This window comes from Dreissena polymorpha, chromosome 8, assembly GCF_020536995.1.
Source record: "Dreissena polymorpha isolate Duluth1 chromosome 8, UMN_Dpol_1.0, whole genome shotgun sequence".
Lineage (NCBI taxonomy): Eukaryota > Metazoa > Mollusca > Bivalvia > Myida > Dreissenidae > Dreissena > Dreissena polymorpha.
In genome coordinates this window covers 65,200,259-65,488,616 of record NC_068362.1, presented here as the reverse complement: position 1 = coordinate 65,488,616, position 288,358 = coordinate 65,200,259, and the positions used below count along the sequence as shown (strand labels likewise).

At 33.0% G+C, this 288,358-nt stretch overlaps 4 protein-coding genes and 1 non-coding gene across 42 annotated transcripts in view; 3 read left to right on the top strand and 2 right to left on the bottom strand.

Annotated features, from left to right (window-relative positions):
- Positions 1-5,839, bottom strand: part of LOC127842799 (uncharacterized) — a 290,851-nt gene extending 285,012 nt beyond the window's left edge. For all 9 annotated transcript variants that reach the window (XM_052372516.1, XM_052372515.1, XM_052372513.1 and 6 more), the window contains exon 1: positions 5,695-5,839. In XM_052372516.1, coding sequence (XP_052228476.1) covers positions 5,695-5,698 — 4 coding nt within the window. In that variant the 5' untranslated portion in view covers positions 5,699-5,839. The remainder of the gene's footprint in view (positions 1-5,694) is intronic.
- LOC127842801 (ubiquitin carboxyl-terminal hydrolase 15-like) overlaps positions 1-64,182 on the top strand; it is a 240,426-nt gene extending 176,244 nt beyond the window's left edge. Inside the window, exons 1-9 of one of the 6 annotated variants that reach the window (XM_052372524.1) lie at positions 12,588-13,079; positions 13,582-14,479; positions 15,402-15,419; positions 53,890-53,993; positions 59,197-59,327; positions 59,959-60,068; positions 60,909-61,053; positions 62,060-62,276; positions 62,760-64,181. In XM_052372524.1, coding sequence (XP_052228484.1) covers positions 13,607-14,479; positions 15,402-15,419; positions 53,890-53,993; positions 59,197-59,327; positions 59,959-60,068; positions 60,909-61,053; positions 62,060-62,276; positions 62,760-62,808 — 1,647 coding nt within the window. In that variant the 5' untranslated portion in view covers positions 12,588-13,079; positions 13,582-13,606 and the 3' untranslated portion in view covers positions 62,809-64,181. Of the gene's footprint in view, positions 1-12,587; positions 13,317-13,581; positions 14,480-15,401; positions 15,420-53,889; positions 53,994-59,196; positions 59,328-59,958; positions 60,069-60,908; positions 61,054-62,059; positions 62,277-62,759 lie in introns of those variants that run through there. The other 5 variants (XM_052372526.1, XM_052372521.1, XM_052372522.1 and 2 more) reach the window with 5 other exon arrangements.
- Positions 26,773-40,142, top strand: LOC127842805 (uncharacterized). 2 transcript variants are annotated; one of them, XM_052372553.1, is made up of 4 exons: positions 26,773-29,672; positions 36,398-36,529; positions 38,542-38,690; positions 39,167-40,142. In XM_052372553.1, exons 1-4 carry the CDS (start codon positions 29,641-29,643, stop codon positions 39,169-39,171), a joined length of 318 nt encoding a protein of 105 aa, XP_052228513.1. In that variant the 5' UTR covers positions 26,773-29,640; the 3' UTR covers positions 39,172-40,142. The 2 variants fall into 2 exon arrangements, with proteins under 2 accessions (XP_052228513.1, XP_052228514.1); XM_052372554.1 differs by lacking the exon at positions 26,773-29,672 and adding an exon at positions 29,691-29,835 and having other exon boundaries at positions 39,167-40,141.
- On the bottom strand, positions 55,017-55,098 carry Trnas-aga (transfer RNA serine (anticodon AGA)). The gene has a single exon. It is a non-coding gene; the product is annotated as a tRNA-Ser (tRNA).
- An 11,712-nt stretch (positions 64,183-75,894) lies between the features above and the next one.
- LOC127842803 (tripartite motif-containing protein 45-like) lies at positions 75,895-279,423 on the top strand. Of its 24 annotated transcripts, XM_052372527.1 has the most exons (17): positions 75,895-76,039; positions 76,541-77,423; positions 89,087-89,104; positions 98,866-98,883; positions 123,407-123,421; positions 132,836-132,853; positions 142,830-142,847; positions 144,988-145,008; positions 145,798-145,815; positions 165,836-165,853; positions 173,286-173,303; positions 196,054-196,071; positions 213,918-213,935; positions 242,782-242,799; positions 250,549-250,563; positions 277,544-277,561; positions 279,352-279,423. In XM_052372527.1, exons 2-17 carry the CDS (start codon positions 76,551-76,553, stop codon positions 279,406-279,408), a joined length of 1,179 nt encoding a protein of 392 aa, XP_052228487.1. In that variant the 5' UTR covers positions 75,895-76,039; positions 76,541-76,550; the 3' UTR covers positions 279,409-279,423. The 24 variants fall into 24 exon arrangements, with proteins under 24 accessions (XP_052228487.1, XP_052228489.1, XP_052228490.1 ...); XM_052372529.1 differs by lacking the exon at positions 173,286-173,303; XM_052372530.1 differs by lacking the exon at positions 213,918-213,935.
- Positions 279,424-288,358: the final 8,935 nt, after the last annotated feature.

Sequence of the window (288,358 nt, the reverse complement as noted above, 5' to 3'; positions counted from 1 at the left end):
TTAATCCTCTGGTAAGACTTAATCAGTCATTATAATCTTTTTATCCATTGTTATGATTATTTACATGTACATGTATGCTTTTCCAAATAAAATATCCAAGAATCACTGACATTCAGAAAGTAATGAAAGAAAGTCAATACATGTAGCATGAAGGCTACATGTTAAATTAAGGTTAAATAACCTCATGTACACCTTAATTACCAATACAAAATCGAAAGCCAAACACGTGTGGACGAATTTAATCAGGCAGCTAATTGTCTTAAAAGGTTATGGGTGACTTAAACATTTGTTAATGTGTGTGATCATGTCTTCCTAATTTAGGTACAAACACTAAGTATAATTATGTGTCGTGTTCTGAGAAAACTGGGCTTACTGCTTGTGCGTAAAGTGTTGTCCCAGATTAGCCTGTGCAGTTCGCACAGGCTAATCGGGGACAACACTTTCCGCTTTTATGGTATTTTTAGTTTGAAGGAAGTCCCTTCTTACCGAAAATCAGGTTTAAGGGGAAAGTGTCGTCCCTGATTAGCCTGTGCGGACTGCACAGGCTAATCTGGGACGACACTTTACGCACATGAATTAAGCCCAGTTTTCTCAGAACACGACACATATATGAGCCTCGTTCTGGGAAAACAGGGCTTTATGTCAGACTGTGTAAAGTGTCAGCCTAGATTAGCCTGTGCAGTCTGGTAGTTTGTTATTGCTAACATGTCCATGTATACAGTCATTGATTTCTAATTTTAATATTTGTTTAATAAAATGAATTCATATTTACTATCTTACAATCACGGTTCACCCTTGTGGCTTAATTCATGTACATCTGAGCTCCAAGTGGTTGCATATTAGGGATTAACAATGGTTAATAAAACAAATCCCTATAAATTAAATACCGGTAAACTTAAACTATTTATACAAATTATTAAAAAATTTACAACAAAAAAATGTTTCCATTTTTATTATTTATAATTAGCTGTCCACATATCAAACTAACTTACCCAGAAATAAACTATTCAGTACTGTAATTTAGTTTCATAAAAACATTAAACATGCATTATTCTTAATGTTCAAAAAATATAATTAAAAATAGCTGACGTAAGCAAACAATAATTTGTGTGTTTAGTTTAGAAATTCAATTATTGCTATATACAATGTCATGACCAGTCAAATTGGTACACAAAGCTAATGCATTGTTTACAATAATTGAATTCCAACCTATATCATTATGTGTCTATTGAGCAAAACAATTCTGAATGGGTATTGTAGGAATTGATAAAGGGATACGAACATTTCTATGGTACATCTGACATTTAAAATCCAACATAAATAACATGAATAAGGTTGTTTGTTTTATGATTAGATGGTACATGACAACGGCTTTTATATCCCAACACAAATTAGATAACAAAAGGTGTTTGTTTATCAGGGCTTTCACTGAAAAATATAAGGCTTTTGAAATCATGATCACACATTTTTTTTTCATCTGTCACCATTTAAAAAAGAATTGGAAGCTCTTTTTCATCCACTTAATAAACAGTTTAACATCTATATATGTGAAATCTGGGATGTCAATAGAATTTGTCAGATGTCAGATGACCCAATGTTTGAAATGTAAATGTTTAGGGGTCAAAATAGTTAATACTTTAGTTATTTTGTTTCTGAATATTTGTAAACACTTTGCAAATGTTCTTTTGCATTATAAAACTGGAGAGATAAATATTATGCAAACAACACACATTGTGTGATAAAAATACATTTTTGAGTTTGCTTCTTTGTAATAATTTTGTGTCAAATTGATGTAAGGGCGATTATTTGAGGAGTCTTTCATAATGCTTGTATCAAGTTGAAGAAGCAGGATTCAGCTTCAATTGAAATCCCTGATACTATTGACAGAGTTTAAGTCCTACTTCTTAACTTACAGTGTTTTCAAATACTCCATTCCCAAAATGGTCAAAAAAGCACTGAAATTGCTAGAGGCAGCAAAAGCCATGGTCTTATGATCAGGCATCATTGCAAAAGGCACATTTTAACACTGCTGATAGTGATGAAGGAAATTGTCACACTGTCCTAAAGAACCTTGTCAGAATCATGTACATGTAGTCATATATGTCCTTTCTGAGTTGTTTACCAATTACCATGCAAAACTACCTTTAGACATTACCCTGCAGTATTCTGTACCTACATAAACATGCTGTTAACACTGTAATTGTCTAATTATATTATGAGCTACAGATCAATAAGTGTCTGCAGATGTACATAAATGTACATGTACATACACATGTAGTGCACTTAATCAATCATATGTACATGTATACGTATAATGTTACTTAATATTAGTACTCATGTATAACGGCAAGTATCAATATTTATAAACAATATGTATGAATTAATATTTTCATTTAACGCACACATATAAGCCAGTAACTTGGCATATGCTATCAAATACATGTGATTAAATTTTGAACAACTTCAAACAAACCCAGTTGAGGTGTTTACTGTTAAGGTTGCATTTCTTTTTATAGCTGATTAATAAAAAACATAGCTGCATCTAGGCTACAACCTTAAAACAATCCCATAAATCTATGGAGCTTTACCCTAAAATGACATTATGCCCTAAGAATTTCATTACCCTATAAGTCACAGCATTTGAATGTTATCTTCTTCAACATACATTTTTTTCCCTTATAAAATTACTGTAGGCTAGCCCCACCACCCCCAGCCCTCTTACCCAGATAGATAAATACAGAATTCTGAAAGGAACTCTGATACATGTAAAATCAATGAGATGACTGAATAAATAAACCAATGCAGGAGCTTCAAGCCAGAGCTCAAACTAACCCCAGGAATTAATTAACACTGACTGATTGCAGGTACAGATAAGCCTCAAAGGATTCCTCCCAGAGAGATCCCAGTTTGCAAACATTGTATACACATGTATAATGGTATAGTGTCTTGTGGATAGGATTATCAAGAAAATCAAGCCATTAATTATGTGTAATGCACACTCCATGCTAATGGTAAATAAACTTATACATAATTAAACAGAAGTTGGTTACTGTTACAACTGACTGCCTTATGTTTACAGAAGAAGTCACAGACATCAGCAGTGCTGAGGTGCATGTTCATGTAATGATGACCAAGTTCTATGTAATAAAAGGCATTGATTAGGAGATATGTTTACATTGTATCCAATGCTTTTTTTCACCATTTTGGGAATTAGGCCGGGCCCCTTAGAATTGGGAAAATTTGCGGCATTTTTACTTAAATTGGGGAAATTAGTGTTGCTGTTTTGCTAAAAAATGCTTCAAAATTGAGAATACAAGTGTTCTCAGTATTATATTTACTAAGTTTGATCTTATATGGATTGGAGATGAACAAAATATTTAGATCTTAATGATTATTTTTGATGGGAATTTTAGCTTTCATTTGGAGAAAATATATACTTTTTTCCATTGGAAATGGGCCAGGGCCTATTACCGGACCCAATTTTGAATGAAAAAAACACACTGGTATCAGTGCAAACAAGACTATTGTCAAGCAATATGGTCCCCTACCGGTTAAACTCCACCGTTGTCAGATTTTTTTTATTTGTTGCCATAGCAACCAGAATTTTTGATGTAGGAACCAAATGAAATGAGGTGCATAATCTCCATATTGCCATCTATCCATGTTTCAAGTTTCATAAAAAAATATTAAGAACTTTTAAAGTAATTGCAGGATCCAGAAAAGTGTGACATACAGACAGACAGACAGACAGACTGACTGACTGACTGACTGACTGACTGACTGACTGACTGACTGACTGACTGACTGACTGACTGACTGACTGACTGACTGACTGACTGACTGACTGACTGACTGACACACAGAACGCAAACCATAAGTCCCCTCCGGTTTCACCGGTAGGGGACAATAATTCACAACTGCTTTGAACAATGAGTTGATACAAAATGTGACTCAATTGTTCTAATTATTTAGCTTTAGCTCACCGATTTCAAATGAAGCAGAATTCTCGTTTTTGATGCAAGCATTTTATCATTTTATCACTTTTAACTTAATTAAGTTAACTGCCTTTCATCATTTTGATGCATAGGTTATTTGAAAGCTAAATCAATAATTGATTATGTATTACATAAATAGTGTTAAATTGAATAGTATTTGACTAAAGTGAATAGTAAATAATAAATGTGGCCTGTAAAGTGTTCACAGGCCTTTTTTATTTGACCCAGTGACCTTAAATTTGACCCCAAATAACCCAGTCTCAAACCTGGCCAAGAATATAACTTGGACCACCAAGAAATCATTATGATTGAAGATTAGATATTGCCCATTGAGTGTTCACAAGGCAAATGCTGATGACACACATAACAAAAGCATACCATGCATATATAGGCCTAAGCATGTTCAAACAAAATCATTGAAGATAGGCTCTATATGTTTTTTAATGCATATAAGAAGTAATCAACAAAGTTATAGGTACGGTACATGGAAATCATAAAAATGTGCATGCATATGTTTCTTGTGTATCATTAACTTTCCGATATGTAATTACTAAAGACAGTTTTCAGAGTCATTCAGGCATAAAGTAATTGAATGTATAATTTGTAGTCTTACATAAACGTGTACCATGCTGTACAATGCAGTACAGTGTTACTGTACCAGTAAAAAATACAACCTAAGCAGGTTATTAATTTTTGATTTTATTATATTTATACCTAACCAATTCCCCTCAGGGGACAAGACATCACAACCTTTTCACACATCTGACAGACTGTGAGACAGTTACATGTGTGTATGTTTCAATACACAATTCAATATCACACTGTCAGTTCAACTGGTGAGGTTGTGACAGGTAATGTAGAGACCAATTGGGATTGTTAATTATTGAATTTAATGAAAAAATCAATCTTTACTCTTTTTTTGCAAAGATCAGTACAGCATAAATTGGTATTTTTAGTATTGCACTTTGGTCTCTTTTTTATTTTAGTTAAGAAAGCAATGTAATAAGGAAAGATTTACATGTATTATCAACTCAGTCTGTTCAATATTAATCAAACTGCTAAACTTATCAGGAAACATGTTTCAACATCAGGATTAAAATCATACAAAACATAATTTCTTACAATAAATTGTGTGTTAATAGTTTCTAATTTTATCCCCAGTGTATTTGATTTAAATGAGTCATAACAAGCACATCCTGTATATCTGTCCAAATTTACACCGCAAGCTGTTACCTTGTGCTTTGTGAAATGCAATTGCATGGGTTTCTTAAACCTCTATGCATATTCATAATACAGTAAAAAGACCATAAGATTGATTAAAGCTAGTGATACGTCAAAACGATGAACATTTTTTTCTCATTTCAGTGACGTGAGCTATCTGGTTTAAGTTGGTCTTAGAGTCTTTATCTCATAAATCCTGAAATTCCAGCCTCTGAAACTGAGGTCGCCATTTTGAATACATTTCCCGAACATTCTTTAGGATAAACCGCGTTCAATTACTTAAAAGTACAGCCCCTGATTGCAATAAACGAATCAATTAAAATCCAATTAAATACGAAGCGTGCGTTTTAAATTGTGTCTCGAAAAGATGCGTTTGTTTACATTGAAAATCAGTGACCCAAATTCATGCCGACTTAACCGGCGAATTGTACGATCAAGCAACAAGTGTGAATTTACGCTTAATTCTGTGCAACCTTACCCATTTGTAATCCAAAGAATAGTTAAACTTCCAGGATAAGTCAAACCATTTCACACTAGCATTCCGGAAAGTGATGATAATCCAAATAGCACACTGGCACACTGATTAGCGAAACGTAACATCATCGAAATGTGTACCGAACGAATTGGACTATCTCATTTTTCGGACAGGGGGGATAGGTGTATGCGGTTATTTTTAGATCTATTGATTTATTGATATTGTTTGCAAGAATGTATCGATTCAAGAATCTAATACAGGAAAAAAATCAAGCTATATTGTTTTTTCGAATTATGCTATAATCTAATATTGGGATACAAACAGAAGATATTGCTAGAGAGGTTAAAATAATGGACTCGCTCACGCATCTTCTGTCTCGAACCGCAAAGCATGTATATCACGAAAGCATTTCTCGAGCAGTTATTAGCTTTTTCATGACCGACTTGCCTTTTTATTGTTTTTTTTTCATGATGTTAATTATCAATTCAATACTTCAAAGTCAGAGATGAATTATCTGCATGTGGGTGAATATTTGATTAGGTTCCATTTACTGTCCATATTCAACAATTATCTAAATGGTAGACATTAACAGAGATAAGTTTCATAATTACAATGTTAAATAATATGTTAACAATATTAGATAAGAGTTATTAGCAGATCACACACTTAAAGCAGTTTTATGCTTTGTCGAAGCAACTAACCCCCATGTATTTTAGTAACGGTGTGTTGTCCGAATTCTTAAAGGGTAATTTTCTTGATTGTTTTATAAAAGAATGTCAATCGAAAATAAAAACCCAACCATATGGAGCTAAATATATTTAAACTTAACTTAATAACAGTTACATTTAGTAGCTTTATATGCAGAATATTTATAAATGGTCAGTTATGGCTCTGTCCGTAATTTTTCAAGTCGACACCGTTACGAACAAAATTTCATCTACCGCACGGGAAAAATACGGGGATAAAACTTTTTCCGAAAAGTAAACATTCTTTCAACCTTTTACATCATAATTAAGCAATGAAAAGATCGCGAAAAATGTGAAAATCATGAAAAAGGAAGTAAAATATTGAACGTACTTTTATTCAGTGTCAACACCGTTCTTCCATTTTCTTTGCTATTTCCACTTCCTGTTCTTTTATAATTTTCAAATATTATGTATTCAAAAATGGAGAATTAATACAATTGGAATCAGTTCTGTCAGAATTCCCGAATGTCATCACCGTTACGTTCCACACCGTTACGCTGACAAAAAAAACGGTGTTGACAACATCGTAACGGTGTGGAGAAATTTATACAAACAATATGATGCGAATAAAGTTCGTATTCATATCGCCGATTGTCTTTCAAACAACATCACAAATTTTACATGGAACTTATCTGACATACTTTCTAGTAAAAAACACGATGCGAATGAACAAGAATATGAAAGTATACGATAATCTGTCCACACCGTTACAAATGTGACAACACCGTTACGCCGCATAAAAAAGAAGACATTTATATACATTAAGATTCAACAAAAACTGCAAACGTGTTTTAACATCATAAAGTGTTCAAAAAGGTGTCCAATGAAAGAAGAATTAAGTATATAAACATGTACCCAAACATTTTATAGAAATTCTTAAAGTTTATGTTCTGATAAAGTCACTGGCGATTTGGAAGTGATGTAATAGCCGCTCATGATCACTTTATACAATGAAACAACGTCAAAAAAATCATTTAAATTAAGTTGAAATAAAATAATATTATCAAACAAGTATTTATGTCCGTAACGGTGTTCTCTTCACAGCTTTTGAAGTGCGTCAAATAAGCCTTTGTAATCGCGATCTGGGTCACATTAGGTCGTGCCCAGCTTAGGTTGACGTCCGTCTGACATGTACCTAACTGATAAACGGTCTGTCGACACTGCTATACTAATTGTGTTTTTGAATATTTTTTTTATTAAGAATGGAACCTAATCAAATATTTACCCATGTATTAGATAACTGTGGATCTACTGTATTGTGTATGCATTTTTAAATATCTATATACTAACTTATAATGGATAGATCTTTGAGTAATATAATATTTGCTAATGAGTCGTATATGCCTTTAATATATACGATGTAAAGTTAATTTTACAACCTAGATTCATTCATTTGGAATATGTTTTACAATAAACATATTGATTATGATTTTACATATAAAATCAAAATCTATTTTTGACCGGGTAAATGGAAATATGAATATATATTCACGTAATGATTATGAACGACCAGTTTAAATAAAACAAAAGATGGTTAAGAAACAGCAATGTCCTGAAACAATCAACAAAGTCATAGATCGGATACCGCAACAAGTGCGTAGCTTGAGGTTACATTGAGCCCGCAGGGAAAAATATTGCGGTGTAAAAATGACTTGAGGTTACTAGTATACATAAAGCGAATGATGATCAGATAACATATCAAAGCAAGATCTCACTACGTTTCGCCAAACAAAACACCATCCACATAAACAGATTTGATCTTTTTAAAGCGCGTATTTATTGCGCGAAATTGACTGTGTGTACTCCTTGTTAATATGAATGCAGCCTCTGCAAAATGTACACGTTGAATGACATTATATAATTCACTGTATTCTTTTTATGGGTACAAACACAATATACGTTACTATGCGCCTAAAAGAAAAAAATGAAAGCTCTTGTTCGTTTTCTATTCAAAATTTAACATGGGCCACGGTTGATATTTAATTATGCTGCGTTTGGTTATGATCATTCTTACTCTAACTCTAAAAAATCAACGAACGATATAAGAGTGGTATGACTTTTGTTATTTCGAAAACAAAACAAAACATGGCGTTTGTTACTAAATCGGTATCTTCGTGTAAGAAATAGCATATCATCATTATTTGCCTTTTAATGAATTTGTATTGATCTTTTTAGAGATGAGTAATATTTTCAGTTTAAAAAACGAATGAATTTGTTCACTTTTACTGCCTATATATATTTTGTAAGGGCGGCAACTACAACGATTTTAAAGAACGAAACTACACAGTTAGAACCCGATTTTCCGCACAGTTCTAATGTTTTGACTGATTATCTCTCACCGACTCGCAAAAATAGCATCGTAACTTTACGGTGATATATTAAACACAGTTGTTAATAGCGGTATTTTTTGTCATATTATTTAACCAATATAACATTTCAATGTATACGCACTTGTAAAAATCATCAATGCATGCAGAGGTACATGTAGATTTAACCATTCGATTAAAAGTGATAGTTTGTGTCCGGCAATGGAAGCAAGTAGTTTTATTGGTAAAGAAGCAGTCGTTTTGATGCTGCGTAGTATGTGTGTTGTCTAGAGTGATAAATTCTAATTAAATTATTGTGTTACTCGTATGTATTCGCCATAGCCAATGGAACTTGACTTTAAGAAGAATGACGTTCCTTTTATCCAGTGAAAGTGAGCTCCTTAGACGTAAAGAAATTGTTTGTTTCCGCGAACCTCTGACCGACCGTATATTTTGTGTGCTTACCTTAAACATTTTTTTTTTTTGGGGGGGGGGGTGATGGTGGAATTTTGGTTATTTTTACTTTACGTTTACTATGCGTGACTAAAGAAATACTGTTGTATAGAGATTTTGAAAATTGTATTATCCAATTTATTTGGAAATCGTAAAAAATACAACATCTAAAAGTTTAGCCGAGCTTTCTTCCATATAATGTGACGATGTTTGTTTTCGGCATTATGTAAGTCTCTGTGAAGTAGTTGAACATCTTATTTCATATATTGTATGCTTTTATCAATCTAAGGCAGTATACGTGTCAATTCCTTGGTTTTGTAAATTGCTAAGTATAACTTTTCATTATTCATTTACATCTTTGTACTATTGTGATTATGAATTCATAAAAACATTACGCAAAAGGTTAATGCCGCTTTTTTTAACAATGCACTGAATTCTCGAAAACAAAGAATTTACCCGGTATATCGTCAGTTTTACATCAGAGTTTAATTTAAAGCTCGTAATATTACGAAGAATAGGGTCTACGGTCCTCTTCCTTGGAACTTAAACAAAGGTCAGTTAATCTTACGGTCTGTAATTTATTTTCCAAGAACGTGCTTAGCAAACATTTCAGTATTGTTTATTCATATTGTTTGTTCACAATGAACATATTGGTTAGACTTTTAACATGTATTTTACAATCCTATTTTGATAAAAGAAACTTGAATCCCATGGGCGTAAATAAGTGTTATTGTTTAAGGCAATTCGACAGTCTTTGGAAAGCATTTATAGAAAAATGTCATCGCTGACTTGTTTCATGACCCCTCCACGGCAGCTTGATTGCTGCTATGTATACAGCACAGAATCTCAAATACTCAAGAAATACCGACGCAAACCCTGTCAGACATCTCACTTGATTAAAGGCCCTATACAGGTGACAAATCCAATTTTTAGGCATATAAACTGGTCTGATTTTTAAAGATTTCAGTTACTCTTGCATAAAAAATGCTAATAACACAGCTTAGGTGCAACGTTGTCAAGAATTATGGAAGATATGCCCGTTATATAATTGGAAGAAATGTTTGCAACTTTGCAACTAACGTGATGTGTAACCTCAAAGCGGTGACGTATGCTAAAAATAGCCGAAAGAAAATTCAATTTTAATTTTATTTTAAACAACTTTTTACAAGCAGAAAGTAACTTATTAGTTCACTACAAACGTTATAACCATTTAGAAGAGACCTACTTTGTGAGTTATACCGGAAAACGTTGAAAATCAACGATATATTTTTGGTGACGTGAGTCACTTTCACTTTCTCGAGTAAACAGCGATGTAAATAAACTGATTGTTTGTAAACACAATTGACTTGGAGGACACTGTATTTTGAGCTCAAAACAAGTTGTATTGCTCATTTTTATGGTAATGTCCAATAGCATATATATATATTGTTTTTTGATAACCTTTATAAATAAAATATGAAAAAAATATTTAAAAATCGGTAAATAATTACGAATCGTCACCTTTATAGGGCCTTTAAAGGGACTTTTTCACAGATTTTAGCATGTATTGAATTTGACATTAAATGCTTTATATTGGTAAATGTAAACATTGGATCTAGAAAGCACCATTAAAAACAAACAAGAATATAATTAAACAAGAACAAAGGTAACCCTCAACTGGGACCGAACCGCTGCATGGCCCCTGGAGTAAAAGTTTATCGTATAGACCACTTGGCAATCCGTGCTCATGCAATGTGTGGTGTATTGTATATTTTATATAATCAATCCTTGTAGTATCAAAAAATATAACGACAACAACAGAACTCTCTAAATTATTCAATCGTTTCGCCTCGCAACGCTTTATAATGTTCAGGTTTTTAAATCGTCAAAAGATGCTTAAGTAAATGTTCAAGTGATATTATGGGCATTTTTCACTGTTAAATTGACCTGAAAAGAATTAACAGGTCAAAAGAGTTAGTTAAAATATGGTTACTGACCAATTATCTGCAACTCATCTTGCTACCAGTTGTTTATAAAAATATGTTTTATATTCGATATTCTTACGTGACCCACCGAGTTCTCTAAGCCGAAATTATCCGTAAAACAAATTTGTTTCGTTGTGTCTTATGAACGAATCTGCACTTAAACTAAATTTAGATCGTACATGCATGAGTTGTCAAACGAAAGTACGGTTGATATTCAAATGCATTATTATTCTCTTTCCGTGTTATTGTTTAGTGTGTTTATGCTGCATTAACAAATATAAGTGTATATGAAGTGAAACCACCAAAAGTAAACAACGGTTGCGATAGACATCTATAGACTATTAGATGCCCATAATATCACTTTCAGTATAACTGTTTTCTCACAACTACAACGAAAATTTGCGAATCTGAAACTTTTTTTTAAATTATTGTTTAAACAGCATCAATATATATATGTACGAACAACCACAATCGTTTTCGTGTTTATTTTTTCAAATATTTTTACTCAACGATAATTGTTGGGAACATAAACTATAAACTGATATTTGATAAGAGATTGGCTATGTATTTATAGATATTGATTTTACAGGTATGTCCGATTTACGACAACAGTGAAGGCATATATATATGTAACAAATATTACAAGTAGACATCATACATTATTGCAAAACATAATTATGTTTAAATAGTTCGCCATATTTCATGTTTTGTTCAATAAGTATTACATTTTACGACACCAAGATAATATTAAACAATTACGTTAAAGGGACCGTCAATCACGAATGACGAAAAAAAAGAAATGTTGTAAAATACCGTTTAAAAAAAATTATTTTCAGTATATTCGGTAATAAAACTTGTCAATCTCCACGCAGAGTTGTCGTTCCTTGCTCTCACATACATCTCTGCATAAGGCTCAGCACGCCATTTTGTCTACCAAATAGCTAAAACCGAACAAACGCATACAATGTATATTTGGGTGGATATTTAAGATCGCATGCATTTAATTAAGAAATATGACTTTTAAATGTACGATAAATCGTGCAAAAACTTGTGAGTTTTAATGCAACTATTTGGAACTATTTTATTGCCCATTTACACAGATGTAATCATTCCACGCACTTCACAAATGTAAACAATTGTACATATTTTTTATTGAGTGACGTTAGGCATTGCTTCGACGTATTTATGTATGTCGGTTTCTTAACATAAAAAACATATCAATTTTATAATAATTAATTAAGACTGATATAAGATATCATGGTATGAGATGGTTTTCTTTAATGCAGTAAATGCAATGTAACCGTCGTGCAAGAGATTGTTTAGTATACTGTAACCTCACTGATGAACGCTTGGAATGATCATGACATGAATGAGACGCTTTCATAACAATAGTCCGTTCTGAGCCCAACACATAGGTGAATGTAATGTGACCGTCGTGCAAGAGATTGAAAACTTGTGCGTTGTGAAATCGAAAGTACATCGCGAAAATAGGACATAACGATATACACACTATAAATAACGCAAGTAGATTGATGATTTTATGTAATATATATACAATTGAATACGCATGCACAATTTGCATTTGGGTTTACCACGTGACGATGATGATCAGTCTACTGGCGTTATTTATAGTTAACTTGTAGTTATATACCTAGTACCTGTACCCAGTAAAATTTATTACCGAATAAACTGATAATATGATGACTTAAAAACTTTTTTCAAGTAATGTCATATACCAGTCGTGATATTTTAATCAATATAAACTAATAATTGTAAAAAAAACGGTATTTTAGAACTTTTCATTTTTTGGTCATTCGTGGTTGACGGAAGTAAATTCACACGTATCGAACCGATCTCTTTTACGACCGTTTCATTCCATTATATGCGAGAGCATGGGACGACAACTCTCGTGGAGATTGGTATTGAACATGTTTTAATAGTCTGGAATGTACCTATATCATTTAGACTGTTGATAAACCATTGATAGATATGTTACATAGTTGCTGTTCTACATGTTTCAAACGGTCTGGACTATACCGTGAAAGGTATTTTATTGCCAATTTGTGGAAAATTTGAAATCGAAAGTTCATTTTATTTTGAATTGTTATAACATAGAAGTTAAAATACAAATAGTTGAGGCGGATATTGATCTTTTCGTAAGTAGTATACTTATTTAATGCACAGGTATTGGGCGCGTGGCCAAGTCACTTTAACACTATCAATATGCCATAAAACAACTTATTCCATCTATATTACGATATGATGTTCGTATATTTTTAAAGCTTTTTCGTTTTTATCAGACTATATGTGTTATGAGAACATTTGTTTAATACTGGTACACAAATTGTATATTTCTTGTTATCTAAGACTAGTGGCACGTATATATTTCAAGTCAACGCACTCAACTTGCTATATTTACAGTTAATTAAAGATAGGTACTCGTAGCATGGCGACCCATGCGGATGTGTGCGGATTTTGTTTCATAAAGCCCGTATTTGGATTTTGTGAGAACTGTAGTCTACGACTTTGTGACACTTGCTTTACTGTCCATACGAAAGCATCCGGTCATATTACCTTCTCGTTGGATAAAACACTTTCAGATACCGTAGCAACAGTTGTCCGAAAATCGGACATCCACGAGCAAAAATGCTCATCACATACCACCGAAAACGTTTCCTTTTATTGTGAAATCCATGATACACCTATTTGTGGGCGCTGTATGCGGTTGAACCACTCATCTTGCCTCAAAAGTGTGATAGACCTTCATGATATATCATTTAATGAACAACAGACAAACGAACGTCTTTCACATTTTGACGAATTAAAGGAAGAGATCCAAGTGATAGAAGAAAGTGTCACGGAAAACATCAAAACAGTAGACGATTTAAAAGAAACGTACATGAATGCAATAAAGTCTTATCGCAAGAGACTCGACGATAGGCTGAACATGTTGCAGTCAAAAATAGAAAGTGCTGGAAAAAGTAAATGCGACGCAAACGTCGAAAGACTGCAAAATATTGCAGACAAATGTAAGGACACATACGCCCGTATTGACCAGAAACGAAAACTGATTGAAGAATTATTAAGAAACAATCATGAGCGCAACCTATTTATAATTTCAAAGGGACTAGATAAAGAAATAACGGAAATAAAAGAAGTTGTAAGACAAGCAAAGCTAGACAACCACGTCGTTCAATTCGGTTTTGTGGAGAATTCATCACTGGACAGAACACTGCTAAATGACATTCACGAGTTTGGAACGCTTCAAGAGACTTGTGATGGAAGTGAAATGGAACCTGAAACAACACTTGAAGTAGAGGTTAGGTTAACAATATTAATTGTTCCAATTTACTTACATTGATTTTCTTCGCAGACAATATAAATTGTTCCAATTCAGATTCTATGGAATCGACATTTAGAAAATGTAAATAAGATTTAAAGATATCGACGAATTGAAAATGTAATGGCGTTGTGACTTTCTTCTCTAAATTTAGTTGTCACATCTGGCATGATAGAGACTTAGGCGTGAGTACTTATACACATGTTTAATTATATATATTTTTGTTATTTTGTTATGCTTTGGATGCATATATGATTTTCTTTGCACTTACAGTGTATTCGGTAAATATCTTGTAGCAAAGTGGTGCGAATATCAACGTGTTATGTTGGAATGCCTGGATTTATCTTGGATAGTAAAGTTCTCACCTATTAAAATAAGTTCAAGTTCGCTGATTAAAAAAGCTGTATTCACAACTCAATTCAACAGTCGTTACTACATTGTTTACAGAAGAAAATAAATACCAAAGCCCTTGCAATTAATAATAATAAATTGTTAAAGAGAGTTAATAAAGAATGTGATGACATCATCGGGCATTCAATGTCAAAAATGATACCCGCGGTTTAAACTGTTAGCTACGTGCTTGGATTGCTGAGATGAATGTCTGTCGCACTATTATGTGTATCTTTTAAAACCAGGGTTATTTGCGGCCGATTTGAATTATTGTGGTTCCCGATCTACTGTATCTGTACCTACATAGAAGTAAGGCTGATTGCCTAACCCTTGTTTTAAGGTTGATATAGTAATATGAAGATTCGCGTTTATGTAACAGAAGATCGTAAATATTAATGAAATACCGAATGGGACGACTATTGGCATGTAAATGCTAAATGATGCGGGCTTGACAATTGCAAAACGTTATTTTGTTGAATGTCATATACGTTTATCATTTCTTTACTTTCAGAACAATGTGCAAGAATCGGTAAGTATCGATTCTCCATCTTTATCTTGATTATAAGTTTTTGAAGCATATCTTAAAAAGCTCTTGTAGTTAAAGCTGTATAAACATAATTTTGCGTTTCGAACGATAATTGTTTTAAAATGCGTGCGTTTATTAACCAGGTTTTCCGAAGGAAAAAACTGGTTATTAGATTGGCGATGTCGGCGGGCGGGCTGGCGGGGCGGAACAAGCTTGTCCGGGCCATAACTTTGTCGTTCATAGTCAGATTTTCAAATCATTGGGCACAATTGTTCACCATCATTAGACGGTGTGTCGCGCGAAAGAAATACGTCGATATCTCCAAGGTCAATTTCACAATTTGAGTTTGAAGGTCAAAAATGGCCATAAATGAGCTTGTCCGGGCCATAACTTTGTCGTTCATTGTCAGATTTTAAAATTAGTTGGCACATTAGTTTACCATCATTAGACGGTGTGTCGCGCGAAAGAATTACGTCGATATCTCTAAGGTCAAGGTCACAATTTGAGTTTGAAGGTCAAAAATGGCCATAAATGAGCTTTTCCGGGCCATTACTTTGTGTTTCATTGTGACATTTTAAAATCATTTGGCACATTTGTTCACCATCATTAGACGGTGTCTCGCGCGAAAGAATCACGTCGATATTTCCAAGGTCAAGGTCACAATTTGAGTATGAAGGTCAAAAATGGCCATAAATGAGCTTGTCTGGGCCATTACTATGTCATTCATTGTGACATTTTAAAATCATTTGGCGCATTTATTCACCATTATTGGACGATGTGTTGCGCAAAAAAAATTACGTCAATATCTCCAAGGTCAAGGTCACCACAACTAAAAAATAGATTGATTTTGAAACAACTATTTAACTATGAACAATCAGTAACAATGCACATTTTGATTTTGAGTTGTCTCTCTTTATCAGACTTTTTATGACCCCGGTAGGGTGGCATATAGCAGTTAAACTGTCCGTCAGTATGTGTTTATGTGTGTATGTCAGTCTGTCCGTCCGTCTGAAAAAAAAAACTTTAACGTTGGCCCTAACTTTTGCATTATTGAAGATAGAAACTTGATATTTGGCATGCATTAGCTTGGGGATTTAGGTTCATTTATCAGCAAAATCTTGCAAACTTGTAAGCAAGCACCAAATTTTCCATGAATGTACCTTAATATGTAATTTTCCAAAAAACCCGTTAGCCACCAAAAAGAATAACATGGCGGCCATTTTTTTCCAAAATGGCGGCTGCATAATTGTGTATACAATTTTTATTGAAAATCAAGGTATTTGCACTCGGAGACTAATGAAAACAAACATTGTTCAGGTTGCTTTGTTGTTAAGAATGTTTAAAAGATACAATTTATTATTCTTTGACATTTAGATATAAAATATTGTACATTTATATCAAAATTATCGCAATTTGCACAATAATTGTGAACCACATATGTACGTATATATCACAATAGAGTTATAATATAAAGACAATACACACACATGTATGGCACACATAAACAGCTGTTTTAAAACATGTTGAATAAATAAGTATATATAGAATTTAAAAAGAAAACTATTTTACACCTAGGGGTGCGCTTATTATGGATTTATTGGTATCAATTGCTGAACAGTACCTTCCAAAAAATTAAAATAACACAATATAAACCACAATCATCACCTTTGTCATAAAGACTAGTTTGAACTTCAAGATAATTAATAATAGTTTATTGTAAATCTAGAGGTGCAACATCATTACTTGAAGACTTATATTTATTGACTCCAAGTTATGTGTGATCAATCTTGTTTACTGACTTTTAATTGAGTTTGAAATACTAGCAGGGTTATTCAGAACTGTTTTCCTTATTATGCATATGCACTTTCTTTATTCACATATATTGTTAAGGATCGTTGGGTGTTTTACTATGGTATGATTAAACGTGTGATCTTATTAAGACATTTACTGGCATTTTTTGTAATTGGTACTGTTTACATACGCCCTACAATCAATGCAGAGTATGAAAACTCATAGTCCGAAGATTGCTTTATATTGAATATGTAACTTGACTGATGAAATGGCAAACTATATTGCAACTATCTTAGTATGAGATAAATAAATGATGTAAACATTCGTCAATAGACTTTATCAAGATAAACACGGATAAAACCCAAAACACGTGTTGTTGACGTCCTAGCATTTAACCTGTATATGCATATCAGGTGATTTTACAACATGCGATCATTCATGTGACGAGGTGACCTAAACATAAGATAATTCAAATAGTATCTGTGTTTTAGATATTTAATTTATAGAAAGCGGGATGATAAAATCAAGGTGTCCTTTTCTATAACATGTGATATTCAGATAAAGGTTGTAAGCTATTAGCCAAGTCAGCATTTAATGCTGTGCATGGATATTCAATCGTTCATTGATTTGCAGTATACAAATGACACGCTGACCCCAAAATATAAAACCTAGTGAAAAACTTCATAATAACGTTACGACTCAATTTTCATGAACTCGCAGTAAGGATTGTTACGTTACTTTTCAGACAAGGTCTAGTTTCGTGCTATTTGCGAAAACAAAAAACCATATTTATCAAAACTAAACATATTTTAATCAATAGATGTAAACAAGAGTTTATTTAAATTTATTGACCTTGGATGAAGTGTCCTCAAATGTGTCAATCGCATCTTGTGAGTGATAGGTGACACGCGTGATTTAATCATCACTGGATAATTCTAGGTAGGAATTAGCTGCTGATAATATCAGCTTGATATACAGAAAACATACCTATGATAGTAGAATCGTGTATTTCAATACATTTAAATCAACATGTGTTTTAAAGTTAAGTTGTGTCTTAAGGTTCATGGGGGGGGGGGGGGGGATAAAATTAATTAAAAATTCGCCTTGGTTTTTCTTCATTCAATGTGGTACAATATGGTCAAACTATATTTCATTTTAAAGCTAAAGACGGATAGAATAACATAAACACATTTTTGACATTCAATATTTGTGTGCTTTATTCATATTTTGGTTTAAAACCAATACATTTTTACACTAATTTACAAAATCTCAATCTAAAGTTAGGAAGGATATGCACTACCTTAAGTTGAATAAATACAAAGCTATATACATATACAAGGTCAAGTTAGCAACATTTCACAGAAAATTATTGTCATAAAACAACAAATGAGTTTTTATTCAACTGCCTATTTTGGATAAATTTCCTAAACAAAGTTCTAAAAATAACTAAAACGTAACTACTTTTTAAAAATCCAGGTATGGTGGATAGTAAGAGTCACAATTCTTTTTCAAAGGCTTAACAATTTTGTTATTTACCTCTCAACCAAATTGCAAATTTAAACCATCTAAAATTGAAATAGATTGCAGACGACATATAAAATTGTAAAGAATTATAAAGAAATTGGCAAACCGATTGATTTTATATTTCGATTACTTCTACCCATTTTGAAAGCGTGGCCATCGCTGTGCTCCGTAGAAAAACGTGCAAAACAAATCGGTCGAAACCACGTGCAGTAGTGAGAAAACCGGGTATGTGTATACACATCCCTGAGAAAACACAAACATATTTTGACAGTTGGTTCGCAACTAGTAAAACAACTATTAACATTAATCAGCAAGAGATCGCACTCAATAACAGAAATGACCACGTAGAGATATCATCACTTACCCTATTTCAAATATTTTCCAGCTGAAAATTGTCCCCCACACGTCTTTTTTAGTTTATTTGTATTGTTTTTTCTGGAGCCGAAGTGCATCTCACAGAATATCCATCTAACTTCCGTTGTTTTCACTTTCGTTATTAAAAACTTTGTTTAAAACAATTATTTCTCCTTTTAGATTGTTAAAGCGATGTGTTATTATATATTATCAATAGAATAGTATACCGTGATGAATTTAACGGAGTTACGTATCGATCTTTCTGTCAGTCTGTAAGCGTACTATTTTATGCGCAATAATATAAGTATGGTGATTCGACAACAATTGTAAACATTGGTGAAATGCTTCTTACATAGTTATTCTTTTGAGTGTTTATGAGGTCTGATCGTGCAGTTTGCAAACATCAACGAAAAGATTACAATCCAATGCATTTGTCATCGTCAACCGTTTGGAATGTCAATTAGGCGATGAGTTAGTTTTTAGCATGTTTCTTTCTATGTTATGATTTTACAAATGGCTGCCCCCATGGTGATGAAATGACATGTGTTCGAGTTTTGATATTTCTAGATATTTAAACTTTTTTTACTATTTAAGCGTAACTTGCCCTCGTCAATGTCGATATTATTCACTAGTTATATAATTTTCCGCCGAAATACGTGAAATAAACATGATTCAGTGTTTAGTGTTAAAATCGCTTTGTATTTTGATTGATTTTGTGGATGGTATGATACGTTGATGTACAAAATTGGTAGCAGTTTGAAGGAAAAACATCCTTTAAAGCTTATATGTATACATTTTCAATGTGGCACTCTTCCTTTAGTCAAATTTGAGTTCAATGCTTGGGGTCCCATATTTTTCAAAATGAAGCCTCTACATGAACCTTAATAGACTGAAAGCAGGTATGATTCTTGAACTTCCGAAAAAATACTCTACATCAATATAATATGTTTGTGATTTTGTAATATCTTCAATACCGTTTACGTTGTTGTTCACAAACAAATGGAAATAATAACTACAAATGAAAAAGTATACGTACTGAGGTACCAGTAAACCTATTGTAAATACTTGTAATTTAAAGAAATTGAAGAGGTGTGATCACAAAGAAGTCACAGGGGGCCAAAGTACGTTGACACTGGAAAAGTGGCATGCATAACTTAGTGACAAATCTTTTAAAACAGACATAATAATACACACACTTAGTATTGCTAGTGGGACTTTTCAACACAAAATATGTATTAAAAACCGTTTTTTATTTCTTATACTTCTCATATTAAGGATACATATGTAACAGTATTCATTGGGTTGAATTCCTAGATGTGTATTATTTTGTTTTCGATCCCCGTGAGCATTGTTATCAATCTTTCACATATTCTTAATGACTAACTTTCACAATATTATTATACGGGACACTTGCAATGATCAAACTCTCAGCTATATGGCACCCAGGGTCGGTAAACGAATGTACTCATAAAATCTCCAATCATTCAAGAAGAACAAGGCAGAGTTAACAGGTATTTCAGAAAGAACTCCGCGGAAATCACCATACAAATCATATGCCAAAATACCGCAAGTTGTTCCACAATTAATGAAACTAAGGCAATCGAAGGAGCATAACTGCATGTAACAATATATCATATTTGTCAGTTGCAAACATGCACTCATCTTCTTCTGAATGCATAAGACAGCAAAACAGGAAACCGTTTCATTTATCACAACCGCATACTTTGCAAGCTCATTGCTCATTTTGAATTCGTATCAACACCGACATTCGCAAAGTTTTATTAGAATTTCTAAACAAATGAATTCGCGTTGGATATGCTATTGCTTTTATATAACGGGTTCAGCGTTGCAAATTGCATTTCAGTACAATCTGGCATCTGCACTTTATCAAAAGTGTAAAAAGCGGTACATTAAAATCTTCTTCAATCATGATTATCGTACAAAGAAATTCTCTGCATCGCTCTATATTTTTTGCAAAACAAACATCCATTGATAAAACTGTTCACACATGCACGCATTCAATTAATAATGTGACCTGCACGCATGCAATTAATAATGTGAACTTCATTTAACTTCACTTCAAAGACGAACGTGTCCTGAGACTGAAATGATGACTGTGTAATGGGAAAATGCCAATAATCATACCATCAGTGTGTTTATTTACAAGTATGACCATCCTAGATACATCTTGTCTGTGTTCTGTATCAGTGTTGATTCCTAAATTTGAATGTCAAAAACGAAGTCAAAAAATAAAATATATGATCGTCCATAATCCGATTTTAAATCCAATCAGTTCATGCTTTTGTTTAAAATCCTAACATGGTGAGCTAGTTGTTTGGATTCAACTCTAGTTTTAGTTTGTTGTTAATGGAACTTTCATTGATATTATTTATATATTTCATTTGCATTTACAATCGCTAGAAATAATAAAATATACAAAAACAAATGCATTCAAGTTGATATCAGCCAGTAAGGTTTTTGATATCAAAATAAGATACGAAATTGTATTGTTCTTCATGTAACTAAGCTTTAATTTTAGAAAATGTTTAGAGGAATCAAAGTTCATAGTTCTAAAGTTTGAAGTAATTTTTGTCACACAAACTGAGGCTGGCTGTTGCAATATATATATATATATATATATATATATATATATATATATATATATATATATATATATATATATATATATATATTCTGTCAATATCATCGTTCGAAAAAGCTGTACTGCACTATGCATATACCTAAATAATATCGTTTAATAATAGTATAAAGACTACCTCTATGTCGCTGTGATTCTTGAATGTTAAAGTATGCATGTTACGTGTTACAGCTGTTTCAATATTGTTATAATAGATTTTCATTTAATTTCAATTAAAACTTGACACCCTCGTCTTCATTCCAGTTCATTACAGATGATTCTAATCCTGGGTCCAGTTCTTGTTTTCAAAGTTTCGAACGTCGTCCTGTCAAAGGTATATCGGTGCTTAGGTTCAAGGATCGCTGAAATGGGTGGGGTTATAGGATGGACAGAAATGATGCCATTGCCTTCGATGTTGAGGAAAATATCGTTCTTACACATGTTTATATCTATGGTAACTGCAATGAGAATGTAAAGATTGAGGTGTCCTTAAGTTTGGTTAAAGGAAATCAACCTGAGCCGCTGTCAATGTCGAAAGTGCAGCTGCTATGCGAAGTGACTCATTCCACTGGATGGTATGAAGTAGAGGTTAAAAACGGTGGGGGTTCATATGGAATAAAAATCAACGCAGGGGGTTGTATACCACATTGTTGTAAAGATCAAGGGTAAGAATTCGTACTATGGAAGACATGGTTATACAAACGTGATTTCAGATGGGACGACAATTATTTTCAGTAACAGTTATTAATCGACAAATAAAACAAACGTGGGCACGAGGCAAATCGCTGGATTAATTCCATTCCTGATGAGTGACTCATGAGGGACAATAAACTTATTACTTGCAAGATTATCCGTACTATCAGCTCTTTTAATGAATATATGTTAATTTTGGAAGTGAAAAAAACAAACAAAAAACACACATGTGTTATATGTCAGTATATAGTTATATGTGTATTCTGTGGGATAACAGCCAGTATTGACAAACTAAAAAAACTGTTCGGTTGGATTACCTAATTCTGCAAGTAAAGCAGTGAAAGACAAAATTCAAAGTAAAAAATATACAATATATATTTGGCAATTCAATAAAGCAAACAACATTTCATGTTCATTACTTGGTGCATTTGTAATAAGATTATGCAGTCCCCTTCAGACTGTGGCTGTTGAGTAATTTCATTAAGTATTTGAGAGTATTTCATTTCAAATATCCAGATTTCATTTGAAATTGTGTACATGTATCAGTACAATTTAATATATTTGTTGGTATAGTAAAACACAACGTCAAGCCATTTGATTATGATAATTTGTTAAGAGTTTATTGGTGCTTTTATATATTTGTATAGCAAGATTTGCAATTTCATAAATTGACAGAATACTGCCGTACTTCTTTATGGAGTTGATACTGAATTACTAGTGTACTAAACATGTAATATTTGTATGCTCATTATATTGTAATGTTATTATACGTGTAGCGTTTAGTTAAGATATACTAAAGAAATCCATATGGGCATGATATTGGAAACTAAAGACAATTTAATATACCACAACAAACATCGTTGGGTGTATATTGTTATTTGTAATGAAACCACTGCTTTATTTACATGCCTAACCAGATTTCATATGCATCTAATCAATACTAGTGACAACATGGACACAAAAACCATAAATACACACTTATGTTAATACATACACTTTGTTTTGATTATGCACAAAATGGTTTGTTTATACAGTTTTTGAGAAACAATCTTCCCGTAAACACCACTGAATGAAGCAGACTTCCTGCTTGTCACTGCGGTTGTACTATTTAACGTTCTGCATAACAACACCGTATGTGTCTTTCGATAGTTTTCAAGTACGTTTTACAGCTTCGCTCCTTAAAATCTTTGGACTCATGCTTGTCAAGTCTGAAAAACAACATAATAATAATACATTATAACTTAAGTTCTTTCATGGCCTTTGTGTTTATGACATTGAATGAAGACATTTAAAAAAGACAATACATAATAGACAGATAATATTATATTTTAGCATAAAATATCTTTGTTAAAAAAACAATAGATGAAACTTAAATAGCGTGTTTATTTAATATGTTCATATTAAAATAAATTAGATCGAATAATACACAATAAATTATGAATCCAATTATGTTATATTTGGTTAAATTGATATAGTATCTGTGCAGACTAAAGCACGTGTTCTTGAATCGCATATTAATATGTTCATACCAATTGCTGGATGTAATTTTAGTACACACTTGCCTAGGACATTTATCACTTGCATGGACACACAAAGTCTTGGTGAACAGGATCTTCATCATCGTGCTTATCTACAATGACAAATAGGCATATATTTAAGGATACTAAACATGGAATTTAAAACACAAAACATTCATGCATAAATTGTTTTCCAAAATTGTAAAAGACTAATGAAATTTGTAACATGGATATAGCTAGTGTGCTTTTTGCATAAACACCTGTTACGTAAAGTGGAGTAAACGTTCTTACCAGTTATGAAAATGCGAGTTGATTATCGAATGTTGATGCATATATTGTGATTGCCTAATGGAAGGATTAGGGTTGATTAAGGGTTTATTCCTTGAATACTGATAAAGATTCATTATCGTATACATTTTGTATTTCGTATGTAAATTAACTTAGTGTCAGCTTATAAAACCACTTTGATACTTTTGAGAAAAAAGTAATATTGGTACATAAACAAACGTAAGTGTATTACTGACTAACTAACTAACAAGCAAATTTACTGCCCTTCATAAGAACTTATGCCTGTTATCCTTTTAATGAATTTTTTGAGATTTTCATTTTAAAGCATGATTACTTTTTCGGGGAATGTTCTTTTACAATGAAAATTCGGTTAGCCGAAATAAATGTATCGTTTCAATACACTTCTACAGGGTTTTTTTTTAGAAAAAGGGGAAGACGCTGGACGCTGGGTAAAAGGGGAAAATCGAGCGCGAAAGAGATATATTTGGGGAAAAAATAAAAACTGTTCATTTCAATGTCTAAAACTGGCCTACAGACTTCAGGGTTTTTTTTAGTAAAAGAGGCATGTCTCTGACCTTTTTCGGCGTGCTGTATTAAGCCAGCTTTTCACCTGACCTGACCTTTGTAAGTGTCCAATAATATTCAAATAAAATTTCCCGCGGCTAGGTACGAATGAATACACTTCATTTATTCCATTGGCTGATTTGAGTATAACACCAAAACATTGGAAACATATCCGCGTCTTTGTAACACTGTGATACTGCATGAAACAATTTTATCTCTAATGATAAGGCTCAATAGATAGAACAGTTTCACAATCAATTCTCGACATAAATACAGTTTGTGCGTGCACCTTTTATTTTCAGAGAATTACCAGCGCAAAAGCGTTTATACTAAAGGCTATGTTCTCATATTTAGTACTTACTTCCATATTCATGTCAACATGTTAACATGTAAAAGTATAAAGAGCAGTGGAAGCGAGGCCTCACTTTAATGCATTGCATTTCAACCCGCGAGGTTTCGGGTCAATTCGCGGCAAGTGTGTGAAAGTCAGAGTTTAATACAGTTCATCACCGGAGTTCGCAGCCAGTAAAATAATCGTTATATAATAAAGACTCTATCCGTGAACTAGGTGACCTGGAATTTTCTTTAGAATAGAAATATGTTAAATGAAGATATTCAGCAATATAATTAAGATATGTCAATAATAGATTATTAATGTGTTTTCAACAATACAATGATAAATATTATTTTAGATTAATTAAACAATAATTATTCCACCATATTGACTATTGTATTAAGCATGAGCGCGATGAATCTCGATACTGTTAATAATCGAATCAAATAGCAATGCCCGACAAACCACTAAAACAGGTTTGTTCGAAGAACGCGCCTATAAATACGGATACTTCGCGTGATGCCGGTTGACTCATATGTTTTAGTTTAACTCTCTGTATCCCAATACTGTCTCTTCTGCTTGCTGTCTCTTCAGCAAACCCAAAGGACCCCATTGGAAATAAGTGCTTGCACTTTCATGGGTTATCCTTGACCGCAAGGTCAAAATAAATACTACAACTACAACTTCCATTCTTCTTTTGGTTTTCTGTTTTGTATCTAAAGGTTTATGACCAGCAATATGTAATAATGTAAAATAAGCCGCGAAAACTCCGCGTAACATCCCTTACTGCGTGTGATGCAGCTAAGAACTGCACAGAAAAAGACATTCGCTATCATTGATCTCATTCATTGAACTATCAACGCCGTTTATCTTTCTTAAAGATATTTCTTGTTGTTCTTAAACACATGAACAAGTATGATATTAAAGTCAAAGTCCTAAATAAAGTTGCAGGGGTAGATCTAATAATGGGAAATATTTTCAACTGGAGCCGGGGAACGATGTCAATATTGTGATTTCAATTTCATGATGAATGGGTTGACGATCTAGATCTGCTACAGTATTGGAAGGGAAAGGTGCGGCAGCTGCCGATTGTAAACTTTCACTTTCACAATAATCCGACAGTATTAATCGATGTTGATTACATGTACCTCCGAATCCTGCTGGGTTTCAACGGTTTTTAATGATTCATTCTTAAAAAATGCGTCAACGCAATTAATATTTTCCGAGTCCGAACGTTTTATTTTGTTCGTGTATGAACGCCAATTGTGAGACTTTTTTCTGTTATAACGTTTCTATCTTGGCTTTCACATAACCCGGATTAAAATTCGACTGGTTTCCGGTAATTAATTGACGAAACACCCTTCTCGCGCAAGACCGGAATCCAGTAAAATAGTCACATGATTAATACGATTAGTTGCCCGGTTTCCATGACGTAATTTAAGAGCTATATATAGAATCACTGGGATTCCCAGATTTGAGTGTTCGTCGGGAGGGAGAGAGAGAGAGCCAGATCGTTGTACATGGTACAAATTGGATAAGTGTCGACTTCCCAAAAGAAAACAAACATTTCTTTGAGGGTAAAATATTATATTTTGGTGAAAAATTATATTTTTGGAGGGAAAATGGTAGTTTTAGGGGAAAAATTCTGGTAGGGGAAGACGCCGAATATCGGCGTCACATTCTTAGTAAAAAAAAAACCCTGCTTCTAACTTTAACAAATATACATTTAACTACACCATAAAATATTCTAATTGCAAATCGTCTTTAACATTCTGAAATCTGTCCGTAAACAATGATTGGGAAAGCAAACTACTTTTATTTCATGTGTACCGTAAATATGCGTGACGCCCCGAAAGACGCTAGGAAAATTCGTTCTTTTGCAGACTGTTACAAGGTCCCCACTGTCATACAAGTGCCCATGGCGTCTTCAAATGCGGGTTTGCCACTTATAATTAAATGATTATTTTTTGAGTTCTGTTATACAAGTTGTGGATAAGACGGAGAACTTATTTCCTTACAGAGTTTAAGAGTTTCAGTGTTTTCAATATTGTCCCAGCTTGTAATTTGTTGTTCCTTTGCGCAAATAAATAAATATACCGATTTTAGTAATAAATTGTCTTCGAGAAAAACCTGTATTAGTTTTTATCGTAGAGTTGTATATAATATATGGAGTTATTACAATATTTGTAATTTGAGAAGAGGATTGCGGCTGTAAATTGATTTATAAAACAGGGGTATCACTGTGCATATATTTCAATTTTTATTTTTGTCGAAATTTAAGTAAGACACATTACAAAAATCGAACACATTGCAAACTGCGGGTCTGTGTCCATTTGCCTGAACAAATCATTTGAACAGGCCGTATGTGGTATTTTAATATGTTATATCGTACAAACAACCGGAAAACCAAAGGCATGCCGTTGTCCCTATGTTTAGGCACGTATACCTGCTATTCTATCTGTCACACCATGTAATAGCCTTTATTAATATAAACGGAATAAACTGTCTGACAACAATAAATGACCTCCAAAATATAAATAAAATGACTTAATTAAAAACTCGTGCAATTTAAAAAACAGGGTGTTTATTCATCAAAAATGCTAGAAATTCATGTAAGTTTATGATTGATTGTGTAATAACAGACGTTAATACTGGATAAAATTATCATGTGATTCAAATATTCCACTTTCATTTCAGGAAAAAATAGTAAAAATACCATCTTGTAAGCCAGACTTTATAAGTGTGTCACGTTACCTTATGTTTCATTCAGAATCAGAGATACATGTAACAACGTTAATCATCAAATGGTCTTCGAATATTCACTCAGCTTTTATAGCATATAATATGTAAAGAATTGTGTTGTATGAATTGTCCTTTATTTTACAGTTACGTTAACTAGTATGAAATACAGACTTGCGGATGGTAACAAGAAGTTCTTGTATTATAATGTTATTGATTATTCTAAATATCACGTTATTTAATCATGTTTTAACTAAACACATATGCACGTGATTCATGTAATCATCGATATTTTCGCGATATTCCAATCATGCATGCGAATAAGTTTTGAAAACGATTTGGGTTTTGTTGCATTTTGCGCCGTTTTCAGGCACAACAAAAGTAAAATACACTTTTCGTTGACAGGATTATATTAGCGGCTCTTAGTGCACCATTTACATACTGTGTTGTGAATAAATATTTTGATTTTAAATCATACTTAATTTACACTTATATAAAAGTGTACACAAATTTACTTTGGAAATCCTTACTTATCTCTATCATGTTAAGGGGTGCAATATTGTACAATAATAATAGTTTTGCAACAATAAGACATTGTGTCACGCCATCAGTCAGTTCCACAAAAGCAAGTTAATCTGGAAAAAATGGCACCCCTCAGTTCCAAATAATACATTTTAAGATTGGTAGTACAAATACATTTCTGTGTTAAATGACTCTTGTTTAACAGTTCAAATTGCTAATCACATATTCGCCTACATTGGTTGAACAGACGGTGCCCGTTTTTTAATAATATGAAAAAGATGCAAAAAGTAAGAAGTTGGTGGAAAATACCTCAAACAGTGAAAGGCAATTGAATTGGTCAGATTGGTAAAGGCATGTTAAAGCAAATAGGGTTTCAGGGATTTCTAGCGAACACATACTTGTTGAGAAACAGAAAGCATGTTACAGTTTATGAAAACAACAGATAAAGACAAAAATTAGCTATCAAAATTGATAAACATAAATGTCAATGGATGCACATAGCTCTCGCTGATAGTTTTGCATCATATTAAAAGTGAACAGTCGATTTTATAACGAAAAATGCATTTTTATAAATATGTATATTCTAAAACGAGTGGAATCATCAAGAGCTATGGCAAAAATGTTACGATACTAAAAAACGATGTTTTTGTTTTCCGTAAACCGCCCGGGTAATTCCGCCACCTATTTTGGTTGTGACGTCACAGGCACTCAACGCGCATGAATCGGAAACTCGTCCATTGTTATTACGAATCGAAGCGTGAACACTTCGCGCTTAATGTCAAATTTGACGCTCAATAGATGTATCACGTAAGCATAAACAATTCTTTTACACAAGTTTTATTGAAATCGTGTGATTTTTTTCTGTATTTTTTGCATGACAATCGTTATTCGATATGGTTCAGTGTGTTGCTTTCGGGTGCAAAGAACGTGAGGAAAAGGGAAAGAAGGTTTTTTCCGTTTTCCGAAGGATGATGTTACTTGTAAGAAATGGATAAAGGCAGTCAATTCCAGGAGAGTAATCGATGGGAGACTGGTTGATTTCAAACCGAGTAAGGCATCTAGATTGTGCTTGAAACATTTTGACGACAGTTTTTTTTCATCCTCCAAGTGTTATGGCTAGTGTTGGAATGGAGTTAAAGCTCAAGCTCAAAGCAGGTGCAATTCCAACGATATTTCCGGAAACAGAGGCATACAAAGCTTCAAAGAAAGCTCCACTAAATCCCAACGACCTTGGACCAGGGAAGCACAACCGAGCGAAGTATGGCGCCTATTCTAAAAGGAACCAGAAACCGGTAATTATGTTTCTAATGACTAATCTATGCTTGTTTATTTGGTTTCCGGACGTTTCACCCCCAAGACGTTTCCTCCCCTAGACGTTTCTCCCCCAAGATGTTTCCTCCCCAGACGTTTCTCCCCCACTTAGGTTTAAGTGCAGACGTTTCCCCCCCAATAAATGTATGATTGTTTGGTTGAAGTTTATTCTTGATTTATTATCAAAATAATTATTTTGTTTATGAAGTTTTCAATTAACTTTATTTATGAAGCAGCTTGTTTGATTATTTGTTTGGTTTAACTGTGAATGGAATGCATGTAAATAATTAGTGTTGAGGAACTGTAGTTGTTTGTTGTTTTTAATCCAATTAATCCAATTAAATAGGGTCAATTGGTGAATTGATTAAATGGTTAAATCACATTTATATTAATTTCAAAACTGTTTTCCTTGTAACAGTTAAATATGATAAATAAATAAACTATATAATTGTCAACAATTTTATTTTTTTTCATGCATTTATATGTATGTATATAATAAAATGATTGGATGTCACAGATGCATCTATGACTACCATAGTTTGGATTCAAAACCAATTATAGCACTGTGGATTCTTTTTTCCTACTAAAGGCTTTTATAGATAAACATTTAGTACTAAAAAGAAACTATACTGTTGCTATATCGACCTTATGAAATGTTATGATTCAATATATTGAAACGGACTATGGTACAAGCTTATTAAGAGCGAAATAAAAAATTAAAAAAATTTAAAAAAAAATTATTCGGTCTATGTATGATGAAGTGAAATTATGTGTAAGACATATGGGGATGTTGTCGGATTTCTTTAATTGCGAAGAGTTCACAGAAGATTTTTGAAACGAATACTGGGTGTCAAAATGAGTACCGCTAATTCAGCTGTGTACGGGGAACTAGGGCGATACCCATTATATATAAATCGCTATGTACGAATAATAAAATATTTCATAAAATTGTATACTGTTAAACAAACTAATTGTATATTATATATAACACCTTTTAATGTACTAGTTTGGTCACTTTCGCATTACTATGCATGTGCTTATTGCTTATTATATTGTCAGTTTTGTATATGTAACGATGAACTGTAAATGTTCAAGTTATATGAATAAACTATCTGTTCTGTTCTGTTCCATATATAAAACTATCAATTAAGTCAAATCAAATCTATTCATTAATAATATTTAATACAGTGATAAACTATTTAAAAACGTTTTTTTGCATAATAATGTGCTAATCTCATCTTATCCCCCTGTCACCTAATCTCATCAATGCTGATTAAAGGGCCTGTATATTGCACCCATAATCTAGCTGTTATCTGTTGTACTACACTTGCTAATCTAATCAATGCTTGTTTATTGCACCCTAAGTGCCTAATATCTTGTATAATGGTAGGTGTGGTTGTTATTTAATATTAGCCAAATGATGAAAATGCTGTCACATTTTTTTGGCTTCAAATTAAATTAGTTTTTAAATTGGAAGGTAAATGGTATTAATAAAGATCTATGACACACTGATAGTTATTTATCAAAATTATTTTTGAGAACTACAATTCAATACTGGCTGTAATAAATTATAATTTTAATGTCATATAACAACTTTATTTACTCAAAATAAAAATATGTTATATTTATTATTCATTCTTAAAAATCATAACTTATGGCTTATCTTCATTATAACACTGCATTATGTGAATTGAGAATAAGACATCAATTTGGAAATAAATTGTGTTTTATCAAAAGTGCATAATATGCAGTTTTATATGTTGTATTTATCTAGTTTTACAAATTATAATTAAAACATATCGCCTACTGAATGTAATAAGTCATGTAACTGACATTTTTATACATTTTATACATTTTTACTTTTTTCCATTTTTGTGTTTATTAAGGTGACATACATCAACTGATTAAGTCAACCTTTTTGGTAAAAATAATGTTTTTATCCAATTTTCGAAATTGACATAACAAACGCATGTCATTTTCTGAATGTAAAAAGTAGCGTAAGTGACATTTTGTTAAATTTTTACGAGAAGCACAAAGATGTTTTATTAAAATAATAAACATTTTTCCGTATTCAAATTTTCTGATTATAATAGCATTTTTTAAGTTGATTTTACTTCAAAACTGGATTTTTTATTAATTAAAAAAACATCCTCATAAAATGAAACTGTGTCCATGCCGTGCAAAAATACACTTTAAATGAAAAAAATTCAATCACTGTTAATGAACAAGTAATGGAAAATATCTTATTAAACTTAAATTATAGATTTGTTTGTAGCAACATCAATTCATTAATTCAATAATAGTAATTCTTTACTTTGTAACATACCATTCCACTTAAAATGATCATCAAAAAAAGGTGTTTGTTTACTCAATTGATTTATACAATAGTTATAATTGTTTAATTTGTAGCATACCATTCCACTTACAATGACCATCAATGACCATCAAAGAACATCAATTGTGTGCTTTTACTCAATTGATTAATACAATAGTTATACTTATTTTAATTTGTAACATACTTTTCCATTTAAAATGACCATCAAAGAACATCAAAGCTTTGATTTTACTTAATTTTTCAATGAGCTTAATTAATGCAAGAACAATTTAAGGCACTTATAAAATCAAGTATAATTAGATCTATTTAATTGTTAAATTTGTTAGATTTGTTAATTAATATTTCAATTAGTCAGGACTCAACTAACATCATTTTTTTACACATAAAATGCACTCAATTAAAATACTAATACTTTATTTTCACTTTATTACAAATAACTGTTGCTAATATACATTTACATATTATGCAGACGTTTCACCCCCATTTTGGGGAGGAAACGTCTTGGGGGAGAAACGTCTGCCACCCGTTTATTTTGATATTCACAGTGCTTAATAATTTTAGTCAGCATATTATTACAAATGATTTTAAGACATTTGTATTAAAAAATGCGTTGACATCTGGTTAGAAAATAATGCACAATAGTCTCCGATGCAAGTTTATTTCAAATACTGGTCAGGCTAATACAAAGGAGAGGAAGCTGTACTGTAGAAATATTGTTTGACCTATAGACTATAATATTCTCACACATTGTTTTGTCAAACATTTGAATCCGCAAACAACTTATAAGTATTTCTTCACAGTATTAACCATGCATTATATTTAAATAAATTATATTTTATCAATAACATAAAGATGGTCTTATAAGCGCAGTGGTTGATATGTGTCCTTCTCAGCTAGGTGACCTGAGCTCAAGGCCATTTCCTGTATATTGTTGAGTTATGTCAGAGCTGTTGATGGTCAACATACAGGATGGATTAGGTTTTTCTGGATAAGGCCACGACTTTTATATTTCTTGGTTTACAAAACCGCCGACCCTAATTTTCGGAAAATGGGAAAAAAATAAAATCGGAAAATCGTCTTTTTTTTAAATATTTTATTCTCGACCGCACTGCAAAACGAGCGAAACGAGAAAAAAACGATCCGGTTTGAGTACGGTTGCGAATAAAATCAAGTAAGTACAATCAACGATTGGTTCACATATATTCAATTGCAGAGATCGGGATATTTTTCAATGTGACACATTATGTACCAGTCCTTTTATGGGCACTTCTCAAAATTTATTTCGGGTAAAAATTACAGACAATAAGAAAATCAGCGTCAGTCAAATGTCGACCCCATCAAAATGTATTTCCGTGTCTGTGACGCAACTATATTGTTTAACATGTTAATTATATTAAACAAACCCGATAGTATTTGATAATTAGTATAAATAATCCAATAAAACACTGCCATTATTTACGATATATGTGTTTAGGAATTTTGTAAACACGTCCGCCATAGTTTATAGGAACTGTACAGAAAGTTTGGAAATCGGAACAAATCGGTATATCTCGGAAAATCATTGATAAATGTATTTGTCGTTTCAACGCTTTGGGTCGAGTAATTTCGGCAAATCGGAACTAAACTTTTGTAAAACACTAGCTCAATTAACCGTTAAACTCCGCCTCCGTTCTCTGCAAAAGATTCGAAGGCGGAGCTATGCACGTGCTTTTATTAAATTGGAGGATTGCAATTGAGAACCAAACACACAATTGATTCGGCATGTTGATTGCAAGACAAAGGAAGCCAATTTTTTCGGCGCGAAATTTGTCGCTTTATTGCTTCCGACAGAAAGCGGCTTTCCTTTGATGACGTCAAACTGTCAATTCACACAGACTGCACATTTTCGGAAGACTTTAACTGACTCCTTGTTTACAATTCCAGTAAAAAAAAACACTTGCTAACATTAAACTTTGGATTAAATTATCAAAATAAAACAAAAGCGAAGTTGACAAATTTGATTAAATTAATTCGCGTCAGTTCAAATAAGACGTTTTGCGTTGTAAATCAACGAGTTTTCATGACAACAACAACTTTGACAAACATTACCGCGACGACGCATGGGTCGATCTACCTCGATTTTTTTTTCATGTACGATCTCATAAGTCGAGTAAGAGCAAACACATACCGGGTAATTTGTGTATGAGTAGTTTATCTTATATAAGATTTATGCAACGGGCATCGCATTGCGTAATGGTGCGCATCCAATTATGGAAATGAAGCGCAGTTTTTCGTTTTAATGGGAGAAGAACGCATGTCATGTAATGCAGTGTTTAAAATTGCCTGATGTTACATAAGGTGCTGTTAGGACTCATTTTATTGGAAGATATAGATGTGTTTCATTGCATAATTTGATTTTTTGTCTCTGTGTTTAAGGTTATAAAAGATATGTTGTCTTTGTTCTGATGTTATTAGTATTAACTTTTTTTTCCAATGATGTTTTTTTTTTTTTTTTTTTTCGACCGCCCGATGGACCATTTTCAAAATAATTTTTGTAAACCAATAAAAAAAAAAGTCGTGGCCTAATGAGCCTTCCACTCAGAACACATCCGCAAAAAATGGAAATCTTTCTGTACCTAGTAGCTGGAAAATGCTGCTTATATGATAATTCCAATTTCATCCACACTTTAAAAGTCTAGTCAGTTTATAAGGAATGCTGGGGCACACATGGGTTCGATCATGTACAGCCTTATGCCCAGTATGGATATGCCTAATTATTTTACCTTTTAATATATATTTTTCAAAATGTTCTTATATTTTGTATGCATGTATGAATTAATGGCTTAGTGACAAACAATTAATTAAAACACTTCTCTTATTAATAATGAAAAATAGGTTAATCAGTGGAACAGCTTTAAAACTGACAAAAACATTCCATTTGATAAATAAATAAGACTAGCTAACTCACCAAAAATATTCAAAGTATAAAAATAATATTGGGCTTATTTCAATTACATTTCCATGAGATAAGAAAGTATGAGAGAATCAAAGTGCTGGTAAAACAATAATTATGTAAACTTTCTTATACTGATATATTGAACAAAATAAAAAAAAGTACTGTCTATTACACAGATGATTAAAAGACATTGTAAAAGTAAATTAGAATAGTATTAATAAAAATATTAATAGTATTTACTAACACCATTCAGCATGCTGTATTGAATTATTCAGATAAAAATGTAAATTGAGAAGGGTTTTGTGCATGGACTGTAATAATTTGTACAATTTATTATTTCTTAAACAATGAACAGCTTGGCATTTCTCTGAAATAATATTCTCTAGATTCAATTACATATAACAAAGCACATGATTGCTTCTTAGTTTCTTAAGTTTCAAGAATGTCCATGGTTACCAGTCAAATTGACACCAGTTCCAGTTACCAGTGTTGTGTATTAATCCATACAGAACTGCCATCAGTGTCTTGGAGTTTATGGCTATTTAGTTGTTGAATAGCGCCTTATCTTTGGATATATCGCAAGATTATGGTAGAACACAGTATGGTTTCAAGATAAAAGATTATTCCTAGCCCAATTAAATCAACAAACAATCATAAAATGTATTACTATCAGACCAGTGCCCTAGCTTAGCTAACCAAGGGGTGCAGTTCCAAGTCCCACCCAAGGTCTCACTATGCCCTACATCATGCTCTTGTGTGGATTTTATCATATGATTATAAATGAAGTTGTATTTATCAAGAAATTAATATAAATGTTCAAACTGAAACTAGTTTTATTTATAATAGAAATTGTGTTTTCAATTAACAATCATGTTATTAGAAATATTTACTTAGTAATTATAATGAAACACATGCTTTTATATTAAAATTAAGCAAATGAGATAATATGGCTTTGTGCACTGAAGAGCTCTTTTAAGAATAAGCACCCTTCAATTTCAAAATCCGAAAAGGAAACTGATCAGACTATCCCCACTACCACTAAAAGGCTAATGATTGCAATATATCTGTCGCGTTCTGAGAAAACTAGGCATAATGCCTGTGCGTAAAGTTTCGTCCCATATTAGCCTGTGCAGTCCGCACAGGCTAATTAGGGACAACACTTTCCGTCTTAAGAAGATTTTCAGTAAGAAGGGACTCCCTTTAAACAAAAAATACCATACCAGCGGAAAGTGTCGTTTCTGATTAGTCTGTGCGGACTGGCTAATCTGGGACAACACTTTACGCACCTGCATTATGCCCAGTTTCTCAGAGTGTGACACATACTATTTCAAAGTTCAATAGCATAGTTTGGCTTATATTAAGTGATATAAACATTTGTGTCATTCTGTCATTATTCTGTGTGAATTTATAAAAAGTAACATGACAATTATTTGTAGGACCCATATTCATCATGTGTGGAAGAGCCAGATGTCTGTGAAGAAATGTCTAGTGAACAGTCGCCTGTTCGGATCAGTGATCCTGAATCACATTTTGATAATGTGTATTCGCAGTCATCACAGACATCTGAGGTTCGTAATAATGTCACTTAATAATTAGTTTGTTTAACAATCTCCAAACAATGTCAATTATTAATAAGTGTGTTTAATTATTTCCAAACAGCCTGATTTTTATGTGATAGGAGTTACATATTTACATTGGCTTGAAAAAAAATCCTCAATTCTTGTGATATAGTTTTTATTCTTTATTTTCTGTTTCTATACATGGGGAAACTTTCTATTTTTTATGCTCCCAAAGGGTTGCATATAGTTTTTGAACTGTCCATCAGTTCATCCGTCTGTCAGTCTGTTAGTCTGTTCGAAAACTTTAAAATTGGTCATAACTTTAGCAATATTGAAGTAGTGTTTTTCCCAGGAGGGCAAAGGGGCATGGCGCATTACTTTCAAAAAGGGCATATTAGCGCGCAGTTTAGGCAAAAAAAGGGCAAAAAACGTTCCCTGAATACATGAATTACGGGGAAACATGAAATCGCATCAGAAGCAGTTGTGGAAAAAATAAAAAATAAACAAGCACATTTAATGGTAATAGAAGTATTTAACTTACTATGATTTATTTTAATATATTTACCTTGCAATGTACATGTAAGTTCCATGCTGTTTCAATAAACTGTACAGCACGACAAACATAAATATGCATATGAATCTGATTATACACAGATTCACTATCATATAAATGAAACCATGTTTGTCTTATCCCATTTTTAAACAATAATCTCGACAAATGTTTAAAATAACATTGCGAGTAAATTGATCGCTAACAATATGCAAACACTCGTTTCCGTGACATACATCCACCGAGTAGATTACAAATAAATAAATAATGTTGTTGCTATCTAAAAAAATTTTATGCATCTTTGATTATCACAGACATTTCATTAATTCCTTCTTAATGTATAATCTCCATTGTTAATTCGATCGTTTACGACGTTATTTGCCATTTTTGCCGAGTCACAATTTAATTCTGTGTAGTCTGCCATGTTGATAAAATGTCAAATGATGTAAGCGACAGGTGCGCATAGCAACATTAAATCGTATACCGGTACGCGATTCGCATTTTGTTAAATTAGTATACGTCTCAGTAATTATTTCAATAATTAGATCTAATTATCTTAAAGACGAAAACGATAAAGAATAAATTTGTTTGTGAATTTAAATGTAATTATGCGTTAAAATATATGTTTCGATAAAACTGAAAAATGCATGCAAAGCGCAATTGCCACGAAAATAACATCCAGTTTTTCATCAAAAGTCTCCGAAGTAATGATTATATCGTGGAGGAGTGCACATTGCCGAGCGAAAAGTGCGCTTGGTATAACATAGCCTCCAGCATTATCGATTGATAATGACACAGGGTTATTCACGCATGACTAATTCACAGCTTTGGAGCAGTCAGTAAGACCTACCTATAAATCGAGCACTGTTATAGATAAAATGTGCTCAATTAAATATACCCCGGTAGTCGATTAGACGTTGACGTCTCTCGAGTAAATCAAGCACAGTCGGAGCGTCACAGACAATCAAGGACGCTGATTTTGCGGACCAAGTTAGATCGTAAGGCAATAAAGATGTTATCGATAAGGGCGCGTGGCAAAATTTGCCTTTGAAAAAAAGGGCGCGTGGCGAAATTTGTCTTTGAAAAGGGCAGCGTGGCGATCCGGGAGGGCGGCGTGGCTTTTCGCCACGCTAAAATGGCCTGGGAAAAACACTAATTGAAGATAGCAACTTGATAATTGGCATGCATGTGTATCTTACGGAGCTGCACATTTTGAGTGGTGAAAGGTCAAGGTCAAGGCTATCCTTCAAGGTCAAATGTCAAATATATGCTTCAACGTGGCGCAGCAGGGGGCATTGTGTTTTTCTGAAAAATGCTAAATGTTCATCATTTCAGACGGTGGTATTTTGGCCAACAGAACATATGGGGTTCACTGTCAAACCACATGGAAAGGACAAAAGTGTTAGGGCCTCTGTTGTGTGTCTCAGTTCATATTGTAATTCATTTAAATAATGTTACTTTTAAATTGCAGACTACATCTTGCTGCTTTGCATTCCGTGGCAAATGCAAACCGCAAGCAGGCTGAGACCAGACAAGGGGAAAAAAGATACAGACTCTCCTATCCTAAGTACAAGGCTGGACACCATGTGGTTAAAGCAGTTAAAGATAATTGCACTTATGGTAATGTATTCATAATGAATTTTATTGTATAAATAATAACCACAGATAGCAATATTGAATTATCTTGTTGAAGAATTTTGTTTTTGCACATAAAAAAATACATTACCGCTTACAGAAATCACCTGAACTTGTCCAATATGTTGAAACAAAATTTAGAAATTATGATTTTAAAATCTGGTGATTATTCTGAATGTAAAACAACATTAAATGTATTTGCATTTTGAACTTGTTGAGGTTTTAGAATAAGCTTGATACAAGTCTCTTTTTCTGAACAGATAGTGAAATTATCTAAGATATCAAAATAAATACATGAGTTTACATGCAATCTTTTATCAAAATGTTTGGTTTCTTAAAGCAATAGATTTCTATAATACATGGTTGAAGACAACAATACAAAAAACATTCATTGTTTATTATTCTCTAAAAAGAAGGAACAATTTATCAATAATTATAATTTATTTTAATATAACTTTCAGACTAAGTTGATGAACTAATGGCAGAGCTGCTTAGGATGAAAGAGGAGTACAAGAGCGATGCCAATGCAAGGGCTGCCTCTGGCAACATTCTGTTTTCACCGCCACCCCTGTCTTCATCTGCAAACAGAATCCTGAAGTCAGAGGCTGTGCAGAACCATCGTTCGCGATTTAATTAGCGAACAGGGATGGAAATTAGTGGTTGCCCGTTTTGTTGTATAGTTATCTATTACTTTTAAAGAAAGTATTGGTTACACATGACACTACATGTACATAGTACTGGGCGCGTTAAGGCTTACGATGGGAAACCAAAACACTATAGATGGTTGTCCATGTGGGAAACCAACTGTAAAACGTTAGTTTCCATCCCTGGCGAAGCAAAATCCAATGTATGAGTCGGACGGAAATCTCTGGCGAATGGCTGCCACAGCACTTGACGGAAGAGGTCGTCGGTCCTTCTTGCTCAGACGGTGCCAAATCCAACGAGCCAGAGTCTGTATACTCTGAAGTTATAAATGTATAAGGATACCATTATGATAAATATTAGTATGTTTAGTAAAACAAAGGTACTTTTCAACCTGACAATTACACAAGCCATGCTGAAGCAGATTCTTACTTAAGTTTACAGTTTAACAAACTTATTCAGCTTGAATATAATATTATATAATATATATTTTACTGAAAATATGTCAGAAATCAGATTTTGTAAGCAACTTCACATCATGTTGTAGCAGGTTGTTTTTGTAGTGTACTTTTGAAAAAATTAAACAGCTTGTATTTATATTTTTATTTCAAATGTTGAAAAATAATAATGAACTAGCATTTGTAAGTAACCAAAAATCATTGTGTAGCAAATTGATACTTCATTTGACAATTAGATAACCCAGTCATCTTGTATACACGCGTATTTTAATGTTGATTAAAATTGTTGTCTTTTTTATGTTAATTTTATTATTTGTATCAAAACATATTTACAGTATGAAATACAAATGGCAAGTTCACACAAAACATTGTGTTATTTAATGTATACAGTGTATTTTCTTTACAAACAATCTGTCCTGGTTTCATAAACATTTTTAATAATTAATGACAACTTACTCATGTATTGGTTCTTCATCACCGATGGGACCATTTGCATCAAGGAACTCATAAAACGAAACTTCAATGACATCTGGATGGAGACAGTTAGCTTTGAAGCCAGTATGCTCAGTTATGCACTTTACCCCTGCCTCGTCCATCCTTTCCATCAGCTCTGGGTATTCTGTGCAGCATTTGCACTCAATCTGCACACGATATGGTGTGCAACATGAACATGCACACCTGAAAATAAAAGAAATACGTCGAATTGCAATACAAACATTCCTTCCTAATCAGAACAATACCAATCCGTATTCCCAACACGATGGTCGTCTTGGGCATCGGCAAAATTTTCCTCGCTGTCCGAGTCAGAATCAGAAAAATCTGATTGACTGTCACTGAATTCTGGCTCATACATATACGGTTGAACGGAAAACTCATCGTAATCGCTATCATCTTCCATTTTTCAACAATTTTTTAACTAAAGTTGCAAGATATAATACATCCGAAGCCATTTATAATGCCGGCTCGTAATTGAGTCGTTATTAAGTGCCTGTGACGTCACTTCCGGTTTGAATGAAAATGGCGAGAACATCGGAATGTGTGAAAAATCGCGACTTTGTTCTATTCGTTCTCGCTAATAACACCGTATTTGAAATGAAGTGAGGTGCGAAATAGTTTAGATATGCACTAAATTCGATAAATAAAGGTGTTTTACGGGTTTATAAAACCGTGGCAGGTGAACTTTAAGCTAGCTGTTTAATATTACGAAGTCATCATTGTGCCACTGTGGCCGACAAAGACATGATTCTTCGGGCTAAATAACATATTGGTGGACAAACCACGTAACCAACACAGTGTTACCAACCGAATACTTTTTAACGCTAGAGACCATTCTTGCATCATGTAATAATGATAATTGCAATGTTCGTGGCTGGCTGTGTCATTTCCATCTCCATCGATCATGTTTTACAAGGCAGTCTGCTGAATGTTATTAAAGCATTTTAAGATTGAATAATTGTTGTGCGCGTTATTTTCACTTGCTTGTTTTACCACTGGCGGAGGTTTCCTAGCCGAAGCATTTCCTTTCGGGAACATTATTTCTTAGGTCATCAGCGAGAACGTTTTTTATCTACAGCTTTTCCGTCAGTCATGTTTGATAAGCAACACATGTTAACATTATTTTTGGATTCTAATCGTCACAAATGTCAATTACAATGCCACTTCGTAAATACTGTAAAATCATTTATTTTCGCCAGCACGAAATTTCGTCATTTAAGAAAAAATGACGTTTTCGTCAGCACTTAAATTCGCCAATTCCTGACTTTGAAAAAAATGCTTCAGTCAATATCCGATTTGTTTGTCCGAAATATATCGCGGTTGCGAACAATCGTAGTGGGGAAAGAGGGAGGACACTTGAGAGTCACTTGCAGGAGGTGGGGCCTGTTTGTCACATGTCAATATACTAGTCTTTTGTTATCAGGTGATCAGTAATTTGCCCCCATTAGTGTATCATTATTATGATTAGCGGATTAGCCAGTTGCCGATTGGTCCTATTGATTTATTATCCTGGCCACACTAATAACAATCTTACCTTTATCGGCGCAAATTAGAGAGGGTGCGAAGATTATTGGTTAAAATTAGTGTGAGCAAACTGTTTGGTCAGTTTTCAATAAAGTTTCAAGAGTTTTGCATCGTAAATATTTGATCACTTTAAGTACAATAATTTTCGGAAGTGTAAAATTAACAGTGCATTATGGGACAGCGGTTTCATAGGGCAAAGTTAAGATTTAATTGTTACAACCAATGGACGAGTGAGTTTCAATTAGATTGAATGCAATATGATACAAAGCAATGTTTTATTGCGTCATACTCAGTCATTCGAAACACGTGCTTTCCGGGGATTTCCTGGAAATCGCGTAAAAATAAAAGTGAATTTTTGAAAACAATTTTCCTACGTGGATGAAACTAATCGTCATGATTTCTTATTTCTCTTTACCTGTTACGTTTTCAATTGCTACAAGTAACAATTATTTGAAACATGTATCGTAAAACTTGTAAAAGATATCAATGATTAAAAAGATCGATAGCTAATAAACGAAGCACAAGCTATTTTTACACCTGTATTGTAGTTAAACGCAAACAACCAAACACAAATCAAAATGTTCTGTATTTATTTGTAATCAATGCGGAGAATGTATACGGTAAGTATATACATCACCATCTTTTAATTGTGTTTATTGTCTTTGATCCGGATCTAATTCGGCGCGCGGAGGGTGTAACAACACTGAAAAACACAATACACACAATGGGTAATAAAGTTTTTAACAAGTAGCGCTTATCATAACAATTCTACCTAAACGAAGTTAACGCAGTCGATACAGCTGTACTGCTTTCGCGTTTTAGAGCAATTTCACGTGTCAGTACACTGTGTAATCTACACCCTTTTGTGTCAAAACCGGAATTATCTTGATTACGTAACAGACGGAGTATGTATGCGTGGATAACGTTGGATTTTAGTGCCTCATGCTTTGGTAATTCAGTCTTAATTTGCTCATATATGGGACATAATCGTTCGTTAGGATCTTGAATTCGTCAATCGGTCGACTGACGAAATATACGAAAATTAATGCCTGACGATATATAATGGTTTCACAATATCTTCAATACGAGCATTCCAGTAATACAGTTAATAAGAAAACTGCGTTTGACTACAAACGTTCCCTTAGCGAACAGAGAAATCACTCTTATGCACATTCATATCGTTCGTACAAACACATTTTTTTCTTACATATTCGTTCTTATTACAGAGACGAAATCTTAGGTCAGAGAGGTTCATTTACTGAAATTTTACTCGTGTTTATTTTGTCTGACGATTTAGTACTTTGAATGACATGTGAACGTCGGAAGTGTGTGAAATTTGTTTTCGACGTATCCTTTCAGGGCTCTGCAAAAAGTCAATAACAGACTTTGTGAAAAGTATTTTGATTTTCGCAAATCCGATTCTGTTTCGGGTACCCGTTAGAGCCCTAAATTCTACTGATATTTATAATCGTAATGCAATTATACCTTCACATACAATATTTCTTTTAATTATTAAAATGTAAATACTATGAATTGTTTTCTATTACCGGTATTCCTACTGTTGCACATACAGTAATGTACAGAATTGTTTGTTGCCCTTTTCCGGGGATTTAATGTAATGGATTTAATGTAAAATTAACGGAATACAAGAACTTTTCAGCTTCAATATTTATGTTTCTACGACAAATCAATTTGACAACGTAAGACATGCAAAATAAACATCAAGGAAGTATACACTTCAGTTTGTTAACACGTAAATATAAGCGTAAAAAAGTAAAACATTTAATGTGTGTGCAACAAAAGTCTAATTGTTAGTATGCATATAAAAATATGTGTTAGTGGGATTAAATTAAAATTTTGGAACTATTTTTACCATGAAACCATTTGCCAATGCACTTACTGTTAAATTCACATTTTTAACAGGAGGCCGCTTTTGACATTAATTGTTTGTAAGGGCAAATCTTGGCGGATCAACATTTGTTTATCAGACTTTTTTGAGCTAATGTTTTGTTTTGCTATTTGCCATGTTTACAGTCGTGCAATCATATCAGGACCATAAATAAACATTGCCATTTTTTATTGAAAACCGAATTTATCATGCGAGACATTTTAACGGACTTTGTACAATTATGTTGTTTTTCTCATACCTGTATAAGATGGGTTCTGATATACATTTCTTGCGATAATTACATGCAATGGGAAGATTTACTTAAAACGAATTTGATCATAAGGTGCATACCGACTATCGACGGATAATGCACAATTATATTTTCCGACGTACCTTGTTGACGATGGTTTTATATACATTTTGTATACCAATAGTTATTGCATACGTTTGAAGATTACATTTTCCTCACTTTTGAGATAAGCAGTCAATATAAATTTAAATACTTATAACCGAACAACATATCGACTACAAATACATAGCATTTATATAGCACTCAATTATTTAATTATTCTATTGCGCTTCACAATTAAGAATTAATCATTTAGACGCACACAAGTGAACAATATATACATTAATGTTCAATAACTTTTAAACAATCAGAACTTACTTTTCTAGTTTGTCAAAAGTCGGACGTTATATTAATTGTTTGTAAAATTGTTCAAACAAATGTGTTTTCAGCCTTGGTCTAAATGTTACGTAACGAACATTTTGGGAATTATTTAATTAGTATAATAATCGAAATTTGTATCAACGCAATAAACCAAATTTCATAAATCTTAAATGGTCATGCCTAGTTCAACATTTCATTAGCCTCAGGATATCAAACATCAATAACGTTGTTAAAGGGGCCTTTTCACAGATTTTGGCATGTTTTGAAGTTTGTCATTTAATGCTTTATATTGATAAATGTAAACATTGGATCTAAAAAGCATCAGTAAAAAATCAAGAATAAAATTAAAAAAAAAATAAAAAAGTAGCCCGCAGCAGAGCTCGAACCAGTGACATCCGGAGTCCTGGAGTAAAAACAAATTAGACCGCAAGTATGTATAAAAGACGTATTTTATACTTTATAAAAGCAATCTTCGTAGTTTCACAAAATTAAACGACAACAACAGAACTCTCCAAATTATTCAATCGTTTCGCCTTGCAACGCTATATAATTTTCAGGTTTTTAAATCGTCAAAAGATTTATATAATGGTTATATTAGACCATGGTAAATGTTCAGTATTACTGTTTCCTCACAAATATCATAACTAAAACGAAAATTTGCGAATCTGAAACAACTTGATTTCAATTTTGTCCATTTTCCAAAACATGAAAAGATCCCTTTAAATACATAGAAATAAAACGCACAAAAACTGAAATGGACTTAGTCTTTGTTTATGTTATTGCGTTATGCACAAACGTTGCGACATAAAACTGGCTACATATTGACAATTCTTAAGGTACTCGGTAGATTGTTTCAACATTTTGGACCTACATCGGCAAGAGATCTATCAACCAATTTTTCGTCGTCTAGAGATGTAGAATATTGTCTCTTTGTGATCTTAATTTGTAGTGTCCTCGAGCAGGTACACAGATTTCCCTAAGGTATACTGGAGCTGTTCCATTGATTACCAGAAAGACAACAACTAAGACTTTAAACATCACCCTTGATTTTACTGGAAGCCAGTGCAGCTGTTTTAGAAGATCAGTGATTGGTTCTTCAAAAATAATGTTCAGAACTACTCTAGCTGCTTGCTTTTGTACTCGCTGTATCTTCTTGATTTGATACGTTGGAACGTCCGTAACACGACCATTTGTATACATATATACAACAACTGAAGTTATGAACATATGTACGGTATGTATGTTATAACAACATTTTTATAACACACACATAAATAAATCACTATTTTATTTAGCCCACATACACGCTCTGTACATAGCTAGTTCAATGCTGCAATGCAAAGGTTCGGGATAACGTGATTTTATGCCAGTATTATATGGGCATAAAGTATGCATATTAAAGTGACATGCTTACAGTTTGTCAAAAGTATAATTTGAAAAAAGTCATTGATTACAAAAAAGGTATACCTGTATTTTGTTTTAAAACAAGCCAACTCACACTCCTGACTTAGACAACTAGAACAATAATTTGTTTATCGATAATAATCACTCAAACATGGTAAAATAAAAGAGCGTAAGAAACAATTGTAATCGATAATTTAAAACAAAAGTATATTAAGAACATAGCGTTTAACATTTAAAGCATGAATGTTCCAGTGCAACGAACATCTGTGAACATTTCCCTTTAATTATGTTAATGATATTAATATGTGAATTAATTGTAGCTGATGCTAATAAGATGGTCCATTGTAAAATAACGATTCGCTGTGTCAATGAACCGCTTTCATAAACAAACGGGAGAATAATTAACGCAATTATTTATTTGTTTTGAAGTTAATGAGTTGCAAATCGATGATCCGAAATTTGAGTTGTGTATTTTGCAGGGTAATGATATTGATAAGGCGAAATGATAAGGCTAAAGAAAAATGGTAATGTGTTTTTTTTAGAATAGTCGGCTGTATTATTTTTACTTGTGCATTTTTTATCAAACTCGATAGTAAGTTTACTTTCAGTTCCATTGTAGTTCTATGTAGGTGATTGCATGCTTACATTTCCAAAATATATAATGTATAGTTTCACATTTTGTTTGACAAAAAGTGCTGTTAGCTGAAGTGACATATCCAATAACAACATTTTAAGAATTTTTTATTGAAATATCCAAATTATATATACATGACGTTAACTTTATACCCCGATTAAAGACTTTTGCTTTAACGAACCCGTGTTTGGATTCTGCGAAAACTGCACTGAGCGTCTTGGAAAAAATGCTTCGAATTGCACAAAAATGCGCCCGACCACATCATATTTCAACTAGATACATCAAAGAAACTGACATGTGGTCCACTTATAATAGAAAAGGACATTCATCAACAAAAATGTTCGCTCCATGTTACAGAAAACCTGGCCCTTTATTGCGAGTAAAACGATGCAACTGTTTGCGGACGATGTATTCGTTCCAATCACATGATATGTAAAGATTCAATCGTTGATCTTCATGACATCAAGTTCGATGAACAACGGACCAATAAACGAATTTCGACTCTTAAGGATTTAGAACAGGAGGAAATATGCAGGATAAAAAAGCATATCGAAGACAATTTGAAATCGAACAACGAATGTAAAGACACATATATGAATGCCATTGAAAAGTACTACAAGGAACTACTTACAAGACTTGATCAGTTAGTTTCCCAGTCGAAACATGCAGGGAAAATTCGGTATGCACAGAATGAAGAAATATTTAAAAAAAAGTTCAAATCAAATGCAAAGAAACAAAACTGCACATTCAAGAACAAACAAATACTATTCAAGAATTGTCTGGAAAAAAACAGCAGAAACATTTGTTAATTATATCAAAAAGATAAGAGAAATAATTACATAATTTCAATTCTGTTATAAGACTGTCTTCCTTGGAAAACACAATTGTCAAACTCATCTTTGAAAGAAATTCAAAACTTCAGACTTTACTACAGAATACCAATCAAGAGATAGGCACTCTCCAAGAGGCTTGCGAGGGATTTGATGAGAATGTGATCAGATCGGGATTATATAAGTAATTTTAAAGATTTATTTGGTTTATGCACCAACCACGTAAGTTGACAGTTTAAAATGCTCATATGCGTCCGTAATGTAATAGAGTACTTGATATGCATATATTTTATTAAAACCCCATCAAATCCCAATGAAGTCGCTTGCAAGAGCAATACCGTTTTTAAACAAGACTATTGCCAAGCAATATATGTCTCCTACCGGCTCCACCATTGTCAGAATTGTGTGTGTGTTGCCATAGCAACCAGAATTTTTGACGTAGGAACACATTGAAATGACGTGCATAATGTCGATATTGCCATCTATCCATGTTTCAAGTTTCACGAGAAATATGAAGAACTTTTAAAGTTATCGCAGGATCCAGAAAACCACCATTTTCAGCAGTATTTCTAGTCTATTTGTTGCCATAGCAACCATAATTTTTGACGTAGGAACAAAATAAAATGACGTGCATAATGTCCATATTGCAATCTTTCCATATTTCAAGTTTCATGAAAAAATATTAAGAACTTTTAAAGTTATCGCAGGATCCAGAAAAGTGTGACAGACTCACAGATAGACAGACAGACAGACACATAGAGCGAAAACCATAAGTCCCCTACGGTGAAACCGGTATGGGACAAAAATCCTCTGAAAGTTAACACAAATGCTTCATTCAGTCCATCGATTCTTTCAAATCCTGCAAGGATTAATGCAAAAAATATTTTCTTCATCCGGAATTGACTATACCATGATGATAACGCATCAGTATGAAGCATATACTATACGTTGTTTCAAGCACAGCCCGCTTTACAAAATGGAACGAAAGATCTTTATCAAAACTTAAGTAATTGAGATGAAAATAGTTTTATATTACTACTTAGTGAGATATATATGAAGATTGTGTTTATTGAAACTAGTTTGTACATTTTAACGTGCATGGTATTATCCTTTACATGATTTGTCTGTATATCGCGGTCACTGACTCTATTTAAATTGTGCTGAAAACACTAGACAGTAATAAGCAAGATATCTGATTCTAGAAATATCGATGTATTGCCTTATTTTCGAATATTTACGTTAGATTATGCACAGAGAATACGCGTTAACCAAGTTAGTATCTATTTAGTCTTTTTAGCAAAAAAAGAAAAGTTTCGCCTAAATCCAAACAACAAACAATGCTTTATTGAATTATTCGGTACACAACTAACTGATAAAGGTTGTCGTGTACTTTATGCCAGCAATGGAGCCGACCTTCTGATTGTTAAAACTGCTGTAGATAATTCAACTGATGATATTGTAGTCGTTGTTGGAGAGGACACAGACCTGCTTGTGTGGCTTTGTCATCATGCTAATTTGAACAGAAAAAGAATGTACCTAAAGTCGTACACATGTTAAAAGGAAGAAGATGTGGGATATTACTAAAACACAAAAAGTGCTGGGGTCTGATATGTTTTACATTTTACCATTTATACATGCATTTACTAGTTGTGACACCACATCAAGGATAAATGGTATTGGAAAGGGTGTTGTTCTGAAAAAAGCTTTCAATGATTCAAACTTCACAAGCCAAGCAAAAAAAAATTATGAACACTTCTTCACATTTCATACTTGAGGAAGCAGGATAAAACACACTCAAATGTGTTTAAATTGGAAATTAGATTGAGGTTTTAGACGCTCTTCAATATAGAAAATTTTTACAATAATTACACTGTGGTACAAGTTCAAACTCTTTCTCCAACTAAGGCGGCAGCAAGGTTTCATAGCTTTAGACCATATTTACAAGTCCAAACCTGGCTTAGTTGTGAACTAAATCCATTAGAGTGGGGCTGGAGGAAAGAGAATGACTTGTTGACACCTATAAAGTGTAATATGTTAGCAGCGCCTGAGCGGTTATTAAAAGTCATACAATGTAACTGTAAAAACTGTTGTGGTACCAAAAGATGTAGCTGTCGGAAACATGGTTTCAAATGCACGGGTTGTTGTGGAGAATGCAAAGGAACAACTTGTAGTAACGTAAAGTCAATTATTGAAGAGCTGGATATCTAGAATTTAAAAAATCAGATATTCTTCAATTTAAATGCACTTTGTAAAGTGTTTAACATAAACCATCAAATGTTTTGTAAATTGACATAAAAAAAGCATGATTGCTCAGCTTATAGTGTTTATTGTAAGGTATCATCCTTTTTTCAAATCAAAGCAAGGATGAGGTGAGATTGTATATTTCAAACACACTTTCGGTAGAAAATGTTTTAATATATACCATGCACTGTGATGTAACTTGAATATTGCCATTAACAAAGAATTATTGTTAAGTTGTTAATGCTGGTTGTTATGTTTTAATCATTCAATAAGCATATTGAAAATGCAGAAATATCTTGATTATAAAAAAATTCATCGAATTAACGCAAATGTCGATTTTTTAGCAAAGTCTAAGAATGAACTATGATGGCTAAGTATAATTGCTATTGTTGAAACGATAATGAGTCATGCTTTATCATATGTTATTTCATAAAATGACTTAAAAAATGACAAAACATGTATTTAAGAAAACATGACTATTGCCAAGCAATAAAGGTCCCTACCGGCTCCACAATTGTCAGAAATTCCACCATTGTCAGAATATTTTTGTTGTTGCCAAAGCAACCAGAATTTTTCACGTAGGAAAACAATGAAATGACGTGCATAATGTCCATATTGCCATCTATCCATGTTGGAAGTTTCATTAAAGAAATATGAAGAACTTTTATAGTTATCACAGGATCCAGAATACCACTATTTTCAGCAGTATTTCTAGTTTATGTGTTGCCATAGCAATCAGAATGTTTGACGTGGGAACACAATGAAATGACATGCATAATGTCCATATTGCCATCTATCCATGTTCCAAGTTTCGTGATAAAATATGTACAACTTTTAAAGTTATCACAGGATCCAGAAAACCACCATTTTCAGCAGTATTTCTAGTCTATTTGTTGCCATAGCAACCATAATGTTTGACGTAGGAACAAAATGAAATGACGTGAATAATGTCCATATTGCCATTTATCGATGTTTCAAGTTTGATGAAAAAAAATATGAAGAACTTTTAAAGTTATCGCAGGATGCAGAAAACCACCATTTCCAGCAGTATTTCTAGTCTATTTGTTGCCATAGCAACCAGAATTTTTTACGTAGGAACAAAATGAAATTACGTGCATAATGTCCATATTGCCATCTATCCATGTTTCAAGTTTCATGAAAAAATATTTAGAACTTTAAAAATTATCACAGGATCCAGAAAAGTGTGACAGACTCACAGACTGACGGACTGACGGACTGACTGACTGACTGACGGACACACAGAGCGCAAACCATAAGTCCCCTCCGGTGAAACCGGTAGGGGACTAAAAATATCACTTGTCAAGATAGATAATATAAAAAACGTTACATGTATATCATATTTCACCATAAAATGATAAATTTACATTGAAATGAATGGAAACATTATGATAATTTTTTTCGTAGAAGATAAATTCCAAAAATTTGTGATCAAAATTGAGAAAACGGCATGTTTACCCCAAAAAACACATTTCCCATCACAATACAGCTTAGGACTTTTTTTCTAATTTTTTCCTTTCATTTAAGAATAGAAAACTGTAGGAACCAATTGGGAAGGAATTTGTTTGAGTTTAAGTGTTTATTTTGGCTAATATACCTAGCCTATGCTTCTGGGAACGTGGATTGATAGTGGTCTTAGGGGAAGCGCGTGTATCAACCGCTACGCTAACCGGGGAGCCATTGCAAACAAAATGCATATTTATAAAGATTAAAATATAAGGCCGAAATCGAATCAAGGGCAAGTTTGAAAAATTGCTCTGTATTTTTAATTGTATAACGTCCTTCTGCGCCTGATGCCGCATTATGTCAGGACTTGAATTGTGTCCCATCACTACTACCTATTAAATTTTACTAGACTCTCTTGAGAACGAATATTAAATAAAGCTTCAATATTGAGCTATTTAGGATTGATTGAAATAATTTTCAAATTTGGTTTGGTCTTGTGCGTTTTAGGGAATTCGTAATATTTATTTTATTGTGTTATGTACTTTGTCAAATTGTGTCCCAGCACTTCTACCTATTAAATTTTACTAGACTCGCGAAAATTAGAACGAATTGTTATTATAGCTTTAATATTCAGCTTTTTTTAGTATGGTTGAAAGATCTTCAATTTTGGTTTGGTCTTGTGCGTTTTAGGGAAACAATATTTGCGGTGAAGAGCGGATAATGCCTTGTTAAAGAGTTCTTTATCAGACTCTCCCCACCCATGGGTGTTTATTGCGCGCTTGAGGCTGAATTATGTGTAAGCCCGGAGTGTATCATCACACTCCTACCCTATTAACTTACTAGACTATCGAAAATTGGGACAACTTTTGAAATAAAGCTACAATGTTCACCTATTTAGTTTTATTATAATATTTTCAATTTTTGAGTGTTCGTGAGTTCTTGCGGGAGGTCGAAGTACTCGGAGAAAACCGCACCTGTCCACCTAGGTGGAAAGCGCTTGTACTTACCGAGCAGCCTTAGACCCCCCCCCATTCCTTATAGTATACCCTGTTTTATTGACAATCCGCTGTGGTCACAGTTCGGCGACCCTTTTCAGCTGTTATTACAGATTCAGAGGAAAAGTGCTTGTTTTTCGAAGTTTAGGAGGTCCGTCCACGCCTGAGGCTGCATCATTTGTGGACCCCGAGTGTGTCCCAACAATCTTTGCTGGTTAACTTACTAGACTAACAGATATTGGGACGAATTCTGAATTATAGCTGCTTTTTCAAGTTATTTCGTTGTAACTGACAGATTTTCAATGTTAGTGTGGTCTTGTGGTGTATGTGTGGGAGGGGGAGGGGAGGGGGTGGAGGTCCGGAGTATCGGAGGAAGCCCTACCTTTTTAGTTTGGTGACCACCAACCAAATTCATATTCCTGGAACGAAGATATAGCCAGAGTCGCCTAGACGAGAGGCAACCACTACTCTAACCGGACAGCCGATGCAGTGAAAAAAAGTGCAGTAATATCATTTACAAGTCGGTTTTTTAATATAACACATTTTATGGAAGATTCATTCATTTAATTGCGTCCCGAATGGTTCTGCCCAGAAAACGGACATTCCGCGTTTAGAAAATGTTTCAATAACACAAAGGCTTTTGATGACACGAACTAAAAAGCATATTTGTTTGAACAAAAATTTTAAGCAAAATATAACATAGGAATTTGCAGCATCAATTCAATATTCGTCCCACCTTTCAGGAGTCTTATAAGTTAAATAAGGTAGAATTGCTTAGACACCGCATTTCCTCGCACAAAGCATCCTCGATCGCGGGGGTGAGATAGCGTTTCGGTTAGTGCAGTGGTTGGCTCACGCGCTAACATAGGCGACCCGACCCACGTTCCCGACGCATGAGATTTTGGTTGTTGTAAATATACTGCGCGGCGCCACATTCTGATTTGTATTGAATTATTAAACCCATACACACGCAAACGTTGACATGCCGATAAGTATGTATGAAACTTTCATCTAGAGTATTTACTGTTGTAGTTACCCCCGCGCTCGCAATCACGCTGAAATATGTATCTATGATCCAATTTATTTCTCATATTGTTCACATATCCCTAAGCATAATTGATGAAAGACGCCGTGTGTGTATTACAAAGTTTATAAGGTCACTTTGCGTCGGATGCTGCCATTATGTGATGACCTTGAGATTATCCAGCACTTGACTTGCAGTAGACTACTATCACTTGAACGTTTGGAATAATTTTGATTTTAATTAGGAATTTTCAGCTATTTTGGTTTGTTTTGAAAAACAAATGATAATTTGTTTTGTGCTTGGGGGCTGGGTCGGAGTAGCCGGCAGGGTTTTTTTTTGGCCCGATTTTATAGCCGAAATTCGGCTATGTTCCCAATCCCAAAAAGTATACTTTTTTTCCCAAAATGTGGCAAAAAATTCCCAATTTAAAAAAAAAAAAAAAAAAATTGTTTTTTTTTTTTTTTTTTTTTGAAAGAAGTCTAATGCGTATTTTATCTCAATTTCAATTCAATTACATCTAACAAAGTATTATATGATTTTGTTCTTTTAATTTGAATGATTATAAAGAGTTATATCAAATTTAGTATTTCCCTAATCAGTGGACTTTTCATGTGGAAAAAAGGCTAATGAATTTATTTTCCCAATTTCATGAAAATCCCGATTAAATTCCCAATTCCAAAGCCATGGGCTATCTTCCCAAAAAGTGGAAAAAAAACCCTGGCCGGTAGACCATCCGTCTTCTCGGTAACAACTATCAAAACACACATGCTCCGGGAGGGCTCGGGCCGCAGAACCTGTGGCACTATCAACAATACATCCGCTTTTTACCCATATGCAATCCAATAAAATTACTTCCAAGAATATTTTGACCAATCGAATTTTTGTTACAAAACAACTTTCGGTTTACCATTTTAGAAGAAAATGGCGGAGGGTGAACAGTCGGTGATACCAAACATAGAAGAACAGAAGGATTTTGTTGCGACTCAATTAGATAGGCAACTTATCAAAGGGGAAATATGGTCAGTATCATTCCCTTCTTATAATCATACTATGGAATTTATGCTGGTAATTTTAAATCCAAAACAATATTTAGAAAAGACCAACTTTTAACGCATCAAAGTTTGTTAACTTTTGAAACAAGTCAAAGTCACTAATTGCACATGTGCTTTTCACAGGCCATTCAACGGTCCCTCGCCCGGGGCGCTTGAACTTCCAAATCAGAGTCTGCGGGGCGTTTGAATTTTTCTGATTAGTGTATTTTTTCCAGTAACTAGTCGTTCTGAGCTGATTTCAATTCTCTGTAAATTACATCTATCTCTTTACCCATCTTAAGGTAGCGCACCCGTAATGGGCACCTTTCCAAATATAATCTAATGTATTATTTTCTTAATCAGCATCATTTAACTGAACTGAACTGCAAATTTTTAGGTAGGCTTTTCATGCATATTACAAAAATATACTGATTTGTTTCAAAACCACCCTCACGCTCGTCTTTTGTTCAGTTTATTTGCACCCCTGGGGTATATAAAAGTTCTATATCTAGATTTCCAAATATGGGCATGCAGTTGGTGTGTACAGATGCAGTAAAGGTGTTTAAAGTTTAAACAAGTGTTAATACGTATTCTTTTACAGACATTTAATTTTTTATAACTTGTTATCTATGGAAGAGCGACATAAAATGTAAGTGGTTTCAGCCAAGTAGAAATTGGGTTGGTTAAAAAAAGTTTCATAAAATTAAAAATAGTATCATTTAAGTAGTATTTTGAACTTAGTTTTTATAGATACCAAGAAAAAGACAGATTTACCGTTTACTTTTTGAAATAAAAATAAAAATGCAACATGCAAGATTTGTATTTTCAGCAGATAATCACCCAATTTAGCCACAACGTTGTTTTAATTAAAAAAAAAGAAGAATGTGCATAAAAATTGCAACATATTTAACAATAAACATAGCGTATATGCTATATTAAATCAAATAACGTTAGAAAAGAAATAAAACGCGTCGCAAAAGAACAAAAATAAAACGCGTCGCAAAAAGTATGCGTTGTCGGCAGGATTCGAACCTGCGCTGGAAGATCCCAAAAGATTTCTAGTTTATCGCCTTTACCACTCGGCCACGACAACTTCACATTAGTATCTGATTAAATTAGATATCCATAAGTAAACAGGTAAAATGGCTCTTCAATATTCGAAGAAATTGCGGGAAATCATTACGGATGCGCTACCTTAAGCCCTCCCAAAGGCCAAGCGTCGTTGTATTGGACAATTTATATTGAAAAATGGGAGCATACGCTTTGCATGAGCGACAGCACTCGTATGAATGCATTGCCTACAGTAAAATTAGGCAGACGAATGATGTAATTGCAATAAGTGTGTGGTTTTGTGGTAGTTTGTTGTCTTTAATTACCTACTATACCAATCAGTCCCTAGGTTTACACTTCAAGGATGAAATCATGTCATTCACCAAGGGCAAGGAGATTTAGGTCAAGCCAAGTCAATCTCAAAAGTTGGTAGTCCAACTAGGCAACTAGTTTGCTTCCCGGGGACTTAGTGATAATGGGTAATAATGAAAGTGAATATCTGTTAACAGTTACACTGCGTTAGCATGGAAAAAAATCGTCTGGATTATTTTATTTATTTTTCTTACACGTACTGCTCTGATAGGTACTGCTCTGATATGGAATACATGCAATAAACACTGACTCGCGAGTTTTGGACACCTTTATTGACATAATCATTACACAACAGATTAGCTGTCGAAGGTCTTTTAACCGCTGAGCGATTACAATCGGTTAAACGGACGGATAAAGCAATGAAGTTGTGATCGTCGCCATCTTTGAACCGGATTGCCGAATTTCGAATTTCAGATTTCCAGTTTGCGAAGTCATATTTTGCCCATTCCCAATTGGCCTAATATTTATTATTTCGGTTATTGATCATGTATCCGTATTTGCGGAATGCATATTTTCGAAAAAGTGTATTATATATATATATATATATATATATATATATATATATATATATATATATATATATATATATATATATATATATATATATATATATATATATTTGCGATCGTAATAGGTAACTACGCGTTGTGTAGGTTCGTATCTTTATATGACTTTCAAAAAGTAAAGTACAATAAAAAGTATAAAAATATGACGTCAAATGAAACGTGAACGTTCGCTCGACGCGCCAAAATCCTAACATTCATCCATGCACAAAATAATATATCATGACAATTAATGCAACATCATTTTCAAGGAAACATATCAATCAATGTTTATGCACTCAAATAGTTACAATATTCGCTTGTTATGTCCATCATGTTTATTATCACTGTTACTCAGTGTCCATCACATTAAGTTCCATTGAATATAGTTTAACTATGGGTCGTGTCAACAGTCGATTTGCGGTTTTCACGTGCGCTGAACGCGAGAGTCCATAATTGCCCAGGATCAGCATTTGAACGACAACCATGTTCCATCGCAACCTCGGCGAGAAATCGTCATGTACAATGACAACATCACCTACTCGTATAGTCTGCTCGGTAGTCCCTCCCGTCTTATGGTGCTCGCGTAGTGACGTTTCCAGCGCGCTCAACACCCGTCTGTGTTAATCAAAACGCCGTGCTGCGTTTTCTCTGGTATGATTGCGCCAAATGATATCGTCTGCATCGGGACGTCGTATGTAGGCAGTGACGTCATCTGCTTGCCGTACAACAGATGAGCTGGTGTAAACGTCTTTGGATCTTCACGTGATGTTGAAACGGATGTCAGCGGTCTGTCATTGATAATTGCCTCTACTTCAGTGACGACGGTCTGCAGTGTATGTAAGTCTACTGAAGCATTACCAAGTACTTTCTTTATGGTCTTCTTCATGATGCCTTTTAGCCGTTCCCACCATACGTAAACAGCATAAAACCACACAAAGGTGCGCGTTGCGGACTGAACTTCCATTCTGTGCCCTGTACTGCAAGACACGCCTGAGTGTTGTGTGTCAATCGGCGAATGTGACTCGCCGCAGCTCGGAAGGTGGTCGCATAGTCTGACATTATGATATTCGGTACGGATCGTCGGCTGACAAACCGACTAAATGTCAGCATGAAGGTTTCTTCTGATAAGTCGGGAACAACTTCAATGTGCACGGCTCGGGTACTGGCGCAGGTAAATAGGCAAATGTACACCTTTTGTACACCTGTTTTCTCTCTGACTTGAAGGGCGCCCGTAAAGGTGACGCGAGTAACAGTGAACTTTGCCTCGTCAGAAACTCTGTCTTTCGGAAGTGGAAGGGGAGGTAGCGCTCTATATGGTCTGCTGTTGATCATCAATCACGTAGTACATTTCCTTAAAATACCCATGACTCGCTGGCGAATTGAAGGTATCCAGTATTTCTGCCGTATGTGAGTTACTGTCTGCAAAACGCCGTCATGTAACTGGCTGCAATTAGCCTCTCTAATGATCAATGTCGTAAAATGACTACGTGTAGGCAGGAGATACGGGAATCTTGTATCTGCAGGTATTCGTGCGTTGTGAATCCTCCTGCCTTGTGCAACTTTAATTTTAGATGAAAACTTTATGCAGCTGTATCTCTGAGCTCCGCAGAAATGTTTTCTGCGTCGGTAGTGTTTGTAATCTTCTCGTCAACAGACTTCAACAATGCAAGAACGTCATTGATTATTTCAAAGCACAGCTCAAATTCATCGTTTGAGTTATTTTCCTTTGCCGTTTCTTGTTGCACGAATAAATCTTCAAGTGTAGCCCAATGTCCGTCTCTTGCTGCTAATAACTTCTGTAGGTTCATGTTTGTGGTCATGGCACCAAAAATGTGCGATCGTATGAGATAACTATGCGTTGTGTAGGTTTGGACCTTTATCTGACTTTCAAAACGTAACGTACAATAACAAGTATAAAATATGACGTCAAATGAAACGTGAACGTGCGACGACGCGCCAAAATCCTAACATATATATATATATATATATATATACTATGTACTTGTAATAAATGTAATTTTATTTGAAAATTAGGAAGTCCAACAAAGTTAAATTGATCGTTCTCTCGTTAAACACGGAGTTTCCTCCGCGTTGCCCAACGCCGAGTGCCGCCACGTCGGCTTATCAATTTGCCGAACGTTAACCTCGGAGAACCCAATAATGCAAATTCCGCGTATCGCGGGACGTTCTTAATCTCCCTCCATAAGCGTGCCCGCGGAGTAGCGAGGGGAATTGGGGAAAACGCGTGGATTCTACTGTACCTAGCCTTGAGCAATGAATGGAGCTAAGAATGTTATTTCTAAGCTTAATCATTACTTAATCAGTAAAATTGAAGAACGCTCAGAATGTAATGCAAACTAATTAAAGCTAATATGCAAGTTCATCCGTTTTTGTTTGACAAGCACATTGAACAGTTTGGAAACAAAATAAGGAAAAGTCATAAATAAATGGTGAAAGTGATTGTTTAATGCATTGTACTGACAATTTTACTATTCTTATTCACATGAATTAGCGATGTTTCTTCCCCTATTGGACAAAGTACCTGTACCATTCCAATTGGGAGAAACTAGCGCGAAAAACCCCGAAATTGGAAAAATCGCGTCGTGAAATCGTCTTATTGGGAATTATAGGTTTTTTAATTGCTTGATATCAAAAGCAAAAATCTACTCACATTTGATATACATTCATTTGGCTTGAAATGTTAAGTGTAAGTGCTCATTTTATTTGTTTACTTGCAGATAATGCACTTTTGGAAAAAAATGACGGAATTTGCCTTCCTTTTGGGAAATTTTCAGACAGAAATTGGGATTTTTTTTAATAATTGGGAAAGAAACTTTTACGGGTACTTTATATAGAAGGAAAAAAATCGCTGTGAAATAGCCAATACCTAAAATTTCATATTTTGCCAAATATCAAAACTGATTATAATATAGTTAATAATGTTCATGTTCAGTCAATTTTGATAAAACATATGTAACATAATAAAATATCAAACATATTATAGTGCCTCTATTTTCAAAATGCACAAAATGATATTGGGCTATTGGACCTGGCTCAATGCTCCCAGGGTGAACATGCTGTCGGGGCAACTGTGCTGGTATAAAAGATTTCAACTAAGCTTAGAAAAAAGATTGCAGATGCATATCATATTATATTTGTGTTTTTTAATATTTTTTTCAAACTAAAGAATGTGTTCAAAGCATTTAGCAGCCATTTCTATTCAGGTACATGTTAGATGTCAAATGGTACAAACAATGGAAGAGCTATGTTGGCTTTGAAACAAGGGATCACTTCAACGTTGGGGAAGACAGTGCAAATCCAGGACACATAGACAACTCTCCTTTGTTTGAAGATGGTAAAAAATATTAACAATACATCATTTACACGTACACAGTTAACCTTTTCCCTGATTATAAGAAGAAAAGTGAAAATGGCCATGCGTAAACAGCATAAAACCAGAACAGCCTGCGATTAAATCGTAGTCTGTTCAGGTTTTATGCTTTTTGCCGCTCAGCAGTATATAAGGGATGGAAATGAAGCCTTTAAAGTGGTAAAGGGTTATAACAAAAATATAACCTTAAGCATTATATAACATAGATATGTTAGGTACATTTTAAAACATATTTTTCACTATGACTGAAGTATCGGGATGAAAAAAACTTAATTGCTTTATATCTGTCTTTACAAATACTATTTGCCACTTAACATGCAGTTCTTATTTAGGAAACAATATTAAAGGCCTGACTATTTTGTAGGAACTTGAAATAAAGAACGATTTACTAAGTACCACTTATAAAAATAATTACATGTATAGGTGTTGTAAAAAATACAAGTCTTGTGTGTTGTAATGTTTAAAGGAATCACTATTTCATTTCATAATAGTGAACAACAAAACAGACTTATCAGCTTTATTTGAATACATTAGATTAAAAACCAATTAACAGAAGGTTACATTGCTGGTATTTATTACAGTACTTGTTTAACAGATGCGAATACAAAGTTAAAGGAGCACCTGATAGATACTCTTGACTACATCCTCATACCAGCTGAAGGATGGGACAGACTTCTCACATGGTATTCCATGGCAGAGGGACAGGTGACTCACCTTTGACATATGAAAATAGGACAAAGAACTCCACCCCTTAATATGTGGATGGACTTTGCTTTCAAACACACTGTATTAAATAACTTTCTGTACGGCAACTTTGGATTTGTGTGGAAATGTGTTATGATGAATGTGAGAATGCAGTCTAAAATGTAAATTTCTGCTCATGACTGCTGATCCACCGGGCCCAGGCAAATCATAGGCCACATTTGATGCAAATTGCTAACAACATGTCAGGTCAGACTGATTAAATTAAAATTGTGTCCACCTTGTGACATGAGAGTGTTACTGTAAGCCTTCTGCTTTAATAACACTAACGCTTAACCAATGTTCAACTAACATGGTTTCTGGGATTTCTAGAATAATTCCCTTGATCCCATTCTTTTCACATTTCAAATTTGCCTCCACAATTGTATTTGCAATAGAAGCAGCCATTCCATAGACATTAAATTAGTTGTTAGTGGAGATGTAATATTAATACTATTCTAAATTCTTAATTGGTTTTTATATAAGCTGAGTAATTGCTTTTGCTATGCAAGTCAAATAGGAAGTGGTCATTTTTGGAGTCTCGACAAGGGAACATTGGGCTAAATGCATGTGCGTAAAGTTTCATCACGGATTAGCCTGTGCAGTCCGCAGATGCTAATCTTGGATAACAATTTCCGCCTAAACTGTATTTTTGCTACGGAAAGACTTCCTTTAAACTAAACATTTAAAGCTGAAAGTGTCGTCCCTGATAAGCCTATGCAGACTAGGCTGGCTAACCTAGACTACAATTTAGGCACATGCGTTAAGTCCAGTTTTATCATAATGCAGCTGACTGTGATTCAGGAACCTCTGCCTCGCAAGGTGATAGAGGAGGGTGTGTACAGCAAGGCCCGGAAGGTGGAGGTGTATCCATGGCACCTGAAAGTGGCTGAGAACTCAACACCCGACAACACTGTGCTCATGCAGTTCAGCCGCGTTGATACTATAGGTAGGTCTCTTACTTGGTCATCATTGGAGTTTCACTTTCATATACAGGTTTCATGAGTGTTTAAGTCCTGGCAAAGTTTCTTTTTTATGTACAAATGTATTGTTTGGAAAGAGAATGTTCCTAACAAAAAGTAGACGGATGCTTTGATTATGCTGATAAAACTTCCTGTTCAATATTATTAAATAAACAACTTCAATAAACCCAGCAAAAAGTTTTAATGTTATAAAATGACATAGTATATTTTAGTTAACATGTTATACATGCAGGCATAGAAGTAATAATGAGACAGAAATTAAATTTCATAAACTGTTACCAAAGTCAGAAACAGAAGAGAACACACAACAAAACAAATCTGACACCAAATACAAATATAACATTGGTTAGTAGTAATGCCAGTTTCATTCACATTATTACGTGGCAAATAGTAATTGAATATTATAACTCTAACCTTAGAGAGCTGACAAGTAAATAACCATATAAATATGTTGCAAATTCATTGTTTCTGAATTTATAATACAATTTGTTTGCATAATTTGCAGAGAAACTAGAATTGGTGGTAGGCAGAAATATCATGTGACTGCAATACTGTTGAATATGGCAAACAAATCAGCACACTAATAACAGTATATGATAACATGTCCCAGAAGTCAAATAAACACTAAAATCTTGCTTAAATTAAGTACCATGTATTATAGTCATTTGGGACCAAATACCAACCTGAACATCAGAAAAAGAAAAAAAACACACAAATATGCATTTAAGACTGACTCTGGAAATATTGGGTTAATGCATGTGTGTAAAGTGTTGTCCCAGTTTAAGCTGTGCAGTCTGCCAAAAATGGATTTACGCTGATAAAAGACTTCTTTTAAACAAGAAATATCATACAAGCTGAAAGTGTGTCTGATTGCACAGGCGTATCTGGGCCAACACTTCGCGTACACATTAGAGCCCGTTTTCTCATCATTCTTATCTTTCATTATTATACCTTTTTTCCTCATCATTACAGAGCAATTGGAAGTGGCGATGAGGCGTGAGTTCAACATCAACAAGGGCAAGGAGGTCCGTCTGTGGAACAGGTACATGACCAACATGTATGAGCCACTGGACAAGAAGGAGACTACTCTACAGGACGCGTACCTCTACTCAGGCCAGATTGTCGTCATAGAGCAGAAAAACGACGACGGTACCTGGCCGAGGGCAAAACCTGTGCCAGTGAACAAAAAGTATGTGTATTTAAGGATTATGATGTTGGTAAAGTGTTCAAAGTAAAGTGTTAAGTTTAGCAGGGTCATGAGTGACATGTCACCCCGGACCGAATTTCAATCATTTTTCCCTAAATGTCAAGTTTACATTAGACATGTTCTTCCTCTATTTGAGTATTATTGATAAATATTTGCAAAAAATGGCAAGGCCCTTTCCCAAAATCAAGATAATAGCCCTCGATGATAATTTATTTTGATTTCAGTATTTGTTGTATTAACATTTTATTATTTCCCTATATTTGCACCAATCCCAGTTTGAGTGTTGTGTTAAAAAATGCAATTTTAATATGCCTTCACTTTTAGGTATTACATATCCCAATAAAAAGAGTTTGATTCACCCTTTAGAGTCACAGCCGTTAAAAAAATGCATACCGTATTTTTAATGAGTATGGAATCCTTCTTAAATAACCAAAAATTAACAAGTAGTGTTGTTTTTCTTTCCAGCACATTTACCAGCTCAAGTTCAAATAGTTCTTCTAAACCTTCATCATAAGGAGCTTAGTAAAACAACAGATAAGTCCAGTTTTGAAAGATTACATTATGTACATTGTTTTATCAGAAAGTAACCATAAATTTGTGTATATATATATATAATATGTCTTTATTTTTTGTTGTCTGATTTTGAGGTATTTGGTTTGGTCCCTTAAAAACTATGTTTACCGGTTCTTAATTTAACTAGAATTGTTCAATGGAACATCAACATCTCTTTGACAAAACCAGATAGAAACATTTTCAACAATTTAAAGTTTATGCACACAATCATGATACAGGAGAAAATACGCTACCAGTTATATGTCCTAGGTATTTTTTGGTAAAAATGTTATACCATCTAATTTTAAATTAAAGGATTTATATTGGAATCTGCCTGTGCATCTATCTGTCTGCAGTTATTGTTCCCTGTGAAAGGAATTGTGAATTTTATTGTCCTTAGTTTAAAATTACAGACGTTTTGTCCTTTTTTAAATTTGGTTCTACTTGGAATTTCTGTAAAACTATTTAGGTTATTATGAGCAAAATTATACTTCTAAACTATTTATGTTATTATAAGCAAAATTATTCTTCTCTGAAGCTACTACTACCATACAATTTAATAAGGAATGTATCATTAGCTCGACTTTTTGAAGCTATACTACTCGCCCCGGCGTCGGCGTCGGCGTTGGTGAAAGTTTGTTATTTACTCAAATAACTTTAACAATGTCAAAGATAATTAACTCAAACTTGGAATACTTCTTTATGGCAACAAGACAATTGTGTATGTCAAATTGCATAAATCTGTCAGCATTATTTGTAGAGTTATGCCTCTTTTTTTCCTTTTTTTATGCCCCCGGTACCAGTTTAACTGTCCGTCAGTCTGTGCGTTCGTCCGCAAACTTTAACATTGGTCATAACTTTTGCAATATTGAAGATAGCAACTTGATATTTAGCATGCATGTGTATCTCATGGAGATGCACATTTTTAGTGGTGAAAGGTTAAGGTCAAAGTAATCCTTCAAGGTCATAGGTCAAATTTTGCAATATTGAAGATAGCAACTCTATATTTGGCATGCATGCGTATCTCATGGAGCTGCACATTTGGAGTGGTGAAAAGTCAAGGTCATCCTTCAAGGTCAAAGGTCAAAGGTCAAATTTTGCAATATTGAAGATAGCCACTCAATATTTGGCATGCATGCGTATTTTATGGAGCTTCACATTTTGCGTGGTGAAAGGTCAAGGTCAATGTCATCCTTCAAGGTCAAAGGTCAAATATATTGCTTCAAAGCGGTGCAGTAGGGGACATTGTGTTTCACGAACACAACTGTTACAACACTGACATGACATACCACAATGGACTCCACCCAAACCATCCCCTAGGTCCCACCCCAGAATTCCCACCCCCCCAAAAAAAAAATTGTTTTGTTTTTGCTTTTTTTTCTTCTGATTTTTGAAATATCATATAATAAATTACCACACATCTATATTATTCCCCCTCTCCACCCCCATCCCCCACACACAAGGATTTTTTTTAAATATGGTAAAAAAATAAATATTTATTTTTATTATTTTATTTTTGAAAGACCGTCCAACCATCAGACCCAAGCTATTGCTATCAAACTTGAAATATAATCTTATTAGTTTGTTATATGTCTTTACAAATGTTCAATAGATACCTGAACTCAGAATCGTCTATAATGTAACACTTTTTTAAAACATAAGCGATCAATATGTTTCAATTAAGGTCCTCTTCCAGTTAGAAAATGACTATATTACATTGACCTAATTGAATACGAACAATTTCCTATTATACTGTCAAGCACTCGAAAAGTCGAGCTCGCTGTCTTCTGACAGCTCTTGTTTTATACGTGCTCTCTACATTAAGTTTCTTAAAATTATGACCCTAGGATCAACTTGGTCACACTCATGTTACCATTTTTTTAAAGAGAATTTTAAAACAATAATTTAAAAAAGCTTTCCCTTTGGAACAGCTAGGATAAAGGTTTAAAATTTGAAATGTAACATTGTTTTGTGGTTCTCTTCAAATTTCATCACTGGGCATTTCACAGGGTCCCTTTTCTCATGTCTATAACTTTCTGTCTATTACAACATGCGTCGTTGCAATAAGGTTCTTCTTAATGCACTGTAAACATATGTGTTAAGTAAGTGTTTTAGGATACCGTTTTTAACATTAATTGCATAATGTCTTTGTATTCTATGTATTTTTTTACTTAGATACTATATATAATCATAACTATAAACCATGAGATAAATTAAATATCAAATGTATTATATGAGGCAGTATCCTATATCTTACTTTAATTTTACCCATAAATTGTATATGTAAGAAATTCCAATTCTTGCAAAATCCACTTTGTTTGTTCACAATTATGTACGATCAAGATAGATTTGCATTTGGATTCAATCTCATTAGCCTAAAATTCACAAATCATTTATCTATTAAGGTTTCATAAATAATTGAAATATTTGTGTACACATGTATATATCTATAAGAAGCTTATAATCATTAAATGAGTTCATCCAAGCTCAGACACAAGTTTAAAATTGTTTCATAGTAGACATGTCTTCACGGGAGTTGTAAAGTTTGTCTCTTGGCAGTGTTGCGTGTGCATGGTGTCTGAATGACTCAATGGTGGTGTAGGTGTGATAATAAATGACACCTGCTAGGGTGAGAGGGTGTTAATGTAACCGCTATGGTCCAGAGGTATGCAGATCATGTCAGCTTGTTGAAGATGAGTAATTTATATATAAAATATTTAATGGGAACAAATGAAGTGTTTTACTTAATATCAGTTGCTTTTATTGAACCATACAACAAGGTAATAAGGCGAAATTGGATTTGTACAGGCAGCTGATGTGATCAGTTTGTCACTTATTTGGTCTTATTGATTAATTCAAAGGCCCATGTTAAGGACAACATAGGACACTACATGCTTAAAGGGCACGAGGCGCTAATTGGTCTTGGAGGGACATTGTGGTAGACCAAAAAACTGGCGTGGTGCAGTGACGTGCTGATTAGCATTGGACTAGATAATACACTACACTACAAATAACTTAAGTTCATAAAACAACAAATATGTTCATTAAATTATTGAGGTGTAATATATTAATGATATGTAATGATGTAGACTCAGTAAACCTTTGATGGCTTACATCTTTATAAAACTATAGAAAGACAATCTGTGCATGAAAATATTTACACGAAGATGTTAAAATGTTGTGTGCAGTTGTGCGTGATTGTGTTGCTAAAAAACCAACATGGAAACATGCAGTGATAATCACTTATTTTGCTTGGTTTGTGTTCAACAAAATGCTTCAAGCTTTCTTTTCCAGTACATGACATTTCATGGTTAAAAGTAAAAAAGTTAAAAACCTTTTCATACATAATTTTTGCTTCATTTGTTGTCTCTTTTGTGTTTTTTTTTAACCCATATATTTCTAATCTGACTAGTATTTGACAGTTGTGTGGTGAAACTTGGCATTGTGCACATTTTATTGTCAGATTTAAAACTAAAAAAGGGACCTTTTCACATTTTGCTAAATTGACAAAATTTTAAAGATTTGTTTCAGATATTGTGCACATTTTATTGTCAGATTTAAAACTAAAAAGGGACCTTTTCACATTTTGGTAAATTGACAAAATTTTAAAGATTTGTTTCAGTTGCGAGTTTTTTTTAGCTGAAGTTATGATATTTGTGAGAAAACAGTAATACTGAACATTTACCATGCTCTAAATCCATCGATTATATGCATCTTATGATGATTAAAAAAACCTGCAAATTAAATAGCGTTAAATAATTTGGAGAGTTCTGTAAATGTCGATATATTTTGTGACACTACGAGGATTGCTTATATAAAGTATAACATACATCATTCTGTGTATGAGCACGAATGGCCGAGTGGTCTAACCGTTAGATTAATTCCCCGGGGATCAGTGGTTCTTGTCCAGTTAAGGTTGTTGTTTTTTCGTTCTTTAATTGTATACTTGTATTTCACTAAAGCCTTTTAAATCAAACGTTAAGATTTATCAGCTAACTGGACACTAGTTGCAATAATTCAACTCTCAGCTTCATAACCCAAAGGGTACCAGAGCCGCCATAGCAAAAATCATCAAAGGCGCTGGGAGTACGTTTATATGGACTAACTTGACACAAGAATGTGCAAAGTGTGGACAATTATGCAAAAGCTTCTCTCGAAATGCAAGCATATTATCAGAAAATCCTGACCAACACCAAATAATGCAATTTAACCCTAGACTTATCTATGGTTCTGTCATCCCGGCATCGGTGCGAAAGACATCTTTGTCCAGCAGCAACAGAAACACATCCAACGCCACCATTGATGATTCCCACGATAACATAAATCTCCAAGGTGCACAATTATTTCGGTGTAACGTAACCATAAACAACTACTATGCACACTCTCCATCGAAGAAACGCAAGAGAATATGCATTGTAGAAAGTGACAGCAACTTACTGTTGGTGACTTACAAATCCAGCTGGTAAATCCAACAAATTGTGCTTTCAACACGCGACGATTGTAACCTGTGTTTTCCCGGTTCAAATGTTTACACGTTAATTTACATAAACTGTATTCATACGCGTCTTCAATAAACTATGGCGTACCGTTTCAGTAATTGTTTTGTCAGTTTTGTTAAAGCAAAAACATACAAGTGTTTACTGTTTTCGTTAGTTGTTGTATATAATAAAAGGAATATTACGCTAGTCAATTCTTCCAAGAGTTTGTATTCAGTCGAATGGCTTGTGTGATGACGTATCACACGAGAGGCGGAGCTCGTGACCTGTGCTATTTCGCATCACACTCGAGGCTCCGCCTCTCGTGTGATACGTCATACTACAAGCCACTTGACTGAATACAAACTCTCGGAACAATTGACTAGCGTAATATTCCGTATATATTTTAGCATAACATAATTATGTTTGTTAAACAAGACGATAGATGAAACTTTAATATTGTGGTCTATTTTATGCTTAAATTGATATTAAAATACAGTAGTGTTGAATAATACACAATTAATTCTGTATTCTATTATGTAATATTTGGTTAAATTGATATATTATCAGTGCAGACTACAATATATTTTCTTGAATCGCATAATGATATGTTCATTGCTGGATGTAATTTTAGTACACACTTGCCTTGGACATGTATCACTTGCATGGACACACAAAGTATTGGTGAACAGGATCATTATCATCGTGCTTATCTACAATGACAATGAGGCATATATTTAAGGATACCCAAAATGGAATTTAAAACACAAAACATTTCATGCATAAATTGTTATCCTGCAATTGTTAAACACTAATGAAATGTGTAACATGAAAATACCTAGTGTGCGTTTTACATAAACCCCAGTTACGTAAAGTAGGCTTACTGTGCTCACCAGTTATAAACACAGTGTTAGCTTATAAAAACGACTTAGATAATTTTGATAAAAAAAGTAATAATGATACATACATGTATACAAACGTTAGTGTATTACTGACTTACTAAATAACAAACTAATTAACTATCCTCTATAAGAACTCTGCTATCCTTTTTATGAATGTTTTAAGATCTTCATTTTAAAGTCTGATTATTTTACGGGGCATTTTCTTTTTCAATGAAAAGTACATAAAGAGAGCGAATAAAAAGATAAATAGATCGATGTATCGATTCAATACACTTCTAACTTAAACAATGATACTTTTTACTACAAAATACAATATTTTAATCGCAATTGCGTCGTTTACATTGTGAAATCCGTCCGTATACAATGATTGGGAAAGCGAACTACTTTTATTTAATGTTTATCGTAATTATGCGGAACGGTCCGAAAGACACTAGGAAATCCGTTTTTTTGCAGACTGTTACAAGGCTCTCAGGATCATTTGAGTGTTCATGCGCGTCTGTAAATGCGGGTCTACCTCTTATGGTAATTACATGTTTGTATTTTGGGTTCTGTTATACAAGTTGTGAATAAAACCGATAACTTATTTTCTTACAGAGTTTCAAGAGTTTATGTGTTTGCAATATTCTCCGAACACGTAATTTGTTGTTCCCTTGCGCAAATTAATAAATTATACGATTTGAATAATAAATTGTCATCGAGAGAAAGTTGTATTTTTTTATCATAGAGTTGTAGATAATATATGAAGTAATTACACTATTGTGCAGATCTTTCTCCAAGGCCTTTGAGAAGAGGCTTGTGGCAGCACTTGGATTTCCAAAACAGGGGTATCATTGTGCCTATTTTTATGCCCCAAGATCGAATGATCGGGGGTATATTGTTTTGGCCTGTCTGTCTGTCATTGTTTGTGTCTGTCTGTCTGTCACAAACATTAACCTTGGTTAAACTTTTGCAATAACGTTTGTAATATTAAAGATAGCAACGTGATATATGTCATGCATGTGTATCTCATGGAGCTGCACATTTTGAGTGGTGAAAGGTCAAGGTCATCATTCAAGGTCAAAGGTAAAAGAAAATTCAAAGCGACGCATTAGGGGGCATTGTGTTTCTGACAAACACATCTCTTGTTTTTTAATTAAAATGAACTGAATAAAATGCCGGACAACAATAAATGATGTCTTCAAGACACATAAAATGACGTAATTTAAAACGCATGTAATTAAGAACAAAGGGTATTTGTTCATCAAACAAGCTGTAAATTCAGCTAAGTTTATGATCGATTGTGTTATAACAGGATTACTGGATAACATTAACAGTTGATTCAAATATTCCACTTTCATGTCAGGAAAAAACCCATCTGGTAAGCCAGACTGCAGAAGTGTGTCACGTTACCTTATATGTCATTCAGAATCAGAGAAACATGTAACAACGTTTAATATCAAATTGTCTTTGAATATTAACTCAGCTTTTATGACATATAATATGTTAAGGATTGTGTTGTATGAATTAACCTTTATTTCACAGTTACGGTTACTAGTATGAAATGGAAAGACTAGCGAATGGTAACAAGAAGTTCTTGTATTATCCAGATAATGTTCTGGGAGGTTGATTATTCTATATGTCAATTTATTTAATCATGTTTTTACTAAAAACACATGCACGTGCTTCATGTAATAATTGAAATTTCCGCGATATTCCAATCATCGATCTTCGATCATGATTTACAAGGCAATCTGTTGCAGAATAAGCGGAACACAAGAACTGTTTCGACAAATTACTTTGACAAAGTATGACCTGCAAAATAAACATCAAGGAAGTATACACATAAGTTTGTTAACACGTAAATATCAGCGTAAACAGGTCAAACATTTACTGTGTGTGATACTAAAATTCATTGTTAGTATGCATATACAAATACGTGTAAGTAGGCTTTTAATTGAAACCTTGGCACTATTGTTATCATGAAATCAATTGCCAGTACTCTTACTGATTTGTTTTTAACAGGAAGCCGCTTTTGACATTTGGTAATTGTTTGTTAATTCCAATCTTGGCGAATCAAATTTCGATTATCAGACTTTGTTGAGCTTATGTTTTGTTTTGATATTTTGCCATTTTTACAGTCGTGTAATCATATCATGAACAGAAATAAACATGGTCATTTTTCATGGGAAACCGAAGTTATCATACGGGATATATCAACGGACTTTGTACAATTATGGTTCTTCTCATACGTGCATACGATTTGTTTTGACATGTATTGTTTGCGATAATTACATGTAACAGGAAGATTGACTAAAAAAAGGAATTTGATCATAAGTGCATACTGAGTATCGACGGATAATGCGCAATTATATTTTCTGTCGTACCTGTGTTGGATGGGTTTCGACGATGGTTTAAAATACATTTTGTATACCAAAACCTATTTCATATGATTGAAGATTACATTTTCCTCACTTTTGAGATAAGCAGTCAATATAAATTCCAATACATATAACCGAACAATATATGGACTTATACAGAAACAACTACATAGCATTTATATAGCGCACATATTATTTACATATTCTATTGCGCTTCACCATTAAAAATAAATCATTTAGACGAACAGTTGTAAACAATATATACATTTATGTTCAATAACTTTAAAGCAATCAGAACTTACTAATCTAGTTTATAAAAAGTCGGACATTATATTAATTGTTTGTAAAATTGTTCAAGCAAATGTCTTTTCAGCCTTTATCCAAATGTAAGGCAACGAACATGTTGAGCATTATTTGGTAAATAACAAAAAATCGAAATTTGTATCAACGCAATAAACCAAATTTCATAAATCTTCAATAGGCAGTCACGCCTAGTAACATTTTATTAGCCTCGGGTTATCAAACGTGAATTAGTTTCGGACAATTCGGATTTTAATCATACTTGATGAATCCTTGTTCAATTACGTATCATACAGATCGTCAAAACGTCATACGGTCAATTCCGTATGTATTCGTTATGTGTCGTTGCATACGTCATATTTACGTTGCAGTAATTAAGACACGTGACTTTACACACGGCCAATCTGAATTGAACACGTAACAATCAAAGGTTTCGTTCTTTATATTTGTATTAGTAATGTCAGAATCACATCCACAGCCGGATAGAAGAGGTCGTAATTTCTTGCTTTCGCGGGCGGGGCCCGTCGAGGGTCTTCGCTTTTATCTGGAATTTTACAAACATTTGTTTTGAGTTAAATAAATAGAATTAAACGCACAAAAGCTGAAATGGAATTTGTCTTTGTTTATGTTATTGCGTTATGCACAAACTATGCGACATAAAACTGGCTACAGATTGACAATTCTTAATGTACTCGGGTAGATTTGTCCAACATTTTGGACCCACGTCGGCAAGAAATCTATAAACCTTTTTTGTTCGTCGTTAAGAGATGTAGAATGTTGTCTCTTTGTGATCTTAATTTGTAGTTTCCTCGAGCAGGTAAAAAGATTTCAATAAGGTAAACTGGAGCTGTTCTATTGATTACCAGAAATACAACCACTAAGACTTTCAACAACACCCTAGCTTCTACTGGAAGCCAGTGCAGCTGTTTTAGAAGATCAGTGATTGGTTCTTCAAAAGAATCGTTCAGAACTACTCTAACAGTCTGATTTTCTACTTGCTGTAGCTTCTTGATTTGATATGATGGAACTTCTCTAAAAAGACCATTTGTATACATATTACCAACAACTGAAGTTCTGAAAATATTTACTGTATGTATGTTATAACAAAATACTATATACACTCACAGAAAAAATCTCTATTTTATAAAGCCCTCACAAACACTCTATACATAGCTACATGTATTTCAATCCTGAAATGCAATTGATCGGGATAAAGTGATTTCGTGCCAGTATTATATGGATATAAAGTCTGCATATTAAAGGGACATACCAAAAGTTGTTTACACATATCATTTGAAAAAAGTCATTGATTACAAAAACCGGTATACTAGTATTTTGTATTCAAAAACGCCGACTTACACTCCTGGGGACCGTTTCAATAAGCTCTCGTATGTTACGACTCGTAAACAAGTTTCGGTTATCGCAACTTCCCTTTTAGCGTTTCAATAAACTTTCGTAACTTGCGATATCGAAGAATGCTGACACAGGTTTAAGGAAGAGGCCAAATAATCCCGAGGCTGCATTATCCTGCTTTACTGTGAGCAAGTATTGGTTCATCCAAGGAAACAGGTGTTTGAGTAAGCTTGAGACTTTCAGTGAAATCTATCTTAAACAAATTGGTTAAACTAATTAATAATAATTATTGGATAAAATAAACATTTTCACAAGTTCAATTATTTATTTTAACTGTATACAAGAATTTTTCCAATCTTGATGGTCAGTGAACTAAGTCAAAAGCAACATAACTATGAAACACTAGTATCTTGAATAAAGCAATATTCTACAGAAATGATGCTGATGATAATTGTACACGATGATGAATGATACCAGAGACGTCTCTGATGATACACTATTTCTAAATTCAACTTTCTCTAACAATTGCACGACCAGTTCACTTGCTTCGTTCACAGTTGAAAATAATATTATTCCACTGTAGAACCGTACCACATAAAATAAATGTTCACTGTTTTTTCGAGGCTTCCTTGCGATATAAATATGTTCTCTGACATGTGCAAATTTTTTGCCATATTGAAAGCAGTTCAAAATATGGCGACCAAACCCCCAGAGGCAGATTTAAGCAATAAACCGTCTGTTGATCCAGAGTGCAATTTTTGGCACGTTTTTGTTCCTCCATTATCAAAGTTGCAGACGACATTACGCAACAAAAACACCACCGGATGTTGACATTTTAAATATAAACCGATAGAAAACAGAATCTTCAATTAAGAAATCGTAGATTACGAAAGAGTTTTACGAGGCCATTTACGAGGGGCTTATTGAAGCGGTTTACGAGAATCGTAAATCCAATCACAACTACTCGAGTTACGGTATTGTAACATTTACGATGCTATATCTTATTGAAACGATTCCCTGTCTTAGACAACTAGTACAATTATTTTTTTAACGATTATCATCACTCAAACATGGTAAAATAATCAAGCGTTAGAAACAATTTTCATCGATAATTTGGAACAAAAGTATATTAAAAACATAGCGTGTGACATTTAAAGCACGAATGTTCCAGTCAAACGAAAATTTGTGCACGTTTCCCTTTAATTATGTTCATGAATTTTGATTATATTTTCAATGCATAATACAAAAGATGTCAGCAACTTTAACGGAGCTTATACTACCTGGTATCATAGTAGAAAACGATACTTCACATTGTAGCTGACTTAATAATCATTAAATTAATTGCAGCTGATGCTTATAAGATTCATTTTTTAAAAATAGCCATTCGTTGTGTCACTGCAACCGCATTAATAAACGAACGGACGAATCATTAACGCCATTATTAAATTGTTTTGAAGTTAAAGAGTTGCTAATCGATTGATTCGCGATTTGAGGTGTGTATTTGGCAGGGTTACGCTATTGATAAGGACAGAAAAATGGTAATGGTAATGAGTTTTTGTATTAGTCGGCTGTATTATTTTTACCTGTGTATTTTTATCAAACTCGATAGTAAGTTTACTTTCAGTTCCATTGTAGTCCATGTCAGATAGAATCGGCACATGAACCAGGTCCATTGCTGAGGGTAAATTTTGTAACGTTTACAGATGTCTCAGAACTCTTCACCAGAGCGGTGCCACGGAGGTTGATCTCTGTCGAAAATTGATGACATAAAGGCGACAGAAGATTGTTTTTTTATTCTGTCAAATACAAACACTCTTGCCTAGTTTTTGTGTAATTATTTATACTAAAAAGAACGTGTATTGTAAGAAATTTAACTTGTTTAGACAAATAAGGATCATATAGATTTAAAGAAGAAGATGATGATTATGTTGTTGATGATGATGTTGTTGTTGATGATGATGGGTAAGAAGACAACGACGACGGCAACGACCAAGATTACGGAGAAGGAAATGATGGTAAAGCTTTAAAAAGCTTTCGAATGATGAATTTACTAATAACTATGCGAATTTGTAAACAATTCCTCAAGTACCCCGTATTTAATCTATACCATTTGAACTATGTCGCCCTAGTGGCCTTTGTAAACAACATTTTTTTGTTCAATATTTTTTATAATCATTCTATATAAGAGTGATGGTCGAGGGCATCCCATTCCACACCATACATAGTTCTCAAGCAATTTATGCATACAATAAAACATTTTAATTATTTTTATCAATAGCTTTTGCTTTAAAATACACACAGTATTTGTGTGACTCGATGGCATCTCACTCCACACCGTACATATTTTGTAAGCAATTTTTGTAAAGTACACTAAACACATTGTAAACATTTGATCATCAATAGCTTTTACATTTCAATACAAGCAATTTGTTTTAAAAACCGATTGACACTATAATACTTCTTTAGTCTCCTATCACAGCTTTTGCCAAAGACCCAACAATAGTTCCCTATCTTTACTATCATGCAAATCAATAAAATAATTAATTTCATTAAGTACACGGGAATGCAATGATATGTATTATTTAGCTGCTTTCAAAGTGGGTCTAATTTATTTCATTTGACAAATGAAAATAAACATTTACACCAAAACAAATATTAAATTCAAGGATATATTTGTATTTGCATGGAAAAATATATAGGAAGGCATATTTGGAAAGTTTCAAAAATGATTACAACAATTCTCTTATTAATTGATTGACAAGCTTAAATTCCCAAAATATATTTTTTTAGTATTACTAAAGATGTTTATAGAGCTAAAGTAGCATATCCACTGACAACATTTCGAAAATTGAATATGCACATATTCAAATTAAATATATATGATATAAACATTCATTGTATACGCCGATTATGTGTTAAAATACATTTCTTGTTTACGATAATACTATCGTTTGTTATGTACGTATACATTGGTTGCCTCAAACATAGATGATGATATTATTCAAGCTCAGAAAAAAACATAATCATAAATATACAACTTTAGGGGACGCTAATGGTTTTCGCGGGAAAACCCGATAAAATCAAAATGCGTACTATCGATAAGTCAATTGTAGTCTAATGAAATTATAATTGTAAAGAACGATTTTTCTGGGTGTGAGTTCGAGTCCCACTAAAGACATACATGTTGATGGACATCTGTTTTAAGCGTTTTGTAATTCATATTTCGGCAATGTTTTTTTCTTACTAAATAACGATATGCGCAAAATGAACGAATATGCATTGTTTTAATACGTGTCCATATTGAAGTAAAATACCGTCGATATGCTCGTTTAATCGTATAGCGGTACTTAATGATCATTATATGCATTTAATTAACACTTTAACAAATAGCATTTGAGAAATGATGGACTGGAGAAACCCGCACCCGTTACGTTGCCTTGATGGGAATACCATATATCTTCTGTATTGACAATACAAGTCTTTCAAATGAGCTAGTCGGACCCGGCGTTAACACACGTAAAGAGGTAAATAACATGATTAATGTATTTAGAACATAAACAGAATACGGCCAAATGATCTTTATACTTTCATATGACAGTAATTAGATGGTTTACATCGTAAATTATCACGTGAAACGTATTGGATGTCTAATCGAAGTGACCTATATTTTTGGCTTGTGCAAATAATAGTATCTGTATAGATTAAATGATGTGCGCTGAATTTGTAAATTTAAAGATAACTTAACAGTATTTTCGAAATCGAAACTTACTTCATTAAATGATCAAATTGGCGTGATAAAGATTCAGGTATGTATTCAATTTCTGCTTTTTTTTATTTTGCAATATTTAATTTCAATCCAAAATTTAAATATATCAACTATTAAACATTATATTTCATTATAAACATATCAACTGTTTGTATGAACTCTTTTGTTTAATATGCCGAGTTGATTCTATTTGTGCTTAGAAAAATACCTTAAATCCAGCCTAAGCATAATACATTTGTTACAACTGCAAGTGCTATGCTCACATTGTGAAGTAGTAACGTCGTTAATGTTATAAAGCTTCACATAACTAAATAAAGGATTTTTCTCAAAATCTTTCAAAATATGTCAATAGTTAATACATCTGTGTTGAAAACTGCAATATTGGTCTTATCTGTATAAACATAGCAGCAAATCGAGCACAATAATATGGTTGTTGTAGCTATCGTTTGGTTGTACAGCATCGTTTCAACCGATGCAAAGTAGACGTAAGTATCTGCTTATGTTCCCCAACATCTTAAAAACAACTGTTATGACTTTACAGGCATTTTACCATGGCTTCGAACTTTGAAAACTGTGGATTTTGCTTTAACGAACCCGTGTTTGGTTTCTGCGAAAACTGCACTGTGCGTCTGGGTAAAAAATGCTTCGAATTACACAAAAATGCGCCTGGCCACATTACATTTCAACTTGATACATCGAAGAAACTGGCAAGTGGTCCACTAATAAGAGAAAAGGACATCCATCAACAAAAATGTTCGCTCCATGTTACAGAAAACCTTGCCCTTTATTGCGAGAAACACGATGCTACTGTGTGCGGACGATGTATTCGTACGAATCACATGATATGTAAAGATTCAATCGTTGATCTTCATGAAATCACATTCGACAAACAACGCACCAGTGAACGCATTACGACTCTTAAGAATTTAGAACAGGAAATATGCACGATAGAAAAGCATATCGAAGAAAATTTGAAATCGAACAACGAATGCAAAGAAACATATTTGAATGCCATTGAAAAGTACTACAAGGAATTACTAACAAGACTTGATAAGTTAGTATCCCAGTCGAAAAATGCAGGAAACGTTCGCTATGCACAGAATGAAGAAAATCTAAAAAAGGTTCAAGTCAAATGCAAAGATACAAAACGGCATATCCAAGAACAAACAAATACTATTCAAGAATTGTCAGAAAAAAATCAGCAAAAGCATCTGTATATAATATCGAAAAGACTAGAGAAAGAATTACAGAATTTAAATTCTGTTATAAGGCAGTCTTCCTTGGAAAACACAATTGTCAAATTCAGCTTTGAAAGAAATTCAAAACTTCAAACTTTACTGCAGAATACCATTCAAGAGATAGGAACACTCCAAGAGGCTTGCGAGGGAAGTGATGAGGTGTGTGATCAGCCCGGGATTATACAGGTAATTTTAAATATTTGAATTGTGTATGCACCAACCACGTAAGTGGGCAGTTTGCAATGCTCATATGCGTCCGTAATGTAACGGAATACGGGATATGCATATCTTTAATTAATTACAACCTGTAGATCTAAAACCCTAATGAAATCGCTGTCAAGAGTAATACGATTGAAAACAACCCCTTCGAAGTAAACAAATTGCTTCATTCAGTCCATCGATCCCTTCAAATCCTATAAGGCTTAATGAAAAAGATGTTCTTCATTCTTGTCTGGCTACACCATAATTCTTACGTATCGATATGTTCTAAGTTCTAAGGATGATCAGGTATCCTGAACAAATATAGAGTTGATGAAGATAAGTTCAAAATGAAAACATTCCAGTTTTAAAAGATCTGCACATTTAACCAATCAAGCTCAATATTATCTTTTATAATCATAGACTATATCATAGATCATATTTAAAGAAAACCAGTAGATGATCAATATGAGAATGCACTTTTCAATGTCTTACTTTATAAGTCAATACACACAAATTATAATGACGTCATGAAGACCTCTAAAGCGTCACACCACTTTGTTGCCTGTATTATACTTACAATTATGGTCTTTCATAAATATCATAAACGATGGATCAACTGTTAAGCAAGCACATTCCTACAGAGTTGTTAAATTATTTAGAGGATTACTACACGTGTTAATGAAACAAGACTGCGTTTTAAGTTAGTAGTTTCTGGCTTACATGGACCTTGATCGAATTATTGTTTCGAGGTACGCCATTGTTTTCTCTTGCATGAACGATATTGAAATTTAATAAATGTGAATATGCTTTTTGTGTATTGTCGAATTATCACTGTTTGTCACAAAGATATGCAAAATACGAATTAATGCTATGCGTGAACAAAGGGGTCAAATGCAAGCATTTCCTTGTGTGAAACTTAAATGGTGTGTATCTGATTGTATTATAAACTTCATTAATGTCTATAAAAGGAATATACGATCATCTTTATGTTTTAAACAAATTGCAGATTATGATTTGTTTACCATGATTTTTAAGATTTTTTTTATTCAAACCGTATAATTATCTACAAAGACGACAAAATATGTAAAATAAACAAACATTGTAAAAACAAGTATAGATTCAAGGCTCTGAAAGATTGATATAATTAGCCTCATTTTTATTTTGGATACGGAAGAATTCAACGTAAAATAAATGTTCATCAAAACTAGCTGTCACAGAACATTATATGACACCATAAGTCTAAATAAAGTTCCTCTGTTATGAATGTTAACTCATTTTCAATGTCATGGGACCAGGTAATTTGAGTATTGAAAGGAAATATCAAAGCTTCTTAAGTAAGCAGTATTCGATGTTAAGCGAATGGTTAATTTGACAAACCTCGTAGTTTTACCGTTTGAATTAGTCTAAGTCCATAAAGTAAGTCAATTTAAAGATACAAATGAAGGCAGGTGAGGAGGATACGTTGATAGTTGATAGGCATCCTCTATGTAGGCATCAACACGTTCTATGAAGCATTATATATGTAGGACGAAATGCGAACATTTGACTTATTTAGAACTAAGACCTTCTGAACTAGTCTAAAGGTGGGACAATATCATGGTCAAACCGGAGAAAGTTAACGAGGGTGTGTTGAACGTGTTCAAATACAGCTTGCATATAAATATCAAAGCTTTGTGGGAGTCATAATTGTGTCAGACGGAACGTGTCGTTTCGGTTAATCTCGTATGGACGGGCCAATTGCTATAAGTTTCCAGACATAAACAGATGCCGGGGAATTGAAATATGTTGTTTTCTGTAATTTTGGGCTACAAAAAAACATACAACCAGGGAAAGAATGCATTAAATAGCAGAAATTAGGAACAATGATTTAAAACTAAAACATCTTACTAACATAATCCAGTGTTGTTCTTATGCGCTTCCTGTAAGAGCAAAAATGCGAAACACGATCGCGAACTACATTGCATACCATAAGTAGAATATTATAATGTTGTCTGCTACCTATTTTGCATGAAAATATTGAAAAAAATAGCTGAAATGAGTAAAACTATATGGTGGCATGTAAATTTTGGCTTTGACAAAAAGACATGACAACAAATCCTGTACATTCAGAAAGATGACACAATATTGTAAAGGTATAAAACCAAGACACTTGGCAAAGACTTCAACGTTCCTTTCTAACTTAATACTATATAATCATTCTGTTGGCAAATAACTTAGTTATCGTTTAAAACTACTCATTTGCAGCGCAGAAATAATGTACCGAAACCTGAGCACATTTTGACGTTATCGTTCTCATAATCACACAAATAGTAATTACTCCATACAAGAAACTTATTTCCACATTTTCAATATTTTTCGTCCACTCATTATTGTTCTGATAACTGGCTAATTAATAACACGGGATTGTGGTTTGACAACTATGCATCATAACGCAGAAATTGCGATCAAATAACATCGCCCTTATGAAATGAACTGCTGTTTCTTTTTTTAGCATTATATCATTATTTATTACACTGGTTTGGTTATATAAAAACCGTTCGAATGTCTTAAATGAAATATGCATTTATCTAGTAACCAAAACGAACAAGTTGATGAAAGCGAAATAAAACTATCAATATTGCAGTGAAATTCAAACTACCAAATTTGCACCAAGTAAGAAACGAAAACTAAACAGCGGTCAATGCCATCACCACCGCCGCCGCCACCACCACAACCACCAAAACTGTATCAAATGCTGGAAACATTACCCCCGTCACCACCGAACCTAAACAACCGCCAGAACCATAACCATTACCGCTATCATCAATATAGCTGCGACCACAATCAGCACTAATATCTCGTCACAACCACCACCACCACCACCACCACCAGCAGCAAAACCGAATATACTGCTCTATAGACAACACCGCTACAAATACCTATATCGCCACTGAAACCACCACCACCACCACCACCACCACCACCACCACCACCACCACCACCACCACCACCACCACCACCACCACCACCACCACCACCACCACCACCACCACCACCACACCCACCACCACCACACCACACCAGGACCATTATTTCCTGGTTTATTTTTCTTAAATGCATTTTCATGGACTGGGTATGGATATTTATGTATTGACGGCATCAACACAATTGTTATTAGTCTAATATAAACGAACTAACATTCCATTTGTTTGCCTCAAATATTTTAATGGATAGTAACAACGAAATTGTTTACCAAATGTAACAGTGTTTGCATTGCGATAACCATTTATAATAAATCGATAAAAGAGAACTATGTTTTGATTTGCTGCGTAAATTTCATACAAGCCTGATCGCAGTATGCTCATTCTCTATTTTATTATAATGATATAATGGTGTGATATTTAAATAAATATGAATAACTAAAAATAAGTACATATAAATAACATAAAGTACATTATACACTCATTGAATGAAGTATAATTCAAATAAAAGACACGAGTTGCGCATCCACGAGGCGTTTCCAACTATGTTGTAATATTGACAAATAACATATATGAAACATTAATAATAGTTTTCAATATTCTCAATTTCTAATGTGTGTAATTTCTTTTAGATTGAATGTCCTCTTAAAGAATCAAATCATCTACAAAAACAACATTGTGTGCACAATGAACATTACTCGACGAAACTTGTTCTTACATCAAAAGGAGACTAAAAAGTTAGGTAATCGTGTAATATATAATATCGTTTTTGCAAAGTTTTCATAAAAATTGATACAAAATATCATTTATAAGTTTAAAACCAAAAATGAGAAGTCGGTAAATTAATTAACCTTACATATTACCAGATTTATAATCATACTTTAGTATATGTAAATTGTTCTTTTAAAGCTATATTTTTGTAATCATTTATACCTTAATAGGAAAGAAGCACCATTCGACTTCGTTCACAAGGGAACTTGTGTAATAGATAATACGGTAATATAAACTCCGTGCGTATCGCAATATATTAACTTCGATCTATGACGAGTAGGAGAACAAAAAACACATTTATCGCATTAATTTATACGATAATACGTTTAAAGTATTTTGTGGCTTTACTTCGATCAGATTGGTAGCCGTGGCGTAGTAGATATGGTGCTCGCCTAGCGATCGGGAGATCACGGTTTCGATCCAAACTGTAAGAGCATTCTTTAGATTTCACCCTAGAACTGGTTCCACCCAGGGCCAAGACTCATATGTTTATAACCATTGAATAGTCAAATTGCGTCGCTGCTTCAGAGAAGCCTGCAATTAATGGGAAGAAGAACATAAATATGTGTTCAAGACAATTATTTCCTGGTTTATTGTTAATAAATGGATTTTTAGAGATTGGATATGTATATGTATGTATTGACGGCCTGAACACAGTTGCTATAAGTCTAATATATTCGAGCTTAAGTTCCATTCGATAAAACTATAAGAACGATTAGTAATCGTATTTGATCAAAACTACGAAATACATCTACGGTGAAAACTATCTGCACTAGCTGGAATAAAACGTTGTAATGCAAAGCCAACATTTTGAAATACTTTTTCAAGATATGAGCGATATAAATGTGAAAGATTATTCATTTGATATATAAATGCACTGAATGTGAAAACGGGGTCACATATTAGGACTTTATTTTGTTAAATGTAGCTGTGACATATCAATTTGGGGTTTGCATTATATTTGTATATTACTATTCTTGTATTATCGATTAATTTTGATTGTCTTAAATTTATACGCTTAAAGATAGGTAAAGACATCACAATATGCATGGTCATGAGTAATGGTATATATAAGAATCTTCAGGTATATGTATATCACTATAAAGCACTATATATACTGGTCTTTGAATACTTTTACGCCAGGTTTCATATTATTAATCGGTCGCAAAAAGAGTTTGCTTGTATCGGAGGAAAATTAAATAGCATAAATATTCTACACAGTAAGGTTTGTTTGATAGTTTAACGCTATTTGCCTCGTGCAGATGTTTATTGTCTACCTTTATGGGAATACATAAATCGGTATGTAAGCACATACATACTTTCTCAAAACTGCGTTCGTATTGCAATATCTTGATAAGTATTAATACTGTTGATCATTTATATATTTTAAAGCTACATGGAATGTAATGTAAGTAGATCACTCTTATAAATACTAATGAACAAGTAAATAAACATATATAATGATTTTTAACTGCTCCATTAAAGAAATGTGTTTCTCAATCATGGAACGTATTGTTAACATCGTGAATGTTTGTAATTCCAGTTTCATTGAATGTGGATATAATTATAAGAATATGAAGCAATGGTGTGTGTGTGCTTGGGGTGGGGTGGGGGAAATCATGTTTATTAAAAGGTCTGTGTAACTGTCGATTTAATATTAACAAATATGTATTTGATCTGAACTATTAAATCATAGAGTTTGAAAAGTTTTCTAAGGTATGAACGATACGAATTCCAAAGGTAATTGGTCTGAAAATGTATTAAACGTGGATAAATATTTTAAACTTTTCGTAATTAATAAAGGGAGTTGTTTTTTATTTATTAAAATATGTTTATAACAATATAGAGGTAAATAAAATATTATATTTGAACATTTGGAACTCTACACCTTTTTAAATTATGTTTATTATGTTAGCTTATATTAAAACTTTAAATAACAAGAAATATCTTTAAAAAATATTAACGGCGTTGATTGTGGTTGGTGTTTATTAAAGGTAAAGAAATGAATGAGATCAAGGATAGCGAATGTCTTTTTCTGTGCGGTTCTTAGCTGCATCACACGCAGTACGGGATGTTACGAGGAGTTTTAGCGGCTTATTTTACATTATTACATATTGCTGGTCATAAACCTATAGATACAAAACAGAAAACCAAAAGAACAAGAAACCGTCTGAGACAAGTGATGCTCCCCAAAGTTTTTTTTGTCACAATATTGCACTATATATTCAGATAAAAGGAAACGTCTTGAGGGCACAGTAGTTGGGGGGACAATATTTTTTTATAGAAAATTTCAAAGAACCATAACTCTGAATAATCATCCGACCAGAACCCGCTGATAATATGCACATCTCCTCTTGGTAGTGAAGCTTCCCATTAAGCGTCATTGAATTCCGGTCATTAGTTGCTGAGAAATAGCCCGGACAAAAATTGCACTATATGTACAGTTAATGGAAAATTTCAAAGGTCCATAACTCTGCGAAAAATCATCCGACCAGAAACCGCTGGTATTATGCACATCTCCTCTTGGTAGTAAAGCTTTCCATAAAGTTTCATTGAATTCCGGTCATTAGTTGCTGAGAAATAGCCCGGACAAAAATTGTGCACGGACGAACGGACGGACACACGGACGGAAACACGGACGGACACACGGACGGACGGACATACGAAGCGGCGACTATATGCCATATGCATAATAATTGAAGTGAAATTAAAACATATGAGTCAACCGGCCACTCGCGAAATATCCGTACATATTTTAAATATTTATACGCGCGTTCTTCGAACAAATCTGTTTTAGTTGTTTGTCGGGCATTTCTATTTGATTCGAGTATTAACAGTATCAAGAATCATCGCGCTCAAACTAAATACATTAGTCAATATGTTGGAATAATTCTTGTTAAATTGATTAAAAATAATATTTATTATGGTATTGATGAAAACACATAAAGAATCTATTATTGACATACCATATTTATATCACTGGAATTGTTCATTTAACATCTTTCTGGTCTAAAGAAAAATCCAGTTCACCTAGTTCACGCTATAGCGTGTTTATTATATAACGCAGCGATGACCTGTATATAAACTCTGAATTTCACACAAACTAACCACGAACTGACGAAGGTGTAGAATCTACGCACAAATTGTATTGATGTGAAGAGTTGAGTGTAAAACTGTTCTATCTATCATGCCTTTTCATAAGAGATAAAATTGCTTCATGCTGCACACGCAGTAAAACTGTGGTAAAAAGACGCGGCCATGTTTTCAATGTTCTGGTGGTATTCTCAAATCAGCCAATGGACTAAATCTTCCCATCGTTTTCTTTGTCTGCTTCTCTTCATCAACCTCTGTACGGTGCCTTGTAGCACTGTCTTGGAAATTCCTCATGATCGTGAGACTTGCCCATACCTCTTAAGTTTCCGTATTTTGACGGTGGTCAGCAGATTGTCGATAGGTCCGACGGTTTTCTTGACTCTGTTTCCGACTTCCACGTTGGTGATGTGGTCTTTGTAGGATATGCCCAGGAGTAATCTAATGTCCATGGATGGTGGGTGATCTTCTCTAAGTCCATTGTAAGTGTCCATGACTCGCAGGGGTACACACATATGGACACAGCTTGGGCGCGGAACAGGCTGACTTTTGAGCTGATTTCTATGTGTCTGATCTTCCAGATGGTAATACGTGTTTTGAGCGCTGCTGTGGATGTGTGACGCTGGCGAGTATTTCAGACATTGATCCTGTATCCATGACAGCTGCTCCAAGGTATTTGAAGCTGTTTACGGTTTCCTGTTTTTCGTCACAGACCCCGATGCCATTGCTGGTGCCGTCGATATTGCTAGTTATCAGATTGGTTTTCTCTGCACAGATCGTCATCTCGAATGCTGTGGATTTTTTTTCCAGTCGCTCCACTAGGTTGTTGAACTATTTTCGCTTCCGGCTAGGCCATCTATGGTATCGACACAATGATTGTATTCCAAACGAGCAAGATTGGATAAAACAGCAACGAAAAAAATCAACACTATATGTAATTGACAATATACAAGAGCCCTTAACATGAAATAACATTTATGATAATTAGCATACACGTGTTGCCGTGTAACAGTAGCACCTTTAACTTTAATATGGTATGTACAACATGGACACGAGCAACGAGTCTACACATTGATTAGACATATTCATGCATTAGTTGCAAAATAGCATTTGTTTTTATCTTTAAGCGCTGCAAATAATATGTCAATTGTTCGCCTTTTATTTCACTCTGCAAACAAATCAATAAATAGCATAGTTGCATTATTTGATAACTGTGCAGCATCTTTAAGTAAGCTCTCAAACGCTGAACTGATGCTGGGGATTATGCTCGTGTGTATTAAAATAATTAATCTTCGAAAAAAGTTGAATGCAAAAAAAGGAAACACATGTTTACAATACATAAAAAGAAACTTCTTATTGAGTAACGGGTAAATATTGTTAAGCTTTACTTCAAACATATTTGTTCAGAATAAATATTCCATGATTTTAAAAAAGAGCATTAAATGTAATTTCATAAATTTGATATTAACAACTTGTTTTGTGGTGTTTACTTAAAATGAAATTGATATCAGTTAAATAATAACGAGCTAATCTTTCATTTAAACAAAACACGAATTGCGTAGCCACGACTGTAAATACATGTGTTTCTATGATAGCCAGTGAAATGAGTATTTGATAATTCAACACAAACTATTGATAAGCTCCACCTATTTATTTTTAGACGATAACTACAAATGAATAGTCATTACTTGTTTTGTTTCTGTAATTTACTTTTTTGTATTTCTTTAATGTCGAATATCTTTCTTCACACCAACAACAGAGTGTGCAATATCAACAAAACTCGACAAAACTGGCTGCGACATAAAACAAACTTGTATAACCAGATTAAAACCTACAGCTGTATTTTGACTATGCGTTCGGTTTGATTATACACATTTAATTCGATGACTGGCATCTAATTATCGCAAAAGCATAAATATTTATATATATAGTCGCTAAAGAGTAATTTGAAAAAGAACATACATGATAAGACTTAAACATAACATCATAAAACGCAGCCATACCATAAACTCATGGTTCAAACGTTTAACAAATATCGGTATTAAATATTTAAAATTAAATAAACTGTGCGTTTCCAAGTCTTTATTTAAGCACCTTTTCTAAAACGAAACGAAAGACCTTCATTAAAACTTTAAGTAATATTATGCGCATTGTTCACCGTTGAATTAAGCTAAAAAGAATTAACAGGTCAAAGGAGTTAGTTAACATGTGGTAACCGTTCAATTATCTGCAACTCATCTTGCTACTAGTTGTTTATAAAAAAATATATTATATTCAATATTTTACATGACTGTAAAGTCCTATAAGCCGAGCGAAACTGTCTTTTTATTAGGATCGGAGTTAGTGTTAGTGTATGACAAGCTGTTCGACGCATAATCCCAAGAAACTATGTTTCTCATGTGAACTGTTCTCGCTTGAAGATTGCACATGGCTTCCAGATCCCAAGTTTTCAAATAAGAACCTAGGTTTTCATGAGAACCTAGAGAACCATGAGAAACCAGGTTTCTCATGAGAACCTAGGTTCTCATTTGAAAACCAAGGCTCTGGTAAGAACCTAGGTTCTCAGAATGAGAACCTAGGTTCTCATAAAAAAACTAGTTTCTTGGGATTATGCATCGAACTGCTTGCCATATCCGTGGTTTTCATTTGGGAACCATAATTTTCATGAGAACCTAGGTTTTTATGAGAACCAAGGTTTACAGAATTACGCGTCTTTAATACTAAATCTCTGGTTTTCCTTTGGGAACCATAGATTCTCATGAGAATCTAGGTTTCCAGAATTACGCGTCAGACGGCGTAAACTTGCTCGTTTGGAATACAAGACACATTTTATTCAGGGCGCAGGATCAATGGGGTTTACATATGATTACACACGGGCTGGACAGATTGAAAACACGCCGTTAAGAACTTTATTTTTGCAAATATCTCAAGTTATTGAAATATGTTTGCAAAGTCTTTAATGCATAAGTTGTTCTTGCAGTGTGGGCCGATATCTTACGATTGAATAAAACGTTATTATACATTATTAATAGAGATTAAACTTCTATTTATACCATAATGATAGCTTACTATATCACAAACATACTTAAAATAGAAAACTGTACCGTACAGTCGTTTGAGGCAGCGTGTATCAAGCAATGGGAGACAACTGTAAGTGAATCATGGTAAGCGGTTCAACGCAAGAAACTAGTTTTCTCATGAGAACCTAGGTTTTCATGAGAACCTCGATTCTCATAAGAAACTAGGTTTATGAAATCCCAATAAACCAGGTTTTTTTATGGGAAACTAGGTTTTCATGAGAAACTAGGTTCTCATGAGAACCTAGATTTTCATAAGAACCTAGGTTCTCATGAGAAACTAGGTTGATGAAATCCCAAGAAACCAGGTTTTTCATGAGGACCATGTTCTCATGAGAACCTAGGTTCCCATTTGAAAACTTTAGTTTACGCTAGAGAACCTACGTTCTCATGAGAAACTAGGTTTGTCATGAGAACCTTAGTTCTCATAGACACATATAACTTAGGTTCTCATGAGAAACTAGGTTTTCATGAGAACCTAGGTTCTCATTCTGAGAACTTAAGTTCTCGTTTGATATCCAAGGTTTTCTCAAGAACCTAGGTTCTCGACAGCTTTTCGCGTCGTTCTCTCTGATAACCTAGGTTTTCACGATAACCCAAGATTTAATTTGGGAACCAAAGTTTTCATGAGAACCTAGGCTCTCCTGAGAAACCGCTTTCCATATTAATGTATCGTATGAATAGATATGAACGAATCTGCATTAATACTAAATTTAGATTCACATCATGCATGCATGGTCAGTTGTCAAACGAAAGAGCGGTTGATATTCAAATGCATTATTTTACTCTTTCCGGGATTTTGTTTTTATATGTTGATGCTGCATTAAGAAATATAAGTGTATATGACGTGAAAACACTAAAAAATAAACAAAGGTTGCGATAGACACCTATAAACATACCATATACGGATAGATGCGCATAATATCACTTTAAGTAATTGAGAGGAAAACAATTGCCTAGTCCTACTGAGTGACTGATATATAAAGGTCTTCATTGAAAGTAGTTTGTATAACGTTTTACCAGTGAAGAAATTACATTTAATTGAATCTGTATTTACAAGCAGAGCCTGCATTTAGGTTTTTGTGTGTCAAACAATTTTAATTCATATTCTATATCACACAATTTATTGAGAAAGCTTTTTATTGTTAATGTCTTTGTAACTTATATGTTATAACGGAATACTGTCTTTGTAGACATAAATATAATTCATTTTTTGCATCAACTTAAGAAAATGAACAAATTTCCAAAGGATGTAATTCTAAAACAAATTTTTTTCTGTTAAAAACGGTCACTCTTTCTGCTTGTAATGTGATAAAAACATTAAACCGTACTTTTTGGCTTATCTATTTTTTTCGATATGCTATAATTTAAACGCTTAAAAAAGTTGTTAACGAAACATATGCGTGACAATGATTAATGTTATAAATACGAAACCTTTGTGCTCGTAAATATTTAGGTCCTTTTATACCTTAACGCCAGGTTCTCATTGTATTAATCTGTTTCCAATAAATCAATAATTTGCTTGTATTTGAGGAAAATTTAATGGTACAAATATATTATACAGTAACTTGAGAAAGGCATTCTGTTTTGTTTAACTCGATCAGCCGCTCAGATAATTCAGATAATAATTGTCTTCCTTTTTGGAGAAAAAAATTCGGTATGTCTGTTAGCACATAAAATGTGTCTAAAATGCTTTCGTATTGCAATATCTCGATAAGTAATAATACTGTTTATCATTTCTGTATTTCAGACAGACATACCAAGTGCTGTAAGTAGATCACTCTTCTACATATTTATGAATTTATACATGTATAAGTAAATAAGCATACTGTAATGTGTTTAACTTCTCCATTAAAGAAATGTGTTTTCTCAATTATTGAACGTATTGTTAACCTTATCAATGCTGTTAATTCTAGTTTCATTAAAAAAGATATTATTATAAGCACACCCAGTAATTTACATGTAGAATAGGTGTTACACATTTAAAGAGTTTTTTTTTAAATAAAAATATGTTAATGTGAATATAAGGATAATAACAAAGTTAAATGTAATTATCATGAAATATACACTTTTTAGATTGCTTTATTAAATAAGCTTATATTAAAAGTATATATTTTAAAAGCCCGTCAACGTAAGTGTAATTAACAAACATCATAAGGCCAGTTTTATAGATTCACCCGCATTGCAGCTTGTGAAGAAGTTCATTGTTTCCTGTCTGCGAGAAAATAACTTTAAGAATTTGCTGAAGTCGCGCATAGTCTACTCGTGTCATGTAATAAATCAAAGCGCTGAATGCAAAACAGTTGTCCGCTCTTTTAATGTATTTTATATCAAAGTCAACAGAAATGAAGTACGACTTTTTAACGTGGGAAAATCCAACGGGAGATTACATCATTTGTGTCCTCACATGGCTAATAATGAGTTTATTGTTTCACCATCGAAATCAATGGTATTTTAATATCTTTTTGATTAACGCGCATTTTTCTGTTGTCATTTTTACTTCACACACGTTTAAAGCCGCGTTATGCGAATATGGGTCGTACGGCGTTTCGGTCAGCGTAGCTCAATCCCAGTCTGCGCAATCCGCTATAAATCACGCAAGATGTCTTAGTTTCACCAGGTAGCACCTAACTAGACTTCGACATGTGCAGGCTTGGCTTTAGCTACGCTGGCCGCATATGGCAGAAGACCCATTTTCTCATGACGGAAGTCTTTCAAATCTCCTTCTTTCTTATAATTTGTAACATTTACGCACAATACTTTACGATAGAAAATTGAAGTTAAAACGTATTTTGTAAAGTAAACTGGTAAATGTCGGTAGACTATTCAGTCTTTGATGAAGGATTTCCATACCGACTGACTGAGTACGGCAAATATTTGTAGTTAGATAATTAAACGATTCCCGTCGTATTATGTCCCTTCATCACTTTTGAATAAGGTTTGCCGAAGGTGCGTGATTTCTTAATTATGTTAAAAAAATCATGGCTTTAATCAAACAAGTTTCCAAAAACAAATATATGTTATCACTTGTAATCGTAAACAGTATTTATTGCATTAAATAAATACTGAAATTCAGACAATATTAATGGTTATATTAAACATATATAGGTTTTGCTTTGCTTTTGTTAGATAATACAGTAAAACAAAAACAAGACTGCCATATCCACCAGTATAAAAATGTATGTTCCCCTGGCAACGTGCTAAATAAGTATTCGAGCTGCCAGCAAAAGCCACACAACGTCTCTTTATGTCGAAATATAGATACATATTTATCTATGTAAGGTTATTAATTGTTTTTAACATCCTAATTGTTGTTATGAAAAATTCAATATAAAACTTATTTAAGCATTAAAAAACGTTAACATTCCAAATCAAATTCAATTGATTGTTCAGTTCAAAGAAAAATCTACAAATGAGATATCTACTTTAATCTCTAATTCAATACCTCAAATAAATATCCGAACTCATGTAATCAAGCGGACGACATTTTCTATTGCTATTCAGTTACGTTTACTTTATAGAAATAGCCTCTGTTTGTAAATATCTTTGTAATGCCTTAATTTGTTGATTCCCGTGAAATTGAGCAAAACAAATATAACGACATTACTTAAATTGACTGTGCCCTGCATTGCATTATTTGAATATGCTCTGAAGGCTCAACATCATTATCCTAACGTTTATTGTGTATACTAAAGACATTAACGAAAATACAATGTTCAACTATTCAGTTGGTACAAAACGTTGTCACCAAATAAGTATTTAATACAATTTATCTTTCCAGGAAAGTACATGTCAAATAAACCATCTGCTTATGGATTTTCTAATGAACTATTTATCTAATAGGAAATAATAAATGACAGGTTGAAAGGTCAGCGAAAGAGCAATTAACATACTAATTTTAATACCGTAAACACAAATGATAGTTGAAAACAAATACAGTTCTCTTACAAGCCCGTAGCCAGGGTTTTGAAAAGGGGGGTAGCGAATTTTCCCATCAACGATTTTTATTGAGCAACTTAGTGGCTAGGGAGGCAGGTGCGGGAGGTTTGGAGGTCCTCCCCCTAGACAATTTTGAAAAGGAAACGTAAATTCCTGCATTCTGGTGACTTTTTATCGGTATTTAAAGACTGAAGTTATGGAGAGTCTTTATATGAAATTTCACTTTCATTGACCATACTCAGTGACTGGTCGACATGAATTGACCATACTCAGTGACTGATCGACATGAATATGATACAACATACATGTATTCCTTACAAACGTTTTTCAATAACCACTTTTTTCGATCAGTCATGATAATACAAACGGAATATTACGCTAGTCAATTGTTCCAAGAGTTTGTATCACTCGAGTGGCTTGTGTGATGACGTATCACACGAGAGGCGGAGCCTCGAGTGTGATACGAAATAGCACAAGCCACGAGACTGATTCAAACTCTTGGAACAATTGACTCCCGTAATATTCCTTTTATTATATACAACAACTAACGAAAACAGTAAACACTTGTATATTTTACTTTAACAAAACTGACAAAACAATAACTCAAACGGTACGCCATAGTTTAGTTAAGACGCGTATGAATAAAGTTTATGTAAATTAACGTGTAAACCAGGGACCTATAAAAAACAAAGGGTTTCGCTACTCAATGAACCGAAGAACAAGCTAACGCATTGTTACGCAAAACAGAAACGAGACTTGCGACCCAACGCAACTTCGCGCGACGATGCAAAATTTCACAGCCGCCATTTTGACAGAGAGACCGTGACAAAGCGATCTAGTCAGAATAAGATTACAAATTAACCAAGTGTTGCCAACAAAGAAGTATTCATTGCAAAGGTTTGTTGAATTTGAGTCATCTTATTGTGTTATTTGTTTTCGACTATGCTTTGTATTTACTAATAAAAACAACGGTGGGTAGTTTCACCAAATCATGCGTATTATTGTTTACACTTCCATAATCCGATAACCATATGTTGTGGCTTTTTCAAAAGGCTTGGTCAAATAAAACTCTATACTATTCATGTTGGTATTCTTACAAACGTTACATTTCAATGCATTGTGTGGTAAAACTTAATTTACATTATTTGCAAATTTATTATTTTATAATAGCTCAAAGATTATAGAAGTTTAGTCATTTGTTATTTTGTAATCACTATCAGTGTTATCAACATATGTAGCAGCTTTTTTCGAAAGGCTCAGTCAATACTATCTCTATATTAATCTTGTAGGTATCTTTACAAACGTTACATTTCAATGCATTGTATGTTGCAATTTGTATTTGTATTATTTGCAAATTCATAATTTTGAATGAGCACAAAGACAATACAATTTTAGTGATTTTTTTGATTTTTTACCACTATAAGTTTGATCAACATATGTCGTGGCTCTTTTCGAAATGCTCAGTCAATACTAGCCCTATAGTTATCATGTTTGTATTTTACAAACGTTACATTTCAATGCATTGTGTGGTGCAAATTTAATTTGCATTATTTGCAAATTTATTATGTTATAATAGCTCAAAGATTATAGAATTTTAGTCATTTTTTTATTTTGTAATCACTATCAGTGTTATCAACATATGTCGCAGCTTTATTCGAATGGCTCAGTCAATGCTATCTCTATATTAATCTTGTAGGTATCTTTACAAACGTATCATTTCAATGCATTGTGTGTTGCAATTTTTATTTGTATTATTTGCAAATTAATGATTTTGAATGACCACAAAGACAATACAATTTTAGTGATTTTTTATTTTTTACCACTATCAGTTTGATCAACATATGTCGTGGCTCTTTTCGAAAGGCTCAGTCAATACTAGCCCTATATTTATCATGTTTGTATCTTTACAAATGTTACATTTCAATGCATTGTGTGGTGCAAATTTAATTTGCATTATTTGCAAAATCATAATTTTGTATTAGCTCAAAGATTATACAAATTTAGTCATTTTTTTTATATTTTGTAATCACTATCAATTTAATCAAATATGTCGCAGCATTTAAAGAAAGGCTCAGTCAATACTAGCCCTATAATAATCATGATGGTATCTTTACAAACGTTGCATTTCAATCTATTGTGTGGTGCAAATTTCATATGCATTATTTGCAAAATCATAATTTTGTATAAGCTCAAAAACAATACAATTGTAGTCTTTTTTTATTATTTTATAACCACTATTAATTTGATCAATATATGTCGCAGTATTTTTGGAAAGGCTCAGTCAATACTAGCCCTTTATTAATCATGTTGGTTTAAATTCATATTGTTTTATATTTTCAGTGCGCTGAAAAGAAGCAAAAGAGGGTCTCTTGCTCTTTAGACGGCAAGTTTGACCCCGCAAAGGAAATTGTCATGACGCCAGCGAAACTTGGGCATATAAACCCAGGTCATTTGCACATTAAGAACTTTTAATGGTTGAAAAACATTGTGAACTTAAAATAGTGCTGACATACATGGGTGTTTACAGCTATGCCAAGGATACTGATACTGTCTGATTCAACACGGAAATTGGATTCCTTTCTTTTCCTGAGACGTACCTTGACCATCCCAGCACTAAGATGATGTTAATATATCCATGTCTACTATATAAAGCAGTGGCGACAACAAACTTCACAAACCTTCAGACTTGCCGAAGACAAAAGAAAACTCAGTATGAATTAGCTTTAAATATTCAATTGATTAAATTAAACTGTTGCATTTTTTCATTAATGAACACATTCCAGCAGTGATTTTCTCTGCTTAACTCAAAAATGACTGTTAGATCTTTGATCATGTTAATCAAAAATGTGTTCCCACAACTTATTATAAATATAAAATTTTCAAACTTGTTTAAACAAGATAATTTGGTATTTAATTTTAGTAAGCTTTTTGTATTGATGTAGGCTTCGAATATATCTTCTGCATCACCATGTCAGGAGGAATCTTAATCTTTTGTTGTTGAAATAATAAATAGAAAATTGTTAGTATTATCATCAAATTTATGTTGTTCTTTTTCACATTGCAAATGGTTACTTGTGCAAAATCTTTTACAAACATGTGATTTTTTACATGCTATGGAGTTTTTAAAATATTAACTGAATGCTCATTACACTTAGTAACATGAATGTATTGTTACACATACTCTTAAAATTAAATAATACCAAGATTACCTATCATGCATGAACTAATGTGTTTGTTTCAGTGATTTACTGATTTTTACTGAGAAATACATCATAAACGACTTTTATGAATTTTCTTGCCTTCAAATTCTGCTGATTTTTGTTCAATACTTGAAGACGAAATCACGAAAAGACTTTCAGTACTACTATGGATATCATGTTCAAAAGGAGTCCAACATAATAATATAATGGCATGCGAACCTTTATTGTCTAGGATGATAAAGAACAATAATACATTTTAAATTGTAAGAAATTGACAGGCGTTGATAATGTTGATATTTTTCACACAGCAGAGTACATTTTTAATTAAATAAAAGACCGGTCTTTGCTACATGCACATATGTGCGATATACAATGGCAATTGAAACCCTGTGAAACAAATGGTATTGTTACTCGTCAACGCATCCGGTAGTTGGGTTCCTTGTAGCATACTGCGTGTTAATATTACTAATTATTTATTTACAAGACAAACAAGGCAAAATTGAACGAATATGTATTTGTTTATTAAACAACGAAAGTCGAATATTGCGAAACAACTATCGCCATAAATGAGCGAAATCGCTCGAAATCGAATGAATCTGCTTTCCTTCAAGTACATGAAGGTCAGTCTGGCTGCACTGGTTCTGAGCGACTCTGTTGGTGAATATTAAAATGGCATGCGAAACTTTGCTGCGTCGGCGGTTAAAAGAACAGTTATACATTTTGAGCTGTTTGAACTTAACATGTTTTGATTATTTTGCTATTTCAAACAATACATGGTAACATTTTAATTCTATTAAAAGACCGGTCCTTTGTACTTGCACATACGTGCGATAAACAACAGCAATTTCACCCTGGCGAAACAACCGGCAATTAATATTCATCAAAGGGTCCGATAATTGGGTCCCCGTTCGACATACTGCGTAATAATTAGACTAATTAATGATTGATTTTGAGATCAACAACGCAACAATTGAACGAACAGGTCCTTGTTTATTTAACATAATATAATTTGAATCCGAAAAAACGTAACCCGCTCCATAAGCGAAAACCCTCGAAATCGATATCGTGTAGCCGCATTATCGCTACACAGGGACCAATCAATCGAGATTATCAAATCTCGCGCACCGGTTTATTTCGCATGCTGTATCGGGATATCGCGAGGTTGCGCATCCCTTTGTTTGTATAGGTCCCTGACCTAAACATGGGTATAAAGCACTTTCGGCGTAGCTGTTTTACCCAGCTTTGGACCTTAAATGACTTTTACATAACGCCAGCAGACAGGCATTAAAGGGGCCTTTTCACAGATTTTGGCATTTTTTAACTTATTCATTAAATGCTTTATATCGATAAATGTAAACATTGGATCGTAAAAGCTCCTGTAAAAAATCAAGAATAAAATTTTAAAAAGGAAAAGAATATTGCCCGGACCAGGTTTCGAACCAGTGACCCCTGGAGTCCTGCCAGAGTCCTGAAGTAAAAACGCTTTAGCCTACTGAGCTATTCCGCCGAGTACATATACATGAAGTATTTTATACCTTATATAAGCAATCTTTGTAGTTTCACAAAATTTAACGACAAAAACAGAACTCTCCAAATTATTCAATCGTTTCGCGTTGCAACGCTTTATAATTTTTAGGTTTTAAAATCGTCAAAAGATGCATATAATGGCTATATAAGACCATGGTAAATGTTCAGTATTACTGATTCCTCACTAAAACGAAACTTTGCGAATCTGAAACAACTTTTTTCAATTTTGTCAATTTACCAAAGCGTGAAAAGATCCCTTTAATATATTCGAATATTTCATAGGATGATTCGAGATAAAACGTCTGAACTTTGGCAACAATACTGTGTCTGTGCTCAGCGCAAAGGATATAGCACTGTTCAGTGTAATGAATTCCGGACTATTCCCTTTATGTGCAAACGACACAAATGGTGGCCCAGTTACAATTACGCGTTAAAATCCATATCGCAGATTTTCAGGGTCAGTACTCGTTCACTAAATCGTCCGGGAATTATATAAATTACTATCGATAAACACAGTTTTGCTTTCAAGATGAGAAAACAAACAATACTGAAATAGTATAGTGTCACGATAAGATGAAAATCGTTTTATTATCCAACCACAAATGTTTGCCGTACTCTTATTTGCTATTTTGAATTCAATTTTGTATCGAAAAGTGTTGTGCTAAGATGTGTCATTTACAATTCGCTATGAGATGTTTAATGAACCTCGTCATGCGAAAAGAGGTCTTATTCCATATGCGCCCATCATATATATATAGCCCACTCAGCCTGTGCACCTCTTAGTCTGGTCAGGAGATACATTATGAGTCCATAACACATTGAGTTATTTTATAGCGAACAGCATCATCTCCGACCTGACTGGGCAAATGCACAGGTTTTGCGTGAGATACGCTGGCCGAAACGCATAAGACTCATTTTCGGATGACGCGGCTATGAAAGTGTGATTTAAATGTGTCGAAAGAAAACTGCGTGTAAATCAAATATTAACATACGATATATTTGGATGGTGAAAAAATACACTCATAAAAAGGCATGTGAGAACACGTATGGTGTGCACTGTCGTAGTAAAGTTTTTATCTACTTACACTAATGTGTGGTTTGAAAATGATAACACACATTTCATGCGGTGAAAATGCGACTAACAAGTGATAAAACACAATAGTTAAACTTTTTGCGTTCTTCAGCAACAATCAGAAACTTTCTTGAGATGCCGACTGTTCTGCTCAACTAAACCGAATATTTTGACAGTCGGTGCGCGATCAAGCGTGGGGAGTGAACAGTGTATCATTGAGCAGCCAATTAACAACTATTTTAGTTATTTTGAACTAAATAAACTTAGTAAATTATAAATCAAAAATAATTTTGATAAAACTACCGTCTTGAAACAAATCGATTGCACAAACTTGATAATGTCATGCTATCGTTTCGATGAACTATTTTTCATCGAGAACATCTTATGATCACGTGACCAAAACAGGACGCTAAACCACCCGCGAAAATGTACTCAGTGACGAAAAAACACGCTAAACGCAAATACCATGCGACTTTGACTTTTATTATGTACCAATTTACACTTCCGCGAGACGTATTAAATTTGCAAAAACTTATATGAAGCCTTTGTAAACTTCTATTTATAACTAACCAAAGAAATCTTTACATATCAGAAGCCGTCGCCTTATGATTGGAATAGTATCAAGAATTGACCTCTAACTGAAGTAAGCAAAGGAAACGTACATGTAGCACCTTGTTGACCCTTACTTTCTATATGCGAATGCAGGTTGAATATAAAGTGTGCTGTTAACTATCGTAACTCTCTACGTGAGCGTACCCGTCGCTTGGTTTGAGTCAAACAAAGAATGAACCATAACATAATTATAATAATAAATGTATTGGTATAAATCAGCATTGTATTAAATTCTCAAGCAAACCACATACAATCTTGTGTGAATCAAATATTTGATGAACAAATGAACTCATAATACGCCATGTGATGACACATTATGGTGTTCACTCCTATAGGATAATTTTATCTACTTTTACTGATGTATTTTTTTTACTATTATTACACACATTTCATGCGGTGAATATGCGACTAAAAAGTGAAAAAAAGAGTTTAACTTTTGTTTTCAATTTAATTAGTTAGAAACGTAAATTTTAAACTTGATTTCAATGTCAGCATTTACGCCGACTACCTTTTTAAAAGATAATTCTTGTAATATTTAATTGTTTATATATTCGGTTTTAGTGATAATGAAGCATTTTTGTTGTTGTCTATAGTATCCCTGTAGTTATTGTTGAACTAATGTTCAACGTTTTATAAAAAGAGAGCTGTGATTATAAACACGCGTAACCTTTTACTATTGCTTTGTTATCACTCGCGCAATGGGACTCTCCCTTGTTTATCATCAGTAGTTTTATTTTCCCACATCTATTTAAAGCCTCAGATTATGAATGACATGTGCTGAGCAACAAAAATACGCCATTAAGACGTAGCAGATAGTGGACTATTTTAATCATTCTTAAACAATCTCTTCCGTGACACGTATAATACAATTATTGTTTAATTGTTTTTTTCTATAAACGCTCCGTTCAAAAATCTTCCATTTTACACGATATTAACAGAATGTTTCTATTTGTGAATGAATATAGTTATATAACTCAAACCTCTTGCATAACTTAAACAACTCTTTCTCGCGCGGATGCGGCAGATGCGGCGGTTATCCAGCTGAGCGTAATTAACAGCCGACCGACTTGCAACGCGTAGCACTAACGTAAGTTGTTCGCAAGCGAACAACTAAAACTGTATTGCTTGTATTGAAATATGATAATTTATATTAATATGGTTCACTATTTTGTATTTCAGAGAAGTGAAATTGCAGTGGTGAGTAAAGTACGATTATTAGTAACCAAATACCAGTCAAACTAAACTGTTTTTGAACTGCACAATTTAAGAGGTTGTCTGTAAAGCATTGTACACATTCTCATAATTGTAAAAGCGGTATATTTTATTTACATTTAAGGATTTATTAATATAATGTTATTAATTAGTTGAATTCATATTGGCTTTGTTATTGAGCTGAATACAGCCATATTGGCCTGAGGCCGCAAGACAATTTTTTAATTAACTTTATAATATTATTTTAATTTCTTTTAAGAGATATCTTGTCAATTTAAGACGAAAATTGAATATTGTTGCAAGAGGAAACAAATGTTCCATGCATTTAATTTCAGAAGAATAATTTCATTACTATGGTAATATGAAGGCGATATTACTGATAAAGCATATAAACAATAGCATTTAAACTTATTATATGACGAAATGTGCTTTATAGACATAACAAGATGCAGGAACACAATTTGACAGGTCGCGAAATTATGCAAAATTTACCTGAATTATATTCCAGCCACTACCGTTGTTGTTACTACAATTCAGAAAGACAATAAGGAATGAAAACTTACTTATTTCCATTAGAAATAACATTGCAATGTCTAAATCCTCCATGATTTCGAAATAGTTTTGCTTTCGTCGGTCGTTGATGTATATTTATGTACGCTCAAATATTGAATCTTACTGTTGTGGTTACATTGCACTATTGTCATTGTCGAAAAAGGGAGCTGAAAATATGTGGGGCTGTGTATTTTAACTATATGTAAAGGTTTAAACTTTTGCATCGAGACTAAGAATTCAACTTCAAAATGGGGTCCACAATTGTCGACATTTTAGTTTCTTATAAAAGGCCGAGTTTTTCCTGGTTGCTGATTGGCTGAATCTCGTATTGGCCGACCTTTTTCCGTATTGGTCGTGTTTTTTTCCATATTGGCCGCCTTTTTCTCGTATTAGGCGAGTTTTGAGCTTTATTGGCGAGGCTCAATTTGTACTGGGCGAACAAATTTAACAGATTCTCGTCTAATATTATGAAGTTAATCAATAAATATCAGAACAACCAATAATCTTGGAATAAATACCTTGATAAACTTAAGTCTGGTTTCATCTGTCCATCTAAAACTGACAAAGACGCATTTAATCGAAACTACAACAATACACATACAGTGAAAATTTTGTTAAACCAGTACGAGGGAAACTTAGATATGGGCGATACGACTGCCAAAGGTAATTCGTCTGATAGACATGCGATAAATGCATACAATGTGGTTAAATACACTGTTTTTTTTGTGTTTGTAATTTAGAATAGGTGTTTCAAATTTGTAATGTTTTATAAAAATTTATGTGAATATCAATATACAAATAATATAGTTGAACGTCTTGAAAATTACACTTTTTTAGATTTTTTAAAAATTAGTTTATATAAATTATTATATTAAAACTAAATATTATTAAACCTGTCAAAGTAAGTATCATTGACAAACATCATTAGACCATTTTTATAGATTCACACGCGTTACAGCTCGCGAAGAAATTTCTTGTTTCCTTTCTGCGATAAAATATATTGAGAAATTTGCCAAAACCGCTCATAGCCTTCTCGTTTCATGTTACAAAGCAGTGAAAGCAATACAGTTGTTTGCTCTTGCAATATATTTCATGTACAGTCAACGGAAATAAAGTACGACTCTTTAACGTAGGCAACCCCAACCGCAATGAAAGGTGCAAACACAAATGTAATTTACTTTTTACTGTCTTCAGTCATACTTTCGATTAAATTCTTAAAATTACCTCAACAATATAAAAGTCCGTAAAATGCAACCTTTGAAAATCTACCTTTGACTTTTAAGTTTTTCATTGACCTTTGTCCTTGACCATCATAAATACGATTTAATTGACTAACACAGTTAAAGAATGAACAATAAAAAGGCAGAGTTTTGCATTTGAAATCTTATTTTGATATTTATATTAAAATTCATGTCAGGTAAGATCACATATAGCAAAGTCTTCAATGTTAACATGATATCTCTAAATGTGTACTTTAACTTTGACAATTAAGCCTAGAAAATCGTGATTTCAAATAGCTTGATATATGCAAAAACTCTGTTATTTACGTTTGGCTTTGTATATTTATTTCAAAGCCCGCACGATTTCCTCAAGAGTTTGATATTTTCATCACCTTTGAATGTTGATGTCAAAGCATGCTCGAAATTAATCTTATTCGCGAATCTTACTTAAAATTTGATATCACAGCTAACATGATATATGTACCACCTCGATATTCGCGTTTCAAATTTGAATGTCGATGTCAGCGCTGGATCGAAATAAAACTTATTCGATTGTTACGTTTTTGTTTAAATATTGAAAACAGTCTTAGAGCAATATTCGCGATTTGCATTTGAATGAGGATGTTATTGAAGGCTCTAAATTCAAATTCAACATAGCTCGGTATTTGCGGTTCAAGTTTGAACGTTATTATAAGACCTTGCATAACAATTTTACCAGCTCGATATGCGCGATTCTCTTTGAAAGTAAATGGCAATGCTGGGTCGACATTCAACCTCGCTCGATACTCGCGTTTCGTGTTTGAATTTCGATTTAGCAAGACGATCGCACTAGCTCTATATTCGTAATACGCTTTTTGATGTCGATATGTGTTTTGGCCCAAAATTCAACCTAGAATGATTTTCTCGGATCATGTTTATTGTTTTTTTTCCCAAAGCAAGCATGATGTTCATAAGCTTAATATATGAATGTTGATCTTAGATTGTCGTTCATATTGCAAACTTTACGCACCTCACGGAGGGATACGTGGGATAAATAATTTATTTGAACAATTTTGTCTTTGGAAAAAATCTCAGTTCTATGTGTATGTTCAGCAATTTAATTTCTTTATCTACACTTAACAAATGCAGAAATATTCCTTAAATTTTTTAAATGTGCCTAATGTGATTTGCGTGTTATTTTCCTATTACACAAATTAGCAGAAGAAGTCTAGGTCAAACGATGGATAAGATTGGAAGATGAAGGCATCATCAAATATCTTATTTTACGATTGGGATAGGGACTCATGTGGAAACAATTACACGACGCTAACATATAACGATGGTGTTAACATTTAATACGATTGCCGTTTGTATTGCGTTAGTGTTTGGATATAGAGTACGTACAAGTTAAAAATAAATGTCAAAGTTTGTGAAATTGACAGACACCATGATACCATTTTTATATATTCACACGCGTTACAGCTTGCGAAGAAGTTATTTGTTTGCTTTCTGCGAGAACATATAAAGTGATGTGGTGTGTCTGTAAAGTCACGTTTGTGTGAGCTAGGTGGTTAAAACTGGACCCATTTACAAATAAGTGCATGTTTGACGATGCTGCTTTTGCGAAGCAGCTCGTCTAAGCTATCATACCATACACAAATTATTCACAATGGCGACCTATGTAAAAGACCGAGCCAGTCCGATTGAGTCAGCTGAAGTTTCTCAATCGGCGTACTTCGCTCATTATCATTGATAAAGGTTAAGGTGGCTTGGTTACCGTCCTCTTTCAAATTTATCGAGAGATTCGGGACAGGAACCAGACATGAAACTGCCATGTGGCACTTCAAACGCTGGGACGCTGGGAAAACTCCCAATGTAGTTATTTTTAGATTTGATCGAGAATGTAACCCGCCTCTCAGTTTCGCTAAATGGGTCGAATTCCCCACCAGTACTACTTCCCCGTACCCACATTTTTGTTTCGTACCCAACATTTTTCGTACCCATTTTCTTTTTCGTACCCTAATTTGTTTTCGTACCCAACATTTTTGTTCGCACCCAATTTTTTTCGTACCCAATTTTTGTTCATTCCCAAATTTGGCATAATTTGTTCGTGCCCAAAATTTTCGTACCCACATACACAATTGTGGTGATGTAGATAAACTTAAATTGATGCTTTTATATCCATCCTCTTCAAAAGCATCGTCACACCAGTACTGTCAGGACATTGATTAATATCAATATTACTGAGTTATCGAAGGATATTTGACAATTTCTGTGATACATTTGTACAATTTGTAAAAAAAATTGTGTGAATTTAGCATCGTGAATTCCGAGCACCGATTATCAATTGTGCTAGTACAAGCTAATCCCATCCAATTATCGGGAATATATCGGTTTCAGTACGGTACAATGATACTGGATTTAATCATCTGAAATCACTACCGTTAAACTGATTTCATTCGATCTACCATGGCAACGAGCATGTATGCAATTGATGATAGTCCCGACGAAGGTCGCCTGGAAATGGAAAAAAGGCGAAAGCGAAATACAGGCAATTATCCGGCAAGTGTTGTGGACATGAACTCATTGAGTAAATCACTGTCGTTAATATATGATGGACTGAAATCTATAAACGCAGATACTAGTCATACTCAAAAACTACTTGCCTCTAAAATTGAGAACATCATACATATCAACAAGAAATTAAATGAAATCAACACCGTTGTAAATACACAAAATGTACATCTGAAAAAACATTAGCGTATAGGTCGATAGATAGTGAGGCCAAAAAATAGAAACAAAATGTGTTTTTTTGTGTTGGTGAAAGGAAAAATATAAACTGCTTAAGCATAGTCTGTATAATATTGAGTGAATGTTTGAGTTTTGATGGCGACAATATGAATATGGTTAGAGCACATCGATTCGGAAAATTCAAACAAAATAATTCAAGGCCAATCTATTTTCGGTACTTTACGGACGTTGAACTCGTAATGAGTAGTTTCTACAAATTAAAGGGTACAAGGTACTCTATAGATAGAGACTTCCCGCTAGAAATTCGTCTTGCACGTAAGCTTCTATGGCAAGATTTCCATGGTCTTAAATCAAAACATCCTAACTCTAAAGTACAAAAAGTGTACCCTGCTAAGCTGGGACTTGACGATGCAGGTGATCCGAGATGAATTTCCAGACTGGTTCTCTATTTTGGGCAAAAACAGGTTTATCAATATACGTAGTATTGACCCTCTTGTCTCTCGGCAAAATGATCAGATACAGGTATTCAATTTCTCAATGCCTAACTCACGACAAAGCTCAGTGTAGCAAAATACTCGTACCTTTCGGTTTTCAGCAGTTCACAGTTTGTTATCACTTTTATCCTCGGTTAATGAGCGTCCAAGTACCCAATCCCTGGCGATGACGTCTTCATCTAAAGCAGCTACTAATACCTATCAGTCACCAAGGTCACACCATGTCAATGAACATATGCCTTCTACTGCGCACAAACTAAGGTCACTAACACGTAGCGATGGCGCCCGCCAGCGAGTGCATTCATCAGTTATTACAAGCCCAGAGCACAGAGCATCAAACCAAATAAAATACAAGTACTACTTTAAACTCCTCGCATATCCAGGCTAAACGCTCGCAACGTACAAAAAGTACGAACAGCTCTTTAGTGGCGACAATTATCAACATTGCCATGCTAGTTCAGTGAAGACGCAGTCAGCTTCAAAAACAGAGTCTGGTGACGTACCACGTCCAAAGATACCCGCTTCCTCTGTGGACCCGGCGAGTGTCTCTCTGACAGAGGTCCAAACACCAAATGTTAGCTTGCTTGCTCAGAGTTTATACCCAGTTGCATAGGGGACGCAGGAGAAGGTCAACTTACGTGTTTCGCCCCTAAACGTTCAGGGTTTGATTACTAAACGTTTAAATAAACTAAAAAGTAGTGAATAACAAGCAGTATTCAATAAAAATGATAATGTTCTGCTGACAGAGACATGATCGGAGGATTTCATTGACTACAAGAATGACGGTTTTGACTATTGCGCGCTTCATCAAGTAAAGAATACTATAAATAGCAAAGGAAGCTCACTGGGAATTATGATTTATTTTAGAAATAATTTAGTCACTGATGGTATAATTTCATTCTAGACTGAGATGATCTTTTGTGGATATGGATTAACAAAAATCAAGTAGGGGTATCAGATGATTTGTTCATTGGTTTATGTTATATTCTCCCAGAATTCAGTGCGAGAAGCAATCTATATGAAAAAAAAACAAATTCGATAGAATATTGGATTCTATTGATAAAATTAAAAGTGCCTCATTTAGTTACTAAGTAATCCTATGTGGTAATTTTAATAGTCGTACACCTGCTATGCCAGATTTTGTCACTAACGATGTTGATTTAGATTATTTACATTTACCCGATGATAACGACATTGATATAGCTTTACCCAGATTTTTACAAGACAAGTGTGTCAATAACAATTGAAATGTGTTAATTGATATGTGCATACAGTCGGACTTACGAATCTTAAACGGCAGTATAGGAAACGATAACGTTAACAACACGCAAGCCATAAAACAATACTTGGTTTGACACTAACTTGACTAGTCGTATTAAAAAAAAAATATTGACTTTTAATGTGAAGCCAATTTGACTATTGAATAAGGTTTGCCGAAGGTGCATGAATTCTTAATTATGTTAAACAAAATCATGGCTGTAATCAAACAAGTTTCCAAAAACAAATATATCTTATCACTTGTAATCGTAAACAGTATTTATTCCATTAAATAAATACTGAAATTCAGACGATATTAATGGTTATATTAAACATTTATAGGTTTTGCTTTGCTTTTGTTAGATAATACAGAAAAAACAAACACAAGACTGCCATATCCAACAGTATAAAAATGTATGTTTCCCTGGCAACGTGCTAAATAAGTATTCGAGCTGCCAGCAAAAGCCACACAACGTCTCTTTATGTCGAAATATAGATAAATATTTATTTATTTAAGGTTATTAATTGTTTTTACAATCCTAATTGTTGTTATGAAAAATTCAATATAAAACTTATTTAAGCATTAAAAAACGTTAACATTCCAAATCAAATTCAATTGATTATTCAGTTCAAAGAAAAATCTACAAATTAGATATCTACTTTAAACTCTAATTCAATACCTCAAATAAATATCCGAACTCATGTAATCAAGCGGACGACATTTTGCTATTGCTATTCAGTTACGTTTACTTTATAGAAATAGCCTCTGTTTGTAAATATCTTTGTAATGCCTTAATTTGTTGATTTGCATGAAATTGAGCAAAACAAATATAACGACATTACTTATCATCATCACAACTCTTATAATCATCACAACCAGTCCGTTAATATTACAAACAAGTCAGGCATCGCTGTGAAACAATACTTCGTTTTCAACTATCCCGACTAATCATATTTTTTTGTCAACCATTAATTGTATATTTGAATCCGAGTTAAGATTTGGATAAGGATTGCTCAACTTGATCATATTTAATAAAGAAACTTTTAAGCTTGAACTTATCTTTTCAAATTCGATTATGTTTGCAAAAAAGATTTGTTCGCTTTAGTTTAATAACAAAAGTTTACGAATTCAAATATATCGTAGCAGTTGTTATCGTATACAGTATTTATTCAATTTGATAAATACTAATATTCTGATGATTATATTTGTTATGACAGCTATTAAACGTATATAGGTTTTGCGTTGCTTTTGTTGAATGATCAAATTTTGTTTAACAAATACAAAATAAAAACAACATGAGATGCTTATCTACGAGGCGTTTACAACTATGTTGTAATATAGACAAGTAACATATATTACACATAAATAATAATTTGAAAACATTCTCAATTTTGTGTAATTTCTTTTAGGTCGAATGTCTTCAAAAACGAATCAAATTATTTACAAAATCAACACAGTGAGCACAATGTACATTAATTGACAAAACTAGTTGTTACATCAAAAGCAGACTTAAACGTAATGTAATTATATACATTTTATACATGATATCGTTTTTTTCTCTAAAAAATCTCGGTTGATGTTGGCATAACGAACGCGACCTATCTCGATATTTTCACCAGTTCCAATGTCGCTGTTCGCCTAAATTATACAATAATTGTACAAAAGCTATGATAGTGTTGCGGTTGTTAACGTTACAAATAAATATTTATATTACGACGAAAGTATTTGTTTTATTGTTGACGAGCATAAAGTCAAAATAAAATAACAATTTGATAAACTGAATACAAATGATAGTCTGACCATTACATTTATTAAGGGCAAACTCTCTAATTATGTTAAGTCTTGCTTGAACGTTGAAGATATTTTAATAACTTGATTTAAACCACTTGTTTTGGCTAAACAATAACGTAAATTGAGTCTCGAGACATTATACAAAGAGCGATATTAAATTATAGACCGTTACATCAGACAACAGTTTTTTGTCTATAGTTTATACTCGCGGTACAATTCTATGGATTTAAACAATTTACCCGATACAATTTATTCACAGAGTTCCCAGACATAAGTTATCGCAATATATATATATAGGTTTTAAGTTGGATATGAATTCACATCACTTCGCCTGTAGTCTGAATGATCGTTGGGGAAACACAAGAGACTTGGCATTCCGCTCTCTGCATTCTTTTCTTCTGTCGGACAGTCTCAATGCTTCGTAAAGTCTCTACCCAGTCCATTCTGTGATGTTATCTTCTCATTGTTTCGTTGTCTGACCTTCTTCCTCCCTTACTGTACTGTACTTTGCAGCACAGTTTTGGTAAGTCCTGATGATCGTGGGCTTTGCCCATATAACTTTAGTTTCCGTTTTTAAACAGTGGTCAGCATATCGTCGTACGGTCTCATGGTTTTCTTGACGCTGTTTCCGACTTCCTTGTTGGTGACGTGGTCTTTTGTAGGAGATGCCCAGGAGTCTTAATGGTATACTTATCTCCAAGTCCAGTTTAGGTCGGATGACTCACAGGCGTACACAATTATTGATACGATTAGGGCGCGCAGCAGTCTGACTTTTGAGCTGAGGGCTATGTTTCTGTCAATGCCATTAACTATTAAAACACCAATACAATGGAACGACATATATGATTTTTTACATACATGTAGCGCGTTAGACTTTAAAACGGTATGTCGTTTTTTATTACAATGACTCGATCCAAGAGTCTACGCATTTATTGGACAAATTCATGCATTAGTTGCAATCAATACATTTTTTTTACGCGAAGCTTTGCAAAAAATGTTTTAATTGTTGGCCTTTTATTTCCACTCTGCAAACGAATCAATATAAATAGCACAATTATATTGTTTCAAAAATGTGCTGTTGGTTTAACTTGAACAGACATAAAGCTCGAAAACGCCGTAATGATGCTGGTGTTTATGCATATGTGTACATGTATTTATATAATTGAACACCGAACAAAGATGAATGCAAAAACAGGAAACACATGATTAGAATAAATAAAATAAAAAACTGCCAATTGAGTGACGGGTAAATATTGTTAAGTTGTACTTCACACAGATTTGTTCAGAATCAATATTCTACGATTAAAAAAGAATGCATTAAATGCACTTTCAGCAATTGGATGTTGACACTTGTTTTGTGGTGTTTATTTAACATAAAATTAATTTCAGTTTCTTTTTGCGAGCTAACCTTCAGTTTTAAAACTATTTATATGTTGAATAAACACATCTTTAAATAGTTTGCCCTAATAGGATATTTACAGATAAGAACGAGATACATGATAGCACACCATTTATAAAAGTATTCATTGTGTTGCGATCTTCAATAACACTGAAACCAGATTGGTTACCACGAACATTTTTTTAATGCAGTGTTAATTTAAAAAAGAACTTACAGCAATTTGCTGAATCTCGATAATAAAAAGTAAAATTAATCTATAATTGTCATACTTCTAATAACAGCAAAAATGCACTAAATATACAGTATTATACTTCTCATAGTTAAGTTTAAAGACAGGTTTTCTCATGTTTTATTGTTTGCACAAAACGATGGTTTGCATGTTTTGAAAAATATAAGGTAACACAAAGACAGTGCACGGTAGGCCAATATAAATATTCGCGCAAGAATTCATGTCTCCTTTTTGTGAGAACATATAAATAGGTATTTTCTATTAGTACATAAGGTTTATAACAAAAATGCCTATTGTATCGAAATCTGTTGATCTATATTAATATAATTTACCATTGTGTACTTCAGCGTAGGGAAAACATGTATGGAAAGGTGGATAAAGTACGATTACTTTTAACCAAACACTTATCAAACTAAACTGTTTTTAAACTGAATAATTTAAGACTGTGTCTTTAAAGCATTGTACACATTCTTAAGATTGTAAAGGCGGTTATTTTATTTACATTTAAGGACGGTATAAATATAAGAACAACCAACAATCTATAGATAAATATCATGTTGAACGTTAGTCTGGTTTCATTTGTCCATGATTTAAAACTAACATAGACGCAATTGATCGAAATTATACAAATACACAAACATCGAAAATTCAGCTGAACCAGCACGAGGGAAACATTTTTAAACACAGCAAGCATTCTGAAACAGATATGAGCAAAATGAATTGCAAGATAATTCGTTTGATATGTATGCGGTGAATGAGCTAAGCGGCGCATTTTTCTTATTTTAACTCGAGCAGCCGCTCGTTCAGATAATAATTGTCTCCCTTTTGGGATAAATTGTACCTAAAAAAGGAGGAAAATCACCTGTAGTCTATAACATGTGTTTCTTTTTTCAGGATTCACACAAGTTCCACTTATTATTGCAAAGATGAAGCTTAGTTGAAAAGAAATCTCTTAAAACGATATTGTCGATGCATATCTTGACTTTGAAATAATGCTAGAAAAATCACGTTTTTAAATAATTAAATTTGAAACAAAATTTTAATTTGTTGTTGTTTGTGTCACTTGTACGTCGCAACTTAACCACATGAAACGTGTGTTATTGAAATCACGTATTGTAAAATACAAACCATTGTTCGAAAAAATTATACTTTGGGAGATAACATCTTGTGTGTCCTTACATGGCTAATTATAAGTTAATTTTTTCGACATCATTATATTTGGTATTTTAATATTTAATTATAACGCAGTTTTATGTTGACACATTCCAATTACACTTTTACAGCCGCGTTCTGCGGAAATAGGTCTTATTGCGTTTCGGATATCGTAGTTCAATCACAGTCAGCGCAATTGCGAAGTCTGGTCATTAGCTACGCTGTCCACTATAGATCACGCAAGGTTTCTTAGTTGAATTAGGTATCACCTTACTAGACGGCGAGATGTGCAAGCTTGGCTTTAGGTACGCTGGTCGCATAAGGAATAATACCCATTTTCTCATGACTCGGATATTTAAACATCTCTTTGCTACTTATAATTTTGAACATCTACGCACAATACTTTACGATATAAAATGGAAGTTAAAATTGTGTTATTCATAGCAAGCTTGCAAATTTCGATAGCCTATTCAGTCTTTGAAGAAGGATTTTCGTACCGACAAACCAAGAACGGCACATTTTTGTAGTTAGATAATTCCGTCGTATCATGACTCTACACTATTGTGATAGTTTTCGTGTTCGCATCTTGAAAGAAATACTGTGTTATCAACGTTTCTCGATACTCCATTATGTCTTCCCCGGACGATTTAGTGACCGAGTACCGAGTAAAAGTGCGAAGTTTGCCATCCTTGCGAAAATCTGGTTTTATATAAATATATGTATTATTAAAACATATTTCGAACACAAACAATATAGAAAATGATCACAATAAACCTTGTGTGTTGTTGTATGTTGATTTGCCGCGAATATGTATTAATTATTTCCGATGATCACAATTTTGCTCAATTAACAGTGTACTACTTATTATAATGAAACAATAATGAAATGGGATGTATATGCATATACAAATAAAACTTTTTTCCTTAAATAAATGTTTTTGCTTTACACAATGTAATAATGGTTCTATCGATCACTGATTAAAATGGTACTGGGTTTTTCAGTTTACGCTCGTTGTTCTGATGAGGAATCGGCTGAAATTAAGGTTGCTAATTAAAATACTCACCTTCTGTGTTGGGCGCATGTTCATGTATGTGAGTTTTTCAGAGTTCATCTACAAGAATGCACTTTTTGCTGATTTGCCGATGTAACCTTAAGGAGACTGTGTTGAGTGATTATAACAAAGCACATAGTGGACTATTTTCATTATGCAAAACAGTAATGCAAAGTATACTCTTTCTCGGTGCGGATGTGGGTTGAGAGTAGAACTTTTGTATCTCAAAGACAGTACTTAACGGATACAATAAGTTGCCTTCAATCCATGATTTTTTATGATCCGATGAACAGCAGCTCTTTTGCAGACCGATTTCCAGAACCGCGCTATTAACCTTAGTCGTTCGCAAGCCTACAACTATGATATCGTTTTTGATTTTTTTCAACACTATTAATGCGTTACATCATTGCTGTACTTTTAGATCAAAAGTGAGAACTTGGTATGTTAAATAACTTGACTTATTAAAATATATAAAACATACCTTCATTTATGTAAACTACTAAATTCAAGGGATATTTTCAGGTTTTGGAAAATTGACAAACTTTTTTTTCAGATTTGCATATTGTTATTGCAGTTATGATATGTACAATGAATCAGTTATACTAAAAACTAACCATGCTCTTAAATAACCGTGATATGCATCTTTTGACGATTACAAAACCTTAAAATTATATAGCGTTGCAAAAGCCAAACGATTGAATAATTCGAAGGGCTCTGTTGTTACCGTTTTATTTTTACATGATAATTGCTGATGTATAGTATGGAATACGTTTTTAAATATATTAGAACGTATGGCTGAGTGTTAGCTTCTAAGACTTTTACTCCAAGGATCTGACTTTGCCTTACTTTAAATCATTATTGTTTTATACTTGAGCTTATTAGTTTAAAAGTTTATATTGATCAATTTAAAACATGTAATTACAAACTTCAAAACATGCCAAAATCTGTGAACATGTCTCTTTAAAGTTTTACCATCTTATTCATTCGTTCCTAAATACGAAAAAACACCATGCGACTGTGTTAACCAGGTTACCGATGTATTAGATAATTAAAAAATATAAAAACTATGAGGGGTTTATGCTCTTGCTTATTGCTATATGTTAACTTCGAATTAAGACGAACAAGAATACAAGAAACACTTAATCTTTACTGTTAACGTACTATTATTCAAATGTATGCGATATAACGATTAAATCGCATTACTTTTAATGATATGACGTTTAGAGTAAATATGTTGCATCTCTACTTCGATCAGATAAATATGAGTTCAAGACCATTATTTCCTGGTTTATTTATTTTTTATTTAATGCATTTTCAGAGACTGGGCACGGATATTTATTTAATGACGGCATGGGCAAAATTGCTATCAGTCTAATCTATACGAGCTCACATTCCCATTTGATGAAACTATTAAATAGTTATCCATGCTTTTTATTGTTTGTCCGAAATAATTTTAGGGATAGTTACAACGAAAACCTATATTAGCCTTTATTTTCGCATTAATTTTACCTTAAGTAAAGTGGGTAAAGTAAAGTAAAGTAGCAACATTCAACTTCGTTAACAAGGGTACCGGTGAAATAGATAATACGTTAAAATTTTACCATGTGTATCGCAATATTTAAACTTCGATCAAATACGAACAGACATTCAAGAAACAAAATTGCTCATATTTTTGTACGATAGTGTAATTATTGTGTCGCTTTACTTCGATTAGATTGGTAATCGTGGCGTAGTAGATATGTTGTCCGCATAACGATCGGAAGGTCACATGTGCGATTCACATTGTGTGAGCGTTCTTAAGATCTCCCCAAAGACACCAAGTACTGGTTTTACCCAGGCAAAAGACTCCTTTAATAGTCAAATCAGTCGATGATACAGAAGAGCACATTCTTTGTATATATACAGATATTTCGTATTGCTTTAATCGCAAACTTTATTTACGATTCCATTTAATAACTACTTAAATCCAGACGATGTTAATGGTTATATTAAACATATATACTTTTTTCGTGGCTTTTGTAAGATAATCAAATTATTTCACAAGTAGAGTAAAATAAAAACACGACTTGAATATCCACAACGTTAAACATGTATGTTTCCCTGGCAACGCGTTTAATAACTAATCGATCTGCCACCAAAGGCCCACACAAAATACTATTTATTTAAAATTATTAATTTTATTAACATCCTAATTTTTGTAGGAAAAATTCAATATAAAACTTATATAAACATAATATCGTTTATATTCCAAATTACATTAAATTGATTGTTCAGTTCAAAGCAAAAGCATCTATTAATGTGATGTATACTTTAAACTCTACGACAAAACCTCCATTTGAACTCGTGTAAAAGAGAGGACAACATTTTCTATTGCTATTCAGTTACGTTTACTTTAAAGAAAGAGCATTTGTTTGTAAATATCTTGGTAAAGCCTTACATTTTTGATTCGCATTAAATTGAGCGAACAACTATAATGGCATTACTTAAATTGACTGAGCCCCGCATGGCTTCATTTGAAAATGCTCTGAAGGCTAAACATTAGTATACTTAATTTTATTGTGTATACTAAAGACATTAACGCAAATGAAATGTTTAACTATTCAATTTGGTACAAAACGTTGACAACAAAGGTGTTTTCAATACAATTTATGTGTCAGGAAAGTACATGTCAAATATACCATCTGCTTATGGATTTTCTAATGTACTAATATTAAATAATGAATGACAGGTTGACAGGTCAGCAATAGAGAAATAAACATACTAATTTTAATACCGTAAATACAAATGATAGTTTAAAACAAATACAATTATCTTATATTATAGTTTGTTGCTTTTAAACGTCTCCCTTTTAACACTTTGATATAAAATACAAATTGTAACTTTTTTTTAGAAAACCGGCACTGAAAAAAATGTGATCAGGCAAGTTAAATTAACTAGTTCTGGCTACCATAACTTTAAATATCGCTTTTTATGATTTTTGACTGGCGCGACTTTAAAGTTATGGACCAACCCCGTTTGGTAAGTCAACCAGAAATTCCAGAAAAGTTGAGAGTTAACAAAGACCGGTCCCAAACAGCTTTTAAATGCAGTTATTGGCCCAAATCAACCACTTGATCGGACAGATTGACATTTTCACATTTAACTGATATATTCTTTCACAAAAAACTATCTTAAACATTTGAAATGTATCTTTTCTGCGATGCAACAGACATTTTGAAATGTGAATCTCCCGAGATTTTACGGTAATTTTACGTTATTTCCATGTTTAGTAACAGACATCGTATCATGTGCTCAAGTGTTTTCAAATTCAGAATGACATTTCCCGGTATTTTAAATTATTCTTGTTTGTTTTGTAAACACATTGTAGTGTAAATACAATCTCAAAGTTAAAATTATTTAAAATTACTTGATTCACTTTGAAATCAGTCTTTTAATCCAACAGACGTAAGTTGTTAGTCACAAATAATAGATATCAGGAAACGAAAGTAATGTTTACAATTTCAGCAAAAAATTCCATAATCAATCCGAAAGTATCCGAATGAAAACTGGTCACGTGACAAAGCGACAATGGCGTCAAAATTGTGAATTTCAGGCTGATGATAGTTATTTTCATCTATTGTAAGATGCATTTGAAACATTTTAACCTTAAATATGCCCCGATGCAGTAATTTACATTCATTTACCAATATATGTAGAAATGTATGAAAGAAAATGAACTATCTTTGATTTATAGCGTGACATAAATATGTTACGACTCTAGTTGACTTTCGATATGGGGTTCGCTTCAGCGTACATGTCTGTCAATACTATATAAACTGTTGGCTGAAGTTTATTTAGCTATAAATCAGCATGGTCGTAGTACGTTAATTGCCAAAATTAGACGATATTCACAAATTAGCCAATTCGTTATAATTATAATCTGTTCATCTTCAACATTTGTTAAACAAGGTGCATTCACAATATCATAATGGAGAAGATCTGTAATGGTGCATGAACATTTTGGCTTACACAAATGGCCTTTTTAAGTTTCGACCTAATATCAGGCATGATATTCTTACCAGCTCAATATTTATATGTTGATGTCAGCGCATACTGGAGATTAGAACTAGCTCAATACTCTCCATTCATGGTTGAATTGTAATATCATCGCTAGCACGATATTTGTATCTGCTCAATGGCAAATGCGAATACAGGTATCAAATTTAAGCATACATAGCTAAATAATAATACCTTTGAAGTGACGGGTAAATATATTTAGCTTTACATTAATCGTGTTTAGAATTAATTTAACATGATTTGAATAATTTGCTTTCAATGCACGTTCAGAAATTGAATATTTGTATTTGAGTTGTGATTAAAAAATACAAATGATATCAATATTATATTTACTGCACATTTATGTTTTCAATTATTTAAGTGTTGAATAAAGTAATCTGTTAATAATTTTCCTTATAGGGACAGCCAAAGATGAGAACGTAATACATACCATATTTAAAATGTTCATTGTATTGCGATTATCAATAAAATTAATACAAGATTGGTAGCACAAACCTATTTTGTAATATGCAGCGTACATTTTAACAAGACTGACAGATATGAGCTGGTGTCCGATTATAAAATAAATACACAAATGTATGATAAGTTCACCTTGCTATACATGCAAATGACTTTCAAAAAATAATCAAGAAATCTACACAACATGTACATAGCAATATCTTACGATATATAAAAAAACAACACACTTTGAATAAAGTAAGTTAGTAAGTTTATTGTAAACAAAGGCCTCCGGCCCATAATAAATCATGTTTACAAAATATATATATACAGATAATACAGAGAGTTGTCTCTACCTATATATATATATATATATATATATATATATATATATATATATATATATATATATATATATATATATATATATATATATATATATATTTATATATTTATATATACAATATCATTGAACAAAAAAACCCAAATAAGAACAAACATACTTCCACTACAAGTATTACGTTCCATATGAAGAACGTATTAAATGGTAAACATAAAAGGCTATTCTTTTAATAACAAACACATTTTCATTTCTTAACAGATCAAAGAAATTTGAAACAGTTTGCCTGCCATGATACCAATTATAATAATAGATTTGCCTAATGTCAGCATATTTAGAGCATTCAAAAAATACATGATATTCATCATCTGTTTTTACAGATTCATTTTCTAATTAACAATGTGCACATATTCTAAGATTTCTTGGTATTCCTCATTGTCTACCTAACTCATTTGAAACCTATGGCTTGAACAACGAAATCTCGCTAACGCTTGTCTGCAATGAAATGGAATTGTTATGTCTAAATATCGTTCCGTGTTTAATAAACTTTTAAATTGTCTGTAAGTATCGCATCTTGAAGAGTCATTTATATTTTCGTGCCAGGTTTGAGTTGCACAATCAGTAAGGCGTTGTTTAAAACGGAGCATGACTAATTTAATATCACCAACATCCTGTGAGGGCCAAATCAAGCCGAACCCATATTTAAAAAGAAGCTCCTTTACATCCGTGGCCCAATTTCGCCTTCCAATATCATCTAATGACTTTAACATTTTAAAACAGTTTTTTGGATATCTTCTGTCAGGCATCTGGAGAAGTTTACACCAGTATTTTATACATTTTGAGTGATAAATGACGTACATTGGTAAACGACCACATTCTCCTAAAGCTACACAGTTATTGACCGTAGTTTTTACAACTTTTAACATTAATCAGTAAGAGATCGCACTAAATAACTGAAATGACCACGTAGAGATATCATCACTGACCCTACTTCAAATATTTTCCAGCTGAAAATTGTCCCCCACGCGTCTTTTTTAGTTAATTTGTATTGTTTTTCTGGAGCCGAAGTGCATCTCACAGAATATCAATCAAACTTCCGTTGTTTTCACTTTCGTAATTAAAAACTCCGTTTAAAAGAATTATTTCTACTTTTAGATTGTTAAAGCGATGTATTATTATATATTATCAATATAATAGTATACCGTGATGAATTGAACGGAGTTACGTATCGATCTTTCTGTCAGTCTGTAAGCGTACTATTTTATGCGCAATAATATAAGTACGTGTGATTTCAAACCATTGTAAATATTGGTGAAATGCTTCTTACATAGTTAATTTTTTAGTGTTAATGAGGTCTGATCGTGCAGTTTGCAAACATCAACGGAACGATTACAATCCAATGCATTTGTCATCGTCAACCGTTTGGAATGTCAATTAGGCGATGAGTTTTTAGCATGTTTCTTTCTATTTTATTAATTTAAAAATGGCTGCCCCCATGGTGATGAAATGACATGTGTTCGAGTTTTGATATTTCTAGATATGTAAACTTTTGTTTACTATCTAAGTGTAACTTGCCCTCGTCAATGTCGATATTATTCACTTGTGCTATACTTTTTCACCGAACTACTTTGAATAAACATGATTCAGATTTTTGAAAATAATGTATGTTTTTGTGTTAAAATCGCTCTGTAATTTGATTGATTTTGTGACACGTTGATGTACAAAATTGGTAGCAGTTTGAAAGATAAACATCCTTAAAAGTATATATGTATACAATTTCAATGTGGCACTTCTCCTTTAGTCAAATTTGAGTTCAATGCAAGGGGTCCCACATTTTTCAAAATGGAGCCTCTACATGAACCTTAACAGAGTCCATTTTATATAAAATGTTTAACACAACTTAATGAAAGAAAGGTAGGTTTAACACCAAAATAGGCCCGCTATCAAGTTGAAATAAGGAAAAGAAAAAGAAGAGCCGCTGGGCTCGTTACAATATTTTGCTTTTAAACGTTTCCTTTTATCACTTAAATATGAGAACAAAGTTACTTTATTAAGAAAACCGGCTCTAAAATATCAGGCAAGTTAAAACAGAATGGTCTTAGTACGTAAATAACGAAAACCTTCGGTTGTTTAAAATGTACAATAAAACTCACAGGCAGCAGTATCATAAATTTGCCCCCCCCCCCCGGGACTTTACCCCCCCCCCCCCCCCCGAGCTTACCCCAGGGGTTCCAGATTGTTAAATGTACACCTGTTGTGCATGGTTTGACTTTTCAACAACGAATATTGACAAAAATACACAGTTTGAAAAAATAACCCTCGTAAAGGTATTATATATACACAAGGTATGAAACGCACTATATGCCTATTGCTGAAAGATTGTGGAACACTGGACGTGACCTTTTTCATCGAAAACACACATGTTCCCATGCAGTTGCCGACAAAATCCAACTGGATTCGTTAAAAGACAGTAAAAGCAACGAGATTACACTACTTACCGATCTCATGCTTGGCTAATAACTTTAATATTCAATTAAATTCGACTTTCTCGCTACATGTCTGTGTTTTGCTGTCATATTGTGTCGATCGAATACTCGGTTCTAAAACGCCATATCATTGGCCAACACAATGAGAACAACCAACCAGATGACGCGTTATAAATTAAAAATGGTGTACATGTGTAGATGAAACACCGAGTGACATATAGCGAGAAAATAAGAAAGAAATTTTTTTGTTATATACAGCACAATTATGCTCCTACCTCCAGAACGCCAGGTACCCGCTTAGTTATTTCGCGAAAATAAAACAATATTGTTTAGAAAATGTTATATAGAAGAAATATAATTAAAAGCTGGCGAATTATAAAATCGTTGAAACGCTTGAGCAGATTTGTATTGACTCCCAATTGCGAGAAAATCATAATTCAGTATTTCACAAAATCGCATACAATTTATATACTATGCGTATCGTATTACACACACATATATATATATATATATATATATATATATATATATATATATATATATATATATATATATATATATATATATATATTAATGTGGTTCATGACTTATGTGTTTCAATGGCCAGAAGACAGCCAGGTGAATATAGTAATATTTCTTACGACAAGATTTATTACCATTATTTAATGTTTAAACTGTTCCATTAAACAAGTATTTTCTCACTCATGTCACTCTTGTCTATATTTAAAAGACCGTTAAATTATTGAAGGTAGATATAATTATCACCTAATCCATTAAGTATGGGAGAGTATATACTAAAACTGACTTATTTGATTAAATTTGTATAATGCAACATTCTGAAATAGTTTAGAGACTAGGCACGATACGATTGGTAAAATAAATTTGTTTGATGCGATGAATGTGTATAACGAGGTTCTTTGTTTTTAGCATGTAGTTAGCGTATATCAAATAATATTATTTATTATATTAATATAATATATTAATATCTATGAAAGGGTTATACAAATTTTCTTGACACCATCAAAACGAAAACGACGACAAAGTGTTTGTAACTGACAAAAACGCCCAAACAAGGTGTTACTGAAACAAATCAAATCGATTGAGAGGGAATAATGACTATCACAGGTGGGTAGCGTGTTGCTATGATATTAATTAGTTAAAACATAATTTGGAATGATAAAAAATCAATGTATAACGAAAATTAACGTTTCTGATAAATAAATGTTTCACTATCAAATGGTTATATATTTGATAGTGATTTTTTTTCCCAGAAATGTTGAGTTTTCGTTATAATATGATATTTTATCATTCACGATGATGTTTTCAGTAATTAATATCATAGCCACACTCTAACCACGAATCTTAAACGGCAGTATAGGAAACGAGAACGTTTACAACAAGCAAGCCATTAGTATAAAACAATACTTGGTTTGCCACTAACATGAAAAATAAATCTTGACGTTAAATGTGAAGCCAATTAGACTTTTGAATATGGTTTGCCGAAGGTGCGTGATTTCTTAATTATGTTAAAATAATTCATGGCTGTAATCAAACAAGTTTCTAAAAACAAATATATCTTATCATTTGTAATCGTAAACAGTATTTATTCCATTAAATAAATACTGAAATTCAGACGATATTAATGGTTATAATAAACGTATATAGGTTTTGCTTTGCTTTTGTTAGATAATACAGTAAAACAAACACAAGACTTCCATATCCACCAGTATAAAAATGTATGTTTCCCTGGCAACGTGCTAAATAAGTATTCGAGCTGCCAGCAAAAGTCACACAACGTCTCTTTATGTCGAAATATAGATAAATATTTATTTATTTAAGGTTATTTATTGTTTTTAACATCCTAATTGTTGTTATAAAGAATTCAATATAAAACTTATATATGCATAAAACAACGTTAACATTCCAAATCAAATTCAATTGATTGTTCAGTTCAAAGAAAAATCTACAAATGAGATATCTACTTTAAACTCTAATTCAATACCTCAAATAAATATCCGAACTCATGTAATCAAGCGGACGACATTTTCTATTGCTATTCAGTTACGTTTACTTTATAGAAATAGCCTCTGTTTGTAAATATCTTTGTAATGCCTTAATTTGTTGATTCGCATGAAATTGAGCAAAACAAATATAACGACATTACTTAAATTGACTGTGCCCTGCATTGCATTATTTGAATATGCTCTGAAGGCTCAACATCATTATCCTCACTTTTATTGTGTATACTAAAGACATTAACGAAAATACAATGTTCAACTATTTAGTAGGTACAAAACGTTGACACAAAATTAGTATTTAATACAATGTATCTTTTCAGGAAAGTTCATGTCAAATATACCATCTGCTTATGGATTTTCTAATAAACTATTATCTAATAGGAAATAATAAATGACAGGTTGAAAAGTCAGCGAAAGAGAAATTAACATACTAATTTTAATACCGTAAACACAAATGATAGTGGAAAACAAATACGATTCTCTTACAAGCCTGTAACCAGGGTTTTGAAAAGGGGGGTGCGAATTTTCCCATTAACGATTTTTATTGAGCAACTTAGTGGTGAGGGAGGCAGGTGCGGGAAAGGGTTCCCCCTCCTGCAATCGAGGGTTTGGAGGTCCTCCGCCTAGACATTTTGAAAATGAAACGTAAATTCCTGCATTCTGGTGACTTTTTATTGGTATTTAAAGACTGAAGTTATGGAGAGTCTTTATATGAAATTTAACTTTCATTGACCATAGTCAGTGACTGATCGACATGAATATGATACAACGACCATACTCAGTGACTGATCGACATGAATATGATACAACGACCATACTCAGTGACTGATCGACATGAATATGATACAACATACATGTATTCCATAATACACTATTTTATACGGTGTTTAACTCGCCACTAGCCTGCGCGCAAACACTTTGTGCGTGAAACAACAAATGTTTATGCAACAACAAATAAATAGAATGTAAAATCAACAATAGGAACGGTATAAAATATAATTATGTATTGGAATCTTTATAAATTGGTGTAATTTACTATTCCAAATTCTACCATTCATAAATCAAGCAAATTAAAAAGAATTTGTTAACTTTTATTTTCAAAACAATTGTTTGTCTGCTAATATGTACAGTACAAGAGGCCTAGTATTGCTAAACCGTATCTTCTTCTCTAATCTGCATCAATACTTAACAGAAATCAAAATGGTATAACTGGTTACTTTTTTCTTTTTCAAACTATTTTAAACAAATTACTTATCATATCCTAAACCAATTTCAGAAATATATAACAATTAAGGCTTCATAAAGACCCTATAACCACAAACTACTGGCAAAAATGCATTTTTTTTCCTCGTCACAAAATATTGGGTGCAAAAGCACCCAACGCACCCCCCTTGCTACGGGTATGCCTTATTTTATAATAATGTCATGACCCTATGTTTGACATTTTAATTAAATAGGTCACGAGTACATGTTTGTTTATATGACAATGTTTTAAATTTTAACTTTATGTCAAGTGTAATTTTTTATTGCATATAAAACTAAACATCCTAATATCAATATCTACTATGCGTAATTTATCATTTGTGTGGTTCATATCCGTGTAAAAACCATTTTTGTTGGTTACTACAATCACATGTTTGGATAGACGCCATATTTAAAGGACATGTGATCTTTTTGTTAAATTATGGGTAGCGTACATTGACGAACTCTCTCAAACTTGATCATTATATATTTATAATATATACAATTCACTACGCATGCACAATTTGCATTCCTGGGTTTACCACCTGACGATGATGATCAATCCACTTGCGTAATTTACAGTTAACTAGTAGTTACCTGGTACACATCCCCAGTAAAATTTTAACCGAATATACTGAAAGTATGAAAACTTAACAACCTTTTTCAAGTAATGTGATATACCAGTCGTGATATTTTAATCAATATAAACTAATAATTGTATAAGAGTAAGGTATTTAAAACTTTTTTTATTCGTCAATCTGGTTAACGGTCCCTTAAATATATGTTGCAGCTACAGAGTAATTTGAAAAGGAAAATAAAAGCCTAGGCTTTCGATGTTTCACCAATGCAGTAACGTAAATTATATTAAATGTGCATTTCCAAGTACACTTTTGTTTCTGCTCCCTGTACAAAATTAAACAAAAGACTATTATCAAAGCGTAAGTATTTGGGTGGAAAAAAGTTATCTATTCATAATATGTGACTTTAAGTGTATAAAGAGATACTTGATTGAAACTATATGTGCAATAATTAAACGTGTCTGTTTATTGCGGTCACTGACTCCATTTTCGGAGCTATTTAAACACTTAAAGGGATCTTTTCACGGTTTGGTAAATTGACAAAATTGAAAAAAGTTGTTTCAGATTCGCAAATTTTCGGTTTAGTTATGATATGTGTGAGGAAACAGTATTACTGAACATTTGCCATGGTCTAATACAGCCATTATATGCATCTTTTTACGATTTAAAAACCTAAAAATTATAAAGCGTTGCAGCGCGAAACGATTGAATAATTTGGAGAGTTCTGTTGTTGTCGTTTAAATTTGTGAAACTACGAAGATTGCTTATATAACGTATAAAATACGCAACTTATGTACGCTTGGCAGGATAGCTCAGTTGGTTAATGCGTTTTTACTTCAGGATTCCGGGGGTCACTGGTGCGAACCCTGCTGCGGGCTACTTTTTTTTCCTTTTTTAAAATTTTATTTGTTTATATTTTACTGGAGCTTTTAAAATTTAATGTTTACATTTATCAATATAAAGCATTTAATGAAAAACTTCAAAACATGCCAAAATCTGTGAAAAGGCCCCTTGAACAGTAGTACACACGATATCTTACTCTGAGAATATCGATTAACTGCGTTTCTTTGAAATGTTAACGTAAGGTTATACACAAAGAATGAAAGTTTAGTAAGTGTGTGAATTCACCTCTCAAAATCCTTAATAAACTGTTGTAAATTGTTTCTAAATATATAGTACGGAAATGAGATGTTTAAGATTTAAGACAGGTTCACATTTGATGTATTTCGTGCAAATTAAACAATGCTTTGTTTGTATTGATGAATGTAATATAACACAAATCCAATACACATTTAGCCGATTTAAATATTCTCATAAAACCCGAGTGTATATATATTATGTCCCTCTTGTGAAAAATAATACAACGGGATTTCCTGTGAAGACATGAATCGTTTGTTATAAACAGTAACAAAATACTTATCTTATCGAAATATTGTGCTATATTTAAATATGGCTTATCATTTGTGTATTTCAGGATACGGACTGTTCGGTGAGTAACGTACTGTTATATCTATATATGATTGAATCAATCTATATGAGCCTCTTGTAATTTATACAAAATTTCGCTTGATGTTTGAAACAAGGAATTACTTATTTGCTTCAAAAGATGAAGATGTATGCGGACTTCCTTAAAGTCTTCACATCTATGTGTTTCAATTAAAATCTAGGCCTAAACATATGATGATGCACGCTCTTGTTTGGTATTTTACACGCTCTATGAACTCAGACTCAGATCGTATTTTATATGAAATCAGAGTTCTCGTTCTGTCTTTATTATCGAATCAAGGCTATGAATATTAATTTATTCACATGTATAAAGCATTAGATTAGGAAAGTGAAAAAAACATAGGAATACTTTTATTTACTATATTAGATTAAGTCCACATAATAGCGAATTTTGCATAAAAGTAATATGTTTGTCTATAAAATATGCGGAATAAAACTTATACAATATGCCCAAAGTATGAAGACCTTTAATAAACATGTACATGTTTGCTTTATTAAGAAAACGATTTAGCTGGGGAGAACTCTGACAAAAATGACGGGAAATAATATAAGGTTGCGCTTCACTTTGAATATTGTGAATGGGGATGTATGATTTTTAGTCGTTATTAAAGTTTGGTCTAAGTGCAAGGACAATAATTGTACCAGCTCGATATTCGCGCTTGGTTTTGCATGTCGGCTTGTGTGCTTCCTCGAAAAGAGATATCGTATCACATCGAAATATGGAGTTAAGTCATCTAAAGAGCGCGAAGGCATATTTAAAGCTGATAATCGTTAGAAGTTATAGAGAAAAATGTAACCTGAAATCTACATTTGTGAACAAAACATTTAAAGACGTTGTCATACCATTAATGCATGTTTTCAACGTTTAACAAGTGCAGAAAATTACATTCATTTTACTTTTTCATTACAAAGAATAGTCTGCACGTAATCTGCCTTTACACACATTATGTAAACTATGTATCAAACTATTCATTTAAAATTGTTAATAATGTAGAATCTGAAAAAAGCATGAACAATTTGGCTAACATAACAATGCAGATTTAGCCACGGAAAACTCTGACAAGATTGTCGGAGAATTCTACATGGCGCGCTTCAGTTTGAATTTCATGTGTCAATCCCTATTTGTTTATGTCGACAAATGAATTTCTGTCTTAGAGCAATAACGAAATCTCACAAGCTCGATATTCGCGGTTCGCCTTTAAAAGTGGATGTTCTCGCTTGCTTGCATTTAAGCCTAGAAATTGGATGTTCTTGCTTGCTTGCATTTCAGCATAGAATATCGTGATTTCAATATAGCTTGATATCTGCAAAACTCGGTTATTTACGTTTGGCTTTGTATATTTATTTCAAAGCCCGCACGATATCCTCATCAGTTTGACATTTTCATCACCTTTGAATGTTGATGTCAAAGCATGCTCGAAATTGATCTTATTCGCGAATCTTACTTAAAATTGATATATGTACCACCTCGATATTCGCGTTTCAAATGTGAATGTCGATGTCAGCGCTTGATCGAAATTAAACTTATTTGATTGTTACGTTTTTGTTTAAATATTGAAAACAGTCTTAGCGCAATATTCGCGATTTGCATATGAATGAGGATGTTATTGAAGGCTCTAAATTCAAATTAAACATAGCTCGGTATTTGCGGTTCAAGTTTAAACGTTATTATAAGACCTTGCACAACACTTTTACCAGCTCGATATGCGCGATTCCCTTTGAAAGTAAATTGCAATGCTGGCTCGCCATTCAACCTCGCTCGATACTCGCGTTTCGTGTTTGAATTTCGATTTCAGAGTTAGCAAGACGATCGCACTAGCTCTAATTCGTAATTTTCATGTTTATTTTGTTTGTCCCAAAGCAAGCATGATGTTCATAAGCTTAATATACGAATGTTGATCTTAGATTGTCGTTTATATTGCGAACTGTACGCACCTCACGGAGGGATACGTGAGATAAAAAATGTATTTCAACAATTTTGTCTTTGGACAAAAATCTCAGTTCTATATGTATGTTCAGCAATTCAATTTCTTTATCTACACTTAACAAATGCAGTAATATTCCTTAAATGTTATAAATGTGCCTAATGTGATTTGCGTGTTATTTTCCCAGTACACGCATTATCAGAAGAAGTCTAGGTAAAACGATGTATAAGACTGGAAGATAAAGGCATCACCAAATATCTTATTTTACGATTGGGATATGGACTCATGTGGAAACGATTACACGACGCTAACATATAACGATGGTGTTAACATTTAATACGATTGCCGTTTGTATTGTGTTAGTGTTCGGATATAGAGTAAGTACAAGTTAAAAATACATGTCAGAGTTTGAGAAATTGACAGACACCATGAGACCATTTTTATATATTCACAAGCGTTACAGTTCGCAAAGAAGTTTATTATTTGCTTTCTGCGAGAACATATAAAGTGATGTGGTGTGTCTGTAAAGTCACGTTTGTGTGAGCTAGGTGGTTAAAACTGGACATATTTACAAATAAGTGCATGTTTGACGATGCTGCTTCAGCGAAGCAGCTCTTCTAAGCTATTATACCATGAACAAATTATTCACAATTATGGCGACCTATGTAAAAGACAAAGCAAGTCTGATTGAGTCAGCTAAATTTTCTCAATCAGCATACTTCGCTGATTATAATTGATAAAGGTTAAGGTGGCTTGGTTACCGTCCTCTTTCAAACTTATCGAGAGATTCGGGACAGGAACCAGAACCGAAACTGCCATGTGGCACTTCAAACGCTGAGACACTGGGAAAACTCCCAATGTATTTATTTTTAGATTTGATCAAGAATGTAACCCGCCTCCCAGTTTCGCTGAATGGGTCAAGTTTCCCACCAGTACTACTTCACCGTACCCACAGTTTTTTCGTACTCAAAATTTTTCGTACCCATTTTCTTTTTCGTTCCCTAGTTTGTTTTCGTACCAAACATTGTTTTCGCACCAATTTTTTTTTCGTACCTAATTTTTGTTCATTCCCAAATTTGGCAAAATTTGTTCGTACCCAAAGTTTTCGTACTATATAAACAAATGTGGTGATGTAGATAAACTTAAATTGATGCTTTTATATCCATCCCCTTCAAAGGCATATTCACACCAGTACTGTCAGTGTGGGTTATCGAAGGATATTTGACAATTTCTGTGATACATTTGAACAATTTGTAAAATTCTTTGTGTGAATTTAGCATTGTGAATTCCGAGCACCGATTATCAGTTGTGCTAGGAGAAGCTAATCTCAACCAATTATCGGGAATATATCGGTTTCAGTACGGTACAATGATACTGAATTTAATCATCTGAAATCACTACCGTTAAACTGCTTTCATTCGATCTACTATGGCAACGAGCATGTATGCCATTGATGACAGTCCCGACGAAGGTCGACTGGAAATGGAAAAAAGGCGAAAGCGAAATACAGGCAAATATCCGACAATTGTTGTGGACATGAACTCATTGAGTAAATCACTGTCGTTAATATATGATGGACTGAAATATATAAACGCAGATTCTAGTCATACTCAAAAACAACTTGCCACTAAAATTGAGAACATCATATATATCAACAAGAAATTAAATGAAGTCAACACCGTTGTAAATACACACAATGTAGATCTACTTCTGAAAAAACATTAGCGTATAGGTCGATAGATAGTGAGACTCAAAAATAGAAACAAAATGTGTTTTGTTGGTGAAAGGAAAAATATAAACTGCTTAAGCGTAGTCTGTATAATATTGAGTGAATGTTTGAGTCTTGATGGCGACAATATGAACATGGTTAGAGCACATCGATTCGGAAAATTCAAACAAGATAATTCAAGGCCAATCTGTTTTCGGTACTTTACGGACGTTGAACTCGTAATGAGTAGTTTCTACAAATTAAAGGGTACAAGGCACTCTATAGATAGAGACTTCCCGCTAGAAATTCGTCTTGCATGTAAGCTTCTATGGCAAGATTTCCATGATCTAAAATCAAAACATCCTAACTCTAAAGTACAAAAAGTGAACTGGGACTTGACGATGCAGGTGATCCGAGATGAATTTCCAGACTGGTTCTCTATTCTGGGCAAAAACAGGTTAATCAATATGGTAGTATTGACCCACTTGTCTCTCTGCAAAATGATCAGATACAGGTGTTTAATTTCTCAATGTCTAACTCACGACAAAGCTCAGTGTAGACAAATACTCGTACCTTTCAGTTTTCAGCAGTTCACAGTTAGTTATCACTATCATCCTCGGTTAATGAGCGTCCAAGTACCCAATCCCTGCCGATGACGTCTTGATCTAAAGCAGCTACTAATACCTATCAGTCACCGAGGTCACACCATGTCAATGAACATATGCCTTCTACTGCGCACAAACTAAGGTCACTAACACGTAGCGATGGCGCCGCCAGCGAGTGCATTCATCAGCCGTTACAAGCCCAGAGCGCAGAGCATCAACCCAAATACAAATACAAGAACTACTTTAAACTCCTCGCATATCCAGGCTAATCGCTCGCAACGTACAAAAAGTACGAACAGCTCTCTAGCGGCGACAATTATCAACATGGCCATGCTAGTTCAGTGAAGACGCAGTCAGCTTCAAAAACAAAGTCTGGTGACGTACCACGTTCAAAGATACCCGCTTCCTCTGTGGACCCGGCGAGTGTCTCTCTGACAGAGGTCCAAACACCAAATGTTAGCTGGCTTGCTCAGAGTTTATACCCAGTTGCATAGGGGACGCAGGAGAAGATCAACTTACGTGTTTCGCTCCTTAACGTTCAGGGTTTGATTACTAAACATTTAAATAAACTTTAAAGTAGTGAATAACAAGCAGTATTCAATAAAAATGATTATGTTCTGCTGACAGAGACATGATCGGAAGATTTCATTGACTACAAGAATGACAGTTTTGACTATTGCGCTTCATCAAGTAAAAAATACTATAAATATCAAAGGAAGCTCACTGGTAATTATGATTTATTTTAGAAATAATTTAGTCACTGATGATATAATTTCATTCTAGACAGAGATGATCTTTTGTGGAAATGGATTAACAAAAATCAAGTAGGGATATCAGATGATTTGTTTATTGGTTTATGTTTCGGAATTCAGTGCGAGAAGCAATCTATATGAAAAAAACACATTCGATAGAATATTGGACTATATTGATAAAATTAAAAGTGTCTCATTTAGTTACCAATAAATCCTGTGTGGTAATTTTAATAGTCGTACACCTGCTATGCCAGATTTTGTCACTAACGATGTTAATTTAGAGTATTTACATTTAACCGATGATAACGATATTGATATAGCTTTACCTAGATTTTTACAAGACAATTGTGTCCATAACAATTGAAATGTGTTTATTGATATGTGCATACAGTCGGGCTTACGAATCTTAAAAGGCAGTATAGGAAACGATAACGTAAACAACAAGCAAGCCATTAGTATAAAACAATACTTGGTTTGCCACTAACTTGACTAGTCGTATTTTGTAAAATAAATCTTGCCTTTTAATGTGAAGCCAATTTTACTTTTGAATAAGGTTTGCCGAAGGTGCGTAATTTCTTAATTATGTTAAAAAAATCATGGCTGCAATCAAACAAGTTTCCAAAAACAAATGAATCTTATCACTTGTAATCGTAAACAGTATTTATTCCATTAAATAAATACTGAAATTCAGACGATATCAATGGTTATATTAAACATATATAGGTTTTGCTTTTCTTTTGTTAGATAATACAGTAAAACAAACACAAGACTGCCATATGCACCAGTATAAAAATGTATGTTTCCCTGGCAACGTGCTAAATAAGTATTCGAGCTGCCAGCAAAAGCCACACAACGTCTCTTTATGTCGAAATATAGATAAATATTTATTGATTTAAGGTTATTAATTGTTTTTAACATCCTAATTGTTGTTATGAAAAATTCAATATAAAACTTATTTAAGCATTAAAAACGTTAACATTCCAAATCGAATTCAATTTATTGCTCAGTTCAAAGAAAAATCTACAAATGAGATATCTACTTTAAACTCTAATTCAATACCTCAAATAAATATCCGAACTCGTGTAATCAAGCGGTCGACAATTTCTATTGCTGTTCAGTTACGTTTGCTTTATAGAAATAGCCTCTGTTTGTAAATATCTTTGTAATGCCTTAATTTGTTGATTCGCATGAAATTGAGCAAAACAAATATAACGACATTACTTAAATTGACTGTACCCTGCATTGCTTCATTTGAATATGCTCTGAAGGCTCAATGTCATAATCCTCACTTTGATTGTATATACTAAAAACATTAACGAAAATACATTGTTCAACTATTCAGTTGGTACAAAACGTTGACACCAAATTAGTATTTAATACAATATATCTTTCCAGGAAAGTACATTTCAAATATACCATCTGCTCATGGATTTTCAAATGAACTATTTTCTAATAGGAAATAATAAATGACAGGTTGAAAGGTCAGCGAAAGAGAAATTAACATACTAATTTTAATACCGTAAACACAAATGATAGTTGAAAACAAATACAGTTCTCTTACAAGCCCGTAGCCAGGGTTTTGAAAAGGGGGGGGGGGTTGCGAATTTTCCCATCAACGATTTTTATTGAGCAACTTATTGGCGAAGGACGCAGGTGCGGGAGAGGGTTCCCCCTCCTGCAATCGGGGGTTTGGTGGTCCTACGCCTAGAAAATTTTGAAAATGAAACCTAAATTCCTGCATTCTGGTGACTTTTTATCGTTATTTAAAGACTGAAGTTATGGAGAGTCTTTATATGAAATTTCACTTTCATTGACCATACTCAGTGACTGATCGACATGAATATGATACAACGACCATACTCAGTGACTGATCGACATGAATATGATACAACATACATGTATTCCTTACTACCGTTTTTCAATAACCACTTTTTTGATCAGTCATGATATTTCATTATTTTATACGGTGTTAAACCCGACACTAGCCTGCGCGCAAACACTTTGTGCGTGCAACAACAAATGTTTATGCAACAACAAATTAATAATAAAATCAACAATAAGAACGGTATAAAATATCATTATTTATTGGAATCTTTATAAAATTGGTGTATTTTACTATTCTAAAATTCTACCATTCATATATCAAGCAAATTAAAAAGAATGTGTTAACTTTTATCTTCAAAACAATTGTTTGTCTGCTACTATGTATAGTACATGAGGCATAGTATTGCTAAACTGTTTCTTCTTCTCTAATCTGTATCAATACTTAACAGAAATCAAAATGGTATAACTGGTTACTTTTTTCTTTTTTTTAACTATTTTAAACGAATTACTTATGATTTTCTAAACCAATTTCAGAAATATATAACAATTAAGGCTTCATAAAGACCCTATATCCACAAACTACTGGCAAAAATGCATTTTTTCCAGGTCACAAAATATTGGGTGCAAACGCACCCAACGACCCCCCCCCCCCTGGCTACGGGTATGTCTTATTTTATAATAATGTCATGACCCCATAATTGACATGTTAATTAAATGGGTCACGAGTGCACGTTTGTTTTTATGACAATGTTTTATATTTTAACTTTATGTCAAGTGTAATTTCTTATTGCATATAAAACTAAACATCCTATTATCAATATCTACTATGCGTAATTTACCATTTGTATGGTTCATATCCATGTACACACCATTTTTGTTGGTCACTACAATCACATGTTTGGAAATCCGCCATATTTAAAGGAAGTGACTTTTGACCTTTTTGTTGAATTATGGGTAGCGTACATTGACGACCTCTCTCAAACTTGTCAGCAGACGGTTTATTCTTTCATTTGCGCAGTACATTTTCTTCATCATGCGGAGGTTGGATTTTTATCAAATAATTACAGCCATGTGCATTTATATGTTCTCAAACTTATTATTATACTTAAAGAACATTTCTAGTCATTTTAATGAAGTTTTTATTGTTTAAACTTTAGGCGGTAACTCTGTTTATTTTGAGGTGATCGGTTACGCTCGGAAGATGCGCGGATGGTGCGCGGTTGAGTTGTTGCTCGAATTAATGTAAAGACCGCGCAAGGCTCGGACCTGCTCAGAGCCCGAGTATATAAGCTTTGTTTCTTTTACAGTCAGGGACTCTGGTTTTTTTTTAGAATTAAAGGCACATTCTCATTAATAGATTTTTCTCTGAGAAATATTATGTGTAAGCATTTTAAATTAAAAGTAAGTTAAATGGCTACACTATAAATATATTTGCATACAATTGAGCTTTGAATAAGATTTAAGATTAAGGCGAGGGATATCTTAACGTACATTTTATTGAGACTAGTTGAGCATTGTAATGTGACTTTAAGAATTGTATTATTTATGATAAATCGTTGAAGAAATTGATGTTGTATTCTTGATGCATGTTAGTTAAGAATAAAAAGTTAGTTAAGAATAAAAATTTGTTGAACTGTATTTGGTTGTTTATTATAATTATTATTTGAGAGTCATTAAATGACTCAGGCTATTATCTTCAGTTTATTTTAACAGAGTCCATTTTATTTCAAATGTTTAAATACAACTTAATGAAAGAAAGGTAGGTTTGACACCAAAGTAGGCCCGCTATCACGTTGAAATAAGAAAAAGAAAAAGAAGAACCGCTCGGCTCGTTACAATATTTTGCTTTAAACGTTTCCTTTTATCACTAAAATATGAGAAAAAAAGTTACTTTATTAAGAAAACCGGCTCTAAAATATCAGGCAAGTTAAAACAGCATGGTCTTAGTACGTAAATTACCAAAACCTTCTGTTGGTTAAAATGTACAATAAAACTAGCTTTCCCAAAATAGTTTCAGACTTCGAATTGGTTATTATAACAATACAGCTGTCTGCTATTTTTAGTTCATCATCTAACTATGGGCGTATTAGTTTTAAACGTTAACTAGATGTTGCGTTATAGAAACTGATGTCCCCTTGAAAGCATTGCTAATATTGATTCATTGACTTATTTGAATAAGTTCTAATGAAATGTTAGGTCGATGTCAAGTTCAATATATTCTTTACATAATTGGTTTCTACACGTAAAATATGCGTTAAGTTAAGGTGACTAAAACATTTCTCGAACATGTTTGTAATATACAGCACAATTTTGCTCCTACCTTAGCGGAACGCCAGATACCCGCTTAGTTATTTCGCGCAAATAAAAGAATATTGTTTAGAAAATGTTATATAAAAGAAATATAATTAAAAGCTGGCGAATTATAAAATCGTTGAAACGCTTGAGCAGATTTGTATTGACTCCCAATTGCGAGAAAATCATAATTCAGTATTTCATAAAATCGCATACAATTTATATACTATGCGTATCGTGTTACATATATATATATGTATATTAATGTTGTTCATGACTTATATATTTCAGTGGCTGGAATCCAGACCGGTAAATATATCTATATTTCTTACGCCAAGATTTATTGGCATTATTTAATGTTTTAACTGTTCCATTAAACAAGTATTTTCTCACTCATGGCACTCATTGTCTATATTTTAAAGACTGTTTAATCATGGAAGGTAGATATAATTATCACCAAATACATAAATTATGGGAGAGTATATACTAAAACTGACTTATTTGATTAAATTTGTATAATGGAACATTCTGAAATAGATTAGAGATTATGCACGATACGATTGGTAAAATAAATTCGTTTGATGCGATGAATGTGTATAACAAGGTTATTTGTTTTTAGCATGTAGTTAGCGTATATCAAATAATATTATATATTATATTAATATAATATATTAATATCTATGAAAGGGTTATACAAATTTTCTTGACAACATCAAAACGAAAACGACGACAAAGTGTTAGTAACTGACAAAAACGCCCAAACAAGGTATTACTGAAACAAATCAACTCGATTCAGAGGGAATAATGACTATCACAGGTGGGTAGCGTGTGGCTATGAAATTAATTAGTTAAAACATAATTTGGAATGATAAATAATCAATTTATAACGAAAAATATACGTTTCTGATAAATAAATGTTTCACTATCAAATGGTTATATATTTGATAGTGATTATTTTTCCAGAAAAGTTTATTTTTCGTAATAATATGATAATTTATCATTAAAAATGATGTTTTCAGTAATTAATATCATAGCCACACTCTAACCACATGCGATGATTATTAATTCCCTTATTTGATCATGTATCAAGCCACCATGACTCAAATAACATTTTACCATAGAAATATATTTATTACTGAATCAATACTCTGAATGCTCGCTATCATTACCATAATTTATAGTTTGTGAAGGCATAAACGTTAAACAAAACAAGCTTTTACAAAACATTATATGATACCAAACGGATTTGTAATAAAATAAATATGTTATCAGTGTAAAATGTAATATCGTGTTATGTTTAACCCAAAATTAAGATTGCTTACATTTCAGGGCGTCGTAAATTCTTAATTGAAAATAATAATGGAAAGAAACATACATTTTCTTAAAGTCCCAAAAACAATTAAAATCAACAAATATTTCGTAAAATAAAGTTAACCAATAAAACATCAGTGTTCTCTATAACACTAGCCACAATTTCAAAAAATGAAAACTGCTTTAGCGTAGTCTGTACAATATTGAGTGAATGTTAGAGTCTTGATGTCGACAATATGAACATGGTTAGAGCACATCGATTCGGAAAATTCAAACAAAATAATTCAAGGCCAATCTGTTTACGGTACATTACGGGGACGTTGACCTCGTAATGAGTTGTTTCTACAAATTAAAGGGTACAAGTTACTCTATAGATAGAGACTTCCCGCTAGAAATTCGTCTTGCACATAAGCTTCTATGGCAAGATTTCCATGATCTTAAATCAAAACATCCTAACTCTAAAGTACAAATAGTGTACCTTGCTAAGCTGGTACTTGACGATGCAGGTGATCCGAGATGAATTTCCAGACTGGTTCTCTATTCTGGGCAAAACAGGTTAATCAATATAATTAGTATTGACCCTCTTGTCTCTCGGCAAAATGATCAGATACAGGTGTTCAACTTCTCAATGTCTATCTCACGACATAGCTCAGTGTAGCCAAATACTCGTATCTTTCAGTTTTCAGCAGTTCATAGTTAGTTATCACTTTCATCCTCGGTTAATGAGCGTCCAAGTACCCAATCCCTGCCGATGACGTCTTGATCTAAAGCAGCTACTAATACCTATCAGTCACCGAGGTCACACCAAGTAAATGAACTTGTGCCTTCTACTGCGCACAAACCAAGGTCACTTACACGTAGCGATGGCGCCCGCCAGCGAGTGCATTCATCAGCCGTAACAATCCCAGAGCGCAGAGCATCAAACCAAATACAAATACAAGTACTACTTTAAACTCCTCGCATATCCAGGCTAATCGCTCGCAACGTACACAAAGTACGAACAGCTCTCTAGCGGCGACAATTATCAATATTGCCATGCTAGTTCAGTGAAGACGCAGTCGGCTCCAAAACAAAGTCTTGTGATCGCAAACTCTATTTATTCCATCTGATAAATACTATATATCTAATAATCAGACGATATTATTTGTTATTACAGCTATTACACATATATAGGCTGTGTGCTGCTTTTGTTAATTGATCAAATTTAACACGTACAGAAAAATACACGAGTTCCGTATCCACGAGGCGTTTCCAACTATGTTGAAAGATAGACAAATAACATATCTTTAACATAAAAAATAGTTTTAATCATTTTCAATTGTGCGTATTTTATTTTAGATAAAATGTCTTCAATAAGGGTATAAATCATTTACAAAACAACACTGTGTGAACAATGACCAACACTTGACAAAACTTGTTGTTGCATCAAAAGCATTCTTAAACGTAATGTAATCGTGTAATACATTATATCGTTTTTGCAAAGTTTTCAGAAATAATAATACGAAATAGCATTTCTTTGTTTCAAACCAAAAATGAGAAGTCGGTAAGTTAATTGACATTACCTATAAACAGATTTAAAATCATACGTTAGTATATGTAAGTTGTTACGAAAAGGTTTCAATTGTATTCATGTATACCTAAATAGGAAAGAAGCACCATTCAACTTCGTTTACAAGGATACTGGTGTGATAGATAATACGTAAATGTAAACACCCATCGTTTGGCAATATTTTATCTTCGATCAAAGACGAACAGGAAAACAAGATTTTTTTTTATCGCATAAATGTAAACGATAGCAGTGGCGTAGCCAGACCCAAATTTTAGCCGAGGCAGTATCTTAGGTCATTCCAGGGAGGTCCGGGGGCATGTCCCCCCCCCCCCGTAAATTTGTTTATACCTAGAACGTCTCTGGTGCGTTTTAAAAGCCATTTAAACCACATTTTATGAGTTTGTTTTATAAACTTTATTTTTGAGTTAACATCAAATCATCTTCCGCAAACTTGCTGTTGTAGTTCAGACAAGTTCACCTTGAACAAATTCATGGACGATTTTTCCCAATTAGATCTTGAAAGCACCATAGGGCTCTTTTTTCCCCAAAACAAGTTTTAATACTTTAAGTCAAAAGCGTTTTCAATCTTAAGCACATATAAAAAGGATCATTGCTGGAAGTTATTTGGAAAAAAATCCCTGACCTACTGGGATTCGAACCAACGCAGTGACAATATAATAGTGGTCAATGGATTTAGAGTCCGACGCGTCACAGGGACATATTCATTATCATTTTGTTTGTGAATCTCATAATGCCTAAAATTCATTAAATAGCATCAATTTCTTATATAGATTTTATTCTTTGACATTTTTTTTTTTTCCTTGTTATCTCAACATTGCTCTGCAAATTTTAGCCGAGACAACTGCCTCGGTGTGCCTCAGCGTGGCTACGACGCTGGATAGTATATTTAAAGTATTGTGTGGCTTTACTTCGATCAGATTGGTCGCCGTGGCGTAGTAGATATGGTATTCGCCAAGCGATCGGGAGGTCACGGGTTCGATCCAAACTGTATGAGCGTTCTTTAGATTTCCCCAAAAGAACCAAGTACAGGTTCTACTCAGGCCCAAGACTCGTTGAATGGTCAAATTGCGTCGCTGCTCCAGAGAAGCCCGCAATTAATACAAGAAGAAAATTAGTATGTGTTCTGGACAATTATTCCCTGTTTTTTTTATGAAATGGATTTTTAGAGACTGGATATGGATATGTATGTATTGGCGGCATGAACACAGTTGCTATAAGTCTAATATATACGAGCTTAAATGCCATTTGATAAAACTATAAGAAAGTTTTATAATCATATTTGATCAAAACTACAGTAATTCACCTATGGTGAAAATTATCTGCACTAGCTGGAATAAAACGTTATTATGCAAGGCCAACATTTTGAAATACTTTTTCAAGATACGAGCGATATAAATGTGAAAGATCATTCATTTGATATATAAAGGCAGTGAATGTGAAAACGGGGTCACAGATTAGAACTGTTTTGTAAAATGTAGCTGGGACATATCAATTTGTAGTATGTATTATATTTGTATATTACTATTTTTGGATTATCGATTAATTTTGATTGTCTTAAATTTATACGCTTAAAGATAGGTGAAGACAACAAACTATGCGTAATGGTATAACTAAGAAACATCAGGTATATGTATATAAATCTAAAGCACTATACTGGTCGTTTAACGCGATCAGCCTCATGCAGATGTTTATTGTCTCCCTTGATTATACATACTTATGAACAAGTGAACAATTAAATAAACATATGTAATGATTTTGAACTGCTCCATTTAAGAAACTTGTTTTCTCAATCGTTGAACGTATTGTTAACATCGTGAATGCTTTCAATTCCAGTTTCATTTAATGTGGATGTTATTATAAGCAAATGAAGAAATAGTGGGGGGGGGGGGGAAATGTTTATAAAATGTCTGTGTAACTGTCGAGTTTAAATTTACAAGTATGTATTTGATCGAAAGTATTAAATCTGAGAGTTTGAAAAGTCTCCTAAGAAATGAACGATACGAATTCCAAAGGTAATTGGTCTGAGAGTCATGCGATAAATGTATCAAACGTGGTAAAATATACTTCGATAAGCTTTTTGTAATTTAGAAAGGGAGTTGATTTTTATTTTTATAAAAATATGTTAATCACAATTTCAGGATAATAAAATATTATATTTGAACATCTTGGACTGTTCACCTGTTTAGATTATCTTTATTTTATTAGCTTATATAAAAAACTAAAAATAAAAAAACAACCCGACAAAGTGAGTGTAATTGACAAACATCATCAGAACATTTTTATAGATTCACCCGCATTACAGCTCGCGAAGAAGTTGTTTTCTTTATGCGAGAAAATATCTTTCGGAATTTCGATATTCGTTTCTTTAATAAATCCGGAAAGGTGGTTCGACCTTTCAACGTACGCCAGTCAAACGGCCTGGATACGATCACTTGTCATACCCCTACAGTAAAACGGCAACGTCAAGTTATACGAGAACTACCGCACCATCAGCCATAATCGATCGAAAGGTAAGGTCGAGGAACTGCTGATCGAAGAGCATGCTGGATTTAGAGCTGGGCGGAGCCCTTTGGAACAGATCTTCAACAGCAGAATCATCATTTAGAAATACTTGCAATACCAACGGGAACTCTTCCTTTACTTTACGAAAGCGTAATGTAATCGTGTAAAAAATGATATCGTTTTTCTCGATAAAATCTCGAACTTCAATTCGATATTTGCGGTTAATGTTTGCAGTACGATCGCGACCTTAATGTCGCAGATCGTCGATAGGTCCGACGGTTTTCTTGACTCTGTTTCTGACTTCCTCTTTGGTGATTTTGTCTTTGTAGGATATGCCCAGGAGTCATCTAATCTCCATTGATGGTAGGTGAACGTCTCTCAGTGTAAGTGCCCATGACTCGCAGAAGTACAAAAATGTGGACACGACTAGGGTGCGGATCTGTCTGACTTTTGAGCTGATTTCTTTGTGTGTGCTCTTCCAGACGGTCATCAGTGTTTTGAGCGCTACTGTTGTTGTATGGCGAGTATTTCATGCATTAATCCTGTATCCGCGACAATTGCGCCAAGTTATTTGAAGTTGTTGACGGTTTCTAGTTTTTCGTCACAGACTCTGGTGTCAATGCTGGTGCCGTCGGTGTTGCTGGTCATCCGTTTGGTTTTCTCTGCTTAGATCGTCATCCCGAAGGCTGTGGAGGTTTTGTCCTGTCGCTCCACTACGTTTTTTAACTCTTTTCGCTTCCGGCTAGGCCATCTATGGCATCGACACATCTTGTCAAGATGATTCGATAAAACAGCTACAAAAAACCCACTTTATGTAATTGACAATATACAAGAGCCCGTAACATGAAATAACATTTATGATAATTAGCAAACACGTGTTTCCGTGTAACAGAATGATGTTTAACTTTAATATGGTATGTTTAAAAAGGATACGAGCCACGAGTCTACACATTAATTGGACATATTCATGCATAAGTTGCAAAATTACATCTTTAAGCGCTGCAAATAATATGTCAATTGTTCGCCTTTTATTTCACTCTGCAAACAAATCAATAAAATAGCATAGTTACATTATTTGATAAATGTGCAGCAGCTTTGATTAAGCGCTCAAACGCTGAACTGGGGATTATGTTCGTGTGTATTAAAATAATTAAACTTCGAACCAAGATGAATGCAAAAACAGGAAACACATGTTTACGATAAATAAAAAAAACTTCTTATTGAGTAAGTGGTAAATATTGTTAAGCTTTACTTCAAACATATTTGTTCAGAATCAATATTCCATGATTTAAAAAGGGCATTCAATGCACTTTCATCATTTGGATATTGACACCTTGTTTTGTGGTGTTTACTTAAAATGAAATTGATATCATTAAACAATTACGAGCTTATATTCCATTAAAACAAATCACGAATGGCGTAGAAACGACTGTAAATACATGTGTTTCTATGATTACCAGTGAAATGAGAATAAACTCCACCTGTTTATTTTTGATTACTAGAAATGAATAGTCATTAATAGTTTTGTTTTTGTAGTTTACGTTTTTTTGTGTTTTCTCTTATGTCGAATATCTTTTCACACCAACAACAAAGTGTGTGATATCAATAAAACTCGACAAAACTGGCTGTGACATAAAAAAATAAAACTTTTAAAACCAGATTAAACCTAAAGCTGTATTTTGACTATTATTTCGTTTTGATTATACACATTTAATTTGATGACTGTCATCTTATAATCGCAAAAGCATAAATATTTATATATGTAGTCGCTAAAGAGTAATTTGAAAAAGAATATAAAGGACAACACTTAAACATTACATCATAAAAAGTAGCCATACCATAAACTCAGGGTTTAAACGTTTAACAAATGACGGTAATTAAATTTAATAAACTGTGCGTTTCCAAGTAAAGTCGTTATTTAAACACCCTTTCCAAAACGAAACGATATACCTTCATTAAAACTTTAAATGATATTATGCGCATTTTTCACTGTTGAATTGAGCTGAAAAGAATTAACAGGTCAAAAGAGTAAGTTAAAATGTGGAAACTGACCAATTATCTGCAACTCATCTTGCTTCCAGTTGTTAATATTTTTTATCATATTCGATATTTTACATGACTGTACAGTCCTCTAGGCCGAGCGGAACTGTTTTTTTTATTAGGATCGAGTTAATGTTCGTGTGTCGTATGAATAGGTATGAACGAATCTGCACTAAAACTTTTTCTCTTTCCGGGATATTGTTTTAGTAGGTTGATGCTGCATCAACAAATATAAGTGTATATGAAGTGAAAACACCAACAATAAACAACGGTTGCGATAGACACCTATAAACATAGCATATACTGTTAGATGAGCATAATATATCTTTAAGTAACTAAGAGGAAAACAGTTGTCTCTTCCTACTCAGTGACTGATAGACGGTCTGTTTTGAAACTAGCATGTATTACGTTTTACCAATGAAGAAATTACATTTAATTGACTCTATTTTTTCAAGAAGAGTCAGCATTTAGGTTTTTGAGTGTCAAACCGTTTTAATTATTATTCTTTATCATACAATTGATTGAGAAAGCTTTTGAAAGTTAATATCAATGTAACTTTGATGTTAAAAAAGAATACTGTCTTTGTAAGACATGACTATAATGCATGCTATGCATTAAACATGAACTCTCATTTGTGGTTTATCGATTTCTTCCGATATGCTATAATTTCAACGCTTAGAAAAGTTGTTAGCGACACATATGCGTGAAAATGGGTAACGTTATAACTACGAAACCGTCGTGTTCGTAAATATTCAGGTCCTTCTATACCTTAACGCCAGGTTCTCATTGTATTAACCTGTTTCCAATAAATCAAAAATTTGCTTGTATTTGAGAAAAATTTAATAGCACAAATATATTAAACAGTAACTTGAGAAAGTCATTTTTCTGAGTTTAACTCGATCAGCCGCTCACTCAGATAATTATTGACTCCCTTTTTGGAGAAAAATAATTCGGTATTTCTGTTAATACATAAATTGTTTCTTAAAATGCGTTCGTATTGCAATATCTTGATAAGTAATAATACTGATTATCATTTCTGTATTTCAGAAAGACGTGAATTATATTGTATGTAGATCTCTCTTATACATAATTATTGTACTATACATATGATTAACTTCTGCATTTAAGAAATGTGTTTTCTCAATCATTGAACAAATTTTTAACCATGTCAGTTTGCAAAACGAGGTTAGTGAAAAACGGGTTGTTATAAAAAATGCACATTGCAATAAAACATTGCAACCCGTTTTGCTATAAAATTCTTCACTTCTGGATATTCTTCACTTAATTCCCAAATTGGTTAACATAACTTCATATATACATTAAACCTTTTTTCATCATATTTACGTTAGAGACGACATTTAAAACTTCCTTTATAGCGTTTCAAATCACTATGAACCAATTAGATATATGTAATGATTTTATTGCGAAACGGGTTGTTACACAAAAATTCACATTGAAATAATACATTTCAACACGTTTTTTTCCATAAATTACTGCAATGTTGCGTTATCTTAACTTGAGTACAAAATTGTTTTAAGTCACTTTTGATACACATTCTGTTGTTTTATCGTATTAAATCTCAAAACTCATCACCTTCAATGCAGTTTAATTTTAAGTCTGAACTCACAATTTTGGCAATTTTTTAATACAATTTAATTAAATACAACACTTGAAACTCCCTTTTAGCTTGTCCAATCCATTTGCATAAATTAATACAAGAGTGAAGATTGTATTGCAAAACGGGTTAATTGCAAAACGGGTTGTTATAAAATTTTCACATTGCAATAAGACACTCCAACCCGTTTCGCAATAAGATACTCCAACCTGTTTTGCAATAAATGTATTGCAAAACGGATTTATTGCAAAACGGATTGTTGTAAAAAGACAAATTGCAATAGTACACTCTAATCCGTTTTGCAATAATTAATTGCAAAACGGGTTTATTGCAAAACGGGGTTTTACAACGCATGTCTCCCTTTTGTGGGAAAAAAATAATACGTATTTCCCGTAAGTACATAAGGTTTATAGCACACATGTTTATCATATCGAAATCTGATGAGTTATATTAATGTGGTTAACCATTTTGTATTCAATGATACGGATAAAAATCCATTGAGTGAAGTACGGTTACTAATAACCAAATACAAATCACAATAAACTGTATTTAAACAGCTTCATGAAAGAATTCGTAGTTCAAGCATTTTCACACATTCTTAACAATGGTATAGCAGTTTATTTTATTACATTTACTGAAGATATAAGAAAAACCAGAAATCTTGGGAGAAATACTTTGTTAAACTAAAGTCTGGTTTGATATGTTCATTTAAAACTGACGAAGACGAATTTGATTAAAACTACAACCATGCATAAACATTGGAAATTCAGCTGAACCAGCCCGAGAGAAACATAATTATACACAGCAAACATCTCGAAATAGTTTTGTAAGATATGAGTGAAATAGATTGCCAAGATAATTCGTTTGATATATATGCGGTGAATGTGCATAACAGCGCATAATGGTATAACTACGACTACTCTGGTATGTGTTTGTAAATTAACAGCACAATACTGGTTCTTCTGTTCTTTAACGTCAGTTTCTCATGGAATTAATTCGTCGCCAATAAATCAATAGTTTGCTTGTATTGGAGGGAAATTAAATATCACAAATATACTATAAAGTATCTTGAGTAAGGCATTTTTCTTATTTTAACCCGATCAGCGGATCGTGCAGATAATAATTGTCTTTCTTTTGGGACAAAAATAATTCGTATGCAGGTTAGCACATACATTGTTTCTTAACAATGCGTTTGTTTTGCAATATCTTTATAAGTATTAATACTGTTTATCATTTCTGTATTTCAGAAATACGATATTAATGAGGTTAGTAGATCACTCTTTTAAATACTAATTAACAAGTAAATAAACATACTGTAATGTTTTTAACTGCGCAATTAAAGAAATGTGTGTGTCTTTTTTCAATAATATTGAGAGGTTTTGACCTTCATCAAAACTTAAGAGGAAAACTGTTTTATATTACTACATAGTGACGTATATATTAAGATTGTCTTTATTGAAACTAGTTTGTACATTTTAACGTGCATGCTATTATTCTAATCATAATTTGTATGTTTATCGCGGTCACGGACTATATTTGCAGTCTGCTGAAAAAAACTAGACAGTAATAAGCAAGATATCTTATTCTACAAATATCAATTTATTGTCTTATTTTCGAATGTGTTTACATCAAATTATATATATATATATATATATATATATATATATATATATATATATATATATATATATATATATATATATATATATAGTGTGTGCATAATATCTGTTTATAATATATGTTTATTAGTATAAATAGCATAATACAAAATCTTTGTGAACCTCTTGCCATTTATATGTTTACGCTTTATTTATTCATTTAAGATTGGTTTATATATGTAAACTGACGACAAAGTTTGTGTTATTGACAAACGTCGTCATAGAGAATACTAGGTCGGTGTCAAAGAAAGCGAAGTTTATTTTGCGAGGCATAGAATATCTGGACCACTCGCCAAGGCTCGTGGTTCAGATTTTCGGGCTGAGCAAAATAAACTGCGCTTTATTCGGCACTGACCTAGTATTCGATTTATCACATCTATTTTCTTAGTCGTGAATTATTTCTTTAAAGATAGATCAGGAAAATAGAACTACACGGAAAATCCCATAGTTATTTTTAGCAAACATTGTTTTATTTTATTCGTGCCGAGCCTGATTTATTACAAAAAGATCAGGCACTAACCTGATTTTCTGTTCATCGCACCGCTACGTCCCCGATTTTAAAGAAATAATAAAAAAAAAACACTAAAAACACTGCAGCTTTAGCGGGAAAGATTATGACTGTTGTCGTTAGAAGTGTTAATAATGACGTCATGAGCACGCGCACTTAATAATGGTTAAAAATGTATTTTGCTGTTTCTGTTGCATTTTGTGTTAAAAATATTACATCTTGGTTTCAATTTTTTTATTTTGTTGAATCTGATTCGATTTTACTAAAATTGATTTCTTTATATTTGATTCCGAGTAATATGATCATTCCTCCACACATGACAGAAATATAGACCGCCGCGCGTGACAGCTATATTTCAGCATTGCCGAAATAAATAAAAATATATTCTGATGATGGGATAAAAAACTATGTGCAACAGAAAGTTTATCGATAACAACCTAAACATATACTAATATGTGTGTGTATATATATATATATATATATATATATATATATATATATATATATATATATATATATATATATATATATATATATATATATATATAACCATGATTCCAGGTGTTGAACGATAATAATAACATTTGTATAACTCTGGATTTCCAAGCGTTTTATTGTTAATATCTTTGTAACTTTGATGTTAAAAAAGAATACTGTCTTCGTAAGACATAAATATGATTCATGCTTTGCATCAACTTAAGCAAATGAACGCATTGACTTGACAAATTCTCGAAGGATGTAATTCTAAAACAAGGCTTTTTTCTGTTTAAACGGTCACTCTTATTGCTAGTAATGTGATATAAACACTAAACACGAACTCTCATTTTTGGATTATCTATTTCTTTCGATATGCATTAATTGTAACGCTTAAAAAAGTTGTTAACGAAAAATATGCGTGAAAATGAGTAATGTTATAACTACGAAACCGCTGTGTTCGTAAATATTCAGGTCCTACTATACCTTAACGTCAGGTTCACATTGTATTAACCCGTCTCCAATAAATCATTTATTTGCTTGTATTTGAGGATAATTTAATAGCACAAATATATTATACAGTAACTTGAGAAAGGCATTTTTCTTTTTTTAACTCGAGCAGCCGCTCGTCCAGATAATAATTGTGTCCGTTTTGGGAAAAATATCATTAAGTATGTCCGTTAGCACATACATTGTTTCTAAACATACGTTCGTATTGCAATATCTTTATAAGTTATAATACTGTTTATCATTTCTGTATTTCAGAGCAACACGAACACGAAATGTGTAAGTAGATCAATCTTATACATACAATCTTTAACGTAGGCAACCCGAACGGCAATGAAAAGTGCAAGCGCCAATGTAATTTACTTTTAATTGTCTTCAGTGGTGATATTTTACAAAATATTCATATGTCAAACTCAATGATATCCAAAATGATCATAAAAAAGACGTATTTCTACCTTGTAATCACCAGATATATTCTAATTGGCATAGATAAAATTAAATCTATAGCCTAGTTAGCAAGTAATTTATCAATGTTCAAACGGTACCGCTTTTAAAACCGAAAGAAGGATTTCTTGACGTTTACGTCCATTTCGACAATCGCGATTATTTTTACGTTTTAAAGTGCAAAAAGGATTTAAACATTGTAACCACCATAAATATTTTAATGGGCATAGATACAATATGTTTCTTATTTATACTTAAATTTACTATGCAAAATAAGGTGTGTGGCTTTAAGTCGACTGTGTTATGCGATTATAACGAAGCACATAAAAAACTATTTTCATTATGCAAAAAAAGTTATGTAAAATATAATCTTCCGCGCAGTCTTCCTCGGCGCAGATGCGGATTGAGAGTAAAACTCTTGTATCTCAAAGGATGAACTGAACAGATACCCTAGTTTGCCTTCAATCCTCGATTTTTGAGTGATTTGGTGAACAGTAGTACTTTTGCAGACCGATTTTCAGAACCCCAGTATTAACATTTGTTGTTCGCAAGAGAACAACTTATGATATCGTTTTTGGAAATGTTTCACAAATATTAATACGTAGTATAATTGCTGTATTTTAGATGGAAGTTAACAAGGAGGTAAGTTCAATAACCTTACTTATTACCAGATATTCATGTATGTCAACTGCCAATTAAAGGGACATTGATATGTTTGGGTAAATTGACAAACTTGAAAAAAAAGGTTTGCAAAGTATTATTGTAGTTATGGTATTTGCAATGAAACAGTAATACTGGATATTTACTATGATGTAAAAAAATCACTTAAACGCATCTTTTTACGATAACAAAACCTGAAAATTATTAGCGTTACTAACGCAAAACGATTACATAATTTGGAGGTTTCTGATGTTACCTTTATGTTTTTACATGACGAGAATTGGTTATATATAATATGAATTATGTATTAAAATATATTATTTTAAACTATATGGCCGAGTGGTTTAAGCGCTTGACATTTACTCCATCGATCAGTGGTTCGAGCACAGTTGATGATTACATATTTTCTTTCTTTAATTTTATTCTTGTTTACTACTGGAGCTCTTTAGCTAAACTGCTTATATTCATCAATCTTAAACATGTAACGACTAGCTTCCAATCATGCCACAATCTGTTAAAAGGTATCTTTAAAGCTTTATTTTCTTAGTCGTTCAATCCTAAATACGAAAGAAGTACCATGCGACTGTGTTAACCATGTTACCGGTGTATAAGATACTTAAAGAATATAAACACCATGAGAGGTTTATGCTCTTTCTTACTGCAATATTTTAGCTTCTAACAATGACGAACAAGAATACAAGAAACACTCAATGTTTGCTCTAAACGAACTATTATTCAAATGTATGCGATATTATTATTATATTGCATTAATTTGAAAGATATGACATTTAGAGTAAATATGTTGCATCTCTACTTCGATCAGATAAATATGAGTTTAAGACCATTATTTCTTGGTTAATTTGTTTTATTAAATGCATTTCCAGGGACTGGGTAAATATATTTATGTAATGACGGCACTTACAAAGTTGCTTTAGATCTAATATAGTCGAGCTTACATTCTATTTGATGAAACTATTAGAAAGTTTAATTATTTATGCTTCTTATTGTTCGTCCGAAATAAGTTTATGGATAGTCAAGGAAAACGTATACCATATTCAAAAGTGCTAATTGCATTGCGAAAACCAATACCATTTACACCGCATCGGTAAACAAAACACTATTTGTTTCATTTACAGTGTTATTTTTATAGAAGCCTGATTGCAGTTTGTTTATCCTCTATAATCATATAATACAATACAAGTATGATAAAAACATAATATAAATAACTAATAATAAATAACTATACCTAATACAAAGCACATTAGACAAGAATATAAAAAATTTTATTTCAAGAATCATTAAAACTTACAATTGTAGCTCACACACTCATTAAATGAAGAATGATGGATATAAAGAACTTACATAAATCATTGTGCGACTGACTTTTTTTCTAAATAATAATAAGTGTTTCATGTAAATTATTGTCAGTAAGGTATGCTCTTTAAAAGTTGCAAAGTTTTAACGCATTCAATATTTTCCGACTTTAACATCGAACTCTTATCATCATCACAACCAGTCCGTTAATATTACAAACAAGCCAGGCATCACTGTGAAACAATACTTCGTTTTCAACTATCCCGACTTATCATATATTTTTTGTCAACCATTAATTGTATATTTGAATCCGAGTTAAGATTTGGATAAGGATTGCTCAACTTGATCATATTTAATAAAGAAACTTTTAAGCTTGAACTAATGTTTTTAAATTCGATTATGTTCGCAAAAAAAGATTTGTTCGCTTTAGTTTAATAACAAAAGTTTACGAATTAAAATATATCGCAGCAGTTGTTATCGTATACGGTATTTATTAAATTTGATTAATACTAATATTCTGACGATTATATTTGTTATGACAGCTATTAAACGTATATAGGTTTTGCGTTGCCTTTGTTGAATGATCAAATTTTGTTTAACAAATACAAAAAAACAACATGAGATGCTTATCCACGAGGCGTTTACAACTTTGTTGTAATATAGACAAGTAACATATATTACACATAAATATTTTTCATAAATATATATTCACACATAAATAAGTATTGCGATATTCAATAACACTGAAACCAGATTGGTTACCACGAACATTTTTTTAAATGCAGCGTTAATTTAAAAAAGAGCTTACAGCAATTTGCTGAATCTCGATAATAAAAAAGTAACATAAATCTATAATTTGTCAAACATCCCATAACAGCAAAAATGCACTAAATATACAGTATTATACTGCTCATACTTTAGTTTAAAGACCGGTTTTCTCATGTTTTATTTATTGCACAAAAACGATGGTTTGCATGTTTTGAAAAATATAAGGTAACACAAATACAGTGTACGGTAGGCCAATATAAATATTCGCGCAAGAATCCATGTCTCCTTTTTGTGAGAACATATAAATACGTATTTTTTTATTAGAACATAAGGTTTATAACAAAAATGCCTATTGTATCGAAATATGTTGATTTATATTAATATAATTTACCATTTTGTACTTCAGCGTAGGGAATACATGTATGGAAAGGTGGATAAAGTACGATTACTTGTAACCAAACACTTATCAAACTAAACTGTTTTTAAACTGCATAATTCAAGATTGTGTCTTTAAAGCATTGTACACATTCTTAAGATTGTAAAGGCGGTTATTTTATTTACATTTAAGGACGGTTTAAATATAAGAACAACCAACAATCTATGGATAAATATAATGTTAAACTTAAGTCTGGTTTCATTTGTGCATTTAAAACTAACATAGACGCATTTGAATGAAACTACACAAATACACAAACATCGAAAATTCAGCTGAACCAGCACGAGGGGAACATTTTTAAACACAGCAAGCATTCTGAAACAGATATGAGCAAAATGAATTGCCAAGATAATTTGTTTGATATATATGCGGTGAATGAGCTAAGCGGCGCATTTTTCTTATTTTAACTCGAGCAGCCGCTCGTTCAGATAATAATTGTCTCCCTTTTGGGATAAAGTGTATCTAAAAAAGGAGGAAAATCATCTTTAATCTAAAAAAATTTGTTTCTTTTTTCAGGATTCACACAAGTTCCACTTATTATTGCAAATATGAAGCTTAGTTGAAAAGAAATCTCTTAAAACAATATTGTCGATGTATATCTTGACTTTGAAATAATGCTAGAACAATCACGTTTTTAAATAATCAAATTTAAAACAAAATTTTAGTTTGTTGTTGTTTTTGTCACTTGTAAGTCGCAACTTAACCACATGAAACGCGTGTTATTAAAATCACGTATTGTAAAATCACAAACAACTGTTCGAAAAAATTATACTACGGGAGATAACATCATGTGTGTCCTCACATGGCTAATTATAAGTCTATTTTTTCGACATTATTATATTTGGTATTTTAATATTTGATTAAAACGCAGTTTTATGTTGACACATTCCAATTACACTTTTACAGCCGCGTTCTGCGGAAAAAGGTCTTATTGCGTTTCGGAAAGCGTAGTTCAATCACAGTCAGCGCAATTACGCAGTCTGGTCATTAGCTGCGCAGTCCACAATAGATCGCGCAAGGTTTCTGAGTTGAATTAGGTATCACCTTACTAGACGGCGAGATGTGCAAGCTTGGCTTTAGGTACACTGGTCGCATATGGAATAATACCCATCTACTCATGACTCGGATCTTTAAACATCTCTTTGCTACTTATAATTTTGAACATCTACGCACAATACTTTACGATAGAAAATGGAAGTTAAAATTGTGTTATTCATAGCGAACTGGCAAATTTCGATAGCCTATTCAGTCTTTGAAGAAGGATTTTCGTACCGACAAACCAAGAACGGCACATATTTTTAGTTAGATAATTCCGTCGTATCATGACTCAATACTTTTTCGATGGTTTTCGTGTTTGCGTTTTGAAAGAAATACAGTGTTATCAACGTTTCTCGATACTCCATTTGTCTTCCCCGGACGATTTAGTGACAGAGTACCGAGTAAAAGTGCGAAGTTAACCATCCTTGCAAAAAGCTGGTTTTATATAAATATAAGTATTATTAAAACATATTTCGAACACAAAAAATATTGAAAATTATCACAATAAACCTTGTTTGTTGTTGTATGTTGATTTGCCGCGAATATGTATTAATTATTTCCGATGATCACAAGTTTGCTCAATTAACAGTGTATTACTTATTATAATGAAACAATAATGAAATGGAATGTATATGCATATACAAATAAAACTTTTTTCCTTAAATAAATGTTTGTGCTTAACATAATGTAATAATAATTCTATTGGTCACTTAGTAAAATGGTACTGGGTTTTTCAGTTTTTCTCCCGTTGTTCTGATGAGGAATCGGCTGAAATTAAGGTTGCTAATCAAAATACTCAGCTTCTGTGTTGGGCGCATGTACATGTATGTGAGTTTTTCAGAGTTAATTTACAAGAATGCACCTTTGGCTGACTTGCCGATGTACACTTTAAGGAGACTATGTTGCGTGATTATAACAAAGCACATAGTGGACTTTTTTCATTATGCAAAACAGTAATGCAAAGTATACTCTTCCGCGCTCTCTTTCTCGGTGCGGATGTTGGTTGAGAGTAGAACTATTGTATCTCAAAGACAGTACTAAACGGATACAATACGTTGCCTTCAATCCATGATTTTTGAGTGATCCGATAAACAGCAGCTCTTTTGCAGACCGATTTCCAGAAACGCGCTATTAACCTTAGTCGTTTGCAAGCGAACAACTATGATATCGTTTTTAAATTTGTTTTCATAACTATTAATGCGTTACATCATTTCTGTACTTTTAGATCAAAAGCGAGAACTTGGTAAATTAAATAACTTGACTTATTAAAATATATAAAACAAAAACATACCTTCATTTATGTAAACTACTCTATTTAAGGGATATTTTCAGGTTTTGGAAAATTGACAAACTTAATTTTTTCAGATTTGCCAATTGTTATTGCAGTTATGATATTTGCAATGAATCAGTTATAATGAACATTAACCATGCTCTTAAATAACCATGATATGCATCTTTTGACGATTGCAAAACCTTAAAATTATATAACGTTGCAAACGCCAAACGACTGAATAATTCGAAGGGTTCTGTTGTTACCGTTTTATTTTTTACATAATTTACATAATTGCGGATGTATTGTATGGAATACGTTTTAACTATATTAGTACGGATGGCCGAGTGTTAGCTTCTAAGACTTTTACTCCAATGATCTGTGGTTCGAGCTCAGTTTGGATTACTTTTTTGTCTTTCTTTAAATTATTATTGTTTTATACTGGAGCTTTTTAGTTAAAAATTTTATATTGATCAATTAAAAACATGTAATTACAAACTTCAAAACATGCCAAAATCTGTGAACATGTCTCTTTAAAGATTTACCATTTTATTCATTCGTTCCTAAATACGAAAGAAACACCATGCGACTGTGTTAACCAGGTTACCGATGTATTAGATAATTAAAAAATATAAAAACTATGAGGGGTTTATGCTCTTGCTTATTGCAATATGTTAACTTCGAATAAAGACGAACAAGAATACAAGAAACACTTAATCTTTACTGTTAACGTACTATTATTCAAAGGTATGCGATATAACGATTAAATCGCATTACTTTTAATGATATGACGTTTAGAGTTAATATGTTGCATCTCTACTTCGATCAGATAAATATGAGTTCAAGACCATTATTTCCCAGGTTTATTTATTTTTTTATTAAATGCATTTTCAGGGACTGAGTACGGATATTTATTTAATGACGGCATGGGCAAAGTTGCTATCAGTCTAATCTATACGAGCTTACATTCCTATTTGATGAAACTATTAGAAAGTTATTAATGCTTTTTATTGTTTGTCCGAAATAATTTTAGGGATAGTCACAACGAAAACGTATACCATATTTTAAAGTGTTAATTACATTGCGATAAGCAATAACTTGTATACCGTATCGGTAAACAAGAAACTATTTTTTGATTCTCTGCGTTAATTTCATAGCAGCCTGATCGCAGTTTGCGCATACCCTATAATGATATAATAACATAACATGAATGAATAAATAAATAAATATAAATAACTGATAATAAATAACTATAAATAATAAAAAGCACAGTATACGGGAATATATTTTTTATGGCAAGGGTCTTAATAGTTAAAATTGTAACTCACACACTCATTTAATGGAGTGTATTGCAAATAAAACAACATACAATACTAACAGTATGACTGGCTTGTTATACATTTTTTGTTATATAAAGTTTTTTTCGAGCAGTATATATTTTTAATTGCAAAGTTTAAACACATAAATAATATTTCGACATTAACATCGAACTCCTATCATCTCAATAGCCAGTCCGTTTACATTACAAATCCGCCAGTCATTACTGTTAAAGAATAATTAACTTAACCTACTGATCATTTTTTTTATCAACCATTAATTGTGTATGTGTATCCGAGTTAAGATTTGGATAAGGGTTTCTCAATTTGATCATATTTAATAAAGATACTTTTAAGCTTGTATTTATGTTTTCAAATTCGATTATGATCGCAAAAATGATGTGTTCACTTACTTAAAAAAAGTTAACGAAAACAAATATACCGTATCACTTGTTATCGTAAAAAGAGGTTATTCCATTTGATTATTACTAATATTCGGACGATATTATTTGTTATCAAAGCTATTAAACATATAGAGGTTTAGCGTTGCTTTTGTTAAATGATCAAAGCAAGTACATAAAAAATACACGAGTTGAGTATCCACGAGGCGTATCAAATTATGTTGAAATAGATAAATATAATATATATTAAACATTAATAATAATTTTAAACATTCTAAATTGAGTGTCTTTTCTTTTAGATTGAATATCTTCAATAAGGATTCAAATCATGTACAAAAACAACATTGTGTGCACAGCGAACATCACTCGAAAATCTAGTTGTTACATCAAAAGCAGGCTAAAACGTAATGAAAATCGCGTAAAAACGATATCGTCTTTGCGAAGTTTTTTTAAATATGAGAACGAACTTTTACTCCTGTGTTTCAAACCAAAAACAAGTTATTACCAGATATACAAACATACTTTATTGTAAGTTAATTGCTCCGTTAAACCTTTATTTTCGAATTAATTTTACCTTAAGTAAAGTGAGAAAAGTAAAGTAAAGTAGCACCATTCAACTTCGTTAACAAGGGTTCCGGTGAAATAGATAATACGTAAACATTTCACCGTGTGTATCGCAATATTTAAACTTCGATCAAATACGAACAGACATTCAAGAAACAAAATTGCCGATATTTTTTAACGATAGTTATTAAAAGTAATTATTGTGTCGCTTTACATCGATTTGATTGGTCACCGTTGCGTAGTAGAAATGTTGTCCGCATGGCGATCGGAAGGTCACAGGTTCGATTCACATTGTGTGAGCGTTCTTAAGATCTCCCCAAAGACACCAAGTACTGGTTCTACCCAGGCAAAAGACTCCTTTCATAGTCAAATAAGTCGATGATCCAGAGAACACACCCATGTATATATACAAATATTTCGTATTACTTTTAATCGCAAACATTATTTACGATTCCATTTAATCAATACTTAAATTCAGACGATGTTAATGGGTATATTAAACATATATACCTTTTTCGTGGTTTTTGTAAGATAATCAAATTTTATTTCACAAGTACAGTAAAACAAAAACACGACTTGCATATCCACGACGTTAAACATGTATGTTTCCTTGTCAACGCGTTAAATAAGTATTCGATCTGCCACCAAAGGCCCACACAAAATACTATATATTTAACATTATTAATTTTTATTAACATCCTAATTTTTCTATGAAAAATTCAATATTAAACTTATATAGACATAAAATCGTTTGCATTCCAAATTACATTAAATTGATTGTTCAGTTCAAAGCAAAAGCATCTATTAATGAGATGTATACTTTAAACTCTACGACAAAACCTCCATTTGAACTCGTGTAAAACAGAGGACAACATTTTCTATTGCTATTCAGTTACGTTAATTTAAAGAAAGAGCATTTGTTTGTAAATATCTTGGTAAAGCCTTACATTTTTGATTCGCATGAAATTGAGTGAACAAATATAATGGCATTATTAAATTGACTGAACTCGGCGTTGCTTCATTGCAATATGCTTTGAAGGCTAAACATTATTAAACTTAATTGTATTGTGTATACTAAAGACATTAACGCAAATGAAATGTTGAACTATTCAATTGGTAAAAAACGTTGACAACAAAGGTGTTTTCAATACAATTTATGTGTCAGGAAAGTACATGTAAAATATACCATCTGCTTATGGATTTTCTAATTTACTAATACTAAATAATGAATGACAGGTTAACAGGTCAGCGATAGAGAAATAAACATACTAATTTTAATACCGTTAATACAAATGATCGTTTAAAACAAATACAATTATCTTATATTATAGTTTGTTGCTTTTAAACGCCTCCCTTTTAACACTTAAATATAAAATACAAAATGTAACTTTTTTTAGAAAACCGGCACTGAAACAAATGTGATCAGGCAAGTTAAATCAACTAGTTCTGGCTACCATAACTTTAAATATCGCTTTTTATGATTTTTGACTGGCGCGACTTTAAAGTTATGGACCAACCCCGTTTGGTAAGTCAACCAGAAATTCCAGAAAAGTTGACAGTTAACAAAGACCGGTCCAAAACAGCTTTTAAATGCAGTTATTGGCCCAAATCAACCACTTGATCGGACAGATTGACATTTTCACATTTAACTGATATATTCTTTCACAAAATACTATCTTAAACATTTGAAATTTATCTTTTCTGCGATGCGACAGACATTTTTGAAATGTGAATCTCCCGAGATTTTACGGTCATTTTACGTTTTTTTTATGTTTAGTAACAGACATTGTATCATGTGCTCAAATGTTTACAAATTCAGAATGACATTTCCCGGTATTTTAAAATATTCTTGGTTGTTTTGTAAACAAATTGAAGTGTAAATACAAAAATTATTTAAAATTACTTGATTCACTTTGAAATCAGTCTTTTAAACCACCAGACGTAAGTTGTTAATCACAAATAATAGATTTCAGGAAACGAAAGTAATGTTTACAATTTCAGCAAAAAATGTCATGGTTGATCCGAAAGTATCCGAATGAAAACTGGTCACGTGACAAAGCGACAAAGGCGTCAAAATTTTGAATTTCAGGCTGATGAGAGTTACTTTCATCTATTTTAAGATGCATTTGAAACATTTGAACCTTAAAATATGCCCCGATGCAGTAATTTACATTCATTTACCAATATATGTAGAAATGTATCCAAGAAAATGAACTGTATTTGATTTATAGCGTGACATAAATATGTTACGACTCTGGTTGACTGTCGATATGGGGTTCGCTTCAGCGTACATGTCTGTCAATACTATATAAACTGTTGGCTGAAGTTTATTTAGCTATAAATCAGCATGGTCGTAGTACGTTTATTGCCAAAATTAGACGATATTCACAAATTAGCCAATTCGCTATAATTTTAATCTGTTCATCGTCAACATTTGTTAAACAAGATTCATTCACAATATCATAATGGAGAAGATCTGTAATGGTGCATGAACATTTTGGCTTACACAAATGCCTTTTTTTAAGTTTCGACCTAACATCAGGAATGATATTCTTACCAGCTCAATATTTATATGTAGAAGTCAGCGCATACTGGAGATTAAAACTAGCTCAATACTCTCGATTCATGGTTGAATTGTAATATCAGCGCTTGCACGATATTTGTATCTGTTTAATGGCAAATGCGAATACAGGTATCAAATTTAAGCATACATAGCTAAATAATAATGCCTTTGAAGTGACGGGTAAATATATTTAGCTTTACATTAATCGTGTTTAGAATTAATTTAATATGATTTAAATAATTTGCTTTCAATGCACGTTCAGAAATTAAATATTTGTATTTGAGTTGTGATTAAAAAATACAAATGATATCAATGTAATATTTACTGCACGTTTCCGTTTTAAATTATTTAAGTGTTGAATAAAGTAATCTGTAAATAATTTTCCTTATAGGGACAGCCAAAGATGAGAACGCGATACATACCATATTTAAAATGTTCATTGAATTGCGATAATCAATAAAATTAATACCCGATTGGTAACACAAAACTATTTTGTAATATAAAGCGTAGATTTTAACAGGACTGACAGATATGAGCTGGTTTCCGATTATAAAATAAATACTCAATATATTGTAAGTTCACTTTGCTATACATGCAAATGACTTTCAGAAAATAATCAAGAAATATACACTACATGTACATAGCAATATCTTACGATATCTAAAAAACAACACACTTTGAATAAATTATAATTGAAATAAAACACTTCCCATTAATTATAGTTTGAATGATTTTTGAAAAAATAAAATATGTTTCAAATAAATACAATTCAAATTAGAACATAATTTTATGAACCATTTGTTGACTATAATTACAATGTCAACTCATACTTATAACCAGTCCGTTAACATCGAAAATAATCAAGTCCTGATTATGAAGTCAAGGAAAGGTCAAACAAAATGTTTACATTAAGTTTCAGCTGACGCTTTACTTGTTTGTACGCAGGTTGAGTAATTGATTATTTTTGAAATATTCTGTTATTCTCACTATATTAACTAATAAATTTGCGATAATCTGTGCTAATAAAAAAAGTATTATTAAATGAAAGGGATTATATCACTTGCTGTCGTGAAAATGAATATTTATATTCAAACGAAAGTATTCGTTATGTTGGTGATTGATCAAATTTATTTTACGATTGGTAAAATTCACGAATAACGTGTAAATATATGTGTTTTTATGATCGCGAGTGAAGTAAGTAAAAAGTTCATATTTTCAGTATATTCGGTAATAAAATTTCGCGATGTGAAATCGAAAGTATATCGCGAAAATAGGTTACATAAAGATATACACACTATAAATAACGCAAGTGGATTGATCATTTTATATTTATAATATATACAATTCACTGCGCATGCACAGTTTGCATTCCCGGGTTTACCACGTGACGATGATGATCAATCTACTTGCGTAATTTATAGTTAACTAGTAGTTAACTAGTAGTTAACTAGTAGTTACCTGGTACACATCCCCAGTAAAATTTTAACCGAATATACTGAAAGTATGAAAACTTAACAACCTTTTTCGAGTAATGTAATATACCAGTCGTGATATTGTTATCAATATAAACTAATAATTTTAAAAAAGTACGGTATTTTAAAACTCTTTTTTTTCGTCAATCTGGTTGACGGTCCCTTAAACATATGTTGCAGCTACAGAGTAATTTGAAAAGGAAATAAAAGCCTTGGCTTTATATGTTTCACCAATGCAGTAACGTAAATTATATCAAATGTGTATTTCCAAGTACACTTTTATTTCTGCTCCCTGTACATAAATAAACGAAAGACTATTATCAAAGCGTAAGTATTTGGATGGAAAACAGTTATCCATTCATAATATGTGACTTTAAGTGTATAAAGAGATACTTGATTGAAACTATATGTGCAATAATTAAACGTGTCTGTTTATTGCGGTCACTGACTCCATTTTTGGAGTTATTTAAACACTTAACAGTAGTACTAACGATATCTTACTCTGAGAATATCGATTAACTGCGAATCTTTGAAATGTTAACGTTAGTTTATACACAAAGAATGAAAGTTTAGTAAGTGTGTGAATTCACCTCTCAATAACCTTAATAAACTGTTGGAAATGTTTTCTAAATATTTAGCCACGGAAAACTCTGACAATATTGTCGGAAAATTCTACATGGCGCGCTTCAGTTTGAATTTCATGTGTCAATCCCTATTTGTTTATGTCGACAAATGAATTTCTATCTAAGAGCAATAACGAAATCTCACAAGCTCGATATTCGCGGTTCGCCTTTAAAAGTGGATGTTCTTGCTTGCTTGCATTTAAGCCTAGAAAGTGGATGTTCTTGCTTGCTTGCATTTAAGCCTAGAAAATCGTGATTTCAATATAGCTTGATATCTGCAAAACTCGGTTATTTACGTTTGGCTTTGTATATTTATTTCAAAGCCCGCACGATATCCTCATCAGTTTGACATTTTCATCACCTTTGAATGTTGATGTCAAAGCATGCTCGAAATTGATCTTATTCGCGAATCTTACTTTAAATTGATATATGTACCACCTCGATATTCGCGTTTCAAATGTGAATGTCGATGTCAGCGCTTGATCGAAATAAACTTATATGATTGTTACGTTTTTGTTTAAATATTGAAAACAGTCTTAGCGCAATATTCGCGATTTGCATATGAATGAGGATGTTATTGAAGGCTCTAAATTCAAATTAATTATAGCTCGGTATTTGCGGTTCAAGTTTAAACGTTATTATAAGACCTTGCACAACACTTTTACCAGCTCGATATGCGCGATTCTCTTTGAAAGTAAATTGCAATGCTGGCTTGACATTCAACCTCGCTCGATACTCGCGTTTCGTGTTTGAATTTCGATTTCAGAGGTAGCAAGACGATCGCACTAGCTCTAATACGTAATTTTCTCGGATCATGTTTATTTTGTTTGTCCCAAAGCAAGCATGTTGTTCATAAGCTTAATATACGAATGTTGATCTTAGATTGTCGTTAATATTGCGAACTTTACGCACCTCACGGAGGGATACGTGAGATAAAAAAATGTATTTCAACAATTTTGTCTTTGGACAAAAATCTCAGTTCTATATGTATGTTCAGCAATTTAATTTCTTTATCTACACTTAACAAATGCAGTAATATTCCTTAAATGCTATAAATGAGCCTAATGTGATTTGCGTGTTATTTTCCCAGTAAACGAATTATCAGAAGAAGTCTAGGTAAAACGATGGATAAGATTGGAAGATAAAGGCATCACCAAATATCTTATTTTACGATTGGGATATGGACTCATGTGGAAACGATTACACGACGCTAACATATAACGATGGTGTTAACATTTAATACGATTGCCGTTTGTATTGTGTTAGTGTTCGGATATAGAGTAAGTACAAGTTAAAAATACATGTCAGAGTTTGTGAAATTGACAGACACCATGAGACCATTTTTATATATTCACACACGTTACAGTTCGCAAAGAAGTTTATTATTTGCTTTCTGCGAGAACATATAAAGTGATGTGGTGTGTCTGTAAAGTCACGTTTGTGTGAGCTAGGTGGTTAAAACTGGACATATTTACAAATAAGTGCATGTTTGACGATGCTGCTTCAGCGAAGCAGCTCTTCTAAGCTATTATACCATGAACAAATTATTCACAATTATGGCGACCTATGTAAAAGACCGAGCCAGTCCGATTGAGTCAGCTAAATTTTCTCAATCAGCATACTTCGCTGATTATCATTGATAAAGGTTAAGGTGGCTTGGTTACGGTCCTCTTTCAAACTTATCGAGAGATTCGGGACAGGAACCAGAACCGAAACTGCCATGTGGCACTTCAAACGCTGAGACACTGGGAAAACTCCCAATGTATTTATTTTTACATTTGATCAAGAATGTAACCCGCCTCCCAGTTTCGCTGAATGGGTCAAGTTTCCCACCAGTACTACTTCACCGTACCCACATTTTTTTCGTACTCAAAATTTTTCGTACCCATTTTCCTTTTCGTTCCCTAGTTTGTTTTCGTACCAAACATTGTTTTCGCACCAATTTTTTTTCGTACCCAATTTTTGTTCATTCCCAAATTTGGCAAAATTTGTTCGTACCCAAAGGTTTCGTACTATACACACAAATGACGTGATGTAGATAAACTTAAATTGATGCTTTTATATCCATCCCCTTCAAAGGCATATTCACACCAGTACTGTCAGTGTGGGTTATCGAAGGATATTTGACAATTTCTGTGATACATTTGAACAATTTAGCATTGTGCATTCCGAGCACCGATTATCAGTTGTGCTAGGACAAGCTTATCTCAACCAATTATCGGGAATATATCGGTTTCAGTACGGTACAATGATACTGGGTTTAATCATCTGAAATCACTACCGTTAAACTGCTTTCATTCGATCTACTATGGCAACGAGCATGTATGCCATTGATGACAGTCCCGACGAAGGTCGACTGGAAATGGAAAAAAGGCGAAAGCGAAATACAGGCAAATATCCGGCAATTGTTGTGGACATGAACTTATTGAGTAAATCACTGTCGTTAATATATGATGGACCGAAATATATAAACGCCGATTCTAGTCATACTCAAAAACAACTTGCCTCTAAAATTGAGAACATCATACATATCACCAAGAAATTAAATGAAGTCAATACCGTTGTAAATACACACAATGTAGATCTACTTCTGAAAAAATATTAGCGTATAGGTCGATAGATAGTGAGACTCAAAAATAGAAACAAAATGTGTTTTGTTGGTGAAAGGAAAAATGAAAACTGCTTAAGCGTAGTCTTTATAATATTGAGTGAATGTTAGAGTCTTGATGGCGACAATATGAACATGGTTAGAGCACATCGATTCGGAAAATTCAAGCAAGATAATTCAAGGCCAATCTGTTTTCGGTACTTTACGGACGTTGAACTCGTTATGAGTTGTTTCTACAAATTAAAGGGTACAAGGCACTCTATAGATAGAGACTTCCCGCTAGAAATTCGTCTTGCACGTAAGCTTCTATGGCAAGATTTCCATGATCTTAAATCAAAACATCCTAACTCTAAAGTACAAAAAGTGTACCCTGCTAAGCTGGTACTTGACGATGCAGGTGATCCGAGATGAATTTCCAGACTGGTTCTCTGTTCTGGGCAAAAACAGGTTAATCAATATAGTAGTATTGACCCACTTGTCTCTCTGCAAAATGATCAGATACAGGTGTTTAATTTCTCAATGTCTAACTCACGACAAAGCTCAGTGTAGACAAACACTCGTACATTTCAGTTTTCAGCAGTTCACAGTTAGTTATCACTATCATCCTCGGTTAATGAGCGTCCAAGTACCCAATCCCTGCCGATGACGTCTTGATCTAAAGCAGCTACTAATACCTATCAGTCACCGAGGTCACACCATGTCAATGAACATATGCCTTCTACTGCGCACAAACTAAGGTCACTAACACGTAGCGATGGCGCCCGCCAGCGAGTGCATTCATCAGCCGTTACAAGCCCAGAGCGCAGAGCATCAAACCAAATACAAATACAAGAACTACTTTAAACTCCTCGCATATCCAGGCTAATCGCTCGCAACGTACAAAAAGTACGAACAGCTCTCTAGCGGCGACAATTATCAACATGGCCATGCTAGTTCAGTGAAGACGCAGTCAGCTTCAAAAACAAAGTCTGGTGACGTACCACGTCCAAAGATACCCGCTTCCTCTGTGGACCCGGCGAGTGTCTCTCTGACAGAGGTCCAAACACCAAATGTTAGCTGGCTTGCTCAGAGTTTATACCCAGTTGCATAGGGGACGCAGGAGAAGATCAACTTACGTGTTTCGCTCCTTAACGTTCAGGGTTTGATTACTAAACATTTAAATAAACTTTAAAGTAGTGAATAACAAGCAGTATTCAATAAAAATGATTATGTTCTGCTGACAGAGACATGATCGGAAGATTTCATTGACTACAAGAATGACAGTTTTGACTATTGCGCGCTTTATCAAGTAAAGAATACTATAAATATCAAAGGAAGCTCACTGGGAATTATGATTTATTTTAGAAATAATTTAGTCACTGATGATATAATTTCATTCTAGACAGAGATGATCTTTTGTGGAAATGGATTAACAAAAATCAAGTAGGGATATCAGATGATTTGTTTATTGGTTTATGTTTCGGAATTCAGTGCGAGAAGCAATCTATATGAAAAAAAACACATTCGATAGAATATTGGATTATATTGATAAAATTAAAAGTGTCTCATTTAGTTACCAATAAATCCTGTGTGGTAATTTTAATAGTCGTACACCTGCTATGCCAGATTTTGTCACTAACGATGTTAATTTAGATTATTTACATTTAACCGATGATAACGATATTGATATAGCTTTACCTAGATTTTTACAAGACAATTGTGTCAATAACAATTGAAATGTGTTTATTGATATGTGCATACAGTCGGGCTTACGAATCTTAAAAGGCAGTATAGGAAACGATAACGTAAACAACAAGCAAGCCATTAGTATAAAACAATACTTGGTTTGCCACTAACTTGACTAGTCGTATTTTGTAAAATAAATATTGCCTTTTAATGTGAAGCCAATTTTACTTTTGAATAAGGTTTGCCGAAGGTGCGTACTTTCTTAATTATGTTAAAAAAATCATGGCTGCAATCAAACAAGTTTCCAAAAACAAATGAATCTTATCACTTGTAATCGTAAACAGTATTTATTCCATTAAATAAATACTGAAATTCAGACGATATCAATGGTTATATTAAACATATATAGGTTTTGCTTTTCTTTTGTTAGATAATACAGTAAAACAAACACAAGACTGCCATATCCACCAGTATAAAAATGTATGTTTCCCTGGCAACGTGCTAAATAAGTATTCGAGCTGCCAGCAAAAGCCACACAACGTCTCTTTATGTCGAAATATAGATAAATATTAATTGATTTAAGGTTATTAATTGTTTTTAACATCCTAATTGTTGTTATGAAAAATTCAATATAAAACTTATTTAAGCATTAAAAACGTTAACATTCCAAATCGAATTCAATTTATTGCTCAGTTCAAAGAAAAATCTACAAATGAGATATCTACTTTAAACTCTAATTCAATACCTCAAATAAATATCCGAACTCGTGTAATCAAGCGGACGACATTTTCTATTGCTGTTCAGTTACGTTTGCTTTATAGAAATAGCCTCTGTTTGTAAATATCTTTGTAATGCCTTAATTTGTTGATTCGCATGAAATTGAGCAAAACAAATATAACGACATTACTTAAATTGACTGTACCCTGCATTGCTTCATTTGAATATGCTCTGAAGGCTCAACGTCATAATCCTCACTTTGATTGCATATACTAAAAACATTAACGAAAATACATTGTTCAACTATTCAGTTGGTACAAAACGTTGACACCAAATTAGTATTTAATACAATATATCTTTCCAGGAAAGTACATTTCAAATATACCATCTGCTCATGGATTTTCAAATGAACTATTTTCTAATAGGAAATAATAAATGACAGGTTGAAAGGTCAGCGAAAGAGAAATTAACATACTAATGTTAATACCGTAAACACAAATGATAGTTGAAAACAAATACAGTTCTCTTACAAGCCCGTAGCCAGGGTTTTGAAAAGGGGGGGGGGGTTGCGAATTTTCCCATCAACGATTTTTATTGAGCAACTTATTGGCGAAGGAGGCAGGTGCGGGAGAGGGTTCCCCCTCCTACAATCGGGGGTTTGGTGGTCCTTCGCCTAGAAAATTTTGAAAATCAAACCTAAATTCCTGCATTCTGGTGACTTTTTATCGTTATTTAAAGACTGAAGTTATGGAGAGTCTTTATATGAAATTTCACTTTCATTGACCATACTCAGTGACTGATCGACATGAATATGATACAACGACCATACTCAGTGACTGATCGACATGAATATGATACAACATACATGTATTCCTTACTACCGTTTTTCAATAACCACTTTTTTGATCAGTCATTATATTTCATTATTTTATACGTGTTAAACCCGACACTAGCCTGCGCGCAAACACTTTGTGCGTGCAACAACAAATGTTTATGCAACAACAAATTAATAATAAAATCAACAATAAGAACGGTATAAAATATCATTATTTATTGGAATCTTTATAAAATTGGTGTATTTTACTATTCTAAAATTCTACCATTCATATATCAAGCAAATTAAAAAGAATGTGTTAACTTTTATCTTCAAAACAATTGTTTGTCTGCTACTATGTATAGTACATGAGGCATAGTATTGCTAAACTGTTTCTTCTTCTCTAATCTGTATCAATACTTAACAGAAATCAAAATGGTATAACTGGTTACTTTTTTCTTTTTTTTAACTATTTTAAACGAATTACTTATGATTTTCTAAACCAATTTCAGAAATATATAACAATTAAGGCTTCATAAAGACCCTATATCCACAAACTACTGGCAAAAATGCATTTTTTCCTTGTCACAAAATATTGGGTGCAAACGCACCCAACGACCCCCCCCCTGGCTACGGGTATGTCTTATTTTATAATAATGTCATGACCCCATAATTTACATGTTAATTAAATGGGTCACGAGTGCACGTTTGTTTTTATGACAATGTTTTATATTTTAACTTTATGTCAAGTGTAATTTCTTATATTTAAAGGAAGTGACTTTTGACCTTTTTGTTGAATTATGGGTAGCGTACATTGACGACCTCTCTCAAACTTGTCAGCAGACGGTTTATTCTTTCATTTGCGCAGTACATTTTCTTCATCATGCGGAGGTTGGATTTTTATCAAATAATTACAGTCATGTGCATTTATATGTTCTCAAACTTATTATTATACTTAAAGAACATTTCTAGTCATTTTAATGAAGTTTTTATTGTTTAAACTTTAGGCGGTAACTCTGTTTATTTTGAGGTGATCGGTTACGCTCGGAAGATGCGCGGATGGTGCGCGGTTGAGTTATTGCTCGAATTAATGTTAAGACCGCGCAAGGCTCGGACCTGCTCAGAGCCCGAGTATATAAGCTCTGTTTCTTTTACAGTCAGGGACTCTGGTTTTTTTTTAAATTAAAGGCACATTCTCATTAATAGATTTTTCTCTGAGAAATATTATGTGTAAGCATTTTAAATTAAAAGTAAGTTAAATGGCTACACTATAAATATATTTGCATACAATTGAGCTTTGAATAAGATTTAAGATTAAGGCGAGGGATATCTTAACGTACATTTTATTGAGACTAGTTGAGCATTGTCATGTGACTTTAAGAATTGTATTATTTATGATAAATCGTTGAAGAAATTGATGTTGTATTCTTGATGCATGTTAGTTAAGAATAAAAAGTTAGTTAAGAATAAAAATGTGTTGAACTGTATTTGGTTGTTTATTATAATTATTATTTGAGAGTCATTAAATAACTCAGGCTATTATCTTCAGTTTATTTTAACAGAGTCCATTTTATTTAAAATGTTTAAATACAACTTAATGACAGAAGGGTAGGTTTGACACCAAAGTAGGCCCGCTATCACGTTGAAATAAGAAAAAGAAAAAGAAGAACCGCTCGGCTCGTTACAATATTTTGCTTTTAAACGTTTCCTTTTATCACTAAAATATGAGAAAAAAAGTTACTTTATTAAGAAAACCGGCTCTAAAATATCAGGCAAGTTAAAACAGCATGGTCCTAGTACGTAAATTACCAAAACCTTCGGTTGGTTAAAATGTACAATAAAACTAGCTTTCCCAAAATAGTTTCAGACATCGAATTGGTTATTATAACAATACAGCTGTCTGCTATTTTTAGTTTATCATCTAACTATGGGCGTATTAGTTTTAAACGTTATCTAGATGTTGCGTTATAGAAACTGATGTCCCCTTGAAAGCATTGCTAATATTGATTCATTGACTTATTTGAATAAGTTCTAATGAAATGTTAGGTCGATGTCAAGTTCAATATATTCTTTACATAATTGGTTTCTACACGTAAAATATGCGTTAAGTTAAGGTGACTAAAACATTTCTCGAACATGTTTGTAATATACAGCACAATTTTGCTCCTACCTTAGCGGAACGCCAGATACCCGCTTAGTTATTTCGCACAAATAAAAGAATATTGTTTAGAAAATGTTATATAGAAGAAATATAATTAAAAGCTGGCGAATTATAAAATCGTTGAAACGCTTGAGCAGATTTGTATTGACTCCCAATTGCGAGAAAATCATAATTCAGTATTTCACAAAATCGCATACAATTTATATACTATGCGTATCGTATTACAAAAATATATATGTATATTAATGTTGTTCATGACTTATATATTTCAGTGGCTGGAAACCAGACCGGTAAATATATCTATATTTCTTACGCCAAGATTTATTGGCATTATTTAATGGTTTAACTGTTCCATTAAACAAGTATTTTCTCACTCATGGCACTCATTGTCTATATTTTAAAGACTGTTAAATCATTGAAGGTAGATATAATTATCACCAAATACATTAATTATGGGAGAGTATATACTAAATCTGACTTATTTGATTAAATTTGTATAATGCAACATTCTGAAATAGATTAGAGATTATGCACGATACGATTGGTAAAATAAATTCGTTTGATGCGATGAATGTGTATAACAAGGTTATTTGTTTTTAGCATGTAGGTAGCGTATATCAAATAATATTATTTATTATATTAATATAATATATTAATATCTATGAAAGGGTTATACAAATTTTCTTGACAACATCAAAACGAAAACGACGACAAAGTGTTAGTAACTGACAAAAACGCCCAAACAAGGTATTACTGAAACAAATCAACTCGATTCAGAGGGAATAATGACTATCACAGGTGGGTAGCGTGTGGCTATGATATTAATTAGTTAAAACATAATTTGGAATGATAAATAATCAATTTATAACGAAAAATATACGTTTCTGATAAATAAATGTTTCACTATCAAATGGTTATATATTTGATAGTGATTATTTTTCCAGAAAAGTTTATTTTTCGTAATAATATGATAATTTATCATTAAAAATGATGTTTTCAGTAATTAATATCATAGTCACACTCTAACCACATGCGATGATTATCAATTCCCTTATTTGATCATGTATCAAGCCACCATTACTCAAATAACATTTTACCATAGAAATTTATTTATTACTGAATCACTACTCTGAATGCTCGCTATCATTACCATAATTTATAGTTTGTGAAGGCATAAACGTTAAACAAAACAAGCTTTTACAAAACATTATATGATACCAAACGGATTTGTAATAAAATAAATATGTTATCAGTGTAAAATGTAATATCGTGTTATGTTTAACCCAAAATTAAGATTGCTTACATTTCAGGGCGTCGTAAATTCTTAATTGAAAATAATAATGGAAAGAAACATACATTTTCTTACAGTCCCCAAAACAATTAAAATCAACGAATATTTCGTAAAATAAAGTTAACCAATAAAACATCAGTGTTCTCTATAACACTAGCCAAAATTTCAAAAAATGAAAACTGCTTTAGCGTAGTCTGTACAATATTGAGTGAATGTTAGAGTCTTGATGTCGACAATATGAACATGGTTAGAGCACATCGATTCGGAAAATTCAAACAAAATAATTCAAGGCCAATCTGTTTACGGTACTTTACGGGGACGTTGAACTCGTAATGAGTTGTTTCTACAAATTAAAGGGTACAAGGTACTCTATAGATAGAGACTTCCCGCTAGAAATTCGTCTTGCACATAAGCTTCTATGGCAAGATTTCCATGATCTTAAATCAAAACATCCTAACTCTAAAGTACACATAGTGTACCTTGCTAAGCTGGTACTTGACGATGCAGGTGATCCGAGATGAATTTCCAGACTGGTTCTCTATTCTGGGCAAAACAGGTTAATCAATATAAGTAGTATTGACCCTCTTGTCTCTCGGCAAAATGATCAGATACAGGTGTTCAACTTCTCAATGTCTATCTCACGACATAGCTCAGTGTAGCCAAATACTCGTATCTTTCAGTTTTCAGCAGTTCATAGTTAGTTATCACTTTCATCCTCGGTTAATGAGCGTCCAAGTACCCAATCCCTGCCGATTACGTCTTGATCTAAAGCAGCTACTAATACCTATCAGTCACCGAGGTTACACCAAGTAAATGAACTTGTGCCTTCTACTGCGCACAAACCAAGGTCACTTACACGTAGCGATGGCGCCCGCCAGCGAGTGCATTCATCAGCCGTAACAAGCCCAGAGCGCAGAGCATCAAACCAAATACAAATACAAGTACTACTTTAAACTCCTCGCATATCCAGGCTAATCGCTCGCAACGTACAAAAAGTACGAACAGCTCTCTAGCGGCGACAATTATCAATATTGCCATGCTAGTTCAGTGAAGACGCAGTCGGCTCCAAAACAAAGTCTTGTGATCGCAAACTGCATTTATTCCATCTGATAAATACTATATATCTAATAATCAGACGATATTATTTGTTATTACAGCTATTACACATATATAGGCTGTGTGCTGCTTTTGTTAATTGATCAAATTTAACACGTACAGAAAAATACACGAGTTCCGTATCCACGAGGCGTTTCCAACTATGTTGAAAGATAGACAAATAACATATCTTTAACATAAATAATAGTTTTAATCATTTTCAATTGTGCGTATTTTATTTTAGATAAAATGTCTTCAATAAGGGTATAAATCATTTACAAAACAACACTGTGTGAACAATGACCAACACTTGACAAAACTTGTTGTTGCATCAAAAGCATTCTAAAACGTAATGTAATCGTGTAATACATTATATCGTTTTTGCAAAGTTTTCAGAAATAATAATACGAAATAGCATTTCTTTGTTTCAAACCAAAAATGAGAAGTCGGTAAGTTAATTGACATTACCTATAAACAGATTTAAAATCATACGTTAGTATATGTAAGTTGTTACGAAAAGGTTTCAATTGTATTCATGTATACCTAAATAGGAAAGAAGCACCATTCAACTTCGTTAACATGGATACTGGTGTGATAGATAATACGTAAATATAAACACCCATCGTTTGGCAATATTTTATCTTCGATCAAAGACGAACAGGAAAACAAGAATTTTTTTTATCGCATAAATGTAAACGATAGCAGTGGCGTAGCCAGACCCAAATTTTAGCCGAGGCAGTATATTAGGTCATTCCAGGGAGGTCCGGGGGCATGTCCCCCCCCCCCCGTAAATTTGTTTATACCTAGAACGTCTCTGGTGCGTTTTAAAAGCCATTTAAACCACATTTTATGAGTTTGTTTTATAAATTTTATTTTTGAGTTAACATCAAATCATCTTCCGCAAACTTGCTGTTGTAGTTCAGACAAGTTCACCTTGAACAAATTAATGGAAGATTTTTCCCATTTAGATCTTGAAAGCAACATAGGGCCCTTTTTTCCCCAAAACAAGTTTTAATACTTTAAGTCAAAAGCGTTTTCAATCTTAAGCACATATAAAAAGGATCATTGCTGGAAGTTATTTGGAAAAAAATCCCTGACCTACTGGGATTCGAACCAACGCAGTGACAATATAATAGTGGTCAATGGATTTAGAGTCCGACGCGTCACAGGGACATATTCATTATCATTTTGTTTGTGAATCTCATAATGCCTAAAATTCATTAAATAGCATCAATTTCTTATATAGATTTTATTCTTTGACATTTTTTTTTCCTTGTTATCTCAACATTGCTCTGCAAATTTTAGCCGAGACAACTGCCTCGGTGTGCCTCAGCGTGGCTACGACGCTGGATAGTATATTTAAAGTATTGTGTGGCTTTACTTCGATCAGATTGGTCGCCGTGGCGTAGTAGATATGGTATTCGCCAAGCGATCGGGAGGTCACGGGTTCGATCAAAACTGTATGAGCGTTCTTTAGATTTCCCCAAAAGAACCAAGTACAGGTTCTACTCAGGCCCAAGACTCGTTGAATGGTCAAATTGCGTCGCTGCTCCAGAGAAGCCCCGCAATTAATACAAGAAGAAAATTAGTATTTGTTCTGGACAATTATTCCCTGTTTTTTTATGAAATGGATTTTTAGAGACTGGATATGGATATGTATGTATTGGCGGCATGAACACAGTTGCTATAAGTCTAATATATACGAGCTTAAATGCCATTTGATAAAACTATAAGAAAGTTTTATAATCATATTTGATCAAAACTACAGTAATTCACCTATGGTGAAAATTATCTGCACTAGCTGGAATAAAACGTTATTATGCAAGGCCAACATTTTGAAATACTTTTTCAAGATACGAGCGATATAAATGTGAAAGATCATTCATTTGATATATAAATGCAGTGAATGTGAAAACGGGGTCACAGATTAGAACTGTTTTGTAAAATGTAGCTGGGACATATCAATTTGTAGTATGTATTATATTTGTATATTACTATTTTTGGATTATCGATTAATTTTGATTGTCTTAAATTTATACGCTTAAAGATAGGTGAAGACAACAAACTATGCGTAATGGTATAACTAAGAAACATCAGGTATATGTATATAAATCTAAAGCACTATACTGGTCGTTTAACGCGATCAGCCTCATGCAGATGTTTATTGTCTCCCTTGATTATACATACTTATGAACAAGTGAACAATTAAATAAACATATGTAATGATTTTGAACTGCTCCATTTAAGAAACTTGTTTTCTCAGTCGTTGAACGTATTGTTAACATCGTGAATGCTTTCAATTCCAGTTTCATTTAATGTGGATGTTATTATAAGCAAATGAAGAAATAGTGCGGGGGGGGAATAATGTTTATAAAATGTCTGTGTAACTGTCGAGTTTAAATTTACAAGTATGTATTTGATCGAAAGTATTAAATCTGAGAGTTTGAAAAGTCTCCTAAGAAATGAACGATACGAATTCCAAAGGTAATTGGTCTGAGAGTCATGCGATAAATGTATCAAACGTGGTAAAATATACTTCAATAAGCTTTTTGTAATTTAGAAAGGGAGTTGATTTTTATTTTTATAAAAATATGTTAATCACAATTTCAGGATAATAAAATATTATATTTGAACATCTTGGACTGTTCACCTGTCTAGATTGTGCCCATGACTCGCAGAAATACAAAAATGTGGACACGACTAGGGTGCGGATCTGTCTGACTTTTGAGCTGATTTCTTTGTGTGTGCTCTTCCAGACGGTCATCAGTGTTTTGAGCGCTACTGTTGTTGTATGGCGAGTATTTCAGGCATTAATCCTGTATCCGCGACAATTGCGCCAAGTTATTTGAAGTTGTTGACGGTTTCTAGTTTTTCGTCACAGACCCTGGTGTCAATGCTGGTGCCGTCGGTGTTGCTGGTCATCCGTTTGGTTTTCTCTGCTTAGATCGTCATCCCGAAGGCTGTGGAGGTTTTGTCCTGTCGCTCCACTACGTTGTTTAACTCTTTTCGCTTCCGGCTAGGCCATCTATGGCATCAACACATCTTGTCAAGATGATTCGATAAAACAGCTACAAAAAACCCACTTTATGTAATTGACAATATACAAGAGCCCGTAACATGAAATAACATTTATGATAATTAGCAAACACGTGTTTCCGTGTAACAGAATGATGTTTAACTTTAATATGGTATGTTTAAGAAGGATACGAGCCACGAGTCTACACATTAATTGGACATATTCATGCATTAGTTGCAAAATTACATCTTTAAGCGCTGCAAATAATATGTCAATTGTTCGCCTTTTATTTCACTCTGCAAACAAATCAATAAAATAGCATAGTTACATTATTTGATAAATGTGCAGCAGCTTTGATTAAGCGCTCAAACGATGAACTGGGGATTATGTTCGTGTGTATTAAAATAATTAAACTTCGAACCAAGATGAATGCAAAAACAGGAAACACATGTTTACGATAAATAAAAAAAACTTCTTATTGAGTAAGTGGTAAATATTGTTAAGCTTTACTTCAAACATATTTGTTCAGAATCAATATTCCATGATTTAAAAAGGGCATTCAATGCACTTTCATCATTTGGATATTGACACCTTGTTTTGTGGTGTTTACTTAAAATGAAATTGATATCATTAAACAATTACGAGCTTATATTCCATTAAAACAAATCACGAATGGCGTAGAAACGACTGTAAATACATGTGTTTCTATGATTACCAGTGAAATGAGAATAAACTCCACCTGTTTATTTTTGATAACTAGATATGAATAGTCATTAATAGTTTTGTTTTTGTAGTTTACGTTTTTTTGTGTTTTCTCTTATGTCGAATATCTTTTCACACCAACAACAAAGTGTGTGATATCAATAAAACTCGACAAAACTGGCTGTGACATAAAAAAAATAAAACTTTTAAAACCAGATTAAACCTAAAGCTGTATTTTGACTATTATTTCGTTTTGATTATACACATTTAATTTGATGACTGTCATCTTATAATCGCAAAAGCATAAATATTTATATATGTAGTCGCTAAAGAGTAATTTGAAAAAGAATATAAAGGACAACACTTAAACATTACATCATAAAAAGTAGCCATACCATAAACTCAGGGTTTAAACGTTTAACAAATGACGGTAATTAAATTTAATAAACTGTGCGTTTCCAAGTAAAGTCGTTATTTAAACACCCTTTCCAAAACGAAACGATAGACCTTCATTAAAACTGAAAGTGATATTATGCGCATTTTTCACTGTTGAATTGAGCTGAAAAGAATTAACAGGTCAAAAGAGTAAGTTAAAATGTGGAAACTGACCAATTATCTGCAACTCATCTTGCTTCCAGTTGTTAATATTTTTTATCATATTCGATATTTTACATGACTGTACAGTCCTCTAGGCCGAGCGGAACTGTTCGTGTGTCGTATGAATAGGTATGAACGAATCTGCACTTAAACTTTTTCTCTTTCCGGGATATTGTTTTAGTAGGTTGATGCTGCATCAACAAATATAAGTGTATATGAAGTGAAAACACCAACAATAAACAACGGTTGCGATAGACACCTATAAACATAGTATATACTGTTAGATGAGCATAATATATCTTTAAGTAACTAAGAGGTAAACAGTTGTCTCTTCCTACTCAGTGACTGATAGACGGTCTGTTTTGAAACTAGCATGTATTACGTTTTACCAATGAAGAAATTACATTTAATTGACTCTATTTTTTCAAGAAGAGTCAGCATTTAGGTTTTTGAGTGTCAAACCGTTTTAATTATTATTCTTTATCATACAATTGATTGAGAAAGCTTTTGAAAGTTAATATCAATGTAACTTTGATGTTAAAAAAGAAAACTGTCTTAGTAAGACAAGACTTTAATGCATGCTATGCATTAAACATGAACTCTCATTTGTGGTTTATCGATTTCTTCCGATATGCTATAATTTCAACGCTTAGAAAAGTTGTTAGCGACACATATGCGTGAAAATGGGTAACGTTATAACTACGAAACCGTAGTGTTCGTAAATATTCAGGTCCTTCTATACCTTAACGCCAGGTTCTCATTGTATTAACCTGTTTCCAATAAATCAAAAATTTGCTTGTATTTGAGGAAAATTTAATAGCACAAATATATTAAACAGTAACTTGAGAAAGTCATTTTTCTTAGTTTAACTCGATCAGCCGCTCACTCAGATAATTATTGACTCCCTTTTTGGAGGAAAATAATTCGGTATTTCTGTTAGCACATAAATTGTTTCTTAAAATGCGTTCGTATTGCAATATCTTGATAAGTAATAATACTGATTATCATTTCTGTATTTCAGAAAGACGTGAATTATATTGTATGTAGATCTCTCTTATACATAATTATTGTACTATACATATGATTTACTTCTGCATTTAAGAAATGTGTTTTCTCAATCATTGAACAAATTTTTAACCATGTCAGTTTGCAAAACGAGGTTAGTGAAAAACGGGTTGTTATAAAAAATGCACATTGCAATAAAACATTGCAACCCGTTTTGCTATAAAATTATTCACTTCTGGATATTCTTCACTTAATTCCCAAATTGGTGAACATAACTTCATATATACATTAAACCTTTTTTCATCATATTTACGTTAGAGACGACATTTAAAACTTCCTTTATAGCGTTTCAAATCACTATGAACCAATTAGATATATGTAATGATTTTATTGCGAAACGGGTTGTTACACAAAAATTCACATTGAAATAATACATTTCAACACGTTTTTTCCCATTAATTACTGCAATGTTGCGTTATCTTAACTTGAGTACAAAATTGTTTTAAGTCACTTTTGATACACATTCTGTTGTTTTATCGTATTAAATCTCAAAACTCATCACCTTCAATGCAGTTTAATTTTAAGTCTGAACTCACAATTTTGGCAATTTTTTAATACAATTTAATTAAATACAACACTTGAAACTCCCTTTTAGCTTGTCCAATCCATTTGCATAAATTAATACAGTGAAGATTGTATTGCAAAACGGGTTAATTGCAAAACGGGTTGTTATAAAATTTTCACATTGCAATAAGACACTCCAACCCGTTTCGCAATAAGATACTCCAACCTGTTTTGCAATAAATGTATTGCAAAACGGATTTATTGCAAAAAGGATTGTTGTAAAAAGACAAATTGCAATAATACACTCTAATCCGTTTTGCAATAATTAATTGCAAAACGGGTTTATTGCAAAACGGGGTTTTACAACGCATGTTTCCCTTTTGTGGGAAAAAAATAATACGTATTTCCCGTAAGTACATAAGGTTCATAGCACACATGTTTATCGTATCGAAATCTGATTAGTTATATTTATGTGGTTAACCATTTTGTATTCAAGGATACGGATAAAAATCCGTTGAGTGAAGTACGGTTACGAATAACCAAATACAAATCACAATAAACTGTATTTAAACAGCTTCATGAAAGAATTCGTCGTTCAAGCATTTTCACACATTCTCAACAATGATATGGCAGTTTATTTTATTTACATTTTCTGAAGGTATAAGAAAAACTAGAAATCTTGGGAGAAATGCTTTGTTAAACTAAAGTCTGGTTTCATATGTTCATTTAAAACTGACGAAGACGAATTTGATCAAAACTACAACAATGCACAAACATTGGAAATTCAGCTGAACCAGCCCGAGAGAAACATAATTATACACAGCAAATATCTCGAAATAGTTTTGTAAGATATGAGCAATATGAATTGCCAAGATAATTCGTTTGATATATATGCGGTGAATGTGCATAACAGCGCGTAATGGTATAACTACGACTACTCTTGTATGTGTTTGTAAATTAACAGCACAATACTGGTTCTTCTGTTCTTTAACGCCAGTTTCTCATGGTATTAATTCGTCGCCAATAAATCAATAGTTTGCTTGTATTTGAAGGAAATAGCACAAATATACTATAAACAATTTGGCTTAAATAACAATGCAGATTTAGCCACGGAGAACTTTATTTCATGTGTCAAGCCCTATTTGTTTATGTCGACAAATGAATTTCAATCTTAGAGCAATAACGAAATCTCACCAGCTCGATATTCGCGGTTCGCCTTTGAAAGCGATTGCTCTTGCTTGTTTGCAATTAAGCCTAGAAAATCGTGATTTCAATATAGCTTGATATATGCAAAATTATGTTATTTACGTTTGGCTTTGTATATTTATTTTAAAGCCCGCACGATATCCTCATCGTTTGATATTTTCATCACCTTTGAATGTTGATGTCAAAGCATGCTCGAAATTGATCTTATTCGCGAATCTTACTTAAAATTTGATATCACAGCTAGCATGATATATGTAACACCTCGATATTCGCGTTTCAAATTTGAATGTCGATGTCAGCGCTGGATCGAAATAAAACTTATTTGATTGTTACGTTTTTGTTTAAATATTGAAAACAGTCTAAGCGTAAAATTCGCGATATGCATTTGAATGAGGATGTTATTAAAGGCTCTAAATTCAAATTCAACATAGCTCGGTATTTGCGGTTCAAGTTTAAACGTTATTATAAGACCTTGCACAACACTTTTACCAGCTCGATATGCGCGATTCTCTTTGAAAGTAAATGGCAATTCTGGCTCGACATTCAACCTCGCTCGATACTCGTGGGTCGTGTTTGAATTTTGATATCAGAGTTAGCAAGACGATCGCACTAGCTCTATATTCGTAATTAGCTTTTTGATGTCGATATCAGTTTTGGCCCAAAATTCAACCTAGAATGATTTTCTCGGATCATGTTTATTTTTTTTTGTCCCAAAGCAAGCATGATGTTCATAAGCTTAATATATGAATTGTGATCTTAGCTTGTCGTTTATATTGCAAACTTTACGCACCGCACGGAGGGATACGTGAGATAAATAATTTATTTGAACAATTTTGTCTTTGGAAAATATTCTCAGTTCTATATGTATTTTCAGCAATTTAATTTCTTTATCTACACTTAACATATGCAGTACTATTCCTTAAATTTTATAAATGTGCCTAATGTGATTTGCGTGTTATTTATCCACTACACGAATTATCAGAAGAAGTCTAGGTCAAACGATGGATAAGATTGGAAGATAAAGGCATCATCAAATATCTTATTTTACGATTGGAAAAGGGACTCATGTGGAAACGATTACACGACGCTAACATATAACGATGGTGTTAACATTTTATACGATTGCCGTTTGTATTGTGTTAGTGTTCGGATAAATAGTAAGTACATGTTAAAAATACATGTCAAAGTTTGTGAAATTGACAGACACCATGAGGCCATTTTTATATATTCACACGCGTTACAGCTTGCGAAGAAGTTTATTGTTTGCTTTCTGCGAGAACATATAAACGGATGTGGTGTGTCTGTAAAGTCACGTTTGTGTGAGCTAGGTGGTTAAAACTGGACATATTTACAAATAAGTGCATGTTTGACGATATTGCTTTAGCGAAGCAGCTCGTTCAAGCTATCATGCCATGAACAAATTATTCACAATGGCGACCTATGTAAAAGACCAAGCCAGTCCGATTGAGTCAGCTAAATTTTCTCAATCAGCATACTTCGCTGATTATCATTGATAAAGGTTACGGTGGCTTGGTTACCGTCCTCTTTCAAATTTATCGAGAGATTCGGGACAGGAACCAGACACGAAACTGCCATGTGGCACTTCAAACGCTGGGACGCTGGGAAAACTCCCAATGCAGTTATTTTTAGATTTGATTAACCCGCCTCCTAGTTTCGTTGAATAGGTGAAGTTCCCCACCAGTACTACTTCCCCGTACCCACATTTGTTTTCGTACCCAAAATTGTTCGTACCCATTTTCTTTTTGTACTCTAATTTGTTTTCGTACCCAACATTTTGTTTCGCACCCAATTTTTCTTCGTACCCAATTTTAGTTCATTCCCAAATTTGGCATAATGTGTTCGTACCCAAAATTGTCGTACCCACATACACGATTGTGGTGATGTAAATAAACTTAAATTGATGCTTTTATATCCATTCTCTTCAAAAGCATCGTCACACCAGTACTGTCAGTACTTTGATTAATATCAATATTACTGGGTTATCGAAGGATATTTGGCAATTTCTGTGATACATTTGTACAATTTGTAAAATTCTTTGTGTGAATTTAGCATCGTGAAATCCGAGCACCGATTATCAGTTGTGCAAGTACAAGCTAATCCCATCTTATTATCGGGAATATATCGGTTGCAGTCAGTACAATGATACTGGATTAAAATATCTGAAATCACTACCGTTAAACTGCTTTCATTCGATCTACTATGGCAACGATCATGTATGCAATTGATGACAGTCACGACGAAGGTCGCCTGGAAATGGAAAAAGGGCGAAAGCGAAATACAGGCAAATATCCGGCAATTGCTGTAGACATGAACTCATTGAGTAAATCACTGTCGTTAATATATGATGGACTGAAATCTATAAACGCAGATACTAGTCATACTCAAAAACTACTTGCCTCTAAAATTGAGAACATCATACATATCAACAAGAAATTAAATGAAGTCAACACCGTTGTAAATACACAAAATGTACGTCTGAAAAAAACATTAGCGTATAGGTCGATATATTGTGAGGCCAAAAAATAGAAACAAAATGTGCTTTTTTGTGTTGGTGAAAGGAAAAATGAAAACAGCTTAAGCGTAGTCTGTATAATATTGAGTGAATGTTTGAGTCTTGATGGCGACAATATGAACATGGTTAGAGCACATCGATTCGGAAAATTCAAACAAAATAATTCAAGGCCAATCTGTTTTCGGTCTTACGGACGTTGAACTCGTAATGAGTATTTTTACAAATTAAAGGGTACAAGGTACTCTATAGATAGAGACTTCCCGCTAGAAATTCGTCTTGCACGTAAGCTTCAATGGCAAGATTTCCATGATCTTAAATCAAAACATCCTAACTCTTAAGTACAAAAAGTGTAACCTGCTAAGCTGGGACTTGACGATGCAGGTGATCTGAGATGAATTTCCTGACAGTTTCTCTATTCTGTTCAAAAACAGGTTAATCAATATAAGTAGTATTGACCCTCTTGTCTCTCGGCAAAATGATCAGATACCGGTGTTTAATTTCTCAATGTCTAACTCACGACAAAGCTCAGTGTAGCCAAATACTCGTACCTCTCAGTTTTCAGCAGTTCACAGTTAGTTATCACTTTCATCCTCGGTTAATGAGCGTCCAAGTACCCAATCCTGCCGATGACGTTTTCATCTAAAGCAGCTAGTAATACCTATCAGTCACCGAGGTCACACCATGTCAATGAACATATGCCTTCTACTGCGCACAAACTAATGTCACTAACACGTAGCGATGGCGCCCGCCAGCGAGTGCATTCATCAGCCGCTACAAGCCCAGAGCGCAGAGCATCAAACCAAATAAAATACAAGCACTACTTTAAACTCCTCGCATATCCAGGCTAATCGCTCTCATCGTACAAAAAGTACGAACAGCTCTCTTGCGGCGACAATTATCAACATTGCCCTGTTAGTTCAGTGAAGACGCAGTAAGCTTCAAAAACAAAGTCTGGTGACGTACCACGTCTTAAGATACCCGCTTCCTCTGTGGACCCGGCGAGTGTCTCTCTGACAGAGGTCCAAACACCAAATGTTAGCTGGCTTGCTCAGAGTTTATACCCAGTTGCATAGGGGACGCAGGAGAAGGTCAACTTACGTGTTTCGCACCTAAACGTTCAGGGTTTGATTACTTAATGTTTAAATAAACTAAAAAGTAGTGAATAACAAACAGTATTAAAATAAATGATGATGTTCTGCTGACAGAGACATGATCGGAAGATTTCATTGACTACAACAATGACGGTTTTGACTAATGCGCGCTTCATCAAGTAAAAAATGCTATAAATAGCAAAGGAAGCTCACTGGGAATGATGATTTATTTTAGAAATAATTTAGTCAATGATGATATAATTTCATTCTAGACTGAGATGATCTTTTGTGGATATGGATTAACACAAATCAAGTAGGGATATCAGATGATTTGTTTATTAGTTTATGTTATATTCTCCCAGAATTCAGTGCGAGAAGCAATCAATATGAAAAAAAACCAACACATTCGATAGAATATTGGATTCTATTGATAAAATTAAAAGTGTCTCATTAAGTTACCAATTAATCCTATGTGGTTATTTTAATAGTCGTACAACTACTATGCCAGATTTTGTCACTAACGATGTTGATTTAGATTATTTACATTTACCCGATGATAACGATATTGATATGGTTTACCTAGATTTTTACAAGACAAGTGTGTCAATAACAATTGAAATGTGTTAATTGATATGTGCATACAGTCGGACTTACAAATCTTAAACGGCAGTATAGGAAACGATAACGTTAACAACAAGCAAGCCATGAGTATAAAACAATACTTGGTTTGCCACTTACTTGACTAGTCGTATTTAAAAAAAAATATTGACTTTTAATGTGAAGCCAATTTGACTTTTGAATAAGGTTTGCCGAAGATGCGTGATTTCTTAAATATGTTAAACAAAATCATGGCTGTTATCAAACAAGTTTCCAAAAACAAGTATATCGTATCACTTGTAATCGTTAACAGTATTTACTCCATAAAATAAAGACTGAAAGTCAGACGATATTAATGGTTATATTAAACATATATTGGTTTTGCTTAGCTTTTGTTAGATAATACAGTTAAACAAACACAAGACTGCCATATCCACCAGTATAAACATGTATGTTTCCCTGGCAACGTGGTAAATAAGTATTCGAGCTGCCAGCAAAAGCCACACAACGTCTCTTTATGTCGAAATATAGATAAATATTTATTTATTTAAGGTTATTAATTGTTTTTAACATCCTAATTGTTGTTATGAAAAATTCAATATAAAACTTATTTAAGCATTAAAAAACGTTAACATTTCAAATCAAATTCAATTGATTATTCAGTTCAAAGAAAAATCTACAAATGAGATATATACTTTAAACTCTAATTCAATACCTCAAGTAAATATCCGAACTCATGTAATCATGCGGACGACATTTTTCTATTGCTATTCAGTTACGTTTACTTTATAGAAATAGCCTCTGCTTGTAAATATCTTTTTTATGCCTTAATTTGTTGATTCGCATGAAATTGAGCAAAACAAATATAACGACATTACTTATAATCATCACAACTCTTATCATCATCACAACCAGTCCGTTAATATTACAAACAAGTCAGGCATCGCTGTGAAACAATACTTCGTTTTCAACTATCCCGACTAATCATAATTTTTTGTCAACCATTAATTGTATATTTGAATCCGAGTTAAGATTTGGATAGGAATTGCTCAACTTGATCATATTTAATAAAGAAACTTTTAAGCTTGAACTTATCTTTTCAAATTCGATTATGTTTGCAAAAAAGATTTGTTCGCTTAAGTTTAAAAACAAAAGTTTACGAATTCAAATATATCGTAGCAGTTGTTATCGTATACAGTATTTATTTAATTTGATTAATACTAATATTATGACGATTATATTTGTTATGACAGCTTTTAAATGTATATAGGTTTTGTGTTGCTTTTGTTGAATGATCAAATTTTGTTTAACAAATACAAAATAAAAACAACATGAGATGCTTATCCACGAGGCGTTTACAACTATGTTGTAATATAGACAAGTAACATATATTACACATAAATAATAATTTGAAAACATTCTCAATTTTGTGTAATTTCTTTTAGATCGAATGTCTTCAAAAACGAATCAAATTATTTACAAAAACAACACAGTGAGCACAATGTACATTAATTGACAAAACTAGTTGTTACATCAAAAGCAGACTTAAACGTAATGTAATTATATACATGTTATACATGATATCGTTTTTTCTCTAAAAAATCTCGGTTGATGTTGGCATAACGAACGCGACCTATCTCGATATTATCACCACTTCCAATATCGCTGTTCGCCTTAATTATACAATAATTGTATAAAAGCTATTTTATTGTTGCGGTTGTTAACGTTACAAATAAATATTTATATTACGACGAAAGTATTTGTTTTGTTGGCGAGCATAAAGTCAAAATAAAATGACAATTTGATAAACTGAATACAATTATCAAGTCTGACCATTACATTTATTAAGGGAAAAATCTCTAATTAGTTCTTGCTTGGACGTTTAAGATATTTTAATTACTTGATTTAAACCACTTGTTTTGTCTAAACAATAACGTAAATTGAGTCTCGAGACATTATACAAAGAGCGATATTAAATTATAGACCGTTACATCAGACAACAGTTTTTTGTCTATAGTTTATACTCGCGGTAAAATTCTATGGATTCAAACAATTTACCCGACACAATTTATGTCACAGAGTTCCCAGACATAAGTTATCGCAATATATAGTTATAGGTTTAAAGTTGGATACGACTTCACATCACTTCGCCCGTAGTCTGAATGATCGTTGGGGAAACACATGTGACTTGGCATTCCGCTCTCTGCATTCTTTTCTTCTGTCGGACAGTCTCAAGGCTTCGTAAAGTCTCTACCCTGTCCATTCTGTGATGTTATCTTCTCATCGTTTCGTTGTCTGACCTTCTTCCTCCCTTAATGTACTGTACTTTGCAGCACAGTCTTGGTAAGTCCTGATGACCGTGAGCTTTGCCCATACAACTTTAGTTTCCGTTTTTAAACAGTGGTCAGCATATCATCGTAAGGTCTCATGGTTTTCTTGACTCTGTTTTCGACTACCTTGTTGGTGATGTGGTCTTTTGTAGGGGATGCCCAGGAGTCTCAGTAAGCATCTCGTCTTAATGGTATACTTATCTCCAAGTCCAGTTTAGGTCGGATGACTCGCAGGCGTACACAATTATTGATACGACTAGGGCGCGCAGCAGTCTGACTTTTGAGCTGAGGGCTATGTTTCTGTCCTTCAAGATGGTTTTGAGAGCGCTACTATGATTGCGCGACTGGTGAATATTTCAGGCATGGATCCTGTATCTGTGACAAATGCTTCCAGATATTTGAAGCTGTTGACGGTCATTAGGTTTTTGGCACTGATTCTGTCAGTGCTGGTGCCGTCGGTATTGTTGTCATCAGTTTGGTTTTCTCTTCACTGATCTTCATTCCGAAAGTTGTGGTGGTTTGTCCAGGCACTCGATTCCGGCTAGCCATCCATGTCATTGGCAAAGATGGTTGGATTATACAGCAATCACTTTTGTTAATGCCATTAACTATTAAAACACCAATACAATAGAACGACATATATGATTTTTTACATACATGTAGCGCGTTAGACTTTAAAACGGTATGTCGTTTTTTATTACAATGACTCGATCCAAGAGTCTACGAATTTATTGGACAAATTCATGCATTAGTTGCAATCAATACATTTTTTTCACGTGAAGCTTTGCAAAAAATGTTTTAATTGTTGGCCTTTTATTTCCACTCTGCAAACGAATCAATATAAATAGCACTGTTATATTGTTTCAAAAATGTGCTGTTGGTTTAACTTGAACAGAAATAAAGCTCGAAAACGCCGTAATGATGCTGGTGTTTATGCATATGTGTACATGTATTTAAATAATTGAACACCGAACAAAGATTAATGCAAAAACAGGAAACACATGATTAGAATAAATAAAAAAACAAACTTCCAATTGAGTGACGGGTAAATATTGTTAAGCTGTACTTCACACAGATTTGTTCAGAATCAATATTCCATGATTAAAAAAAGAATGCATTAAATGCACTTTCAGCAATTGGATGTTGTTTTGTGGTGTTTATTTAACATTAAATTAATTTCAGTTTCTTTTTTCGAGCTAATCTTCAGTTTTAAAACTATTTATATGTTGAATACGCACATCTTTAAATAGTTTGCCCTAATTGGATATTTATAGATAAGAACGAGATACATGATAGCACACCATTTATAAAAGTGTTCATTGTATTGCGATATTCAATAACACTGAAACCAGAATGGTTACCACGAACATTTTTTTAAATGCAGTGTTAATTAAAAAAAATAACATACAGCAATTTGCTGAATCTCGATAATAAAAAACAACATAAATATATAATTTGTCTGACATCCCATAACAGCAAAAAATGCACTAAATATACAGTTTTATACTGCTCATACTTTAGTTTACAGACAGGTTTTCTCATGTTTTATTTTTTGCACAAAAACGATGGTTTGCATGTTTTGAAAAATATAAGGTAACACAAATACAGTGCACGGTAGGCCAATATAAATATTCGCGCAAGAATTCATGTCTCCTTTTTGTGAGAACATATACATAGGTATTTTCTTTTAGTACATAAGGCGTATAACAAAAATGCCTATTGTATCGAAATCTGTTGATCTATATTAATATAATTTACCATTGTGTACTTCAGCGTAGGGAATACATGTATGGAAAGGTGGATAAAGTACGATTACATGTAACCAAACACTTATCAAACTAAACTGTTTTTAAACTGAATAATTCAAGACTGTGTCTTTAAAGCATTGTACACATTCTTAAGATTGTAAAGGCGGTTATTTTATTTACATTTAAGGACGGTATAAATATAAGAACAACCAACAATCTAGGGATAAATATCATGTTGAACGTAAGTTTGGTTTCATTTGTCCATTTAAAACTAACATAGACGCAATTGATCGAAACTATACAAATACACAAACATCGAAAATTCAGCTGAACCAGCACGAGGGGAACATTTTTAAACACAGCAAACATTCTGAAACAGATATGAGCAAAATGAATTGCCAAGATAATTCGTTTGATATGTATGCGGTGAATGAGCTAAGCGGCGCATTTTTCTTATTTTAACTCGAGCAGCCGCTCGTTCAGATAATAATTGTCTCCCTTTTGGGACAAATTGTTCCTAAAAAAGGAGGAAAATCACCTGTAGTCTATAAAATGTGTTTCTTTTTTCAGGATTCACACAAGTTCCACTTATTATTGCAAAGATGAAGCTTAGTTGAAAAGAAATCTCTTAAAACGATATTGTCGATGCATATCTTGACTTTGAAATAATGCTAGAAAAATCACGTTTTTAAATAATTAAATTTAAAACAAAATTTTAATTTGTTGTTGTTTTTGTCACTTGTACGTCGCAACTTAACCACATGAAACGTGTGTTATTAAAATCACGTATTGTAAAATCACAAACCACTGTTCGAAGAAATTATACTATGGGAGATAACATCTTGTGTGTCCTTACATGGATAATTATAAGTTAATTTTTTCGACATCATTATATTTGGTATTTTAATATTTGATTATCACGCAGTTTTATGTTGACACATTCCAATTACACTTTTACAGCCGCGTTCTGCGGAAATAGGTCTTATTGTGTTTCGGATAGCGTAGTTCAATCACAGTCAGCGAAGTCTGGTCATTAGCTGCGCTGTCCACTATAGATCACGCAAGGTTTCTTAGTTGAATTAGGTATCACCTTACTAGACGGCGAGATGTGCAAGCTTGGCTTTAGGTACGCTGGTCGCATATGGAATAATACCCATTTTCTCATGACTCGGATCTTTAAACATCTCTTTGCTACTTATAATTTTGAACATCTACGCAAATACTTTACGATAGAAAATGGAAGTTAAAATTGTGTTATTCATAGCAAACTGGCAAATTTCGATAGCCTATTCAGTCTTTGAAGAAGGATTTCCGTACCGACAAACCAAGAACGGCACATATTTGTAGTTAGATAATTCCGTCGTATCATGACTCTACACTATTGTGATAGTTTTCGTGTTCGCATCTTGTAAGAAATACTGTGTTATCAACGTTTCTCGATACTCCATTATGTCTTCCCCGGACGATTTAGTGACCGAGTACCGAGTAAAAGTGCGAAGTTTGCCATCCTTGCGAAAATCTGGTTTTATATAAATATAAGTATTATTAAAACATATTTCGAACACAAACAATATAGAAAATGATCACAATAAACCTTGTTTGTTGTTGTATGTTGATTTGCCGCGAATATGTATTAATTATTTCCGATGATCACAATTTTGCTCAATTAACAGTGTATTACTTATTATAATGAAACAATATTGAAATGGAATGTATATGCATATACAAATAAAACCTTTTTCCTTAAATAAATGTTTTTGCTTTACACAATGTAATAATGGTTCTATCGATCACTGATTAAAATGGTACTGGGTTTTTCAGTTTTTCTCCCTTTGTTCTAATGCGGAATCGGCTGAAATTAAGGTTGCTATTAAAATACTCACCTTCTGTGTTGGGCGCATGTTCATGTATGTGAGTTTTTCAGAGTTCATCTGCAAGAATGCACTTTTGGCTAATTTGCCGATATAACCTTAAGGCGACTGTGTTGCGTGATTATAACAAAGCACATAGTGGACTATTTTCATTATGCAAAACAGTAATGCAAAGTATACTCTTTCTCGGTGCGGATGTGGGTTGAGAGTAGAACTTTTGTATCTCAAAGACAGTACTAAACGGATACAATAAGTTGCCTTCAATCCATGATTTTTAATGATACAATGAACAGCAGCTCTTTTGCAGACCGATTTCCAGAACCGCGCTATTAACCTTAGTCGTTCGCAAGCGTACAACTATGATATCGTTTTTGATTTTTTTTCAACACTATTAATGCGTTACATCATTGCTGTACGTTTAGATCAAAAGTGAGAACTTGGTAAGTTAAATAACTTGACTTATTAAAATATATACAAACATACCTTCATTTATGTAAACTACTCAATTCAAGGGATATTTTCAGGTTTTGGAAAATTGACAAACTTTTTTTCAGATTTGCAAATTGTTATTGCAGTTATGATATTTACAATGAATCAGTTATACTGAACATTAACCATGCTCTTAAATAACCGTGATATGCATCTTTTGACGATTGCAAAACTTAAAATTATATAGCGTTGCAAACGCCAAACGATTGAATAATTCGAAGGGCTCTGTTGTTACCGTTTTATTTTTACATGATAATTGCTGATGTATAGTATGGAATACGTTTTTAACTATATTAGTACGGATGGCCGAGTGTTAGCTTCTAAGACTTTTACTCAAGGATCTGAATTTGCCTTTCTTTAAATTATTATTATTATTTTATACTGGAGCTTATTAGTTTAAAATTTTATATTGATCAATTTAAAACATGTAATTACAAACTTCAAAACATGCCAAAATCTGTGAACATGTCTCTTTAAAGTTTTACCATCTTATTCATTCTTTCCTAAATACGAAAGAAACACCATGCGACTGTGTTAACCAGGTTACCGATGTATTAGATAATTAAAAAAATATAAAACTATGAGGGGTTATGCTCTTGCTTATTGCAATATGTTAACTTCGCATTAAGACGAACAAAAATACAAGAAACACTTAATCTTTACTGTTAACGTACTATTATTCAAATGTATGCGATATAACGATTAAATCGCATTACTTTTAATGATATGACGTTTAGAGTAAATATGTTGCATCTCTACTTCGATCAGATAAATATGAGTTCAAGACCATTATTTCCTGGTTTATTTATTTTTTATATAATGCATTTTCAGGGACTGGGTACGGATATATATTTAATGACGGCATGGGCAAAATTGCAATCAGTCTAATCTATACGAGCTCACATTCCCATTTGATGAAACTATAAGAAAGTTATCCATGCTTTTTATTGTTTGTCCGAAATAAATTTAGGGATAGTCACAACAAAAACGTATACCATATTTTAAAGTGTTAATTACATTGCGATAACCAATAACATTTATACCGTATCGGTAAACAAGACACTATTTTTTTATTTGCTGCGTTAATTTCATAGAAACCTGATCGCAGTTTGCGCATACCCTATAATAATATAATAACATAACAAGAATGAATAAATAAATAAATATAAATAACTGATAATAAATAACTATGAATAATAAAAAGCACAGTATACGGGAATATAATTGTTTATGGCAAGGGTCTTAATAGTTAAAATTGTAGCTCACACACTCATTTAATGGAGTGTATTGCAAATAAAACAACATACAATACTAACAGTATGACTGGCTTGTTATACATTTTTTGTCATATAAAGTTATTTCGAGAAGTATGTATTTTTAAATGCAAAATTTAAACACATAAATCATTTTTTGTCTTTAACATCGAACTCCTAGCATCTTAATAACTAGTCCGTTTAAATTATAAACCCGCCAGTCATCACTGTTAAAGAATAATTAACTTAACCGTCTGATCATATTTTTTATCAACCATTAATTTTGTATGTGTATCCGAGTTAAGATTTGGATAAGGTTTTCTCAATTTGATCATATTTAATAAAAATACTTTTAAGCTTGTATTTATGTTTTCAAATTCGATTATGATCGCAAAAATGATATGTTCATTCACTTAAAACAAAGTTAACGAAAACAAATATACCGTATCACTTGTTATCGTAAAAATAGGTTATTCCATTTGATCATTACTAATATTCGGACGATATTATTTGTTATCAAAGCTATTTAAAATATATAGGTTAAGCGTTGCTTTTGTTGAATGATCAAAGCAAGTACATAAAAAATACACGAGTTGAGTATCCACGAGGCCTATCAAATTATGTTGAAATAGATAAATATAATATATATTAAACATTAATAATAATTTTTAACATTCTAAATTTGGTGTATTTTCTTTTAGATTGAATATCTTCAATAAGGATTCAAATCATGTACAAAAACAACTTTGTGTGCACAGTGAACATCACTCAAAAATCTAGTTGTTACATCAAAAGCAGGCTAAAGCGTAATGAAAATCGCGTAAAAACGACATCGTCTTTGCGAAGTTTTTTTTAAATATTATAACGAACTATTACTTCTGTGTTTCAAACCAAAAACAAGTTAATTAACATGACCTATTACCAGATATACAAACATACTTTAATGTAAGTTAATTGCTCTTTTAAACCTTTATTTTCGCATTAATTTTACCTTAAGTAAAGTGAGTAAAGTAAAGTAAAGTAGCACCATTCAACTTCGTTAACAAGGGTACCGGTGAAATAGATAATACGTAAAAATTTTACCATGTGTATCGCAATATTTAAACTTCGATCAAATACGAACAGACATTCAAGAAACAAAATTGCTGATATTTTTGTACGATAGTTATTTAGAGTAATTATTGTGTCGCTCTACTTCGATTAGATTGGTCACCGTGGCGTCGTAGATATGTTGTCCGCATAGCGATCGGAAGGTCACATGTTCGATTCACATTGTGTGAGCGTTCTTAAGATCTCCCCAAAGACACCAAGTACTGGTTCTACCCAGGCAAAAGACTCCTTTAATAGTCAAATAAGTCGATGATCCAGAGGAGCACACCCTTTGTATATATACAGATATTTCGTATTGCTTTAATCGCAAACATTATTTACGATTCCATTTAATAACTACTTAAATTCAGGCGATGTTAATGGTTATATTAAACATATATACTTTTTTTCGTGGCTTTTGTAAGATAATCAAATTATTTCACAAGTAGAGTAAAATAAAATCACGACTTGCATATCCACAACGTTAAACATGTATGTTTCCCTGGCAACGCGTTTAATAACTAATCGATCTGCCACCAAAGGCCCACACAAAATACTATTTATTTAAAATTATTAATTTTATTAACATCCTAATTTTTGTATGAAAAATTTAATATAAAACTTATATAAACATAAAATCGTTTATATTCCAAATATCATTCAATTGATTGTTCAGTTCAAAGCAAAAGCATCTATTAATGTGATGTATACTTTAAACTCTACGACAAAACCTCCATTTGAACTCGTGTAAAAGAGAGAACAACATTTTCTATTGCTATTCAGTTACGTTTACTTTAAAGAAAGAGCATTTGTTTGTAAATATCTTGGTAAAGCCTTACATTTTTGATTCGCATTAAATTGAGCGAACAACTATAATGGCATTACTTAAATTGACTGAGCCCCGCATGACTTCATTTGAATATGCTCTGAAGGCTAAACATTAGTATACTTAATTTTATTGTGTATACGAAAGACATTTACGCAAATGAAATGTTTAACTATTCAATTTGGTACAAAACGTTGACAACAAAGGTGTTTTCAATACAATTTATGTGTCAGGAAACTACATGTCAAATATACCATCAGCTTATGGATTTTCTAATGTACTAATATTAAATAATGAATGACAGGTCAGCAATAGAGAAATAAACATACTAATTTTAATACCGTAAATACAAATGATAGTTTAAAACAAATACAATTATCTTATATTATAGTTTGTTGCTTTTAAACGTCTCCCTTTTAACCCTTTGATATAAAATACAAAGTGTCACTTTTTTTTAGAAAACCGGCACTGAAAAAAAATGTGATCAGGCAAGTCAAATTAACTAGTTCTGGCTACCATAACTTTCAATATCGCTTTTTATGATTTTTGACTGGCGCGACTTTAAAGTTATGGACCAAACCCGTTTGGTAAGTCAACCAGAAATTCAAGAAAAGTTGAGAGTTAACAAAGACCGGTCCCAAACAGCTTTTAAATGCAGTTATTGGCCCAAATCAACCACTTGATCGGACAGATTGACATTTTCACATTTAACTGATATATTCTTTCAAAAAATACTATCTTAAACATTTGAAATTTATCTTTTCTGTGATGCGACAGACATTTTGAAATGTGAATCTCCCTAGATTTTACGGTAATTTTACGTTATTTCCATGTTTAGTAACAGACATTGTATCATGTGCTCAAGTGTTTTCAAATTCAGAATGACATTTCCCGGTATTTTAAATTATTCTTGTTTGTTTTGTAAACACATTGTAGTGTAAATACAAACTTAAAGTTAAAAATATTTAAAATTACTTGATTCACTTTGAAATCAGTCTTTTAATCCAACAGACGTAAGTTGTTAATCACAAATAATAGATTTCAGGAAATAAAAGTAATGTTTACAATTTCAGCAAAAAATGCCATGATCAATCCGAAAGTATCCGAATGAAAACTGGTCACGTGACAAAGCGACTATGGCGTCAAAATTGTGAATTTCAGGCTGATGAGAGTTATTTTCATCTATTGTAAGATGCATTTGAAAAATTTGAACCTTAAAATATGCCCCGATGCAGTAATGTACATTCATTTACCAATATATGTAGAAATGTATCCAAGAAAATGAACTATCTTTCATTTATAGCGTGACATAAATATGTTACGACTCTAGTTGACTTTCGATATGGGGTTCGCTTCAGCGTACATGTCTGTCAATACTATATAAACTGTTGGCTGAAGTTTATTTAGCTATAAATCAGCATGGTCGTAGTACGTTAATTGCCAAAATTAGACGATATTCACAGATTAGCCAATTCGTTATAATTATAATATGTTCATCTTCAACATTTGTTAAACAATGTTCATTCACAATATCATAATGGAGAAGATCTGTAATGGTGCATGAACATTTTGGCTTACACAAATGGCCTTTTTAAGTTTCGACCTAATATCAGGCATGATATTCTTACCAGCTCAATATTTATATGGAGATGTCTGCGCATACTGGAGATTAGAACTAGCTCAATACTCTCCATTCATGGTTGAATTGTAATATCAGCGCTAGCACGATATTTGTATCTGCTCAATGGCAAATGCGAATACAGGTATCAAATTTAAGCATACATAGCTAAATAATAATACCTTTGAAGTGACGGGTAAATATATTTAGCTTTACATTAATCGTGTTTAGAATTAATTTAACATGATTTGAATAATTTGCTTTCAATGCACGTTCAGAAATTGAATATTTGTATTTGAGTTGTGATTAAAAAATACAAATGATATCAATATTATATTTACTGCACATTTCTGTTTTCAATTATTTAAGTGTTGAATAAAGTAATCTGTTAATAATTTTCCTTAGCCAAAGATTAGAACGTGATACATACCATATTTAAAATGTTCATTGTATTGCGATTATCAATAAAATTAATACCAGATTGGTAGCATAAACCTATTTTGTAATATGCAGCGTAAATTTTAACAAGACTGACAGATATGAGCTGGTTTCCGATTATAAAATAAATACACAAATGTATGATAAGTTCACCTTGCTATACATGCAAATGACTTTCAGAAAATAATCACGAAATATACACAACATGTACATAGCAATATCTTACGATATATAAAAAACAACACACTTTGAATAAATCATAAGTAAGTTAGTAAGTTTATTGTAAACAAAGGCCTCCTACCCATAATACATCATGTTTACAAAATATATATACACAGATACTACAGAGAGTTGTCCCTACCTATACATATATATATATAATATCATTGAATAGAGAAAACAAAAAAAAAACAAATAAGAACAAACATACTTCCACTACAAGTATTACGTTCCATATGAAGAACGTTTTAAATGGTAAACATAAAAGGCTATTTTTTTAATTACAAACTCATTTTCATTTCTTAACAGATCAAAGATATTTGAAACAGTTTGGCTGCCATGATACCAATTATACAAATAGATTTGCCTAATGTCAGCATATTTAGAGCATTCAAAAAATACATGATATTCATCCTCTGTTTTTACAGATTCATTTTCTAATTGACAATGTGCACATATTCTAAGATTTCTTGGTATTCCTAATTGTCTACCTAACTCTTTTTGAAACCTATGGCTTGAACAACGAAATCTCGCTAACGCTTGTCTGCAATGAAATGGAATTGTTATGAAATTTGAAATGAAATGTTATGTCTAAATATCGTTCCGTGTTTAATAAACTTTTAAATTGTCTGTAAGTATCGCATCTTGAAGAGTCATTTATATTTTCGTGCCAGGTTTGAGTTGCACAATCAGTAAGGCGTTGTTTAAAACGGAGCATGAATAATTCAATATCACCAACATCCTGTGAGGGCCAAATAAAGCCGAACCCATATTTAAAAAGAAGCTCCTTTACATCCGTGGTCCAATTTCGCCTTCCAATATCATCTAATGACTTTAACATTTTATAACAGTTTTTTGGATATCTTCTGTCAGGCATCTGGAGAAGTTTACACCAGTATTTTATACATTTTGAGTGATAAATGATGTACATTGGTAAACGACCACATTCTCCTAAAGCTACACAGTTATTGACCGTAGTTTTTATACCCAGAAAGTACTTGCAAGCTTCAATTTGTGCACGCTCTATTGAATCACTATATGTGAATCTCCAGATTTATGATCCGAATGCGAGTATGGGTGTTACCATGGTATCAACTAATTTAAAGAACTCTGTACAGCAGAAATATGCGAACGGAATTTGGTATTTGTTAATGGCAAATAATGCTTTTCGCCCCTGAGCGGCTCATTTAGTTTTTGCAGCCGACCAGCATAACTGTGGGGTATATAGGATGCCCAATTTTTTATAGACGGACGTTATATTTATTGGACAATTATTGATATACCATTTTTCATAGTGACGTAATGGACCCCCATTTTTAAATACTATAACCTCAGTTTTTTAAGATTTAAATTCATGCTTACTAAGGTACAAAATTCTGAAATAGCATTTATCTGCAACTGAAGATTTACAGCAGTATCTGCACAATTTGCAATATCATCAGCAAAAAGTATACAAAATATGTCAGGGATATCGTTTGTTACAAATATTCCAGTATCGCACTTTTGTCGAATAAATGAACACAGATCATTTATATATAAAACAAGAAATATCTTTAAAAAAGATATACGGCGTTGATTGTGGTTGGAGTTTATGGAAGGTAAAGATTTAAATGAATGAGATCAAGGATAGCTAATATCTTTTTCTGTGCAGTTTTTAGCTGCATCAAACGCAGTACGGGATGTTACGCGGAGTTTTCGCGGCTTATTTTACATTATTACATATTGCTGGTCATAAACCTATAGATACAAAAAGGAAAACCAAAGTCAACCGGCCACACGCGAAGTCTCCGTACATATTTTAAATATGTATACGCGCGTTCTTCGAACAAACCTGTTTGAGTGGTTTATCGGGAATTGATACGTGTATTTGATTCGATTATTAACAGTATCGAGAATCATCGCGCTCATACTTAATACATTAGTCAATATGCTGCAATAATACATTAGTAAATATGATGGAATAATTCTTGTTAATTAATTAAAAATAATATTTATCATGGTATTGTTGAAAACACATTAAAAATCTATTATTGACATGCCATAAAATAATATCGCTGGATATCTTCATTTCACATCTTTCTGGTGGTAAAGAAAATTCCGGTTCACCTAGTTCACGCTATAGCGTCTTTATTATATAACTATTATATAACTGACCGCGAACTCCGAACAGCACAGAAGGTCTGACCTGTATATAAACTCTGACATTCAAACACACTAACCGCGAACTGACCCCTTATACCTCGCGGGTTGAAATGCAACACATTAAAGTGAGGCATCGCTTCCACTGCTCTTTATACTTTTACATATAACATGTTGACAGGAATATGGAAGTCAGTACTAAATATGAGAACATGGCCTTTAAGTACACAACGTTCTCGCGCTGAAAATCCTCTGAAAATAAAAGATGTACGCACAAACTGTATTGATGTCGAGATTGAGTGTAAAACTGTTCTATCTATAAAGCCTTTTTATTAGAGATAAAACTGTTTCATGCTGAACACGCAGTAAAACAGTGTTACAAAGACGCGGACATGTTTCCAATGTTCTAGTGGTATTATCAAATCAGCCAATGCAGTCAATGAAGTGTATTCATCTGTACTTGGCCGCGGGAAGTTTTATTTGAATTCTATTGGACGCTAACAAAGGTCAGGCTAAGGTGAAAAGCTGGCGTATACAGCTGACGCCGAATAAAAATAATAGGCGAGCACAAGTCGCCCTGTCTTGTGCCGATATTACAAGTAAACGGGCTCGAAATAGCACCGGGGCTCGTGCGTACATAACTTTTAAGTTTAGAATACATTGAGGTCAATACCTTAAGTACATTGCCCTGGATTCCTTTACGCATAAAGCATGTGAACAGTTTATGATGCACCAAGGAATCGAACGCCTTTAAAAAAAATCCACATATAACACATATAATCTACCCCCAGGCTTAGAAATATATTTTTGCACTTAGCTTTGTAAAATAAACATATTATCGGTAACCGAATATCCTGCTCTAAACCCAGCTTGCGCCACATCAATTAAATCTAATTCATTTGCAAACCTGGTTAATCTATTATTAATGATGCCTGCAAATATCTTGTACATAACGTCAACTAAAGATATACCTCGATAATTTGAAGGATCACTTCGCGAACCCGATTTATATAAAGGTACGATAATACTTTCACTCCAAGCATCAGGTAAGCTGTCGGAAGATAAAATCTTATTGAAAAGTACACTTAAAATAGGAGTTATAACGTGTTTAGTATTTGTGTAAAATTCCGCCCCGATCCCGTCTTTACCTTGAGATTTTCCACGTTTAAGCTTACTGATACTTGTTTTTATTTCGTCGTCCGTAATAGGCGAATTTAATATATAATCGGCCTGGTCGTTATTATACGCATTTGCATGTACTTCAAATTATAAATAAATTATAATTGAAATTAAACACTTCCCATTAACTATAGTTTGAATGCTTTTTGGAAAATAAAATATGTTTCAAATAAATACAATTCAAATTAGGACATAATTTTATGAACCATTTGTTGACTATAATTGCAATGTCAAATCATCATTATAACCAGTCCGTTAACATCGAAAATAATCAAGTCCATATTATGAAGTCAAGGTAAGGTCAAACAAAATGTTTACATTAGGTTTCAGCTGACCCTTTACTTGTTTGTACCCAGGTTAAGTAATTGATTATATTTGAAAAATTCTGTTATGCTCACTATATTAACTAATACATTTGCGACAATCTGTGCTAATAAAAAAGTATTATTAAATGAAAGGGATTATATCACTTGCTGTCGTGAAAATGAATATTTATATTCAAACAAAAGTATTCGTTATGTTGATGATTGATCGAATTTATTTCACAATTGGTAAAATTCACGAATAACGTGTAAATATATGTGTTTCTATGATCGCGAGTGAAGTAAGTATTTGATAAAAAGTTCATATTTTCAGTATATTCGGTAATAAAATTTCGCGATGTAAAATCGAAAGTATATCGCGAAAATAGGTTACATAAAGATATACAAACGATAAATAACGCAAGTAGATTGATCATTTTATATTTATAATATATATAATTCACTACGCATGCACAATTTGCATTCCTGGGTTTACCACGTGACGATGATGATCAATCTACTTGCGTTATTTATAGTTAACTAGTAGTAACCTGGTACACATCCCTAGTAAACTTTGAACCGAATATACTGAAAGTATGAAAACTTAACAACCTTTTTCAAGTAATGTAATATACCAGTCGTGATATTTTAATCAAAATAAACTAATAATTGTAAAAAAAGTACGGTATTTTAAAACTCTTATTTTTCGTCAATCTGGTTGACGGTCCCTTAAATATATGTTGCAGCTACAGAGTAATTTGAAAAGGAAAATAAAAGTCTAGGCTTTCAATGTTTCACCAATGCTGTAACGTAAATTATATTAAATGTGCATTTCCAAGTACACACGATATCTAACTCTGAGAATATTGATTAACTGCGTTTCTTTGAAATGTCAACGTTTGTTTATACACAAGGAATGAAAGTTTAATCAGTGTATGAATTCACCTCTCAATATCCTTAATAAACTATTGGAAATTGTTTCTAAATATATAGTACGGAAATTATATGTTTAAGATTTAAGACAGGTTCACATATGATGTATTTCGTGCAAATTAAACAATGCTTTGTTTGTATTGATGAATGTAATATAACACAAATCCAATACACATTTAGCCGATCTAAATATTCTCATAAAACCCGCGTATGTATGTATTATGTCCATTTTGTGAAAAATAATACAACGGGATTTCCTGTGAAGACATGAATCGTTTGTTATAAACAGTAACAAAAATGCTTATCATATCGAAATATTGTGCTATATTTAAATATGGCTTAACATTTGTGTATTTCAGGAAGACGATTTTATATTGGTGAGTAACGTACTGTTATATCTATATATGATTAAATCAATATATATGAGATTCTTGTAATTTATTAAAAATGTAGCTTGATGTTTGAAACAAGGAATTACTTATTTGCTTGAAAAGATGAAGATGTATGCGGACTTCCTTAAAGTCTTCACATCTATGTGTTTCAATTAAAATCTAGACATAAACATATGATTATGCACGCTCTTGTTTGGTATTTTACACGCTCTCTTAACTTAGACTCAGATCGTATTTTATATGAAGTCCGAGTACTCGTTCTTTCTTTATTATCGAATCAAGGCTATGAATATTAATTTATTCACATGTATAAAGCATTAGATTAGGAAAGTGAAAACAACATAGGAATACTTTTATTTACCATATTAGATAAAGTCTACAAAATAGCGAATTTTGCATAAAAAGTAATATGTTTGTCTATAAAATGTGCGGAATAAAACTCATACAATATGCCCAAAATATGAAGACCTTTAATAAACATGTACATGTTTGCTTTATTAAGAATACGATTTAGCTTGGGAGAACTCTGACAAAAATGACGGGAAATTATATAAGGTTGCGCTTCACTTTGAATATTGTGAATGGAGATGTATGCTTTTAAGTCGTTATTAAAGTTTGGTCTAAGTGCAAGGACAATAATTGTACCAGCTCGATATTCGCGCTTGGTTTTGCATGTCGCGTGTGTGCTTCCTCGAAAAGAGATCTAGTATCACATCGAAATATAGAGTTAAGTCATCTAATGAGCGCGAAGACATATTTAATGCTGATAATCGTTAGAAATTATAGAGAAATATGTAAACTAAAATCTACATTTGTGCACAAAACATTTAAAGACGTTGTCATACCATTAATGCATGTTTTCAACGGTTAACAAGTGCAAAAAATTACATTTTCATTACAAAGAATAGTCTGCAAGTAAGTTGCCTTTACAAACATTAAGTAAACTATGGATCAAACATTTCATTTAAAATTGCTAATTAAGTAGAATCTGAAAGAAGCATGAACAATTTGGCTTAAATAACAGTGCAGATTTAGCCACGGAGAACTCTGACAAGATTGTCGGAAAATTCTACATGGCGCGCTTTATTTTGAATTTCATGTGTCAAGCCCTATTTGTTTATGTCGACAAATGGATTTCTATCTTAGAGCAATAACGAAATCTCACCAGCTCGATATCTGCGGTTCGCCTTTGAAAGCGGATGTTCTTGCTTGCTTGCATTTAAGCCTAGAAAATCGTGATTTCAATATACCTTGATATATGCAAAACTCGGTTATTTTCGTTTGGCTTTGTATATTTATTTCAAAGCCCGCACGATATCCTTATCAGTTTGACATTTTCACCACCTTTGAATGTTGATGTCAAAGCATGCTCGAAATTGATCTTATTCGCGAATCTTACTTAAAACTTGATACCACAGCTTGCATAATATATATGTACCACCTCGATATTCGCGTTTCAATTTTGAATGTCGATATCAGCGCTGGATCGAAATAAAACTAATTCGATGGTTACGTTTTTGTTTAAATATTGAAAACAGTCTTAGCGCAATATTCGCAATTTGCATATGAATGAGGATGTTATTGAAGGCACTAAATTCAAATTCAACATAGCTCGGTATTTGCGGTTCAAGTTTAAACGTTATTAAAAGACCTTGCACAACACGTTTTCCAGCTCGATATGCGCAATTCTCTTTGAAAGTAAATGGCTATGCTGGCTCGCCATTCAACCTCGCTCGATACTCGCGTTTCGTGTTTGAATTTCGATTTCAGAGTTAGCAAGACGATCGCACTAGCTCTTTATTCGTAATGCGCTTTTTGATTTCGATATCAGTTTTGGCCCAAAATTCAACCTAGAATGATATTCTCGGATCATGTTTATTTTTTTTTGTCCCAAAGCAAGCATGATGTTCATGAGCTTAATATATGAATGTTGATCTTAGATTGTCGTTTATATTGCAAACTTTACGCACCTCACGGACGGATACCTGAGATAAATAATTTATTTGAACAATTTTGTTCTTTGGACAAAAATTTCAGTTCTATATGTATGTTCAGAAATTTAATTTCATTATCTACACTTAACAAATGCAGTAATATTCCTTAAATTTTATAAATGTGCCTAATGTGATTTGCGTGTTATTTTCCCACTACACGAATTATCAGAAGAAGTCTAGGTCAAACGATGGATAAGATTGGAAGATAAAGGCATCATCAAATATCTTATTTTACGATTGGGATAGGGACTCATGTGGAAACGATTACACGACGCTAACATATAACGATGGTGTTAACATTTAATACGATTGCCGTTTGTATTGCGTTAGTGTTCGGATATAGAATAAGTACAAGTTAAAAATACATGTCAAAGTTTGTGAAATTGACAGACAGCATGAGACCATTTTTATATATTCACACGCGTTACAGCTCGAGAAGAAGTTTATTATTTGCTTTCTGCGAGAACATATAAAGTGATGTAGTGTGTCTGTAAAGTCACGTTTGTGTGAGCTAGGTGGTTTAAACTGGACATATTTACAAATAAGTGCATGTTTTACGATGCTGCTTTAGCGAAGCAGCTCGTCTAAGCTATCATACCATGAAGAAATTATTCACAATGGCGACCTATGTAAAAGACCGAGCCAGTCCGATTGAGTCAGCTAAATTTTCTCAATCGGCATACTTTGGTGATTATCATTGATAAAGGTTAAGGTGACTTGGTTACCGTCCTCTTTCAAATTTATCGAGAAATTCGGGACAGGAAGAATATAAAGAATTGAAACTCCATCTGCTGGAGCAGTGTTGAATTCTCATTGAAAAAATTTAGTTTAAAGGCAAGTTTAAACCGGTTATAGAGCGCTCAACCTCACACTTGACCCAACAATATTCATAAAACATTTAAGTGTAAATAAAATTTAACGTCATAGCAGTGTAACTCAAATCAAACAATAATAAAAGGGAATTAAAACTCATTCAATATAATTACAATTTAATTACTCAATGGTATTGAAGATACCAGAGTAACAGAGTTACAACTTTTTGACGAACGATAAAATGAAACTACAAACAAGTGTCAACTACATTCCTTCTTTATAGAAAAAGATTTAAAAATATAGCGTCATTAAGTTAATATTTCAGATTATCATCGCGCAAATACAGGAAGAAGCAGCAATAATGGGTGTACAAATTCCATATATACGAAACTGCCATGTGGCACTTCAAACGCTGGGACGCTGGGAAAACCCCCAATGTAGTTATTTTTAGATTTGATCAAGAACGTTACCCGCCTCCCAGTTTCGCTGAATGGGTCAAGTTCCCCACCAGTACTACTTCCCCGTACCCACATTTCTTTTTTCGTACCCAAAACTTTTCGTACCCATTTTCTTTTTCGTACCCTAATTTGTTTTCGTACCCAACATTTTGTTCGCACCCAATTTTTTTTCGTACCCAATATTTGTTCATTCCCAAATTTGGCATAATTTGTTCGTACCCAAACTTTTCCTACCCACATACACAATTGTGGTGATGTAGATAAACTTAAATTGATGCTTTTATATCCATCCTCTTCAAAAGCATCGTCACACCAGTACTGTCAGTACTTTGATTTATATTAATATTACTGGGTTATCGAAGGATATTTGACCATTTATGTGATACATTTGTACAATTTGTAAAATTATTTGTGTGAATTTAGCATCATGAATTCCAAGCACCGATTATCAGTTTTGCTAGTACAAGCTAGTACAAGCTTATCCCATCCAATTATCGGGAATATATCGGTTTCGGTACGGTACAATGATACTGGATTTAATCCTCTGAAACCACTACCGTTAAACTGCTTTCATTCGATCCACTATGGCAACGAACATGTATGCAATTGATGACAGTCCCGACGAAGGTCGCCTGGAAATGGAAAAATGACGAAAGCGAAATACAGGCAAATCACTGTCGATAATATATGGTGGACTGAAATCTATAAACGCAGATACTAGTCATACTCAAAAACTACTTGCCTCTAAAATTGAGAACATCATACATATCAACAAGACAATAAATGAAGTCAACACCGTTGTAAATACACAAAATGTACTTCTGAAAAAAACATTAGCGTATAGGTCGATAAATAGTGAGGCCAAAAAATAGAAACAAAATGTGTTTTTTTTGTGTTGGTGAAAGGAAAAATGAAAACTGCTTAAGCGTAGTCTGTATAATATTGAGTGAATGTTTGAGTCTTGATGGCGACAATATGAACATGGTTAGAGCACATCGATTCGGAAAATTCAAACAACATAATTCAAGGCCAATCTGTTTTCGGTACTTTACGGACGTTGAACTCGTAATGAGTAGTTTTTACAAAGTAAAGGGTACAAGGTACTCTATAGATAGAGACTTCCCGCTAGAAATTCGTCTTGCACGTAAGCTTCTATGGCAAGATTTCCATGATCTTAAATCAAAACATCCTAAATCTAAAGTACAAAAAGTGTACCCTGCTAAGCTGGGACTTGACGATGCAGGTGATCCGAGATGAATTTCCAGACTGGTTCTCTATTCTGGGCAAAAGCAGGTTAATCAATATGAGTAGTATTGGCCCTCTTGTCTCTCGTCAAAATGATCAGATACAGGTGTTCAATTTCTCAATGTCTAACTCACAACAAAGCTCAGTGTAGCCAAATACTCGTATCTTTCAGTTTTCAGCAGTTCATAGTTAGTTATCACTTTCATCCTCTGTTTATGAGCGTCCATGTACCCAATCCCTGCCGATGACGTCTTCAGCTAAAGCAGCTACTAATACCTATCAATCACTGAGGTCACACCAAGTCAATTAACATGTGCCTTCTACTGCGCATAAACCAAGGTCACTAACACGTAGCGATGGCACCCGCCAGGGAGTGCATTCATCAGCCGTTACAAGCCCAGAGCCGAAGCATGAAACCAAATACAAATACAAGTACTACTTTAAACTCCTCCCATATCCAGGCTAATCGCTCGTTACGTACAAAAAGTACGAACAGCTCTCTAGCGGCGACAATTATCAATATTGCCATGCTAGTTCAGTGAAGACGCAGTCGGCTTCAAAAACAAAGTCTTGTGATCGCAAACTGTTTTTATTCCATCTGATAAATACTATATATCTAATATTCAGACGATATTATTTGTTATTACAGCTATTACACATATATAGGTTGTGTGCTGCTTTTGTTAATTGATAAAAATTTATTTAAAACGTACAGAAAAATACACGAGTTCCGTATCCACGAGGCGTTTCCAACTATCTTGAAAGATAGACAAATGACATATCTTAAACATAAATAATAGTTTTAATCATTTTCAATTGTGCGTATTTTATTTTAGATTTAATGTCTTCAATAAGGATATAAATCATTTACAAAACAACACTGTGTGAACAATGACCAACACTTGACAAAACTGAGAAGTCGGTAAGGTAATTGACATTACCTATAAACAGATTTAAAATCATACTTAAGTATATGTAAATTGTTACGGAAAAGGTTTCTATTGTATTCATGTATACCTAAATAGGAAAGAAGCACCATTCAACTTCGTTTACAAGGATACTGGTGTGATAGATAATACGTAAATATAAACACCCATCGTATGGCAATATTTTAACTTCGATCAAAGACGAACAGGAAAACAAGATACAAAATTATCGCATAAATGTAAACGATAGCAGTGGCGTAGCCAGACCCAAATTTTAGCCGAGGCAGTATCTTAGGTCATTCCAGGGGGTTCCGGGGGCATGCCCCCCCCCCCGTAAATTTGTTTATACCTAGAACGTCTCTGGTGCGTTTTAAAAGCCATTTAAACCACATTTTTTGAGTTTGTTTTATAAAATTTATTTTTGAGTTAACATCAAATCATCTTCCGCAAACTTGCTGTTGTAGTTCAGACAAGTTCACCTTGAACACATTCATGGACGATTTTTCCCATTAAGAGCTTGAAAGCACCTTAGGGCCCTTTTTTCCCAAATCAAGCTTTAATACTTTAAGTGAAAAGCGTTTTCAATCTTAAGCACATATAAAAAGGATCATTGCTGGAAGTTTTTTGGAAAAAAATCCCTGACCTACTGGGATTCGAACCAACGCAGTGACAATATAATAGTGGTCAATGGATCTAGAGTCCGACGCGTTACCGATTGCGTCACAGGGGCATATGCATTATCATTTTGTTTGTGAATATCATAATGCCTACAATTCATTTAATAGCCTCAATTTCTTATATAGATTTTATTCTTTGACATAAATTTATTTTTATTTCCTTGTTATCTCAACATTGCTCTGCAAATTTTAGCCGAGACAACTGCCTCGGTGAGCCTCAGCGTGGCTACGACGCTGGACAGTATATTTAAAGTATTGTGTGGCTTTACTTCAATCAGATTGGTCGCCGTGGCGTAGTAGATATGGTATTCGCCAAGCGATCGGGAGGTCACGGGTTCGATCCAAACTGTATGAGCGTTCTTTAGATTTCCCCCAAAAGAACCAAGTTCAGGTTTTACATAGGCCCAAGACTCGTTGAGTAGTCAAATTGCGTCGCTGCTCCAGAGAAGCCCTGCAATTAATGCAAGAAGAAAATTAGTATGTGTTCTGGACTATTATTCCCTGTTTTTTTATGAAATGGATTTTTAGAGACTGGATATGGATATGTATGTATTGGCGGCATGAACACAGTTGCTATAAGTCTAATATATACGAGCTTACATTCCATTTGATAAAACTATAAGAAAGTTTTATAATCATATTTGATCAAAACTACACAAATACATCTACGGTTAAAATTATCTGCACTAGCTGGAATAAAACGTTATTATGCAAAGCCAACATTTTGAAATACTTTTTCAAGATATGAGCGATATAAATGTGAAAGATCATTCATTTGATATATAAATGCAGTGAATGTGAAAACGGAGTCACAGATTAGGACTTTATTTTGTAAAATGTAGCTGGACATTTGTAGTATGCATTATTTGTGTATATTACTATTCTTGGATTATCGATTAATTTTGTGTGTCTTGAATTTATATGCTTTAAGATAGGTGAAGACAACAAAATATGCGTAATGGTATTACTAAGAAACTTCAGGTATATGTGTATAAATCTAAAGAACTATACTGGTCGTTAAACGCGATCAGCCTCATGCAGATGTTTATTGTCTCCCTTGATGGGAAAAAACAGTATGTTGGTTAGCGGAAAAAACAGTATGTTGGTTAGCACATACACAAAAATGCATTCGTATTGCAATATCTTTATAAGTAATAATACTGTTTATTATTTCTGTATTTCAGATCGACAAGTACTGTTATGTTAGTAGATTACTCTCATACATACTAATGAACAAGTGAACAATTAAATAAACATGTAATGATTTTTAACTGCTCCATTTAAGAAATGTGTTTTCTCAATCGTTGAACGTATTGTTAACACCGTGAATGCGTTTAATTCCAGTTTCATTTAATGTGGATGTAAGCAAATGAAGCAATGGTGTGTGTGGAGGGGGGGGGGGAATAATGTTTATTAAATGTCTGTGTAACTGTCAAGTTTAAATTTACTAGTACATGTATGTACTTGATCTGAGAGTTTGAAAAGTTTCCTAAGATATGAACGATACGAATTCCAAAGTTAATTGGTCTGAGAGTCATGCGATAAATGTACAAAACGTGGTTAAATATACTTAGATAAGCTTTTTGTAATTTAGAAAGGGAGTTGATTTTGATTTTTATAAAAATATGTTAAATACAATTTCAGGATAATAAATTATTATTTTTGAACATCTTGACACCTTTTTAGATTATGTTTATTTTATTAGCTTATATTAAAACTAAAAATAAAAAAAACAACCTGACAAAGTTAGTGTAATTGACAAACATCATCAAACCATTTTTATAGATTCATCCGCATTACAGCTCGCGAAGAAGTTGTTTTCTTTATGCGAGAAAATATTTTTCGGAAGTTCGATATTCGTTTCTTTAATCAATCAGAGCACTGATGGCAACGCAGTTGTTGGCTCTTTCAATGTATTTTATATCACGGTCACCGGAAATGTGGTATGACTTTTCAACGGCCTGGATCCGATCACTTGTCATACCCCTACAGTAAAAGGGCAACGTCAAGTTATACGAGAACTACCGCACCATCAGCCATAATCGATCGAAAGGTAAGGTCGTGGAACTGCTGATCGAAGAGCATGCTGGATTTAGAGCCGGGCGGAGCCCTTTGGAACAGATCTTCAACAGCAGAATAATCATTTAGAAATACTTGCAATACCAACGTGAACTCTTCCTTTACTTTACGAAAGGGTAATGTAATCGTGTAAAAAATGATTTCGCTTTTCTCGATAAAATTTCGAAATTCAATTCGATATTTGCGGTTAATGTTTGCGATCGCGACCTAGCGCGATATTTTCACCAGTAGAATATTCGCGGTTCGTCTTTATTATATAATAGCTTAACAAAAGCTATACTATTGAAGCAGCTGTTTACGTAAAGAAATGAATATTTATATTAAGACGAAAGTATTTGCTTTATTGACGAGCATAAAGTCAAAATAAAATGATAATTTGATTAACAGAATGTCAATGACAGTCTGGCCATTAAATTAAAGAAGGGAAACATCTCTTATTATGTTAAGTCTAGTGTGTACGTTGCATATTTTCTTATAACTTGATTTTAACCAATTGTTTAAACGATAACGTTAATTTGTTTCCGAGACATTATACAAAGAGCTATATTTCATCATAGACCGCTCAATCACAAAACGGTTTTTTGTCTATATTTTACACTTGCGGTACTTTTATATAAAAATTATTAAAAACGGATTTAAAAACTTTTCCCGATACAATTTATTTCCCAGTTTTTCCCCAACTTAAATTATCGCAATCAATATATGTTAAACGTTGGATACGACTTCACATAACTTCGCCGGTAGTCAATATGGCCGTTGGGGCACCACAGATGAATTGCCTGCTAGCTCTCTGCATTCTTATGGTATGTTAAACAGTCTCAAGGCCTCGCTAAGTGCTAACCCAGTCCATTATGTAATGTTATCTTCCCATCGTTTCCTTTGTCTTACTCTCTTCCTCCATCTCTGTACTGTGCCTTGTAGCATTGTCTTGGAAATTTTCTGATGATCGTGAGACTTGCCCATACCACTTTAGTTTCTGTGATTTGACAGTGGTCAGCAGATCGTCGATAAGTCCGACGGTTTTCTTGACTCTGTTTCTGACTTCCTCTTTAGTGATGTGGTCTTTGTAGAATATGCTTAGGAGTCATCTAACCACATTGATGGTGGGTGAACGTCTCTCAGTGTGAGTGCCCATGACTCGCAGAAGTGCAAAAATGTGGACACGACTGGGACACGGATCTGTTTGACTTTTGAGCTGATTTCTTTGTGTCTGTTCTTCCAGATGATCATCAGTATTTTGAGCTCTGCTGTTGTTGTGTGGCGAGTATTTCAGACATTGATCCTGTATCCGCGACAACTGCGCCAAGTTATTTGAAGTTGTTGACGGTTTCTAGTTTTTCCTCACAGATCCTGATGTCATTGCTGGTGCCGTCGGTATTGCTGGTCATCAGTTTGGTTTTCTCTGCACAGATCGTCATTCCGAAGGCTGTGGAGGTTTTGTCCAGTCGCTCATCTAGGTTGGTTAACTATGTTCGCTTCCGGCTAGGCCATCAATGGCATCGACACATCTTGTCAAGATGATTGGATAAAACAGCTACAAAAACACACTTTATGTAATCGACAATATACAAGAGCCCGTAACATGAAATAACATTTTTGATAATTAGCAAACACGTGTTGCCGTGTAACAGAAGGACGTTTAACTTTAATATGGTATGTAAAACAAGGACACGAGCCACGAGTCTACACATTAATCGGACATATTCATGCATAAGTTGCAGAATTACATCTTTACGCGCTGCAAATAATATGTCAATTATTCGCCTTTAATATCACTCTGCAAACAAATCAATAAAATAGCATATTTACATTATTTGATAACTGTGCAGCAGCTTTGATTAAGTTCTCAAACGATGAACTGGGGATTATGCTCGTGTGTATTAAAATAATTAAACTTCGAACAAAGATGAATGCAAAAACAGGAAACACATGTTTACAATAAATAAAAAAATAAATTTCTCATTGAGTAAGTGGTAAATATTCTTAAGCTTTACTTCAAATATATTTGTTCAGAATCAATATTCCATGATTTAAAAAAGGGCATTAAATGCACTTTCATCATTTGGATATTGACACCTTGTTTTGTGGTGGTTACTTAAAATGAAATTAATATCATTAAATAATTACGAGCTTATATTTCATAAAAAAAATCACGAATGGCGTAGAAACAATTGTAAATACATGTGTTTCTATGATAACCAGTGAAATGAGTATTTGATAAATCAACAAAAACTATTAATAAACTCCACCTATTTATTTTTGGACGATTACAAGAAATGAATAGTCATTAATAGTTTTGTCTTTGTAGTTTACTTTTTTTGTATTTTCTCTTATGTCGAATATCTTTCACACCGACAACATAGTGTGTGATATCAACAAAACTCGACAAAACTGGCTGTGACTTAAAAAACAATTAAAACTTTTAAAACCAGATTAAAATCTAAAGCTGTATTTTGACTATTCGTGCGTTTTGATTCTACACATTTAATTTGATGACTGCCATCTAATAATCGCAAAAGCATAAACATGTATATATGTAGTCGCTAAAGAGTAGTTTGAAAAAGAATATAAATGACAAGTCTTAAACATAACATCATAAAAAGTAACCATATCATAAACTCATGGTTTAAAGGTTTAACAAATGACGGTAATTGAATTTAATAAACTGAGCGTTTTCAAGTAAAGTCTTTATTTAAACACCCTTTCCAAAACGAAACGATATACCTTCATTAAAACTTAAAGTGATAGTATGCGCATTTTTCACTATTGAATTGAGCTGAAAAGAATTAACAGGTCAAAAGAGTTAGTTAAAATGTGGAAACTGACCAATTATCTTCAACTCATCTTGCTACCAGTTGTTTATAATTTTTATCATATTCGATATTTGACATGACTGTACAGTCCTCTAAGCCGAGCGGAACTGTCTTTTTAGTAGGATCGGAGTTTATGTTCGTGTGTCGTATGAATAGATATGAACGAATCTGCACTAAAACTGTTTCTCTTTCCGGGATATTGTTTTAGTATGTTGATGCTGCATTAACAAATATAAGTGTATATGAAGTGAAAACACCAAAAATAAACAACGGTTGCGATAGACACCTATACACATAGCATATACTGTTAGATGAGCATAATATCACTTTAAGTAACTGAGAGGAAAACAGTTGTCTCTTCCTACTCAGTGACTGATAGACGGTCTGTATTGAAACTAGCATGTATAACGTTTTACCAATGAAGAAATTACATTTAATTGACTCTATTTTCTCAAGAGTCTGCATTTAGGTTTTTGAGTGTCAAACCGTTTTAATTATTAATCTTTCTCACACCATTGATTGAGGAATTTTTTTAAAGTTAATATCATTGTTACTTTAATGTTAAAAAAGAAAACTGTTTTTGTAAGACATAAATATGATTCATGCTATGCATTTAACATGAACTCGCATTTGTGGTTTATCGATTTCTTTCGATATGCTATAATTTCAACGCTTAGAAAATGTTGTTAGCGACACAAATGCGTGAAAATGGGTAACGTTATAACTACTAAACCGTCATGTTCGTAAATATTCAGGTCCTTCTACACCATAACGCCAGGTTCTCATTGTAATGACCTGTTTCCAATAAATCAATAATTTGCTTGTATTTGAGGAAAATTTAATAGCACAAATATATTAAACAGTAACTTGAGAAAGGCATTTTTGTTAGTTTGACTCGATCAGCCGCTCACTCAGATAATTATAAATTCCCTTTTTGGAGAAAAATAATTCGGTATTTCTGTTAGCACATTAATTGTTTCTTAAAATGCGTTCGTATTGCAATATCTTGATAAGTAATAAATACGGAATATTACGCTAGTCAATTGTTCCAAGAGTTTGTACCACTCGAGTGGCTTGTGTGATGACGTATTACACGAGAGGCGGAGCCTCGAGTGTGATGCGAAATAGCACACGCCACGAGAGTGATACAAACTCTTGGAACAATTGACTAGCGTAATATTTCTTTTATTATATACAACAACTAACAAAAACAGTTAACAATTGTACTTTTTTACTTTAACAAAACTGACAAAACAATGACTAAAACGGTACGCCATAGTTTATTTTAAGACGCGTATGAATACAGTTTATGTAAATTAACGTGTAAACATTCGAACCGGGAAACACAGGTTTTTGACACGCTCACCTTAATGCCATCTTTAATCCAATGTTTATAACGATTAAGTTGACAACTTTAATCCGATGTTTATAACAAAAACGTTGAAACAATATGCACTTCCACTTCTTCCATGTCTTTATCGAAACTTATTTTAAACATCACTATTTTATTGTATTCCTATCGAAATATACATTTATGCATGATAAACACACACTCCAAAATACGTTTTGAATTCGTTCAATGTTTTTAACAAACAGTTTACTGTTAAAAAACACCACGTCCGACATGTTCTTAAATTCCATAGAGTTTAGATAAAACTAATGAGTTTCGTCACAGAAATGAAGTCACACGATGTACTAAGTAATATATTTCGTAATATAAAATATTCCTATTTTCGGTGCGCGTAATGTGACGTCATTAAATGGGTCGAAGTAGTCCGGCTAGTATGGTAATACGGAATTGAAAACAGCGAGTACCGTAATACGGGATTTTTTATTTCAACGATTGAGACAACCTGTGTTTTGTTAAAAGCATTATACAGGTATATAATAATACTGTTTATCATTTCTGTATTTCAGAACGACGTGAATTATATTGTATGTAGATCTCTCTTATACATAATTATTGTACTATACATATAATTAACTGCTGCATTAAAGAAATGTGTTTTCTCAATCATTGAACGTATTGTTAACCATGTCAGTTTGCAAAACGAGTATAGAGAAAAACGGGTTGTTATAAAAAATGCACATTGCAATAAAACACTGCAACCCGTTTCGCTATAAAATTATTCACTTCTGGATATTCTTCACTAAATTACCAAATTGGTGAACATAACTTCATATATACATTCAACCTTTTTTCATCATATTTACGCTAGAGACGACATTTAAAACTTCCTCTATAGCGTTTCATATCACTATGAACCAATTAGTATATATGTGATGATTTTATTGCGAAACGGGTTGTTGCACAACAATTCACATTGAAATAAGACATTTCAACACGTTTTTCCATAAATTATTGCATTGTTGCGTTATCTAAACTTGAGTACAAAATTGTTTGAAATCACTTTCGATACACATTCTGTGTTGTTTTATCGTATTTAATCTCGAAATTCATCACCTTCCATGCAGTTTAATTTTAAGTCTCACAGTTTTGGCTATTTTTAATACAATTTTATTTAAATGCAACACTTGTAACTCCCTTTTAGCTTGTCCAATCCATTTGCATTAAATAATACAAGAGTGATGATTTTATTGCAAAACGGGTTAATTGCAAAACGGGTTGTTATAAAATGTTCACATTGCAATGAGACACTCAAACCCGTTTCGCAATAAGACACTCCAACCTGTTTTGCAATTCATGTATTGCAAAACGGATTTATTGCAAAACGGGTTGTTGAAAAAAAAAAAAAATTGCAATAAAACACTCTAATCCGTTTTTCAATAATTTATTGCAAAACGGGTTTATTGCAAAACGGGTTGTTACAACGCATGTCTCCCTTTTGTGGGAAAAAATAATACGTATTTCCCGTAAGTACATAAGGTTCATAGCACACATGTTTATAGTATCGAAATCTGATGAGTTATATTAATATGGTTAACCATTTTGTATTCAAGGATACGGATAAAAATCCGTTGATTGAAGAACGGTTACTAATGAGCAAATACAAATAACAATAAACTGTATTTAAACAGCTTCATGAAATAATTCGTCGTTCAAGCATATTCACACATTCTCAACAATGATATGGCCGTTTATTTTATTTACATTTCCTGAAGGTATAAGAAAAATTAGAAATCTTGGGAGAAATACTTTGTTAAACTAAAGTCTGGTTTCATATGTCCATTTAAAACTGACGAAGACGAATTTGATCAAAACTACAACAATGCACAAACAGTGGAAATTCAGCTGAACCAGCCCGAGAGAAACATAATTATACACAGCAAACATCTCGAAATAGTTTTGTAATATATGAGCAAAATGAATTGCCAAGATAATTCGTTTGATATATATGCGGTGAATGTGCATAACAGCGCGTAATGGTATAACTACGACTACTCTGATATGTGTTTGTAAATTAACGGATTAGTTTGTTTTTTTGTATTCATGTATACCTAAATAGGAAAAGGAGCACCATTCAATTTCGTTTAAAAGGATACTGGTGTGATAGATAATACGTAAATATAAACACCCATCGTATGGCATTATTTTAACTTCGATCAAAGACGAACAGGAAAACTAGAAAGAAATTTATCGCATAAATGTAAACGATAGCAGTGGCGGAGCCAGACCCAAATTTTAGCCGAGGCAGTATCTTAGGTCATTCCAGGGGAGTCCGGGGGCATGCCCTCCCCCGTAAATTTGTAATATAAAAAGGATCATTGCTGGAAGTTATTTGGAAAAAATCCCTGACCTACTGGGATTCGAACCAACGCAGTGACAATATTATAGTGGTCAATGGATCCAGAGTCTGACGCGTTACTGATTGCGTCACAAGGGCATATTCATTATCATCTTTTGTCTGAATATCATAGTGCCTAAAATTCATTAAATTGTCTCAATTTCTTATATAGATTTTATTCTTTGACATAAATGTTCGTTTTTTTTCCTTGTAATCTCAACATTGCTCTGCAAATTTTAGCCGAGGCAACTGCCTCGGTGTGCCTCAGCGTGGCTACGACGCTGGATAGTACATCTAAAATATTGTGTGTCTTTACTTCGATCAGATTGGTTGCCGTGGCGTAGTAAATATGGTATTCGCTAAGCGATCGGGAGGTAACGGATTCGATCAAAACTGTATGAGCGTTCTTTAGATTTCCCCAAAAGAAACCAAGTACTGGTTCTACTCAGGCCCAAGACTCGTTGAGTAGTCAAATTGCGTCGCTGCTCCAGAGAAGCCATGCAATTAATGCAAGAAGAAAATTAGTATGTGTTCTGGACAATTATTTCTGTTTTTTATTAAATGGATTTTTAGAGACTGGATATGGATGTGCATGTTTTGACGGCATGAACACAGTTGCTATAAGTCTAATATATACGAGCTTAAATGCCATTTGATAAAACTATATGAAAGTTTTATAATCATATTTGATCAAAACTACAGTAATACACCTACGGTTAAAATTATCTGCCCTAGCTGGAATAAAACGTTATTATGCAAGGCCAACATTTTAAAATACTTTTTCAAGATATGAGCGATATAAATGTGAAAGATCATTCATTTGATATATAAATGCAGTGAATGTGAAAACGGAGTCACATATTAGGACTTTATTTTGTAAAATGTAGCTGGGACATATCCATTTGGGGTTTGCATTATATTTGTATATTACTATTCTTGGATTATCGATTTATTTTGATTTTCTTAAATGTATACGCTTCAAGATAGGTGAAGACAACAAACTATTCGTAATGGTATAACTAAGAAACTTCAGGTTTTGTCCAGTCGCTCCACTAGGTTGGTTAACTATTTTCGCTTCCGGCTAGGTCATCAATGGCATCGACACATCTTGTCAAGATGATTGGATAAACATTTACAAAAACACACTTTATGTAATTGACAATATACAAGAGCCCGTAACATGAAATAACATTTATGATAATAAGCAAACACGTGTTGCCGTGTTACAGATGGACGTTTAACTTTAATATGGTATGTATAAAAAGGACACGAGCCACGAGTCTACACATTAATCGGACATATTCATGCATAAGTTGCAAAATTACATCTTTAAGCGCTGCAAATAATATGTTAATTGTTCGCCTTTTATTTCACTCTGGAAACAAATCAATAAAATAGCATAGTTACATTATTTGTTAAATGTGCAGCAGCTTTGAATACGCTCTCAAACGCTGAACTGGGGATTATGCTCGTGTGTATTAAAATAATTAAACTTCGAACCAAGATGAATGCAAAACCAGGAAACACATGTACACGATAAATAAAAAAATAAGCTTCTTATTGAGTAAGTGGTAAATATTGTTAAGCTTTACTTCAAACATATTTGTTCAGAATCAATATTCCATGATTTAAAAAAGGGCATTAAATGCACTTTCATCATTTGGATATTGACACCTTGTTTTGTGGTGTTTACTTAAAATGAAATTGATATCATTAAATAATTACGAGCTTATATTCCATTTAAAAAAATCACGAATCAATCTTATTCGATTTTACTAAAATTGATTACTTTATAGTTGATTCCGAGTAATATGATCATTCGTCCACACATGACAGATATAAGAGTCCGCCGCGCGTGATAGCTATAAAGGAAATATATTCTAATGATGGGATAAAAAATATGTGCAACAGAAAGTTTATCGCTAACAGCCTTTACAGATACTAATATGTGTATATATATATACATATTGTCTCTCTGAGAGAAAGAGAGAGAGAGAGAGAAGAGAGAGAGAGCGAAGCGAGGAAGCAGCGGAGAGAGAGCGAGAGAGAGAGAGAGAGAGAGAGATAGAGCCTATCAATCTATCTGATCTCGCGCGAGATAGGTCTCCTCTCTATAGATGAGGATATAGAGGGGATCGGCGAGATCGAGTGCCTCTCGAGTGCTAGCGCGAGGCTATATTAGATTCGACGAGACTCTCGCCTCTCAGCAGAGCGCGCAGAGGCGAGGATCTCCGTCTCTCTTAGATCTATCTCTCTCTCTCTCTCTCTCGCGTCTCTCTCTCTCGCTCTCTCTCTCTCTCTCTCTTCTCTCTCGCTCTCTCTCTCTCTCTCTCTCTCTCTCCTCTCTCTATATATATATATATATATATAGATATATAACCATGATTCCAGGTGTTGAACGATTTACCAGTGAAGAAATAACATTTATATAACTCTGGATTTCCAAGCGTGTTATTGTTAATATCTTTGTAACTTTGATGTTAAAAAAAGAAAACTGTCTTTGTATGACATAAATATAATTCATGCTTTGCATTAAATTAAGAAAGCGAACACATTGACTCGACTTATTCTCGAAGGATGTAATTCTAAAACAAGACTTTTTCTGTTTAAAACGGGCACTAATTCTGCTCGTAATGTGATAAAAACACTTAACATAAACTCTCATTTTTTGCTTATCTTTTTCTTTCGATATGCTATAATTTTAACGCTTAAAAAAGTTGTTAGCGACAAATATGCGTGAAAATAGGTAACATTATAACTACGAAACTTCTGTGTTCGTAAATATTCAGGTCCTTCTATACCTCAACGCCAGATTCTGATTGTATTGACCTGTTTCCAGTAAATCAATAATTTGCTTGTATTTGAGGAAAATTTAATAGCACAAACATATTATACAGTTACTTGAGAAAGGCATTTTTCTTAGTTTAACTCGATCAGCCGTTCGCTCAGATAATAATTGACTACCTTTTTGGAGAAAAATTATTCTGTATTTCTGTTAGCACATAAATTGTTTCTTAAAATGCGCTTGCATTGCAATATCTTGATAAGTAATAATACTGTTTATCATTTCTGTATTTCAGAAATACGGGAATTGTATTGTAAGTAGATCTCTCTAATACATATTTATTGTGTTATACATATTATTAATTAAAAAGTAAATAAACATGCTGTACTGTTTTCAACTTCTCCATTAAAGAAATGTGTTTTCTCAATCATCGAACGTTTTGTTAACCATGTCAGTTTCATTTTATTGGCAAAATGCTGTTAATTCTAGTTTCATTTAAGGAAGATATTATAACAAGCACACAGAGCAATGTAGAATATGTGTTTCACATTTTAAGATGGTTTTAACATAAAAATACGTTAAAGGCAATATAAGGATAATAACACAATTAAATTTGAACATCATGAAATATACAATTTTTAGATTGTTTTATTAAATAAGCTTACATTAAAACTATATATTTAAAAAGCCCGTCAAACTTAAAGTTAGTGAAATTGACAAACATCATAAGACCAGTTTTATAGATTCACCCGCATTGCAGCTCACACAGAAGTTAATTGTTTTCTTTCTGCGATAAAATATATTTAAGAATTTGCTGAAGTCGCGCGAAGCATACTCGTTTCATGTAATAAATCAAAGCGCTGGTGGCAAAACAGTTGTCCACTCTTTGAATGTATTTGATATCAAAGTCATCAGAAATGACGTACGACTTTCTAAAGTGGGCAAATCAAACGGCAATAATAAGGAGAAACACCAATGTAATTAAATTGTCTTCAGTGGTGATATTTTTCAAGCAATAGCAAGAAGAAAGATGATATTGATTTATTATTTAAAATATTGTTTTCATATTGTTTAAACAAGAAATATCTTATCAAAATATATTCGATGTATATCCTGACTTAAATTTAAGTAAATATTTAAATTTAAAACACAATTTGAATTGTTGTTTTTGTCACTTGTAAGTCGCAAATTCACCGCATGAAATGTGTGTTATAAAGTGCATTTTAAAACCACGAACAACTGTTCGAAAACATACTACGGGGATCACATTATTGTTGTCCTCACATGGATAATTATGAGTAATTTCTTTCACTATCATTATATTTGGTATTTTAATATTTGATTATAACGCATTTTTATGTAGACACATTTAAATCACACTTTAACAGCCGCGTTCTGCGAAAATGTGTCTTATGACGTTTCGGCTAGCTTAGCTCAATCCAAGTATGCGCAATTGCGCCATCTGGTCATAAGCTGCGCTGTCCACTATAAATCGCGCAAGTTTTCTTAGTCTTTTTAGGTATCACCTTACAAGACGGCGAGATGTGTTGGCTTTAGCAATGCTGTCGCATATGGAATAAGACCCTTTTTCTCATGACTCGGATCTTTACAAAATATCTTTGCTACTTATAATTTTGAACATCTATGCTCAATACTTTACGATAGAAAATGGAACTTAAAATTGTGTCATTCATAGCAAAATGGCAAATTTCGGTAGCCTATTCGGCCTTTGAAGAAGGATTTCCATACCGACTAAACGAGTACGGCACATATTTGTTGTTAGATAATTCCGTCGTATCATGACTCTATACTATTTTGATAGTTTTCGTTTTCGCATCTTGAAAGCAATACTGTGTTATCGACTTTTCTCGATACTCCTTTATGTCTTCCCCGGACGATTTAGTGACCGAGTACCGAGTCAAAAATGCGAAGTTTGCAATTTATGCGAAAAGCTGGTTTTAATATAAATATAAGTATTATTAAAACCATATGTCAAACACAATGATATCGAAAATGATCATAACAAACCTTTTTGGTGTTTTCTGATGAGTTTAAGCGAACATGTATGAATTATTTCCAACAATCATGATTTTTCTCAATTTACAGTATATTACGTATCATAACGAAACAGTAATGAAAGGTAATTTATATGCATATAAAATTAAACAGTTAAACTTTTTTTCTTTACCTAATTAAATAATTGTTCTATTGATCACTTAGTAAACTGTTAAACGGTTTTCCGTTTTTCTTCCGTTGATCTGATAATGAATCGACTGTTATTTATGTTGTTAATTGAAAGACTCAGTTGCTGAGCTGCGCGCATGTAGGCGTGTATATCAGAGCTCATTTATATGCCCAACTGTATTTTCGTTAACGCATTATTGGCTGACCTGCCCTTGTGACCTTTAAAGCCACACACCTTGCCTCTGACTTTGAAATGAAATACATTTTAATCAATACATAAAGATGCAATTTAAAAGTGTGCAAAATTGTCATTAAATCTATAGCCTAGTTAGCCAGTAATTTATTATTTATCAAACGGTATCGCTTTTAAAATCGTAGGATTTATAGACGTATACGTCCATTCATTTCCACAAACGCAATTATTTCTAAGATTTAACGCGCAAAAAAGACGTATTGCTACCTTGTAACCACCAGATATATTCTAATTGGCATAGATACAATTAAATATGTTGCATAGTTAGCAAGTATTTTATTAATTTTCAAACGGTTCCGCTTTTAAAACCGAAAGTAGGATTTCTTGACGTATACGTCCATTTCGACAATCGCGATTATTTTTACGTTTTAAGTGCAAAAGGACGGATTTATACATTGTAACCACCAGATATATTTTAATGGGCATAGATAAAATATGTTTCTTATTTATACTTAAATTTACTATGCAAAAAAATGTGTGTGGCTTTAAGTCGACTGTGTTGCGCGATAATAACGAAGCACATAGTGGACTATTTTCATTATGCAAAACAAAATATGCAAAATATACTCTTCCGCGCAGTCTCTCTCGGCTCAGCTGCGGATTGAGAGTTAAGCTCTTGTATCTCAAAGGATGAACTAAACAGATACGCTAGTTTGCCTTCAATCCTCGATTTTTGAGTGATTTGGTGAACGGTAGTACTTTTGCAGACCTATTTTCAAAACCCCAGTATTAACATTTGTTGTTCGCAAGAGAACAACCTATGATATCGTTTTTGGAAATGTTTCACAAATATTAATACGTAGTATAATTGCTGTATTTCAGGTCACTTATAAGAAGGAGTTAAGTTAAATAACCTTACGTATTACCAGATATTCATGTATGTCAACTGCCAATTAAAGGGACCTTGATATGTTTGGGTAAATTGACAAACTTGAAAAAAAGGTTTGCAAAGTATTATTGTAGTTATGATATTTTCAAGGAAACAGTAATACTGGACATTTACTATGATGTAAAAAAATCACTTAAACGCATCTTTTGACGATAACAAAACCTGAAAATTATTAACGTTACTAACGCAAAACGATTACATGATTTGGAGGTTTCTGATGTTACCTTTATGTTTTAACATGACGAGGATTGGTTATATATAATATGAATTATGTCTTAAAAAATATTATTTTTAACTATACGGCCGAGTGATTAAAGCGCTTGACATTTACTCCATCGATCAGAGGTTCGAGCACAGTTGATGATTACATATTTTCGTTCTTTAATTTTATTCTTGTTTACTACTGGACCTCTTTCGCTAAACTGTTTATATTTATCAATCTTAAACATGTAACGACTAGCTTCCAATCATGCCACAATCTGTTAAAAGGTATCTTTAAAGCTAAATTTTCTTAGTCGTTCAATACTAAATACGAAAGAAGTACCATGAGACTGTGTTAACCAGGTTACCGGTGTATAAGATACTTAAAAAATATAAACACCACGAGAGGTTTATGCTCTTGCTTACTGCAATATTTTAACTTCTAAGAATGACGAACAAGAATACAAGAAACTTTTAATGTTTGCTCTAAACGCACTATTATTCAACTGTATGCGATATTACTATTATATTGCATTAATTTGAAAGATATGACATTAAGAGTAAATATGTTGCATCTCTACTTCGATCAGATAAATATGAGTTTAAGACCATTATTTCTTGGTTTATTTGTTTTATTAAATGCATTTCCAGGGACTTGGTATATATATTTATGCAATGACGGCACTTACAAAGTTGCTTTAGATCTAATATATTCGAGCTTACATTCTATTTGATGAAACTATTAGAAAGTTTAATTATTTTTGTTTTTATTGTTCGTCCGAAATAAGTTTATGGATAGTCACAAGGAAAACGTATACCATATTCGAAAGTGCTAATTGCATTGCGATAACCAATACCATTTACACCGCATCGGTAAACAAAACACTATTTGTTTCATTTACAGTGTTATTTTTTATAGAAGCCTAATTGCAGTTTGTTTATCCTCTATAATCATATAATACAATACAAGTATGATAAAAACATAATATAAATAACTAATAATAAATAACTATACCTAATACATAGCACATTAGGCAAGAATATAAAACTTGTTATGGCAAGAATCATTAAAACTTACAATTGTAGCTCACACACTCATTAAATGAAGAATGATGGATATAGACAGACAGACAGACAGACAGACAGACAGACAGACAGACAGACAGACAGACAGACAGACAGACAGACAGACAGACAGACAGACAGACAGACAGACAGACAGACAGACAGACATTTTATTTGACTTGCAAAATGTACATCGTCAACATCACATGTGGTTAGAATTGATATATGTCAACATGTATATGCGCAGAAAACAAGTGTCAACAAAAATGAATATTTACAAAACAAATATATACAGAAGTACAGAGGATGAACAATAAGAAAATTATGTTATACGATTTAAAAAATGCAATCTTATACTCAATGATTCCTTAACAAACAAACACAGTTTTATTAAATCAGACCTATTGGTTGATTGTAGCAATTGTACATACTTAAAAACAGATGGATTATTATAGAAATATTTTTTTATGTATTTCTTTCTTAAATCAACAAATATTGAACAAATACATACAAAATGAAATTCGTCCTCAATATCCGTGGTATTACAACAAAAAAACTATCTTTCTTGCCTAGCAATAGTGTTTTCATTATATCTACCAGTCTATATACGAAGGGGGTGTACAGATAATCTTAATCGGCATAAATAAAACCTTAAATGTTTCGGAACTAAGTCTAGGTAAATCTCATATTCGAGATTTGACTAAAATGTTCTATAGATGTCTAACATTGAACTATCTTCTAGTGTAAGGTGCCAATTTCGTTTATATGAATCTATAATTTTAGACTTTATAATGGGTTTAAAAAAAAATAAAATCAATATCATGGACACTATTGAAGACATAACTTTAACCGTAATCATCCAATAATTTCTTGATTGTATAAATCCAATTTCGACAGCCTTTGGCGTAATCTGAAACTCCAATATTGTATACAGTTTTAATAATTATGTTATCCGAGGCTGCTATTTTAAACCAGTATTGTACGATTCGCATGTATCTATGTATAAAAAGAGGATATCTTCCTAACTCACCATAAACACATGCATTACCTGTATTAGTTTTTACTCTTAAAAGCCTTTTACAGAACTTCAGATGTATCCTTTCCAATTCCTTAGATTTCGTAAAACCCCGAACTTCTGATGAATAACCTAAAATAGACCCGACGAATGCATCAAATAACTGACAAAAAATTTTTGGCTTTAAATCAAATTCTTGACATTTGCAAAACAATGTATTCAATGCTTTAAGAGCATTACCAATTAAATGTTCTTGATTTAAATTAAAACTACCTGTTTAATTAAATACAACACCTAAATAATTAAAATCATTTACAGTTTCTATAGCATGGCCATTGTATGTCCACTTTTCATTTGGCAATAATCCGCCCCTTTTTCGAAAAACCATTATCTTTGTCTTATCAATATTAACTTTCAGTCCCCATGTATTACAATAAGTATATAAATTATCTAAATGGTTCTGGATTTCTTCTGGTGATTTACCCACAATGGCCATGACGTCTGCAAAAAGTAATAAAATTAAAACAATGTCATCTAGTTGCAAACTTGAATCAATATTATTTTGCAAAAACAACTCAAGATCTTCTACAAAGATAGAAAATAACAAAGGCGACATAACTTCTCCTTGACGTAAGCCAACAGCATAGCTAAAGTAATCCGAAAATGAAGATAATGATTTTACACATGACTTAACTTTTTGGTACATATCTCTCACAATTCTTAATATTTTGCCTTGAATACCACACTTAAACATTTTCAACCATAAAGCATTTCTATAAATAGTATCAAAGCATTTCATCATATCGACAAAAATAACATACAAACGTTTGTTTTCAAATAAATAATGATTTATCAAAGAAAATAAAATAAATATTGCATCAGTAGTGGATCGTCCTTTTCGAAATCCGAATTGGGCGTCCGAAATGATGTTATGTTTTGTATTATTTTTCAACGCGTTTATTTATAACAGTAGTGAATAATTTTGACAAACAGCTCACTAACGTCATTCCTCTATAATTATTAACATCGGATTTGGAACCTTTTTTATGAAGTAGGATAATAATACCTTCCGTCCACTGGTCCGGGAAATAACCGGAATTTAGTATATTGTTAAATAAATCACATAACTAAGATGACAGAATGTCAATAGATTCTTTAAAATATTCATTCAAAAGGTTGTCACTCCCATAAGCTTTAAATCGCTTAAGTGATTTTACAGCAGTTGTCATTTCATGCAGCGTTATCGGTTCATCTAGTTCAGGATATACATTATTAGGAAGATTAAAATCATTACACAAATTAAAACTTTCCGATTCTAAATTCAATGCACCAACATCATCCGAGCTAATCATCGAAAAATAATCTGTGAATTCAGTTAACGGTATATCATTAGATCTATTGGTTTTTGACTTAAAATGTTTCCAAAATTCCCTTGGTTTACTTATAGGGACCGTTAAGTAAAAATATTCTATTATACTACATATATATACAAGGGATACAACTGTGAAAATTCCTACACACAACCATGGTGTAAACAATAGCTAAACATTTGCTTCCAAACGCAATAAATTCACCAATTAAACTGTATTACAACAGCCAAGACATTTATCTTTCAGAAAATAATACACTTGGCAATAAAGTACAAGCTTTTCATTGAACTAAGAGAGAAAGTTTCATTCAAAATGCTCAAAAATCCTTACTTGGACACAGGTGTGCACAGCTGAAAACTGAGAATTCTAGAAGTAATTTTCGTATTCCTTTGTTATAAAGCTCTTTTGCTGGTACATATTCCTTGGATAGTTTTTTTCATAGTAAAATAGAACATAATTACTATTTAGTGAGCATATTTTGCTAGAAATTCATATCAATCTGCTTCAATTTCACAATGACAATGTTTTACTTTCATTTTGGATAGTTCACATGTATTTCTAACATGCGATTTGATTGGTTGAAATTCCACTGCAGTAATAAATCCAGCCATTCATGTTTCACGTAACATTACCTGACAAATTGCATACAAATCATTGAAGATAGTAGAAATGTAAACAAATTTAATATTTACGGTGTTTTACTTATATGCAGTTACATGCAATTATGGAAGGTGTCTACTTTGATTAATAAAGTGTCTATGGATAATAAAACAAGGTAAAATTTGCTCAACTTCTCTGTAATTATTAAATTATGAAACAAAATGTGTCAAAGTGGGTGTGCACACCTGTGTCGCATTTCGAAAATTTTACCGTTTTTCATGAAACTTTCGTTTCAAACACAACTATGAACACTTTTACTGCTATAAACATAGTTATTATCTAATAGATAAATGTCTGAGCTGTTGTTATACAGTTTTTTTGGTGTAATTATTGCTTTTGGAAGCGATTTTTTTGCTATTGTTCAGACCATGATGTTGTGCAGGAAATTTGACAGTTGTATCCCTTGTATATATATGTATATAGTATAATAGAGTATTTTTTACCTAACGATCCCTGTGGGTTTACTTTTCCTTAATTATGTAATTTTATCCATTCTTCGTTTATAATCGCAACATTTTTTCTTTCTGACAATAATTTTATACTCTTTTTCTCTCTCACATAAAACTATTCTGTTGTTAAATGTTTTATCAGTGTTGAAGCATCGAAGTGCATCTAGATATAAATTACGGGCATCTATACAATCACTGTCAAACAACTCCTTATTACTACTAGTATAATTTTCAAAAGCAACCTGATCTTTAAAAATACACTCTTTCGAAAACAAAGGGTCAGCTATATCACGAATAGTGTTTGTAAATAAAAGTAACATATTGTTCACGGAATCTCGCTTAAATAATCTTTGGTATTAACAAAGGTATTAAACAAAGGCAATTGGGAAATAAGTCGTGAGCGAAACTCCTCTCTAAACGTAGAATCCCATTTATACCTAGTCTCTGAATAGTATTAACTACCTTGGGGAATGTTATTACAGTTCAGTGAAAAATGCAGTGGGGCGTGATCACTCCATTCATTGAATGGACATACTGTAAATGACTTTATCTGGGAAAAATTACATTCTTTTGTTAACAAGCAATCAATAACTGAGCAACCATTATTGGACAAAAATGTATATTGATCTGTATTACCTATACGACCGTTAATAATTCGGTACCATGTACCTTTACAAAGATCTAACAATTTTATCCCGTGGTTATTATGTGACCTGTCATTGGAGGCCCGTAAAGGTGTGCTATCAAAAACATAATCAGGACAATCACAACAATCATTTACTTTATCAAATATAATAAAATCACTTTTCTGACCGACTCTACTGTTAAAATCGCCGCAAATAAAACCACTTCCTAAGCTATCATACAGAAACAAATCATTTTCTAAAATATCAAATAAATCGACATTAATACTGTTGTACATAGGTGAATCTTCTCCCCAGATATAGGCTCCACATACATAAATATCGTTCTGGGTATTAACAAATAAATGGCCAAGTTTAAGCCAAATGATTGTATCAAAATGATTTTTAATTATTTGTATGCCATCTTTTAATTGCTCTCTATAATATAAAACAATTCCTCCACTGTTTCTACGGGCTCTTCTATGCTGAAATTTACGGTAAAAATTATGTGAAATGTATCCGTTTAGATTTATATTACTGTTAGAATCACACCATGATTCGTACAGAAAACAAATATCAGACTGTTTTAAAATATTTACAATGTCAGGACTTTTCTTTTTGTTTCTGGTAAGGCCGTGAATGTTCCACGAAAGGATAGAAAGTTCATCCCCGTCGTTCTCCTACAGTTTCACTGGTTTACCGTCCACGTACAGGGTATTGTACACGATCCAAGATCGTTTTCCCTCTTTTTGGGCGTCCTTCATTTTAGGCACTAACTTTCGGCGCTTTTCAACCACTTCCGGTGGGGTGGGAACTGCTCAAACATTTGGCATCCGGTTCCTGACAGGTGTTTCCATTCTCTCCGTACCATCTCCCGGTCCTTGAAATATGTAAATTTGGCAACGATGTTGCGACTCTTACCGGAAACTGGCTGTCCCGGTGAGTGATGAACGCGCTCAAAGCGGATCGTGTCTGCAATGTCCTTTGCAATATCGAGTTTCTCTTGTAAATGATTACGTAACTTTGTTTCCGTAATTTCCGCCGTCTCGTTGCCGGTGGAGTTGTCCTCTTGGATATTTGTGAACACTAGGTTGTTCCGCATGGATTGCGACTTCAGGTACGCAACGTCGTCCCGCAGCTCCTCCCGCTGTTTCTCCAGCATAGCCACCTTCTCGGCCATCTGCGCCGCCCCGACGTCTGCGTAATCCACTCGCTCTTCTAGCGACATAACTCGCGCATCGGTGCGTTTCACGCGGTCGTCCAACGCCAACCAAATTTTCTTGAGCTCTTTGTCAAAGTCCATAACTTTTACCTCCAGATTATCGAGGACACCGAGCTGACGTTCCATGGCTCCTATTCTAACGCCTAATGCGTACATGCTATCCATTAGATCCTTGTTAGTCGGCTCGCGGCCTCCGTCTGCCATATTTGATCAACTGCTTTGTTTAGAGTTAGAGTTAGAATTTTTCCCTGGTGTCAAATCAAAAGTGTTATCCTCTACAGAGTTCGAATCCGGGAATAACACAGCACTAGCTTAACTTAAAATCTCACTCACCAAAATATTAGAGTCAATTTCTTCAGACGGGCCTCTTGGCTTGGTAGCTTTGTTTACATTTCCGCTCGCACTCCCACTACTATTTCTGTCTTTTCTCTTCCTTGTCATGTTTAATTATCACTTTCAGTTGAAATTAACTAAATAACTAGTCAAATATCACCTTTCTCCCTTATTCCGATATAAATCCAAGCACTCAACACTCTTTAAATTTTAATTTTATCAAAAATACTCTCTCTGATGTAAAACACGTCTTCTCCGCGCCATATCACGTGATAAAAAGAACTTAAATAAATCATTGTGCGACTGACTTTTTTTTCTAAATAATAATAATTGTTTCCTGTAAATTATTGTCAGTAAGGTTTGCCTTTTAAAAGTTGCAAAGTTTTAACGCATTCAATATTTTCCGACTTTAACATTGAACTCTTATCATCATCACAACCAGTCCGTTAATATTACAAACAAGCCAGGAATCACTGTGAAACAAAACTTCGTTTTCAACTATCTCGACTTATCATATTTTTTGTCAACCATTAATTGTATATTTGAATCCGAGTTAAGATTTGGATAAGGATTGCTCAACTTGATCATATTTAATAAAGAAACTTTTAAGCTTGAACTAATGTTTTTAAATTCGATTATGTTCGCAAAAAAAGGTTTGTTCGCTTTAGTTTAATAACAAAAGTTTACGAATTCAAATATATCGTAGCAGTTGTTATAGTATACAGTATTTATTAAATTTGATTAATACCAATATTCTGACGATTATATTTGTTATGACAGCTATTAAACGTATATAGGTTTTGCGTTGCCTTTGTTGAATGGTCAAATTTTGTTAAACAAATACAAAAAACAACATAAAATGCTTATCCACGAGGCGTTTACAACTTTGTTGTAATATAGACAAGTAACATATATTACACATAAATATTTTTCATAAATATATATTCACACATAAATAAGTATTGCGATATTCAATAACACTGAAACCATATTGGTTACCACGAACATTTTTTAAATGCAGCGTTAATTTAAAAAAGAACTTACAGCAATTTGCTGAATCTCGATAATAAAATAACAACAACATAAATCTATAATTTGTAGGACATCCCATAGCAGCAAAAATGCACTAAATATACAGTATTATACTGCTCATACTTTAGTTTAAAGACAGGTTTTCTCATGTTTTATTTCTTGCACAAAAACGATGGTTTGCATGTTTTGAAAAATATAGGTAACACAAATACAGTGTACGGTAGGCCAATATAAATATTCGCGCAAGAATTCATGTCTCCTTTTTGTGAGAACATATAAATAGGTATTTTCTTTTAGAACATAATGTTTATAACAAAAATGCCTATTGTATCGAAATCTGTTGATTTATATTAATATAATTTACCATTTTGTACTTCAGCGTAGGGAATACATGTATGGAAAGGTGGATAAAGTACGATTACTTGTAACCAAACACTTATCAAACTAAACTGTTTTTAAACTGCATAATTCAAAATTGTGTCTTTAAAGCATTGTGCACAATCTTAAGATTGTAAAGGCGGTTGTTTTATTTACATTTAAGGACGGTTTAAATATAAGAACAACCAACTATCTAGGGATAAATATCATGTACTTAAGTCTGGTTTCATTTGTCCATTTAAAACTAACAAAGACGCATTTGATCGAAACTACACAAATACACCAACATCGAAAATCAGCTGAACCAGCACGAGGAAAACATTTTTAAACACAGCAAACATTCTGAAACAGATATGAGCAAAATGAATTGCCGAGATAAATCGTTTCATATATATGCGGTGAATGAGCTAAGCGGCGCATCTGTCTTATTTTAACTCGAGCAGTCGCTCGTTTAGATAATAATTTTCTCCTTTGTGGGATAAAGTGTACCTAAAAAAGGAGAAAAATCACCTTTAGTCTATAAAATGTGTTTCTTTTTTCAGGATTCACACAAGTTCCACTTATCAATATAAATAGCACAGTTATATTGTTTCAAAAATGTGCTGTTGGTTTAACTTGAACAGAAATAAAGCTCGAAAACGCCGTAATGATGCTGGTGTTTATGCATATGTGTACATGTATTTAAATAATTGAACACCGAACAAAGATTAATGCAAAAACAGGAAACACATGATTAGAATAAATAAAAAAACAAACTTCCAATTGAGTGACGGGTAAATATTGTTAAGCTGTACTTCACACAGATTTGTTCAGAATCAATATTCCATGATTAAAAAAAGAATGCATTAAATGCACTTTCAGCAATTGGATGTTGTTTTGTGGTGTTTATTTAACATTAAATTAATTTCAGTTTCTTTTTTCGAGCTAATCTTCAGTTTTAAAACTATTTATATGTTGAATACGCACATCTTTAAATAGTTTGCCCTAATTGGATATTTATAGATAAGAACGAGATACATGATAGCACACCATTTATAAAAGTGTTCATTGTATTGCGATATTCAATAACACTGAAACCAGAATGGTTACCACGAACATTTTTTTAAATGCAGTGTTAATTAAAAAAAATAACATACAGCAATTTGCTGAATCTCGATAATAAAAAACAACATAAATATATAATTTGTCTGACATCCCATAACAGCAAAAAATGCACTAAATATACAGTTTTATACTGCTCATACTTTAGTTTACAGACAGGTTTTCTCATGTTTTATTTTTTGCACAAAAACGATGGTTTGCATGTTTTGAAAAATATAAGGTAACACAAATACAGTGCACGGTAGGCCAATATAAATATTCGCGCAAGAATTCATGTCTCCTTTTTGTGAGAACATATACATAGGTATTTTCTTTTAGTACATAAGGCGTATAACAAAAATGCCTATTGTATCGAAATCTGTTGATCTATATTAATATAATTTACCATTGTGTACTTCAGCGTAGGGAATACATGTATGGAAAGGTGGATAAAGTACGATTACATGTAACCAAACACTTATCAAACTAAACTGTTTTTAAACTGAATAATTCAAGACTGTGTCTTTAAAGCATTGTACACATTCTTAAGATTGTAAAGGCGGTTATTTTATTTACATTTAAGGACGGTATAAATATAAGAACAACCAACAATCTAGGGATAAATATCATGTTGAACGTAAGTTTGGTTTCATTTGTCCATTTAAAACTAACATAGACGCAATTGATCGAAATTATACAAATACACAAACATCGAAAATTCAGCTGAACCAGCACGAGGGGAACATTTTTAAACACAGCAAACATTCTGAAACAGATATGAGCAAAATGAATTGCCAAGATAATTCGTTTGATATGTATGCGGTGAATGAGCTAAGCGGCGCATTTTTCTTATTTTAACTCGAGCAGCCGCTCGTTCAGATAATAATTGTCTCCCTTTTGGGACAAATTGTTCCTAAAAAAGGAGGAAAATCACCTGTAGTCTATAAAATGTGTTTCTTTTTTCAGGATTCACACAAGTTCCACTTATTATTGCAAATATGAAGTTTAGTTGAAAAGAAATCTCTTAAAACAATAGTGTCGATGTATATCTTGACTTTGAAATAATGCTAGAACAATCACGTTTTTAAATAATTAAATTTAAAACGAAAGTTTCATTTGTTGTTGTTTTTGTCACTTATAAGTCGCAACTTAACCACATGAAACGCGTGTTATTAAAATCACGTATTGTAAAATCACAAACAACCGTTCGAAAAAAATATACTACGGGAGATTACATCATGTGTGTCCTCACATGGCTAATTATAAGTTAATTTTTTCGACATCATTATATTTGGTATTTTAATATTTGATTATAACGCAGTTTTATGTTGACAGATTCCAATTAAACGTTTACAGCCGCGTTCTGCGGAAATAGGTCTTATGGCATTTCGTATAGCATAGTTCAATCACAGTCAGCGTAATTGCGCAGTCTGGTCATTAGCTGCGCTGTCCACTATAGATCACGCAAGGTTTCTTGTCTTATTAGGTATCACATTACTAGACGGAGAGATGTGCAAGCTTGGCTTTAGGTACGCTAGTCGCATATGGAATAATACCCATTTTCTCATGACTCGGATCTTTGAACATCTGTTTGCTACTTATAATTTTGAACATCTACGCACAATACTTTACGATACAAAATGGAAGTTAAAATTGTGTTGTTATTAGAAAACTGGCAAATTTCGATAGCCTATTCAGTCTTTGAAGAAGGATTTCCGTACCGACAAACCAAGAACGACACATATTTGTAGTTAGATAATTCCGTCGTATCATGACTCTATACTATTTCGATAGTTTTCGTGTTCGTATCTTGAAAGAAATACTGTGTTAACAACGTTTCTCGATACTCCATTATGTCTTCCCCGGACGATTTAGTGACAGAGTACCGAGTAAAAGTGCGAAGTTTGCCATCCTTGCGAAAATCTGGTTTTATATAAATATAAGTATTATTAAAACATATTTCGAACACAAACAATGTAGAAAATGATAACAATAAACCGTGTTTGTTGTTGTATGTTGATTTGCCGCGAATATATATTAATTATTTCCGATGATCACAATTTTGCTCAATTAACAGTGTATTACTTATTATAATGAAACAATAATGAAATGGAATGTATATGCCTATACAAATAAAACTTTTTTCCTTAAATAAATGTTTTTGCTTTACACAATGTAATAATGGTTCTATTGATCACTTAGTAAAATGGTTCTGGGTTTTTCAGTTTTTCTCCCGTTGTTCTGATGAGGAATCGTCTGAAATTAAGGTTGCTAATTAAAATACTCAGCTTCAGTGTTGGGCGCATTTACATGTATGTGAGTTTTTCAGAGTTCATTTACAAGAATGCACCTTTTGCTGACTTGTCGATGTAACCTTTAAGGAGACTTTGTTTCATGATTATAAAAAAGCACATAGTAGACTATTTTCATTATGCAAAACAGTAATGCAAAGTATACTCTTCCGCGCACTCTTTCTCGGTGCGGATGTGGGTTGAGAGTAGAACTATTGTATCTCAAAGACAGTACTAAACGGATACATTAAGTTGCCTTCAATCCATGATTACTGAGTGATCCGATGAACAGCAGCTCTTTTGCAGACCGATTTCCAGAACCGCGCTATTAACCTTAATCGTTCGCAAGCGAACAACTATGATATCGTTTTTTGATTTTTTTTTCATAACTATTAACGCGTTACATCATTTCTGTACTTTTAGTTCAAAAGCGAGAACTTGGTAATTTAATAACGTGACTTATTAAAATATATAAAAACATACCTTCATTTATATAAACTACCGTATTTAAGGGATATTTTCAGGTTTCGGAAAATTGACAAACTTGATTTTTTTTCAGATTTGCAAATTGTTATTGCAGTTAGGATATTTGCAATGAATCAGTTATGCTGAACATTACTCATGCTCTTAAATAACCATGATATGCATCTTTTGACGATTGCAAAATCTTAAAATTATATAGCATTGCAAACGCCAAAACGATTGAATAATTCGAAGGGTTCTGTTGTTACCGTTTTATTTTTACATGACGATAATTGCTGATGTTTAGTATGGAATACGTTTTTAACTACATTAGTACGGATGGCCGAGTGTTAGCTTCTAAGACTTTCACTCCAAGGATCTGTGGTTCGAGCCCAGTTGGGATTACTTTTTTGCCTTTCTCTAAATTATTATTGCATTACATGTATTAGTTTTTACTCTTAAAAGCCTTTTACAGAACTTCAGATGTATCCTTTCCAATTCCTTAGATTTCGTAAAACCCCAAACTTCTGATGAATAACCTACAATAGACCCGACGAATGCATCAAATAACTGACAAAAAAATTTTGGCTTTAAATTAAATTCTTGACAATTGCAAAACAATGTATTCAATGCTTTAAGAGCATTACCAATTAAATGTTCTTGATTTAAATTAAAACTACCTGTTTAATTAAATACAACACCTAAATAATTAAAATCATTTACAGTTTCTATAGCATGGCCATTGTATGTCCACTTTTCATTTGGCAATAATCCGCCTCTTTTTCGAAAAACCATTATCTTTGTCTTATCAATATTAACTTTCAGTCCCCATGTATTACAATAAGTATATATATTATCTAAATGGTTCTGGATTTCCTCTGGTGATTTACCCACAATGGCCATGACGTCTGCAAAAAGTAATAAAATTAAAACAATGTCATCTAGTTGCAAACCTGAATCAATATTATTTTGCAAAAACAACTCAAGATCTTCTACAAAGATAGAAAATAACAAAGGCGACATAACTTCTCCTTGACGTAAGCCAACAGCATAGCTAAAGTAATCCGAAAATGAAGATAATGATTTTACACATGACTTAACTTTTTGGTACATATCTCTCACAATTCTTAATATTTTGCCTTGAATACCACACTTAAACATTTTCAACCATAAAGCATTTCTATAAATAGTATCAAAGCATTTCATCATATCGACAAAAATAACATACAAACGTTTGTTTTCAAATAAATAATGATTTATCAAAGAAAATAAAATAAATATTGCATCAGTAGTGGATCGTCCTTTTCGAAATCCGAATTGGGCGTCCGAAATGATGTTATGTATTATTTTTTAACGCGTTTATTTATAACAGTAGTGAATAATTTTGACAAACAGCTCACTAACGTCATTCCTCTATAATTATTAACATCGGATTTGGAACCTTTTTTTATGAAGTAGGATAATAATACCTTCCGTCCACTGGTCCGGGAAATAACCGGAATTTAGTATATTGTTAAATAAATCACATAACTAAGATGACAGAATGTCAATAGATTCTATAAAATATTCATTCAAAAGGTTGTCACTCCCATAAGTTTTAAATCGCTTAAGTGATTTTACAGCAAATGTCATTTCATGCACCGTTATCGGTTCATCTAGTTCAGGATATACATTATTAGGAAGATTAAAATCATTACACAAATTAAAACTTTCCGATTCTAAATTCAATGCACCAACATCATCCGAGCTAATCCTCGAAAAATAATCTGTGAATTCAGTTAACGGTATATCATTAGATCTATTGGTTTTTGACTTAAAATGTTTCCAAAATTCTCTTGGTTTACTCATAGGGACCGTTAAGTAAAAATATTCTATTATACTACATATATATACAAGGGATACAACTGTGAAAATTCCTGCACACAACCATGGTGTAAACAATAGCTAAACATTTGCTTCCAAACGCAATTAATTCACCAATTAAACTGTATTACAACAGCCAAGACATTTATCTTTCAGAAAATAATACACTTGGTAATAAAGTACAAGCTTTTCATTGAACTAAGAGAGAAAGTTTCATTCAAAATGCTCAAAAATCCTTACTTGGACACAGGTGTGCACAGCTGAAAACTGAGAATTCTAGAAGTAATTTTCGTATTCCTTTGTTATAAAGCTCTTTTGCTGGTACATATTCCTTGGATATTTTTTTTCATAGTAAAATAGAACATAATTACTATTTAGTGAGCATATTTTGCTAGAAATTCATATCAATCTGCTTCAATTTCACAATGACAATGTTTTACTTTCATTTTGGATAGTTCACATGTATTTCTAACATGCGATTTGATTGGTTGAAATTCCACTGCAGTAATAAATCCAGCCATTCATGTTTCACGTAACATTACCTGACAAATTGCATACAAATCATTGAAGATAGTAGAAATGTAAACAAATTTAATATTTACGGTGTTTTACTTATATGCAGTTACATGCAATTATGGAAGGTGTCTACTTTGATTAATAAAGTGTCTATGGATAATAAAACAAGGTAAAATTTGCTCAACTTCTCTGTAATTATTAAATTATGAAACAAAATGTGTCAAAGTGGGTGTGCACACCTGTGTCGCATTTCGAAAATTTTACCGTTTTTCATGAAACTTTCGTTTCAAACACAACTATGAACACTTTTACTGCTATAAATATAGTTATTATCTAATAGATAAATGTCTGAGCTGTTGTTATACAGTTTTTTTGGTGTAATTATTGCTTTTGGAAGCGATTTTTTTGCTATTGTTCGGACCATGATGTTGTGCAGGAAATTTGACAGTTGTATCCCTTGTATATATATGTATATAGTATAATAGAGTATTTTTTATCTAACGATCCCTCTGGGTTTACTTTTCCTGAATTCTGTAATTTTATCCATTCTTCGTTTATAATCGCAACATTTTTTCTTTCTGACAATATTTTCATACTCTTTTTCTCTCTCACATAAAACTATTCTGTTGTTAAATGTTTTATCAGTGTTAAAGCATCGAAGTGCATCTAGATATAAATTACGGGCATCTATACAATCACTGTCAAACCACTCCTTATTACTACTAGTATAATTTTCAAAAGCAACCTGATCTTTAAAAATACACTCTTTCGAAAACAAAGGGTCAGCTATATCACGAATAGTGTTTGTAAATAAAAGTAACATATTGTTCACGGAATCCCTGCTTAAATAATCTTTGGTATTAACAAAGGTATTACACAAAGGCAATTGGGAAATAAGTCGTGAGCGAAACTCCTCTCTAAACGTAGAATCCCATTTATACCTAGTCTCTGAATAGTATTAACTACCTTGTGGAATGTTATTACAGTTCAGTGAAAAATGCAGTGGGGCGTGATCACTCCATTCATTGAATGGACATACTGTAAATGACTTTATCTGGGAAAAATTACATTCTTTTGTTAACAAGCAATCAATAACTGAGCAACCATTATTGGACAAAAATGTATATTGATCTGTATTACCTATACGACCGTTAATAATTCGGTACCATGTACCTTTACAAAGATCTAACAATTTTATCCCGTGGTTATTATGTGACCTGTCATTGGAGGCCCGTAAAGGTGTGCTATCAAAAACATAATCAGGACAATCACAACAATCATTTACTTTATCAAATATAATAAAATCACTTTTCTGACCGACTCTACTGTTAAAATCGCCGCAAATAAAAACACTTCCTAAGCTATCATACAGAAACAAATCATTTTCTAAAATATCAAATAAATCGACATTAATACTGTTGTACATAGGTGAATCTTCTCCCCAGATATAGGCTCCACATACATAAATATCGTTCTGGGTATTAACAAATAAATGGTCAAGTTTAAGCCAAATGATTGTATCAAAATGATTTTTAATTATTTGTATGCCATCTTTTAATTGCTCTCTATAATATAAAACAATTCCTCCACTGTTTCTACGGGCTCTTCTATGCTGAAATTTACGGTAAAAATTATGTGAAATGTATCCGTTTAGATTTATATTATGTTAGAATCACACCATGATTCGTACAGAAAACAAATATCAGACTGTTTTAAAATATTTACAATGTCAGGACTTTTCTTTTTGTTTCTGGTAAGGCCGTGAATGTTCCACGAAAGGATAGAAAGTTCATCCCCGTCGTGCTCCTACAGTTTCACTGGTTTACCGTCCACGTACAGGGTATTGTACACGATCCAAGATCGTTTTCCCTCTTTTTTGGCGTCCTTCATTTTAGGCACTAACTTTCGGCGGTTTTCAACCACTTCCGGTGGGGTGGGAACTGCTCAAACATTTGGCATCCGGTTCCTGACAGGTGTTTCCATTCTCTCCGTACCATCTCCCGGTCCTTGAAATATGTAAATTTGGCAACGATGTTGCGACTCTTACCGGAAACTGGCTGTCCCGGTGAGTGATGAACGCACTCAAAGCGGATCGTGTCTGCAATGTCCTTTGCAATTTCGAGTTTCTCTTGTAAATGATTACGTAACTTTGTTTCCGTAATTTCCGCCGTCTCGTTGCAGGTGGAGTTGTCCTCTTGGATATTTGTGAACACTAGGTTGTTCCGCATGGATTGCGACTTCAGGTACGCAACGTCGTCCCGCAGCTCCTCCCGCTGTTTTTCCTGGTGTCAAATCAAAAGTGTTATCATCTACAGAGTTCGAATCCGGGAATAACACAGCACTAGCTTTACTTAAAATCTCACTCACCAAAATATTAGAGTCAATTTCTTCAGACGGGCCTCTTGGCTTGGTAGCTTTGTTTACATTCCCGCTCGCTCTCCCACTACTATTTCTGTCTTTTCTCTTCCTTGTCATGTTTAATTATCATTTTCAGTTGAAATTAACTAAATAACTAGTAACATATAACTTTTCTCACTTATTCCGATATAAATCCAAGCACTCAACACTCTTTAAATTTTAATTTTATCAAAAATACTCTCTCTCTGATGTAAAACACGTCTTCTCCGCGCCATATCACGTGATATAAAGAACTTAAATAAATCATTGTGCGACTGACTTTTTTCTAAATAATAATATTGTTTTCCTGTAAATTATTGTCAGTAAGGTATACTTTTTTTTAAATTGCAATATTTTACCGCATACAGTATTTTCATACTTTAACATCGAACTCGTATAATCATCACCACCAGTCCGTTAATATCGAAAACAAGCAAATCATCACTGTGAAACAATACTTCGCTTTCAACTATCCCGACTAATCATAATTTGTTAATCAACCATTAATTTTATAGTTGAATCCGAGTTGAGATGTTGATCATATTTAATAAAGACACTTTTAAGCTTGCACTTATGTTTTCAAATTCGATTATGTTCGCAGAATGATTTGTTCGCTTTAGTTTAAAAAAAGGTAAAGAAAACAGAAATATCGCAGCAGTTGTTATCGTAAAATGTATTTATTCCATGTGATTTATACTAATATTCAGACAATTATATTTGTTACGACAGCTTTTATACTTATTTAGATTTCGCGTTGCTTTTGTTTAATAATCAAATTTTATTTAACAAGTACAGAAAAAAATACATGAGATGCTTATCCACGAGGGGTTTACAACTAGGTTGTAATATAGACAAATAACATATATTAACAATAAATAATAGTTTTAAACATTCTCAAGTTTGTGTAATTTCTTTTATATGGAATGTATTTATACAGGATTCACATTGTATATAAAAACAGTATACACAATGAACATTACTTGACAAAACTGGTTGTTACATCAGAGAAGACTGAAACGTTATGTAATCATATACATGTAATACATGATATCGTTTTTTTCTCTTAAAAATCTGGAAATTCAATTCGATATTCGCGGTTGATGTTTGCATAACGAACGCGACATATCGCGATATTATCACCAGTTCGATTGTCGCGGTTAGCCTTCATTATACAATATTTATTCAAAAGATATGATATTGTTACGGCTGTTAACGTAAAATATAAATATTTATATTACGACGAAAGTATGTGTTTGGTTGGCGAGCATAAAGTAGAAAAATTGGTAATTTGAATAACTGAATGCAAATGACAGTCTGACCATTAAATTTATTAAGGGAAAAATCTCTAATTAAATCAATTCTTGCGAGTACGTTGCAGATATTCTCATAAATTGATCTTAACAACTTGTTTAAACACTAACGTTACTTTATTCTCGAGCTATTATACAAAGAGCGATATTTGATTATAGACCGTTCAATCATACAAAAGTTATTTGTCTATATTTTACACTTGCGGTAAAATTCTATGGATTTATTTAATTAACCCGATACGATTTATGTCCCAGTTTTCCCAAACATAATTTATCGTAGCAAATTTAGCTTAAATCTGGATACGACTTCACATCATTTCGCCCGTTGTCTAAATGATCGTTGTGGGAAACACAAGTGACTCGGCATTCCGCTCTCTGCATTCTTTTCTTCTATCGGACAGTCTCAAGGCTCGCTTAGTCTCTACCCAGTCCATTCTGTGATGGTATGATCCCATCATTTCCTTGTCTGTCTCTCTTCCTCCCTCCCTGAACTGTGCCTTGTAGCCATGTTTTGGCAATTCCTGATGATCGTGAAACTTACGCATTCTACTTTAGTTGCCTTCTTTTGACAGTATTCAGCAGATCATCGTAAGGTCCGATGGCCTTCTTGACTTCCGACTACCTCGTTGGTGATTTGGTTTTTATTTAAAACACAATTTTAATTTGTTGTTTTTGTCACTTGTAAGTCGCAAATTCACCGCATGAAATGTGTGTTATAAAGTGCATTTTAAAACCACGAACAACTGTTCGAAAAAAATACTACGGGGGATCACATTATTGTTGTCCTCACATGGCTAATTATGAGTAATTTCTTTCACCATCATTATATTCGGTATTTTAATATTTGGTTATAACGCATTTTTATGTTGACACATTAAATCATACTTTAACAGCGAAAATGTGTCTTATGACGTTTCGGCTAGCTTAGCTCAATCCAAGTCTGCGCAATTGCACAATCTGGTCATAAGCTGCGCTGTCCACAGAAATCACGCAAGTTTTCTTAGTCTCATTAGGTATCACCTTACTAGACGGCGAGATGTGTTGGCTTTAGCTATGCTGTCCGCATATGGAATAAGACCCTTTTTATCATGACTCGGATCTTTACTAAATATCCTTGCTACTTATAATTTTGAACATCTATGCACAATACTTTACGATAGAAAATGGAACTTAAAATTGTGTTATTCATAGCAAAATGGCAAATTTCGGTAGTATATTCAGCCTTTGAAGAAGGATTTCCATACCGACTAAACGAGTACGGCACGTATTTGTTGTTAGATAATTCCGTCGTATCATGACTCTATACTATTTTGATAGTTTTCGTTTTCGCATCTTGGAAGCAATCCTGTGTTATTGACGTTTCTCGATACTCAACTATGTCTTCCCCGGACGATTTAGTGACCGAGTACCGAGTCATAATGCGAAGTTTGCCATTTATGCGAAAAGCTGGTTTTAATATGAATATAAGTATTATTAAAACCATATGTCAAACACAATGATATCGAAAATGATCATCATAACAAACCTTTTTGGTGTTTTCTGTTGAGTTTAAGCGAACATGTATGACTTATTTCCAACAATCATGATTTTCTCAATTTACAGTATATTACGTATCATAACGAAACAATAATGAAAGGTAATTTATTTGCATATAAAATTAAACAGTTAACAAAAATAATTTTGATTTTCTTTATTTAATTAAATAATTGTTCTTTTGATCACTAAGTAAACTGTTAAAGGGTTTTTCCCTTTTTCTTTCGTTGATCTGATAATAAATCGACTGTTATTTATGTTGTTAATTGAAAGACTCAGCTGCTGAGCTGCGCGCATGTAGGCGTGTATATCAGAGCTCATTTATATGCCCAACTGTGTTTTCGTTAATGCATTATTGGCTGACCTGCCCTTGTGACCTTTAAAGCCACACACCTTGCCTCTGACTTTGAAATAAAATACATTTTAATCAATACATATAGATGCAATTTGAAAGTGTGCAAAATTGTCATTTAATCTATAGCCTAGTTAGCCAGTAATTTATTATTTTTCAAACGGTACCGCTTTTAAAACCGTAGGATTTATAGACGTAGACGTCCATTCATTTCCACAAACGCGTTTACGTTTAAGTTTTAACGCGCAAAAAAAGACGTATTTCTACCTTGTATCCACCAGATATATTCTAATTGGCATAGATAAATTTAAATATATTGCCTAGTAAGCAAGTAATTTATTAATTTTCAAACGGTACTGCTTTTAAAACAGAAAGTAGGATTTCTTGATGTATACGTCCATTTCGACAATCGCGATTATTTTTACGTTTTAAAGAGCAAAAAGACGGATTTATACATTGTAACCACCAGATATATGTTAATGGGCATAGATAAAATATGTTTCTTATTTATACTTAAATTTACTATGCACAATAAGGTGTGTGGCTTTAAGTCGACTGTGTTACGCGAGTATAACGAAGCACATAGTGGACTATTTTCATTATGCAAAACAGTTATGCAAAATATACTCTTCCGCGCAGTCTTCCTCGGCGCAGATGCGGATTGAGAGTTAAACTCTTGTATCTCAAAGGGTGAATTAAACAGATACGCTAGTTTGCCTTCAATCCTCGATTTTTGAGTGATTTGATGAACAGTAGTACTTTTGCAGACCGATTTTCAGAACCCCATTATTAACATTTGTTGTTCGCAAGAGAACAACCTATGATATCGTTTTTGGAAATGTTTCACAAATATTAATACGTAGTATAATTGCTGTATTTCAGATGACAAATGGGCAGATGGTCAGTTAAATAACCTTACTTATTACCAGATATTCATGTGTGTCAACTGCCAATTAAAGGGACCTTGATATGTTTGGGTAAATTGACAAACTTGAAAAAAAAAGGTTTGCAAAGTATTATTGTAGTTATGATATTTTAAGGAAACAGTAATACTGGACATTGACTATGATGTAAAACAATCACTTAAACGCATCTTTTGACGATAACAAAACCTGAAAATTATTAGGTTACTAACACAAAACGATTACATAATTTGGAGGTTTCTGATGTTACCTTTATGTTTTCACATGACGAGGATTGGTTATATATAATATAAATTATGTCTAAAAAATATATTATTTTTAACTATATGGCCAAGTGGTTTAAGCGCTTGACATTTACTCCATCGATCAGAGGTTCGAGCCCAGTTGATGATTACATATTTTCTTTCTTTAATTTTATTCTTGTTTACTACTGGAGCTCTTTAGCTAAACTGTTTATATTTATCAATCTTAAACATGTAACGACTAGCTTCCAATCATGCCACAATCTGTTAAAAGGTATCTTTAAAGCTTTATTTTCTTAGTCGTTCAATCCTAAATACGAAAGAAGTACCATGCGACTGTGTTAACCAGGTTACCGGTGTATAAGATACTTAAAAAATATAAACACCATGAGAGGTTTATGCTCTTGCTTACTGCAATATTTTAACTTCTAACAATGACGAACAAGAATACAAGAAACACTAAATGTTTGCCCTATACGTACTATTATTCAAATGTATGCGATATTATTATTATATTGCATTAATTTGAAAGATATGACATTTAGAGTAAATATGTTGCATCTCTACTTCGATCAGATAAATATGAGTTTAAGACCATTATTTCTTGGTTAATTTGTTTTATTAAATGCATTTCCAGGGACTGTGTATATATATTTATGTAATGACGGCACTTACAAAGTTGCTTTAGATCTAATATATTCGAGCTGACATTCCATTTGATGAAACTATAAGAAAGTTTAATTATTTATGCTTTTTATTGTTTGTCCGTAATAAGTTTATGGATAGTCACCAGGAAAACGTATACCATATTCAAAAGTGCTAATTGCATTGCGATAACCAATACCAGTTACACCGCATCGGTAAACAAAACACTATTTGTTTCATTTACATTTACATTTGTTTATTTTTATAGAAGCCTGATTGCAGTTTGTTTATCCTCTATAATCATATAATACAATACAAGTATGATAAAAACATAATATAAATAACTAATAATAAATAACTATACCTAATACAAAGCACATTAGACAAGAATATAACACTTGTTATGGCAAGAATCTTTAAAACTTACAATTGTAGCTCACACACTCATTAAATGAAGAATGATGGATATAAAGAACTTACATAAATCATTGTGCGACTGACTTTTTTTTCTAAATAATAATAATTGTTTCATGTAAATTACTGTCAGTAAGGTATGCTCTTAAAAAGTTGCAAAGTTTTAACGCATTCAATATTTTCCGACTTTAACATCGAACTCTTATCATCATCACAACCAGTCCGTTAATATTACAAACAAGCCAGGCATCACTGTGAAACAATACATGTACTTCGTTTTCAACTATCCCGACTAATCATATTTTTTTTGTCAACCATTAATTGTATATTTGAATCCGAGTTAAGATTTGGATAAGGATTGCTCAACTTGATCATATTTAATAAAGAAACTTTTAAGCTTGAACTAATGTTTTTAAATTCGATTATGTTCGCAAAAAAAGATTTGTTCGCTTTAGTTTAATAACAAAAGTTTACGAATTCAAATATATCGTAGCAGTTGTTATCGTATACAGAATTTATTAAATTTGATTAATACTAATATTCTGACGATTATATTTGTTATTACAGCTATTAAACGTATATAGGTTTTGCGTTGCTTTTGTTGAATGATCAAATTTTGTTTAACAAATACAAAAAAACAACATGAGATGCTAATCCACGAGGCGTTTACAACTTTGTTGTAATATAGACAAGTAACATATATTACACATACATATTTTTCATAAATATATAGTCACACGCAAATAAGTATTGCGATATTCAATAACACTGAAACCAGATTGGTTACCACGAACATTTGTTTAAATGCAGCGTTAATTTAAAAAAGAACTTACAGCAATTTGCTGAATCTCGATAATAAAAAAGTAACATGAATCTATAATTGTCAAACATCCCATAACAGCAAAAATGCACTAAATATACAGTATTATACTGCTCATACTTTAGTTTAAAGACAGGTTTTCTCATGTTTTAGTTCTTGCACAAAAACGATGGTTTGCATGTTTTGAAAAAATATAAGGTAACACAAATACAGTGCACGGTAGGCCAATATGAATATTCGCGCAAGAATCCATGCCTCCTTTTTGTGAGAACATATAAATAGATATTTTCTATAAGTACAAAAGGTTTATAACAAAAATGCCTATTGTATCGAAATCTGTTGATTTATATTAATATAATTTACCATTTTGTACTTCAGCGTAGGGAATACATGTATGGAAAGGTGGATAAAGTACGATTCCTTGTAACCAAACACTTATCAAACTAAACTGTTTTTAAACTGCATGATTCAAGATTGTGTCTTTAAAGCATTGTACACATTCTTAAGATTGTAAAGGCGGTTATTTTATTTGCATTTAAGGACGGTATAAATATAAGAACAACCAACAATCTAGGGATAAATATCATGTTAAACTTAAGTCTGGTTTCCTTTGTCCATTTAAAACTAACATAGACGCAGTTGATCGAAACTACACAAATACACAAACATCGAAAATTCAGCTGAACCAGCACGAGGGAAACATTTTTAAACACAGCAAACATTCTGAAACAGATATGAGCAAAATGAATTGCAAAGATAATTTGTTTGATATATATGCGGTGATTAAGCAAAGCGGCGCATTTTACTTATTTTAACTCGAGCAGCCGCTCGTTCAGATAATAATTGTCTCCCTTTTGGGATAAATTGTACCTAAAAAAGGAGGAAAATCACTTTTAATCTATAAAATTTGTTTCTTTTTTAAGAATTCACACAAGTTCCACTTATTATTGCAAAGATGAAGCTTAGTTGAAAAGAAATCTCTTAAAACAATATTGTCGATGTTTATCTTGACTTTGAAATAATGCTAGAAAAATCACGTTTTTAAATAATTAAATTTAAAACAAAAGTTTAATTTGTTGTTGTTTATGTCACTTGTAAGTCGCAACTTAACCACATTAAACGTGTGTTATTAAAATCACGTATTGTAAAATCACAAAGAACTGTTCGAAGAAATTATACTACGGGAGATTACATCGTGTTTGTCCTCACATGGCTAATTATAGGTAATTTTTTCGACATCATTGTATTTGGTATTGTAATATTTGATTATAACGCAGTTCTATGTTGACACATTCCAATTACACTTTTACAGCCGCGTTCTGCGGAAATAGGTATTATTGCGTTTCGGATAGCGTAGTTCAATCACAGTCAGCACAATTGCGCAGTCTGGTTATTAGCTGCGCTGTCCACTATAGATCACGCAAGGTTTCTTAGTTGAATTAGGTATCACCTTACTAGACGGCGAGATGTGCAAGCTTGGCTTTAGGTACACTGGTCGCATATGGAATAATACTCATTTTCTCATGACTCGGTTCTTTAAACATCTCTTTGCTACTTAGAATTTTGAACATCTATACACAATACTTTACGATAGTAAATGGAAGTTAAAATTGTGTTATTCATAGCAAACTGGCAAATTTCGATAGCCAATTCAGTCTTTGAAGAAGGATTTCCGTACCGACAAACCAAGAACGGCACATATCTGTAGTTAGATAATTCCGTCGTATCATAACTCTATACTAATTCGATAGTATCGCGTTCGCATCTTGAAAGAAATACTGTGTTATCAACGTTTCTCGATACACCATTTGTCTTCCCCGGACAATTTAGTGACAGAGTACCGAGTAAACGTGCGAAGTTTGCCATCCTTGCTAAAAGCTGGTTTTAAATAAATATAAAAGTATTATTAAAACATATTTCGAACACAAACAATATAGAAAATGATCACAATAAACCTTGTTTGTTGTTGTATGTTGATTTGCCGTGAATAAGTATTAATTTATTCCGATGATCACAATTTTTCTCAATTAACAGTGTATGACTTGTTATAATGAAACAATAATGAAATGGAATGTATATGCATAAACAAATAAGACTTTTTACCTTAAATAAATGTTTTTGCTTTACACAATGTAATAATAATTATATTGATCACTTAGTAAAATGGTACTGGGTTTTTCAGTTTTTCTCCCGTTGTTCTGATGAGGAATCGGCTGAAATTAAGGTTGCTAATTAAAATACTCAGCTTCTGTGTTGGGCGCATGTACATGTATGTGAGGTTTTCTGAGTTCATTTACAACCTTTAAGGAGACTGTGTTGCGTGATTATAACAAAGCACATTGGGACTATTTTCATTATGCAAAACAGTAATGCAAAGTATACTCTTCCGCGCACTCTTTCTCGTTCGGATGTGGGTTGAGAGTAGACTTATTGTATCTCAAAGACAGTACTAAACGGATACAATAAGTTGCCTTCAATCAATGATTTTTGAGTGATCCGATGAACAGCAGCTCTTTTGCAGACCGATCTCCAAAACTGCGCTATTAACCTTAGTCGTTCGCAAGCGAACAAATATGATATCGTTTTTGATTTTTTTTTCATAACTATTAATGCGTTACATCATTTCTGTACTTTTAGATCAAAAGCGAGAACTTGGTAAGTTAAATAACTTGACTTATTAAAATATATAAAAACATACCTTCATTTATGTAAACTACTCTATTTAAGGGATATTTTCAGGTTTTTGGAAAATTGACAAACTTGATTTTTTCAGATTTGTAAAAAGTTATTGCAGTTATGATATTTACAATGAATCAGTTGTACTGAACATTAACCATGCTCTTAAATAACCATGATATGCATCTTTTGACGATTGCAAAACCTTAAAATTATATAACGTTGCAAACGCCAAACGATTGAATAATTCGAAGGGCTCTGTTGTTATCGTTTTATTTTTACATGACGATAATTGCTGATGTATAGTATGGAATACGTTTTTAACTATATAAGTACGGATGGCCGAGTGTTAGCTACTAAGACTTTAACTCCAAGGATCTGTGGTTCGAGCTCAGTTGGGATTACTTGTTTACCTTTCTTGAAACTATTTTTGTTTTATAACGGAGCTTATTAGTTTAAAAAAATTTATTGATCAATTTAAAACATGTAATTACAAACTTCAAAACATGCCAAAATCTGTGAACATGTCTCTTTAAAGATTTACCATCTTATTCATTCGTTCTTAAATACGAAAGAAACACCATGTGACTGTGTTAACCAGGTTACCGATGTATTAGATAATTAAAAAATATAAAAACTATGAGGGGTTTATGCTCTTGGCTTATTGCAATATGTTAACTTCGAATAAAGACGAACAATATTACAAGAAACACTTAATCTTTACTCTTAACGTACTATTATTCAAATGTATGCGATATAACGATTTAATTGCATTACTTTTAATGATATGACGTTTAGAGTGAAAATGTTGCATCTCTACTTCGATCAGATACATATGAGTTTAAGACCATTATTTCTTGGTTTATTTGTTTCATAAAATGCATTTTCAGGGACTGGGTACGGATATTCATTTAATGACGGCATGGGCAAAGTTGCTATCAGTCTAATCTATACGAGCTTACATTTGATGAAACTATTAGAAAGTTATCCATGCTTTTTACTGTTTGTCCGAAATAATTTTAGGGATAGTCACGATGAAAACGTATACCATATTTTAAAGTGTTAATTATATTGCGATAACCAATAACATTTATACCGTATCGGTAAACAAGAAACTTTTTTTTGATTTGCTGCGTTAATTTCGTAGAAGCCTGATCGCAGTTTGCGCATACCCTATAATAATTTAATGACATAACATGAATGAATAAAAAAATAAATATAAATAACTGATAATAAATAACTATAAATAATAAAAAGCACAGTATACGGGAATATAATTTTTTATGACAAGGGTCTTAATAGTTAAAATTGTAGCTCATACACTCATTTAATGGAGTGTTTTGCAAATAAAACAACATACAATAATAACAGTATGACTCGCTTGTTATACATTTTTTTGCCATATAAAGTTTTGTTCGAGAAGTATATATTTTTAATTGCAAAGTTTAAACACATAAATCATTTTTCGACTTTAACATCGAATTCCTATCATCTTAATAACCAGTCCGTTTACATTATAAACCCGCCAGTCATCACTGTTAAAGAATAATTAACTTAACCGTCTGATCATATTTTTTTTATCAACCATTAATTTTGTATGTGTATCCGAGTTAAGATTTGGATAAGGTTTTCTCAATTTGATCAAATTTAATAAAGATACTTTTAAGCTTGTATTTATGTTTTCAAATTCGATTATGATCGCAAAAATGATTTGTTCACTTACTTAAAAAAGATAACGAAAACAAATATACCGTATCACTTGTTATCGTAAAATGAGGTTATTCCATTTGATTATTACTAATATTTGGACGATATTATTTGTTATCAAAGCTATTAAACATATATAGGCTTAGCGTTGCTTTTGTTGAATGATAAAAGCAAGTACATAAAAAATACACGAGTTGAGTGTCCACGAGGCCTATCAAACTATGTTGAAATAGATAAATATAATATGTATTAAACATTAATAATAATTTTAAACATTCTAAATTTTGTGTATTTTCTTTTAGATTGAATATCTTCAATAAGGATTCAAATCATGTACAAAAACAACATTGTGTGCACAGTGAACATCACTCAAAAATCTAGTTGTTACATCAAAAGCAGGCTAAAACGTAATGAAAATCGCGTAAAAACGATATCGTCTTTGTGAAGTTTTTTTAAATATGAGTACGAGCTATTACTTCTGTGTTTTAAATGGGCCTTTTCACAGATTTTGGCATTTTTTAACTTATTCATTAAATGCTTTATATCGATAAATATAAACATTGGATCGTAAAAGCTCCAGTAAAAAATCAAGAATAAAATTAAAAAAAGGAAAAGAACATTGCCCGAACCAGGTTTCGAACCAGTGACCCCTGGAGTCCTGCCAGAGTCCTGAAGTAAAAACGCTTTAGCCTACTGAGCTATTCCGCCGTGTACACATGCTGAACGTATTTTATACCTTATATAAGCAATCTTCGTAGTTTCACAAAATTTAACGACAAAAACAGAACTCTCCAAATTATTCATTCGTTTCGCGTTGCAACGCTTTATAATTTTTAGGTTTTAAAATCGTCAAAAGATGCATATAATGGCTCTATTAGACCATGGTAAATGTTCAGTATTACTGTTTCCTCACAAATATCATAACTAAAACGAAAATTTGCGAATCTGAAACAACTTTTTTCAATATTGTCAATTTACCAAAGCGTGAAAAGATCCCTTTAAACCAAAAACAAGTTAATTAACATGACCTATTACCAGATATACAAACATACTTTAATGGATGTTAATTGCTCCGTTAAACCTTTATTTTCGCATTAATTTTACCTTAAGTAAAGTGAGTAAAGTAAAGTAAAGTAGCACCATTCAACTTCGTTAACAAGGGTACCGGTGAAATAGATTATACGTAAAAATGTTACCGTGTGTATCGCAATATTTAAACTTCGATCAAATACGAACAGACATTCAAGAAACAAAATTGCCGATATTTGTGTACGATAGTTATTTAGAGTAATTACTGTGTCGCTTTACTTCGATTAGATTGGTCACCGTGGCGTAGTAGATATGCTGTCCGCATAGCGATCGGAAGGTCACAGGTTCGATTCACATTGTGTGAGCGTTCTTAAGATCTCCCCAAAGAAACCAAGTAATGATTCAACCCAGGCAAAAGACTCCTTTAATAGTCAGATAAGTCGATGATCCAGAGGAGCACACCCATTGTATATATACAAATATTTCGTATTACTTTTAATCATGACCTAACATAATTTACAATTCCATTTAATAAATACTTAAATTCAGACGATGTTAATGGGTATATTTAACATATATACTTTTTTTCGTGGCCTTTGTAAGATAATCAAATTTTATTTCACAAGTACAGTAAAACAAAAACACGACTTGCATATCTACGGCGTTAAACATGTATGTTTCCCTGGCAACGCGTTTAATAAGTATTCGATTCGCCACCAAAGGCCCACACAAAATACTATATATTTAACATTACTAATTTTATTAACATCCTAATTTGTGTATGAAAAATCAATATAAAACTTATATAGACATACAATCTTTTGCATTCTAAATTACATTCAATTGATTGTTCAGTTCAAAGCAAAAGCATCTATTAATTAGATGTATACTTTAAACTCTACGACAAAACCTCCATTTGAACTCGTGTAAAAGAGAGGACAACATTTTCTATTGCTATTCAGTTACGTTTACTTTAAAGAAAGAGCATTTGTTTGTAAATATCTTGGTAAAGCCTTACATTTTTGATTCGCATGAAATTGAGCGAACAAATATAATGGCATTACTTAAATTAACTGAGCCCCGCATGGCTTCATTTGAATATGCTTTGAAGGCTTAACATTATTATACTTAATTTTATTGTGTAAGACATTAACGCAAATGAATTGTCTAACTATTCAATTGGTACCAAACGTTGACAACAAATGTGTTTTCAATACAATTTATGTGTCAATAAAGTACATGTCAAATATACCATCTGCTTATGGATTTTCTAATTTACTAATATTAAATAATTAATGACAGGTTGACAGGTCAGCGATAGAGAAATCGACATACCAATTTTAATACCGTATATACAAATGATAGTTTAAAACAAAAACAATTATCTTATATTATAGTTTGTTGCTTTTAAACGTCTCCCTTTTAACACTTAAATATAAAATACAAAATGTAACTTTTTTTAGAAAACCGGCACTGAAAAAAATGTGATCAGGCAAGTTAAATCAACTTGTTCTGGCTACCATAACTTTAAATATCGCTTTTTAAGATTTTTGACTGGCGCGACTTTACAGTTATGGACCAACCCCGTTTGGTAAGTCAGCCAGAAATTCCAGAAAAGTTGACAGTTAACAAAGACCGGCCCAAAACAGCTTTAAATGCAGTTATTGGCCCAAATCAACCACTTGATCGGACAGATTGACATTTTCACATTTAACTGATATTTTCTTTCACAAAATACTATATTAAACATATGAAATGTATCTTTTCTGCGATGCGACAGACATTTTTGAAATGTGAATCTCCCGAGATTTTACGGTCATTTTACGTTATTTCTATGTTTAGTAAAATACTTTGTATTATGTGCTCAAGTGTTTTCAAATTCAGAATGACATTTCCCGGTATTTTAAATTATTCTTGTTTGGTTTGTAAACAAATTGTAGTGTAAATACAAACTCAAAGTTAAAATTATTTAAAATTACTTGATTCTCTTTGAAATCAGTCTTTTAATCCACCAGACGTAAGTTGTTAATCACAAAAATAGATTTCAGTAAACGAAAGTAATGTTTACAATTTCAGCAAAAAAAATTATGGTCGATCCGAAAGTATCCGAATGAAAACTGGTCACGTGACAAAGCGACAATGGCGTCAAAATTGTGAATTTCAGGCTGATGAGAGTTATTTTCATCTATTGTAAGATGCATTTGAAACATTTGAACCTTAAAATATGCCCCGATGCAGTAATTTACATTCAATTACCAATATAAGTAGAAATGTATCTAAGAAAATGAACTGTCTTTGATTTATAGCGTGATATAAATATGTTACGACTCTGGTTGACTTTCGATATGAGATTCGCTTCAGCGTACATGTCTGTCAATACTATATAAACTGTTGGTTGAAGTTTATTTAGCTATAAATCAGCATGGTCGTAGTACGTTAATTGCCAAAATTAGACGATATTCACAAATTAGTCAATTCGTTATAATTATAATCTGTTCATCGTCAACATTTGTTAAACAAGATTCATTCACAATATCCTAATGGAGAAGATCTGTAATGGTGCATGAACATTTTGGCTTACACAAATGCCTTTTTTAAGTTTCGACCTAATATAAGGCATGATATTCTTACCAGCTCAATATTTATATGTAGATGTCAGCGCATACTGGAGATTAGAACTAGCTCAATACTCTCGATTCATGGTTGAATTGTAATATCAGCGCTAGCACGATATTTGTATCTGTTCAATGGCAAATGCGAAGACAGGTATCAAATTTAAGCATACATAGCTAAATAATAATACCTTTGAAGTGACGGGTAAATATATTTAGCTTTACATTAATCGTGTTTAGAATTAATTTAACATGATTTAAATAATTTGCTTTCAATGCACGTTCAGAAATTGAATATTTGTATTTGAGTTGTGATTAACAAATACAAATGATATCAACATAATATTTACTGCACATTTCCGTTTTAAATTATTTTAGTGTTGAACAAAGTTATCTGTAAATGACTTTCCTTATAGGTACAGCTAAAGATGAGGACGTGATACATACCATATTTAAAATGTTCATTGTATTGCGAGAATCAATACAATTAATACCAGATTGGTAACACAAACCTATTTTGTCATATGCATCATAAATTTTAACAGGACTGACAGATATGAGCTGGTTTCCGATTATAAAATGAATACACAAATGTATGATAAGTTCACCTTGCTTTACATGCAAATGACTTTCAGAAAATAATCAAGAAATATACACAACATGTACTTAGCAATATCTTACGATATCTAAAAAACAACAAACTTTGAATAAATTATAATTGAAATAAAACACTTCCCATTAACTATATTTTGAATGATTTTTGGAAAAAAACATATGTTTCAAGTAAATACAATTCAAATAAGAACATAATTTCATGAACCATTTGTCGACTATAATTGCAATGTCAAATCATCATTATGACAAGTCCGTTAACATCGAAAATAATCAAGTCCTGATTATGAAGTCAAGGTAAGGTCAAACAAAATGTTTACATTAAGTTTCAGCTGACCCTTTACTTGTTTGTACCCAGGTTGAGTAATTGAAAAATAATGTTATGCTCACTTTATTAACTAATACATTTGTAATAATCTGTGCTTATAAAAAAAGTATTATTAAATGAAAGGGATTATATCACTTGCTGTCGTGAAAATGAATATTTATATTCAAACGAAAGTATTCGTTATGTTGGTGTGTGATCAAATTTATTTCACGATTGGTAAAATTCACGAATAACGTGTTAAATATATGTGTTTCTATGATCGCGAGTGAAGTAAGTATTTGATAAAAAGTTCATATTTTCAGTATATTCGGTAATAAAATTTCGCGATGTGAAATCGAAAGTAAATCGCGAAAATAGGTTACATAAAGATATACAAACTATAAATAACGCAAGTAGATTGATCATTTTATATTTATAATATATACAATTCACCACGCATGCACAATTTGCATTCATGGGTTTACCACGTGACGATGATGATCAATCTACTTGCGTTATTTATAATTAACTAGTAGTGACCTGGTACACATCCCCAGTAAAAAATTTAACCGAATATACTGAAAGTATGACAATTTAACAACCTTTTTCAAGTAATGTAATATATCAGTCGTGATATTTTTATTAATATAAACTAAAAAATGTAAAAAAGTACGGTATTTTAAAACTCTGTTTTATTGTTCGTCAATCTGGTTGACGGTCCCTTAAATATATGTTGCAGCTACAGAGTAATTCGAAAAGGAAAATAAAAGCCTAGGCTTTCAATGTTTCACCAATGCAGTAACGTAAATTATATTAAATGTGCATTTCCAAGTACACTTTTATTTCTGCTCCCTGTACATAATTAAACGAAAGACTATTATCAAAGCGTAAGTATTTGGGTGGAAAACAGTTATCTATTTATAATATGTGCCTTTAAGTGTATAAAGGGATACTTGATTGATACTATATGTGCAATAATTAAACGTGTCTGTTTATTGCGGTCACTGACTCCATTTTCGGAGTTATTTATACACTTAACAGTAGTACACACGATATCTTACTCTGATAATATCGATTAACTGCGTTTCTTTGAAATGATAACGTTAGTTTATACACACAGAATAAAAGTTTAGTAAGTGTGTGAATTCACCTCTCAATCTCCTTAATAAACTGTTGGAAATTGTTTCTAAATATATAGTACGGAAATGATATGTTTAAGATTTAAGACAGGTTCACATATGATGTATTTCGTGAAAATTAAACAATGCTTTGTTTGTATTGATGATGTTATATAACACAAATCCAATACACATTAAGACGATTAAAATATTCTCATAAAACCTGTGTATATATGTATTATGTTCCTTTTGTGAAAAATAATACAACGGGATTAACACAAATGCTTATCATATCGAAATATTGTTCTATATTTAAATATGGCTTATCATTTGTTTATTTCAGGCGGATATCTCATGTGTGAGTAACATAGTGTTATATCTATATATGATTAAATCAATCTATATGAGCCTCTTGTAATTTATACAAAATTTAGCTTGATGTTTGAAACTAGGAATTACTTATTGGCTTGAAAAGATGAAGATGTTTGCGGACTTCCTTAAAGTCTTTACATCTCTGTGTTTCAATTAAAATCTAGACATAAACATATGATGATGAACACTCTTGTTTGGTATTTTACACGCTCTATGAACTTAGACTCAGATAGTATTTTATATGAAGTCAGAGTACTCGTTCTTTTTTTATTATCGAATCAAGGCTATGAATATTAATTTATTCACATGTATAAAGCGTTAGATTAGGAAAGTGAAAACAACATAGGAATACTTTTATTTACCATATTAGATAATAATAGCTAATTTTGCATAAAAAATAATATGTTTGTCTAAAAAATGTGCGGAATAAAACTCATACAAAATGCCCAAAATATAAGGACCTTTATTAAACATGTACATGTTTGCTTTATTAAGAATACAATTTAGCAGGGGAGAACTCTGATAAAAATGACGGGAAATTATATAAGGTTGCGCTTCACTTTGAATATTGTGAATGGAGATGTATTATTTTTAGTCGTTATTAAAGTTTGGTCTAAGTGCATGGACAATAATTGTACCAGCTCGATATTCGCGCTTGGTTTTGCATGTCGGCGTGTGTGCTTCCTCGAAAAGAGATCTCGTACCACATCGAAATATAGAGTTAAGTCATCTAATGAGCGCGAATACATATTTAAAGCTGATAATCGTTAAAATTTATAGAGAAATATGTAAACTAAAATCTACATTTATGCACAAAACATTTAAAGACGTTGTCATATCATTAATGCATGTTTTCATTGTTTAACAAGTGCAGAAAATTACATTCATTTTACTTTTTCATTACAAAGAATAGTCTGCACGTAAGCTGCCTTTACAAACATTAAGTAAACTATGGATCAAACTATTGATTTAAAATTGCAAATTAAGTAGAATCTGAAAGAAGCATGAACAATTTGACTTAAATAACAATGCAGATTTAGCCACGGATAACTCTGACAAGATTGTCGGAAAATTCTACATGGCGCGCTTTACTTTGAATTTCGTGTGTCAAGTCCTATATTTTATGTCGACATATGAATTTTTTTCTTAGAGCAATAACGAAATCTCACCAGATCGATATTCGCGGTTCGTCTTTGAAAGCGAATGCTTTTGCTTGCATGCAATTAAGCCTAGAAAATCGTGATTTCTATAAAGCTTGATATATGCAAAACTCGGTTATTTACGTTTGGCGTTGTATATTTATTTCAAAGCCCGAACGATATCCTCATCAGTTTGATATTTTCATCACCTTTGAATGTTCATGTCAAAGCATGCTCGAAATTAATCTTATTTGCGAATCTTACTTAAAATTTGATATCACAGCTAGCATGATATATGTACCACCTCGATATTCGCGTTTCAAATTTGAATGTCGATGTAAGCGCTGGATCGAAATAAAACTTATTCGATTGTTACGTTTTTGTTTAAATATTGAAAACAGTCTTAGCGCAATATTCGCGATTTGCATATGAATGAGGATGTTATTGAGGGCTCTTAATTCAAATTCAACATAGCTCGGTTTTTGAGGTTCTAGTTTAAACGTTATTATAAGGCCTTGCACAGCACTTTTACCAGCTCGATATGCGCGATTCTCTTTAAAAGTAAAGTGCAATGCTGGCTCGACATTCAACCTCGCTCGATACTCGCTTTTCGTGTTTGATTTTCGATTTCAGAGTTAGCAAGACGATCGCACTAGCTCTATATACGTAATACGCGTTTTGATGTCGTTATCAGTTTTGGCCCAAAATTCAACCTAGAATGATTTTCTCGGATCATGTTTACTTTTTTGTCCCAAAGCAAGCATGATGTTCATAAGCTTAATTTATGAATGTTGATCTTCGATTGTCGTTTATATTGCAAACTTTACGGGCCTCACAGACGGATACGTGAGATACAAATTTATTTGAACAATTTTGACTCTGGAAAAAATCTCTGTTCTATATGTATGTTCAGCAATTTAATTTCTTTATCTACACTTAACAAAATGCAGTAATATTCCTTAAATTTTATAAATTCGCCTAATGTGATTTGAGTGTTATTTTCCCACTACACGAATTATCAGAAGAAGTCTAGGTCAAACGATAAATAAGATTGGAAGATAAAGGCATCATCAAATATCTTATTTTACGATTGGGATAGGGACTCATGTGGAAACGATTACACGACGGTAACATATAACGATGGTGTTAACATTTAATACGATTGTCGTTTGTATTGCGTTAGTGTTCGGATATAGAGTAAGTACAAGTTAAAAATACATGTCAAAGTTTGTGAAATCGACAGACACCATGAGACCATTTTTATATATTCACAGACGTACAGCTCGCGAAGAAGTTTATTGTTTGCTTTCTGCGAGAACATATAAAGTGATGTGGTGTGTCTGTAAAGTCACGTTTGTGTGAGCTAGGTGGTTAAAACTGGACATATTTACAAATAAGTGCATGTTTGACGATGCCGCTTTAGCGAAGCAGCTCGTCTAAGCTATCATACCATGAACAAATAATTCACAAAGGCGACCTATGTAAAAGACCGAGCCAGTCCGATTGAGTCAGCTAAATTTTCTCAATCGGCATACTTCGCTGATTATCATTGATAAAGGTTAAGGTGGCTTGGTTACCGTCCTCTTTCAAATTTATCGAGAGATTCGGGACAGGAACCAGACACGAAACTGCCATGTGGCACTTCAAACGCTGGGACGCTGGGAAAACTCCCAATGTAGTTATTTTTAGATTTGATCGAGAATATAACCCGCCTCCCAGTTTCGCTGAATGGGTCAAGTTTCCCACCGGTACTACTTCCCCGTACCCACAATTTTTTTTTCGTACCCAAAATTGTTCGTACCCATTTTCTTTTTCGTACCCTAATTTGTTTTCGAACCCAACATATTTTTCGCATCCAATTTTTTTTCATACCCATTTTTGTTCATTCCCAAATTTGGCATAATGTGTTCGTACCCAAAATTTTCGTAACCACATACACAATTGTAGTGATGTAGATAAACTTAAATTGATGCTTTTATATCCATCCTCTTCAAAAGCATCGTCACGCCAGCACTGTCAGTACTTTGATACATATCAATATTACTGGGTTATCGAAGGATATTTGACAATTTCTGTGATACATTTGTACAATTTGTAAAATTCTTTGTGTGAATTTAGCATCGTGAATTCCGAGCAACGATTATCAGTTGTGCTAGTACAAGCTAATCCCATCCAATTATCGGGAATATATCGGTTTCAGTACGGTACAATGATACTGGATTGAATCCTCTAAAACCACTACCGTTAAACTGCTTTCATTCGATCTACTATGGCAACGAGCATGTATGCAATTAATGACAATCCCGACGAAGGTCGCCTGGAATGGTAAAAAGGCGCAACCGAAATACAGGCAAATATCCGGCAATTGTTGTGGATATTAACTCATTGAGTAAATCACTGTCGTTAATGTATGATGGACTGAAATCTATAAACGCAGATACTAGACATACTCAAAAACTACGTGCCTCTAAAAGTGAGAACATCATACATATCAACAAGAAATTAAATGAAGTCAACACCGTTGTAAATACACAAAATGTACTTCTGAAAAAACATTAGCAAAAAGTTTGATAGATAGTGAGGCCAAAAAAAGAAACAAAATGTTTTTTTTGTGTGTTGGTGAAAGGTAAAATGAAAACTGCTTAAGCGTAGTCTGTATGATATTGAGTGAATGTGTGAGTCTAGATAGCGACAATATGAACATGGAAAGAGCACATCGATTCGGAAAATTCAAACAAAATCATTCAAGGCCAATCTGTTTTCGGTACTTTACGGACGTTGAAATCGTAATGTGCGTTTTCTACAAATTAAAGGGTACAAGGGACTCTATAGATAGAGACTTCCCGCTAGAAATTCGTCTTGCACGTAAGCTTCTATGGCAATATTTCCATGATCTTAAATCAAAACATCCTAACTCTTAAGTACAAAAAGTGTACCCTGCTAAGCTGGGACTTGACGATGCAGGTGATCCGAGATGAATTTCCAGACTGGTTCTCTATTCTGGACAAAATCAGGTTAATCAATATGAGAAGTATTGACCCTCTTGTCTCTTGGCAAAATGATCAGATACAGGTGTTCAATTTCTCAATGTCTAACTCACGACAAAGCTCAGTGTAGCCAAATACTCGTATCTTTCAGTTTTCAGCAGTTTACAGTTAGTTATCACTTTCATCCTCGGTTAATGAGCGTCCAAGTACCCAATTCCTGCCGATGACGTCTTCATCTAAGCAGCTACTAATACCTATCAGACACCGAGGTCACACCAAGTAAATGAACATGTGCCTTCTACTGCGCACAAACCAATGTTACTTACACGTAACAATGGCGCCCGCCAGCGAGTGCATTCATCAGCCGTTACAAGCCCAGAGCGCAGAGCATCAACCCAAATACAAATACAAGTACTACTTTAAACTCCTCGCATATCCAGGCTAATCGTATAACGTACAAAAAGTACGAACAGCTCTCTAGCGGCGACAATTATCAATATTGCCATGCTAGTTCAGTGAAGACGCAGTCAGCTTTAAAAACAAAGTCTTGTGATCGCAAACTGTATTTATTCCATCTGATAAATACTATATATCTAATATTCAGACAATATTATTTGTTATTACAGCTAGTACACATATATAGGTTATGTGCTGCTTTTGTTAATTGATCAAAATTTATTTAACACGTACAGAAAATACACGAGTTCCGTATCCACGAGGCGTTTCCAACTATGTTGAAAGATAGACAAATAACATATCTTAAACAGAAGTAATAGTTTTAATCATTTTCAATTGTGCGTATTTTATTTTAGATTTAATGTCTTCAATAAGGATATAAGTCATTTACAAAACAACACTGTGTGAACAATGACCGACACTTGACAAAACTTGTTGTTGCATCAAAAGCATTCTGAAACGTAATGTAATCGTGTAATATATTATATCGTTTTTGCAAAGTTTTCAGATATAATAATACGAAATAGCATTTCTTTGTTTCAAACCAAAAATGAGAAGTCGTTAAGTTAATTGTCATTACCTATAAACAGATTTAAAATCATACTTTAGTATATGTAAATTGTTACGGAAAAGGTTTATATTGTATTAATGTATACCTAAATAGGATAGAAGCACCATTCAACTTCGTTTACAATGATACTGGTGTGATAGATAATACGTAAATATAAACACCCATCGTATGGTAATATTTTAACTTCGATCAAAGACGAACAGGAAAACAAGAAAATAAATTATCGCATAAATGTAAACGATAGCAGTGGCGTAGCCAGTTCCAAATTATAGCCGAGGCAGTATCTTAGGTCATTCCAGGGGTATCCGGGGGCATGCCCTCCCCCCCCCCGTAAATTTGTTTATACCTAGAACGTCTCTGGTGCGTTTTAAAAGCCATTTAAACCACTTTTAATGAGTTTGTTTTATGAATTATATTTTTGAGTTAACATCAAATCATCTTCCGCAAACTGCTGTTGTAGTTCAGACAAGTTCACCTTGAACACATTTTCATGGACGATTTTTCCCATTTAGAGCTTGAAAGCACCATAGGGCGCTTTTTTCCCAAAACAAATTTTAATACTTTAAGTCAAAAGCGTTTTCAATCGTTAGCACATATAAAAAGGATCATTGCTGGAAGTTTTTAGGAAAAAATCCCTGACCTACTGGGACTCGAACCAACGCAGTGACAATATAATAGTGGTCAATGGATCTAGAGTCCGACGCGTTACCGATTGCGTCACAGGGACATATTCATTATCATTTTGTTTGTGAATATCATAATGCCTAAAATTCATTAAATAGCCTCAATTTTTATATAGATTTTATTCTTTGACATAAATTAAAAAAAATTTCCTTGTTATCTCAACATTGCTCTTCAAATTTTAGCCGAGACAACTGCCTCGGTGTGCCTCAGCGTGGCTACGACGCTGGATAGTATATTTAAAGTATTGTGTGGCTTTACTTCGATCAGATTGGACGCCGTGGCGTAGTAGATATTGTATTCGCCAAGCGATCGGGAGGTAACGGATTCGATCAAAACTGTATGAGCGTTCTTTAGATTTCCCCAAAAGAAACCAAGTACTGGTTCTACTCAGGCCCAAGACTCGTTGAGTAGTCAAATTGCGTCTCTGCTCCAGAGAAGCCATGCAATTAATGAAAGAAGTAAATTAGTATGTGTTCTGGACAATTATTCCCTGTTTTTTATTAAATGGATTTTTAGAGACTGGATATGGATATGTATGCATTAGCGGCATGAACACAGTTGCTATAAGTCTAATATATACGAGCTTACATTCCATTTGATAAAACTATAAGAAAGTTTTATAATCATATTTGATCAAAACTACTGGAATAAAACATAATTATGCAAAGCAAACATTTTGAAATACTTTTTCAAGATATGAGCTATATAAATGTGAAAGATCATTCATTTGATATAAAAATGCAGTGAATGTGAAAACGGGGTCAAATATTAGGACTTTATTTTGTAAAATGTAGCTGGGAATTATCAATTGGTGGTATGCATTATATTTGTATATTACTTTTCTTGGATTATCGATAAATTTTGATTGTCTTAAATATATACGCTTTAACATAGGTGAAGACAACAAACTATGCGTAATGGTATAACTAAGAAACTTCAGGTATATGTATATAAATCTAAAGCACTATACTGGTCGTTTAACGCGATCAGCCTCGTGCAGATGTTTATTGTCTCCCTTTATTATGCATACTTATGAACAAGTGAACAATTAAATAAACATATGTAATGATTTTTAACTGCTCCATTTAAGAAATGTGTTTTCTCAATCGTTGAACGTATTGTTAACATCGTGAATGCTTTCAATTCCAGTTTCATTTAATGTGGATGTAATTATAAGCAAATGAAGCAATAGTGGGGGGGGGGGAATAATGTTTATAAAATGTCTGTGTAACTGTTGAGTTTAAATTTACAAGTATGTATTTGATCGAAAGTATTAAATCTGAGATTTTGAAAAGTTTCATAAGAAATTCCAAAGGTAATTGGTCTGAGATACATGCGATAAATGTATAAAACGTGATTAAATATACTTTGTAATTTAGAGAGGGAGTTGATTTTTATTTTTATAAAAATATTTTTTCCACAATTTCAGGATAATAAAATATTATATTTGAACATCTGGAACTGTTCACCTTTTTAGATGATCTTTATTTTATTTGCTTATATAAAAACTAAAATAAAAAAACAACCCGATAAAGTTAGTGTAATTGACAAACATCATCAGACCATTTTTATAGATTCACCCGCATTACAGCTCGCGAAGAAGTTGTTTTCTTTATGCGAGAAAATATCTTTCGGAATTTCGATATTCGTTTCTTTAATAAATCAAAGCACTGATGGCAACGCAGTGGTTGGCTCTTTCAATGTATTTTATATCACGGTCACCGGAAATGTGGTTCGACTTTTCAACGTACGCCAGTCAAATGGCCTGGATCCGATCACTTGTCATACCCCTACAGTAAAACGGCAACTTCAAGTCATACGAGAACTACCGCACCATCAGCCATAATCGATCGAAAGGTAAGGTCGAGGAACTGCTGATCGAAGAGCAAGCTGGATTTAGAGCTGGGCGGAGCCCTTTGGAACAGATCTTCAACAGCAGAATCATCATTTAGAAATACTTGCAATACCAACGTGAACTCTTCCTTTACTTTACGAAAGCGTAATGTAATCGTGTAAAAATGATATCGTTTATCTCGATAAAATCTCGAAATTCAATTCGATATTTGCGGTTAATGTTTGCAGTACGATCGCGACCTAACGCGATATTTTCACCAGTAGAATATTCGCGGCTCGTCTTTGTTATATAATAGGTTAACAAAATTATACTATTGTAGCAGCTGTTTACGTAAACAAATGAATATTGATATTAAGACGAAAGTATTTGCTTTATTGACGAGCAGTAAGTCAAAATAAAATGATAATTTGATTAACAGAATGTCAATGACAGTCTGGCCATTAAATATAAGGAGGGAAACAACTCTTATTATGTTATGTCTAGTGTGTAGGTTGCATATTTTCGTATAACTTGATTTTAACCACTTGTTTAAACATTAACGTTAATTTGTTTCCGATACATTATACAAAGATCTATATTTAATTATAGACTGCTCAATCACAAAACGTTTATTTGTCTATATTTTACACTTGCTGTACAATTATATAAAATTTATTAAAAGTGGATTTAAAAACTGTTCCCGATACAATTTATTTCCCAGTTTTCCCCAACATAAATTATCGTAATAAATATATGTTTAACGTTGGATACGACTTCACATAACTTCGCCGGTAGTCTGGATGGCCGTTGGGGCACCACAGATGACCTACCAGCTCTCTGCATTCTTCTGGTATGTAAAACAGTCTCAAGGCCTCGCTAAGTGCTAACCCAGTGCATTCTGTAATGTTATCTTCCCATCGTTTCCTTTGTCTTCCTCTCTTCCTCCATCTCTGTACTGTGCCTTGTAGAATTGTCTTGGAACTTTTCTGATGATCGTGATACTTGCCCATACCACTTTAGTTTTTGTGATTTGACAGTGGTCAGCAGATCGTCGATAAGTCCGACGGTTTTCTTGACTCTGTTTCTGACTTCCTCTTTGGTGATATTGTCTTTGTAGGATATGTCCAGGAGTCATCTAATCTCCATTGATGGTGGGTGAACGTCTCTCAGTGTAAGTGCTCATGACTAGCAGAGGTCCAAAAATGTGGACACGACTGGGACGCGGATCTGTTTGACTTTTGAGCTGATTTCTTTGTGTCTGTTCTTCCAGATGGTCATCAGTGTTTTGAGCACTGCTGTTGTTGTGTGGCGAGTATTTCAGACATTTATCCTGTATCCGCGACAGCTGCGCCACGTTATTTGAAGTTATTTACGGTTTCTAGTTTTTCGTCACAGATCTTGATGTCCATTGCTGGTTCCGTCGGTAGTTTGGTTTTCTCTGCACAGATCGTCATCCCGAAGGCGGTGGAGGTTTTGTCCAGTCGCTCCACTAGGTTGGTTTACTATTTTCGCTTCCGGCTAGGCTATCAATGGCATCGACATATCTTGTCAAGATAATTGGAATAAAACAGCTACAAAAACACACTTTATGTAATTGACAATAAACAAGAGCCCGTAACACGAAATAACATTTATGATAATTAGCAAACACGTGTTGCCGTGTAACAGATGGACGTTTAACTTTATAGGGAATGCATAAAAGGACACGAGCCACGAGTCTACACATTAATCGGACACATTCATGCATAAGTTGCAAAATTACATCTTTATGCGCTGCAAATAATATGTGAATTGTTCGCGTTTTATTTCACTCTGCAAACAAATCAATAAAATAGCATAGTTATATTATTTAATAACTGTGCAGCAGCTTTGATTAAGCTCTCAAACGCTGAACTGGGGATTATGCTCGTGTGTATTAAAATAATTTAACATCGAACCAAGATGAATGCAAAAACAGGAAACACATGTTTACAATTAATAAAAAAACAACTTCTTATTGAGTAAGTGGTAAATATTGTTAAGCTTGACTTCAAACATATTTGTTCAGAATCAATATTCCATGATTTAAAAAAGAGCATTATATGCGCTTTCATCATTTGGATATTGACAACTTGTTTTGTGGTGTTTACTTAAAACAAAATTGATATCATTAAATAATTACGAGCTTATATTCCATTTAAAAAAATCACGAATGGCGTAGAAACGACTGTAAATACATGTGTTTCTATGATTACCAGTGAAATGAGTATTTGATAATTCAACAAAAACTATTAATAAACTCCACTTGTTTATTTTTTATTACTAGAAATGAATAGTCATTAATAGTTTTGTTTGTGTAGTTTACGTTTTTTTTTTGTATTTTCTCTTATGTCGAATATCTTTTCACACCAACAACATAGTGTGTGATATCAACAAAACTCGACAAAACTGGCTGTGACATAAAAAAAACTAAAACTTTTAAAACCAGATTAAAACCTAAAGCTGTATTTTGACTATTCGTTCGTTTTGATTATACACATTTAGTTTGATGACTGTCATCTAATAATCGCAAAAGCATAACTATTTATATATGTAGTCGCTAAAGAGTAATTTGAAAAAGACTATAAATGACAAGACTTAAACATAAAATCATAAAAAGTAGCCATACCATAAACTCAGGGTTAACACGTTTAACAAATGACATTAATTAAATTTAATAAACTGTGCGTTTCCAAGTAAAGTCTTTATTTAAACACCCTTTCCAAAACGAAACGATAGACCTTCATTAAAACTTAAAGTGATATTATGCGCATTTTTCACTGTTGAATTGAGCTGAAAAGAATTAACAGGTCAAAAGAGTTAGTTAAAATGTGGAAACTGACCAATTATCTGCAACTCATCTTGCTACCAGTTGTTTATATTTTTTTTTATCATATTCGATATTTTACATGATTGTACAGTCCACTAAGCCGAGCGGAACTGTCTTTTTATTAGGATTGGAGTTAATGTTCGTGTGTCGTATGAATTGATATGAACGAATCTGCACTAAAACTTCTTTCTCTTTCCGGGATATTGTTTTAGTATGTTAATGCTGCATTAAGAAATATACGTGTATATGAAGTGAAAACACCAAAAATAAACAACGGTTGCGATAGACACCTATAAACATAGCATATACTGTTAGATGAGCATAATATCACTTTAAGTAACTAAGAGGAAAACAGTTGTCTCTTCCTACTCGGTGACTGATAGACGGTCTGTATTGAAACTAGCATGTATAACGTTTTACAAATGAAGAAATTACATTTAATTGACTCTATTTTCTCAAGAAGAGTCTGCATTTAGGTTTTTGAGTGTCAAACCGTTTTAATTATTATTCTTTATCACACAACTGATTGAGAAAGCTTTTTTAAAGTTATTATCATTTAACTTTGATGTTAAAAAAGAATACTGTCTTTGTAAGAGATAAATATGATTCATGCTTTGCATTAAACATGAACTCTCATTTGTGGTTTATCGATTTCTTTCGAGATGCTATAATTTCAACGCTTAGAAAAGTTGTTAGCGACACATATGCGTGAAAATGGGTAACGTTGTAACTACGAAACCGTCGTGTTCGTAAATATTCTTTGCTTGTTTCATTTATAGCTGTATTTCCATGGTACATTCATTATAGCAGTATACTATAAACAATATAAAGACTTTCTCAAACTTTTCATCTTGCAAAGCCGTGTTTTGTTTCTTTGTTCCGTACTTTTATTTCCATCATTTTGTAAAAACAAAGAAACCAGTCTGTACACTTTCTAACAGTCTGGCCAAATGTTGAAAATACGGAATGCTCCCAGTCTCTAATAGAACAAGGGAGATCACTGTGCAGAAGAGTGTCCGTATTTTAGCTTGATTGCTCCGCAAATAGCACTGACAAGTTTATCGCGTGTCAACATCTGGTTTTGTAAAACTTATTTACGGCTTTAATACAATGTATTTTTTGTATTCCTCGACCCCACTAGTTGTTCACAGACAATTTAATTGAAAAAAAATCAGTTGCCCTGACAAGAAAATGTACGACTCGGGTAACTCGGACATTTGATTTTGCCACCCCTGAATATATTAGTTTAAACTAGATGGCCGAGTGGTTTAAGCGGTTGACATTTTCTCCATCGATCAGTGGTTTGAGCACAGTAGATGATTACTTATTTTCTTTCTTTAATTTTGTTATTGTTTAATACTGGAGCTATTTCGCTAAAATGTTTATATTTATCAATCATATACATGTAATGACAAACTTCAAATCATGCCACAATCTCTTAAAAGGTCTCTTTAAAGCTTTATTTTCTTAGTCGTTCAATCCTAAATATGAAAGAAGTACCACGCGACTGTGTTAACCAGGTTACCGCTGTATTAGATATTTAAACAATATAAAGACCATGTGAGGTTTATGCTCCTGCTTATTGCACTATTTCAACTTCGACCAAAGACGAACAAGAATACAAGAAACACATAATGTTTGCTCTAAACGTAATATTATTCAAATGTATGCGATATAACGATTATATCGCATTACATTGAATGATAGGACGTTTAGGGTAAATATGTTGCATCTCTACTTAGATCAGATAAATATGAGTTCAAGACCATTATTTCCTGGTTTATTTGTTTTATTAAATGCATTTTCAGGGACTAGGTACGCCATGCACAAAGTTTCTATAGATCTAATATATATGAGCTTACATTCCATGTAATGAAATTAATTAATTAGAAAGTAGAATTATCCATGCTTTTTACTGTTTGTCCGAAATAATTTTATGGATAGTCACAAAGAAAAGGTATACCACATTTAAAAGTGTTAATTGTATCGCGATAACCAATAACATTTATGCCGCATCGGTAAACACGAAACTGTGTTTTCATTTGCTGCGTTAATTTAATAGAATCCTGATTGCAGTTTACTCATTGTCTATAATCATATACTACCATACAAGTATGATAAAAACATACTATAAATAACTAATAATAAATAACTATACATAATACAAAGCACATTATTCAAGAATATAAACTTTTTTATGGCTAGAATCTTAAATAATTACAATTGTAGCTCACACTCTTTAAATGAAGAATGATGGAAATAATCCACATACATAAATAATTGTATGACTGACTTTTTTCTGAATAATATTTTTTTTTCATGTAAATTATTGTTAGTAAGGTATACTTTTTTTTAAATTGCAATATTTTACCGCATACAGTATTTTCATACTTTAACATCGAACTCGTATAATCATCACCACCAGTCCGTTAATATCGAAAACAAGCAAATCATCACTGTGAAACAATACTTCGCTTTCAACTATCCCGACTAATCATAATTTGTTAATCAACCATTAATTTTATAGTTGAATCCGAGTTGAGATGTTGATCATATTTAATAAAGACACTTTTAAGCTTGCACTTATGTTTTCAAATTCGATTATGTTCGCAGAATGATTTGTTCGCTTTAGTTTAAAAAAAGGTAACGAAAACAGAAATATCGCAGCAGTTGTTATCGTAAAATGTATTTATTCCATGTGATTTATACTAATATTCAGACAATTATATTTGTTACGACAGCTTTTATAATTATTTAGATTTCGCGTTGCTTTTGTTTAATAATCAAATTTTATTTAACAAGTACAGAAAAAAATACATGAGATGCTTATCCACGAGGGGTTTACAACTAGGTTGTAATATAGACAATAACATATATTAACAATAAATAATAGTTTTAAACATTCTCAAGTTTGTGGAATTTCTTTTATATGGAATGTATTTATACAGGATTCACATTGTATATAAAAACAGTATACACAATGAACATTACTTGACAAAACTGGTTGTTACATCAGAGAAGACTGAAACGTTATGTAATCATATACATGTAATACATGATATCGTTTTTTTCTCTTAAAAATCTGGAAATTCAATTCGATATTCGCGGTTGATGTTTGCATAACGAACGCGACATATCGCGATATTATCACCAGTTCGATTGTCGCGGTTAGCCTTCATTATACAATATTTATTCAAAAGATATGATATTGTTACGGCTGTTAACGTAAAATATAAATATTTATATTACGACGAAAGTATGTGTTTGGTTGGCGAGCATAAAGTCGAAATAAATTGGTAATTTGAATAACTGAATGCAAATGACAGTCTGACCATTAAATTTATTAAGGGAAAAATCTCTAATTAAATCAATTCTTGCGAGTACGTTGCAGATATTCTCATAAATTGATCTTAACAACTTGTTTAAACACTAACGTTACTTTATTCTCGAGCTATTATACAAAGAGCGATATTTGATTATAGACCGTTCAATCATACAAAAGTTATTTGTCTATATTTTACACTTGCGGTAAAATTCTATGGATTTATTTAATTAACCCGATACGATTTATGTCCCAGTTTTCCCAAACATAATTTATCGTAGCAAATTTAGCTTAAATCTGGATACGACTTCACATCATTTCGCCCGTTGTCTAAATGATCGTTGTGGGAAACACAAGTGACTCGGCATTCCGCTCTCTGCATTCTTTTCTTCTATCGGACAGTCTCAAGGCTCGCTTAGTCTCTACCCAGTCCATTCTGTGATGGTATGATCCCATCATTTCCTTGTCTGTCTCTCTTCCTCCCTCCCTGAACTGTGCCTTGTAGCCATGTTTTGGCAATTCCTGATGATCGTGAAACTTACGCATTCTACTTTAGTTGCCGTCTTTTGACAGTATTCAGCAGATCATCGTAAGGTCCGATGGCCTTCTTGACTTCCGACTACCTCGTTGGTGATTTGGTTTTTGTTTGAGATGCCCCTGAGTCTTAGTAAACATCTCATCCCCATGGCCTGTATACCTCTCTCCGAGTCCAGTGTAAGTGTGATTACTCGCGGGCGTACACAATTATTGACACGACTAGTGCGCGCAGCAGTCAAGATGGTCTTCAGTCTTGTGAGCGCTGCTATGGTTGTGCGACAGGCGAATGTTTCAGGGGCATAGATTCTGTATCAGTGACAATTGCTACCAGATATTTGAAGCTGTTGACGGTCTCTAGGATTTCGTCAAAGATCATTATGTCAGTGCTTATGACGTCGGTGTTGTTGGTCATTGGTTTGGTTTTGTCTGCACCGATATTCATGTCGAAGGCTTTGGTGGTTTTGTTGTTAAACTCTTTTCGCGTCCGGCTAGGTTATCTATGCCATCGGCAAAAAGATCGTTGGATAAGACAGCAACGAGTTTAAAAAAAAGTTATTAACACTATTAAAGTACCAGTAAACTGAGGATATTTGTTGGATTCGGTGGAATATCGAATTTAATTCACGAGTTATCATATAAAATAATATTTTCTGTGATCAGAAGTGAATTAAAATCGATATTCTACCGAATCCAACAAATTTTCTTTTTCTTTTCTGCATTTTTTACCGTTCATTTACAGTTGTTACGAATTTAACTAAAGAATTTCGCTGAAATAATAACGTCATTTTGTCAAAAATATGACGTAATTTCACAGTAAAACAGTGAATAGTATCGATAGTTTTCACTGTTATTTTTCACTGTTTGAAACAATGAATTATCAGTTTTAATTCACTGATATTTCGCCATAAACCAACGGAAAGCATAATCTTAAATGGAATAGTATATATGATAATTTACATACAATGAGGACGTTATACTTTAATACGGTATGTCGTTTTTTGACTCGAGCCAAAAGTTGACACATTTATTTCCACTCTGCAAATGAATAAATATAAATACCACCGTTATATTGTTTGAAAAATGTGGTGTTGATCCGACTTTGACAGAAATATAGTTCGAGAATGTTGAACCTATCCTGGGGTTTATTCTCATGTGTAATGAAATAATTAAACTTCGAACCAAGTTGAATGCAAACAGATGATGCGAATAAATAAAAAATAAACTTCTTATTGAGTGACGGGTAAATTTTGTTAAGCTTTACTCCTAACCGATTTGTTCAGAATCAATTTTCCATGATATGAACCATTGCAATAAATGCACTTTCATTTATTGGATATCGACACTTCTTTTGTGGTGTTTATTTAACATGAAATTGATATTAGTTTATGTGTTTATAGCCATTTTAAAAGTATTTTTATGTTGAATAAACCAATATTTAATTAGTTCGCCCTATTTGGATAGTCACAAATAAGAACGTGATACAGGATACGCACACCATTTTTAGAAGCGTTAATTGTATTTCGATATCCAATAACATTGAAACCAGATCGGTTAACACGTATATTTTTTTAATAATCAGCGTTAATTTAATAAAGAACTTACGACAATTTGCTAAATTTCGATATTTAAATAGTTACATAAATTTATAATTAGTCAAACAGCCCATAACTGCAAAAAACACTGTAAATAATTAAGGAATATACTCTATACGGCAAGATTAACCTATCGGTCAAACAACACTTATTGAACGTAATATAATTTAAAAAAAAACAACAAAAATATATAGCAGTTTGAATGGCTTTTTATACATTAATTATTGTTTGATGTCAATTGAATGGAAATTAAGAAACTATGTAGATAATAATTTCATTTTCAATTTATTTATTTATATATATATTCAGACGAAAATATTTGTTTCGTTGGCGAATTATCAAATTGCATTGTACGAGTAATGCATAGTAGCCACGAAGTAAATACAGTGTTTCTATGATCACCAGTGGAATAAGTATAAAATAATTCACCAAAAGCTATTAATAAACTCCACTTGTTAAGTTTTGGACAAGTACCACACATCTATAGTTATGAATAGTTGTATTTGTGTTATTTACAATGTTTTTGTATTTTCCTTTAGCTCGAATATCTTAATACGGTTTCACACCAATATCAAAGTGTGCGCAATCAACAAAACTCGACAGAAACTGGCTGTGACCTCAAAAACACACTAAACTTATTAACCTATCATCCAGATTAAAACCCATATCTGTATTTGGACCATTCTTACTTGATTTTACATACATGTAGTTTATTATATAACAGTCATCTAATATCGCGAAAGCATAAACAATAATATACACGTTCGTAGTCGTTAAAGAGTAATTTGACAATAAAAATAAATGACAATACTTAAATATAGCATCATATAAACGTACCACTCCATAAACGCATGGTATAAATGTTTAACCAACGACGCTCATTAAATTTAATAAACTGTGCGTTTCCAAGCACAATTTTATTTATGCAACCTTTACAAAATGAAACGTAAGACCTTCATAAACACTTAAGTAATTGAAAGGAAAACAGTTATAAATTCCTACTCAGTGACTTACATATAAATACATTCTTTATTGACACTAGTTTTAAAAAAGTTACCGTGCAAGTTATTCTTTGATGTTTGTTTATCGCGGTTACTGACTATTTGAAGCGTGCTAAAACATTAAACAGTAATAAGCAAAATATCGTTCTCTAGACATATTGATGAATTGCCTTATTTTTGAATGTATACGTTAGTATCTGCACGAAGAATATGCTTTAGCAAAGTAGCTGAATACACCTCTCAATATTATAAAGAAACTTATGGCATTTGTTTGTAAATATACAGATTTAGTCAGCTAATACCTTAGTTAAAAGCCAGGTTTTTTCTTTTTTTTTTCTTGCACAAAAACGATATTGTGCATATATTAAAAATATAAGGTTACACAAATACAGTACACGGTAAGTCAATATAAATATTCGCGCAAGAACCCATGTCTCCCTTTTGTGAGAAAAAATAAATAGGTATTTCCCGTAAGTACATATGGTTTATAACAAAAATGCTTATTGGGTCGAAATTGATGATTTATATTAAATTATATATGGTTTACCATTTTGTATTTAAGGATAGTAAATACAGAACGGTGAGTAACGTACGATTACTAGTAATCAAATACATATAAAACAAAACTGTTTTTAAACTGCATAATTAAAGATTTTGTCTTTAAGCATATAACACATTCTCAAAATTGTAAAGGTGGTTTATTTTATTTATATTTAATGATGATATAAATATAAGAACAACCAACAATCTTGGCATAAAACTAAAGTCTTATTTCCTTTGTCCATTTAAAACTAACAAAGACGCATTTGATCCAAACTACACAAATATACATACATTGAAAATTCAGTTGAACCAGCTCCTTGGAAACATTATTAAACACAGCAAACATTCTGAAACAGTTTTGCAAGATATGAGCAAAATGAATTACCAAGAAAATTCGTTTGATATATATGCGGTGAATGAGCTAAGCGGCGCATTGTTCTTATTTTAACTCGAGCAGCCGCTCGTTCAGATAATAATTGTCTCCCTTTTAGGAGAAAAATAATTCAGTATTTCTGTTAGCACATAAATTGTGTCAAAAATGCGTTCGTATTGCAATATCTTGGTACGTAATTATATTGTTTATCATTTCTGTATTTCACAACGTCGATATTTGTGAGGTAAGTAGAACGCTCTTATAAATAGTAATTAGCAAGTAAATAAACATACTGTAATGTTTTTAACTGCTCGATTAATTTTTGTTTCAATAATTGAACGTATTGTTCACCGTAATAATGCTGTTAATTCTAGTTTTATTTAAGGGAAATATAATTATAAGCACACCAGGCAATGTCGAGGAAGAACGAAATACTTATTTACGCTATTAAATTCAAGAGTTTGAAAAGTTTACTAAGATATGAACGATACGACTGCCCAAGGTTATTCGTCTGATAGACAAGCAATAAATGCATAAAATGTGGTTAAATACACTGTTATATTTTGTTTGAAATTTAGAATAGGTGTTTCAGAGCTGTAATGTTTTTTTTAATAAATTGAATATCAATGTAAGGATATACAAATATTATATTTTAACATTTTAAAATTTACACTTTTTATATTGTTTTTATTTGATTCGCCTTAATGACAACTATACAGTATAAGAACCTGTCAAAGATAATATCATTTACAAACATCATTAGACTATTTCGATTGATTCACACGCGTTACAACTCGCGAAGAAGTTTATTGTTTCCATTCTGCGATAAAATATATTTAGGAATTTGCCGAAGCCGCTCATAGCCTACTCGTTTAATGTAATAAATCAAAGCGCTGATGGCAATACAGTTGTTTGCTCTTTCAATGTATTTTATTTATAATCACCGGAAATGAAGTACGACTCTTTAACGTAGGCAAACCGAACGGCAATGAAAAGTGCAAACACCAATATAATTTACTTTTAATTGTCTTCAGTGGTAATATTTTACAAAAAAAACATCAAGGAGGAAACTCACATTTCATTTACAATCTATAAAAGTTAGTTTTTTCAGAATTCTCACAAGTTCCACGTATGATTATAAAGATGACGCTTTGTTTAAACAAGAAATCTCTTAAAATAATAAATTCAATGTATATCATAACTTAAACATAATGTTAGAAAAATCACGTTTGTTTTATTATTAAATTTACAACAAAATTATTATTTGTTGTTGTTTTTGTCACTTATAAGTCGCAACTTCAAGATATAAAATGTGTGTTATTAAGTGCACTATTTAAAAAACACAAACAACTGTTCGAACAAATAAATATACTACGGGAGATAACATCATTTGTGTCCTCACATGGCTAATTATGAGTTAATGTTTCTAACGTTTTTTATATTTGGTATTTTAATATTTGATTAACACGCAGTTTTATGTTGACACATTCAAATCACGTTTTTTGGGCCGCGTTCTGCGAAAATGGGTCTTATGGCGTCTGGGCAGGAGCTGCGCTGTCCATTATAAATAACGCAAGGTTTCTTAGTCTCATTATGTATCACTTTACTAGACGGCGATATGTGTTGGCTTTAGCTATGCTGGCCGCATATGGATTAAGACCCATTATCTAATAAATCGGATTTAAAAAAAAATCTCTTTGCGACTTATCATTTTGACCATCTACGCACAATACTTAACGATAGAAAATGGAAGTTAAAATTGTGTTATTCATAGCAAACTGGCAAATTTCGGTAGCCTATTCAGTCTTCGAAGAAGGATTTCCATACCGACTAACCGATTACGGCACATATTTGTAGTTAGATAATTCCGTCGTATCATGACTCAATAGTGATTGAATAATTTGGAGGGTTTGGTTGTTACCGCGATATTTTGATATGACGAGTATCTCTTGTATATAGTATGAAACGCGTCTTAAACTATATTAGTACGTATGGCCGAGTGGTTTAAGCGGTAGACATTTACTCCAATGATCAGTGGTTCGAGCCCAGTTAAGGATTACTACTTTTCTTTCTTTAGTTTTATTATTATGTTATACTGGAGCTGTTTAGTTAAAATGTTTATATTTATCAATTAAAACATGTATTGGCAAACTGTAAAACATTCCAGAATCTGTGAAAATGTCTCTTTTAAAGCTTTATTTTCCAAGGCATTCAATCTTAAATACAAAATTATCACCATGCGCTTGCGTAACCAGGTTAATGGTGTATTAGATAATTAAAAAAATATAAACACCATTAGAGGTTTATGCTCCCGCTTATTGCAATAGTTTTACTTCAAACAAACACGAACAAGAAAACAAGAAACCATTATTGGCTATTGTAAACGTACTATCAATCAAATGTATGCGATATATTTATTATATCGCGTTTATTTGAATGATATGACCTTTGGAGTAAATATGTTGCATCTGTACTTCGATCAGATAAATATGAGTTATAGATATGAATCTAGATATGAATTGTCGCTTTGAATTGAATTGAATTATAAAGGGAAACTATTTAGTATATTGAGACCTAAACGCAAACCTGGCCTAGTCACAAAGGAGCTGTATTTACAGAAAATTATTATTTTTGGGGTGGGGTATTACGCGTTTTGGCAAAGTTCACGGAATAAATGCGTTTGTTTCATGAATTTAATGAGCATTGTGAGTTTTTAAGAAAACAATGCGTTTTCAGAGGAAAATAAGAGGAAAAACGTACAAAAGCTCGTCTTGAGCATCTCAAATCGCAATATTTTGTGCTGAAAGAACTCATGAACACGTTTTAATAGTTGTTTACTTCTTTTTCTACAAAGCTTGTAACACTATTGCAGTATTTTTACCGATTGTTATTATTTAGGGTATTCGTTTTACTCCTGAACGCCCGTTATAAATCAAAGCTCCGACCGCGAAAGCCAGCTGGCTTATCAGGCGTTATAATAAAATGCATTTTCAAGCATTTCTACGTGAAAGATCGGTCTTAACTTTGGCATTCACATAGAAAATAGGTTTATAAGTATAGCAAAGTGCTTATTTTTCGCGATGTTAACAGTAAACGTTGTCTTTTAGGTTACAACATACTAAATACTCGTTTCATGTAGGGCTGTACTCTCTAAAAAAATAAAATAGTTGACTCGATGGCATGTTTTACATCTTAAACTATTGTTCGGGTTTTATCTATCGTAGGTAAGGGTAGGACATAAATAGGTGTTCACGACCGAATCCCTGAAATATGAATACATTGAATGATAGGACGTTTAGAGTAAATATGTTGTATCTCTACTTCGATCAGATAAATATGAGTTCAAGACCATTACTTCCTGGTTTATTTGTTTATTAAATGCATTTTAAGTGATTGGATATGGATATTTATGTATTGACGGCATGGACATAGTTGCTATTAGTCTAATATAAACGACCTTACATTCAATTTGTTGGCCTGGATTATTTATATAGATAGCCACAACGGAAACGTATACCATATTTAAAATATATAATTGCACTGTGATAACATATAATATCTATACCGAATCGGTAAACACGAAACTATATTTTGATTTGCAGCGGTAATAACATAGAAGCCTGATTTGAGTTTGCTCATTCTTCGTTTTCGACAAAACCGACTGATCATAATTTTCTAGCAGCCATTAATTTTGTATTTGTACTCGAGTTAAGATTTCGATAAGGTTTGCTATATTTGATCATGTTCACTAAAGTAACTATTAATTGTGTGCTTATGTTTTCAAAATCGTTTATGTTCGAACAAATAATTTGTTCGCTTTATTTTATTTTTTTAAAGCCATTATATTGTATCACTTGTGATCGTAAAATGTATTTATTCCATTTGATAAATACTAATATTCAGACGATATTATTTGTTATTACATCTATTAAACATGTATAGGTTTTGTGCTGCTTTTGTTAATTGATGAAATTTTATTTAATAAGTACACGAGTTTAGCATCCACGAGGCGTTTCCAACTATGTTGAAATATATACAAATAACATATCTTAAACATAAATACTAGTTGCAATCATTCTCAATTGTGTGTAATTTATTTTAGATTAAATGTCTTCAATAAGAATTAAAATCATGTACAAAAACAACACTGTGTTCCCAATGAACATCACTTGACACAACTTGTTGTTACATCAAAAGCAGACAAAAACGTAATGTAATCGTGTTATAAATAATATCGTTTTTACAAAGTTATCATAAATAATTATACGAAATATCAGTTCTTTGTTACAAACCAAAAATGATAAGACGGTCAGTTAATTAACCTTACCTATAACCAAATTTATAATCATACTTTATTATATGTATATTGTTCCATTTAAAGTATACTTTCGTATTCATGTATACCAAACTAGGAAAAAGCACCATTAAACTTCGTTAAAAAGGGCACCGGTGTTATAGATAAACATAAACACCCTTCGTATCGCAATATTTTAACTTCGATCAAAGACGAACAGGAAAACAAGAAGCAAACGTATCGCATAAATGTATACGATAGTAGGATTAAAGTATTGTGTGGCTTTACTTCGATCGGATTGGTCGCCGTGGCGTTTTATATATGATATTCGCCAAGCGATCGGGAGGTCACGGGTTCGATTCAAACTGTAAGAGCGTTCTTTAAATATCCCCTCCAAAAAAACAAGTACTGGTTCTACCCAGGCCCAAGACTCCTTAAATAGTCAAATTGCGTCGCTTCTTTTAATTCCAGTTTCATTTAATGTGGATGTAATTTTAAGCAAATGAAGCAATAGTGGGGAGGGATGGGAAATAATGTTTATAAAATGTCTGTGTAACTGTCGAGTTTAAATTTAAAAGTGTGTATTTGATCTGAGAGTTTGAAAAGTTTCATAAGATATGAACGATACGAATTCCAAATGTAATTGGTCTGAGAGTCATGCGATAAATGTATAAAACGTGGTTAAATATACTTAGATAAGTTTTTTGCAATTTAGAAAGGGAGTTGATTTTTATTTTTATAAAAATATGTTAATCACAATTTCAGGATAATAAAATATTATATCTGAACATCTTTAACTTTACACCTTTTTAGATTATGTTTATTTAATAAGCTTAAATTAAAACTAAAAATAGAAAAACAACCCGACAAAGTTCAGTGTAATTGAAAAACATCATCAGATCATTTTTATAGATTCACCCGCATTACAGCTCGCGAAAAAGTTGTTTTCTTTATGCGAGAAAATATCTTTCGGAATTTCGATATTCGTTTCTTTAATAAATCAAAGCACTGATGGCAACGCAGTTGTTGGCTCTTTCAATGTATTTTATATCACGGTCACCGGAAATGTGGTTCGACTTTTCAACGTACGCCAGTCAAACGGCCTGGATCCGATCACTTGTCATACCCTTACAGTAAAAGGGCAACGTCAAGTTATACGAGAACTACCGCACCATCAGCAATAATCGATCGAAAGGTAAGGTCGTGGAACTGCTGATCGAAGAGCATGCTGGATTTAGAGCTGGGCGGAGCCCTTTGGAACAGATCTTCAACAGCAAAATCATCATTTAGAAATACTTGCAATACCAACGTGAACTCTTCCTTTACTTTACGAAAGCGTAAATTAATCGTGTAAAAAATGGTTTCGTTTTTCTCGATAAAATCTCGAAATTCAATTCGATATTTGCGGTTAATGTTTGCAGTACGTTCGCGACCTAGCGCGATATTTTCACCAGTACAATATTCGCGGTTCGTCTTTATTATATAATAGGTTAACAAAAGCTATACTTTTGTAGCAGCTGTTTACGTAAACAAATGAATATTTATATTAAAACGAAAGTATTTGATTTATTGACGAGCATAAAGTAAAAATAAAACCGCTCAATCACAAAACGGTTATTTGTCTATATTTTACACTTGCGGTACAATTAAATAAAAATGATGAAAAGTGGATTTAAAAACTTTTCCCGATACAATTTATTTCCCAGTTTTCCCCAACATAAATTATCGCAATAAATATATGTTAAACGTTGGATACGACTTCACATAACTTCGCCGGCAGTCTGAATGGCCGTTGGGGCACCACAGATGAATTGCCTACCAGCTTTCTGCATTCTTCTTGTATGTTAAACAGTCTCAAGGCCTCGCTAAGTGCTAACCCAGTCCATTCTGTAATATTATCTTCCCATCGTTGCCTTTGTCTTCCTCTCTTCCTCAATCTCTGTACTGTGCCTTTCTTGACTCTGTTTCTGACTTCCTCTTTGGTGATGTTGTCTGTGTAGGGTATGCTCAGGAGTCATCTAATCTCCATTGATAGTGGGTGAACGTCTCTCAGTGTAAGTGCCCATAACTCGCAGAAGTACAAAAAAGTGGACACGACTAGGGCGCGGATCTGTCTGACTTTTGAGCTGATTTCTTTGTGTCTGTTCTTCCAGATGGTCATCAGTGTTTTGAGCGCTGCTGTTGTTGTGTGGCGAGTATTTCAGGCATTAATCCTGTATCCTCGAAAACTGCGCCAAGTTATTTGAAGCTGTTGACGGTTTCTAGTTTTTCGTCCCAGATCCTGATGTCATTGCTGGTGCCGTCGGTATTGCTGGTCATCAGTTTGGTTTTCTGTGATTTGATCGTCATCCCGAAGGCTGTAGAAGTTTTGTCCTGTCGCTCCACTAGGTTGTTTAACTCCTTTCGCTTCCGGCTAGGCCATCAATAACATCGAAACATCTTGTCAAGATGATTGGATAAAAAAGCTACAAAAACACACTTTATGTAATTGAAAATATACAAGAGCCCGTAACATGAAATAACATTTATGATAATTAGCATACACGTGTTGCCGTGTAACAGAAGGACATTTAACTTTAATATGGTATGTAAAACAAGGACACGAGCCACGAGTCCACACATTAATTGGACATATAAATGCATAATTTGCAAACTTACATCTTTAAGCGCTGCAAATAATATGTCAATTGTTCGCCTTTTATTTCATTCTGCAAACAAATCAATAAAATAGCATAGTTACATTATTTGATAACTGTGCAACAGCTTTGATTAAGCCCTCACACTCTGAACTGGGGATTATGCTCGTGTGTATTAAAATAATTAAACTTCGAACCAAGATGAATGCAAAAACAGAAAACACTTGTTTACAATAAATAAAAAAAACAACTTTTTATTGAGTAAGTGGTAAATATTGTTAAGCTTGACTTCAAACATATATGTTCAGAATCAATATTCCATGATTTAAAAAAGGGCATTATATGCACTTTCAGCATTTGGATATTGACACCTTGTTTTGTGGTGTTTACTTAAAATGAAATTGATATCATTAAATAATTACGAGCTTATATTCCATGTAAAAAAATCGCGAATGGCGTAGAAACGACTGTTAATACATGTGTATCTATGATTACCAGTGAAATGAGTATTTGATAATTCAACAAAAACTAATAATAAACTCCACTTGTTTATTTTTGATTACTAGAAATGAATAGTCATTACTAGTTTTGTTTGTGCAGTTTACGTTTTTTGGTATTTTTTCTTATGTCGAATATCTTTTCACACCAACAACATAGTGTGTGATATCAACAAAACTCGACAAAACTGGCTGAAACATAAAAAAACTAAAACTTTTAAAACCAGATTAAAACCTTAAGCTGTATTTTGACTATCCGTTCGTTTTGATTAAACACATTTAGTTTGATGACTGTCATCTAATAATCGCAAAAGCATAACTATTTATATATGTAGTCGCTATAAAGAATATAAATGACAAGACTTAAACATAACATCATAAAAAGTAGCCATACCATAAACACAGGGTTAAAACGTTTAACAAATGACGGTAATAAACTTTAATAAACTGTGAGTTTCCAAGTAAAGTCTTTATTTAAACACCCTTTCCAAGACGAAACGATAGACCTTCATTAAAACTTAAAGTGATATTATGCGCATTTTTCACTGTTAAATTGAGCTGAAAAGAATAAACAGGTCAAAAGAGTTAGTTAAAATGTGGAAACTGACCATTTATCTGCAACTCATCTTGCTACTAGTTGTTTATAATTTTGTTTATCATATTCTCATATTCGATATTTGACATGATTGTACAGTCCTCTAAGCCGAGCGGAACTGTCTTTTTAGTAGGATCGGAGTTTATGTTCGTGTGTCGTATAAATTGATATGAACGAATCTGCACTAAAACTTTTCCTCTTTCCGGGATATTGTTTTAGTATGTTAATGCTGCATTAACAAATATACGTGTATATGAAGTGAAAACACCAAAAATAAACAACGGTTGCGATAGACACCTATAAACATAGCATATACTGTTAGAAGAGCATAATATCACTTTAAGTAACTGAGAGGAAAACAGTTGTCTCTTCCTACTCAGTTACTGAAAGACGGTCTGTATTGAAACTAGCATGTATAACGTTTTACCAATGAAGAAATTACATTTAATTGACTCTATTCGTTCAGGAAGAGTCTGCATTTAGGTTTTTGAGTGTCAAACCGTTTTAATTATTATTCTTAATCACACAATTGATTGAGACAGCTTTTTTAAGGTAATATCATTGTAACTTTGATGTTAAAAAAGAATACTGTCTTTGTAAGACATAAATATTATTCATGCTATGCATTAAACATGAACTCTCATTTGTGGTTTATCGATTTCTTCCGATATGCTATAATTTCAACGCTTAGAAAAGTTGTTAGCGACACGTATGCGTGAAAATCGGTAGTTATAGCTACGAAACCGTCATGTTCGTAAATATTCAGGTCCTTCTATACCGTAACGCAAGGTTCTCATTGTATTAACCTGTTTCCAATTAATCAATAATTTGCTTGTATTTGAGGAAATTTTAATAGCACAAATATATTAAACAGTAACTTGAGAAAGGCATTTTTCTTAGTTTAACTCGATCAGCCGCTCACTCAGATAATTATTGACTCCCTTTTTTGAGTAAAATAATTCGGTATTTCTGTAAGCACATAAATTGTTTCTTAAAATGCGTTCGTATTGCAATATCTTGATAAGTAATAATACTGTTTATCATTTCTGTATTTCAGAACGACACGAATTATAGGGTATGTAGATCTCTCTTATACATATTAATTTTACTATACATATGATTAACTTTTGCATTTAAGAAATGTGTTTTCTCAATCATTGAACGTATTGTTAACCATGTCAGTCTGCAAAACGAGTTTAGTGAAAAACGGGTTGTTATAAAAAATGCACATTGCAATAAAACACTGCAACCCGTTTTGCTATAAAATTATTCACCTCTGGATATTCTTCACTTAATTCCCAAATTAATGAACATAACTTCATATATACATTCAACCTTTTTTCATCATATTTATGTTAGAGACAATATTTAAAACTTTCTCTTTAGCGTTTCAAATCACTATGAACCAAGTAGATATATGTGATGATTTTATTGCGAAACGGGTTGTTACACAAAAATTCACATTGAAATAAGACATTTCAACACGTTTTTCCATAAATTATTGCATTGTTGCGTTATCTTAACTTGAGTACAAAATTGTTTGAAGTCACTTTTGATACATATTCTGTGTTGTTTTATCGTATTAAATCTCGAAATTCATCACCTTCCATGCTGTTTAATTTTTAGTCTGAACTCACAGTTTTGGCAATTTTTTTATACAATTTTATTTAAATACAACACTTGAAACTCCATTTTAGCATGTCCAATCCATTTGCATTAATTAATACAAGAGTGATGATTTTATTGCAAAACGGGTTATTTGCAAAACGGGTTGTTATAAAATTTTCACATTTCAATAAGACACTCCAACCCGTTTCGCAATAAGATACTCCAACCTGTTTTGCAATAAATGTATTGCAAAACGGATTTGTTGCAAAACGGGTTCTTGTAAAAAATTGCAATAATACACGCTAATCCGTTTTGCAATAATTTATTGCAAAAAGGGTTTATTGCAAAACGGGTTGTTACAACGCATGTCTCCCTGTTGTTGGAAAAAAAATAATACGTATTTCCCGTAAGTACAGAATGTTCATAGCACATATATTTATCGTATCGAAATCTGATGAGTTATATTAATGTGGTTAACCATTTTGTATTCAAGGATACGGATAACAATCCGTTGAGTAAAGTACGGTTACTAATAGCCAAATACAAATCACAATAAACTGTATTTAAACAGCTTTATGAAAGAATTCGTCGTTCAAGCATTTTCACACATTCTCAACAATGGTATGGCAGTTTATTTTATTTACATTTACTGAAGATATAAGAAAAACCAGAAATCTTGGGAGAAATACTTTGTTAAACTAAAGTCTGGTTTCATATGTTCATTTAAAACTGACGAAGACGAATTCGATCAAAACTACAACAATGCACAAAAAATGGGAAATTCAGCTGAACCAGCCCGAGAGAAAAATAATTATACACAGCAAACATCTCGAAATAGTTTTCTAAGATATGAGCAACATGAATTGCCAAGATAATTCGTTTGATATATATGCGGTGAATGTGCATAACAGCGCGTAATGGTATAACTACGATTACTCTTGTATGTGTTTGTAAATTAACAGCACAATACTGGTTCTTCTGTTCTTTAACGCCAGTTTCTCATGGAATTAATTCGTCGCCAATAAATCAATAGTTTGCTTGTATTGGAGGAAAATTAAATAGCACAAATATACTATAAAGTATCTTGAGTAATGCATTTTTCTTATTTTAACCCGATCAGCCGCTCGTGCAGACAATAATTGTCTCCCTTTTGGGAGAAAAATAATTTGTATGTAGGTTAGCACATACATTGTTTCTAAACATTGTTTTGCAATAGCTTTATAAGTAATAATACTGTTTATCATTTCTGTATTTCAGATCTACAATACTTGTGAGGTTAGTAGATCACTCTTTAAAATACTAATGAACAAGTAAATAAACATACTGTAATGTTTTTTAACTGCGAAATTAAAGAAATCTGTGTGTTTTTTATCCATTATTTTGAGAGATTTTGACCTTCATCAAAACTTAAGTTATTGAGAGGAAAACTGTTTTATATTACTACTTTCTTATTTTCGAATGTGTACATACTGCACATAGAATATGCGTTAACCAATTTAGTAAATGCACCTCTCATTATGTATATATATATATATATATATATATATATATATACTCATACTGGGTTAACTATAGGGTCTGTGATATATTTCCGGAGTGTTGGGTACTTCCCTTTCCCATGCTAGTATCCAACTGAAAAATAGCGTGTTTTATGCGAATTACCTTCAACAACCTATATATAACTCGAAACTTAATATATCTAGTTATTTCTGCAGACAAATAACATATACATTTTTTTACTTTAAACCTCGTATCTGGGTCCCCATGACCCAATTATTTTTTTATATATGTATACTCTGTGATACTTGATACCGACATACCGGGTCCCTGAGATAGTGTCACTTGAAATACGAAACATTGTTTGCTAAAAAATGAGTTGGCCTTGAGCATAGTTATATCTTGCGACACTCGCATTAGAATTGTGGTTAAGATCTTCTCGACCTCAAACTTTATATATTAAATCCTCACGATCAGATGTGTTTGTATTTGTGTGGCCTATGCATGAATCGCTCTGCATGGTTTCCTTGCATTATACATTTAATAACATTTTGAGTCGAATTCATTTTACAGAGGGAATGACACACTGGTGAACTAAATATGTGTTTAATGTTATTTTAATATTTTTTTGAATTTTTGCATTATTTGACTACGTATCGTGTTATTTTCTCCTGTTGCGTGATTTTGTAGTCGCCGGAACTTTTAAAAGCACAATGTCCTTGGTTAAACAATTGAGATAATGTAGGATAGAATCATCCTTGTAGAAATCATTGAATTATATAACAGTGGTGTCCGTGTGATGCAAGCAGCTATAATGAAACAGTTGTCGCTATAACAGTTTCATTGCAAAGATACGTAAAGGTAAAACAGTTGCGGATCGTTAATGGTAAATAGATATGACAACCAAAAACAAAACATTTATAGGATTATTAAATTGAAATGAAAAATAGAAGTCAAACGAATATTTAAACGTTATAACAATATGTATTTACTTATTGTGTTTAAACCTGACGTGATGTCACTCTGGCGTGACACGAGTATAAATGTTTTTTATGATAGCTTCGAAAAGGATTTCAAAGATAATGACTAAAACACGCAGCGATTCCTAGTACAAGAAGAGTACCGCTATTAAGACCACATTGAACACTGTAAATTGCAATTTTTCAAGATTGCATGGTCCCAAAGTATTGAATAAAGAACAAAATACCCTGTTAATTATGAAGTCCGACATGCTATTAAGACCAAGCTGAAAGTAGCGGAACATTACTGTAGTTTTATGTGCCTTCGTGGAAAATGATCCAGTCATCGATATTCGGTCCACTTCCTCATGTCCAACAGAAAGATATTCATTTCGTGCTTTGAACTATTCTGAAGATTTTAGTCATAGTTATGTCATAAATATCGAATAGGGACTTGTAAAACCAGTTCTTTAACTTGCATTATTGCTTCGCAAGAATGGACCTGTAAAAATGCTTTCAAATTAGTTAAAAGGAAGGTATTTTGAAAAAAAAATCTGATTTTGTCTTATAAACAAAAAAAAACAACATTGAATGTGATACATAACCCATCACAGTATCCAATAACAGACGGACGAAAAGATTTGAGTATAGCCTATACCACTTGCGACTGGGTATAATACATAAGAACCTCCAATAACTAAAGGCAGTGGCTAGTCGTACAGTCCCGTACGGCTAGACAAGAGGCTAACCGTACGGCCCCGTACGGCTAGACAATAGGCTAGCCTTACGGCGCTGTACGTATTATAGCCTTTCCTATTGAGATTGTCTAGCCGTACGGCTTATAAAGTATAGAATTGTCATTTAGTGCTGTTAATCAGTAATATGCAGCAAAGACAAATAAGCGCCCGAGCCGATTGTGACGAAGATATTTCGTACATATTTTCCTAAAATAAGGCTAGTATTCCACCAATCCGCATCCGCATCCGTATCCGCGTCAGTATCCGCAAAATCGTTATACGGACGCTATATTCCATTTATCCGCAAACGGATGCGGACGAGATACGGACGGCATTTAGCACGATGAGAGTAGCTGTCATCTAAAAAATAAACTGAAAATCTCTCGAATTCGTGAAAAAATACCCGGAATTATACATCCAACGCAGTTCTGCATATCGTGACTCTGATTATACTTTAAAGTTTAAATGTATGGAAAATCATAGCCAAGGCACTAAAAGAAGATGTTTCAGGTATTTACCATTTGTATCCTTTTACGGACAGAACGATGATTTGTACCTTATATCTACTTAAATTCACGCTTAGCAGCTTGTCCTTCATTATAATTATCTCAATAATTATAATTTTTAGTTTTATCCATATACAAAAATAAAGATACGTTCGACGTATGCGGATAAATGGAATATAGCGTCCGTATATTTTGCGGATACGGATACATTTACAGATAGATGGAATAGTAGCCCAAGAATGCTCACTTGAGCGTTCTATTGCGGACGCCTATTCGCGTGCGGATACGGATGAATGGAATAAGTGCAGTGCATTTCTACTTGTTTTATTTTTTGCGGATGCGGATATGCGGTTGCGGACAGATGGAATAGTAGCCTATAACTGAAGCATTCGTATTTTTAGTTAGTGTTCGTGTGGCGAATAAATGGTTGCAGGAATTTATCAAAGCGCTGACGTCACTGTAGGTGTTCGTTGTTGTATAAGTTTAGACGCAACTCAGTTTAAAAAATTATGTTATAGCTTTTTATATTGCAAGTTTTGAATGGACACAATCCATTCAAAATTATAAAGAGTGTGTCTTAAAGCACAGGTTCAGATGTTTTTTTTTTAAATCATTAATAAAAAATAAATTTTTAGCTTCGTTTTGGGAAAACAGGGCTAAATGCTTATGCATAAATTGTCATCCCAGTACAAGAGACCCTTTAAAACATTATAAAATAAGACATGTCGTCCTTGTTTAGCGTGTTTGCATTGCACAAGCTTATCAGTATGCACAGGCTTATCTTATTTGACATGCATTAAGCCCTGTTTTCTCTGAAAGCAGCCAGTATGTGCAGATTTTCAATGATAAACACTAGACTGGCCAATATCGTCTTACAAGCTGTTAAACTCTATTACTCATATACACCAACTGCAGTGCACCAGTGAGTGGTGGACTATAAACAGGCAAATGTGGTGGTTATCTTTCCTAGCAGACGCTAGTAGAATGTGTAGTCTGCTGCAACGGACAGTGGTTGTCTTTCCATGTCATAGTTAAAGGGATCTTTTCACGGTTTGGTAAATTGACAAAATTGAAAATAGTTGTTTCAGATTCGCAAATTTTCGTTTTAGTTATGATATTTGTGAGGAATCAGTATTACTGAACATTAACCATGGTCTAATATAGCCATTATATGCATCTTTTCACGATTTAAAAACCTAAAAATTATAGAGCGTTGCAACGCGAAACGATTGAATAATTTGGAGAGTTCTGTTGTTATCGTTTAAATTTGTGAAACTACGAAGATTGCTTATATCAGGTATAGAATACACCTCTCATGTATGCTTGGCAGGATAGCTCATTAGGCTAAAGCGTTTTTTACTCCAGGATTCCGGGGGTCACTGGTTCGAGCCCTTGTACGGGCTACTTTTTTCCATTTTTAAATTTTATTTTTGATTTTTTTTCTGGAGCGTTAAAAATCCAATGTTTACATTCATCAATATAAAGCATCTAATGACAAACTTCAAAACATGTCAAATCTGTGAAAAGGCCCCTTTAAGGCTTCTACGCACATACCGATTTGCAAAAACATTAGCGTTAGCTGACGCTCACACTAAAAATGAACCGTTAAACTAAATTTAGATTCACATCGTACATGCACGATTTACATGCTGGCGAATTCGACTGTACATGAATTTTCGATTTCAGAATTTAATATCTGGCTTATTTTGCATATATCGACACATGTTCTTCTTAACTTTTATTTAAGTTTATGTTCAAATATATGTTTAATAAGTTGTTTTTTTTTATACACATTTTATGTAAATTAATAAATATTTGAAAAAATCGTATAATCTCGCTTTAAAAATTCGTCATCTTTCACGGCTTCCTTTCATGTCATACGGTTGCTTATTTGATTCATTAATTAGTCGACGTTCCTAAGGCGTGAAAAACCTGTATTAAAGAGTTGCGGCATCGATATTTTGAAATTTAATGACGACAGCCGTCAAAGTTACGTTCTAGAAATTGACTTACACACACATAATTTAAATCGGTTTCTAATTTGATTCTTTAATAAGACGACTTTCCTATGTAAGGAGTGAAAACTGTTTTAATTAGTTGCGGCATCGATATTATGAAATTCAATGACGGCCAAGGTACTTCTCAGAAATGGAGTCACACAAATAATTTAATTGTCGTTCAGACAATGGATAAATATATGGTTTCATACAGGCAATTTATCAGTTCACTGAAAATGGTTGTCTTTAACTTAGACAATATCCATAGGAAAGGCTATACGTACAGAGCCGTACGGCAAACCTATTGTCTACCCGTACGGGGCCGTGCGGCTAGCCTCTTGTCTAGCCGTACGACTAGCCACTGTAAAATGTATAGTTATTTCATTTTCATTTTACAAATGTCTCTAAAAATATATTTAAATTTTCTCTATCATGGAAGTGTCATTTATTCATACAACACATGACAAATTATAACAACAATATATGTTAAAATTATCTGACCCTTGTCAGACGTTTTATTATGAAACTAATAAATGATATGCATGATTGTCAGATTGTGAAATGCTCAATTCAAGTATTATATAAGAGATAAATGGTGACGGACCCATGACAAACAAATAATTGGAGATAGTAGTAACAATCCATCATAAGTTGCAGTACGAACTAAATGATTATCATGAAAATAAAAACTGATTTAACAAGCAAATTCGTTGAATTGATATCCCCCGCCATTATACTTCTGGATACAAGTTATGGCTCTGGACACACAAAAAAAGCATTTTTTTCAAATACAAAGGGTCATAACTCCGCTATTAATCAAGGATGTACAATGCCATTTGGCGTGCATCATCCTCTTATCCATATATATATACTCGTACCAAGTTTCAATGAAATCTGCTAAAGCACTTCCAAGATATGGTTCTGGACACAAAAGTGCCGGACGGACAGACGGAAAGACGGACAATGCCAAATTAATATCCCTCCGCTGTTGGCGGGGGATCACAAAAATTAAGCAAAATTAATTACATACACAACAAGATGCGTTTGTGAAACCCAATGTCCCCGTATATAACGTTTGACCTTGAAGGATGACCTTGACCCTTCACCACTCAAAATGTGCAGCTCCATGAGATACACATGCATGTCAAATATAAAATTGCTAGCTTCAATATTGCAGAAGTAACATAACATGAGCAATTTTGACCCATATATTTGACCTTGAAGGATGACCTTGACCTTTCACCACTCAAAATGTGCAGCTCTATGAGATACATATGCATGCCAAATATCAAGTTGCTTTCTTCAATAGTGCAAACGTATTCATAAAATAAGCGATTTGGGCCACATATATTTAACCTCTGACCTTGAAGGATGACTTTGACCTTTCAACACTCAAAATTTGCAGCTCCATGAGATACACATGCATGCCAAATTTCAAGTTGCTATCTTCAATATTGCAAAAGTATTAATAAAATAAGCGATTTGGGCCACATATATTTGACCTCTGACCTTGAAGGATGACCTTGACCTTTCACCACTCAAAATGTGCAGCTCAATGAGATACACATGCTTGGCAAATATCAAGTTGCTATCTTCAATATTGCAAAAGAATTCATAAAATGAGCGATTTTGGCCACATATATTTGACCTCTGACCTTGAAGGATGACCTTGACCTTTCACCAATAATAATGTGCAGCTTCAGGAGATGCATTTGCATGCCAAATATCAAGTTGCTACTTTCAATATTGCAAAATGTTAAAGTTGGCATAAACAGACCAACCAACCAATCAACAGACCGACAGAGCAAAAACAACATGTCCCCCACTACTATAGTGGGGGACATAAAAATAGACTGATCCTACAAGCAAACCCCATATTTACACAGAACAATGTCTGAATTGACATAAATTTGGACAAAAAACATGCATTTTCCTGGATTTGAAGCACAGACCTTTTGATTGCAAACAACAGTCTTACTTACTAAGACATTTCTGAAAATTACACGTTGCCAGCAAAGTACATTTTTAAATCAGATATGCAATGTCATGTCCTTACCAAATTGTACTAGAGCTGTTTTCACTTCGAGTTTGCAAACAGCCTTAAAATATAAACTAAACACTAGAAAAGAATCTTTAACAAGGGCTGTTTGTAAAACAAGCATGCCCCCCATATGGGCTGTCCGTTGTAGTGGCAGCCATTGTGTGAATACGTTTTTTGTCACTGTGACCTTGACCTTTGACCTAGTGACCTGAAAATCAATAGGGGTCATCTGTGAGTCACGATCAATGTACCTATGAAGTGTCATGATCCTAGGCAAAAGCGTTCTTGAGTTATCATCCGAAAATCATTTTACTATTTCGGGTCACCGTGACCTTGACCTTGTGACCTCAAAATCAATAAGGGTCATCTGTGAGTCATGATCAATCTACCTGTGAAGTTTCATGATCCTAGGCATATGCGTTCTTGAGTAATCATCTGAAAACCATTTTACTATTTCGGGTCACCGTGACCTTGACCTTTGACCTAGTGACCTAAAAATCAATAGGGGTCATCTGCAAGTCATGATCAATCTAGCCATGAAGTTTCATGATCCTAGGCGTATGAATTTTTGAGTTATCATCCGGAAACCATTTTACTATTTTGGGTCACCGTGACCTTGACCTTTGACCTCAAAATCAATAGGGGTCATCTGCGAGTCATGATCAATCTACCCATGAAGTTTCATGATCCTAGGCGTATGCGTTCTTGAGTTATCATTCAAAAACCATTTTACTATTTTGGGTCACCGTGACCTTGACCTTTGACCTAGTGACCTCAAAATCTGTAGGGGTCATCTGCGAGTCATGATCAATGTACCTATGGAGTTTTATGATCCTAGGCCCAAGCGTTCTTGAGTTATCGTCTGACAACCACCTGGTGGACGGACCGACAAACTGACATACCGACAGACCGACCGACATGAGCAAAGCAATATACCCCCTCTTCTTCGAAGGGGGGCATAATGAGATAAAAGTGCACTTACAAATCAAAGTCTTTCATTTTGAAAACCAATAGACAGAATTATAACATATAAAAAGTATACAATCTTCAGTACACTGATCAACAAATTAAAACATTTTAAATCATACAATTTGCATAAAATTCAAAGCTTGATATCTCAAAAACTTATCCACAATATTGAAAGATATTAAGAATCTTACAATCTGCATCATAACTAAAGCTCAATATCTTATAAAACTGATTGACGAAACTGCAACATTTTACAAATTATTTAATCTACAAAAAATGAAAAACTTCATATTTCAAAATTCAACCGACAGCATTGACACATATTTAGAATCATACAAAGTTCAAGCTTCAAATGTCAACTTGAAATGAGTCCAAAGTACACGGACTTTAGTGAAACACTGGTAAGGGACTAAAAAGGCAGTTAACAACAAGAGCTGTGTTCGTAAAACACAATCCCCCTTACTGCGCCGCTTTGAAGCCATATATTCGACCTATGACATTGAATTATGACCTTGACCTTTCACCACTCAAAATGTGCAGCTCCATGAGATACACATGCTTGCCAAATATGAAGTTGCTATCTTCAATATTGCAAAAGTATTCATAAAATGAGAGATTTTGGCCACATATATTTGACCTCTGACCTTGACCTTTCAGAAAATTAAAATGTGCAGCTCTATGAGATACATATGCATGCCAAATATCAAGTTGCTATCTTCAATATTGCAAAAGTTATTGCAAATGTTAAAGTTGGCGTAAACAGATCAACCAACCAACCAACAGACAGGACAAAAACAATATGTCCCCCACTACTATAGTGAGGGACATAAAAATAGACTGAACCTTCAAGCAAACCCCAAATTTACATAGAACAATGTCTGAATCGCCATAAATTTGGACAAAAAACATGCATTACCCTGTATTTGAAGCACAGACCTTTTGATTGCAAACAACAGTCTTACTAAGACATTTCAGAAAATTACACGTTGCCAGCAAAGTACATTTTAAAATCAGATATGCAATGTCATGTCCTTACCAAATTGTAATAGAACTGTTTTCACTTCGAGTTTGCAAACAGCCTTAAAATATAAACTAAACACTAGAAAAGAATCTTTCAGGAGATAAAAGTGCACTTACAAAATCAAAGTCTTTCATTTTGAAAACCAATAGACAGAATTAAAACATAAAAATTATGCAATCTTCATTACACTGATCAACACCATTAAAACATTTTAAAATAATACAATTTGCATAAAACTCAAAGCTTGATATCTCAAAAACTTATCCACAATATTGAAAGATATTAAGAATCTTACAATCTGCATCATATTTAAAGCTCAATATCTTATAAAACTGATTGACGAAACTGCAACATTTTACAAATTATTTAATCTACAAAAAATGTAAAACTTCATATTTCAAAATTCAACTGACAGCATTGACACATATTTAGAATCATACAAAGTTAAAGCTTCAAATGTCAACGTGAAAAACACATCCAAGATATCATTTAAACTAATATACTGACAAAGTTTCAAGAAGATTCATAAGTCCATAT

Excerpts from the sequence above, each read along its gene's own strand:
- LOC127842805 (XM_052372553.1), top strand. The coding sequence starts at position 29,641 with ATGGCGCCTATTCTAAAAGGAACCAGAAACCG. Across the intron at positions 29,673-36,397 it reads CTAAAAGGAACCAGAAACCG|GACCCATATTCATCATGTGT; the intron begins GTAATTATGTTT and ends AATTATTTGTAG. Across the intron at positions 36,530-38,541 it reads AGTCATCACAGACATCTGAG|ACTACATCTTGCTGCTTTGC; the intron begins GTTCGTAATAAT and ends TTTAAATTGCAG.
- LOC127842803 (XM_052372527.1), top strand. The coding sequence starts at position 76,551 with ATGGCTTCGAACTTTGAAAACTGTGGATTTTGCTTTAACGAACCCGTG.